This window comes from Chroicocephalus ridibundus, chromosome 8, assembly GCF_963924245.1.
Source record: "Chroicocephalus ridibundus chromosome 8, bChrRid1.1, whole genome shotgun sequence".
Taxonomy (NCBI): Eukaryota; Metazoa; Chordata; class Aves; order Charadriiformes; family Laridae; genus Chroicocephalus; species Chroicocephalus ridibundus.
The window spans coordinates 44946076-45218212 of record NC_086291.1 but is presented as its reverse complement, the minus strand read 5'-3'; the positions used below and the strand labels follow the sequence as shown (position 1 = coordinate 45218212).

At 39.4% G+C, this 272137-nt stretch overlaps 1 protein-coding gene across 3 annotated transcripts; it reads left to right on the top strand.

Annotated features, from left to right (window-relative positions):
- Positions 1-58560: 58560 nt before the first annotated feature.
- GRIN2A (glutamate ionotropic receptor NMDA type subunit 2A) lies at positions 58561-253176 on the top strand. 3 transcript variants are annotated; one of them, XR_010072193.1, is made up of 15 exons: positions 58561-59120; positions 59939-60152; positions 61636-62058; positions 161188-161780; positions 175149-175263; positions 187481-187686; positions 189077-189245; positions 189370-189523; positions 194025-194150; positions 197253-197482; positions 204087-204247; positions 221752-221939; positions 238869-239107; positions 240714-243968; positions 245937-253176. XR_010072193.1 is itself a non-coding variant. In XM_063343389.1 (15 exons), the coding sequence occupies exons 3-15, from the start codon at positions 61654-61656 to the stop codon at positions 245950-245952; spliced, it is 4203 nt and encodes a 1400-aa protein (XP_063199459.1). In that variant the 5' UTR covers positions 58561-59120; positions 59939-60152; positions 61636-61653; the 3' UTR covers positions 245953-253176. The 3 variants fall into 3 exon arrangements, 2 of the variants coding, with proteins under 2 accessions (XP_063199459.1, XP_063199458.1); XM_063343389.1 differs by having other exon boundaries at positions 240714-242314; XM_063343388.1 differs by having other exon boundaries at positions 240714-242374.
- Positions 253177-272137: the final 18961 nt, after the last annotated feature.

The following is a 272137-nucleotide window of genomic DNA, read 5'->3' as shown; positions in this document are numbered from 1 at the left end:
AAATAAAAAAGCATTAAAATAGCTACACAAATATATCAACCATTGAAAGTTGAACTCATTGATTAAGACATAATTAAAATAAAAAAATAATGGCACAGTAAATAAACTTTAATAAACCTCTTAATAAATTATGGCACTGAGAAAAAATTTTAAATCCACTCAATTTACTAACTTGTGCATTGCTGCATTTTACTAGCAGTGGAAGATGGTATGCATCAGGAACATTCATATTCTAGACATCTTTTATAGAAATAAAGCCTATTTGCTTCTGTCTTAGTAAAACAACAAAGTTGTTCAATTCTGTTCAATTTATTAAAATAGGGGCACACTTTAACTGTACTAGATTTCTCTGCTCTCTAAACTGTAACCATCACTTACTCACATTACCCAAAACCTAGCAATTTCATGATCTCAAACCAGACAGCAAATGGCACTACTGAGGTACATTTTGAGATCTACTGACGTACATTTTGTTATCTCAGACCTAGGATCACTTAATACTCAAAAATATCAACAGATGCTATTAGGCATACTGAAACATATTCATGCTAATAGTTTGATTTTATAGTGTGGATGGTTAATTAATTTTATCATAAATGCTTTAAAGCAATATAAGGACATTAACTACATTTTACTATTCAACTCTAGATACATACCTTATATATTCTGAAACATGTGCTGAAGTGAAACCAGTGTATGGTGACAGCAAAAGTGTATTTGAGGAACTTGTTGGTATATTTATGATATCAGAACAGAACGCAGAAGGTTCAAGCTGGTTTAGTACTTTTTTTTGACTGTCTGGACTTGGAAGCATTGTCTGACAAAGGAGGAAAAATACTGCTTTGTCATAAAACCTACAGTATAAACCTGGTCATATTTGCAAAAAGTGCTGAAGTAATTAAGGTGTAATTAAACACAACAACAAAAGAATATCACATTAAATCCACTGTAATGCCAAACCACTTTTTTTTTCCTTGAAGCTTAACTTGTTTTTAAAAATCCCGAACATTTACTTAAATTCTGAGGCGTGTAGGCATCTTACTTGACCTTATCCTGTTTTATGCTGTGTTGAAAGTTTTTGGGAAAAGGCCAAGAAGATATGAAATGAATTCTGTAAAACATGTGAAACCCTTAAACAAAAAGACTGCATGTTTGTCATGTTTATCACATGCAATTCTTTTATACTTTTAGATGTGAAAGAACAAAAAAGACTTAGACTCCAAAGACTTCTTTTAAACAAGCACATTTGTGTAAAAGTGAGATTTTTTCATTAAATATACAGTCAGCATGAACCAAGAGGCTGACAGTTCACAGAACTCCTTCTCCCATAATATTAGCTAAAAGAATTTCAGCACAACAAAACACAATCATGCTAGGGACATGAGTAATTCCTGTTCTTCATAAGAATGAAATGTCCCTACAAAAAAATGATGTTTTGTAATCTTATCACTTTCACACTAATGTATCAATACCATGAAAAAATGCTCAAATGCTCACGTATTGGTAGCTGTGTGTGACAGAAAGGAAAAGGCTTCACTGAGAAGTACAAATTAACAATTTATTTGAACTTCACTCACAGGTCCGATATGCCACTATTTGCAAGTTTCTATGGATGCAATGGAGGAATGCACTATTGCAATTTAAGGGAAAAGAACAAAAACAATTCACAGAATACACTATTGCCACCTAACAAATGATCCTGAAAAGTAACAACACAAACCACCAGCGCGCTAGATATGAATACCTTAAACGATCACGATCTTAGAGCATGCTAGACATCATACATATGTTATTAAATCACTTACCCTCTCTCTCAGGTAAGGCCACTCAATCCCGGGAAGTTACCTTGCACAGCGTCCTGGGCAAGGGGGGGAAGAATCTCCTACGGGCCAGCTATATCTTTGGAAGACTCCCCCCTTTGCTCCCCAAAACTTTGGACTTAAATATCCTGTTTCGGGACTGTGCTTGAATGGATTACACTATCTGGGATGGTTATCTCCGGTGGTTTGATAGCCCCGTCTACAAAAAAGGCAGAAAGGAGGATCCAGGAAACTATAGGCCTGTCAGTCTGACCTCAGTAGCAGGGAAGGTCATGGAGCAGATCATTTTGAGTGCCATTACAAGTCATACAATGGACAAGCAGGGGATCAGGCCTAGTCAGCATGGGTTTATGAAAGGGGGGTCCTGCCTGACGAACCTGATCTTTTCCAACCTAAATGATTCTATGATTCTATGTTTATTTTGTGATGTCTGGTCTCACGCTCACTGAATAGTGGTGGGACTTGACTCAGGGCATTTTGTTTGTTAAAGGCATCATTCGGGTTTTGGTTCTGGTTTCGGTTCTTATTGTAATGCAGTGTTGGTACCACCCAGGGCTGAGCCATTTCCACAGCTCCCCCCAAGTTATCTCTGCATAGATAGGGATCAATAAGGGGCTGCCGAGGCCAGATGGAGCTGAGTCAAATGGCAACTCCCTGCACCCCACCTTTTGTGTTCTGAAACCGGTTTGGCCAGGTGCTCCCATTCACTATGTTACTAACTTTTTCATTTACTCTATCATATTTTCAATTTAATTGCCTAAGGAAGTGGTTTTCAACTTGCAGTTCATGGCCCCTATGCAACTGGTGGACTATAACTCAAAGAGGCAAGTATGCTCTAAGAAGCTTTAACTTTGCAATGAAGAGGTCTGACCCTTCACTAGAAAAATTCCAGTGGCCCTCCAATAGGACAGCATCAAAGCAAAAGTTGTCAACACATGTAGTGTCTATGCCATAGTTTTCAGTTTGCTTAATCATGATGACTGAAAAGAACTATGTTGTAGTCTAAAACTGAAAACAAATTCTCAAAAGATCAAACAATTAAAGAGCTCTACATAGGTTTTTCAGTTCTTAATGTAAGCAACAGCAATGTAGCTGTTGTCAGTCACCAGGTTTCAGTGTAATGATCCACAGTCATTTATTAGTTTACAGCTAAGCAGTTTACATCTGCATCATACCTGATGAATGGCCATTTTTGAGACTGCTTCCTCCTGAAATGCTATCAAAGCATCAATACGTCTCTCAAGTTTTGATACTTTCTTCTGCAACAGAAAAGAAACACAGCATGGGTTAAGAAATACTTAAGAGTTCACCTGAAATAAGGAAGTTATATATTATTATCATATGAAGAGTAGACAGTGAAACAATTGTAATGAAAAAAGGCTAAAAGCAGAACTATTATTAACTTATCTTTATGTCACACAAGATGAAAAGATTGCATACTTTTGGAGTCTTTCTCTAAGGTAGCATAATGGTCAGATGTATTACACATGCAAAATATTCACACAGTTATGCAAAGAAACTTACTAGGAGTGTTTGAGCTATTTCTTCGTGGTTTTTTTTGCATTGTATTTGTTCAATTCTTCTATTTATACTTTCTAGTTTTTGATTAAAGAAGTCATTATTTAAAATATCCATCTGCTCACCAATCATAAGTTTGATCTATAATAAAGAAAAGCTGTTTCAAATCTAAAAATCTAAAAACATTGAAATGACTACCTAAACACTGTGCTAAATTTAAAATTTAGCTAAATTTTAGGAGAGTAGGGTAATTTTCTTTCTATTGTTTGTATGGCGTTTCTAGCAGGTACAAAACATAGAATTTTGTACCTTGGCACTCTCCACTGGACATACCTCCTTTCTAAAATTTAAAGAGATAAAATTAATGTGTTTATATTAATCACTACCAGTGCGCTAGCATAGCTTTAAACTTTTTAAAAATATTTATAATTTCTCTATGTACAAAATTTAAGATTTTACTTTCTACAGGACTGATGATCAAAAATTGCTGACAGGCAAGATCTCTGCTTTCAAGCAGAGAGTACTCATGAGCAAGTGAAGGGGAAAAAAAATGTTTCCATTAAAAAACATATAAATTCCTGATCAGTATTCTCTACACAGATTACTTGTTTTCTGCCTCTGTGATAAAAAGAAATTGCCAAACTCATTCCTTTCATTCAAAGATCTTACTGAATTTCTTCTGCTTTCTTGTGACAATAGAATAGTTCCCTCTTTTTTACAAAAAGCAAAAGAGCAAAGAAAGTGTTTAGCTTCTTTAATTCTCTTAATTAAAATATTTTTATTACACCTGATTGTTGCTAAAATGTTGAGGCTCTTAAAATACTGTCAACTTAATGCCTTGAACAAAGTATTGTCTTCGGTCCCAGTTTGGAAGAGAAATCTCTCTGTCTTCAAGACATTATTGATGAACAACAGATACTGATGTGCAACAATACTGCTAAATACGAAATATGCTGATGACATGCATAGGACCAGATTTTTCACTCTTGGTGGTCATTCACTGCAGCCATAAGTTGAGAACTAACTATACTTTTCCTATACAGCTGTTCTTTCTCCCTCTTTTTCCTCCTCCAGATATCCTCCTACACTTGTCAGTCTTGCCTCTCCAGTTCCAATGCAGACAGGAAGGAAGTTTTACCTAAGTTCTGTGTCCACAGCCCCTCACTACCTTCCTCCCACCTTTCCACACAGAAGTACCTCTGCATCATCAGGGACTGACTGCTGAAATCACAGGGGTACTACACTTTGGGAATATTTTATATTTTATAGAATCATAGAATCATTTAGGCTGGAAAAGACCCTTGGGATCATCGAGGCCAACCATCAGCTCCACCCTACAAAGTTCTCCCTTACACCATATCCCTTAACACCACATCTAAATGACTCTTAAACACATTCAGGGATGGTGACTCAACCACCTCCTTGGGCAGCCTATTCGAGTGTCTGACCACTCTTTCTGTGAAGAATTTTTTCCTAATGTCCAGCCTAAACCTACCCTGCTGCAGCTTGAACCCATTCCCTCTTGTTCTATTGCTAATTACCTGTGAGAAGAGACCAGCACCAACCTCTCCACAATGTCCTTTCAAGTAGTTGTAGAGAGTGATGAGGTCTCCCCTCAGCCTCCTCTTCCTCAAACTAAACAGTCCCAGCTCCTTCAGTTGGTCCTCATAAGATTTATTCTCCAGGCCCTTCACCAGCTCCGTTGCCCTCCTCTGCACTCGCTCCAGCACCTCAATATCTCTCTTGTATTGAGGTGCTCAAAACTGGACGCAATACTCAAGGTGTGGCCTCACCAGTGCTGAGTACAGGGGGACAATCACCTCCCTACTTCTGCTGGTCACACTATTTCTAATACAAGCCAGGATGGCATTGGCTTTCTTGGCCACCTGGGCACACTGCTGGCTCATATTCAGGCGCTTGTCCATTAGAACCCCCAGGTCCTTTTCTGCCAGGCAGCTCTCCAGCCACGCTTCCCCAAGCCTGTAGCGATGCATGGCGTTGTTGTGGCCCAAGTGCAGGACCTGGCACTTGGCCTTGTTGAAGCACATTCCATTAGCATTGGCCCATCGGTCCAATCTATCCAAGTCTCTTTGTAGAGCCTCCCTATCCTCATGCAGATCAACACTCCCGCTTAGCTTGGTGTCATCTGCAAACTTGCTGATGATACACTCTATGTCCTTATCAAGGTCATCAATAAAGATGTTAAACAGAAATGGTCCCAACACTGAGCCCTGAGGGACACCACTTGTGACCGGCCTCCAGCTGGATTTAACTCCATTGACCACCACTCTTTGGGACCGCCCATCCAGCCAGTGCTTGATCCAGCAGATCGTATGCTCATCCAGGCCATGAGCTGCCATTTTTTCCATGAGAATTCTATGGGGGACAGTGTCAAATGCTTTTCGAAAGTCTAGGTAGACAATGTCCACAGCCTTTCCCTCATCCAATAATCAGGTCATCTTGTCATAGAAGGACATCAGGTTCGTCATTTTGGACAAGTAGAGAATGCATTGAAAATAACTTCAGTATTTTCTCCCCTCCAAACACCTATTTGTATTCTCTGTAGAAAGACAGTTACTAACATTGCTAATCTAAATCATTAGTCCTCCCCTATCTGTTTTAAAACACATAAAAACCAACAATCCAAACATTCAAATCACTGCATATTACCTTTCCCAAAAGACTTTCTTCCTTTTTTGACACTGTACAAATACTCTTTTTTCTTGATTTCACCAGAAATCTTAATACACTTACACTGGGTATTTTCTCTGCTTACTGAGCTTACCCTCTTCCAGTGCTCCCTGAGGGGGATGGCAGGGGGAAGCCACCATCAACCTTTCAAACTTCTACATTAGAATATAAATAATTACAACTGAAGGCAGTGAGGGAGGAGTTGTATCATTCAAATCACTGATGCTCCTCCTTAAAAATGCTGCAGCAGTTTGATCTTGAAATAGAGTTGGGACATAGTATTTTGTGCAAAAAAAGAAACAGAAACCAAAAACTTAGGCAAAAGCCTGGGGAAGAGGGGGACAGAAACAAGATCAGTCTGCTGCTATTAATTTTCTCACTACTAAACTTCATTACAGATACTTATTTTACCTTCTTCCTTTTTTTTTTTCCAGTGACAACAACATGTTGCCTACCTTGAGAACACTGAGATATACCTGAAGGCTTTTCCTACCCTATTCTGAGCCAGTGCCTCTCATCTCTCATTTACCTAAGAGCTTTTTGACATATCATAGAAAGCCTCTTCCCAGGATTAGGGATTCTTTAAGCCTTATCAGCTGAGTAGCCGGCCTCGGAGGCATGTCAGAACCATCATCATTTTAGGAACACTCTTTCTTACTAACAGCAAATGAAATGCCTCTCCTCCTACCCCTCTTTTTATTAAAATGAAAAATGACATAAAGGAAATATTCTCTAGGGGTTCCAATGGGGTAATACTTTGTAGTCAAGAAGAATCTTGCACCTGCAACTTAAAGATTGTACCTTGCCAAAAAGGATAGCATTCCTGACTCATCACTTGACTGTGACGCTATATAAATTTAACAAGTATTTTATGACTGTACAAGAGGTGTTTTGCACCATAATTTAGCAGAACAGGGTACTTCAGTTTCACTCCACTGATCATCTCAAGCAGTAGCACCAGCAGTAGGTGCAGCTATTGAAGTAACAGACAGGGCTGGACCTAATTCCCCACCCCTGAACAATGGGAACACCAATGAGCTGAATGCCAACAGGCTAAGGACACTGGCCTCCAAGAAACTTTGAATTTCTACCAATTTAGAAATGTAACTGAGCTACCATTACAATGTGAAATGTGAAAAACTTACTTATCTTTTTCTAAATAGAACATTAAGATCCTGATTACTATTAAGCGAACACAATCAAATCGAAGTCATTAGGACTGCATATAACAAATACCTTTCAAATAACTGAGAAAACAACTGAATTGGCTACATATACTTTAATTTTCTTTGAACAGTAACTTTCAAAGCACTCAGCACCAGAACAGGGTAACTATGAAATTCAGTGTCTATTCCATCCTAGCAAGTTTCCCCTTAAAGCAAGCATAGTTTTTTGTATCCACGAAATATGAACTACTCAATAGAGTACGAAGTGCTAAAAGATACTTCATGAGCATTTCAAAGATTCAAGAGAAAAAAACTACTCTGAATTTTGTCCCATGTTTTAAGCTCACCTTTTGTAGGATGGTAATGGCATTGTTAGCTTCCTTACCCTTATTATCACTTGCAGTTGCAGCCTTCTCAGAAGCACTCTCTCTCGTCATCCAGGGACAGTCACCTCTGACTCCAGCAAAAATGGAACTGCTGCTGATGGTGGTATGTTTACATCATTACATCTTTTATGAAGTATGTATTTCAAACAACCAGCATTTAAAAGTTGTTTTGCATATGAATTTTTGTTGCAAATTATCTCAGACATAGGATTTTGACACTCTTCTTGAGTAATATTTTGATCAACATTTACACCAAAAGATTTTGTGTTAGCCACTGTTCTGACTCTTGATTGGAACACTGGTGGTGTTCTTCCGTTGGCACTGAAAGCACATTCGATTCAGAATACACTTTTGTTCTGATATAAGCCTTACTTTTGCAGATTATATCTAAGGTACTTGGCTGAACAGAATGATCTTTAGTTTGAAAGCCATATAAAATCTCCTTTGCTGAAGTATTATTTATTTTATTCAGCTTTCGTTTACTTAGAGACATCGATTTTTTTGCTCTCAAACATTTATGCAAATACTCCATCTTTTGTGCCCTGCAACAAAGGACTGGATTTTAAAAGCAAATACATGGAGTAACTCTTATCTGAAGTCTTTTATTTTTTATGGTTTTGCAAATGCAAAATATTTTATAAAATATTTATTATGGCAGTTTATTAAATCCTAATACCTCTTCTTGTTTCAGAGCAGGAAAACACTGTCATCAAGTTGTTGTCCCTAGCAAACTAAGTGCGTTCCCCACATTAGTTTTAGAAATTACAATGGACAGAACACTAAATAAAATGCAAAGAGCTGGCACCAGCAGTACTCAATGGTGTTTTTTCAGACTTCTCAGTCATACTCAGGTCAGCACAGAACACTCACTAGTTGTGCCGGAAAACCTTTGTTCATAGTAATGATAAATATGTGATTATTAGAAACTTGCAGCTGTATTGTGTCTATTGCTTGCATTTAACTTCAGCTAGTTAAAAATACTCTTAATAGGGTTTATCTATCATCTCGCTTTCAAAGGTAAATAGGCACCTGTTTCTCATCTTCTGAAGCCCCTATCTCTGTGGTACAGCTAGATTCAATTCCATTTTCAACATGATTCAACACAAAATGACTGAGAAGTTAGGAAGACAAAGATAAGCATTCAGAGCTTCTTGGTGTTCACTAGGTCACCTGCCCATTCCCTATCCCATGGTATGATAAATGATACCTGTATTATCCCTGGCAAGCATTTGTCAAAAGCCTCAACACAAGCTGAAATTCCACAACCACCCCAACACATGTTTCAGTCTTCACAACTTCACACTTCACAAGTAACTGGCAATTTAAGCCTGTTACTTCTCATTCTGTCCTCCAGGACCATTAAGTTATTCCCTCCATCTGCACGAAGATTAATGGAAGACATCCAGCCTTCCATTTTCCAATGTCTCCAGTATTTTCTTGTAGATCATACTTTCCAGAAACTTCTAAATATTCTAAATATTCTAATTTTTCTCTTCTGGATTTGTGCCACTTGCAGAGCATCCTCTTGAAATGCCGTGAACACACTGTGTAAGGTAACATCTTAGCAACACTGAAAAAAATGGAAGAATTTCCTCTATTTCTTCTACAGTTTTCAGATTTTCCATCACATGCTATAACCCACGCTGTTTTTGCAAATTGCACAGAAGTAGAGATACCAGCCTCCTCAGACAATGAAAATGGACAGGCTTTTGGCCTCAGAGCTAGCAGATTCTGAACCTGACCACACCTATACTGCAAAATAAGTTGATTGAGCTCTTTTCTAGACCCATGCAGTGCGTTTTTGGGAGGATTAGTCCACTTACGGCCTCACAGAAATGGCAAGGTGGAGCCAACATGTCAGAAGGCTTGCATGTCCCATGCTGAGAGGTTACGAGGAGGTTGTTGAACTAGGTGACGTCCTGAGGCTATTCCAATCCGAACTATTCTATGATTCTATTCTATGTGCTTAAGTCCTATTCTATAGTCTATACTCACACTGTTTAGACCAGGTCTGCTAAGAAACCATTATGTGCTCAATGTGAACAATGCAAAGAAATCACGGTTTGGGAATGGGAGTGAAGACAAGCCAAACTGATGATGTTAACACACTTTTTCTACAACTGCAACTAACACCACAACATTTCAGCCAACGACCCTCCCTGGCCTGGCTCTCCCTGTGCTCCTTCACTTGTTTCCTTTCTGCTGTGTAGCCAGCCAGATTTCACTAAAATCATTTATTTGAACAGTTCAGTCTCTGATGCAAATAACCATAATTTCTGACAAAGAAAAGCAAAGTAAGCAGATTGCGTGCTTTTCCCTCTGACATCTTTTTTTCCACCCTGCTGTCACCATTTCACCAGTTTTCCAGTGGTCAGAGCCTCTTGTCATCTCAACCTGTGTCTGAAATTGACATTTAAAGTTTCTTATTTCAGATACAGGTGTTTTATTTTTTATGAAAACCACAGGTAACACTTACAGACTAGTACATTATGCACCTTCCATACAGAAATAGCTACGCGTCCTCATGCCGGTGTGACCACATACACTTTGGGAGTTTGTTACAAGTCAGTTACAACAAAACGTCTGGGTATTCACAAAAGCTTACTGGTATAAAGTAGATCCCAAGCCATAATCTTTTTTTGACAGCACGGGTCATGGCTCACCATAAAGCAGCAAACCATGCTTGTGCTCTCTGCCCGTGCCCCCCGTCTCTCACTGCCCTCAGAGTCCCCTGCCCCAGCGTCTGGGCAGGACCCTACAGCCGCTGAAACCCCTCCTCGGCCCAGGCGAGGCGGCCAGCCCGGGAGATGCTTCTCCTCTTCCCCTTTGCCCAGGGGGCAAACAGGAGGCAGGGCTGGGGCAGGAGAGCCGAGCCGGCCCGGCCCCGGCGGGGAGGCGGGCGGGGGAGAAGGGCAGAGCTCGCAGCCGGCTCCAAGCGCTGCCCTTGGCGCTGGCGACAGCGCCCGTCTCCGGGGATGTGACGGGAAAACAGAGGGTCGCTCTCCTCCGCTCCCGCCTGCCCTTCACCGCCCGAGGAAGCGCGCTTGGGGCGGGCCGGGCCGGCCGCCGCGGCCACTCACCAGGCGGAGAAGCGGCGCTGCCTCGAGCTGCTCCCTCAGCCCCTCGCCGCCCCGACGGCCGCCCGCGGGAGAACCTGCTGGGGCAGGAGGAGGGGAAAGGCGGCCAGGAACCTGCCCGCCAGCCGTGGGGCTCTGCCCCGGGCCTTCCCCTTCGCCCCGGGCGAGGGACCCCGCCGGCTCCCGCCGAGGCGCCCAACCAGCCCCGAGCGACCGTTACGGCGCGAGGCGCGGCCGCCGCATGAGGGGACGCGCGCGGGGCGCCCCGCACGCCGGGCCCGGCCCTTGTCGCCCGGCCACCAGGGCAGGTCGCGACTCCAAGACTTCCCCAGCCAGCCCTCGTCAGCGGCTGGTTACAAATTCGAGCTTTACTGTCGCCACGGACATTACTTCTTACCTGTAAGAATTAATTACTAAAGTGTCGGTGCATCCAAGGGGATGATTGATGGTGAGCCGGCTTAATCGCTGAAAGGTGAACGCTGCTCCACCCTGTCACAAACTTGAGGCAAATGGAGTCCCTTTGCGCCTATTTTCTGTCACTTCTGGTCAGCAACGTGCATTTTGTGGAGGCTCAGCCCGAGGCAGGCCAGCCCTTGCTCTGCCTGCCCTTGAGGGAGCAGGGCCAGGGACTGGCCATTCACCAGCATCCAGGGTCAAGCTCGGCCCAATCTCATGGTTTCTGCCCCGGCTGTGTCACCTGGGAGAAGAGACACAGCACGTGGAAGGAAGTTTTGTGAGATACTTAAGCACTAGAGGAGGAATTCGGAGAATAGCACTTCCTTACGACAAAGCCCAGAGGTAAGAGCGACTTTTTTCCTCAGTAATTGCCCTACTAGAAACGAGTGTTACTAAAAGGCTGACGCGGATATGAAAAATGGTGCTTTTCTTGCTGTGTATGACAAGTCCAGATAACATTTTTTCATATACTTTCTAAGTTTTCTTACTTAAAGTGATATTTTATGGAAGTAAATACATGCAATTGTTATATACTGTTTTTCAGTTCAAGTTGGGCATTTCTTTATTCTAGTGCAGCAAATTGGTGAGTCCTATCACATGAACAACCTCCTATAACAAATACAGGTCTATTAGCTCACAAGCAGCTTGTGAAGCTTTTTTGGAGGGAAAATTGATGCCATAAACCAGTGATTAAGGACTCTCTAAGACTCAATTTTGGAATGTTAGAAAGCAGGCATTCTTTATTGCAGCACTGGGCGCACAGGGGATCACTTCGCCCAGTGTGCTGGGCGCACAGGGGATCACTTCGCCCAGTGTGCGCGCCGAGTTGTTCAACTACAAAGGTTATAAGCAATCAGAATATACATATTCATTACCTTTCCCAGAAATGATTAACATATTCATATTATTACCTAGAACTCATTAATATATGTAAATATCCTTGACGCAGGTGCATCCATGACCATTGGTGGTCTTCCAGGGTCCTCTGGTGGTTGTCGATAGTCTTCCTCACCGTGTCTGCTGGTTGAACTTGGTCTTCGCGCATACTCAGTTTGTCATATGTTCTTTTTAACTCGGTATCAGTAAGGCCTGAGGGGCCTTCCACCCCAGTGTTTTGTGCTGTTCAAAGCTACTGTATCACCAGCTACTGTATCAAAATTATTTGAGATTCTCAAATGCAGTCTGCTGTGAGTAGTGTTGATGAATACAGTTGGGGTGAAAGCTGTTTCAACACTTCAAAATGTAATATCTTGCATTCAGACTTTTTTTGTTGTTTTATTGTTAGGTGAAAAGTAGCAGCACAGAGGAATGATGGATGACCTCTGTTAAGTTACGGTCTTTAGTCTTGCTGGGTTTAGTCACAAACTCACAGTTAGAAATACAGAGGAGGTTGGGGTTTATTCTTATTTTTCTCTGAAAGGTCTATAACATGCATGATTTTCATTAATCAAAACAATTTATTACGTTTCCGTTTTCTCTGGTTGCTCCATCATTGCTGCCCTGGTTTGACTACAATCTTACCTGGCAATTCTCATTTCCTAGGGAAGTGTATTTAGAGTGTAGTGTCATGTATCTTTCCTCAGTGACTATTAAACAAAACTCCCACATACAAAGCAACCCATGTGACTTCAGCTTGGCTATTCCTGTGTAAAAAATAACTACAAAATAAAAATAACTACAAAAAAGTGCATTGTTTCTGCTCTGCTATGTATGGTAGAGGTTTAGAAATTCCTTAGACAAATAGGGTATTGGTAGGCTAGGTAAGCAAATGATTAAAGAACTACATATATCTGGGATGGCGTGATATCTCCAGGTAATAAAAGAAATGATTTTCAGGCTGTCTGGACTTTAGCTTAAAATATATTTAGTACACATCCTACAGTTTCTTTGTATTCCTGTAATCCCTTCCTTCTTCATCAAGTTGTTTGAATGTAGACACTAGTTTTCACTTACAGGCTAAATGTAAAATAAATAAAATAATTAAATAGACTTGTTCTTTTTACTCAACGACAATTTCTTACTAGGATTGTGTAGCAAACAGTTAATATCAATATTGTTACATATTGTCTTGAGCCTTACCAGGCTCATATACCAAAGTCTGTTTCTGTGGACCAAGGCCATCTGGGTCTACTTGATTTTTTTTCAGCATATAACTTTTGTTGGAAGCAAATCTGTTTATAGAAAAGTTGCTCAGAAGCTATATTGCTATGTGACTAACATTGCTGGAACCTACCAATAAAAAGAAAAAGAAAAAAGTCATATCAGTGAAACCTAAACCAATTCAGACTAGTAATTCTTAATGTGACTTACAGCTTTTCTCTAGGAAGGGAAGCTGAGAGGTTGGCATTTTTAGCAAACAGGGAATGAACACTGGAATAGACCGGATAGAGGTGTTTTAACTCTACCTAAGAAGAAAATGTCTTTAGAAAGGATTTGTAGGCAGCAGAAGAGTATCTTTGCTTGCTAAGCTGATGAGCCCGTATTTGGACTTGTTCAATTTAGGTATAGGATAGACTGACTAGAGAATCAAAGTCCCTAAGAAACAGGCGAGGCTTTGAACACCTGCCAGTTTTCAATATTACTACTAGCCTTGCAAAATAAACTTTGTCTTGCTAAAATTTGCTTTGCAAGGCACAGTTTATGCTGTATTTTTTTCCTCTTGGACTGAACTACAATACCCTTTTACTTGCTGTTTTGATTTACAAATTTAAATAGAACAGGGAAGAATATTCAAGTTACTGCTTTCAGAACTTGTTTCTTTTTAAGTATACAAGCTTATAGGCTAGCAACCTCATATGCTATATTACATTTATGTTGTGCCCAATGCTTGATAAACTTGTGTAATTCACTATATTACATTGAATACATTATTTGAGTGACTGTTTTAAAATGTTTTTAAAAATCAAATAGAAATTTTAGAAGTACATATCTGTTAAAGTAGGACTGGCTTTTCATCTTAACCTGTTACACAGCCATTTCCTCTTCTCTGTCCTCTGGGGGGAGATAAAAGCACTCCTCTGCACCTGCTTCAGTTCAGACTTTGGCTTCTGTCTGCATTAGCAATTAAGTACAGAGCAGTAGCGCAGTTTTGAAGGAAATGCCCTGATTATTTCAATTTGGTTCATGTTGGTTCAGTCCTTAAAGCAGTGTTTGCATGTATAAATTAGATTCCTTTCGAAGGAAAGGAAAGCAGAAGCTCTGCTCCAAATGAATTTTGAAGGCTGATGAGACCATTAGGTTCTGAATCTGCCCATAGAAGCTCCAGAGAGGTGATAGTAGTAGTTGGAGCTCTTACTGGAGATGCTTCATTACCTTCTAGAATGATCATATCCCTCATCTAGGAAGCATTTGCTGGGGAAGCTGTATGAAGAATCAAAAAAGAAGAAAGTTTGGCTGAGCACCCTACCCACTCCACGGTGCCAGAATTTGGCTGGAAGGACAAGGTGTGACAGCAGGCTCGGACCAGCTTGAGCACTGCCAGGCCCTGTTCTTTTCTCCCAGCGTGTTGAGGCATTGTGTTTGCCCCGTAGGTCATATTCACTTCAGCAGAAGTGAAACAGGCAAAGATCTATGGGATAATGTTCTGAAGTTCACTTACGCTTTTTAGTTTGTAATATTTTAGCATGATGCTCCATCTTCTGGAGAAGAGGTGACATTTAACAGGCTTAGAATGTCTCATTGGCTTCTTCTCTCTATTTATCTAATAATTATGAGTCCTATTGAACATGTTCTTAGAGCATTTCTGTTGAGGAATTTGTTTACCAGTAATCCCCATTGTCTTGCCTCCTTTCCTACTGTGTGTGGGGTTTTTTTGTTTATCCAAACACTTTTTTTTTTGATTGATTGATTGTTTTTAGAGGTCTTTATATATATATTTATACTGATTACAAGGTTTTAAAAAAGTGCCAGAGAATTTGGAATTTACATTAGAAAGAAAGCAGATGTTTGTCAGTTTCCAGTCAGTTCAACCAGTCACAAAATGTGAAAGAGAAAGAATGACATAAAGAAAAAATAAGAAGAACTAAAGATGTAGGTGTAGGCTATCAGTTAATGAGTCAGTGTTACCTCTCTCTCCAGCTTCAGGGACAAAATCCCAAAGTTTTTACCAGTTTTGAAGTGAAAATTTCATCTCTGACCACATTTCAAACCTAGGTCTTGAAGTTAGGGTTTAAAATAATTTTTGTGAAGTTAGGCTGATCCTCAGAGGCCCCAACACCACCCATTCTTTCCAGAATTCTGTCACATTTATAATAGTCTGCCATTTCCCTCTGTAGGGAAAAATAGGAACAATAACAAGGTCAATTCTTAGTACATTAATTTGGTGGAAAGGACATTTTAAGTAAAACTGAATGCAGTTCCTGAGTGCTACTATAATTCACCGATGCTGCAAAAAAATAATAAAATCCTGAAGCAAAGAAAATTAATTTTACAACAGTAGTCACAGGTAGTTCTTAACATTTTCCAAATCAATATTAAAAATATGAAGTAGTACTAAAGGTCATATGCAATTACTTTTCATCCAGAAAGGCACTTGCAGGTTGCCTGCAGAACAAACAGATTAAGGTAGAAGGAAAGAATCAGATTCTTGCTCCCAATCTTTGACAGCAGTGGTATCTGACAGTGGGTGAATCTGAATGGCTACTGATAACAGCAAGTTATGGTGTTTGGATTAAGTTCTTTGGTCTTGTCAGAAAATGGGAATTTTTATCCTCCCCCCTCCTCGCTCTTAGATTTTGATATAAGTTGTTTCAGATTCAGGAGGTTGCTTGCAATACTGCTGAGATTGGATAGTTGATTTAATTCTTAGTTTGTGGTGAGGTTACAGTCTGAGGACCTCATTAAATTTTGCTAATTTTAATGTGGAAATAGATAAGCAAGATATGTCTGATATGCTTGGGTCCATAGTACTTCAAAATGTTAATGCTTTTTGAACAGAACAAAATAAGTCACCAGGAGTGGTTGTCTGCTGTGGCTTCAGTTATATGGCTTTCTGTTCTTTGTCTTTGATAGCAGAAACAGACTTGCATTGCACCAGTGAAGAGCAGATGAACACTGCTTCATGAACATATGGTATATGGAGTAGTGCTGTGATGTGGTATTTACACACAGATCTGGAAAAAATGGCTTAAAATCACATGAACCTTATATTCATAAATCAGGATATAGAATATGTGTTCTTGACTTTTACTTTTTAAATGCAGGTCACGGTATTGTTTTGTTTTATCTTGTCTTATGTGTGCCTTAATACACAGAACTTCCATACTGCATCTTTTCATGTGGCAGAACATACGTGCTGTGCTTCAAATTCATGTTAATTGCTTACCAACTGTAATGAGTAGCAGGACGTCAGAATATAATCAATGCCTACCACATGCTATTCTGTTCCTACGCTTCTATTCTTAAATTTAGTTTAGCTCAAAAATTTTCTGAAGCCACGTTTAGTCAGGCTAGTAATTGGAGGTAAGTTCTGCTGTTGGGAAAAATCTGCAGGATAATTGGGATTCCACTAGTAGCTCCATCAGGTGGTGCAATTGCTGCATGGGCTGGATAAGAGATTTTTCTTCAAAGGCTGGGAGCAGGGACTAAATGGAGTCATCCTCTTGTTTTACTGAAAAACATTTCAAAAGAAATGCCATCCTGCAATAAATAAATTAAATTTAATGTCTCATATAGGGAGCACTAGTTATGAAACAATATTTACAGTAAAAGATGATCTTAACAGTCAAGAATGAACTAGCAGAATTGTCCAAAGAACGAAGGTGCTAGTAAGTACTCTCTATAGCAGGACTGAAGACAGCATTCAGCATCTGGAAAGAAAGTCACCCGGATGAACCTTTACATCTTAGTTTTCCCAATTCTTGTGCTGAAATTAAAAGTACCGAGGTATTTTCTTGTGTGGGAGGAAAGGCATAAAATGATAATGGAATAGTTTTGTATAGAAGTTATAATTTTGTGTAGCTTTTATTTAAAAAAGGCACTCAAAAGGATGTATGAAATAGCCTAGTATCATGTGAGACTTTTTTCAAAATTATCCTTAAGAGGTTCTCAGAGGTACATTATGCTAAAGTTTGTCATTGTCCAAAAGATTGAAATAACCCATGGAACTAAGTAAAATATTCCTAAGAGCTAGAGAAAAACTTGTTTCTCTACAGCATAGGGCAATAAAAAAACAGGGAAAAGTAAAAGCCTTTGATAGAGAAAATCTGATAATTCTTCTTCCCCTCAACTCCATATCACTAAGAGAGGGTTTAACATGCACTTCTGTTTTTAACTGTCATGAATTGGAGACTTTGGTATGGTAGTAGAGAGGAGCATCAGCCATTGATTCTGAGCACTGCCATATGAGCTGCACAAGTGTGGATGAGACACAAATCAGATTGACCATATGCACTTAGGCTTGTATGTTTTAGCACTTTACTATATAGTGTCTGTAGGAAGAGTCTGTATGGCTGCCAGCGTCTATATGTCAGAGCAAAAGTGGATGCTTAGATATGACTAATAATTGTGAATCTACCCAAACTGTAAAAATATACTTTCCAGATAAAAAGCTGTCAGATGTAAGACAAATATATGAAGATTTATTTGGGAATACAGTCTTGTTATAAAATTAGGAGACATTTGAAGTATTACTAAAAAGAAAATATCCAACTGTTCTCCTTAACTGTAACAAATTGCATTAACTGCAAAAGTCCAACTCAGTGTAGTGTAAATCTTTGATAAGAAAATGTATTTGATTTTTCCTCCTTACCTCTTGGGGGAGAAAGATAAAGAAAGTAAACTTTTAAATGTTACGTAGAAAAGTAGAACTTGAATTCTACAGTAGCCCAGTACAGATCTTTACAGAATGCTTTTGCCTATCAAGCATCTCAGTTAGAATTAGTGCTGTTGGTTTTTAACAAGCAGCAAGTGTCATATAGTAAGCTGAGAGATATGAAATGAAAGGGAAATAAGTCAAGACGTGGTGGCAGAGTGATGATAAATATTTTAACTGTTATCTACCAACACTTAACTTTTTTGTCTAAATTTTTAATACAGATCTGGAATAGCACAAGGAGATCTAAGGGGGAACTAATTGGAAAAAAAATGTATATTGATTAGTCAGATTAAAAAGTGAAAGTGATTCTTTTTAATAATTTAATGTCTTACATAGATTTGTAGAGTATGGAGATTTGTTTCAAAACTTTGGAAAACTTACTGCATCAGAAAGTTAGTGGTCGTATTAAGAAACCTTCCTTGAAATTGTGCAAAGTAGCATAATTTTGTTGAATTGTTTTATTTTTGTGTTTATTGATGACCTTCCATAATTTCATGGCTTGCTTTAACAGCACTTCCAGGCCAAATGATTTATGATTTCCTAGAAAAGTCACATTTATTGCCTTTCATAAAAACACAACACTAAGCTTTCCTCCATTTTCTTTCTGGAAATAATCTGGAGCTCCCCTAGTTTTTTCAAGAATGATTTAAAAATTAATATAAATACTTCGTGGAGTTCTCCAGCATATTCTTTCGCTGTTCTGTGGTGCATATTTGGCACGTTAAAGTCTTTAATGACTTGATATTTCTTATCCTCCCTATCATGAATAATAAGTGTGCCATTACCATGCTAAAATATGAACTTCTTACATGAAATATACCTCAAGTATCAGTTCTTATGTGCAAACTTGGATATACTCTGTAATTGCTGTATTAATGTGCTTCTTTTTCCCCATGCTAGCTGCAGACAGCAGTCAGACCTAACTAAATAAACATCAGTAGTTATTACAGTAAATTTATACTGTAATTTTAAATACTGAGTGACTCTTGTATCCCGCTGGTATTTTAAAAAAAAGACTGGTTCATTGATTAAGCATAGTATGTGACAACTACCTTTGCCTTCAGGGGAAAAAAGTCCCTGAACTGCCTTCATACAGGAACTCCCAAATTTGAAAAAGTTACAGCTCAAGTGTATATACAAGGAAGAAAATAAGTTCAGCAAAATATAATACAAATTGTAACTATTCATCCTAGTTTTCACTTATATGCACATAGGATGACACACAAAAAATTCATGTCATCCCTAAAGGCTAGTATTTTCTTGTGAAGTCAGTAACGTCATTGTGACATCTACAGTCAGATTAATTGTCCACATTTTCCTGAACAAAAGGCATTATACTGAATTCCTGCATTACAGCATACTGTGGACATACTTTCATTCTTTTGTACTTATGAGAGAGAAGCAAAATTACCTTTTCTGACCTATTACAGTAAAAGTGTGTGTTTGTTTTTAATGCCAGAAGTCAAAATATTATGGAAGATGCACTGTGGAACTGGAGAATAGCAGAATTAATTGTGCCTTAAAATCAGCACTATCTGGATCACAAACTTGGGATTTCATTATAAAAATAACTGAGAGTTCATTGTGCTGTTTTTGTTGACCACATGCCCTTCCTTGAACTTCAGTAATCAATTGCACTGTGCCAAGACTGAATGATCACTGAGAATACTAATGAAAAATGGTACGAGTATCTCATGATGCTTTTATGCCAACTTAAAAAAATAATTTATGTTCTCCCTATATAATTCTGACTCCTTCGTGTTCTATTTGGGCAATCCTGGCTTATAATATGAAGTTATTTTCCTCATCTGTGTAAGTGCACTTACATTACTTTTCCTACATCTTCCCAAAGGGAAGCCCCGAGAGCTGTTGTTACACCGGTAGTGGATGCTGCCATGCTCCAAGGTATACTTGTCTCTTCAGATCTGTCATTCTTCTAGGGACCAGCTTCCAAGCTTTTCCATATGTTTTGTTCGTTTGTCTTGTCTTCTTGCAACTTCTCTTAGTGTTGTGACAGAAGCAAATGAGAGTATGTTTACCTTCATTTTGCAAGTACCAGTAAGGCGTGATAAAGACGCATGCTACTCAGGTGGATAAATGTCAAAATAACTATACCTTTCCCATCTACATTAGAGTATAATCAGTAAAAGTCTTTTAAATTATGAAGTTTGGGATTATTTGGCCACCTTCAATTAAAGGCTAGGTATGCTATCTTTATGCAGTAGAGATGAGAAATAGCCACTGGCATGTGGCAGCTTTATAAAGGAGAGGACTTGAATCATTCCTCAAAAAGAGATGCCCAGTGTCTTGCTTAACCGTGTTAGTTCATGAGGATATTGGTAGACTGGGGAGAAGGCACTAGCTTTTGAGGTCTTAGTAAGTCTTCCAGTTGTTTTGGTTTACATGGCCATAGTGAGAATTTGAGTCTTGTGGTCTCTGTCTTAGGTTTTTATGGCTGCCTTCCCTGGGGAAGCCTAGCACTATCTGATGCACTCCAGGCTGAAGAACTTCTTCTCCTGACCCTCTCATAATTTTCTCAAGTTTTCATATCTTTGATTTATTGCTGTAGGTGTTTCCTCTGGATCATCTAATCTTTCAGTCATTAACTTTCTTCCTCTGGCAATAATATCCAATAGCCATTTAAAACTTGGGGCTTCTGGCTTGGGAAATAGCAGTGGATGACACACTTTCCTTTAAAGTAAAGGCCTGAACTGAAACACTTGTGTCTCATCTAGAAAGCACACTGTAGCTTGTCCTTAATACCATAAGTTAGGTAACATTAAACATCAAACCTGAGGGTAGCCTAAGTGTGTATTGAGATCGTATATGAAATTTTTATGTATGCATCCTGTCTGACAGAATGATTCATTCAAGTCTTTATTTTCTAATCACTTTAAGCTACTAAATAAGTAGTTATATGTGCCATTACACAACAGCTTAAACTCATTCAAGTCAACACTGTCACAGTTCCACCTTTCCCCTTCCCTCCATATGACGCAGTCTCATAGTCTCTCTACAGGGCAGCTGTATAATCCATGCAGAGCTTGTTCAGGGAGCTGACTAACAGGATGTGCGTTGTGCTTTTTTTTTCCAAGTCAGCTTTGTTGGGTCAGCGTAGAGCCAGCACCTGTGTGATGGACAGACATAATTTAGGCTGTGGTAATGCTGACTTACATTATCATAGCTGTTTTGGAAACGCATGAGTGGCTAAGCTGATCTAATAGCTTGCTGCTGCTGGCAGGAAGGAAGGAGTAGTAGTTCTCCTCCCCTGCCCCCCAAAACAAAAACTTGGCTATGTTCCCTCCCTGCTTTCATTGTTAGTTCTGGAGGTCTGTCTGATGGTGTGATGTTCTGATGACTTTGCTAACAAGGCAGAAAAATAACCTAAGATGTTAAGTAGTTTGCTCTATGTTAGCAGGGAGACATGGCTTACCATAAATTCAGATTAACTCCAGAGGCAGTGCGAAAGGGGAGGAAGAAAATGAGGTAACAGGATTGTAAATCTGAAAGAGTGAACTAGTAGGTAGGGTGTAGTTAAGAAATGTGTACTCATAGCTTGAGTATGGCTAGTCAGATCAGTGACATTTGGCCTGTGGCTTTACAGAGCAGTTCAGTGTAAGTCTCAAAGAAAGTGAAAAGATCTATTAAGCAACATGAACAAAACCCACGTGTTACGGTGAAGTCAAATTTCAAAGTAGTACTGTCACGCAGCATTATCATATGGGACTACTTGCTGCTCCAAAAAAGACACTCTGGCCTTTGAAGGATAAATGTGATTTAGGCCTCTGCTTTTTCTTGTTTGCCTTATTTGCTTTGAACTTGTGCAATTTCATAGGTAATGAATTTTTGGCATCTGAAGGCTGGTACTTGCATGATGGAGAAAAGGAAATGCATGATTCTAGAACAGTTAACTTGGCGCTTTATACTGTGTGTTCAAATAGGTTCAAACTTGTATTCTGTCTGTTATGTTTAGGGTGTCCTGTTGCTCCTATCTTCGATTCCGCATGTTTTTGTCTTGACTAGACATTCATACCAGAAGTTACACGGCGTGCAGATGCTAGTCCATCTTGCTTTGTGTAGGTGTCATTAGCAAAGCGGAATCACTCTGTGTGTGTGTGACCTGTCTTAAGGTGAATGTTAATAAGGACACTGTTGTACCGTTCCAGTTGAGACATGTGTTTTGGCTCTGTGAAAGCAGGGAAGATGTTATGGGCATGACCCCCAGGGCTTATGCTGATTTGCATTTTATTTTGTACAGCGGAACAGTGATGTCGATTGATTTTTGATTTATAGATATTTCCCAACCCCTTCTAAGGACACTAAACAGTACAAGTATTTTAACTGCTTTTAAAAAAAAGTTTTACCTTCAAAAGTTGAGATGCATTAAAGTAAAAAAAAGTGAGATGGTTTTGTCTAAATTGGTGATCAAAAGGTAGTATTCCACTCAAAACTTTGATAGAAGGATTTATGCCTCTTTTCAAAGATTGAGAAAGTACCATGACTGTTTGATGAAAATTCTCATCTCCCACTAACACCTACATCAAAAAAAATTGATCTTCTAGAAAAATACCAGGCAAGTTTTATGGGGAAGATACCCTTGAATCAGCTTGACATGATCGGCCTGTTCACGCAGGGAACCTGGGATTGGAGCTGCTTGCTTTTGAGAGCATATGTCCTTTGGCTGCAAAAGTCAAAGGGTCTGTGCTGTAATCCTTCCTACAAGCGACTCAGTGTCTCCTAGTCATGTGGTCATCAAAACATACTTTACTGTTGTGGACAGGCGGCTAAATAAGGCAAGCAGTTACATACAGTGTCTAATATAAACCTTTCTTTGGAGATACTGTGGAACAGTCAAGAAAATGGATATGTGGGTGGGATCATATGTGTCTTTATCTTCAGTTTCAAGACACTGTTTTGAGTTGAGACTATTGTATGCTTTTGGGTGTTATGTTGCACTGTATGTTCTTTCGCCATAAGTTGTCAAAATAAAGACATGGAAGCACACTAGCTAATTGGCTGAGCAGGACCTCTGGGAATAGAGGTCTTGACTTCTAATCCCTGAGCTGTTTCTACGGCTCAGGGAGAAAAGCCTTTTTGATTGCCTTAGATAAATTACCACTACACAGTACAATTCATTTTAATGTTCGTGCTTTCTGCATTCAGTGATTGAAATTTGATCACTCAGAAGAGAAAGAACATACAAAGCCTAGTATGCGTGACTGTCCATATTTGTAAAGAAGATTTATGTTCTTAGGAAAATACTTGCCGTTTGTAGCAAAGCTCTAGAGTCTGCCTCGGGTATCATTTCAACCCATTCAAACTGGGATGCTATTATTTGAGATAGTTGCCAAATGATGTCTGTTGAATTATATAGACTGAAATAGCATCAGGGCTTTCAAAACTGCTTGAACAGTAAGTTTAAGAAAAGGTGAAATGTGAATTCACTCATCTACTATTTAGCAACGTCTTTAATTTCTTGAAATATAGTATAATGTACCTCAGACTTGGAAGTGGGAGAAACTAACTTGTGTTAACAATTGGTTATTTTAAATAGTGAGAAAAAAAATCCACCTACTGCATCATTTAGCATCTGAAATGGTATTCAGAACTAAGAATCAGTGGTGCAGGTTGCTCTTAGGAATATTATTAAGAGTGTCCCTGAAAAAGGCTATTTTTAAGAAGAGGCAAAACCGAAGTGCAGTTCACCTGTGTATTTAGAAGTTCGTATTCCTATTCATCACACATATATTATTAGAGAAGATGGGGTAGAGAAGAGAAGGATAGATCATGGCAGGAAACACTTAGAGCAGAAGGCGGTTGAGCGTAGCTGTAGGCAACAACAGCAATGGACAAAAATATATGTGTAGGTGAAACTGGAAGATCAGAAAAAGTTAACAGATTTTCATAGATGAAGAGTAAATTATAGGCAAATAAAGTGCAAAGTGGAGCAAGCAAACTGTATCCAGGACAAACTTAAATGCAGATGAGTCAGAACAAGCTGACACACCAGCATATGCCATAGCTGCAATATCAAAGGCAAAATGAGATTCCTATATTTGCCTTATTTTAGAAGGCAGGCGGTCTTTAAAGAGAAACAAGTAAACCGGTAAAGAGGAAAGTGCAGGTTTTAAAACTGCTGCTTTGACTGCTGTTGTCAGGGCCATGAGGGCACTAATAGGCCTTGATAGCCTTGACCAGCCTCACCTGGGGCCTCCACCCACAGCCATGGGCCCAGGCCCCATTTAAACTCGGTCTTCAGCTCATACCCAGTTGTGCTGTTGGGAGTGCTGGTCTCTAGCTTAGCCATGGCTATGCCCTGCCTGGCTGTGGGTCCTATGGAGCTGGACCCTGGGGACCTGGCTGTCACTGGGCCTGATCCTGATGGTGTGGACTGACTTCTTGGTTTGACCTCAGATCTGTGTCGTCATCCTGGATTTGCCTGATGATCTGGCCTCTTGGCTGAACCTGCCCTCCTCCCTTGCTTGGGTTCTGGCTTTGGCTGGCAAGGCCCTTGCCCTCTTGGCTGTGCTGCTGTGCTTGGCTCCCTGTTCTGTGGGGGAAAAACCGTCCCTTGCTTTGATTTGACAAGTGCTTTATTGGCTGGAGTATGGTAGACTCAAGGAAAATCACAAATTTACACTTTATTTATTCTTTTGAAGTATTAGGTTGGCAGAGGAGAACCTATCTATTCCAGAAATGAACCACTTTAACTGATTTTTATCTTTCAAATAATTCCTTGCGTAATAAAATAAGAAAAAATATACTAGTGCATGGTATTCTCCCAAATACTATTTTCCCAATAATCACCCCTTCTAGGTCTACAGTTCTGCTAAAATGAGCTGGGTTTTAATGACAATATATGTGACTTGGTATGTTGCTGTAATAACTGGGGGAATCTAACAGTAGATGTTTGTAGTAGGTAGTAATGGCACTGTAGCCAATGATATCAGATCAGAGTTTGCAAGTGCTGAGCTTTATGACAGCTTACCTGGTATTTGAAACTGTAGTTTTAATATTCTTAGATATTTCAGCTGAAACTGTGTAACAGATGTTATTAACAAGTTAATTCTTTAAGCATGAATTACATTAGTTTGGAATAACTTTAGATCTTGAGATCTAGTTCGTTTGACAGTTAACAGTTATACAGAAATCTTCTTGCCAATGATTACCTTCTATAGTTTATTCTAGTCTTCTAATGTATGACTTCTCAGCAAGAAAGACTTTAGCCTTTGTAAGTACTATTACCTTGCAAAAAACTTATTGTATTCATCTGTTCTTTCTTTTGTTAGAACAGCTAGCCTTGATACGATATCCAGTTTGCTTCCCTGCATTTACAGTATATCTGCTTTCTAAAGGAAGTGTGCCTGACTTTAAGTTAAATGCTTAATGAAATACTTCTTCGATTGATTAAGATATGTTCAATGTTTCTTCTATTGCTTCTAATTACACAATACAAAAAAACATTTCCATTCCCCAGAATAGACTTTTCTGCTCAGCCTTTTCTGTCCAAATGATAGATGAAACTGTCCTATTAACTAGCCTGCATTAAAGTGAAGATAAATGGTAAAGCAATGGCAGAGGCATCAACCATGACCCTAGTCTTTTGCTGGTTATGCAGGCTCTGCCTTGCAAGTCCTCTATTTAGGAGACTAAGATAGGGCATGGGATTACAAATACAATATCTAATATATGTTCTTAAGGATTTGTTTTCTATGTAGGTATTGGTTAAATTGCTTTCATTGATTGCTACTGTTTCTGACATTACAACTACCAGTACTTCAGAATATCACTTCTAGATTTCAGTTTGTTTTCTAGCTCAGTAGCTATTGTTTAGATCTAATTAAAATTTTATCTGTAGTCTGACCTTGGCAGTTGGTCCTGCCCATCCTCCATTTTCAGAGATGCAGCATGTGCTTCAGCTATGTTATAAACACACTGCAGAGATGAGCAATTACTTAAATTATTTCTTGGCTTTAGCTATGTGCTTACTCACAAAACTAGATGCTTTACTCATCTCCCTGTGAGATATGGGAGGGTGGTTCTTGGTTCTAGGAATTATGTAGAACTTCAGATTTCCAATAGAGAATGTCGGAAAGTGAACTAACATTATAAACAACTCAGTCTTGTGCTGGTTTGTTAGGCCCTTTCAAAAAACAAGCCAGTACAGGGTATCATTTTCCTTCAGTTGTGTAAATGCAAGAAGGACTTCCATTTCCCAGACTTCTTTGCTTAGTTTTGTTGTATGAATAATAAACCATACTCATATTTACCAACAAGTTTTACAGTGGAGGGGGGAAAAGGGTAGAGCAATAACAAGGTCATCAACTGTAGCAGAATAAAGAACTTGCCTTATGCAAGTTAGAATTATCTGGAAGTGATGAATAAAGTACTTTATGAAAACCACAGCTCAAAAAGTCAAAATGGAAACAAACTACCTGGGATCTGTGCTGTGACCTGGGGACTTTGGCCTTATGTATTAGGGATTCTACAGGAAGCAGTAGTGAAGATAGTCTAGCTAATTTACTTTTGGGCTGCCAACCTACAGAAGAAAACCAGAGCAAGACTAATATACTGTATTTTGTTGCCAGCTGGTCTTGACATTATTCTGGGATTGCTGTCCCAGTACAGGACCTTGAGCTCAGATTGGCTTTCCTTATCTATGCTTTAGAAGATTGAAGTAACTTGCAAACTTGTTTTCTTGGGCTTCCTGTGCTTCTTCCTTTTATTCACTGCCCTTTGTGAAGTACGGGTTAGATGAACCCTTAGATTAATAGTGGAGAGTTTGAGTAAGTTTGCAAGCTTGCTCTCTTTTGTGCTGCTGAGGAACAGCGAGCCTCTTGTGTTGCTCTCTACCCTTCTAGATTTTTCAAGTAGTACTGGATCGTGGTCTTTTGTGGGAAGTTACCATCTTAAAGTCTTTTTACAATACAGTGCTATTATATTGCAGAAAATGGAAAGTTGTAAGCAGAGTTACATTAAATACAATAACTTCAGGCACCTGAATAAACAGATCCTAAAGAAGATCCATGTGGAGTGAAGGATTGAAAATATTTTCAAAACTGGGTCTTTTGGTCAGTTGCAATGGAGATATAACCATACTGAGATTGCTGTAAAAAAAATTTACCACGTGTCTCCCCATGAGATGCAGCATAAGAAAGACTGAAAACCAGTCCCAATTTTACTGAAATGGCATAACATCGATAATGTAACTTAAAAACTTGACATGTCAGTTCATTACATATCATCTGATAAATAAAAGCTACTTCAGACGTGATTGCAGGGATGTAGTGACTTGCCACTGAATAGTCGTCTGATTATAACCTCCCTAAAATACTTAATTTAACTTGTTCATGAATTATTGAAAATATATGATAGTGAAACAGATATCTCAGTAATATTTTCAATGTTCTTTCCTCCTCTCATTTAATCATGTCACCTTTTTACTGTGACTGTTCTACATAGAGCAAGGGAATAATGTGATTTTCTCATCTTGTAGATCTCAAAGGGTGAAGTATTCCATTATCACAACAGCTGCTCTAAAAGCTGAATGTCCCTGACAAAAGGATGTTCCCCCTCCACCCACCACCTTTCAGGTGCGCAGTTCCTTCCTCTTCTCCAGTGTTGTGCTGTCAGACCCCTTGCTGAGCCAATTCAGCTAACTGAGCTGCACAGCCAAGAGGAGTGAAATATTTTTGGTAGGGTAGGGAGTTGTATCAATTCAGCAAAGAGTCTCAGAAGCCACAACAGGAGGAGCTGGGACCATTTGCTTTTAGCTGTGATGAAGTTAGTTTCATCATCAGTCTCCAGAGTCCTTATATGATTTGCTGTTGCAAAGAGTATCTGGCTGGCTTGCTTGGTTGACTATTAGAGTTTTCTGAGTTTAAAAAAAAAAAAAAGCCTTAATCAAAATTCGTGTTGTGTTATTCAGAGTGAGAATTGAAAATATGGAGGCTGGCTGCTTCAAAGGCAGTGAAAAAAACTATATTTTTATCTTCAAAGTAGGGATTTGATTGTTTCTGCTTATTTCTGAAATATATATGAGCCACGAGCTGCTGCCTTGGCCGGCTGTGAGATGCTACATTTCTGATCAGCAAGTGGGCGGCATCTTCTTTGTAAGGGATGCTGACTTCCGGTTCCTCTATATTGTGAAGCTTGAAATTCAGGGGGAACAGGAAGCAAGAAGCAGCTGCCCCTCTCAAAAAGATGTGACTTCCAACTTCTGGCACTGTTACATGGCTGTTGTCCTCTAATTCTGTCCTTTTCCCCCAAGTTTTAGCAGCCATGTTCTGGGTTTTTTTGTCTATACTTTCCTGTGCCTATTAGTTATTCTTCATTACTCTCTTTCCTGGTCTATTTTTTTTTTTCTATTAACAATGTTTTCATTTATTGCTTTCCCTTTTTTACTTATCATTCCTGTTCCCAGAGCTTTGGTTGCAGACGAACATTGTGTATAAGTTGTCATGTGACTAAAAATACAGTTTTTCTCTGCCGCTTAATGGCTGTAGCTTTTGGAGAATATACAGTGCTTTCCAGAGGTTCAAGTGAAACTTAGCAGTTACTCTGTTAACTGGAAATTATAAAGTTTAACAGATTCTTTACTTCTGCATCTTATGTGGTTAGTAGATGAAAGATGAAACATATCTGCAGACAGTGAAGAAGATTTTGGCTGTGCTATTCAGGTAAACTTCCTTTATGATGACAGTTAAAATAAAAAGGGTTAATAAAATTCCATTAGTATGGATTTGTCACAGCCCTCCTTTCCATGAATATAAGACATGGCACAGAGTAATCTAGTTCTTTAAATAATGCAGTTGTCTTGAGCAAAGATTTATGAATCCTTCTGTAATATGAAACATATAAGATTGGCGTGGCACTTTTTCTGTCAAAATAGTTCACCCTATCCTAAATTTGGATTTAATGGCTTTGGGGGAAGAAGGCAGAGCCCTCCTTCCCTTATCAATACCTCAGGCTGTGTGACAGCTCCTGTATCATAAGACAGCACTGTGCAGTCCGTCATTCATGTTGGGGCTGTATTTGCATTTGTTTGCTGTGTTTTTCAGCAGGTTAAACTTTAATTTTAATTTGCGTCAGGAGAAATTAAAGGTGATTGCCTTCTCATCCTACTTTCAGATGCTTACAGTTATATATTCTTACTGTTCTAGGCAAAAAAAAAAGCTTTTCTGTATAGAACATTTACACAGCTATGGTCTGTGTCATAATGTTCCTAAGGCTTTAGGTGTTTTTTTTTTTTGTTTGTTTTGTTTCTGGTCAAATTATCTCATAGCATCATGATAGTGAATACGTTTTAAGTGTTTGTTCAAATGTATTAATCGTGCTAACGTGCCTGCAGTTACTGTACCTTGTGTGTTTATGATCTATGCTGCAGTATCATCAAAACAAGGAAACCCTTCTGTGCTTATTGTACTTACAAGATTTACTCTTTTATTTCAGAATCTATCTCTGGGCTTAATCAAGTATTATAAGGGACTGGATTTCCTGAAGTAGAGTTGGACTCAGTACCTTGGTTGGACAGCGTCCTACTTGCAGGCAGTGAAGTTGTGAACCAGGATTGTGGCAGGTGAGCAAAAAATTCAGTAAACAGAAATAAATATAAGGATTCATTTGTACGATAAGGAGACATCTTGGACACTGGTAGAATCTCTGCTACTTAGGGTACTGGGTATTAGGATATTTAAATTTTAGTATAATTCAGACCGAAAAAAACCCCAAACCACAAAAAAACAGATGAATATAATTTAAACTTTATATATTTTCTCTACCCTCCTTTGTTTTCCGTCTCTTTCTGACCTCTTTTCAACCAAATCTTGGATGGTAAGGTAAGGTTTCTGGAAAAAGAATCGCTGAATTGCAGAACACTTGCATCTTAATCAGAGAGTAGGTAGGTTAAGGGATCTGTACTGGCTCTGAGCAGGAATCCTTAACTACAGGATTCCCACTGTAGACTGTCTAGCCATGTTCTGTTCTGTGCATTGCAGTGTCTGGGGAGGTTCAGGATGTCTTTGAGTTTTGCAGAATCCGCGTATACTCTTGAAATCTGATCAAAAGGTAATAATGGTGATTTCCCAACTGCAACTGGGCAAGGAGTGTGGTGAGAAGGATATCTTTGTGCTGCATTTCATGGCTTCAGGTGGTGACAATGGAATTAAGGAAATTATTCTTCAGGATTTTGTGTGTTTTCAGCCCTACCTCCCCCTTTCAGTTCACACCTAAGAACAGATTGACCAGTAAATATGATTGAATTGGTCTGAAGTCAGGCTTTAATGATGCTAGCAGAGGGCTGGTACATTACAAGTTCAGTTGTTACTGACTTCAATGACTTGATTTGCAGGAAAGAGAACTCGAAATAGACTTATATATAAGTAGCCAATTCTTCAGCATCATGTATAGGTCTTCTAAAACTTTATTGCTCTTCTTGCTAAGGGCAAATTCAGTGATTATTTTTTTTTAAATTTTTTTTGTATAATTATTTTCTTAACTCTATTTAAACCAGAGTGCTGAATACTAGACGTCTGCTATGGTCATCCAGGAGTTCTATCCAAATTTTTAAATCTTAGTGATTTTTGAACTAGGGTGTATCTTGACTCTGTCAGCAGTTTCCATGAACTAAATCCTTCTTGCATTTAACAGTGGTTACTGTTTTAGGTAAATCTGTATAGTTTTGTTGCCTGTTTTTCTCTGCTGTGGTCTTGTGAGTCTCTAAAATGAGAATAGAGCTTGCTTTTTCTGGAAAATTTGAAAGGCTACATTGCACAAAGGATGCCCCTCTGATGCATAATATGCACTGAAGGTTCAACTTTGGGCACACTAGAGGTACATGGGAAGCAAAATATCAGGGAAGTTGAGGGTTCACATCTGTAGTAGTGAAACCACTGGAATTGTGCCTTCATCCTACTTTCATCCAAACTGACAAACATAATTTTATTGTCTGTGAAAGCTGTACTTTAAAAACACTGTCATTTGAAAAGTGCTTCCTGAAATTCAATGTCACTGAATACTTCACAAGATTATGCTTGTAAGTAAGTGGGTCCCAACTTCTTGGTAGCCAGACCTTACAGACCCAGCGTTCTATGGGTAACTGGGTCATGCTCTGAATGGGGAATACTCTAAGAGGCAGAAAGAGCACAAGTCTACCACAGATGTGCATGCATAAAAGAAGACATATATCAGCAAATACAGTTTTCAGTATTACTGTTCTAACTTTTCCAAACATAATTACCTTTCTTAAGATGGTCTCCTTACATACGTGACTCTTATTTTTGTTGATGATTTCATTATGGAAATATATGTGGACAAACTATGTAGTGTCCATGTATGCTGCTTTCAAGTAATGTCTAAATTGCTGTGGAGCTAAGGAAAGTGCTGGTATTACTCTCTGTGTTATACTGTCCTACTGCCCATACTCTCTGCACACATTAAAGTATCTTAACCTCTGGCAATCATTTTGAAGCTACTTTCTGTGTGCAGTGTTATTTGACCTCAAGGAATGTTTAAGTAGCTGAGTAACTGGATAAACAACCTGTTAGGTGCTTGAACAAAACTTACTTGTGGTGAAAATGGATGTGCCTGTGAAAACAGAAGGCCATTAGCTCTACCACTGTGGGGGGGAAAAAAATTCCATCAACTTAAAAACTGTTTTGACTACTCTCTGTTATTCAGGTAGTGTTTGTTACTGATATTTGAATAGCATAAGGTAAATATAAAACCATTGCTTATCATTCTTGTATTTCATTTTTGTACTTGGTGGTATAAATACTCATGTCAGCACAAACTCATATGTATGCTAATCACTTAACTATTATATCTCAAACAGTAGGAATGCCTACTCAAAAACAGAAGACAGAACAATTTTGCTAGGTATTTCCGCAAAAGTCCCATGTATTGCTTCAGGGATGGGGTTTCTAGTGATCATCCACTTCTCAGATATCAGTAAATCACTGGTTTTCTGAGAACTTTTTGGGAGGGTAAGAAAATCAAGAGATACTTAAGCATATCTCCAAAATGAGTACTTTATAGACATATGGCTAGGCAAGTAAATTAACTTCACCTTTTTAGTGTCTTCACTGCACAGCTGGTATCAACTTTTCTTTTTCATTTTGAGATAAAGAAATGTTAAGTCAGTTTATTTTTGGTGATAATAAGCAGTTTGTGTAATTGCTCTTAGGTAATAAAAATAGAACTTTTTATATGATTTTTCACTACTTTTGGATACCTCATTCATATGCAGAAAGACCTTGAAATTAAAACATTTATTATCAGCTGTTTACAAGGTTATATCTATTTATGACTGCTTAACTTGAAATATAGGAGCTGGCACTCAGGATTTCCCTTTTTGAAATTGTTTCTTCTGGTGCACTCTCCTCTGGCTGCATGAATTGTTGCACTGCACCTTGTGCAACTTGTGGGCTGAAGAAACACTTCATATGCAAAGGCAAAGCCAGGAATTTATTGTTAGCCTAATTAAAGTCTTAACAGTCTAATTGAATAGCATATTATTAATCTAGGAATCATTATTGCAGAGAAAGGAGAGTACTCTTGTAGAAAAGGTCTCGGTCATAATACAGTTAAATTTGTTATTCACATGCACCCTAGTATCTACCCCTTTTTCTCCTGGTGGTGTTCATCCATTTGCTACCCTTCTGTACCCTAAGGTCAACAGTCACAGCCTTCCTTAGCAAGGAATACGGAGGGACTTAAAGCCTGGCAAATTTTCACAAGGAAGGCACTTGATGTTGATGGTGGTGTTTTATTCTTCTTCTAGAGCCCCCTTGGGGCTCTATTTGTTTTCTAATGCATGCCGGGACCTTACTCTTTCTACCCCTATACAGCTGAATTTCCCAAACGTAAAATATACTGTATGCATATCTATATTGGATGCTTATTCTTTGTTCTCCATTATATCTGGTTTTGCCCAGCTCCCAAATTTGCATGCATTTAATGACCAGTAATCAACTATTCATGACTTGAATATAGCTGAGAGCTCTCTTACTTTCCTCTTCTTGTACTTTCAAGCCCTATGCTGTCATCCTCTGCCTGAAGTACTCTACACATGGCAGGGAGGAGATGTGGAATTCATCCTCACGGCTCCTCTTTGCTGGCTGACTGCTCTGGTGCGGTCCTTTTCTCTACCTGTCTGGGGCTGGTTGAAGAGAAAGCACCTAAATTTAAAGAGAGATTGATTTCAATTTTGGTGCATTTTCCAATAACAGGAAATAGACAAACCAAAACTGAGACAATATAGAAAGTGCAAAGATAGTTACATTCTCTAATGTGAGATACAGGAAATGGTAAAAGTACCTTTTCCCTCAAATGTGTGGGGAAGAGATGGTCCATAAATGTTTTTTTTCATCCTCTTGTACATGCTTTCTTGACATCTCTGTTCTGATCTCTCTGTTCATTTCATCTGGACATGTTAGGAGCTTTTTGAAAAACAAGTTGTGATTCTTCAGTGTGTTCATTTCTTTAGAGCCTGTTCGGAGATGTACTAAAAGTGCATTTTAGGAAAAATCCTGAATATTTTATTTTTCATATCTCATTACAAAAATGCTAACCAATTTTGAAGGTCTTGGCTGTGCTTTTGATACAAAGTTAATTATATGCTTTCTTAATACGCTGTGAGAGGCGAACGATGCTTTAATGTTTATGGAAGAAATGCAGATACTGTCTGAGAAACTAGTAGTGAGGCAGTTGCCCAAAAATGTTCAATACTGCAGCTTGGTGTTTGTAATAGGCTATTATAATAAAAGATAAACTTCCTTATAGGATTTAAATCTGTAATTAGTAAGCGTGCTGTTGAGGATTCGGTCAGTTAAATGAGTAAAGTGGGTATTAAAATTCTTGTTGTGCTTACAGGCCAGTGAGAAACTGACTGCCTGCCAACCTCCTTGACTCATCTTGATGCCTCAAAATTAACATAAAGCACTTCACTTATAGATTAACTTGCTCGAAGATTGAAGCTAAGGATGAGGTGACTGATGGGAGATTAGACTGGAGTTTTGTGGTGTAAATAGAGAATTCCCCTGTATCAGGAATAACAAGTTCATGTTTCCATAGTTCTAGAAGGGAACAGTGGCTCCTTGGACTTCAGTGTACTTCAGGTGGGGTTGGCTGCTCTATGTACTTCAGAGCATGGGAGTAATAGAGATGATTTGATTTATTAATGAAATTTCCGTCACTGTTTTCTCCCATCCATTTTCTTTTCTGGGCAGAGGGGTTCAAAGCATTCAGACATCAGTCTCCAGTGTTTTTTTTACACTTGTAAATTGTTAAAAAGCATTGAGGGTTCAGATTTTGACCATTTTTTTCCTACTGCTTTGTCCTTTGCCTGAGTTCTGATTTTGCTGTGAAGATTAAATGTTATATGCAGTGGTTGTAGAGTTAACCATTTTAATAGAAGTGCTTTAGAGATTAAATAAGCATTGAGACTTTAGTGTTGCACAACTTGTGATGGTTTTGTTGAGGATTCTGTATACCGGCTTCCCAAAGTTGCTGTAGCATGTCACATGGATGCCACTGAGGATTTCTACCTCTGGCTACGCTATGCAGCATCTGCTGTTGGAAGCTTACTAGAAGCATCTGGGTTTTTTATCCATTTTTGCACTTTTTTAAAAAAAAAAAAAACAAACCACAAAGTGCCAAGGAAATTTACCCTATCCAGATAAAGGAAATCTAATCCCCAAAATCTGTGTGGTGCACCTTTTTCCCCAGGTAAGAGAGCTGCTTTTACGGTATTTTCACAAGACTCCAAAGAGTTCCTTGAAACTGTGGGTTTGTGCACATAGGGACAAGAGCAGGAGGTTTGTGAAAGATGTAATTTTCTACCCTTTGGTAAAGACAAACTGAATTTCAGAGCAATTAGTTAAGTATTTGTTTTAATGTATCCTAAATTTCATATCCCTTTTCGTACTAATATACAGCATGTGATTTAACTCTGGTATACAGAAATCCATTGCTTTTACATCTCGTGTAAATCTCATCTCATGAATGCTTTAGATGAGGCACTCATTTCTGACATGCTTCTTAAAGGTCTCTAGATACAGCATTTGGAAGAATGTCAATTTATAATTAATACTTAAATGTTGAAAATTGCTAAGCTGTAACTTGCAACAGAATGAAGCATGTGGAAAAAAGTAATACACAGTAGAATGAGGCAAACTACTAAATTTAGATCAGCCCTCAAATTTGAGGGCCTAGCCATAAATATGAATTATTACCTAATTTCTTTGACTTTGCATGAGTATATAATCAGGGTCTCTTGAGTATCAGAGTTCTTAACTGATGGCGATTCTAAGCTTTGTGAATTCTTGAATATGCAGTGGTGGAAATCTTTGCTGTTCCCTTTATTGGAAGAGGTGAAGGTCAAAACTCTAAATCCAAACCCCATCCCAGGCCAAAAATAAAAATCACAAACTTAATCATGAGCCAAGTAAGGTATGGGCTGAAAAATACATAAAAGCCCGTCTAGTGAAAATACAAGTTATTTTTCCTAGAAAGGGTATATAGAAATGTTAAAGTGTCACACTTCAATTGTTACTACTTCAGGTGAAATTTATATTGAATTTGAGAAGAAGCTCTGATCTGAAATATTGAGTTCTACTGCCTCAAATTGTACGTAGCAAAAATATAACGCTCTGTTAAGTGCAGTTCCTAGTATATTTTTGTCTGGATGGATACAGGGCCGAGATGCATACCCGGGTGTCTCTTGCCTTATCAGTTACTGCAGAGCAGCTTGACTGTGGAGGCTGTAAAATTCATTAACCTTTTGCAGTGAGCTTTCTTTATTGGTACGTCTCCATATAGGTAACCACATCCAAGTCAGAGGGAGAGTTAGCTAGGGAGTAAAATCCTTGGGCAATGCAAAGTAATTCCCTTTGCTTTATTACTTGTCCTGCAAATAAAATAGAGAAACTACCCATTAGTCAGTGGCAGTTTACTACGTGTGTCCCTAGCATCTCAAGGAAGTAACGTAAATTCAATGGGAGCATGGTCTGTGATGTGAATCACACACAACTGCAATGCTTGGCATCATCATTCATTGAAGGTCATTACCCAACTTTTAATTTAAAACATTATTTTAGCTATGACCATAAGGACAGGATATTGAATGTAGGTTGGAAATCACCTTTTAAATTAATTTAGAAAAGCTAAAGAAACCATTAAACATGAACTCATACAGAGCTGGAAAATAAACATTGAAAATGCTTTATCTACTTTGTAATGATGAATAAGTGTTAATTAAAATGGTTCACTATACCTGTTTGACAACTGCTTTAGTGGTAAATAAATGTTTTTTAGTGCTGCTGAATAAGTACCTGATCAAGAACGTTTAAAGCAATCACGATGGGCTGAACTGACTTCTAACCATGACATTCATGCTCTGCAGTTCTGAAGATCTGAGCATTTAAAATTTCAGTGTAATAATCAATGTACAGAGACGAGGTTATTTTTTGCATAACAGTAACCTTTTGCATTTCTTACACAAAACTGTTGAAGGTAAAATACTTTTTGCTCAAACAATGAAGCAGAAAAATCAAGTTTATGTTTTGCAATATAGGGTATTACTGTTGATCTCAGATCAAATTTGGCCGGAATTCCTTTCTTGTTGAAGGGCATTAGTCTGCGTATCTGAGTTTATTGGTCTAATGCCTTTGTTGGTGGTGTGAATGAATGTGTGCTAGCTATTTTTAAGCTTAGTTAGTCTTAAGGGGTTTAGTTGCATGTCATTTAATTTTGCATGGAATTGGGCTGACAGCCCAAATGATGACTGTAATGACTTTGGTTCTAAGTGTATGATGAATTTGTTTGAGGGCAGCTTCTGATGCGAAATGCTAGACTTGTGAAGCAAGCATGGAAATTGTGATCTGAAGTTTGTTTCATATATTTTATATATATTTTTATATTTACTTTATATATAAACTTCATAGATGTGAGTTAGAGAATGAGTTTCTGTTTAGGAAAATTCATGAAATGCATAGAACAAATAGATACAGTGCATCAAACAGTAGAAGAAGAAAGGACGCAAGAGTGGGTTTATTGGAAGACTCATATGAGTCATTAGTGAAGACTAAATTCTTCATGGCTGTGTTGGTTATGAAAAATATATATTTTGATTACATCCCACCACCACCTCGCCCTGGTCCTCCTTTTCTTTTTCCTTTTTAAATGACAGTTAACTGTCTGTATAGCAAGACAGGAGGCTTTTCTCATTTTGCATAATTTGGTTTTAGGCTTTGATCCTTACTTTTCCTGTTCTGCATGGGGATAAATCAACTTCTCCCAAAGCTCATGAATTGGGAGCCAGTCTCTTCAGCATTATGTGAATTGCGACTTTGAGTCAGGGGTTTTGTATTCCAAGTTAGTGTCGGTAAACTGTTTTATTTTCTGGGCCTCTTTCTGCTGGAAATTCAGCAATAGATTCTTTATTGGGGCTGCTACTCCCTATGGAAATGTTTATTTTCTAGAAGAGCAGCTTGTTGGCAAATTTCTGATGACATGTTCTCCCTGTACAAAGTGAGAGGGGTAGGTAGATACTGAGAATACCTAAGAGAAGAGAACAATCCAGAAGGGAAATGAAATTGTGATTAGCTCATAATGAAAACAAATAGAGGAAAGTGATGTTAGGGAGTTTGAAAGAAATGCATATAAAAAAAAAAAACATAAGAAAAAGATGATGTTCAAGTGGCAGATGAGGTATTTGAAGAAGCTGGACTGATGAACTACAACGTTGCAAATCTTGATAGGGAGGAGCTATTTCACCCAGATCTGCAAAGAAGGTGCAAATGGTTGGAATAAAAGAAATACAGAAACGGCTCGTGGCAGATAGTGCTGGCTGGTTTTCTGAGTGCAAAAGAATATTGCCTCTTGGCTTTTGTTGTTGGCCAGTGCAGCTGTGGGACCTGCATAGCTGAAACAGTCTCTTCTTGAATCACATCTGTGTTCAGTGGCAGAAATCTCTTCCTCTCCTCCGACTGCCTGTGCTCAGAGGATTTCAGGGGCTCTCTTGCGTAATGTTCCTAAATTTCACAGAGGCATAAGTTGGTTGGAACTGAATAGATTATGAAATCCTAATGACTCCTAAGAGAGCAGGTTGCATTACCAGCTTGCTTGTGTCCACAACAGAAGGCCACAGTTGCCTTTGGCAGGTCTACCAGAAGTTATCCATCTTCTTACCCTAGAGGATGGCTCCTATGGTTTTTTGTTGAGAAGGAATGAATGAGTTGGCCAAATTTTTTTGCAGCGTGACATTTTCTGACTTAAACGTATTTAAAAAGCAAAACAAGTAACATGTAGTAGAATAAATGTGCATACTTGGATAAGTAGCAATTCCGTAATGATTTCAGTGAAATTCCCGGAAGGGGAATCTGTAAAATAAAATAAACCAACATGAATTCCCACAGAGTGTATTTAATTTAGGAGATGGTGAACAGTTTTCAGTCAAGTGAATGGATGGCACCTGCTGTTTGCCAGTTGTGCTGAGGCTGCAGTGGCAGAATATGCACTGTTTTATCCCTTTTTATCCTTATCCATAATGAACAAGATGAAAGTAGAAGAGAATAGAGGCATTTCTACTGTATCACCAAGAAGCAGGTGTCCCTACTCAGTTATTTATAGACCACAAGAATGCATATCATGGAAATGGGCTGTGAATGGCCAGTTACCCATCTGTTTTATCTGCTGGGTATCGTAACTGATTGTGTGGTAACTGACTGATTTTAGCTGATGAAAATTGGGGTTCTGAACAAACCATTACATGGCTGACTTCTTGTTTCTGCTATCCTGTTAGCCCTGGAAATTAGTCATATGTGATTTCGGTTTTAAACAAAAAAAGGCTCTTACTGTAGACCTTTTCTCATTCCTGCTGAGCAAACAGATTTCTTCTATCTGGCCTTGAATGCAACATTCTAGCTTGTAGATATTTAGTACAATTGGTTTACTAGCTGATTTCGCCTATTTCTTCATTATGGGTCTATTGGTTTCTGTGTTTGCTTGTTGTCCCTTTCAGTTTCAGACACTTAGCTGAAAGAAATGTCAATACCTGCTTTCCAGTACTTCCTCCCCGCATTAATCTAAGCCTGTGTCCCAGAATTGTGGCTGTCACTGAGACTATGTAAGCTCTGAGTTCTAGCTTGGAAATACCCTATTTCTTAAGATCTAGGTCAGAAGCCAATTCAAATGTAGTAATTTATAATAATGAAACTAGGGCAAAAGAAAAAAATAAATGCAGCTTTTCAAGTATGGAGAGAGGGGAATAATCCATTACAAACAAAACAGACAGCACCTCATGAGTTGAGAGAACGTATTACTGGTCTTTAGCAAATGAAGCTGTACAGACCCATTCAAGCAGTTTTCTTTAGTAACCATTGCTAGTTCCTTATTGCTTAGTTCTTCCCCTTTCAATTTGTGGAGAATGGTGACATCTACAAATATTGCTCTAGCTTTCACAGAGAAAATCTGACCTCCTTTAATGCACAGTCGTCTACACTATGAACAGTGAAAATCTGCTCATTGGTAGATTAATTTTGTGTGATTATGCATTAAAACAGGTAAATATTTTTAAATGTCCTGCTTGTATACATGATAATGTTATAAATAAACCAATCTTGTGCCCCCTCTATAACAGTGAGATTATTACATCTTGGAGTTGCTAGTATTGTCAGGTCTGCATTTAAAGTATAGCTATTCTGGATAAAATAAAATGCTAAAGAATATATTCTCACTTTGCATACTTGTTTAAAAATTTGAGCTTGTAACAGTGATGTTGCTTCTGTTGCTCTGAAGTTATAACCTAGAGCATGTCTTTTATTGAAATTTTGTACAAAAAATGCATTCCCTCTGTGGAATGTGGGATTTGTCATATTAATTTGAATTAAATTGATTGGGGAATATTTTTATAATTCAAAGTGTAAGTTCCTTCTATAACATTTATATGCAATTTTGTTTATTTGTGCTACCTAATATCAGAGTCTGTTCATAGGGCATATTATGAGTTAACATTCCCAAAAATGCCCTGGTGGAGAAAGGCTTATTGAAGAGTCAGTGAATGAAAAGGTTGCCCTCCTGGGGAGTAAGGCTATAAGGTAAATACTATGGTGTACTTTTAGTGGTTAACAGCAACTAATCCTCTCTCTGATCTGCTCAAAATATTTCATGAGGAAGGCAGAGGAGCATTCGCTGGAGGCACTGAGATCCTACAGGATCAGCAGTCCTTTTGATGGGTCAGGACAGATAAAGGGGCACACAAAGTGGAAAGCTTCTAAAGTGTTCTATTTATGAGTAGAACTGGGCTGTATTTTTCTGGATACTTATTTATTCAGTACGAAATACAGATCTGGGTCAGCCAAAAGTCTGATATTGATATGTAATCCTATTGAATTTGTCCAGTTGTTACAGAAATAATTTTGACCCGGTGTTTTTGAAACAAATCTATCTTGCTGAGATATCCATTTAAAAGGTTAATATCCCAGCATTTCCTTCAAAGTAAAGTTTTGATTTAAAGTGAACCAAATTGTTTTTCTTTATTGGATTAACCAGTGAACTGAAAATATCCTTCATTCATGTAGCAATATTTGCGATGCTTCTGTTGGAAGAAGCTACAAACAAGTCAAAGCTTCAAAGTAAATCTGCTTTAATGTGTTTAAAAAAACATGTGAGATATTCCTTGATGGGAAACAGAACACTTCTATATTATTATGTAAAGATGAAGGAGCTGAGGAAAAAAGATTAAATGACTCATAGCAAAGAAAGATGATGGAAAAACATTTGCTCCTTTTCTCCATCACAAGAGACCTGTGGATAACCGTATTAGGAGATCGTGAGCTGCTGAAATACAACAAGTGGGGGACGTATCTCTAGTTTGAGAAAATCCCATACATTACACTTTCTCTTCTATCCTGACTTTTGCATGGAGATCGCTTAGCTTCTTTCAGCCATAAATTTTTAAAGTTTTTGCAAAGGCAATATAGAGTTGGTTGACAATGATTATGCATACAGAAATGCTAGTATGCTAGGAAGAAGGATGTGGCATGGAAGAGTTAGGATCTACAGGCAGGCTAGGTTCCTGGCTGTGCTGCAGCACCTCTTTCCTTCTATTTAGTGCCTTTTCACCTACTTAAAGTGATAGGAATAGTTGGGACTGAGGTACAAACTCAGCCCAATTGAAGTGAATCCACGGTTGCAGTGCTGAAGCAGTAGAAGGTATGCTGGAATGAAAGTGGTTGATAAAACCATTCTTCTGTCTGTCCTGGCATACAAAGCAGACAGAATTGGTTCCTCACAAGTCATGGTACTAACACTTCACAAAAAGTTGTTAAATAGTTGAAGCCTGTGCTTCAATGCAACCCAGCTTGCTTTGGCTATGCCTTAGGTTCCCTTTCAAGTCTTTCTTTAAAATCTTACAAAGGAAAAAACACATGAATATAGAACTTCTATAGTGGAACAGAAGCACAAACTCAGTTATGACTTGGGAATGCCAGCCCAAACCTGAATAATCTGATCCGAGCTCTGTGTGTGTAGAGGATGGAAAAGGGATACAAAGAGAATGGTATTTGCTTTCTGTCCTTTTGTTTTTTCCCCTCCAGACATTTCCAGGCAGGCTATGGCAGCAATGTAAGCTGTGAACTTTTAAAGGGAAGGAAGCTGTGGTTCCAGTTATAAACTTGGCATGCTCTTAAATAAATGACCAGGGTCAGAGTATATGCCCACAGCCTTCACAAACTGATTAGAAGAGCATCAGGAGAAATAAAGCAATCCTACTACTGCATTTGACAAAGCAAAAAAACCTCAAATCTCCAGGCAGTGAACTGAAATGTTGGTCTCTTCAGAAAGGTCTTGAGACTCATTTTTTACCAGGGTCTGGGAAGAAAGGAAGCAGCATCTGTAATTTGTTTTGCTTGTCTGTATACTCCAGAGTACTTGAAGGCACTTCACGTGCACGCATGCTGTGACTGCATGCTTGCTGTGTTCTAGAAATGTTCCCATGCCCCAAGCAGATTAGTCTTGTGAAGAGCTAAATAAGGGGATTCCTCCAATGCTGGCTATGCTTTTGCTATTTGTTGGGACCATCTCTGAAGAGTTAAATGTGCTATTCTTAGCTCTCTGTGTTTCTTGCTTGTTTCACCTCTGATGCAATGCAGTGCTGAACTGCAATGTATTGTCAGTTTATATCACATTACACCAGTAATGATTTTTAAATCAGCACAAGGTTACATGATTTGTTTTCCTTTCCTGTGGTTAGATGCCTACTAAGTAATCAGGGCTGCATGATAATGACTCAAGAGTAGTTACAGATCATACCTTGACAAAATAATTTGATGTGGACAGTATGTGAATAGCTTCTCAAAGAGTTTTTGTGTAAACAATATAAATATAGCTGTGCACTGGAAAACTTCAACCCAGTTTTGAATGTAGTTTCCATGCAGAAGCAAACTAAAATAACTTATGCTGAACACTAACTTTGGGCTGTTTCATGCAGGATAGACTTTATTTTGCAAAAACAAATGCAGTTGACTAGAGTCAACTGTTTTACTCTGTGTTCTGTCCAACTAATACTCTGTAAATATTACTGGCTAGAATTTTGCTCTGAGAGCAAATATGCCCAATCATATGGCCACCCAGCGTTAGGGTGGTGACACATTGGAACAGGTTGCCCAGAGAAGCTGGACGAGACCCATCCCTGGGGCATGGTTCATGGGCAGGTTGGATGGGGCTTTGAGCAACCTGGTCTAATGGGAGGTGTCCTTGCCCAAGGCAGGGGGATTGGAACTAGATGATCTTTAAGGTCCCTTCCAACCCAAACCATTCTATGATATGTTTGGTATCATTCTGGATTTGACTTTTTGCACAGTTGGACAGAACCACAGAGAAATTTTTCCATAGCTTGTGCAACAGGAATTATAATCAAGTGTCCAACCAAGAAGCTTTATGGACTTGTTTTGTAGATCCAACTGGGCAAACTGCAGTACAGTTGCAGGCCTGGATTTTAAACCTAGTCTGAGACAACTTCAAGCATTTGGTTTAAGCACAGTTTATTTCAGTGTATCATTTCACTGCTGCCTGCAAGAGCGTAAGAAGCTTGAAGACCGACATTCACACCGCACAGGAACAGAGGAGTTCTCACTAGGTGGAATTAGTACCAATGACTCTACAAGCAGCCTGAATGGTTTGCAGTTTTAACAAGCTTAGTCATTCTTCTGCTGCAGTTGGAAGGTGTGGTTACTGCTGAAATAGCTGTTTTCAGGTTCTAAGTTTACCTTTCCTATAGAACAACGTGCAGCGTGCAGTTGCTTTGTGCTTATGCAAGGCTGCTGTACTCTGGTGACATGCAGCATATTTTAGGTAATTGCTATTCAAGACAATGTATGGAGTTGCTTTTTGTCCCCTTGAATAGTTCTAATGTCCTTTGACTTTTAGACCATCTTTCCATCCATTTTAGGGAATGGATTGTACCCTGTTGTTCCCTTTCTTTTTCTCAGTGGGAAGTCAAACTCTGGGATGCTGTTCAGCTTGATACGAGTAGTCATAGTGGAATTTTGGGATTTAGCCAGAGCTTTAACTATTCAAAAGCCCTTGTGAAAGAAGTGTCATATGCTCAGAATAACTTAAGAGGAGCATTTTATAGAGTGATGTACTTGATACTAAAAATAGACATGATTTCATGTACTTAGATTAACAATCGCATGCTCCAAAGGTGACATGTATACAATCTGTTTCAGTCTGCATGCGATTCTTGAAGATGAGATGTGATGGGCTCTTGGCATTCTCTGTAGTCACTAGAACGTATCTTTGTGTGATGCTTGTTACTGTGTTTATCTAGCTGCAGCAGGACATGGTTTGTTGGGATATGGCTCTACAGGCTGCATCTTGGGACAAGTGAACAACTATCACGTCAGACCTTATTTTAAATGGTAAATCATGTTATTATGGCCCACAGTCCTTTTCTACAGGAAACAACAAAAATAATTTGAATATAAGAAATATAAGGGAAACAATTTCTTTCTGCCGCAATCCCCTTGATGCAGTTCCTCAGTAAAATACCTACTGGGTTTATAGAGGATTCATCACTCACCCTTTAGAGAAGAAATTATTGATTACATTTTTAGTCTTTCTTTTAGAAATTGAGTGCTTCATACTATAATGTTTATAAGTTCAGTGGAATTTTTGACTTAATGCTCCCTCCTATCATAAGCTAGTGTCTTTTATGGATCTATATATAAAATCAAAGATTCTGGATCTGTGCTGATTTGTCAGATCAAGCGTGTGTTTATTCTTCATGAAATGAACATATTTGCAAAACAGTCTGAATGAGAAAATACTATCCATTTATCCCTAGAAAATGAGGTTCATTTCTCCGTATGCTCTTCTCTCTCAGCAGTCTAGGTGCCTAGAATCTTACTGCCACTCAAGAATTGCTAGAGACCACATGGTCCAGGACAGCACTGTGGCCCCCCTTGGCTACCAGGGTGATGCTCCTGCACAGGTGCCATGGCTCCCTCACCTTCCCTGGTCCTGCTGGGATTACCATGGCTGCCACTCCCCAGGCTGGAGCCACGAGTGACCAATAGGAAGACGCCTTGCTGCAAGGTGGGGAAAGCAGTGGCCAATCAGAGAGGCCCTCATGTCTCTTGCACTGGGGTGGGGAGGAAGGACGTTGGCCAGTCCTTGGCACTGTCACTCCAGGGTGGCAAGCATCACCGCCAGCCACAGTGTGGCTTCTTGGTGCGTGCTCCTGGTGCCGTGCAGCATGGCTGACGTTGTGGGGCTGTGGGCGGGGAGAGCGGGGCCATCCCCATGCACAGAATGCGCTGGAGAGCCAGCGCAGCAAGTGCATCTGCTCCAGCACAAGGTGCTGTTGGATGGACACCTGCAATGGAGACTGCCACCACCTCTCAATGTGACTGTCCGTGCTCTTTGAGAAACTCCATCCTTCATTTGAGCACTACTCTGTGTTTTCTTTTTAAAAAACACACAGGCCATGTGTGTCTGCACAAAAGCTCAGTGCAGCTTTGCCCAGCAACAAGTGAGCAGTGGAAGACTGTGTTCTCCACCTCTTTTGACTCTTTTTAAGAATCTGTATTTCTTCAATATCTCAGTGGACTGTGATAAGAGCCTTTTGTCTGGATTCTCGTGCTTGTTGTAGGAGGCTGATTAAATCAGGGTGGTGAAGGAGTTGTTTGATTATAGTTAGATTAATTCCTGTAGGTGTGGGTTGTAGCTCGCGATAAAGCGTGTAATCAAAAGACAAATCATCGTGAGTAGTTATTGGTACAGAGAATTAAAATCACAATGAACAATAATGGAAAAGTTGCATACATATAATGTAAGCTGATTGGTTATCATCTATCAATAAAGATTCACACAATGTTCACATGCAGATGCACCCTTTTCCACTGTATATGACTGTGGTTTCAGGAACTTCATTTGGGTGGATTTCAAAGTGGCAGATGTCTTGTTCTGTGTCTAGACAGATGTCTTGAGCTTGAAGAGTGTTACGTTCACAAATGAAGCCTTGTTGGTCTTGCACAATGCATGCATTTGCATCAATTGCCTGCCAGTTTTCCTCTTTTTGATGGGCCCACACTCTGTGCTCTAAGGGATAGATTATGGTTCCATTGCGATTCACTCCCAATGCAAAGATTGAGTATATAGTGTACACTGAAGCATTGTGTATTGTGAGGATGAAGGCAACAATCTTACCACTTTCTACAGGATAAGTGGAGTTGATTAATTGACACCATGATTGAAACTCCTTTCAAATTCTGAAGCATAGTCCCAATTTAATTTACGAATATCGGCGGGTAGGGTTCCTACTTCTCCTTCTCTAATAATGGCTGCTACTATAGACTGTATCCACCATTGTTCTTGCATAGAACACAAGGCAAGAGAGGTATTACCTTGGGTTGCTATGCGGGCTTTTACAATTCCTTCCCAATGAGGTAAAATGTCTGTTACAATTCATTGACTTGCTTCCAAGGCTGATAAAGATGACTTCAGTGGGCATTCCAACTTGGTTAGACCATTGGCAGTAGCAGTTAGTTTGTTCATTAGGACTTCAGTGTCTATGCTATTTAGTACTCCTAATCCTTTCCCCAATAAGCCGATGGTGTCCCGTTGTGTGCATTGGGATTGCTTATTGTTAAAAGATTGTCCATGTAACCATGCTAGCCAGCCAGTGTGAGCAACTCCCCAAAAGGTAGAACAGTCTGGGTTAATTGATCGCTGATGCATTAACGTGCAGCACTCGACCCACTCTTTTTAGAGACCAACTGGAGTGATAGAGAACTCGCTGCTGTCCAGTATTTTTAATTATGTAAGAGCCTGTGTAGTATATGTGAGGAGACAGTTTAGTAGGAGGCCGAATTGGCAAAAACGGTTGTTGAATTTTGATTTTTAACTTGGAAAGCCAAACTGGAATGGAAATCGCAGTCGGCCCAGAAACACGTTATGAGTACTGAGTGGAAGTTGGTAAATGTATACCAATATTCATATCCATAAGGACAACCATGTGTGTGGTCAAAATCATGTTTATTTCCAGTGTATTTGACAGTAATGTGCCCCACTGTGACCTGCCACATGCCACTGGGCAGGGAGCCCACCCACGATTGGCCCATAGGTCCTCTCGGGGTGCCACCAGGCCCCCATCTGCCCTTTGAAAAGTTTCTAAGATGCTCCTTACTTGTGCCTTTAGAGATTTCTTGAGATTTCTAAGGTATGCAGTGGAGAGGATAGACTTTTTTTTATGGTGTCTGCAATCTCACTGCTTAACAAAGCTCTCGTTCATTTTTGTCTTCATCAATGCTGGCTCAAGGTGCAACTCACAGCTTTAAAAAGAGAGAAAATGTTGGAGGTTGCAGACCATGAAAGGAGAAAACTAGTTGGCCTGGGGTGAAACTGATGAGACTATAAAGGGAAAACCTGTCAGACAAAAGATCGGAAAGTATAGCATCAGGATAAAAGAGGAAAAGACGGAATAGAAGGTGCAGCTAGGAATGAGACTGGGACTCCTGCGGGTCCCAGTCCAGCAGCCCTGTACCTGCCAGTGCGGCCTGCAGCAGGACAAGAAACCTGTTGCCCTGCCTGTACCGCCTGTGTGTGACTGGCTGCTGGAGTCAGGCGGACCTGGCACACTCCCCGGTGCCAGCCAAGGTGTACCTCAGAGAGGGCGCGGGGGGATCCAACCTCTCCTGATACAGTAGCTGGTGATACAGTAGCCTTGAACAGCACAAAATGCTAGGGTGGAAGGCCCCTCGAGTTGCAAACTAAGCCAAAAGATGAACTGAGTAAGCGCGAAGATCGAGTTCAACCAGCGGACACGGTGAGGAAGACTATCAATGACCACCAGAGGACCCTGGAAGACCACCAATGGACAGGGTTGTGCATGCGTCAAGGACATTTACATGTATTAATGAGTTCTAGGACATGGAAGAGCTATGGATATCATCTACCTGGACTTCTGCAAGGCCTTTGACACAGTCCCCCACAACATGCTTCTCCCTAAGTTGGAGAGATATGAATTTGATGGGTGGACTGTTTGGTGGATAAGCAACTGGCTGGATGGTCGCATCCGGAGGGCGGTCGTCAATGGCTTGATGCCCAGATGGAGAGGGGTGACAAGTGGTGTCCCTCATGGATCTGTACTGGGACCGGTGCTGTTCAACGTCTTCATCAATGATTTAGACAGTGGGATCAAGTGCACCCTCAGCAAGTTTGCCAATGACACCAAGCTGAGTGGTGCAGTTGACAGGCCAGAGGGACCTGGATGAGCTAGAGAGCAAACCTTATGAAGTTCAACAAGGCCAAGTGCAAGGTCCTACACTTGGCTTGGGACAATCCTCGTTATCAATACAGGCTGGGAGATGATGTGATAGAGAGCAGCCCTGTGGAAAAGAACTTGGGGAGTACTCGTGGATGAAAAGCTGGACATGAGCCAACAATGTGCACTTGCAGCCCAGAAGGCCAACTGCATCCTGGACTGCATCAAAAGAACTGTGGGTAGCAGATCGAGAGAGATGATTCTCCCCTTCTACTCTGCTCTGGTGAGACCCCACCTGGAGTACTGTGTCCAGCTCTGGGACCCTCAACAGAAGAAGGACGTAGACCTGTTGGAGCGGGTCCAGAGGAGGCCATGAAGATGATCAAAGGGCTGGAGCACCTATCCTATGAAGGCAGGCTGAGAGAGTTGGGGTTGTTCAGCCCGGAGAAGAGAAGGCTCCGGGGAGACCTTATAGCGACCTTCCAGTACCTGAAGGCGGCCTACAAGAAAGATGGGAGAGGGGCTGTTTTCAAGGGCATGTAGCGATAGGACGAGGGGCAATGTTTTTAAACTAGAGCAGGGCAGGTTTAGATTAGACATTAGGAAGAAGCTCTTTACAATGAGGGTGGTGGGACACTGGAACAGGTTGCTCAGGGAGGTGGTGGAGGCCCCATCCCTGGAGACATTCAAGGCCAGGCTTGATCTAGTTAAAGATGTCCCTGTGCTTACTGCAGGGGGGTTGGACTACATGAACTTTAAAGGTCCCTTCCAACCCAATGCATTCTACGATTCTGTGATTCTATGATTTAAATCCTCATATGAGCCCACTCATGCACCAGCCCCAACACCTGTCTACTGCTCCCTTGCCCCCCAACACCCTCTCAGCACAATACAAACCCTTGTGTGAACCCTTGAGCAAGGCTTCATGCAAATCCTTGTTCTAGCCCCCTTGTACACAACCACCCCTCCTCCATCATAATGCAGATTTTACAGCCTGTTTCTGCGTGTAGCGGTCGCAGTCACAGCCTGTGAGGGTGACCCAATCTCTGGGTGGGTAAAGATTGTGACCAGGGGGTTCTCAGGATTCCACAACACACAAGGACACAGAGGTCTGGGTTTCTAAGAATTTTGTTTCTTACAAATTACTGTAAAACTACTGTTAGTGGAAAACTTATATGTATATATACACACATGTACACACATATACAAAACCACATACTACAAGTCACTACAAAATTAGTCTCCAGAGTGCCCTGGTGGTTGAGCCCACAGGGTGTCCTAGGACTCCTAGGGTTTTCCCCTTGGATCTCAAGTATGCCAGGGCAGTCCCAGGGTGTTTCGGGTGGTCCCAGGTGTCCGAGGCCCCTTTGGGCAACCTGTCCCCTTACTCGCAGCCGTTGATCCTGGAGGGTTGGGGCTGTCTCAAGTCTTTCTGTGGCTACCGCATCCAGGTCCTTCCTGCAGGGACAGAGCTAAACAAGGGGATGTGGGGGAGGAGGGGAAGGGGACAGTGGGTTCTGGTGGGAGCAGGAGGACAGTTGGGCATGAGGGGACCCAGCTAGGCAGCTGTGAATACAAGGACCTGGGGAGTCCTGGAGGGCAAAATAAGGGACAGGAAGGATGCTATTATGGACCTATTATGATTGGTTGGAGAAAAGAAAAATTGCCAAAGTTATTCAGCAATCTTGTCTGATGTGATATATTTACAATATATACATTATACAGTGTGCACAAAAAGATGTATTTTAAAATAGTAAATGTATAGCAGTTTTGTGTATAGATTGTTTAGGTGATTTCTTAAGGAACCAAAAGTTTCTGTCGTTAAGAGGATAGCTGAGTGTTGAGGTTGTTTTTTTTCCTTCAGAATATGCCCAACTGAGATTCTTGGAGGACATCTCTTTTGGGTCAAAATTGTACATTCTTTTCAAAGGTGCGGGGGAGGGGACTGTTCTTGGCTACTTTCTTACTCAATTGTACAGTAATTATTGGTGTTCTGTATTGTCATATACATTGCTCTGTTTTGTAATTTTCAAACTGACACTAGACTTTAAAAAGATGTAATAGAAGGCAAACCGGTCTCTTACCTTTCCCTGGAAGGTGACTTATTGCGCAAAGATAGTTAGGTGGTCTTCAGGCTTTCATTGCTTCTCTTAACTAGCGTACTTTCTAATAAGTTGTGTGGAGGAATGAATGGAAGGTTGTAATTTTTTTTAAGTTGAAGCTAAATTTGGTAATCCTTCTGCAGATACACAAATGTCAGTGTCCAGTTTGTAGAGTAGTGAAGATCTAAGAGCTAATAGTCCTCTGAAGAACAAGAAACTGGAAAGATAGTGCAGGCTTGAGGCACAATTTTATTGTGGCAAGAAGCGACAGTGATTTGAAGTTATAGAGCAAGATATTAGTGAGAAGGTTTGTGACATATTTGTTTGGCATAATCTAAATAAATTGAAATTGAGTGAGGCAGCTGGTGATGGAGGGAAGGGTGAAAGTTGGGTGGTAGTAGGTAAAAACCAGGATGCTTGATTTACATTAGAAAGCGTATTGAAACAGTCTTCTCCCTGTTACCTTTGAACTTGTTTTTTTTCACTGATACTAAAAGCTTTTGTTTTGGAAAGTCTGTCTCTCCATCATCCGGTACTCTCTTCAATAACAGTGCTCTTTTAAGTACTATCTTTAACTTTCTGAGTGCCTGTGTAATTGATGGTGGTGGTGTTTTAATGACTCTAAATCTAGAGGAACTGGCTATGCCAAACATCAAAGCTCTCAGGATTGTCAACCTCAGGAAATTATGTCAACTGTGAGCATGTTTCAAATGCCATAATGTTAGCAAGGGCAAAGGAACTCTAGTAAGTGAAAAAAATGTTCTAGATGAGCGAAGATGAACATCTATAAATCTGTCTTTATGCATGTATATATGCTTATGGCTAGTGGAGCTGATGAAGGTTTGAAGAAGGTAAAAGACACCAAAAAACCACTTGTAAATGGTATGAACACGTTTTCATAATAATGGTTAAAATTAATTGCTTAAACCCCACTCCATGTGTGCTATTTAAAAACTGAGCCAACTCCTACTTCAGAGCATTAAGATGTCCCAGCCCCCAAATGGTCATTGAGGAAAAATTTCCCCCTTTGCAATTTACTCCTGGGGTAAATGACTAGTCTAGGAACTTGTGTTATTAAAAAGATCGTTTAGTTCACCTGGGGTAAAAATGAAGGCTGGAAAATCTGCAAAGACTAGGCATGGAGTCTATTTTTCATTTCGTTGTTGAACCTTGAAGTGTTTATCTAGGATGAACAGCTCTTACACCTGCATTCAAGGATGAATGTTGATAACCAGCAAAGATGAAAACTGAATTGGTAAAAAATACGATGTTTAAAGTTTTTCAGACTTGGATCAAGGAGAACTCGGAACCATGAAATAAATCTGTGATGGACTAGGACAACAGAGATCAGTGAGGTCAAGCAGTTATTACTTTAACAGTTGCATAGGAGTGAATAGAAACGCAATGTCTTTTGAAATTTCTTAAACAATATAGCTGTTTTATGTTAAGTATCTTTAACTTGGGATACTGTGGAAGCACATACTGTTTCTCCTGCAAATACTCACATATTCTGTGGGTTTTGATATGGGAGTATAATCAAGTATGTAAAGATAAACACAACAGAAGGTAATTATGGATGGGTAGCTCATGAACCCTTGCCCAGCGTCTGTACCTTGGAAGAGCTCATTGTTCTCCACTTAGCAAGAAGGTCTAAGAAGGAAGTCTTACCTTTTGGTTATCATCTTCCATCATTTTATCTTCCTGGCTAAAATCAAGAAAGCAAGAAATCTGTCTGATTTTTGCAGATGAAAGATAAGATCTGGCAAGCTTAAACTAGAAAAGTATTCTTGTTCCTACATCTATCGCAGTTATTTTGGGATATGTGTTACAGAAAGGACTGGTGGGAACAGAAATAGTTGTGTGAAAGTAGATAGCATACAACTGTCTGCCAAGCAAGATTCCAGTTAATTGGCTTATAAAAATTAAGTGATTGTATATTAATTCCAGAAAGCAGGTCTGGGACCATTTTTTTTTCAATAGATTGGTGAATACCTTCAGATGTTTAGGTTTGTTTAGATGATTCCACATATGTAGTTGTCACCTAAAAAAAACCCCTAACCCTGCATGTATTTTAATGTGATTGAATGTGATTGTCAGGTAAAACAAAACTGAGGATATTTAAAGTTTAAAATATATACTTGAGCATATACTTGAGTTGATCTTATGAGTTTAAAAAGAGGTTTAATACTTGTTGATATGTTAGTGCTATTGTTTAGCAGATGGTATTTCAGAGTAGTTGAGCTCAATTTAAAGAATGTCAGTAATGTAAGCAAAGATTCCGTTCATATCCATTTAAGTTGCTATAATGAGGTCACGATCATGAAGTCATTCCAGTGAATCATGGAAGACTCCTTATTTGGAAAAAGTTACTTTTTGTTTTGCTTTCAGTTTCTGTATTTCTTAATGGTTATCATAATAAAGTTTAGCAGAAAGCATGCACCCATGTATATTTTAAATATAAAATGCATTTGGGTGTCTATGTTCAAATATGAAAGCAACAAAACAACACAAATCTTTGTGCAAGTGATTCACATCATTGAATGTGAACAGAACTACGTCTTGAACACTGAACCAGCTTGGAAAGATCAGATCATAGCAATGCTGCAAGCAAAGTCTGCAGTCAGCAGTATTCTCCCTGCTGTAACTGAGGCTCCCGAGTATAGGATTCACATAAATCTCAACCTCTGAACTCGACTTCCTTTTCAAAGCAACATAGAACTGTATTATGTGACACCTGGAGAACTAGGAGCTTCCCATCTCCAGTCAAGTGTTTAAAGCTATAGTGTGACCTTTGAGGTTTAGAAGTAATGATGTATAAAAGCTAGAAATGAGTCTATACAGTCCTTGAGCTCTCTTTGTGGAATTCATACAGGAATGAATTATTTTTCTGTCCCCTTAGTGTGGGAGAGGAGGAAAGAATAGGGTTCTCAACAGTAACTTTTCTGGGAAAAGGTCTATTTAAACCTGTAACTTTTGACAGTACAGAAACCACCACAAGCAAAAGCTGTTTCTCCTCCTAAGGGATGATTCCGTATGAGTTACCTTGAAGGTAGGCAAGAGAGCAGACAATTCCTGTGTTTCTAGCAACCTGAAAAAATTCCTTGAATCCTTCCATCCAACTTGACCTTCCCTGCCATAAGAAGCAGAAGCCAGCTCTTTCAGGCTTAAGAGCTACTGTCAGTCAGACAAAAGTTTAAAGGCAGGTGAAATAGTATTTGCTTTTTTGGGAGCGGGTTCCAGAACTGTAGGAATAATTGATTTGGATATCAATTCCTAGAAAAATGTGGTCATCTGGGTAAGTTAAGCTTGCATTTTAGGTAGGAGACAAATGTGTTTTAATATGTTATTTTATTTAAAGTTCCTTTGTCTTTTTCGTTGTTCCCACCAATGAGATTAAGCTATGCAAGGTTTGCAAATGCAGTAGAATGAAACTAATTAGATCTACTGGTAATCACAGTTGGTGTAGAGAGCACAGCAGCCCAGAATTCTCCTTGGTCAGGGGAAAGCAAGAGGCTTTGTTTCTATAGGAAGCAAGTAATAGGGTTACTTAGACTGGACCGAGAGCAGACTAAATGCAAAACCTGGAAGCACCAGGACAATTGCTTTTTAAAGAAAACTGATATTCAGGTGGCTCAATAGAATTCCTGTATGTGAACGAAAGCCACATAGCATGTATGCAGAAATAGGTAACAGAAGGCTCTGACTCATTATGTGGAACTGTAATTTAAATCCTATGGGGATTTTTCTATCTTGGATCTATTCCTACTGGCTCAGATGTCTCATAAGCCTTTAGCACCTAGTTTTAATAGAGCTAGTGCCTACAATTGAGAAATGGGTTGGATGCAAGGAGCAAAATACTACTCATCTTAAAAATATCTTCCAGCTAGAGCTGAGGTAACTTTGTGTTGATAGGAAGCTTCCATCGACCTTTACTAAACTTGATTTTCTGGATTTAGAAAAGTCTCAACTCCCTAAGCAAAAATTTGCTTAGTGAAGCACTGAGAAGCAGATGCAGTGTAGGCATCTTGGTGCTTCCCACTCAGTACAGCTTTCTTTTAGCAACAAGTTATCACCAATGAACAATGTGTGAGAGGTCGCTGCTGTCTCTTACCAGTCATAAGTAGTAATTTTCTTTGTGTTGAATCAAATTTTGAGTGAAATAAGTTCAGAATATTCCATGAGAGTTTGTTTTACAAGCAATACTAGTATTGGTAAGACTAGTAGCTCACCTATCTTCAAGACTCGTAAGATATTTTTCTGATTAATATTTTCAAAACTAGCAAGTCTGCCCAGCTCCTTGAATACCTTATACTTATTCAAGGGACTAGGCTTTAGAACCATGTATTTTCCTCAAAGATCAGAATGACAGTAATCTCTGATTTAAAACAAATTTTTGGTAAAACTTTTGAAAATATACATCCATTATATACATAGGGGCTTTTTTAGGTACATAAAATCAGTGTTCATCACAAAGACCATCGCAAATGTGGAGACACAGAGAATGTTCCATGTGAGGCAGGAACAAAACTAATCCTGTCGTTACACACTTCAAGAATCTGAGCATCCTTTAGATAGACTAATACAAGCTGGTCCTACTTGGCTAGGAGGCCCATTGTGCTGTCCAGAAATAGATACAGAAGAGACAGATTTATATAGTTCGGGGGGGAGTGAAAAGAAGACTTAAAATAGCATTTTTAAAAATTCTGATTCATAAAGGGTTGTCACTTTCACTGACTTCAGAGAGGAGTGGGAGATCATGTTTTGGCCCTAAATAAATAATGGTCGTTTTTGACTGCTCCTCTACTGTTCTAGGTATTAATGAACAAGCTGTACTGGCTCTGCAGTAGTCAGGTGTTTTCTTGGGTGTTCTTAGCAGGTTTTATTAGAGATACACTGATACTTCACAATTTCTGTGTGGGGAGAGCAGGGAGAGAAGAGGAGCAGTCTTAAACTAGGTATTTACACCTGATTTGATTCCCTGAAGCCCAGACCTTGTGCAGGCAGTTGAATGTGTAATGGGATTGTAACTAACACAGTCTTCACAGGGCCGCATTGTTGTGACACAGATTTCTTTGTTAATAGAGCAGCTTTAATTAAAAAGTACAGAGTTCATCACGAAATTCTGGCTTCACCCTCAGAGTTAGATTTGACTAATTCAGTGATTTCCCAGAGAAAGAGAATTCATCTTGGGAACTGCATAGCAGAGTTTGGAAATAAAGCTAAAGATTAATTTGATGCGGAAAATTGATTACAAAAGAGGCAAAGACACAATCCTGGTGAATCCTGGTGAATAACTCTGATAATTGGAGGTGAGGTGGGAAGGCTGAACTCTGGAGCTGAACTTTCCCTGGGGTGTTCCTTCCCTGCTGGATGTTGTTTGCAGAGAAGCTGAAGTGCTGTAACAGCCTCAAGCTCCATTCAGCGATGTTGCCTCCTTTTTTTCTGTGACAGCCAGCTCATGTCCTTTGCAAAATGGAGAGTAGCTTAAGGCCATCATTTCATGCATGACTTGGTAAATCGTGCAAGAAAGGACACTGCCAAATGAGGAGCGAAGCCAGTTTTCAATAAGAGGGCCATCTGTGACCAAATGTTTTAGCAAGTTCGAAAACAATTGAGTTCTTTCCCATTTTTACTTTGGGTTCATTTAGCACGTATGTAACTCTGCTGCCCCTCAAGAGTGAGCTTATGTTACTGTATCCTTGTTTGCTATGAATTAAACTTTTGTTGACTCAAGTGGTTTCATTTCAGACTTGATCTTGTGTGGTCCTGAAAAATGACTTTGCATCAATATCGCTTTCGATTCCTGCTTGAGAGTTTTCTTGGGGTACATGAATTCAGATATTTGTGGCAGGTAAGATAGATGCATGTAAATGTATTGTTCCTGGTTACAGAAATATTCCCTAACTGTAAGAGGAGATTATTGCTGGAACTAGAAACATTTTTAAAATTGGAATTAATTCTAAGTAAGCGTCTCTCGCTTAACCTAGCCAGTTACTTGTAATCTCCTGTTACCATTTTGTTTCACAAAACGTGAAGTCTTGTGTAATAGTGTTTGCACGTAGGAATGGTTACTCAGTAGATCTGCAATTTGGTTTAGAGATCTCTTGAATCATGGCTTAAACTTTTGTAACAAAGACTATTCCTATTGAAAATACAGTGGCAATAATTTGATATTTAGTGTGTTGAAGGATTTTTCTTGGCTAACTTTAGTGTCATTGCATGAGAACAAATTCTTTTTAAGAAGGGTGACTATACTTACCTTCCTTAACGCTGCTTTCTTTAAGAGCAAGAGGAAAATGATGGAGTTGTTTCCATTGATCTCGGGGTTAAATCTGGCTTTTAATTTAGCTAACATGTCTGAGGCAAGCATTTTACACCTGGTAAAGTAAAGCAAATGGAGAGAAAGTAACAGGCACGGTGTCACTAATGAGTCAGCAACAGAGACAGAAATGTGCCTTGTGCCTGACCATGAGACCCCACTGCCTCTCTCCCCTCCTTTGGAAACACTGCTTCTGCCTGATAATTTGGCTGCTTGTTTCTGTTGACAAGTGTACTCTGCAACAGGTAATTTTCAGGAAAGGGAAACCTTTTTGTAATTTAATGTTGCTTTGGAAAGGACTGAGTAAGAAGAAAGTTTCTGACCTTTAAATACGGGTTTATGTAGCATGCGGGAGGTAGGGAAACCCCAGCTGGAAAGTATCCTCAGAAGTGCACGATTCCAAACTTCTTGAAGTTATGTTGTAGCTTCTTTTAGATAAGTGCACAGCTGTTTGTGTGGAGAAGGCAATCACTTACATATCAATCCATCTGCCTTTCAGAATAAATGTTCTCCATGAAAATACTAAATTTGTAACTGAATCTCCCAAGTGCAGGGATGTTAGTGTTTGTTACACTGCTTCTAAAGTAAGTGTTCCCTTTTTACACACAAATTACAAGGGTAGGTTAAAGACACTTAAATGCAAATTTTGTTTTCTTGTTTCTGCTGAGTGAAGTTGATTTCTTAAAATGTTTGCAGCCCTTCTTTTAAATCTTAAATTAAATTGTGCAAATATACCTAGAAATGGACTATGGATGTCTATTAAAATAGCAGTCTAATTTTGCAGCATTTACTCAACTCTGTAGGCAGTAATCTGCTTGACTTTGAGGTTTTTGGGACGACTGCATATGTACTGCCAAGACGGGTCTCAGTGTCTTTGGGCAAACTTTTAATTTGTAAATTTATTTGGACTAAGTTTTAATGTGATATTTCACAAGCTTTTATAAGAGTAATTGAGGAAAAAGATTGAAAATAATGCTAAATATGCCTAAATTTACATTAATGAAAATCCTATAGCTCTGTTGAAGTTGGAAAACTTGGCTATTTCTTGTATTGGTCTTTCAAACCATTAAATTCAGTCAATGCACTGTGCACAGCATATTGTATACTAAGTATTTTCCAAAACCACTGTGTCACTTCTAATATTTTAAGCATATACTAATGTTAGAGCCACATTTTTTTGCCATTGTGAATTTCACTTGCATTTGAGGATCTTGATTGCTGCTGTTTCATTGAATCTACTGAATGATCACAGTGAAATAACCCTTACACAAGGATGGAGATGCTACCTAATCTCCAGTAACTGCAACAAACATCACTGTAATATTTACAGGAGAAAAGTGTGCATCAAGGGTGAAATGCAAAGATGCCTTAAAACATCAAACTTAAAAAAAAAAAAAAGGCACAGTTGTAGCTGCTTAATTGCTTTGCTTAGAAGGACTAATGCAATGTCTAAGGAAGTAATCTCTAAATAAGTTAGGAGATGAGGTCTTTCAAAGGAGGAAAAAAGGCATAGACCTATTGGGGAATTTTATGAAGACACTGTCAAGAGCAGTAAAGCTGATGCATTGTTAAATGTCTTTGGGAGCAAGTTCTCAGTATTCTGTGGCTTAATGTGGTGAAAAGCAAACTTTGGTGAGTGGACGCTTGGCATTATCCTATTTGAACTCAAAGGTTTCCTCTGGCACAGGTGCCTCGTTGAGTGGGTCTGTCAAAACGTGTGAATTGGCCGTACTCTGAAGTATTCAGCATAGAAATGTGTATGGTTGTAAAGGATGGAGCACAAAAGAGGACATCACCTACGCGGTAGTTAGCCGGTATATTCATTCGTGCAAAAACAAATAAGTTGTGGCAGCTGGAGCAGGATGGTGGAAAAGGGAAAGCAGAAGAGCAAGGGAGGAGGTGTGGTAGTGTGTGGTGGAGGAACGTAGTGGTGGCGTGGGGTCTGGGCAAGGAGGAAAGAGCTGCTCAACAGCAAGGTGGGTCTGACACCAGGGCTGTGCTACATGAGTGGGAGATGGAGAAACGGGCACAGTGCTGTGGGGGGATGGAGCAGTGGGGATGCCCAGATGGAGCCAACTTCTACAGAGCATTTTTGTGATATTTGGCTGTGGTCTGGAGCTTTTTAGGGCTGCTTTTAGTGTGGAAGCTGCTGCTCCACATTTGTTCCCCTGAGCCTGTGGCAGGAATTTCTGGTTGACAGCCCCTGTATCAAGGGAAAGGAGAACACTCAGGGGTTTCCTGGGCTACCAGCCTTTCGCTGGGGCTGTTAACGTGGGAAGAGCGCTCAAGTTTGCGACTCTTCTGCCCCAAACCTGGTGTTTTCGCTGCCCCCCCCCCCAGATCTGACACCCCCTCCCCCGATTGTCTGCCTCTGACTCATTCGCTGGTGCTTGTGGAAGCGGAACGGGGCGGGGGGAGCCTTCAAAGTAGCCGCGATTGGTCTCGGTTTGACAAGGCGCCCGTGAGCTTCAGCCCCTGAAAGGGCGGCGGTGCCGGGGGCGGCGGAACGGAGCGGAGCGGGCCGGCGCTGCCAGTCCCCGCAGCGGCGCGCAGGCGGCCCCCGCGCGGCCGCCGCCGGGTGGATCCCGCCGCGCTTTCAGCAACCGGCGCTGCCGGTCCCCGCCGCTTCCAGGAAGCTGAGGGGAACGTGGGCGCTCCGAGGCTGCCGTCCTGAGGAACTGCTGCGGCAATATTGCAATTGCCCTTTACACGGCCAAAAAAAGGGGGAGGAAAAAAAAAAGAAAGGAAAATAAAAAGATGAAGACGCTTAAATGTCTCCTGACAAAAGTAAAGAGCAAACCTCAGTTGCAATGGCTGTGCTAAAACTTGATCATGCGGGATTTCAAGCGATAAAGAGGTGCCGGGCTTGTATTTACTGCGGTGGGAACAAGTTGCAGGATGAAATCCAGGCATTAAGGGACCTATTTTCCACTTCGTTGTTTGCAAAGGAATCTACTGAAATGACTTTGAGGATCTTTAAACTGGAACTATGTGGAGGGAGAATGCAGTAAGTATTGCCTTTCTGGCCAGCGCTAATACGCGCCCAGGAGTTGGGAAGGGGCTGGGAGCCCCGGCGCGGCGCAGGGATGCCAGCGCTGCCGGCACCGCGCTTCCGCGCTTGGCTCGGAGTTTCTAGTCCGCACCGAGGACCAGTTACAGGGAACGCCGGTCGCCTTTGGCTGGCGCGCCGGCGTCCTACATTTAACTGGGGATGCTTGGAGGAGTATATTTACTGGAAATAGTGAATGAAAAATCAAAGCAACCCGAGATTTTCGTGGAGGATCTGCTAGAGTGTGTCTCCCTGGGTTTGTTTAGGATAAATTGAGAATGAATCTGTTCCGTTACAAGATCAAAAAGAGCTTTATCCCACACCGATTTAGCTGTTTTCCAGATTATGCTTGTTTTGAACCTGTCAAGAAAACTCCTGGCCTTGATCATGTGAATTAGTTTGCTTCTACCTGCTCTTTCCAGGTTGGATGTCTGTTCCCTTAGAGCTCAAACCCGTGCGTTTCTCTTGGAAGCAAACGCGCAGTTGGGAGCCCAGGATTTTCCTGACCTGGATAGGATGAGGGACGTTTCCCGGACGGCTGCGGGCTCACGGGCGCTGCTGTTAGGAAAGAGCTTAAATTTATTTCGAAGTGAAGCGTGGGGGGAGGGAAACTTTTGAGTCTAGCCACTTTATTTCGGTTCACATGCCACATGAGATTAAATTATTTCTAGTTTATTTTCTTTCCCGCTGTCAAATCTTCAACCTGACTAACGGCTTTTCATCGTCTTCTCTTCTCCCCCCACGTTATCCCGTTCCGTCCCCTTCCCCGTGTCCAGCCCCCCTTTGCCTGTCTCCCTGTCCGCCTAGCTGCCCTCCCGGGATGCGATGTCGCCGGCAGGCTGCGGCGGGGATCACGCGTGCGGCCAGCGGCGCGGAGGCCGCCCCTGAGCCCGGGCACCGAGGGGCGCGACATGCCTGCGGCCGCGGCATGCCCTGCACCAGCACCGGCACCACCGGCACCCGCCGCCGCTCCGTCTCCTGAGGCGCAGGGTACGTGGGACGGCGCCCCGCCGCCGCCAGGGGGCGCCATCGCGCCGCGCCGCCGCGGGAGCCGGGGGCGCTCCCGGTGCGGTGCGGCTGGTTACGGGCAGCGAACTGTGCCCGAGGCGGGCAAAGAGGGGTTCTGCGGGTGGTGTTTGCTATTATAATTAGTATTTCTCGGGGTCTGAAGGAAGCTGAAGCGTCTTCGCGTCTGCGGGCATTTAGGTTTGTTTATTTCTACCCCTTTCCGTGCTACCTCTTGTGCTGCAGCGGCGGGAAGCTGGCCCGCAGTGCAATGACTTAGGAAGCACAGTGGCACTGATTTGCAATTAAATGGTCTCTCAAGTGCTCATCTCCTTGTCTGGCCCGAAAGGAGGTGATGATACAGCAAGCCCTTGTCGTGGTGTCTGTTTTGGTAGCAGATGATTCTGATTGATGATGGAGGTAGGGCTGGCAGGATGAGACGGGAGATCTAAAAAATGCCACTCCTAATTGGACAGCCCTGCTAGTGTTTTCTGCGTGGCGCTTTGCAACAAGCTTGGCTTTATGTGGCACAGGGACTCCCTTCTTGCAGCTAGCAGAGAGCCAGTTATGGGGGTGGAAATCCCTCGGGGCACAGAAACAGAGGGAGATCTTGCAGAGTCAGACCTGCTCTCCTCCTTCTCCCTCCTTCAGATAGTTCAGATCACTTCTATGGCTCATTTCTCTCCCCGTCCTACTCTGTCTATATTCAGCCCCCTACAGAGATTCAGTGAAGACATGAAGTAAACCAATGCAGTGATGCTCATTTATGGAACACCCTCCCCTTCAGCACCAGTGACAACTTTGTGTCTGAGATCAGCAGTTCTGAGATACTCAAGTGAATGCTGCGTAAGAGGAGGGAGAAGAATTAAGATAGAATATTGTGCTTCTGAATCTGTTCCAGAAATACAGTAGACTGTGCTTGAGCAGCAGCTGTCTAGGAGAGATCTTCAGAAATAAAACAGCATGGTTCTGGGATGCTGTGAAATGTATGGAATATATGGACTGGGGTTTTCAGCGGACTTCTGGCTCGCTTCTCTCATTTTGAGCTAAAGCACCTCTTCCTGTTAGACTGACTAAACTTTAAATAGACATTCAGGACAAAGGAAGATAGATTTCTGTGTTTTACCTGTTTTAGGACGGCAAGGATGATAATGTCTTTTTTTAATGATGTCAGTCATTTCAGTTTTGTTGGCTGTCCAGGAAGAATTTTAGCAGGTCTTTCCTCTGAACTTATGCTACATTTTTTGCCTTGCTTGCGGGAGACCAGTTGTAACACTGTCATTGGCAAGCCAACTTTTTGAGAGGATGTAAGAGGCTTGAATTGAAACTAAGGTGAAGAATGCATTATAAAAGGCTGCTAAAGTTTGCATTGTGTCCAGAAGTTTTCTGTTTAAAACCTTCATTGGAGATACACAGTATATATTTTTTTCCTCTCTGTTTTTCTCACACAATGTGATCACTTTTGCAGGGGATAAAGCTGGCAAAGATGAGGAAAATTGGCTGTGCTCTCCTGGTACTCCAAGCTCTTCTGGCGCCTCTGGATCTTGTTCATGGAGCGGAGAAAAGTTATCCCATCCTGAACATTGCAGTGATTCTGGGAAGGACCAAGGATATCACGGAGAGAGATATCAGAGCTCTCTGGACCAGGGAAATGTCAGCAGACCTGACTGTTGATGTCAATGTAGTGACCCTTCTGGTGAACCAGACTGACCCTAAAAGCATCATAACACATGTTTGCGACTTGATGTCAGGCACCAAGATCCATGGAGTGGTTTTTGGAGATGATACTGATCAGGAGGCAGTAGCTCAGATTTTGGATTTTATTTCATCTCAGACTTCTATTCCAATTCTTGGAATTCATGGCGGAGCCTCCATGATAATGGCAGATAAGGTAGGAAAATTTATTAAAAGCTTTTGCTAGTCTAATGTACTTCACTGTTGGTCTCTATCATGAATAATCACTACAGGCAGTTCTAAAAGGATGCTTCTAATTGTCTCTCTGTACTTTAAAAAAGAAAAAATATACAGAGCAGTGTCCTTGTTGATCACTCATCAAATATTCTGAAATATTTTGGGATTCATTCCTGAAACTCAACTTTCTGCCCATTGTAAGAGCAGTCCTATTGAAATTTTACTCTCCGGTCCACTGAATGCTGGTCAGTTTGGTAACTTTGCTAGAAAATATGTCATACGGCTGTAAAAACAACCTCAAAATAGTAGGTCCATAAAATGATTGTAGGGATAAGATGTAAAATTATAAGCAGATATTCTGCGGTGCTTATAAGAAATAGCAAGCAATAGACCTGAATGTATTTGAGGACAATAGTAGTAACAGGACAATTGTATCAAGTTGGACTTCTGTGATCCACTACAGTCTATAAATTAACTAAACTTGAACCACCTTTTGTATTTATTATATTTATTAAATTAGATTTTGCTAACCGGATACTTCTAATTTCCGACTGTAGTTCATGAAAATCCACAATGGAGTTGTCTGAACTCTGGAGATAATGAGAAATTTTTTTGTTGGAAAACATCTCTATATAATCTGTTGTGGGACTGTGGAATGACAAAAGCGACTCATGTACCCAGCTCATGTTCCTTAACATTGTAAAAATTTTTTAAAAATCCTTGCTGTCCTTACAGCATTGATCTTGTAAAGTGATCACTGCTGTTTCTGAAACAGGTGCTTAGCACCGCACAGGACTAAGCTCTCTGGCATGGACTGCTGCTTGGCTCGACAGTCTGAGAGGAGCTCCCACCTTGGTGTAAAAGAGGGTAGCTGAAGAGGGAGTTTCAGTGTGGGAAGTCACTTACTGGTTTCCCAGCACACAAGGCTTTTCAATGCTAATTGCAACTTATTTCCTGATATTTGCGCCCTTTAGGGTTTCTTATTCATTAAATATTGTTATTCCTTACAAGTGGCTTTTCAATAGTACTTGAATAGTAAAGAGCTCTCTGAATCCAACTAAAAATGAAGTGGTCCAGATACGTTATTTCATAACTTGAGTGGTAAAAAGAAGCAGGAAAGATGCAATGATTAATTACAACTGAGGAATCAGCTTTGAATTTTTGAAACTTTAACCTCTGGGAAAGACATTTTTCATTGGGATAAGAGATCTATCTCTCTTGTTATTCTGAATGGCCTTCCTTTAAAACTTCTGTCATACAAGGGGAGGACGATAAGTGCTGAATTATAGCACAGATTCTATAACGATGGCTTTGACATCTTGATTTTTTTGGAAAGATCATTACAGTCAATGCTACTGTCTTAAATGTAACTGTAGTGACCAAGTTACAGAGGCAGTTATTTCATGTGCTTTTAAATTACTGTACAGATTTACCCATCTTTATAAAGCTTGCTTTATCTGTATTTAGGAATTTTATTCGATATGTATTTCACTCAACTTTCTATGCCAGTGTAAGAACATTTGAAGATTCCAGCCAGTGCTGAGTGATGAAACACTGGCAAAAATCCTTACGGAATCAACTTCACGCTCGGTTAGCAGATGCAGGATGTTACTGATACAGATCTATTTTTCACTTTTATGTAGGAGTCTCTAGAAAATGAAATAGATTGTATTTTTCTTGTCTCAGTAAGTTAATACTATTTTCATTGCATGTTAACATTGTCATTATTATATCACCGTCTTTGATTTTAGGGGTTATCACAGTTTGCTAGTAAAACATTTTTGTGCTGAAACTTGGCTTCTAAGATTTCCACTTGGGAAATCAAAATTGTTCTTTTGTGCATTAAGACAATCTAACAGAGCTGTCTTCAGTAGCTTGAATTGGCTGAAGGAATTGTTCATGTAACTAGACTTGCCTTAATTTTTACCTTGGCTTTTCCAATGTGCAATGTCTTGCAACTGGGTTTGGAACATCACAGTAATGAGACTCAATTAACCATTCATTTAGGAATTAATTCCTGGGAGTTGAAGGTGAAATTCACATTGCTGTCATAAAGGCAGAGGAGATGAAATCTGAGGGAGAAGGACTGCAAATGTAAAATCTGTTTTCCAAGTTAGTGTCAGGATTTCAGTTGAAACACATGGGTGTTGGCTGAACGGTGAAGTTGATCAGTGTTTAAAGTCTTCTGTTTTGTCTCATACATTGACATGCTGGATATGCAAAAAAGATGTTTGGCCCTGATCCTGCCTGTGGATGTAGTTCTCTGGCACTCTAATAAGGCCATTTCATTTATGTCCTTATTGTGTGGCTCTAACAGATATTTTCTTCCTCTGTGGCATTATGTTGGTACTGTGTTTTAGATTACTTTTACTTCAAAATGAGTGTGTGTGTAGTACCTGCTCCTTTGTAGTCTACCAAGCACAGCTGACACAAAGGCTGCATGATAGTTCAGTGAATTCTGTGCCAGGTGGTTGTTATATGCTGCTTTACATCCTTAACAGTCCTAAACATGAAGTAAACTGAAGGCACAGAAATGAGCAGTCATCTATAATGCTCTATACTGCTAAAGACTGGAATGACTCAGAGTAGATAAGCCTACCATATTCTCTATGGCTCATAAATACTATGTCAATGTGAATCTCACATGAAGAGCAGTGTCTTTAACAAAGAAAAAGTTTCTAGGCTTCTAAATATGAGAGATGCCCACATTTGGATTATGCAGTGATTAATGCAGAACATACAGCTTTTGAAGTACCGAGTCCCTGTGTGAACATCTGCTGTGAACGGTGCGTAGTTTAGACTGCCTCCTCCATTGGCCCAGCTGACTGTACTCAGCTTCAGTTTGGTTAAAGTTTGCCTGCACCAGCTGAGAAGATATGTTGCTTGATATAGACTATGAAAATTGACAGGCATGTGAAGCCAACAAAACTGCAATGTTTCTGGAACCTAGCCGATCTGCCTTCACCTGACATCTGCTGTCAGAACCCTATCAATAAACCAAGGTGACGCTTAAGGATTTATGGTACCTACCTGATCCCAACTGTGCTGTAGAGATACCCTTTGGACAGTGCCACATGCTCTGTCTCCAGCTGACTTTATCACCTGCTGTTGGCAGGAATTCTCCTGCCAATGAACTGCTCCTTGGCTTTGGTCCCCAGTTCTGCCACAAACTTAAAACATATTCAGATGTGGGATAGTCTACTGAAACAAGATGAGAATTGTGTCTGGGGCATCTGTGCCAACCTCCTGTGCATCAGCATCCCTCATCCCTTGGAGGATGCTGAAAACAGACTGGTTGTTTATTCATCATCTCTCTGTTGACATTTGAGGGATCTCAAACCAAACATTACTTAGGAACTGTTTCCTGACTTGAGCGTTTGGTTTTAAACTTAGTTATGTTTGTTTCACCACATGCTATCATTACAATGGTAGTATTTGGGATATTTTCTAAAACTGAACATCATGGTTAGTTTTACAACAATAATAAAAGATTTGTTTCCTTCAGGAGTGGGGGGAAAAAACCCCTATGTATTATAAATACATCCAGGAATACTTAGTGTCCTTGAACCATACTACTCTTGCATATTGCAAAATTAAGTGTTTCTAACTTCTCATTAGAAATCTTTCTGAAAGGCATAACCTGAAGCATTTTATCGTCATGAAGTACTGACAGTTATAATGCGTAGCCAAACAGCGTTAAAGGTGAGGCTAATTTTCCAGAAGGGGTATTACAAAGCTTCTTGAAACAGCTCTGGAAATGTTATGCAAAATAAATTTTTGCTTTTCAAAAAATAAGTACTATGCATGGTTAAATTATCCTTCTTCATTATTTTTTATGCTGATAATATTAGCAAGAAATACTTTTAATTGTTTAGTATAAAATTCCTTTTGCATTTACCACCACCTTCAGCTTTCCTTTTTTACCCGCATCCTCCTCTAAAATAGTAAACATAGGATCACAGAGCAATGGAAGTTAGAAGGGATCACTGGAGGTTGTCTAACTCAACCTTTGCTCAGTGATGAGCTAACATCAAACTTAGATCAGATCATCCAGTCACGTTTTGAATATCACCATGGATGTAGATACCACAACCTCTCTGGACAATCTGTTCCAGTACTTAACCTTTCTCACCATGCAAATATTTTTGATATTTCTCATTAGAATTTCCCTCTGTACCATGCCCAGGGGCTCTTGTTCTTTTGCTGTGAGTCTCTGAGTCCAGCTCTCTCTCTGAGTAACTGTAGGCTGCAATTATACCTGTCCTTTCCTACCCCTTTTCTGGGGAAAAGAGTTGTCTCAGCCCTTTCTTGCACCTGCTGCACTGCAGTCCTCTAGACTCACTCAGGTATATTGACATCTTGTATGGAGGAACCCAAAACTGGACAGAGGAGTGCAGATGTGGCCTCAGGAGGACCAAAGAGGGGAATAATGCCTCCCCTCAAGCAGCTGGCTGTGCCGGTGCAGCCTGGTTAGGCTTTATCACCGGAAGGGTGCACTGCTGACTCATGTTCAGCTCATCCCCCTGCCTCCTGCAGTGCTGCTGGGATACTTGTTAAGACATCTAACTGTGAATAAATAGTGAGGGAAACTACTTTTTAATCTTGTTTGTCCTTTTGATGGATATTTTTCAGATATTTTACTGAAATACTTCCAGATGTTTGCAGTACCTGTCATTTTTAGCTCATAGCTGGAATTGCTCTGTTTTTCCTCATTCTTGAGATACAAACCCCATACTGTACTTGTGCAAACCAGAACTCTCAGCCCAGCCTGGTGACTATGATCAGAGCACACCCAGACTCCTGGCTCTGGTAATGAAAATTTACACTCCCTTATACGTATACAGCTTTTTACGCTGCTCTTAAGGTTCTTCTACATGTTACAACTTCTTTGCCATATGTCCTCATAGTGCAGTGATCATGTAAGAAAAAAAAGAAAAAGTTCAAAAGCTACACTTCACGTTTGCACTATGCATCCGTGTGCTTCGACTCTTATGCTCTAAAAATAAATGTGATGAATGGGGTGCATGTGTTGAGTTTGTTATAGAATCTTTTCTGGAGATCATACTTCATGGAATGTGCTCATCAATTTGCATGTCTTCGATATGCGTTATGTAGAATTCTGTCCAGCTCATCTAGTTGGCTCATAAAAGCGCTCCTGTATTTTTTCCAGAAAATCTTAAATTTAAATTTTGTAACTTTTCATTCCTGCCCTTCCTGATAACTGATATTAGCATGTGTATGGCAGTATACTCCTGAGATTGATATTAACTTTGGCTTTGGTTGGTACTGCAAAAGACTGGAAGATTAAACCATAGTTTAATAATTGCTTTAGTGCAGAAATACCTGTATTCATGTAATTGGTGTTTCAGGTCTAGATATAGTAGCTTGCACTATTCCATTGCACGCAATACTTCCAGCTTGTGCCTCTTTTAAAGAAGCAGTTGAATTTGATTTTCTTTCCTTCTAGCTGTACTAATGCTGCTATGGGAAGCATAACTTTCAGATATTCTCATTTTTATTTTGATTTGCAAATCTGTGTTTAATTGACCATATCCATAAAAGTCAATCTATATGTGTTTTTTTAAAAATAAAGTTGTGTTGCACATCCATAAGGATTTTTTAGAACTAGGCTCCTAATCTGTGGTCATACCTTTTATGCACACATGCATATAATCACTGTTATTAAATGGTTAAAAACATGCTTGAAATCTGTCTTACTGAGGTGAATGGAGCGGTTACAATATCTTCAACAGGAGCCAGTGCTCTGGGAGCGTGAGGTGGTTATGATACAGGATGCTGGCTTACATTACTATTCTTGTACTGTCATTGCTCTGAGAAAGTAAAGCTTTAACAGCGTTCGCTGCTTTGAGCTGTGTCTCAGAACTCGGAAGAGCATTATATTAATGACGTGAGCCTTGCTTTATTGCGCACTCTCTCTCCCACTCTCTCTTTTCTAAAGGATTTTCCTAGCTATTTCTAGAGGGGATTTTATTATTCCTCATTCTCTTGTCCACACAAAAGTTTCCCTCATAATTTAGCAAAGGAAAGCATGGAGGGTTTTCTGGAATACCATGAGAGTAGACTTGAACTGTCACTTCTGTGGAGTTGAAGGGTGGGATATTTGCTTTAATTTTCCTAAGGAGAAGGAACGTAATTTGTGAAGAGATTGGGAATTTCCGTAACTAATAAGCAGACTGTAGGAAATAGAAATTGTTTAGAGTTTACTTGATTTTTTGATGCAGCTGAGGTGCGGGCAAGTTCCTGTTTTTTTTAGCTTGCTTGTGTTGACACAGTTGAAGGTGAGCCCACGGTGCAGGGTGGGGGTCCTATAAGCCGTTCTTATTTAGGAGAGAGGGGTGTTTGGTTTCCCTTGGATCCAATCATTTGCAGTAAGAGCAATATATTTTAATCTCAAATGTAGTTTTCTTTCTCTTCAAACTGTCTGTTCTTACAGTTCTTGAAAATAGAAATCCATAAGTGTCTTTGTTTTGAGCAACAACATTTTAAAACTGCTAGTAAGTCACTGTTGTAGACTGTCCATGCAATCGCTCCAAACTATTGCCTGCCTATAGGTAATTGTAACACAGCAGACTCCTGAGCTGTAAAAGTAGGACACCAGGCCTTCAGTGTAGTTTTCTGCTTGCAGACATTCCTGGTGGCATCTTTGGAATTATTTTCCCAAGGACATTCTCAAATATAAAATCCAAAATTATTTCCTTTAAGCTACAAAATAATAGTAGAGTACTATAAAGCACAATAGACATTTCTGGCAATCAGAATAGATTCAGAGAACATAACTGAAAATATTAATCCTAATAAAATTATGCAAGAAGGGCCCTGATATCATGTGAAACACATTTTTCGTGTTTCATCTATTAATTATTTTTGAGAGGATGCTTAGATTTTTGAATAGGCAGTTTAATAGTGTATTTTTTGTCACTTATTTGAACTAACAATTTAATTTGAAGAATTTCTTTATAATTTTTTCAGACTTGCTTGGAAGATCTGCTGGGGCAGATCTGCATAGTGATGGTAGAAAGAGCTTTGTATAGATGAAGAGAGAAACTTTGCAGTCTACAACTGCTTTTATTTGTTAGAAATCTGTGGTCATCTGGGCCAGCTTTGCATGTACTCTCTTCTCCCCCTCTCTCCCCCTCCCTCTTCCTCCTCTGCCTACCCTCTTTCCTGAAGCTATGAAGTTGTGTGGATTTTACTGAGGGAGCCCAGCCTGGATTGTCTCCACACCATCTGTCACCATATTGTTTAAATCCTTGAGATATTTTCTTCTGTGCTTCACTGAAATAAATAAATAAAACTGTAGCAGCATCATTGGCTATTTATATTAGATTTATACTTAATGTCCTTAGGAGAAAATCCCTGTGCTTGCAGTTGAGGTGCATAAGCTAGATGCATAGTTTGTAAAAATGGAAATAGTTTAATTCTCTTAGTGCAGAGCTCCAGTTATGCTGCATGTCCACCCTCTCCCCAAGGGCCCCTCTGTCTTCTCAAGATGGAGACCTAGGGGGGGGTCTCATGGCCCCTGAGAGGCAGCGCTGCTCGTGGATCATGCTTGGGTCTCCCCATTGTGTCTAGGAAAAGGTTTTGTGCTCTTGTATAAATGTATAGCAGCTAGCAAGCATTTCTTTTTGAATATTCGCACTCAGAGAAGCTGTGCTAGAAGGCCCATGGTGATGATGTATCTTCCTCTATCCTGAGACTTGATATATGGGGTCAGGGAAAAGTTGAGACTCACAGGCTCTGTGTGAAACCAGAACTGAAGATAAGCTTGGTTAGAACAGGAATATTTCGAAAGAGAAATTAAATTTAAGTGTCTGGAAGAAATGTAGTATAAAAGCTGAACAACCAACAGGAAAACTAGCTTGTTTCCTGACGTGCAAACATGATATTCCAAATTGCAGATGGAGGTTATTTGGTGTCCAGCAGTTAATTCTGTCTCACCTTTCCCAACAGCAATTTCCCCTATACTTTACATACATGTGAAGCTTAAGTGATCAAAAAGCTTGAGTGTTTGGAGGAAGGAGGTCCCATGAATACAAGTTGTCTCTTATTTAAGGAAGAGCAAAATTCCTTGGAGAAAGGTCTGTGCCTTTGGGACTTGGGCACGAGGGGTCCATTGCTGCCTACTGGGGTGGGCTGAGGAGGTGGGCTGATCAGACTTTCTGATTGATTTAAACCTCTTGAAAATGCAACAGTTTCTTGCCAAAATTTATGCCTAAGGTTTCATTTGAATACGGACTCTTTAAGTATCACACACAGATTAAAGATATCATTCCTAAGTGTATCTATCTAGACAGTTTGTGTAACACATTGCTATTCCCCTCATCTCCTCAACAGCCACAGAGACTGAACTAAAACTGACCTAGGACGTCCAGCAACACACCCGAGGTCATAAACTGGTCCTAAACTTCTAGAGTGTGGGCAACAGGGAAACATCTCTATTTGATTGTATGTTTATAGAACAGAGAGCGCCTAGCAAGATTAGCCTGTATTTGGACAGGGGCAAATTCAAAGCAAAAGTGCAGTCCCTTTTGGCTCTAATACACTAAAAAGCACATTGGAGGGCTGTGGATGAGACGTGATTAAAACACTAATATTCTGCATGCAACTCCAAAATGATTTCTGTTTCTTTCGGAAGTCATCTTTCATTTCTTATTTTTAGGCATGATCAGGTCTGAGAAAGCCAGGTCTATTTTTTTCGGTATACTTGCAGGTTTTTCTCCCTGCTTTCTCCCAGATTCTCTTGCTGAAGGTGGAAAGGAAGGGTGAGAGAATAAAAGGTGGTCATCTTCATGTCTTTAATATTTTTCTTCAAGTCCATTGATTTACCTACTCCTCAGGATGGAGCCTACAACTAATAGTGGTTTGGTGTGTGGAATTGTCTGACAGTAGTGTAATTTCCCAGTAGGATCACATACACCTATCTTTGAGTCACCTGAACAAAGTAGGTATTTTCAGATTGAGACCGTACACCTTTCAACTTTAAGATTTATGTATCCCTTAATCTAGGTTTTGAGTCAGCTCTCCTGGGGAGGTGGTTCATTGCCAGATGAATCTTCAGTCAGTGTTTAGGCTTCCTATCTCCATCACAGGTTTGGGAAAGTAATTTCCTTTTAGGCTTTTAATGAAGATAGGCTGGACTGTTTCCTTGTCACGAGTTACCTGTTACAGCATGACTGAGAACACCAATGCTGGTCTTGCTCAACAGCCTCTGCTGAGTGTGCGTAACTGTTTTCAGCCTGCCTTTTGTGCACCTCAGAGCAAAATATTTCTATGAACATCTTTCATTCAAGGGATTGCTGGGTGGGAAGCTGCTTATCTTTTCCTTTTGTTTCCTTTTCTTGATAGTGGGGTCTCTTTTTTTTTTTTAAACGTCCTAACTTTGGATTCAAGATTTCTGTCTATAATTTTGATGATACAAAGTTTTGTCTGTTTGTGCTGACCAGCTTGCCTCTCCACATGACTAGAATTAACAATAGGACTGCTTTGTTTTCACTACATTGATTTTGTGTCTAGTGGAAACGCACTGCATATGTAGAACCACTATGAAAGAGGAAAGAGCAGGGATTTTATAGCCACTGTCCAGCTCAACACAATTTACAATACAATTAGGAATGACAGTTATAATTGAATAAACAGAAAATAGAATTAAGGTAATCTGTTCTAAGTGCATGACATTCCTGTAATGAGTTGCTTTTAGGAGTTACAGAAACATATAATTACCAGACAAATTACATGTTATTTTTTTTGTGTGAGAGGCTAATTAAGAGTTCTGGGTAAATTGTGTTGGCAGAGGCATCAGAGCTGTATGAAGTACCTAATTGTGACAAGATAAGCTGTGAATTCATCGTAAGAAAACAGATGCAGAAACTCTGGAAAGTCTCTGTACTCTAGTCAAGTACCATTTAGGATGGTCATGTTTATTTTCAATAGTCATGTTATCTTTGTAGTAAATAAGCTAACTTTGTCCTTCGTTTCATTTTTATCTGTTTGCCATCCCCTCCTCTCCTTTCTCTGCTTGCATTTTAACTATTGGTATCTGCAAAAAGGCTGAGGTTTGCAGTTTTTAAATCTGGTTTCTAGTGAAAGATGTTGTGGATGACTCCAGTGCTTAGCGTGCAAAATGTTAAGCTCTACCACTTACATAACTATGTAACAGGAAACCGGTACAGAAGTTGCAGAAAGAAACATTTTCTTCCTTCGCTTGCTCTTATTCTGCATTTGTCTTACCTAGTTCATTCTGTATAAAATCTCATTGCACCAAACAGCTGCTTCCAAACACCCTCCTGTTATGCTGCCTTCATCTGCATCCCATCTATTTGCTATTCTACTTTATACTTGGCTGTCGCTCTAGTGATAGAGTTAAGATGGGGTTGGGTTTTTTTCCCCTGTATTGCCTTAGTTCACTTCTAGCAGAAGCAAGGTTGGCTAGCAGAGATTATACCACTCTGCTTAAAATTATGTGTCCCTTAATGTTAGGAGTACTGGGACTCTTTCAGTGTACACAGAGCACAGATGATAATTGTTCTAAAATAAGATTAATTGGAGCAACTAAAAATTTGAAAAGAACAAAGTAAAAACTGTTACAACTTTAAGGCAAGCCTGTTTATATCTAAAAAGCAGAAAATAGAGAAATGATGAAAAACTAAACCAGGTCAGCTAGGGTAATATTGGTGGAGAGCTGAGGTGGTGATAAGCCAGCAGCAGAAATTGCTGATGAAAGCTATCTATTTGTGAACAAAGAAGTATGAGAAACCCAAAAGTATTCAAAGCTCTGAACAGTTTCCATCTTAGTATCTCTTCAGGGTTCCTGGGCTTGGGATTTTTGGCAATTCTTCTCCTGTCCTAAGTGATTCCTTCTGCATTCACTGTGACCAGCTTTACACACTCAGGTAGGGGGACACTTGCTTTTCCTTGTACAATGTAGGGGGTCTGGGCTGTAGTTAGGCATCTGGAAATTGATATACTAGAGTCTGCATGTTTCTCTTCTAATGTCATTTAAAATTTTCCTACTACTTTTGTTTTTTTCTTTATTATAGCCTCTGGGACAGGGTCAGTCTATAGGCTTTCCTAAATACACAACCCTCCCTTTATTTTGCTGTGCACTTGGCTGGCTACTGTGTCCAGCACTGATGTCCTTCTATATAAACACCTATTTCTATAGAAAATGGGAAGAATTTTTAATAATTCTCTGGTAGTAATATATGTACTTTTTTCTGTGTATGTATGTTCACTATGTTCAGGTCCTTTGTTGGGGGTGCCTACTACCTTGGATTTTTAGGAACTGACATTTGAAAATATATTTATGATTCCCTTTTATAATTGATTTTCAATTCAATGAATCTGAATTTCAGATCTCCCATTAGGGGCTTCAGAATACCTGGGGACAGGACAGACTGACAGTTAAAATATATGAAAATAAATTGCTTTCCACACTTAGCTGGTTCGCTGATTCTGCAGTCTCCCCTGTATGTGAATGAGTTTTGCTCTTGCTTTAAAATATCAGGCACTTATAACTGGCACTTATAGCTTAAATTGTAGTTATGTGCACAGAACAAAGTTCTGGATCATGAATAACATAAATGCTGATGTTGTCTAAATAACTGGTTGTATCATGAGGTTGAAAATGAGCAATGTCTTCAGAGAATAGAGTATAGGAAACTGTCAGACAAGGATAGTTTTGGCTCTTTGCAAGGTAAGCTCACTTGTGGAAGGAAAAATAAAAGTTTCCATTGTTATAACTACCCCCTCCCCCCTCAGGTTGGCTAAAGTCAACAAAAGATCTTCATAGCTGATTCCAGATATACTCATCCTGTCATTTTTCCACTCTTAACAATTTTAAAAGTGGTGTCACATGCTTTCTTCTAAACCTTTTCCAGGATACAGGCTTTGGGCTAGAATCTTTTTCACTTTCCTGTTGTTGTTCTTTACTATCCATTACCATTTTATAGCATGAGAGTTACTGGAATATTTCCAATGGTCAGTGAATAACTGAAATGACACTAAAAGCTGACTTATAACAGGTGTAAATAATAAAAAATCTTCACACTTAAAATATCCTGAACAGTTGCTCAGTAGCTTCTCACTATATAAAAATATTTTCAGATTCCCAATTCCTCATAAAAACACATCCCATGGTCTCTGAATTAAAATTTAAATGAACATGTGGGAAGTTTATGTGGGAGCCAGCTGTCACCTGCAGTATGTATGCCTTTAATGGTCATCGAAAGCCTTAACAATCTTTTTTGTGTGCTTGCTTGAGTTGTTTTCTTTCTGTTCGTTTCCTTGTATGAGATGACTCTTGGCTTAAGAAGAGCTGTTTTGTGATTTACCTGTTTCGCAGTACGAGGCGGAGATCTTAAAATAGTGAGTTTTTTCATCCAATAATAAAATGTAACGGTCCAGCTCAGTAATCCTTATTCCAATGTAAATTCTATTGACTTATTAAGCTGCGGTGGACACTGCCTGAAAGCAGTGGAAAACTTAAGCCAAAATAAGAATGAATTTTGCTCATTTCCCACCCTCTACTGCTTTTTTTTACTGTCTGATAAGTAAGTTATAGGCATGCAAAACCTCAGTTTTAAATAACGGGAATCAGTTCTCTGGGTCAGCAAAGGCATTTCTAAATGCCAAGGAGCATACTTCTGCTAGGAAAAGATAGCATCCAGGTCATGTACGCGTCCAACATGGAATGCAAAAATCCTGCTTGTGGGATCCTGGCTGCAGCACGATTGATTTCATTCTGAAGTAAAGGACTAGGAGCAAGTGCAAAGTAAGGAAATACTTTAAATATTTAGTCCTTTAATGCCTACTTAAATGCTTTTCCTGAAGGCTTGAATCCTGCAATGTAAAGAGAAGATGGAGGGGGTTTTGCCTTTCTAATAAGGGGCTTAGTATGTTTATATAAAAGGCATAAAGATGCAGACATAGCCTCTTAATATCTGAGGTGGAAAGTCCGAGCAACACATTAGACTTAAGGCATATTCTGCTTACAAGAGCCATCTCTAGCTAAAGGAATGATTCGGTACGTTAAGGGCTGTAATGGTACTTGGGGTGCTCTCTTTCAAATTACTGGACTGTTGGTGAAATATCTTTCTGACATGCTACCTGGTTTTACTTAAGTTAAACCTGATATTCTATTTAACGTTCATTTTTGGTAATTAGATTTTTGTCTTACTAAGTCACTTTAAGGGTTCATTTCCATGTTTGACCCAGTTTAAAACTTTGTTATTAAAACAGTTTTTCTGATTCAGCTCAGATGGTGATATATTTTCCTTCTTAACAAGCATTCTAGTGTTGTATTAAAAAAAAACAAACCATAACACAATCATTCTCCCTCCCTTAGCTTCTTTTAAAATCAAGTATGTACAATAAGTCTGACTCCCTGTTGAGCTGGTTTAATCATTTGTTTTTCCATCTGCAGAGAGCCAGTTCCCAAAGTAACTTCAAAGAGCCTTGCCTCAGTAAAAGCTTCCAGCTTTGGAGCAACAAAGATTACAGAAATATGCTTATGCAATAGCTTGAAACCTCTGGCTATCTTGGCATGGAGGCTACAGCTGAGTACTTGCCTCTCTTATTCTATTACTCTGGACCTTAAATGTTTGTAACTGAAAGTTTGACTGCCGTTTTGCTCTTGCTTCCCACAGTAACTGTGCGCAGTGTGATATGTTACGCAAGTGTGCAGACATGGCGTTTGTAGCTCAAAGGGAGCACTGCCTTTCTGGGTCTTGAAGTGATCTCGTGTAACTTCATCAAGAAAACAACCATAAACTTCAGGCTAGACATAAATTGTCTATAGAGAAGCCTGGAGACTTGCAGCAGCAAATATAGAGTATTTGTTATATTTGAGATTTAATCTAGCCTGATTTGTGCAGCCTTTAATCAAATGACGAAGAAGCTTCAAGTGAAATGGCTCCTGGGAGAGTGGTATCTTCCCTTCTTCATTTCTAAAATTTTCTGTGTTGACATGTGTAATCTCTCGGTTTGCTAAAAAGAAAAACAATCCCCTGCCCAATACAGATAAATAGATACAGGATAAATATTTTATATGTAATGGGTATGTCATGTTTTTGAGTACAGTAACAAATATAAAGTAGTTAAAATTGCCACTAGGGTGTTTGTGAGAATCTGCTTTATAAAATTGCAATATAAGTAATTGTCTTTATTTCTGTGGTCTTTCTAACTGGATGCTGTGCCTTATTCACAGCATTCCAGTCCAGCAGCTGTCACCATCATTTTGGAGAAATGCTGATTTTTTTATTTTCTTTTTCTTTTTTGACAAAACTCCTATCTGAAAATCAGTGTGTCTGGGATTTGTCCCAAATTAATTTCCTGTGGTGAGAAGGGCTATGAGTTTGGTCTCAGTACAATGACTCTTCTGGATTATAATATCTGTCAGTAGAAATGCACTATTTTGATTTTAACTGAAGCTATTTCAGATCTTAATTTTTGGCTTAATAGAATCCTTACCACAAGCAAATCTAATTCTGATATACTATTTCAGTTGCACAGACTTTCATTTCTGACTAAGGATTGGAAGGCTTAACCCAGATTTTAGCAGCTCTCTCCATGACCGGGTGGATAGGATTTAAAAACTCTGTGCTGCTCATTGTGCCTGTTTATTCCAGTTTCTGAATATTAGTTATGTCTGTTGACTGGGACTGGAAATTTTCTGAGAATGAGTACAGCTATAAAGGACAGCATATTGAATTCACTGGATTGCATTTTATTTCAATTAAAAAAAACCTCAAACACACTTTGCCTGGCAGGGTGTTCCTGTATTTTTTTCTGTTAGTGTTGCTATTAGGAATAGAGACAATTTCACTCCACTGTGCAGGAAATAGAGGAACTTCTGGAATATTGTCTGCAATTAGTCTCCTACATTCTAAAAAGCCCTGGCTAATCTCGGAATTGGTTTAGAAATCAGTTATTTGAGTGACTGGGGAATGGAGAGTCTCCCCTGTAGGAGATGAGGTGAGTTGGTTTTGCTTAATTTAGTAAAAATGAGCCTGGGAGGGGAATATGGTAGCTAGATATAGGATGAAGAAAAGCTGATTAAACAACATAAAATGAATTATAGGAGGACTGAAACTAAGGTGGGCATCATTTGGGTGGGAAACTGGAAGTAGTGAAAAGTAGTGTCATGGTTTAACCCCAGCCAGCAACTAGGATAATGCAGCCGCTTGCTCACTCTTCCCCTCAGCCCCCACAAGTAGGGCAGGGAGAAGAGGGAGAAAAAGAGAGGAAGTAACTCGTCATTTGAGATAAACACAGTTTAATAGAACAATAATGAAAAAGGAAAATAACAATAATAATAATGGTAAAAGAATATGCAAAATAAAGTGATACAACACAAGTCACTCCCACCACCTGATGATCAGTTGCCCGGCCTGTCCTGAGCAGCGATTGCAAATTCCTGTCCCCCCCCAGCCAACCCCCATTTCTACACTGAGCATGACGTCTATGGTATGGAATATTCCTTTGCCCACCTCGTCCTATCTATGCTCCCTCTCAGTTTCTATGGGAAGCTGAAAAAGTCCACTTAGCAACAACTAAAAAATATGTGTTATCAGCATTATTCTCATACTGAGTCCAAAATGCAGCAGCGACTTGAAAGAAAATTAACTCTACACCAGCTGAAACCAGGACAAGTATTGAGAAGGAAAATTGAGAAGTTCAGGAATGGCAAGAAGCTGGTTAGTAGTGTTATGATGGAAACTGGTCAATGAATGGAGGAGGATGAGGACTTGCAGCATGAAGTTCTTTCTAATACCACATTCTTATTTAAATTTATAAAAAGCTTCAGATAACCTTACAATACCATAAAAAGATTGTCTCCAAATCTAGCCAGGCTTATATAAATGCTAGATTTGGTGAAGATGAAGTGGGATGAGTAGAATTCTGAAGTACAGCTCATCAGAACATCAGGGACTGTGCTTATCACCCTTGGAAAGACAGACTGGCCTTGGGATCCTTGTAGGAATATAGTAAACTATATTCCAAGAATTTCTAAAGCCTCACCTCCTAGAAAAGGATATATTTTTTTTATTTCCTGAGGAAATGTTAATTTTACCTTTTTATTTTAAGTAGGAGAATTTATGACTATTCTTTGGGTATTTCTGCCTTTTTGTATTTTATTCTCTTGTGCCTTAGGCAACAGCATAATTCTCAAGAGAGATGTGATGAAGACACACTCTCGACTTGGAAAAATGGTGCTGTTTGCTGCGTGTCACCCTATTTTATTAGGGAAAAAGAGAACTTGTTAACAGCCATGGAGCTGCGTGGTTGGAAGGTTACAGTATTCATAATGGTGAAAGCCTTGTGAATTCTGTGGTCTTATCTCACCGTAATCTCCGCGTGATGTTGCCTGCATGTCAGACATGCTATGCAGTGGTTTACATTACAGAAATTTGTGGGCAGTCTGGGTTGCAGTTGCAGCTGAACACACAAAATGCTATAGTTTTTAATGGTTGTGCTGGACATTCATTGCTACTCTGTGGATTGAAGACGTAAGTGGAACAAAGCGTGAAAAAAATCTGATGTATTGCGCGATGGCAACGTGTACATAATTATGTAAAAATCAGATCCCCATTGTGTTTTCTTCTAGTAGCTGAGTGACCTTGTTTTTCTTTGGAAAACCAAGCCATTAGTACCCCGTTTGCATGAGTATGTTCCACAGGATGCTTTTAATTTTGTTCTGTTTGGTTTCTGTGTTACATAGGCATCTAGAAGCCAATCATAAACTGTTAATGTTTTTCATGTTCTTGCAGATTACCAGGTTTAACAGGTTCCTCACTCCTATCCAATTGCTTCTGCATATTATCAGTTACTGGGATAATTTCTTCCAGAGATCTTAATTCTATGGCCTCCAAATACCAGAAAGAAAGATTTAAAACCTCTTCATGCTCAATTAAATGTTTTCGGGTTCAAGTCTGTGGTGGTGTTTCTCTCTCTGTAAATAATCAGGAGTTCTAGACCAATAAACTGCCTTTGGCACTGAGAATTGACTTCCTGAATATGCTGTCTGACTCTCAGAAGTTTGGTTCATAGAGCAAAATCCATTAGTTTGTTCTTGTGCTCTGGAGAAGGGGTTTCTAGTACTGCTGTGACACGCAGGGGATATCTCATGTGCCATGAGCTAATACGTACGTAGTGAACATAAGAGAGATAATGATGGTGTGATTATTGTAAGTAACCAGGTGAAGGAAGTAGAAATTCTAAGTATGACTTCATTTTGGTGAGGAGGAAAAGTTGATGGAACTGTGTCTGTGAAGAGATGTAGACCTGTGTTTCTTCATATCTAGGGAAGAATATACTTTAAAAGAAAAAATCTAGGTAAGTGTACAGATAAGCATTTTTCTGGATTTTAGGCACTTTGTCATTTCATTTCAGGGTTCTGGTCCCAGTCCCTTGTCTGTCCACACTTCACTCCTGAGATTGTACCTGGAGAAAACTAACTATTTCCCTCCAGGTGGAAACCTGAGCATGAAAGGTAGGATAGGTTGCTCTAGGGTGTTCTCCTTGCGGGTGATATGTGCGCAGCAGATCTACTCCCACGGGCATGAAGGGGAGCACAGCCCTGGATGGGGAGGCCAGCACTTGCCCTATGGCTCAAGAGCAGCAGTAATGCAGGGGGTGCCACTTCTCTCTGGCTGACTTAAGCTGCGAGAAAGAGTTTCAAAGATGAGAATAAGAGTTAGAGATAATGATAAATATCCTTTTAAAATTTGAAAATCTCTCCTGGCTGTTTCCCCTGGGCTACTGTGTTTTTCTCCACAGCTGTCCCAAGGAACTGACGATTTCAGGTGTCTGCTCACAGAGCTTGCACAGTCTTCAACTATGAAGGGTTCCTCAGAGACAGCAGGCTTCATGTGGCCTTGTTGAGCAATTGAAAATGAGTGTTACTATCACTGAGAATTTGATTTTATTATTGGATAGCTCTTAAAAAGGGCTGTATAAGGTAATGCATTTCAGAATCCTTAATTTTTGTGTAGATTCAAGCTAGGTAAGGATGTATTCTCAGTCTGCGAGAGAGGCTGTGCTCCAAGTGCAGGACATGACATACACATACAGCAGACCATTAGCGAAGGAAGACTGTAAAAACATTAGTTATGCTGCATTATTTGTTGCTGTTCGGTGTGGCTGTGCTTAAAGAACTGAAATGGTGTCCTTGCAGGAATGGAATATTCTTCCTAAAATACTTTAATGAAATGGCCAAAGTCTTTACTGATAATTTACTGTGGCTGTAGAAGAAGGGTAAAGTGATGTGCTAATGAATGCTATATATGGTCTGCAACACATAGGTAGTACTGGTTATAAAGAATTTTTTCAACAAAAAAGGCTGAACAGCAAATAGGATAAAATTCTGTTTCAAAGTGACCAAGCCTCTTTCTTCCCTGAAGCAATTCAGACTTCTTCCAGACTTCACTAATGCTGGAATTATCATCATCTATTTATCTCTTACAGCTGTTTCATTTTCAGGGACCCGCAGAAGCCAATTATTTTGTGATAAAGTGCTTATTAATGAAAATATGTGGCCAAGCGGAAAGAAAAGGCCAGTGCAGGTGTAAAAAAACAAACAAACAAAAAAAAAACCAAACCAAAAACAAACAAACAAACAAACCAAAAAAAAAACCCCAAACTTCCTGCTTCAGAAAGTTGAAGGCACTCCTACCTCTGCTTTTGGGAGAGAAGAAAAAAGTCAGAGCAGTATCCTTGGTTTTAGTGTTGTTTTGTCGTTTGCGTGATGACCCTTGCTTTCTTGCAGTGGGAGTGAGGTAAAAAGAAGGATACATCTTAGTTTGAAAAAGAAAACAGATGTGTGCTCTGTTTGTACTCATGCCATTAAGTAAGGCAGCATGAAGTGCTGGAAAAAGTTAGTGCAGTTTTGTGTAGTACATGGCTTAATCTCTAAGTTAGTGAACCCAGTTCACCAATTTACCTAACAGAAGAGAGCATGTGCAGAGTCATGAAACAAAGCTGTGTTACTAGCACAGCCAAAACTCCTGGAACTGCCTTCGTGTGCACCAATAAAGCCAGTTCCTCTGAGCACCCAGGGCTTCATTCCCTGACTCTGCGGGGCAGTTGGTATCTTTCTGCTTGAGCATTTTTGTTATAATAGTTTTACCTCCCCACAAAAGCATCTGCTTCATGAACTTGAGCCCACATATGATTTTCCTCAGAAATGTAGTTCCAATGGCATGGTGTAATGTTATAGTTCCCCTGATTCTTACAAACATTCTATTGGGAATGCCTTCGCCATTTTGGATTTTTTTCCCCTTTGTTGCCTTTATTATTTGAGGTTTAGGTTTTTAATGTTTAGATGACCGCCATCCGCTTTCAGCTTTACGTTCTTCATATGAGTTGGGCCTTAATTCCCCTCTTCCTCCCCCATGCTGACAGTGTCTTTGTGTTCTAGACCTACTTCTTCTGCAGATACACAGAGAGATTTGGAAAAGTATTTTGAGTTTAAGTTGTCTTTTACATTCCTTTGCTCCATTGCTGCATCTGATCTAGTCTGACTGGCACACAGAAGCCCTCAGGGCCTTAGCTGAGTCGCCTGTGGTCTGCCTCTGCTAAAAGTGAGAGCTGGCCTCCTGCCTCAGTTTCGTTTGAAATGCCTTGGAATGGCAGCTGTGCTTTGTGTGCTATTTTGGATAGAAAATTGGCAGAATTCACCACCTGCTTTTTCCAAAGTGAAGATCAACATGCTGCAAAGAGAGCAAAACAGTAAGAAACATCTAGCGAGTCAGCAAATGAACAGTCTGCTCTCTTTTGTTCAATGGCACTTTTGAAAAAACCCTCACCAAATAACTAAAACCTATGCATTCATAGTTTCTACTTTTAGTCAAGTTACAACACAGACTCAAAATCATACCCCGATTTTCAAACTTGACTGTTCTTAGAGTAAGCATTTAAGTTTATAAGTACCTAAGTGCCCAAATAGACATGCAGGAAAACTTGTAATCCTCAAAGGACTTAAGTACAATACCAAGGCAGATACTAGTGTGTAAGTAATTGTTGCTCATGTATGAACAGCTGACACATGTGTTGCCTTCTGTGATGTCTTCTTCTATTAGTGTATTTATTTTCTATTGCTTTTCTCTAAGAGATGATTAAGAAGTCCTGGTAAGTGATAAATTTGCTCAAAAAGTGGTGCTGCCAATGAAGAGGTATTTCTGTGAAGAGGGAGAAATCCGAAAGGTTGCAGGCAAGACTCCTGGAGTAGGGCATGTGGGTCAGGTTCATTTGCTCATGTAGGCACCAAGAGCTCTGAAGTTTGAGCTGGCACTTTGTCCAAGGGGCAGTAAATCTGCTTTCCCAAACTTCTTATGTGGTTTGGGAATAGCAGCAATTTTTACTTGTTACTTCAGACTTAGACTGTGGAACCGTGTTGCAGTGTTAGCTTAGTAGACAATTTTTGTGTATATTTGTAATATTTTAGGGTTGAAGCAGTAGACGTTATCAGACACGCTAATGAAAGAAGTAAATAGCCAAAGCAATATGGCAGAATGAAGCAGAGGATCCTATTATTCATGCTGTCAGAAAGGCAGCTTCTGCCAGTTATATGATCTTACTCTTTTGAGGGTGGGGAATCAATAACCCAACATGTTTTCCCACTCTGGCACTTACTGTTCTAACTTTTCCCATTTTCTCCAAGTTAGTCCAGTGAGCACAGTCTCTTATTGACCCCACCAGGTATATGAAAAATCTGTATTTCACTTTGGCATTTAGAATCCCTGCCATGTTGATTAAAATCCTGCTGATTGTTTCTCTTTGGGAACAGCGTTGGTACAGTTTTGAGTGGTGAACTAAGAACCGCTTGCTGTTGCAAAAAGAGCATCAGGTAAATAAGCTGGAAATCCCAACTGAGAACAAGTGCCCTAATAGCATACCGGGTCTGAATATTAATTTTACATTACCAAGTATTCCCAGTAGACACATAGTCCACTAGCTGTTCAAGTAACCTGATTTTCACATCTGAATAATCAGTATGGTGACAAGTACCTATGAGATAATGTATGGGTAATGAAATGGTCCCCTTCTATAATGTTTGATTGGGCCTTTCATTGTGGACAACAAAGCTTTTGATTACTGGAAGAAACAAACAAAGCAACAAATTAAACTACTGTTTATTTCTCCTTAGCTTAATTTAGCATTTACATAGTTGCACGTGCATTGAGAAGAAACCTAGAAAATGTATTTTTTCCACTGAGGCACGTCTTATTAGGGTAGATCAATTGAGCTGGAGATATATGCTGAAACAAACTGAAATATAGCAGTATAGATACTGTAAGCTGTTAAGCAAGTGTTAGCATGCTCTTCTGCGAAAATACTCTTGATGTGAGGCTGCATTAATCCACTGCGAGTTAAACTGTGGATATGCATGTTGTATAGTAAAAGAATAGTACCTGGAGTCTTGAATGATGCTTTTACATTTAAAGTATTTATTCCTTTTATATTTGTGAGAATATTTATCTCTGTGTTACTGGCCTATGAAAGACCAGAAATAAATCCTGTCCCTGATCTTCAATTATTATTCTTATTGCATAATACCAACAACTCACTGAATTGTTTTGAGCAAATTCATAACATCATTTGTGACACTAGCTAACATTAATCGGAAAACTTTACATGTTAGTCCCATACAGACTTTGACACAGTCCACAACAATCAGGTTTTGCACTATATCATTGCCTCTCTATTCTTTACTTTTTGAGAAGGGTAAGCACAGCACAGGAGAACCACTGGGCAAAACACAGTATGAGGAAAGATCTCTGTGCTTTGACATCTGAAACAAAGCAAACAGCCTTGAAAGAAGGCTTAACAAACTGAAGTTGGCTGATGCAACAGTTGGATGTGTGCAAAATTAAAAAGCAAGCAGAGCTGTTTGTATGGTGGCCATGTCTCTCAAGGAGAGACAAATTGTGTCCCATCTGTGAATAATACCAGAGTGTGTCTGTAGAAGATAGACAAAACTGAGAATTTTTGCAACGTGGCAATGTGCAAAATAAGTCCTGCAAGTAGTATGCTATTGAATGAAATGGTTTTAGTCCAGAAACAGGTAACTTGTTGCCTCCTTTTATTGTCTGTCCTATACTTATCCCTTAAACTTGCTAGTCATTATTAATGGTAATTCATATTAGTTCACCCTATCAAATCAAGTTAAAATGGTAGCATTGCTGAGACTATGGGAAAATATTTGGTTATGAGGGGAAAAAAGAGTATGTGAAGTACTGTTGTAGAAGGAGAAAAAAACCTGACATTGTCATATGCATAAATGCATTTTCTGCTTATCACATGAATAGTTGTTATAATTACTAAGAACAATGTGTTTTATATAGCTCATGCTATGAAATCTGTTATTAATGTATCTGCACAGTGTATGCAAATGCATTATACCATAGCAATACTTGCCATTTTAAAGGTGTTTTCTTCTGTGTCATATTAAAAGAAGGTGAAAATGGACTGTATCTACATAAGAGCAATCAATAACTACTTACCAAAGAAGTTTCTAAACAAGGATCTCAACAGATTCCTCCTGTTTGTGTGCTTGTGGCAGGTAATTTAGGGCTTTATAAAAGGTTGTTCTTGTCTGGAATACCCTTGAAGTGGTAGTTACAATTAACTGTTCCTCTCTTGGAATATAGAATAATGTTTTTTCTTAAAAGAAAGAGGAACAGTGGTCTGTTTAAGAATAACTGATAGCTTGCCTCCTTCAAACTGTGAATAATGTCAAGATCCTCATCTTGGCATGCACTACTGAGCTATTTTCAGCAAAGTGCAAATAAAAGCTATAATTCCCTCTGGCACATTAGGGGTGTAATGGAGGTGTCTGGCAGCATTTCAGTAAAACAATTAGATTTAGTGAAAAGGATTCCCCCTTGGCATGACTGACAGTCAAAGTATAAATAGAGAGTGAGAACCTACTACCCAGCCTTGGTAACTCCTGGATGGCAAGTTTCAAGCCCTTGCCAGCTAGCACAGGTAATATGTAACTCTTATCCCAATATTTTTGGATTTATAGGTTATGTATTGACAACCTAGATTGAGCACACTTGAAAATTAGACAACATTTACAGTCTCTGAGATGGGGCAGAACTGCAGATATTTCATTGCTCGCAATTTGTAACGAGGTATGTGTCAAGGTGAGGCAGCTCAGATGTGGCTAAATCTTTGGAAAGACTTCCAGAATGATTTATTAGAAATAAGCTTTAGGGAGAGATCTGAAACAATAAACTCCATTTGGCTTAGGCTTTGCATGTGCATGATAGCATAATGATTCATATGCTTTGTATAAGTTGAAAAAAGTAGAAGCACTTGACGTTTGTCATTTGCACATCCATAGCTCATTGTAGGGAACGTAACAAGTGTTAAAATGACACACAAACAGGTACTTGAATGCTCCCTTGAATAGACATGACTAGGAACAAAATAATGACTGGACAGTGGTTGTTTGTAGAATCATAGAATGTTTTGGGTTTGTTTCCAAAGGTTTTATAATAAACTGTCCTTCTGTAAACATAGTGAAATGTGCTTTCTTTAACTGCCATTTCTGGCAATTCAGTTTGGTGACATGTCACCATTTATGTCACTGTAATGTGCACTTTTGAAAATTCCTTCAGAGTGATTGCCTTCTTTTAACAGAGAGCACAGACAGGGCTGGTCTACATGGAATTGCCTTGAGGGCACAGCTGTGCACAAACTGCTGATTTAGACTTGGGATGGGTATCTCGAAGTTTGGTAACTTCTGTTGCTTAATTATTTAAAATATGTAACAAAAAAGTAACGATTATTACATTCCTAATTTAACTTGTAAAATATAATACACGAGACCATCCTCCTCTTATTTTGTGCACGGGAGATAGCGGTTTTTTTTTTTTTTTTTTTCCAGGTAGGATGTATAGAACAGAGAATGAAAATGTGGCATGACTTTTTCTCCTTCTCATGTTAGAGTGACTTTTCTTAAAATACTTTTGTATTTCTTGTTGCAGCGTTAGGTATTTTCATTTTCCCACAACACGGAGAGCCTTAGGGCTCTGCACTTCACTAGATTCCTCTGCCAAAACGCTTCAAAGTGGTGAAAATTCAGATATTATTTCCTTGCAGTTAGATTCCACCTTTATCTCTGACTCTAGTGTTTTTGTTTGCCATTGGTTGTGGTTGTGTCCTACCTCCTAGTTCCACTTCTTTATCTCCGCTAGTCTCCTGCAATTGACTTTCACAACATCTTTTTTCATACCCTTTTGCACCCTCCTCCCAGGAGTTTGCAATGACAGCTCTCCTGGGTATAGATCTTCTGCAGCAACATCTCCGAAATTCAAGCTGATCTTCATGACAATGTAAATAATTGGTTAAAGCTTCAGGGTCCCAAATCCAGAACACAGCATGCTGTTTCATTCCAGGCAGTTATCCGTGGATTGTAGAATATTTAGCTGATGGATTGAAGACAGGTTTTGTAAAAAAGCTCTTGCATCCTTTAGATCACTGCTAGAGATCACTAAATGAGATCGCTTTAAGCATGTTGTAGTCAAGCAACGGTGAGTAGAGGGAAGACACACAAGCATCAGCAAAGTAAAACTTTTGGTTGCAGCTTTTTCTGGTTCCTATTTCTTAGAAATGTCAACTTTTTTTTTTTCTATTCCAAAAGCCCATTTTGGAGCAACTTGTGTGTGGTATATGGGACAATTTATCTGGGCTCTCTGTTTTTCTGTTAACATATGTAAATGAATCTTGCTTCTTTCATATGGAGCTACCCTGAAGATTAGTCAGACTTATTCTGTGGCAGGTGTAGTGTTTCACTTTTAACTTTAATGTGAATTAAGAGCTCATATAGGTAAAAATAGAGCTTTTTTTTTTCCCCCTAGTCCACTTTATAAATTTTCCAAGTATGCAAGTTCCTTTACAAACGTGTTCAAGGCTTTGGGCAGTGTATCAAGGTGTACTAAGGTTTGTATTCAAGGGGAGTGAGCAAATTTCTGAAAAAAAAAGTAACTAAGGTTTTAGTTCAGAGGAAGTACTCTTGATTTAATAAGCATCTTTCTTTTGTCACATTTAACGTACATCCTGTATGCTTGAACAATTGAAATGGAAAATGAGGCTGTGGAAAACTAGCATTAAGAATAACTAAACATCATGGATCAATTTTAGGTTTATTTTAAAATAGGGGTTTTAAAATTGAAAATGGATATGACTTTATACTTAATGTTGTAACTCCATGTCTTATCTCATATAAACTATTTTGGTATGAATAAATCCCATGTATTTGATGTTTTCCGTAACTCTGGTTTTCTTTGTGCCATAATTATTTATGTTCATGCGTAACTGCACCACTGAGGAAATAACAAGTGAAACTGGAGGCTGCAACGGTCATCTGGGAGATGACTTAAGCTGTGGGATAAGCATAATAGTTGGGTATATTTGCTAGAATGATCAGTAGTGATTGGAAGTTACAATTCAGAAATGAGAACTGCACTTCCTAATGACCCTTCTGAGATGAGCAGTTTTGATTAAGGGTCTTCTGAATATTCAGGAAGATATTACTATATCATTTTACATTTGCTTGATACATTTAAGGATGGCTTCATCGGTATGATGCTAGCCATAAAAAAATTGAAATCTGGGACTTGGTTTTAGTAACTTGCAGAAGATGATTAATTTTTTGTGCAGAAGAGTTCCCTTTGCACCATCCGTTTTGCATCCTTTGCATCCTTTTGCACACTGAAGGCAAACAAAAGGAATCCCCTGGTTTATTCCAGTAAGGACCTATCTTAAAGTCTTACAGTTAGTTCTTTCACAAATTGCTTTAGAGCTCACAGGTGTCGGAACATGATGTCACCGGAGTGCTACATCTGTGGTTCCTGCTTCTGAAGATGATGACTTAGCAGCCATCATTTCTCTGCTGTAGCTTCATTTGTTGCCTGTGTAAGGCTTTCAGCTGCAAACCTCAGGGACTGTCAGAACTGCTTGTCTCATGGAAAAATTAAAGTACTATGCAGTAGGAACATCTGAATCACTCTGTCTATATGAAGTTGTTCATACTGCAGCTGTAGCTGCTCTGTGCACTTAGGAGCCACTGTGTACTGTTTCTGTGCAGCTGATCTGCTATGGGGGTCTCATGTCCATGTATATACATGAAAGCAGAATGGTTGTCACCAGGTGTGGTACCTGTACTGGTACTGGGCACAGACACCAGGCTTCAGTGTCTAGTGGGCTGGTCCCACCATTGGAGTTCTAATGGTAACAGCCTAAGAGTTTGTGTTTGGGTAGGAACTCTGTCCCTGACAGCAGAGTTAAACGGGAAACTGTTGTTGATCGGTGTCTATAACAACTGTGTGCACCAACTCTTGAGGGTCTCCTGGCTGTTTCTAAAATTGTGTGAGTCATAACTTCATCGGATCCATACCCACAGGGTTAGGAATTCTCTTGTGTGGGAGTGTGCAGAATAACCTCGGGAGGAGTTGCAGTGTTTTTCCATTTCTGTCTGTGAAGAATGCAGTAAGAGAAAAAGGAGTTGTAATCATGGTAGCAATTATGATTGCTGGTTTTCTTTGCAACTCATGGCCAGTAAAGTGCCCATCTGTTACTTAGGGCAAGCTATGGCTTTTGAGATGACAATGTGCTCCCTTGTAGCATTTGGTTGTTCTAGGTCAGCATTGATGTGCATTGGATTTCAGCATCTATGAATGTCAGTCTGCCACATCATTAATGTTTGGGTTTATTTTTAGTTTTTCTAGTTGAGTAAACTTAAGAGTTTGTGGAGGTGCTATAGACTTCAAACGCCCAGGAGACAGAATTTCAGCAATTGCAATCTTGTGCCTCGCTAAAGAAGTAAATCTTCCTCGGCAGAGTGTCATGACTGTATTAAATGTTTCTGTTCAGAATTTGTTGCTGATGAATATCCTTTTGTCCTAAGATCATGAATGCAGTTCTACACTGTTACAGCATGCTGTTTGGTGCAGGGTACATGTGGACGTCCCACTGACAGAGTTACTAAATAATTATGTTACTGAATGAAGCCTGAAGGTACAGGGATTTTGTTGAGAAGGGGTTAATTAACTGCGTATGCATCCCTACTTGTTCAGTTGCTGGGATGCTTGCCAGTTGAGGCCATGGATCCAAAAAAACCAAAAGGTCAGCTGTGTCGATAGTAGTGTAAATCTCCAATACCATGAATCTAAGCTGGATTCTCTTTCTGTAAGCCTACCAAACCTGGGACATGGGTGATTCTCCAGTATGACTTCAATGTTTACTACCACACATCCTTGGCTGCACAGTCTCTTCTTAAAAGTCCTCTGGCAACCATGCAAGGGGCATAGCTTTATAAAGGTGGGAGACAACCTGAAGAGAGATCCAGGATTTTGAATTTGGTTTATTTTGCAAGCTGTTTGGTGTGGACTGTCAGTCTGCCTGGGGACAGCCCCACATCCTCGATTTCCCTCTGCCCTGGGTAGCAGTGAGCTCAGGTAGGGAATGCACTGTGTGAGCTGCAGTGGCCTCTGGGACTGGGATAGGGAGGAGAAAGCTTAATTGCAAGGCTTTTGGGAAGGTTGCAGGGGAGTAGACAATAAAGATGATGGAAGTGTCTGCTAATAGTTGGGACTGAGGCTTTTTTGAGGGTGGGAGAGAGACAGAGAAGATGGTTAGGGTTGCTGTGTATGATGAGAGGAAAGCTGTTTGAGACACAGTGGAGATACATGTACATAAATGATGAAGGGAATGAGATTGGTAAGGAGAAGAGGAATGAAATTGGTATTGTTTGGGGTTTTGTTTTTTTTTTGTTGGGTTTTTTGGTTTTGTTTGTTTTTGTTTTTTTTTTTTTTTTAAATAGTTCCTGGACTACTGAACAAATGCTTTTCTTCTGCCCTCTTCTTTCCTTATTCAGATCCGTTGCAGCTCATGCTTAGGGTCCCTTTTTTTTTCCCCAACTCCATCAGCAGCTCTTCTCCTCAGTGGCCCTTTTCCCGTGAGAGGAGGGAGAGCAGCTTGCTGCTGCAGGAGGAGAGCGTCTGTGAATAACTTCTAGTCATGTTCCATTCTGAAAAATCAATACAGCTGGGAGATTTCAATCTGAGACAGTATGCTTGTTTTCATCTACAGCTCACATGAAACCTAAAATTTATGTGCATATTTCCCACAGAAGCTCCCATCTGTTACCTTAAAGTGAGTTTTCATATGTATAAATAAACTTAATTTGCAGTTGAGAGAACATAAACAATTACCTATAGGCTCTGTAGGTATCTCAAGGGTTGCCTTCTGCATTAATGTAATGAAATGAAGACTGTCCAAGAATTAGTTTTAAAGAGTAACTCTTGTGATCAAGGGTCAACTTAGATTGAGCATTTCCCTTTAAGGGTGTATTTTCATTTTTCATAGAAAAGTTTGATTTTAATTCAGCTTGTTAAAATGGCTGAAAAAAAAAAAGGTACTTGAAAAGCAGAACTTTTTAAAATTACTTTTTTTTGATACTTAATATTGTATATAACTACCTGAAGCTTCCAGAAGAGGAAAACTTGTAGCTTTGTAGTCAGCTATATAAAAAATAGGTTACACCTTGTTTCGAGTGTAAATTATTATTGGTGTTTCCTAAGTGCCTCATTGAAAGCTTCATTGCTGTCGTATTTCTGGACCAGAAGGCAAACAGCAAGTCTGAATCAATTCAAATGAGCTGTTTATGAAATGGATCACTGGAGAGGTTTTATTTTGCATCTTAAATTAAGAATGATACTTTTAAGAGCATCTTAGTAACTATTGCTTTTTCTGAGAGATTGTAATCAGTGCAAACTCATCTTCCTTGTCTAGGACTGCAGTTCTTAAACTCTCCTTCTGGCTGCACAACTATATCGATACCTATTCCATTACTACAGTTGTGATTTTCATGCATAGTTTAGATTGCAGGTGAAGAGTGTCCATAGCTTTAAAGGACCTACTATGCAATATCTCATGAAGTTTTCAAGTTTTACAAATTCCAAACCACTATCACGTCCTGCATGAGAAGTCATCTCCTTTCAGTTATCCTCCTCTTACAAAGCTTTCCTGCAGTTTCCTAAAAGATTCACACACAATTCTTCTGTTACATATCAGTGACTTTTGACCAATAATGAGAGGCCCGTGATACTCACATGGTGCGCAGGGAAGTGAATTGGGAACTAATGCTACTTGTGTTTCAGAAATGGGCATCACTTCCAGGCTGGGAGCAGGGGTGGGTGCACTTGTGGGTCTCTGTACTGCTCTCCTGCTTTGGATGAGTAAATACTCATTGAATAGAAAGTTGGAGCCTTCCTGGAGAGAAAAAGCCTTGTCTAGCATCAAGTAGGAACTGAATGTCCTGGTAGGACAGAGAAAGCACATCTGATTCCAGGAATTCCACCTGAGTTGAGGAAACTACAAGAGAAAGGCTTCAATAAGTCACCTTTTCTGGTAAACTGTTTCACTGTGCTATTTCTACAATCAGATATGTTTTCCCCACCACTGAAGGGTTATGCAGTTATAGTCCTGAAAGCATCTTTTGTTCCATTTGGATGGCTCAGAAAAAGTCCTGACGGTGGAAGAGAAACCCTGGTCTTCTCTATGTTACTTTTAAAAACAGTAGGTAGTATTTTCTCAAGTAACGTCATGGTAAAGAAGACACCCTGTTTTGCTTACTACTCTGGCTTCTGCTGCGCTTGACGAACTTCTAACTGTATCAGCTATAATTAGGTAATATCCCAAATGTTACACTGCAAACACTCGCACCCATCTAAACTAGAAACTACTTCATTTTGAAAATTTAGAGGGATTGAGAAATAATGGCCCATTTTGCATGAGAGAACAAGTAATGAAAATTAATGTGCAGTGAATTTGTCAAAAAGCATTAACAGGGAAAGTGTGTGTGTGTGGGGAAGCAATTAAACCTGAGCTGATGAAGGAAGTTCACTGTACTGTGAGTGAGATTACCTGCCAAATATGCTTATGCAAACAAAATGTACATTGTAGAGAAACATTTCATGTCATAGCCATAACCTTGAGGGATATTTTAAAAGGGTGTTTAATGATAAAACTCATTAATTTGTGCAAGTTACTCCTGCATTTTATTGGTCGGCTTTGCAAGCTTTGAGAACTAACAGAGAAGCAACACAACCAGGTTGAAAAGGTCCCTTTCCAATTATATCACTGAACATATAGGGTCCTGTTGTATAATGAATGATCTAGATTAAAGTTGCTGACATTCAAATAAAGGCACCCAGTGAGAAAATCCCAACAGTTCTCTTACTGGTTCTACTTACACTTCTATAATGTATTTTACACCTTCTTGAACAGATGAGTTTGAGCTTTCTCACGGTGTTTTCTTTACTCTATACAGAAGTGTGAAGCAGCCTTCTGTAGAGAAATAGGCCAGAGTTGCTAGAGGTTCTTTGACATGTTCTTACAATCTTCTAAATTTTCATGACTCTACAACAAGAACTCCCATCTGATGCCTATTTTAATAAATTCAAGCTATGCATTTTGATTTTAATTAATGGTTGCTTGTAGATGAAATATACAAGCAACTTCATAAATATAGCAGTGTTATTCAAATGTCCATCAGAATTGCCACCTGGTCCTCCCTAGTTTCTTAATGTAGGTAGGAAAAAAAGATATGAAGACTGCTAGCCTTGAGGCTGCTACAATAGGTATTGAACCCATGGCTATTCTGGGTTATTCATGGATTATTTGTTCCTTAAGCCTCTACATTTGTTTGTAGGATTCTGCAGTATAAACTGGGTACTAGTTGATGGTGAAATGATGAGGGAGAAAAAGCTCTAGCCATTATCTCAAGGGATGTTTTAAATTAATTTTAATTCCAAACTTTTTGAGACAATTAGCTGGATACAAAATAGCTGTAAATGTCATATATAACTCTTTATAGGGTTCATTGAGTAGCGCCTCTTTTTTTTCTGAACTGCTGTCTAAAAATAGACAGGAAAGTAAGCCACATATTTATTTTTTTTTATCTGAACACAAATACCTCATGTTTCGGTTTTCAGTGCAAAATTTCAGCATGTGATCCTTTGAAGAGAGTGTTGGGCTACTATAATTGTGCAATGACTGAGGAAAAAGAATTGCTGACAATGAAAGGCTCATATCTTTGTAGCAAAGGAGCTTATGAAAATCTATCTAAGAAATTAGTTTAGATCTTGCCTGTAAATAGAAACTGTGTTTTTCAAATGAAGTTGTTTTTTTTTTTTTTTTTGTTCCTGCCCTCTGCTCTCTACTTTTGAATGAGACATGAATCAACCATTAATCCACTTCTGCTTCTGAGTTCTGAAGATAAAAGAAAGGGGGTATAATTTGAGTGGTGCAAGGAAAATGATTTATCTTCCTATTAGATCTGCTGCCAAAGGTAGTTTATTTTATTAGATCCCCTCAGCCGGTGCACATAAAGATCTCGTTCCTATCTGCAAACTTCATCAGTGATACTTAACTGCATTTATAGAACGTGGTTTAGTCAGCTAAGTAGAGATGCTACACACCAGACTGAAATCTGCTGGATCCTGTATGCATGGATACAAATGTATTTGGGAATGTGGTGAATAAGTCTCACTTGTCCCATGTTATTCTAAGGAACCTGACTGTATCCAGAGAAACAGAATTGCCCAGCATTTTGATGTTTGCAATACCAGCCGTATTTCTAATAAATCCCATATGAAGAAAAGATCTTTTCAGGCCCCTCAGAAGCTTTTCTTTCCCTTCTGTCTTGTGATATGTGCTTATAATCTCTTCTAGTCTTTATCCCCCAGACTTGCTTTGTACTCACCTATTCACGTATCTGCACAATGAAGAAAAGAGATCTTGAAATCAAGTAAGCCTTCAGTACTATGAAATTAATATATAGTATTTGCAGTTCCTTTAGTTATTTTGCTTATGCTTAAGTTAAGAACTCATGTTCCCCAAACAGATATTGAAGAGTAGTAGGTCATGCAGTGGGCCTAAGTCAGACTTTGCGCAGTGTCCATGTAGCAAATGTAGCTTCCTAAATTAGATGTTTAAAATGGTGATGTAAATACCCTTCTCTCCTGACCCATTTTACTACAAAATGTGCATCTCTTTTCTATTTTATATTGAGTTTAGCTTTTAATTCTGTAGCCGCATTTAAATGCAAACCATTTCCTTTCAAATTTGAGTTCTTAAATGATGTTTTTCCAATTCAAATATCATGGTAAAATATATTCCCCCAGAGGCTTGGTACAGCGTGAAAATGTGCGAATAATGGATGCATGTGCATTGTACATCTTCCTACCAGATGGTACTGCTCAAATTTATAGTGTGTTGCGTAATCACTTTAGAAGAGGCTGAACAAATTTCGTTAATTTTAAAATTTCCTTTGTAAATGTTAAAGGATTTTTCCTGCAATGTCTGGTGTTTCATCTCCAATTTTGCCACAGCACTGACCTAGGCCACAGGAGCCTGAGTTAAAAGAAAAGTCAATATTGTGTCTGCTATCAGTTGGAGGGTAGACAGCTTTTGATTGTCGAAAAACTAGTTTAGCTATTGATTTTGGCATATCAGTAAAATAAGAATTTTTGCTTATAGAGCTACAGTTCACATGAGACAATGCTTTAGTACAAGGAATGATTTTTGTTGATTATTACGAGAAAGCTTGGTAAGCTTCGATTACTGATTACCTTCCCCCAACCCGTACATTTCTGTTAGGACACATATTGAGTGTCCAAGCTGTGGCCCTGCACACCAGTAGTTAGAGTACAGAATTTAGCTACTTGTAGCGTATATATTTCCTGATGTGTCGGAAATTACTGGGGAAACTGAGTGAGGTTAGTGTTGGCTTAGGATGCTATCTTAATGAAACATATACTCCTTCAAATGTACTTACCAAACTTAGGAAAACCTTCTATGTTTCTTAACATTATGTTAAATGTAAAGAAAACCAATAAAGCTGTCTAAGAAAAGACGCTTGCAAAAGTGCACTGGTTGAGTCATTTTGTACAGGCAGATGTCTTCACTGCTTAAAATGAAGCCATTTGTAAAATACAAATTTTTAGAGATAGAAATTATCAGGCTTCTGACAAACTTGACCTTGGACAGAATTCTGTATACAACTAACAATCTATTTGCAAAAATATCTGTGTATGATTGCAGCTTCAGGGCAGTTTACTTTGGAGGAGGAAGGAAGCAAATTTGAAAGCCTTAAGATGCAAGCAAAAGGTTTGCATTGTGATTTTCTCAGCAGCTCTATCTGCTGTCTTCTGAGTAGAACAGAACAAGATCTTATTTCATCACCAGTTTCTGTCCAGCTTATAACTATTTTGTTTTTGATAAGCTGGATGAAAGCTCTCTTCCTTTTATTTGTGTCAGGTTATTGTGTGAAGTTTTTAAATTTTCAGCCTTGTGTTTAGTATGTCTTCCTCTCGTTGAACTTCTAATCCGTTTTGGTTTTGCTTTTCTGTAAATCCTAGTGTCACTGCCACCACTTGTCTGAGACTGAGTCAGAACTGAGATGATCTATTTAAAATTCAAGTAGAAAATTCTAATATTTAAGTATTAGATAGTGTCCATCTGGTTTGGAATCTAAATATAATAGCACAGCATAGTGCCAGACTAGCCGTCCTGTAATTCTGCCTGCTGATGAATTTTCAGAGAAGCTGACAGCATCTTTTTAGTTTTCCTCTTCAGATGAGAAAGGAATGTTTTGGTCGGTCTGGAAAACTTTTGCACTGTAACAATGCACTCATGGTTAACTATGAGCTTGTTTCCAAGTGGGCTGTGACTTACAGTCAAAGAACCTCTTTGCAAAGTTATCTCTTTACATTTCAACCTTGCTCGTTTTTATCAGGAAACTTCCTTTCCTGTTCAAAAACTCCACTTGGCTTCCATCTTAAGAGCTGCATAACAATATCCCTGTCATAAACTGTGCAAATATTACATTAAAGATTCCTTCGTCCACACAATTTTCCTTTTAAAAGGATGATGTTTGATAGACTCTTTATTTTCATGGTTAGACACCTTTCTTTATTTTTGAACCTATATTTATTCAGGGTTACCTCATATACACTATGACTGTGTAAGCAGCATTCTCAAATTTAGACAGCTCTTACACTTTTCTAATGCTTCATTTTCATCCCATTCACACAGTAGACAGGAGTCTCTCTGTCAGTCTTCACTTTGCTAGGCTAAACCAGCCTGTGTGATGGGTTCTTGATTTACCCTGTTATTCTTGTAGCCTTTTTTATACTTGTACAGTTTCAGGTATCTTTCCTGAATATGGACAATAAGACCTGTACAAAATAGGATTATTTCAGGTCACTGTTCACTAGTTCTTTGTCAATTAGCACTAATATTTCTGTAGCTGTGCTGCAAACACTGGCTGACGATCCAGAGATGAATTTTTTTCTCAAGACTACGTTACATCATGATCAGTGGTTAATATAAATCATGCCAGGCTATACAATTTTGGGATAAAATATCACATTCGGTGATATGAATGTAAGGTATCTTAATATTGTTTACCTTGTCTACTAAGACAAATATAAAATATTTATTTCTGCAATAAATGTTAATTACCAAGGGTAGCTTTTTTAACACTTCAAGTGTCATTTTTCAAGGTTCGATAGTGTTGAATGTACAGCTCTCCTCTCAATTCAACATATTCTACAGGAAAATGCTCATTGTAAGAGGCTGTGATTTCTTTTATTTGCAGGGAGCAAAGTGGGAGCCTAGTTCTGCTTCAGATTGCCTTCCTTTTTCTTTACAACACAGTTCCGATCCTTAATTTGAAAAGCCCAACATAACTCTTTTCAGTGCATTTAGAGTGGTATCCAGAAGACTCAGTGTCTAAGGTAAAAGCAGCGTGTTTTCTGCAATTAAAGTACTGTAACTTCAGGGTACCTTCATGGTTCTAGCTGAACAGCTAGAGTAAGATGGTGATTTAAAATCACTAAATGGTTTAAGAACGATGAAAGTTTTATGTCTGTTTCTCATTATAACTATTTTTGGGATGTATACTTTTCCATAAGATCTGTGGGCTTGCACAGAGTGGATTAGTCAGGGCTATAAAATCCGGAAGAAATAGTAAAAAATGGATATAGCTGCTTTAATAAGCTAACATTCATATTCTGGTACAGACAAGATCTGTGAAATTAAACAGTCATTAACACCAAATTAACCTTTATGTTAATAAGTATTTCTTTTGGTCAAGCTCTGTCATTTCATTGGCAGTCAAAATGCTACTAATGACTGTTTACCAAGACTGGGACTATCTATCACAGAACAGTTCTTCAAGTGCCAAGACCAGCTTTCCTTGGTCTTTCCTGCACTCTTTCCTGCCAGTTGCATAACAACTGAAATTATACCTGTCATTCAATTTGTCTGTATTTTGGTAATTGCACAGCTTGCTGAACTTTGTTCTGAATCTGTAATTAGCTATTTCTAGCAGAAAAATGAGTTACTATTCTAGTCGACTCAAGATCTGTAATGGACTAAATTTGGATCTTCCAGGAGTCAGTATGTCTGTCTGTATTTTAGCCTCATTTATAATTTCATAGAAGACTGATCTTTGCTTTGTCCTTCATGGCCCATTGTGCTCCCATAAGGTTAAATGTAGCCTACTTTGTATAACTGTTTTATAGATCTAAATTAATACATTTGTTTTACTAATGGTTAACTTCTTTTAAAAGTTTCAGACATACTTGTTCCTGTACTTAGACCATATGAGTTTCAGACTAAAAGGTTCACACTTAATTATATTGAATTTAATAAATCTAGCAATCAAACCATGCAAAGTATAATTGATGTGTTGGCAATGTAGCCAGACTGTCTAGAATACAAAGTGATTTAGAGAGAATAGCAGGACCTTGGGGGGGAAAGACTGTGCTATAACTTTTAAGCTTTCAGATGCAAGATTTATAATTTCACTTTTTTTTTTTCCCTTTTCAGTAGAGGGATAAAAGAACGGTGTTTTGTTAGTAGAATAAGAGCTAATGAGTTTATAGGAAATATTTTACAACTGCACAGGAAGAGTAGGTTACATCCATACAATATACATACAATACTATGATGGATTTATATATAGCCCTGCATATTTGTGGTAACTTATGCCTAGATTTCCTATCTGTAAAACAGATATTAAGAAGGATAACGGTTTTAATGGATTTTCTCTTGCGACAGTGTATGATACCGTTAAATTTGTGTCTTCTCTGCTCAAGATTTTACATGGTGGGTGGTTCTTCTGTATAACAGAACCTTCACAGAGTTTTATCCTTTAGAATATAACAACATCCCATTGTTAGTACAGAGGGACCTGTACTAGGTCTAATCTAGCAGTAATAAAAACTGAAGTCACAAGGAAAATCATGCCCTAAGAATGTGACAGTTTCCTGGAGAAATAATTCACCAATTTAGTAACTTGAAGTTGTTCACTGTTTTGATGAGCTCTTGTTCACAAGTCAAAGAATGTCTTGAAGTAGTAGAAGAAAGGGCTTGGCACCATTTGTTCTTTCTTCCAGACAGTGCTGGTGACAATATAGGTTACATCTGTTCTCATGGACATGTGATGCTGACTAGTGATGACTTCTTGAAGTCTGGCATATGTGTCAAAGCAAAGTGGTGAAGTACAGAACAAGGCCAAACCATTTAAGGACTTTGGTGTAACCTGGAACAAGTCCTGGAATATTTTGCTTCTTGGCCTGTGGTAGGTCTGTTGTGCAGGTCTGCACCTCAGTCAGCATTACCAAAGCGCGTGAGAGATACAAGAATAAAAGAGTGAAAAATTGTTCTCTGTAAATGGCTATAGGCAAAGTTATTTTGATGGAGAAGCAACTAGAACAGCTGTGATGAATAGGGCAGCGTGGGGTGGGAGTGCAAGTCATGCCGTCTACAGCATGGGGAGGCAGGTGGTTGTGAGGAGCTTCTCCCCTTCCTCTGCTGCAGGCTGACGTATGTGTCTGTTGGCTCTGAAATGGCTACTAAATGTTGCAGTCCCCAGCCCCATGCTGAACCTTCTTATAGGAAAAATGGGATGAAGGCAGAATGAAGTGTTGTTGGAGAGTGTGTGTAAAAAATATATACAAAATTTGTATATACACACACGTAAAAAAAAAAACCCAGACAAACATGAATTTGTGATGTGACATCAAGAAATGTGACTGTTTCCTTTGGAACTTCCCACTATTCCCTTTACAGAGGGAATATCCGAGTCAACCTGAGACATAAAAATCAAGAGCAGTGAGTTTCTGGCTCAGTGGGGCATATTTCACCTATTCCCCCAGGGGAAATGTAGAACATTTCCTTATAATTCAGGTGTGTAAATGAGAAGTGCTCCGGGTGCATTATATCAGTCTTTTCTCGTGGCTGCAGCATACTTACAGAATCATTTTTTCAATGGTGGCATTTATTCTGTGGTCACTCTTACTATTAAAATAATTTGGATGTTCTGATTCATTTGGAGCTGACTTAGATGTCAAATAAGAAATTTCGGTTGTAGCGTGCTCACTTGCATAGTTTCACACATTGCAGGAGCATGACTGTCAGCATATAAAAGATATCTTTCAGAAAAGAATATCTCGTCTATGAATGTACCAGCTTTTTCTTTAGACCTCTGCACTGTTCACTTAAATTAATGAAGGTACCTAATTTATTAGATAACAAAATACTGTTGTTGCTTACATTTATAAAGAATCCTGCAAGGTACATAAAATGGGAGTTTTGATCCAAGTTGAAATGACAGCACTGTCCTACCCTTTTATTCATTAGATACTTTGAGGAAATAGCCTCTGACATACGCACCTCAGAACAAATGTATTTTACCATATTATTGACAGACTAACATCCCTGTATAAATCAGTGTTTTCTGCAGTTCATCTGTTAGCCTAATTTCCCCTAATAAGTTGCCCATGGGCTGAAATTGCTGTACAGAGGACTGATGATTCCTTATTTTGTTCTCTTAACATGGCTATCGTCAGTCGTAGTTTCATTATTTCAATACTGCTGCACCATTAACCACAGAGCATTCACGGAGATGCGCTGGGTATTCAGAGGACTTGCTGGGTCAGTGAAACAAAACCACAGAACAGCTGAGGTTGGAAGGAACCTCTGGAAGTAATCTGGTCCAACCCCTCTGCTCCATCAGGGCCACCTAAAGCAGGTTGCCCAGGACTGTGTCCAGACAGCTTTTGAATGTCTCCAAGGATGGAGACTTCACAACCTCCCTGGGCAACCTGTGCCAACGCTCGATCACCCTCACAGTGAAAAAGTGTTTACTGATGTTCAGGGGGAACTTCCCATGTTTCAGTTTGTGCCCATCACTTCTGGTCCTGTCACTGGGTGCAACTGAAGGGAGCCTGGCCCCATCTTCTTCGCACCCTCCCTTTAGGTATTTATATGCATTAATAAGAAATAATGAGAAACGTTAATAAGAAATGATTGGAAATGAAAGTGGAAGGACAGAGGAAGCTAGATATTGCTGTCATACCACTTGCAGCTAATTCAGAATTGCTGTGGGAAGGCCTTCAGCATTTCAAGTGGTATAAAAATTGCCTGCCTTGAGGTCTTCATCTGGTTTTATCTTAGTATTTGGTATTTGATACAACACCTTCCTTAGATTTTAACATAAGAACTGAATGTATTTTTATCTTTACTGCTGTTCTGTTTATGTTGAGATATGGGAATGATCAAGTGTTACAGTTGTCCTAGTTTTCTTGTCTGAGCATTTTCAAGGATGATGTGCTTTCAATGAGAGACAGCAAAACAAAGTGAGGATTGAAATATGGTGAGTGCTGCAAATCTATTTACATAAAAGAAAAGTTACGCAACTGAATGCAATATTAGCCAAGAAGTGAATCCTCTATGCCTGGAATAAGGCATCTGCATTCACTTGCTACTGTTGCCTCAACCAGCTCTTTCCTCCCTTTGTCCTTCAAGCAGAAGTTTTCTTTGAAAATGGTTTTATATAGAGCAGAAATGTAAATAAAGTGGACTGCAGGTGACTTTGAATAAGAACAGTATGAGTCCTGGGGATATTTGCTTATTTATCTATTTACTTTCGAAGGGTTTTTTTATACACTTTTTCCATTTGAATTCAGGAGAACCTTAAGTTGTCTGTAAAATTTTTCTTAAACTCAGTGTTGAAGACAGAAAGTTAGACATGACTGGTTTATACAATGGAATAGACTGTGTCTCATTTGCATACCCTGTGCCAAAAACTGGAGAATTGCAATGCCACAGGGGATGAGCTCATAGCTTAAAACTTTAGAGCATGAAATTTAAAAGGCTGAAAAAATAGTGCAAGACTATCCCCCAAATCTGATAATTCAGTAATAACTTAATCTAAGTATATTTTTAAATGGTGATGTTACAAGTTGTAGAAAAGAAAAGTTCTGGGTGAAGATGATATAATCTCTGAGAAAAAACAATAATAACAGGTTTTTAAAAGTAGATCGGATCATCAAATTCCACTCAGGTCAACTCACGACTAGAGCGGGCTCTGCAGGACATTGCAAGTAAAGATAATCTGCATATATGTGAGTACTTGTTAACAGAAACATGAAGTAAAATACTGCTTCCTTTGTTTGACTCCATGAAGACTTTAAAAACCCTTTTGGTGTGGTAAAAAATTATTCCGATATAGCTTCTAAGCTCTCCTTCTTTCTCTCTGTCCTCAAGTACAGCGTGATGTAGAAGTTCCCTAAGCTGTAAGAATCCATGGGTTCTGGGTATACCTAAAATGTTTTTAATAATTTGGAATGTGTGAAGAAGTATATGTATAAATAATCCAAATCCAAACAGACCTTTAAATTTTTTGAAAGAAGTGCATAGTATAATAGGAACTCAGTGAGCGAAGTGTGAATGCATATACTTGATTACTGAAGCACAAAGAAAATCTAATAATCTACGAGAGTCTAATTCAATGTTGTAAAGCTTTATTAGCTGCTGTTTTAATGTGATTTCAATTAGATCAATATTGGAGGACTTATATTATCTTCATTTCTCTGTTTATCATAGAAATGCTTCTCTTCGCTAGTGAATACAGTGCTTGAAATAATTTTTCTCTGGCTAGACAGGATTGTTTTTTATGACAGAAGGATGTGTTTTTGCAGCATTGATAATGATCAGAACATATTCGGAGAAGCTCCATTCAGTTCTGTAATGTAGTACACGAAGCACACTGAGATCTGAAAAACAGTTAATCAAACTTTAGTTCCCCCTTAGCCTTTTTATTAACTACAAAAGTATAAATGTGTTTCTTTAATGTATTCCTCATAATTCAATTTCTTTAGCCATTTAAGTAATTTTCTGTTCTTTACGTGTCCTTCTTTTGTCTGACACTTCTACCACTAAGTTTTGAAATGGCAGACAGTTTTATAGGTGAATCTTAGCAGTACCTCACAGAGATTTTCTTGATTTGTTCCATGTCTATAAAAGTGGCAAAAAATGATAATGGCTTTCTCCTACCTTTGGTACATTCTTTTATAGCTGGTTGAAAAATAGAAAGATGTTTAAGCGAGAACTTCTCTCTAACTGTCATTAATATTCAGACAATTCATTTTTTGACATGTTCAGGGATAGCTTTCTGATGGGCCACCATTCAAAATGGCGTACAGCTTCTCATGACAATCCAAGTTCAGGATCTTGTTTTCTATTGCCTATTGAATTACTTCAAGTTTTATGTTTTAACCTTACTGCTGCCATTGGCATTTGGCTGGATAATTCTGTAGCTGTTGTCTAGCCTCTACTGTTCCATTACTGCCCTTTAATGCTTGATCTACAAGATGCCCTGATTCGTGCAATGGCAAGGCTTGAGACTATTCTGTGGACTCGGGGTCTAATGGTAAATGGCTACTGAAATATTCCAATGTTCAAAAAGCCAAAGTTGTTTAATTTTTACATAGTGCTGAGAAAGCAAGTGGTTCAATGCACAGCTGTTGGAATAATAATCAATATGAATATTTGTGTCCTAGACCTTAAGGAAAAGACAAATCCATTGTCTCTATGTAACTTTTTTACCTATCTGATTGTCCATTCTGTACATTTGTCTTTGTCTTGTTGGCCAAAACAAAAATGAAGTCCACAGAAAAGTTTCAGTGGCATATCCCTGAACAACCCTTTGCTTAAAAAGGGCTGCGTTCTAGCCCAAGAGCTATGTTGAAGCTTTAGTGACTGGAAACGCATCAGAAGGTCTTTGGTCTGGGGTCAAGCTTGAAAAAAAGCTCCATTCTTTAAAGTTCACCAAATGGTCTTTAAAATACATAAGCAAATGCTGACTCTCCTGACTATACTTAATAAACTGTAGCAATCTCACCTTTTTTATTTTTGTTAAGGCTAGTGTAAAGATCTTTTTCTAGCTCTGCCAAAACGTGTTTGAATGATGATTTTGGGTGTAGTGTAGGATTCACTTTTGTCATCAATTGCAGAAATACTGGCCAATGCAAAAGCAAAGCTGGCAGAAGCCAGATCTCTAGATGGTCTTCCAGGACATTGTCCAACATGAGAACTCAATAATCAACTGTCAAAACCACTCTCAATTCTAGTAATTCAAAAAGTTTGCAATTAATTTTAGAGAATTTATGTAAGTCTGTTTCCCAGTGCTGATGTTCCCATGATTCTGCAGTGTTCTCGTTTAACTTACAAGTTTGCAACCTGTCAAAGACTAATCTTGCTGCAACAGAGGTAACAACATCTGCGAATATTTACAATAAGAATTGGGAGAAAATTCTAAATGTACAGATGTGATCATTTTTCTGTTACAGAAAGGACAACTGTCATACATGCACAAGCACACCTGTGTGTGCACATACAGCCAGTTACCCAAGGGTAGTCTCTGTTTATGAAGATGCCATTACCCAAAACACTTCACAATGCAATTTTGCTTAATCTTTAAGCCTTCTCTTGGAATGAAAACATTTAACCTCTAAAGCTGCTTTCATGTGGAGCAATCTCAGCAGAGGTTTACCTAATTGTTCACAAATGTTAGTCATTATGTTTAGCAATGCCCTCTAAAGATACGGAAAAGCATATGATTTATTCTGAAGGAGGTGCAGTTTTCTTACCATCCTTTTCCTCTGATAGCTTCTCACTTTTTTTATCATTTTCTCTGTTGAGAGCTTTGTCCTTCCCAGTGAGAATTCTGGTAGGAAAGATATCCCCCTTCCAAATGTAACACAGTGATATTTAATTTTTTAAGTGTTGTCCCTTTTTATGGTACCTGTGCAAGCCATGCCAATTTACATGTCAAATATGAGTACAATGTCTTCTGTGTGCCTAGACCACGTGCCACAGATTGAAATATACTGAGCGTACCTAGTGAGAGGTAGAAGAAAACACCATACATTTCACCATAGATTTTAGAGAAATCTCTGACCCTTCCATAGAAAGATACTGCTGCAGTGTCTCCTGACCAGGGAGGAGTCTGGTTCAGGATATTTGCTGCTGTAAGAAAATTCAGTAATACTTCATGTAATGATAAATGAAATACAACATATGAAACGGAATCAATTTCAATTGGTATTTGAGTTGGGAGATCTATGGGCTGTGATCTGTTTACAGGACGCAGGAAACAGTGGGATCGCTGGGGGCCATGGTGAGAGAGGCACGGGAAAGATCCAGTGATCTTTTCTGGTTGGGTGTAAATGTGCTTTCTATTGGAGAATGCATCTTTTCAGACACATTGGTGGCTCTTAATAAGCTTGTTTATAAACCCTAGATGATAGGATATATGCTGAGTGGGAATCCATATAAAAACTCTGAGGGCAGAAGGGCATTTGCACAACCCTTTCTGCTTCTGACATGATAATCTTATGACCCATGTGCTGGACGGCTGCAAGGTTGTGGGGCTTGCGGGGGATCTGGGGGAAATGTTCTATGTCACAGGCTGTTGTTAGCAATATCTGCTGCACCATTCCTCTCTGAAAAACAAATGAAGCCTCTATGGAGTGAAAAGGAGGGAGCAGCATTTTTTTTTTTCAAGTCATGGAAGACAGCAGGCAACAATCACTGCATGTAGATAAGCCTTCTTTGGAAGACCTTTGCTGCTTTCTGCTTTGGCTTTTCTTTTGTATTGACACTCTCCTGCCTTTGAGTGTCCAGTATAGTTTGGTTTCTAAGTAATGAGGAATCAAACCATTCAACTAGCAGAGAAATAAAGGAGATGTTTAAGACTGAAGGGGTTTGCAGATCTTTAACCTGGTTCAGGGATTCAATTTTTGTATTTTAAGACTAAACAGTCAGAACAGACATGTCCTCATAATATTCTGAACCTGTTGCCTGCCAGGGTGGTAGAGGTGAATGATTAAGCCTCATCCACGGTGCGAACTTGTGGCGCTCTGCCACTGTGTTAGTACGCAGTGCACGCTCTCAGTGATGAAATATGAAAACATTTTGAATGGTACTTGGGAACAGGACATAGCAATAAAATTTGCTTTCCACTGTGGTTTACTGCTGTCTCTTGAGCAGCATATGCTAGTGCTTTGCTTGTTTGCTTCATCACTGCCTGTGTTGTCGGGCAAACAGGTTGTCACAGGTAAATCTGCAGATGGTTTTCTTAGCTTCGATCCAATTTATCTAATTTGTAGCTTCCCTGTGACTTCCTGCTTCTCCCCTAACTGTGAGACATAGCAACATTAGAGCCCCATGAAAACACTATGCAGCTCATTTTCAACTAAATTACCCCTAGCATATAATTATAGCTATTAGTAAAGCTCCCTCTGTCTTTCAGCCTTCTCCAAAAAACACCCTTCTCAGGCAAGTCAGGCAAAAAGCCCACAGAGGTTAGTAGCTAGATAGTTAAACAAGTCAATCATTTAAGAAATCTCTCGATGTGACCAGCACAGAGTTTACTGTATGCAATAAGATAATATCTTGCCTGGGCAAAAGAGCTATTTAACAATACTGTTGTTTGGAATTCACAACTGGAGAAAAACAAACTCTTTGTTTTACAGTTTTTATAGTTACCTCTTTGCAGCGTACTCATCCATTTCAATAGTGGCAGAATTCATAAACACCGCTGGAGAGCATTCAGGATGTTACAGAAAGTATCTCTCCAGAAGACAGATGTGGTTACTTCTCTACTTTATGCTCTGGAATCTAAAGGGTTTTTGTGTTTTGTTTGTATGTTTTTTTTTTTTATTTAAATTCAGGTTTAATTTAATTTCATTTAACTGCCAAAAGCAGAATACTTTAAAAGAATTAAATATACAAACCAGTGGGATTTAAATTCTGGAAGGAAACGAGGCTTTTAAAGCAAAATTTGTCTTTCTTTATTGTTGATTCTATACTGCGGTGGGATCCTTCTCACTGTTGGCCCATCTGACCGTCCACGTGGCTGTGTCAGAGTTCAGCACTATTGAGAACTGGCTTGATCAAGCATTCTCAAGGAAAAGACCATTCCTTGCTCCAGGAAAATCCTGTCTAGCATTGTGGAGAAAGCTGAGAAAACCAAAAAATGCAGCCATGTAAATGACTTCAGCTCAAGACACTTGTGTTATTTTCAACATTGGCTCCATGATGGCTTGGTTTAACTGGTTTACTGCTCTTAACTTCTGCACCAAATCTGTTAGCTGCGGGTATTGTGGTGGACTTGTGAAGTGGGTGTTCTGCAGCATACTTCTTGGGTAACTGAAAGATTTGAAAGTGTTGCAGAGGTTACTGGATGGAGAAGTGTTGACTTTCTCTCACATTTTTACCTCTGCCCTCCCACCTACTTCAAAAAGATTTCAAGCAGAATTCTATACTGAAGCAGATTTCTTGCAAACTCCTCGCTTTCCCTGTGTGTCTTTGCATGAGATGATAGGGAGTGGGCAATTATCTTCTGAGGGATATTTATATAGATACTGGCTCTGTTGCTGCATGTATGCTAGTATATATTAGTTCTTTCTTTTTATAGACTGGTGATCTGAAATAGAAGTGACTGGCAAAGAGAAATGTCTTAAGGGACTTGGGCATCTTAGCAGAATACAAAATGTTCCATGATATATATTTACCTACCTAACCAACACATCTTCCATACAATTCCTGTCTTAGGTTTAAGTGGGACTGTTAATTATTCACGCTGGTCTTTTCTCTCCTGATTTTCCTTTTCTAATCATATTTGCTTATAATTATTCTCAAGACAATCACTGCATAGCACAGTTTCTTCAGTATATCCAGTATTTCAAGAGGTGTTTATGCAACCTACCAAGCAGTCTATCATTCCGTGCACTTGGCCTGGTGTTTGTTTATGAATCTCACATTTTGAGCTCAAGCTTGTAATAGCAAATATGGTAGTTTCTGGGGGTGCAGACGTCCCCTTCTCTCAGTGGTAGCAGAGGGACAGTCATTGTAGCACACTCGCTGCTCTGGAACATTGTATGGAATGTGATAAGCATGTGACTTTTCTAGGGGGTAGTTCTTTGTGTAGTTTACGGAACCAGAAAAGACTATTAAGCAGAAAATAGAAGCAACTACCCAGGTAAAAAAAAAAAAAAAAATAAAATTGTTTAACAGAAAAAAGTTAGCCATCCTTTGTCTATGCAAGTAACAATTTTGTGTGAGGAACTTACTAAACCAAACTATAGTTTGCAGAATAGTGAAATTAAGGTTATGTGAATGTGGAACAAGGTTTTCTGTAGCTTGCTCCATAGTTCTTTAGACATCTTCATTGTATTCAAAAGAGCAGGCCTGAACCTGGGCTTTATGTTAACAGCTTTCCTGTCTGCTTGATTACTAGTCTTCTGAGCACCTTGTGTATCCATAAATATGGTTTCTATTCCTCATGGCCTTTGCATAATTTGATGTACATGGAATCTCTTGCTGTACGCAAATCTGGGATAGGACCATTTTATTACAACTGCATCTAGACATTACCATAATCTACCCAAAATTCAAGTCCTGATTACATAAAGAAGTATACAAACACAATCAGTTTCTTCTCCAAAGACTTCACTGAATTCAGTAAACTATTTTCCTCGTGCTTTTGGTGACAGAATCTGTATTAGCCACAGGAGATTATCAACTATAGAGAGATACCACTGTGTAGATGCAAACAGCTAATAGAAAACCAAACCAAGGACGACCAGTTGTTTTACTTGGGAGCTGATGAGGGGAAGCAGCAAGAGCAGGCTGCTGTGGGATGGAAGGGAAGCCGAGAGCAAGGCAGCGTCCTCACCAAGCGTGCCGTCCCACAGTAGCCAAACAAGAAGGGCAGAGCAGGTTTGGTGATAGCAGCCAGGTTCAGCCCACAGTCATTTTGAGATAAGTCTGTGGTGACCCGACAGGCTGGTGGTCATGCTGGCAAGTCAGTTGGCAGCCAGTGTCAGGTCCAGATCAGCGAGGCAGGTGGCTGGCACAGCCATACTTGGAAAACAGGTTATTCAAAGCCAAGAGCCTGAGCTTCCACACAACTCCAGGTGAGTCCCCAAGAAGGTTTCTTTCAGCTCTTTTCCCACCAGTCTGAGCCAATGTTACACAGCTGAACTGTATCAGTTGGCCCTCAGTGCAGGCAACCAGACACACCAGAGAAGGGGAAGAGGTTGCAAAACTCAGGTGCATACAGAAGCCTGACAGGTGGAGGATAAACTAATACTAATGATTGAATTTATAATATAATTTGGAAACAGTCTTGTTCAGTTTCTGCTCTGACAAATGAACCTATTTCTACAGTAGTAACTTGCTTCATCTCCTCCTCCTCTTTGCCCCTTCTCCATGGTTTGCCATAGTTTGTCTTTCTCTTTTTTCCAAAGAGAAAGTCACAGATTTTAATAGTTTTCCCCTGACCTTTCCAGCTCAGCTCTTGAGAAACTCCATATTTTGATGTGCTTATTCAACCACGTCTCTAAACAGCCTTATGCCTTAGAAGAAATATATTGTCTAATTACATCTGTGTGCCATAGGCAATTGAGGATATTTATTTGGGTGCGTAATTGGCCAAAATATTTTTATAAGCATCCTTTATCTTTTGTGCTACCCTTCACTACAACAAGAAAGAGAAGAAATCTAAATGTCATCAGTAAGAGAATAAGTCATTAAAACAATAAAATCCCTTACGTTTGTAAAATAGATAACTCAGTGAAGCGTCTGCTTTCATAGCAAAGTATGCCTTGTTGAACTGGTTGTATCATGTATGCAAGCCTCACACAGTTTTCTTGCTGCAAAAAGTATGAGCAAAGTCTTTCCAAAACTATCTTTTTTTTTTTTCCTAAAATGTTGGTCTCTGAGGTATCTGAATTTAACACAAAATTGAAGTACGTACACCCAAATGATGTTGATATACTAGAATGCAAAGGTTGTATAAAACTTTTTGAAATGTTAAAATAAGGACTGTGTTTGAGCCGGAGATAACTAAATTAATCCCATGAATGAAGGATGGATAGTAGGACAGCCATGAACTACCCTGAAGAAACTTTCACAGCATATAGAATGCCAAGTAACATTTATCAATAACCAGATCCGTTTCTTACCAGGTGCACTGTAAATCTTCCTTGTTGTAGCAAGTCTCCTTGTGCATCCTGCAGCTGGAAAGGCAGAGTTAATATGAAAACCTTGCAATTCCTTAAGAGGTTCAATTCTAGTAAAATTAGGTATGATAAATAGAAGTCTTCCATGCAGACTATGTCGTTCCTTTGCTTACAAAGGAAATATGTAGGAAATACTGTATTTTTACATTTCTCAAAAGTACTGCTAAGCCTTCTGTGAGTGATCAGAACCACATAAAATTACTTCTTTTGTGGATCTCTCTAATTTTTTAAAACATTTGCTTCTAGTACAAAGAAAAAGGACTTAATTCGGGGGGAAAGGTGAAAGTGGAACTAATTTTTGAGTCATTCCTTTGAATCCTGCCAAGAACAGTCTTCACCAGCACATTGACTGCCATTGTGGGTGGCTTGTTCCTAGTCACAGGGGAAAGAATATCTTGCTGCAGTTCAGATGGAGGTGGAGTACTGTTTATTTTGTAACTCTAAGGATGGTTTCCACACTCAGTTATAGGTCAAGAAATGGTATAAATATAACTCCAGAAACTAGACTTCTGTTTTTTTTTTTCTGCTGCGTATGTGCATGTAGCACAAAACCCTGGAGTGTTGCATTGGTCAGGCTGTGCCAAATGTGATTTTGGTTGTCTAGCTTCAGTGAAACCACACGGTTAATGTTTCTGACTGAGCTGCCAAGATCTGGCTTTTCTCATTTGTCTGGGCACGGCCACTTACCCTGCATGTTAGTTGCAGCTTTGTTTGCCTGTGGATTGTTTCTCATGTTTCTTGACCTTGAATGAGAATTTTGCTTCTGCTGTCATCATGAATAGTTTTGAGGGGGGTAGACACAACCTTTTCATCAGCCTGCCTGACCACAGGCAGATGCTTCTTCAATGTAAACCGTAGTGACCTCACCAGGTCTCCGTCTTTTTTAATTCTGTTTACGGTTGATTGTTTTGGTCTGTATTAATGTTCTCTGGACCAAAATAATAGTAGGACTGAATTATTCAATAGCTGCAGTGTACTGGTCTTATACAGATAGATCAGAACTGCACAGAGGGCTGTACAAAGTGTTGCACAAATAATACAAAAGAGGTGGAACAGATGAATTCTCTGGACTCTCCTTCCTCTCAATAAATGTCTAGGTACTTCACTAAAATACTAGTAATTAATCTGCTGGTCAGATCCATAGAATCTACTATAAGAGTAATTATCAAGAGATTCCTGGTCCAAAGTCACCATAGTTATTATCTTACATCTTATTGTCCAGTTGGATGAGATGATCACTGTAGGCCCCTTCCAACTGAAATATTCTATTCTAAATATGAGTTCAGCTGTCTGTATTTTAAAAGACTTGAATAGAGCTGAGCAGATGGGATCTTTTTCATGTCAAAAGCTTCATAAAAACAGTTTAAAAAGATAGGAATTCACTAACAACATGAATTAGTTTTTAATGTCACCACCTACTGTGCCAAGTCCTGTGGCTTTGTTACATACATATCAGCTGTTGCAAAAAAATAATTTTCTTTAAATGCAGAGTTATTTTAGGGCCATTTGGAGTTTGGCCAGAATCCAGCTCTGTCAAAATATAACTAAAAGATTTGATTCAGTAAAGAATTCTTTAAGGAGCTGATCATTTATATTGTTGCTTTCTGCTTGGAAAGAGTTTCTGTTCTGTAATGTAGGTTTGTGTGTAGGGCTGCAGGAAAGTTTTCCTGTTTGGGGTAATGATATCATGTACCACTACTGGAAATGGTGCTGTTGTTTTTTGGGTTTTTTTTAATGTAAATTGCTGGTGTGCCCTCTGTTAGAAGAGCAAAACTAGTCACACTGTGTTTGATTCACTGCAAATGTAGTGATAGTTGTAACTGTATGATTTCTTACTTTACAAAAAAAAAGGATTGCTATTATATCTATAATTATGACTGTGTTTTGCATTGTGACTTCAGATCTTTAACATCATATCTTCAGAGAAGACATCAGGTTTGTGCTCTATTTTGTCACCTGACAGAGGTGAGAGAGACCTTTCTATTGATGTATTTGTTTATGTGTCTAGAGGAGAATGAAGGGGATGAGATGAAGGAAGGCAGGGCGGGAAGAGGGCAGAGCATTCATTGACTCTAAAACCAGAGCTCTGCTGATTGGAGTTTTCTTCCTACGTGAACGTGAGCAAGCTGTTTAGTTGTTGTGTATAACCGCAGTTGCAGGGAGTCCAAGTTATTCCCAGCTTCTGCAGCAGATCATTACTTGCTGGATCTGTTGTTCAGTAATCACTTTGAGCCAAGGAGGCTGAAAGAAGTCTGCTTCATTTGGTGTCTGCTTCCCACAGATCAATAGTGTGGATCATGAGCTTCTGCACCACCTGTCAGCCAGGTCCAGCCGGTTCAGGAGAGCTACTTCTATCAGGGAGCACTTTTCTGTTGGCTTTAAAAACAGCTTTTACAACCACAGATGCTGGACATAGATTTGTGGATTATTAGCTTGAAATTGGAAATATGAATCTGATATACAACAAAAGTACTGTTGTCAAAAATCATAATTAGAGCTACTGTACATACATGTTTTCAATGTCTTTTTTTAACCCATAAATCTTATCTGCTAGAATTGGAGCATGTGGGATGTTTGCCCAGGCCGCCTGGAAATCCTTGGTATATCCACAGAATTGTGCAGATGACCTATTCCTATACAGTAAATTACTCATATTCTGATGTGTTAGATTTCCTGTCCAGATGGGTGACCTGTATAACACATGTACAAATTTGGGAAATTCTAGAAAATAATATCATCTATGTATTGAAAAAAACTGTATAAAGGTCAGTGGATATTATTATCCCTTTTTGCTGAATTGGGAGATGGCAGTGTGTCTCATTTGAAAGCTACTGTTGTATAGGAGTTGTTTTTCTGCCTGCTCTTGGTTCATTCTCACATTTTCTGAGGTACATTAAAGATCTGTTCAAACAACTGTGCCGATAAAAATGCAGAAGAGCTACACTATACAAACTAAATGTGCTATATAACTGTATGGTGTATTACCATTATGTAAAGAAAGATACCATAAAATCTTTTATTTTCAACAAATTCATTCAAAGGTGAAATCTTTGAGGTTTCTTCAAAGTCAACACAAAAAATGAGGGCAATTTTTTTTTTTTATTAAGCAAGCAAACGTTGGTGAGAATACCCATAGTTATTAATTATAAAGGACTTCTAATGACCTTGAAAGTTGGAGGGTGTTTTGGTTTTGTTTTTTTGGTGTTGTTTTTTTTTTCTCCTTATGACAGAAAGATAGAGAATGTAGTTATCTCGGAAAAAAGAAATGATTAGACAGGCATGATCAGAGATGAGGGAGCACCCACGGGACAACTTCACAAGCCTTTGCTCAGTCAACCCTGCAATGAAGTGCAACCTTGTGGAAGTAAAAACACCCGAGAGGCAGAGGCAAGGCACATCCCAAACCTGAAAGTCTCTTAAGTCTTCTATAGGTGCAGCTTCATGCTAAAATACTTAAACGTTATCCTAAATGCAAACTGTGATTTGTTGCTGAACTTGCCAAAGCATATAAATTCTGCGTAAAATCAAATGCATTTTTATTATAGCACAAAGATAAAAGTATATACAATTAAGCAAACTGAGTTTCATTGCTCTGGCAAATGAAAGCAGGCAAGGACTCGTGACTAGTCTGAGTTAATGTTAGCTTGAACAGCATATAGGGATCACTTCATAAGGTAAAAAATTAAAAGGTTGCTTATAGAAGGTGTCAGATATTTGATTTGGCTGTTTTCTATATCTCTTAAAGTGAATTATCACTAATATTTAAGGATTTGCAGACTAGATCAAATAGTAATTTTTTGTTAATGTTTCACATAAACCCCCTCAAACTATTTTGTGATCAGAAAACCTATTAATACTGTATCTATTTAAATAAATAAAAGGCTAGTGCATTGATACCATCTAACATATGAAAAAGATTTGTTGAAACATGGCTGGATACTGGCAAGTGTATTTTTTATATTCTTCAGGGAAGTGGGCAATGTGAATGTGACAATGACTTGGAGATGTGCTGGTTCCACGATTGCTGGTGGGATCAGACTGTGTGATGCAAGTGTTAGTTTGCCAAATCTTGAGTATGCAAGGGCTGTTCACTCACTGCGGTGAAATCAACGGGTCTGCTTCTTTCTGTGTGGGCAGCGATCCTAAAGTCTTTGCTTACGTGCCTCTATGTGTAGAGACCTTTACAAAAAACTGAGGAGTATTTGGTCTTACTGAACCAGTGGGCAGTGATCCCACAGTCAGAAGGAGAACTGGGACATGTCCAGCTCCAAGGAAGAGTTTCAGCGAGTATCAGAAGTGAGAGGGAAAGTAGTCGTCATAATGCAGAGACATTGTTACAGATATTTGGTTATGACTGAGCAATTAGAGAAGATTTATACTGGATGTCACGCTGAATCCAGCAGTGAGCCCCTAACGGCAGTTAGGTAGCCAGCTTCCCACTAAAACAGGCGTGACATTACCCCGGGAGCCTCCAAGGCTGTTCTGCACCTGGTATCCCAGGTGTGCTCAGGGAATGGAGCGCCTCGTGGTGCTGGATGCTCACCTCGTTGTGCGTTGGTGCGTTACCCATTTCTGGGTAGACTTTGTCTCCACAGGCAGATGGTAATTCAGTGGTGTCAGAGAACTCACTCACTGCTTGGTGCTGATATTTAGTTTCCTCAAAAAACGAGCATTTGAATTTAATTTCAAAAAGAATTACATGCGGGTTTTTGCTACCTACTTGAGACGTAGCGGGCTGTTTGGTGTTATGTATATTCCATACAGATTTGGGATTTTGGAAAAATTTAATAATACATTTTAATTAAATTTTATAATGGCTTCTGTTACTGGATCCTGCACTGACACCCAAAATGTCATTGGAAATAAAACTAATGCTCAGTAGGCAGATCAGAAACAATGTCCAGTCCAGACAGAGATATCTGTAACTGTTAGGTGGTTGGTGGTTCTTCTGTTACAGACCTTCAGCAAAAAGATCTGCTTTTGCAGCTTCCTTCCCAATTATAGTCTGGCATACAGATGGAGCAAAATGATTTGACTTTGTATTGTAAAGCTGTTAGTAACTGTTTAAATTCCCATGCTCAAAGCCTTTTAAAGGTTAAGAAAGATTGCACATGTACTTGCGTGGGGAAGTTGGTGTTTGCTCTGATGGATGAACTGCCAAAGGGCATCCTTTGCAGTAAAATTGAACAAATGGATATGATAAAGGCTGGCATACTTTTACCAGTGGTTTGTATAGTTAGAGTTACCATTTTGTTGTTCAACTGTAGTTAGGGAATATAAGAAAAGAGGAAAGTTGCTTCTCCTTGGGCTGAATATATCAAATAGTGCCTGAGTGGCACTCATTAGTGCCTTTCATTAGACAATAGAATGAAGGCCAATTAAAAAAGTGAATTTTTACCTAGAGGTTTCTTCTAGCAATGTCTGTTTTGTATGTAATCATGTTTGGTTACAGAATTAGCAGCAAACTTGATTATTTGCCATCACCTTTTTAAAATATTTGTCCCTTTCATCCATGTGATGTCTGCATGTCTGTTGAAAACTTTTGGCAGCTTTACTTCTTACATAAGTTTTTTTTTTTTTTTAGGCAGGTACTTGCTGTCTACAAGAACGTGATGGTTAAAACTGTCTAATTAAAGTGTATCCTCTGTGCTGGTAATTTCAGAGCTGGCCTAGCCAGTTTTGCTTTCAACAGATTTTTTATTTTCAGGCTTAAGATAGGTTGCCTAAATCTTTGGCTTCTAGATAACTGTCATCTTTAAAATAAAACTAAGTATTTGAAATTCATATGAAGTTAGAATAGAAACAACTTCTCTTCAAACTGATGTGTACAAAACTCTATATATAAATTTAAAGCAAACACGTGTTTGCTCCTTTGAGCTTGCTGACACGTGTTCCGCATGGTGTCTGATACGTGCTCAAGGGAGCATCATTTTCCGTGCTCTACCATTGCTCGTATTACATGCTTCCATCGCGAATGAATGTAGGGGAATGCGGTAAAATAGAAATACGTCCCTGCACATTAGCTGCGCAGGTGTTTATTTGCACCTGCACCATGCTCCAGAAGCATCTTTCGCCCAGCCTCAGGTATATGGTGCTACAGCCAGATTGTAGAATTCACCTGGCAGACATTGTAAGTTTTAGTTTTGCTAGAAACAGGGGGAAGATATCAATGTCCAGTGGCTCAGCAAGTGTGACAGCAGCATTATATTTTCATGTGTGTGTGTAGCTTGGGTCTCTGATCTACGCTAACATCTCATTGCTGTACAAAAGCGACTGGAACATTACTGCCCAGTGGCTGAATTTTGTGAATTACTGAGCATGAGCTTTGAAAGTATACAGCTGTTAATGCCACCTTTTTTATTGACAAGTTCTGCTTTGGAATGTCACTTACTGGAAATGCTGGCCGCTGTGAGAGGGCGTATGCGTGCCTGTAAAACCCTCTGCATGCTGGGTTCACTTAGATCATGTATTGTAAATGCTTTGCTAACATTTTCATAAACTTTTTTAGTTTCTGAGGTACGTGTGCTCACTGCAGCACCCTGCTGACTCCCCTCTCAGAACGGATTGGTGCTCTGGATGGAAAATCAGAGCCTTTACCACGTATGCAATGAATCCTGTAGGTATGCTTACAAGTGATGATCACTATTAGCTATCAGATCATCATCTGCTTAAGATGCCAGTCAGCAGGGGAATATGAACTTGCTGGAATTACAAAATACAGTATGGATGAGGTGCAGGCATCGTGCCCAGGATTGAGCTGAAATTTTTGGCAGATCTTGCGTGATCCTGTGAAAAGGCATCAGGATGATCACAGATCCTGAATATGAGTCTCCCTCATGGTGGAAGTGCGGGAGGTGGTTGGTCTGGGAAGGGCTGTGAACAGGATGAAGGCTGGAAAAGGCAGGGCCATTTTTCTGAAGGGATCCCCTGGGCAGGAGGAGCCGTTGGTGGGAGAGGACAGTCTTGGCTCTGACACGTGAGGAGCAGAAGGAGCCGTGGAAGCAGCTCTGGCTGCACCAGGCTCTTGTGGTTGTGCTCTCCCCAGCAGCATTCCAAAATGCTTTATGCCAAAGGCTTCATTTTCTTTCTGGGTTTTCAACCTGTCCTGGCAATGTGTGCAGCTTGAATAGCCAAATACACTTTATCAGGAATCTCACGCGCAGAAGAAAATGAGTCCTTTCTGCATTCAGTTACCATGTCTCTAATGGAGTGGCGAGGTGTTGGAGCAAGGCCAGCTCTCCCTGCCAGAACAAACAATGCTGGGGCTGTGGAGCTAACCTGGCACTGTGTATTTACTTAAAGGTTTAGCACTGGAAATGCATGAACAATTATGACTTCATTTCCTAACTGGAGTGCATTTTGTGATTACAGAAGAGAACACACCAAATGGGACTTAGTGTATTTGGGGCTGAAACATGGTTTTACACCATGAAACCTACTCTTTACAGAAGAGTCGACTGAAGACAAGACAAAGCAAAGTTTTCACCATAATTGTACCTTCTACAATGAGATTTATCTATATTAAAGAAAGTTGCCTGAGTTTGTAGTAAATATAATTCAAACCACCCTTTCAAATTATATAGGTTATTGTCTCTATTGTAAAGCAAGACACAATGTTGCTCTAGAGATCATTTTATCTACTTTCATTTGTATTTTTTATTTTGTCATATTTTTTGCTTAGCTTTTTCTGTGTAAAGACTTGCTTGTACCTTCTGAAAGTTGGAAATTGTGACATGAAGCGGTTGTAGTGGTAGATGAAATAGAAAATGTTATATTTTGAGATAGAATGCATTTATCAGAATGAATTATTTATTTCAGTCATATATTTATTTACTTATCATCCTTTTTTTTTTTTTTTTTTTGGTGGAGAAGCCAAAGAAAGGTGATAATGTTCCCGGATGTTTTTAGTTTTAGTTCAGCTATTTACGTGCAAATCTTTAACTTTTCCTCCTCGATTTTTATCTTCCCTGTAAACTGCTGAAGTGAATGCTGCATTACTCCTGCAGGTGACATCAGCTACAGCAGCATGAGTGGATGTGACTTGTCTCTGAAATTGCTTGGAAATCACTGTTATCCCGAGGCTCTTTATCCCTTTATCCCCCCAGGAAAAAATGCGTAGAATGTAACTGTATTTGGGACTGCTGCAAGTAGAAACTGAGGTGGTGTACATTTGGTTTCCAAGTAGTTTATTACCAGGCAATGCAAAACCTCAAGGTCTCAATTTAAAAAAAAAAAGAATAATGATTTTTGTATGGAGAAATGCTCTGTAGATGGCAGCATTGATGAGGCCTTACTTGCTTTCACTCTCAAGTGAAAAGCAGCAAAAGTGTGGTTAACTGAAGGCATTTTCTTAGTAGGTTTTTTTATACAAATATAGAAGTAGCACTTGGCATTTTGCTTACATAATAAATTGAAGTTGCTTCATAGTCCAGTGAGGTTCATTTTAATGCTATAGCTACTGTAGGTAGAAAGTTTTTGGTAATTTACAATTTCCACTTTTAGTGGGACACATCTTTTTTCAAACTGCATATGATCATTTTTATTTTTGAGGCATTAACTGATCAGTTATTGGTCCTCTTATATGGTTAGATATATTCTGAAAGATTTTCTGGCTTAACTCCTTAAATAGCTCTACATAGTGTATGATCACAGGCATCATGATTGTACTGCCTACTCCTGCTGAATTCTTTTATATATATCAAGACATTTTTCTTGCTAAGGATCAAATAAGCTTTATTAGGAAAAGAGAGAGTACTCATTTAGTAACGTAGCATACTAACTCAGAAGTCACATATCACGTACATGGAATTTTTAGGTCCCTGAAGTAATTACGGTTTCCACACTCCTTGTTTGTCTGCACTGAACCTTAGCTTCTGTCGGTGCTGGTCTTTCATGAAGCAGCCACAGGGTTTTGTAAGGGTACAAGGGAAGTGAGGTTTTAAAGGAAGGGACAGCAGTTGTTTAAAATATGTTGACTTATTAAATAGATATTTACTTAAAAGGTGCATGACATTTTAAGTTCCAGGACACTGTAAAATGCCCTCTTTATATCAGTCGTATTTGCCTTTTCATTCATCTTGAAAATCTATAGTCAGGACTCTGCTTAGCAATAACATCAGTGGGGCAGCCAGCATTTAGTGGTGGCAATGATGAAGAGCAGGCTGAAGTTAGTTGATTTTCCTGTCATCTGTTTGGAAGAAATAGTCTTCTTGCTTGGTGTCGTCAGTTTCTGCATATAGGGTAGGGAACCATGGTGATAGTGTTTGATGGTTTTTGGATCATCTGAACACTACTGTGTTCTTAATATTATTCCTAAACTTTAGCAGGGTTATCAAAAACTATAGCTGCTTCTGTTCTTTTGGATGCCTACAACTGCAAAAAGTTGCACCCTTAAGTGTGTGTTGGAAAAAATACTGAAAAAAATGCTGAAAAGATGAAGCAAATTTTTTTTTATGGTTTCAAGCTTCAAAATTCACACAATTATATTTTCAGGGGAGAATCTTAATTATTGTGCATTGGCAGTTACACTTGCTCTAAAGTACCGGTTTTGAGAATACAAATGAAATAACAAGTAATAAAGTTGGAGGTAGGAAAGTGGTCAGAGTTTTATGATTAAAAAATTGTCACTTGGCTGTAAAATCTTACATACATTCGTAATTAATTTGATTGTTTTCCTCACTCATTTCTGATTTTCAGTGCATGAATTGAGAAATAGAAGTCTTGATACTCAGAAGCGTGGACTGTGTGCAAAGCCAAAACCGTAGCTGGAAGTTCAGTATTGTTTCAGGGCTCCGGGGCTGCAGGCTGGACTTTAGGCCAGTTTCGAACACGGCTGCGTGTTGCTCAGTACATTGCTTTTGCCCCTGGAAGATACTTCTTACCTTGCAGGGTATTGAGAATTAATTTATTTGTATCAGTAAATTGCTTTGAAACTATTGACAGAAGAGTCAGAAGACTGTCAGAAAACTGAAAAATATGAATTGTTGTTGCAATAGAAGCGTAATACTTTAATCACTGATGAAAATGCTTAGAGCGTGACGCTCCCTGAGAATTAAGTAGGAATGTTCTTGGCTTCCTAGCATATTAACATGCTAAACAGTCTGCTTATGCTTTCATTTACAAGTGAGGCAGCCTAGATATTAGCCTCAAATAAGCCTGAAGCTGTTTTGATGACTTTTCAATCAATGGGAAAAAATATAGATATGAAGGTAAAATCAATAGTAGCAGCTGCTCTGCCACAGCACCACAGAATGGACTGAGTAGCGGTGATGTACAGAGATTAAAAATGAAAAGCCTCCTCTTCAGATATGTAGAAATCACTACTACAAAAGGTGTTAATGAAGTTGTATTAATAATAAAGCAGGATTTAGGATTTCGTCCTAGTTCTGCTTTGATGCCTACATGAACTTTCTGACAGTGATTTTGAGGAAAGATTTAACTTACAGTGACTTTTTTTTTGCCAAATTAGATCTAACATAATTTGGTAAGTCATAATATCTTCCAGTTCAGAGCAGATATTAGATGGCTACTTCATTTGCTGTTCCATTTCTATCAACTGCAATGAAGTCATCTTATAGACTCTGCTTAGTTTCTGCTGTTAGTTCCTGCATTATGCAAGCTACTAAAAAGCCGTATGAATTAGGGAGAACCTTTTATGTACAGTTGAAGTGACACAAATGCACAATCCACAAATAAATGAACTTCAGTCGCCTATTGTCATGATAACTTCTTTATTTTTACATGCTAAAATATGGAATATTTTATTTGTTATAATAAGCCCTATTTTTTGTTAGTCTGTTGTGTTCCTTTTAGTTTGCATAAGCCTTCCTGGCTCTGAGAGCAAAGGTTTTTTAGGTGATCGCGTGTATGTTGGTGCAGAACACTTGTGCTCCTGGCCTTTTCCTCTGAGACTGCATGTTACCCCGAGTAAGTTTCGAAGCATATGTTGGGAGCTGGATTTTGTCAGCTGAAAAATGAGCTAGCATCATGCACTCTGCATATTGAAGCCCTCTCGGTATAATCTACAGATACAGAAGAAGCATTATATTTTCTCATCCAACCCTGTGTATTCTCCTGAAGTCTGACCTGCAGAGCCCTGTTCTAAAATTCCTGAGATAACAGTACCTCTGGGGTCATTCAGTTTTGCACCTTGTATCTGTGAGCCAGAAGTGTTCAGCCCAAGGGATTAGGTGCTTGGAAGTGCACGGAGACCTTCAGATTTTTCCAGTGGAAAGTTCTGGTTTAACTGGTCATCAAAAAAAAAAGGTGTTCTATTTTGTCTAATGGGCTAGTGATTACCTCTTTCTAAGACAGTTTTTATAGCGTCTGAAGTATTTTAAGGTCACAGGAGAGAAACAGCAGCGAAGAGGAAGAGAATCTCAGAATGATTCTAGAGAGCACTGGTCCTGTTAAAGTGATGCTCCCTCTACATACCTTGCATGATTTTAAGGCAAAAGAAGAACCCTCTAATATTGGCAGAGCTAATTACTTAAATCAATTAAGATGGGATTTCCACTATTTATATATTAGGCACTAATAGCTTTCTGCCGTTGTTTCCTCAGCACTCTATCAGTATTATGCAAGAAAAAAGTAACTCTTCATTCACTGCAGTGATGCTTGCCCGCTGCCGTGCGAGGATGGTGCAGCAGCTGTGAATCACCCTTGTTCTTGGGGGCCATCTGGCTTTCATAATTTCACAGTTTGCCTCTCCTGAGATGGACTTCTATTGTTTCTTTTTTCATATTTCCTTCCTAATCTTTCTACTCTGACCATGTTTTACATCATATGCTTCCTTGTTACTTTAGATATTTTACCATCACAGTGATTTAATGGACTGCAGTGGAGACCAGAACTGAGAAGCATTACTCTAAGTGACAGAGCATTAGAATTTAGATCTAGATTTTTAGCTCAGTACTCAGTCTTTGAAGTCACTGCTTCATCTTGAAATACAGCTTAAAATAGCTACCAAATAGGGAACAAGACAGTTAATCTAAGTATTTAATGTGGAATGATGGAGATAGGGGGAAGAAGGAAATTGGGGCTCTCTGACGGCGTGTGACACATTCCCATGGGTCAGTGTGACAGCAAAGGGCTGCTGACGCCTCAGTGGAGGACTAGGCTGTCACAGGGCACATGAATGCCATGACAGAAGCAAAGGTTTTGTCTGTCTATTTGTAGCTGTCTCTGAAATAAATTGGAAAATTACTGACTTTTACACTTGAGAGGGAAACAGGTATAAGAGAAAAGCTAAATTTTTGTCTGTGACTCATATTACTCTTCTGTCACAGCACAGAGGAGGACTTCTATGCCAGAAAGAGCTAGACACTGCCATTTCTCAGACCACACAGCTTCTCTCAATATAAAATGAGGCATGAAAATGTTATATCTTGATAATAGACTCTACTTAAATGTGAAATGTGTCCTTGGAGCTCATTTTTGTAGTGCGGTACTCTTTCCGTGCAAGATACCCTTTTGTAAAATAGCTCAGGCTTCCATTAGTGCTTCTGGACCTTCGCTTCTGGAACAAATTTTTTTTTTTAAACATTAAACACTCCTTCATTGGGATGAAAGGGGTGTGGGATACCTTCACTTTTAAGTACATGCCTTGACACACTGACTGTTGAGTTTGGCATTGCCACGTTTATACCACAGCACAGTAAGTTGAAGGATTTTGTATGGTTTTATGTGAAGGTCTCAGTCTTTCATGTGTCCTTTAAAACAAATCCTCTAAAGAGCGTATCTAATAGCAAGGAAGGGATAATTTAATATAATTTAGTAAGTTGACCTTGGTGAGCATTTTAAGTTGTTAGTTTTCCCCATCCCTTCCTATTTAGCTGGACAGCAGTAACGAGTAGAAGATGTGCAGTAAGAGGCTGCTGAAGTTGATTTCGTTTTAAAGGTGTCTCATTTTTCTTTGCTTATTTTGGCTACATCCTTGATGCCCACACTCTAGACAAAGATTCTCTCATCAGAACTTATCTTTCATTAGTTTGTCAAACTGATCAGGTTCTCACTACTTCTAGCAGTGCAAAGAAGTAGGTCAGGTTTGCATGACCTGATGAATGCAAGCATTAATTATATCTTCATTAAAAGAATGAAAATTTTGATGGGTATTAGTCTGTAAGAATTGGACAGTTGAGTTGATGCGTGTCCTAGATTGCAGATTGCATGAAGTAACTTTGAAAGAACAGAGCTCCGAGCACTGAAGGAGCTGAGGGTTCTGATCCGGTTCCTGCTTTGGACTCATCTGAGTTACGGAGATGATTTACCAGCCCATGTAGTTCTCTGTGCTTGCAACAGCAGGTTTGAATGAAGCAACATGAAAAAAATAGCAACACAATGGCTGGATTATCTCTTGTTGGTGACTCCAGACCACTCTCCAGTGAACGTTTACTATACAGCTTTCTTCTGGGATTTGAGAGCTATATAACTGTACACGTCTTGATGTCAGTATTAGCCTTTCACATCAGTGAGTCTGAAAAGGCTTTTACTACAAAGCTGAGACTGCCGAATCACTTCCAATTAGAGCTGATACGATGTTAATTAGCCTGATGCTGCTTGGTAAGCTGTTTAGCACTTTTGTCTCACCTATAATATGTGCTGGGGAACTGTGACTTTTCCCTTTGAGTGAGCTGGTGAGTTTCTGGAAGTAGTAAAACTGCCTTGAGATTTAGTCTGATTATGTGAGGACGGATTTCAGACAGGCAAAATTTCTCCTGCTTGTGAAGCCCCGTGATCCATAGCAGGTCCATTGTTTATAATCTAAGTGAAAATTCTCTGTGAAATTGTCACATAACACTAATGTGTTTACCTACATGTTCAATCTAGAAAAAATGAATATGGAACTATGTGCAAAGCAGCTGAACTAATGCTGGGTTTATTCTACATTTCCTGTGCTTTTAGCTATGCAAGTTCAATATAGACTTAATTGCTATATATGCATTTTTTGCATATATTCATTCTTTTATGGAGGTGATGGATATCTTGGAGTTGGCACTAGCACTTAAGATTTTGTTACCTACTGAAAAAATTTCAAGTGACTTCAATATTAATAGTATGAGAGAAGCTTAAACACTTAAACTGGTTGAAATCTTTACATGGTGCAGGGTTTTAAGGCAAATAACCTACTAAGTGCTTGGATGGCTGTTCTGACAACTTTGAAGTGTTAAAGTTTGTCCTGAGAAAAATCATAAGATTACTCCAAACAGAGAGCACCTGCTTATTCACGCATGATCACCTAGAATGAAGCTAGGAAAATAAAGCGTATATTATATCATGTGAGCCTGCTGTCTGAAACTAGACTGATACATTGCCACACATTCCTTAACTAAACAAAACTAACTTAAATTCCAGTTGTGTCTACTAAAAAAGCCCGGAAGTTCCTCCATCCTCATCTATAAAATAATAAATATCTGGTTTTATATTCTCCATGAGTAATGGCTAATAGCTATTCCATATCTTTAATATGCAAGATGTGGTTTTTAGGCTTTTACATAGTTGTTATTATCGAGGCAGCTTCAATAGTTCACCTGTTTGATTTGTCTTCCTGGGAAAGTCTTTGACAGTACTGTCTTCTCAACCTTCTGAAATGATGCTGGGGTTTTGCTCAGAAGGTCAGATAAACTTACATATGCAGCAGAAACCTCATATGACATGTCAGCCCCGGAATGGCAATTTTATATGTATTTTTAGAGAGCTATGCATGTCGGAGGAAATGTAGTTTAAATATTTGAAAGCTTTTTCTGGTCATCAGCTAAATCAGTACTATTGTATTTTTAATAGGGAGATGTATAAAAATTAAGGAGTACTTGCTGATTTGTTAATTCATATCGGTTAGCATATTTACATGTAATTTGAAAAAGTTTGGTAGCATGTTAATGGAAAAGGCTCAGTAACTAAGCATGGAAGCCGTATCCTGAGCTGAGCATTGAGTACAGTGAATGTGGTGCTTTCTGTTTAATTAGCTTTAAAATGTCCCTGCCTTGAGGGAGCTACGTAAGAGCCAATAAAAATACATACTTGATAGATTCATAGAGCTCATGACTTTTGAATGAAAAGACATTGGTCCTAGGACGCCCTTTTTCATAAAAAGCTTTATTAGATACTCAGGAATGGTTTTGTAGCACTGACAAAGTAATTTGGTGTATTTATGCTCAGTAGGTATTTTTGCTTGGATTGGCATGGCTCTTAGTTTAGGCCTGTCACAGAATTGCCTGGTGAAAATGAGAACTGACATTTCACGTGACCACATGGTAACTGTGACTATAATAAAACAAAGATCTCAGCTTTGCCTCCTTTTGAGCAAAGAAATAATAATAATTTAAAACCCCACTCTAAAAGTCTCAGAGGAGTTTTGCACTGCTATTCAGCAGTCTAAGATTATAATTTACACAAACATTGATGCTGGTGATCAAAACCCTTAAATTACAGGAATCCCAGAAAAAAAGCAGTTGTAATGATTCGCTATTGCTGTGCCACTGTTCATTTTGAACCTTTTACCCTGTGCTTCTGAAAATGCCCAAACAGGATGTCCATTCCTGTTTTGCAAGAGATAAATTGTATAGAATTTCATGAAGTCTCTTTGGTTTTGAGAAAATGCAATGCTCCAGTTAACGATGGCGTGGTCAAAACTTCCCCCCAAGCTCTAGTCCTAGGACCTGTTGGCCTGGCAGCTGCCCCGATTGCTGCTTGTCCTTGGCACTGAGGAATCACCTCCATCTGATGCACTCTTAGGTGGAGATCTCAGCAGGGAAGCATCAGGTAATACAGCTCTTAGGAGTAACTTACGTAGAAGCTGTTAACTTGCAGGGAATGGGAGACTGGGAAAAGAAACAGATCTGCTGGGTCCCAGGCCCGTGCAGCAGTCATTAAAGTGGTTTTCTTTTTTTAGTCATAACTCTCTTTTTTGGTCATCTTATTTTCTTACCATATTGGTCCATTTGTTTGAAATCCTACCTCTAAATTATATTTCCCTGGGAAGCAGGGATAAGAGCATAAAATTCATGAGTTTAGGAAAAAGAAACCCTGAGTTATTACAAATAATCTAAATATTGCAAAGCGGATGCTTTCTCAAGGAGTCAGAGCAATATGTGGAAGATGAGCAGTGCTGGGTCCTAGTACTGTTCTGAGTATCACGTTTTGTAAGGTCGTATTAGTAATTTATTTAAACCCTCCATGCCTCAGATTAATGCTGACTTTTCCTTCCTGTTGCTTACAAATCATCTTTATTTCATTTGTGTTGTTATGTACAACACTGAAAGGAATTCTCTTAACTTCACTTTTTTGCTTCCTTTATTTCATTCTTTGCTGAAAAATGCAAGAGTCATTTTATTAAAACAGTCTAAAGAGCGTTACTCATGTTTCTGTAAAAATATTGAATATTTGGGAGTCTGCTGATAAAATATAGATACTATAAATACATTTTGTGATGTGACAACAGCTAAATGTGCTGCAGGCCTGGTAAACCTGCGTTGAGGATGGGCTCGCAAACTCCAAGCTTTATTTAAAGGGAAGCCCGTGCACCAGGGGGCTGGTGACTTCTGCTGTTGTCAGATTTGATGGCAAGTGCTGTAAAATGCCATCCAGCATGGAGCACAGAATGGTTAAAAATTGTGGCTCTTTGGGGATCTCCCCTGTTCAAGCAGTCGTTGTTGGATGGGCAATTCTCTAACTGGCATGGCAGTTTTTAGTAGCGGAGTAGAAAGTGATATTTGTATAATAGCAAGTCACATCAGACTCTTCTGCTCAGATGAAGTTGGGGAAGACTCCAGCATGACAGGTGTTACACAGATTTTATCAGGGGCTCGGTATAAATAAGCTGGCATTTACTGGTAGGGAAAGACAAGCAATAAATAAGGATAGTGAATGCCCAGAAATATTCTTATCAAATTAAATGAAGTGAACAGTATTTGCTAACTGAAGATGCTGAGTGGCAAGGAAGGAAATCCGTTTTAATCGCCTGCTTTCACCCAGGCGCGGTTCAGTCCGTTTCCTGCTGTTGTGTACCAAACATCCGAGTGGAGAGTGGACGCTGTCAGCTGATGTGTCCTGTCTAGCCCTGGCTCCCAGCATACTGTAGAAGTGCTCATCTCTTCACCAGCTGCCATCGTAAGAAGATTGGTGGCTGAGAGAGGGGCATGTCTTAGTGCAAAAAGGGCACAGCAGAAAAGACGAAAAAGTGAGATGAACGTAAAAGACCCATTCTGATATTTTGCCCAAGAAATCATGTCTGGTATTCATCTGTATTTGTAGCTAGAGCGGGTGTCTCTTCAGAGCATTGGGGTGTTGGGTTTTTTTGTAAGTACTTGCTAATCGTTTACAAGTTGACTAAAAGGGATCTTTTTTTTTTTTCATTTTAGGCTTGAATGAGTTTGGATGTAATTTCTCTCTCAGTCCCATTATTTTTCTTTTATATATTAAGGAGTTTGAAAGTCAATGTCTGATTGTTGTATACTGGATACTTGCCACAACACAGTCTCCAAGACTTTAATTACAGTAACATTTTCAGATATCTTTTATTACAGTATGCAGCCAACTTTTTTTTTGGTGAAGAAATTGCTCTCAGTCTTTCTGGAAACAATTAAAAGTGTAATTAGCAGAACTTGGCTTACAGGCTGCTGTACAAGAACTGTACAGTACGCTGTACTCCTAAGATTAGGAGTTTTGGCGTAAATTCTTTGTTAGGAAAAAAAAAATGCTGCTTTTTCTTTTGGGGAATGTCAATTGTGAGTAGCAGTAGCTAAGGATAGAAAACCCAAAACCAGTATAACGGGTTTATATAATGGGTGAACTGCACAATACAAGAACAGTGAGAATCCTTAGGTCAGGTCTGAATGAATCACTCGCAACTCCTCAAATCATGAAAGATTAAACACTTCATGTACTCTATAGAGGCTTTATTAATGGTCAAAGGATAGGAGGAGGAGAAACACAAGATTGAAATTCGAGACTTTCTGAAGAATTGGGAGACTACCTGCTCCTAGTTAGGTACTGGCTCAAAAATTAATATCTGTTTGGGCAAAATAAAGAAGTTATTTGTGCTTCAGAGGAAACTGTCTTAAAGTTGATAAAGCAGTCGCAAAAGTAGTATGACAGGTGTAGGTAGAGGCTATGAAAAACAACATAAAGAAGGGAAGTGACAGCAGTTTCTCCCCACCTTCCATCCTCTAAGAACTGCACAGAAAACGGCAATCGGTCTCCATGCTGATGGTGTGGAAAAGCTGCAAGCTGGGATATCGAGTAGTGCTTTGTTTCAACATACTTCCTGAGGCTATTGTGAATGTTTCACAAATACCCAGACAGGCCATTTATGCATGTTCTACATTAATATTTTTCAGTTTAAATAACTTTTATGAATATTAGTTATATGAAAATGTAAACGTGGAACGTATGACAATTATAAAAACAGAGCACTTCTGTTTAAATTTTTCAGTTGGGGTGCTCCAGAATTTTGAGATTAGTTTTTCATCCCAATTTAAAATGGGAATTTTTCTTTCCCTCAAGTTTTTGATGGGATGTGGAAAGGGCTTCCTACTGATCTGTATGTTTTCAGGATCCATTTTAGTAGTCTAGGACCAGGTATTTCCTGGGCATGTCTGCATAGCGCAGTGTCACAGCATGAAGAGAGACCCTAACTAGTGTGAGTGTCAGGTGAGTAAAACTACTTCAAAAACTTTCCTGCCCCTCCTTGGTAAGGTCTTCCAGGCAGGAGCTCTACTGTGTTTATTCCTCCTGCCTTCAGCAGCTGATCTTGATTTACCCTTACAGCTGTCGTAATTACAGTTAAGAAGGTACAGAATATTTTTAGTCTTCTATCATCAGGAGTCAATCACACGGTTTTCAAGAGATGTTTATTCTCTTAGTGGCTACTTAGAATTTATATCTATTTTTCAGAAAATAGGTAAGTTAAAACCAGAAGGTTTCATGGTATAAAGCTGTAGTCAGTCAGTACAATCAGGAAATTATCAATAGAGAATAAAAAGCACTTTGTGTAAATAATGCATTTTATGCTTGAGGGTGCAGAATAATTAAATAAGGGTTTGAAGTTTGATAACTGAAAAATATTTTCACTGTCTGAATCTATCAAAGGTCCAATTATATATAACTAGCACCGGAAGCAAAGCAGAGCAATGAAAGTTTCCTGCCATTTGACAGTCCAAAAATCCTGTGCCATATTGATCTAAGTACAGGATTATTTTTATGTAGTGAAATAGTTTACATAGGAGGTAGGGCCCTAGTCATGAGGATGTTGTTAGTGTATATAAAGTACACTTCAGTTTTGTAAGTGAAAATCCTTCTTACTTTTTCTTGTGACTAGTGCATGTTCTGGGTACAATCAGTTGCTTCTGGATAAAGGAAGTCACTTGGTGGACTTCACTTCCAAGAGATTAATCTGTATTTCATTTCTGTATTTCAAGTTTGGGCTTCTAAGCATCCCAGAAATTAAAACAGAAGTACAAAACTTTATATTTTACGTTAAGGAGCAAGTAATTTATACCAAACCTTCTGCTTGAGCCGATGCCTCTGTAGATAATTTTTTTCACTTAGCTTGTCATTGTAGGCAGGCTGGGTGAGTGGGCTGGGTTCCTTTCTTCCCCTCCAGAATACTTTCTCGCTAAGCGGTTTTAAGCCATAGCTGATTAACAGTATATTTGCCATTATATGTATATACTTTTGAGGGAATGGACTATGTCAGCAATGTGTTTTGATGCTGGGAAAATCCATGCAGCTGATCCATTCCCTGAGGTGCTCCTGCACCCTGTAAACTCTGGCATGTTGGCAGCAAGAAGGCAGGTGCTTTTCTGTAGCTTTTATTCACAGAAACTTCTATTTGAGATGATTATACATTATGGTTATCCCTACGTTTGAGTAGTTGCACAGAAGGCTGATAAAAATGCATCTCCTATATAAATCGGTCTCAGTATAATCAAAAGAATTAGGTTATGAGTACAATTGCAGTATTTTAGGGATGCTCCTCACTCTGAACTTGGGACATGCAGACTTAATGGCAGAAGCATTCAGAAATTTTTGCTCTGATTTTGAAAAATAATCAGGTGAACTCAATCACATAATGATAGTGCAATACTTACCAACAGCTACTCACAAGCTACGTAATAGTTACTAAAAAGACATTTAAAAATCTGTAGCACATATCTGACACCGAAGAAGTGGGCAAGGAGGTCGCTGAGGTGTTAAAGCGGATGGGTTTTTTGTTTTGTTAGGTTGGTTTTTTTGTTTGTTTTGTGTGTTTGGTTTTTTTTTTTTTTTTAATTAATTGTGGACCTCTAAATATATACCAGAGAGGGCAAAGAGAATGACCTGGGGATTTCTAGACTCAGCCATACATCAGTTCCAGGTAAAACAGCAGAACAGCTGATATGTGACTTGATTAATAGAAAATCAGGAGAGTAACATAATCAGTGTCAATTAAAGTGAAAAATAAGCTACTTTTAATTTTTAATGAGATTAAAAGTAATAGTATTGATTAAATCTCTTCCTGCAAGACCTTGAATTTGGTTATACTAGATGAGTTTTTGAGGAAAAGTTACACAGTGTTCAGTTGACAAACAACACTGATATCCTGCAGATGACCACAACAAAATATAATTCCAAATGGAAATCCATTTTCAGCAGATGTACTTCTGGCAGGCCTGGGACTTGCTGGACATCTAGAAGAAAATTATGGACACATGTTCAGAACAGTGACTCTCTGACTCTCAAGGCAGTTTATAATTGCTGATTATCCACCAGAAACTCCAGTGTTATGAGTGAAAGAACACATACAATGTTTTTACTGGTTGGGAAGTTCTGAGTAGCAATAGTGGAGCTGTTTCTGGCCTAAAGGTAACTTCTGTAAGAACTGACTGTCCAGTTCTGGTCACAGTCATGAAGAAATCTGTTGAGGGAGAAAAGCAGCCACCCAACACCTTTCTCTCCCAGAAGAATCATGAGACTTACAAAAACTGGAAACATTGCTTCAGCAATTTTATTTGACAAGATAAAGTGAGCTGATGTCTTGACCACAGTACGTAATTAAATGGACAACCGAGCCTTCTCTTCTGTTGAGTAACAAAGATTTGGGAAGAAAGGTGTTTGAGCTTAAATTTACAGAAGGCAGGCAAGTTTTTAACTCAGAGTGATTATTTTTTGGAAGCTTTTACTAATGGGATGGATGGACTGAGATGGTTACTTCTTCGCTAAAAATGTGACAATCTAGGTTTGTCTCCTCCCAAAGTGTGTAATGTAGTCCCAGTAGGAATAAATTCAAGGAAGGACTAGGTCTGCCAGAGAAAGCCTGCTAGGTACCAGTGGCCTTTTCTGGGCTTCAGATAGATGTGTCTTTTACGAAACAAAAATAGCACATTCTTTGGTCCAGTCTTAGGCTAGAAGGAACATTGCTTAATATCAGTCTTACATAATAGATTTGTAGTCAAATCACTTCTTATGTGCAGTGTTGTCAAATTTTTTGGTATCATGCCTAGGGCACTGCTTTTCCTCTTGACTAATGATAGGACAGCATTTGGATTCCATTTTTTTTTTTTTTTGTAGTGTAGCTTCTTTTCATTTAAGCTTAGATTTGGAATCTTCTTAATTGTTGTCAGTTTACTATCATTGAACAACAAAGACTTTACATAAAATGGAAGATATTAGAGAACTTTTGTTTAGCTACTTTGTGGCTGTTGAGTGCTGTAAATTTTTCAAATGACTTCATCTTGGATTTATTTGTATATTGTCTGTATGTGGAGCCTGTGGCTTCATGGTAAGTTGTTTTTGATAGCAACACAACATGAAGCATGCCTGTTTCCTCACCTTCCCCCAGACATCTGTTGTGCCAGCACAATGTTTGTACGGCTGTGCCGTGAACCAGATCAAGGAACTGATCTAGCTTTTAAAACAACCATGTAAAGACTATATGATACTTGGCCTCTTTCCAAAATGTGAATGAATTTCAAAAGGCAATGACTGTGTACAAATGTGCCCATATAGGTATTTCCTGTGTATGGCGTGAACTTGTTTCATTATCAAAACGAAAGCACAATTTCTCTTCCAGAAGCATTTCAGACCTGTGCCTTAACTTGCTGGGAGAATTGGTTAATGTTGGATGAGGAAGCAACTGTCAGTGAGTTCATTCACTACTTTTACAAGAGGAGGCTAGATGATTTCGGGATGAGAACAGTGAGGATGACCCCATCATTTTGAGAAAATTTCTTGGAACATTTTATGTTCACAAAAATAGATGTTCACAAAACTCTGCAATGCCAAAACCCGCTGATGTCACAGGGTAGTGCCAGTTCCTAAATTGTCTATGCAGGAAATAGTTTTAGATCTTTGAGTATATCTGTGGATTTTGACCCTCCCCCCCAACTCCTCAACCAATCTAAGTTTCACAGCTGAAGATATTACAGACAGAATAATTGTTGGAGGTTCTTTTTTTGAGTAACTTTATACGGGGTATGGTACAGTCATGGAGTCGGGGGGTTTTTGTTTGGTTTTTGTTTGTTTGTTTGTTTTTTTAATTTAAATATATAGCTAATATGGGAATTGATCATAGGCACGGTGTAATAGTGTTGTGAATATAGCTCTTAATTTATCAGAAATGCTGGAGGCTTTCCTTCACTTTCTCATCTATTTGATTAAGTTTTCACTCCACTTTCTACTATAATGGGTATTTTCTTTGTAAGAAACACATTAAAGTCCTTAGGTGTCCTCCCACATACCTAAAAACTCATTTGGCAGACTGAAAACACTTTGACAGCTGGCTTTTTGGGTCAATTAAAAATAATGCTACATTGCTAATGGTACTTTTCTCTTTACGATGCCTGGTAGGATCCAGCAATCCTGAAGGAGCTGATGTCTGAATGCTATATTTGTTTTTTTTGTAGTGGGTTGAAAGATACCATCACAAGTCAAATTTACTGTGTGTTTGATCGAGTCCACGTTTTACTTGGTTTAAAAATACTATTTTCCTACCACTTCCTCTACCACTGATTCTTCTACTGCTGCTGAAGAATTGCTCCCTTGTAGCTCTTTACTGCAGACAGTCTCCTTCTATACTCCAAAAAGACCCGCTTAGACTTTTAAAATCATCCAGGCAATGCTCACTTCTTGGTGTCCACAACTGCTCTGCTCCTTGCTGAAAAAAGTGTAAAAGCAGCAGTTGCAGATCTCTGTTTCAAATGCTGATTTTGACACCAATCCAAGGAACAGCCTGTGGCCAGCCTCTCGGCTGCCCGGGCTCACTGGACTAGAACGGTTTAATCTCAGCTGGACGGGGTGAGGCTGAGTTTAAGGACCTGTCACTGAGATGCTGTTCACTCATGTGCAGCTCGTGTGGGTAAAATCCTGAGAGAGAGGATCCCAAGTGCATCAGGTTGTTTGCTGCTTTGATCTAGGTCTGTATTTCTGTGCCTCTGTGTCTGTATGGATATTTTAAGAAACAATAATTATTTTTGAACGTGTTTGGTATTGATACAATATATTCAACAGTTATGGGCTGTCTTTGCAGATCTAATACACGTTTTGATCTATTTTGCTTTTGCGGCTAATTTGTGGGGTTTTTTCTGTTTTGTCTTATGACACCCATCTCAGGTACAGTTGTATTTTTCCTTTCAGTAATTTTTGGATGAGTGTTAACCCATTTATATCATCTGCTGATGGGTGGAGTACTGTGGGCTCGATACCACTCAATAATTAAGAAGTATCGATTCATTTAATTGCTCTCCTGGGGAGTTCAGTAGCCATTTTTATTATAATTGCTAGACTTTTTAAGTAATTCTCCCGATCGTGCGTCAAAACTAACTGGGACCAAGGCTGGAAGAATGAAAAGCTTTGGAAACCGTGGAGGCACATAGCTGTAAAAACTGCATGAGGAAATATGGTATTTCTCAGCAAAAATAGTAGCTTTAGCCTATAGGGACTAATAATCTTTGGGGCTTCATTCTGTGTTGGCATTGCAGGTGATTGCTGTGTCGCTGTGAAATGAGACAGGAGCACCAACCCTCTTGGAGTTGTGGAGGCCTGTGTGTCACCTCAGTGACAGGAACTTTCTGCAGAGAGCTTGTATGGTGCTATAATTTTAATTTAAAATTCCACGCCCTGAAAAGGCTTCCACAAAATTAAGTTGACAAACTACCTCAACTCCTCAGAGTTATGGATGATGCACCGCTTCTTGTTGATGTATGCTCCCTTTGTTAAAATAATTTGAAATTCTGATGTAACATAATGACTACTTAGGAATTATTTTGGAAGCTGATTAAGAACTGATTTTTCTTGTGCCATGCTCTGAATGGTTCTGTGTAGGCACACTAAAATTAGCTGCCACTCTTTAATAATGTAAATGTAAAACTGAGGCAGGTGTCAAAATAAGGCAGTATTGCAATATTTTGAAACATAACACCGTGGTGTCTCAAGACATTTGTATATAAGCCTCTAAGTTTAACAAAATTCTGTTAATCACAAATGGTTCCTTAGTCTTTGGGGAGTTAATATGTAGATTAAACAATCAAAATAAAATTCAGCTTCGGAAGTGCCTCTGGAGGCTGCCTGGTCCGATGACCTGCACAAAGCAATGTGACGTTGGAGATGAGGTGGCTTGCAGCCTGACGTGGCTTTACTGCTTTATCAGGTTCTCTTTGGTATTCTCCAGCTAGATAGTTGCCAAGGCTGTACTACCTTTAAAGATCTGGCACTTTTCCTTCTTGGATAAACTAGAGCGTCAGAGTCTATATCGTTCACTGAAGGTTTAGCAGAAAAAGCAGGATAAACACTTCTGCTCTAAGCACCCAGCTGTTAGAAAGACATTGGGCAAATGAGATTGATTTTGTGAAACTTACAATATCAACTTTTTATTCCACTGCAAAACGGTCTATTTAAGACTACTTATAATCACAGATGCTCTATTTATGCGCAATGTATCTTACTGAGGATAATTCAATTTAGCATTTTGAAATATGTATGAAGAATAGAGGGAAAATTTATACCTTGTGCAGTCAGCAAACATTTGTACCCTGCATGACAGTAAATCAGATGCATCATACTGTTTCTCCTTTTCTGGCAAGTTATGAAGAAACAGGTCAAAGAGTGCTGGCAGCCAGCATAGCCTTTTAGACTTAGGTGGCTGGTAATGTACTGCCTGGATTCTTCAGTTCTTGCCAGGGAAAAGAAATAAGATTTGGTACTGTATTTTATTTGTGCTGCTCTGATTTAAGTTCTTCAGTTTCTGCTGAGGGAGCAGGATCTCCTCTTTGTTTTACACGCTGCAGCCCAACAGCAGCTGAAGCCCCCAGGACCTGCAATTTTGAGATTTTACCATTTGGTCCTCCCATAAGTATCATGAAATATTAACCTCCTAGTGTGCTGTCCTGTGAAAGTACAAATTAGCTAAATGAATGTAAGCATATAACCTCAGAACTGGTTAAATTTCAGCACTAATCAAAGTTAAGCAGAGTTGAGGTGACTGAGTGCGAAGTTTGTTCAGGTGATGTCCTTCTGCCATGCTGCTCTTTGGCACTCCTGCGTCTCACTGTTTTCAGACAAACATTATTTCCTGCTTAGGGCAGAAGTCCTTAAGTGGCAGGTTCAAAGTCATTTCCCCCTCAACCGTATGCTACTTTAATGGTGACAAGTGGGAGTGAGGAAATATGCCTCTGTTGCAGTGTTAGAAAACGTATTAGTTTCGGTGTTCTGGGCTCTGTTCTGGGTTCTGTTTCAGAACGTGCTAAGCAAAAGGAATCCAAGAAACAGGGCGCATGGATGATCCACTCCTTGGTATCTCTTTCATCTTTTAGGCTCTAGGGAATTGGAATGAGATAATAAAAGCTTCAGGTTGTTTATATTGGTTCCAGAGGAATTGTTTTGCCAGGCTGGAACGGGTGTAATTTAAAGGTCTACTTTGTGGTCCTGGCTATTTAGTCAGTAATGTGTATTTTCTGTCTTGCAATGAGTCTGTGCACATGCTCAGAAATGTGTGTATCCAGTGTCTTGAGTCACCTTTAAACTGAAAGGTAACCTTTCCATCTGAGAATTTGGTTTTTAATTGATGTTTCAAGCATTTCCTATCTTTGAATAGGAAAAATGTTTTTTTTTTTATTTTCTTGTAAGAGAAATTACTGGGTTTTATTGGGAATGATTTTTAGTAGGATTCATACTGAGAAATCAGTTTGTAGCATTTTGAAGGCTCTTTTCCTGTGCCTCGTCTTACAAAATGGTGTTTTTCATTCTAAAACCATTTTAGCATACCAGTGAACAGATTGGGCATTACAGTGTACTTAAATTTGTTCCTTTAGTGGCGGTAAAGCTGAGGCCATAGGGCAGTAACCGTGGTGGATTTGGCTGGGGATGAGAAATGCCTATATGTGTAATTCAAACCCCTATAAGAAGGTGGTGTAGTTAGTGAGTTAGCCATTTCTGAACTTACACTGGGAATTTTTGTTTAGGTTTATTCCAGGTCTTCCCTAGGGTTTAGTCTGTGCAGAGGGTGGGGGAAGGAGGCTGAGGCTATAAATACAGGTGTTAAGGAGTGAGTGATGGGATGGACTGAGAGAGAGAGATCTCAATGTGTGTTTAGGATACAGATCTGTGCCAGTGGTAGCTGAGGACACTAAGCAACTGTTGTCTGAAGCATGAACTGTTATTAAGGTTCAGAAGCTTGTGATTCCTGTTTGTTGGCAAAATTCCCAAGTGTTTAGATGGGTGTGGAGCTGTGGTTTGCTTACAGAACTGTATTTAGTGACAGCAGATACTTAAGGTAAGCTTGAAAACTTAGTGTTCCTGGTGTCCTTCCTCTTCCTTCCTTTTTTTTCTTCTACTCCCCCACAAACTCCTGTGCTTTTTGTATGCGTTAGTGATTATTTTTCTATACAATTTTTATGGTAGTCTTTTGAAAGTTGCTTGGCAACTACTAATTCTCATTTGTTAGAAGTGCGCATACAAGAGTCCTGGGCTTTGAAGTGTTTATAACAATCCTAAAAGAGAGTCGTGTCCAGAAAAGAATCCTGACTTTCATACCGGGAGGCTTACGTGCTGGTTAGAAAGGCTTTTCTGTGAGGATTCACTTTAGGACAACATCTGCCGACCAAGATAGTTCTTATGAAAATGAGGATACGTTTTCAGTGTTTATAACAACGATTACAATGAAATCAGAGGAGTTGGCGAGACTCTTTGCATAATATGGGGAACGCTGGATTTCTACTCACTCTTCAGTTTGGTGGCACAAGGCAATGATAGGGATTTGGCCAGTACAGCCATGACTCAATCTTTTATTCAGTAGGAGCTTTGCTGACTGCTGGGAAGAGACTATGCCCTGCCTCTGGCTTAACTCCAACCTTCTGCTGAAACATTTCTCCCCGTGAATGGCTCTTTGCTTATTTTGTTCCCATAAGGGCAAGAAATGCTATTTGCCGCTTGTTTTAATAGTAAAAGATTTAATATGAATTCAGTCTTGACATCAAAGGACCATGCTATCAGTTTCCTTGGTGGAGGCAGGTGATCTTGGTACATCAGTTGCCCTTATTTACATCCATCCCTCTCTGCAGGTGGCCTGACTGTCACCCAAGTTGGCAATGATGAACTAAGAAGACCCGATTTTTGGTGGTCTTTGACGACCTGCACAAAACATTAATGTTGTTTGCTCTCTACACACTGATTAATTGTGTCAGCTTATGATTGCTGTAATTGTAACTCTAAAGCTTGTGCTTCCTTATATTGTAGCCCCATTCTGTCATATTTAAAATTGGTTTGAAAGTTCCTTGGGGCAGTATCAAACCACCTATAATTAATCACATCAAGCATCTAGCCTACATCCAGTACAAGATAAATGGCAATAGACAGTATCAGTTGGCACTCATGGATATCATGATCTGTAAAGCTATGCTTATCAGAGAGGGAGAGCAAAGAATGGAGCAGGGGGGTCCAAAGCAAAGTATACCGATGGTGGTTCTGCTTATACCAGACCCTCTTTGGAAGTTTCTAAGGACCTCAAGGTGCTGCAGTTGCCATTTAGCGACTTTCAGAAATGCTATCTCCACTACAAAAGCCGATAGCTATGGGATTCACCTAAGATCTGTAGCCTTTATGTGCTTAATTCCCTGGATGCTGCAGTGTAATCCATAGGATATACAAGCCTTCACAGTTATTGTATTTTGTTGGCTCTATGGACATTATAGATGATGCTAGATAACTGTGTTATTTCTCTCAGAGGAATATTGACAATTATTAGACAGAGAAGACTTTTTGAAAATACCATTATGTGTTAGGAACATATTAAGGAATGAGGCCCAAAGGAATCTGGGCTCTGATCTCCCTTTGAACTTAACTGAACTGGGCACCTACCTAAATATCTTCAAGAATTTGAGCCTTGAACCCATAGGACATTTTAGTCTTGCAGTGCATGTAGCCTTGGGAATAGCATTTAGCTTTCAGAGGAACTTGACTCCTGTAGAGTGAATTAAACCGAATAATGTTTTATTCTTGTAAGACACTCTTTTTTCCTAAAGGATAAAGAATTTAAAGCCTTTAACAGTGCAAAGCACAGAGTTAGAAGTATCAAAGGAAAAAGATAAGGATGGATGGTTTCTTTGACAGTTTTGTCTCCCTGCTGTGCCAATTGACAGCCAACATCTTATTTTAGAGGAAAGCTTTCCATACTGAAAATGGTGGCACAGAAATTCTTTCTTTTGGCCTCATCCAAACCACGGCTGATCCTGGTGATGCTTCATGCTTATGGCAATTTAAACTATTGTGGATCCAAAGATAATAGGATTCATTCAAGGGCTATCACAGCCAAGTGGGACCAATGTCACATTCCCCTTAACACTTTAAGTAAATAATGCTTTGAATTATTTATTTACATGTTTATTAGTTTGGATGGTATTTTGTGAAACAATAAATGAGTACGATCTGTTTACTGGTAACCTGATTCTGATGGACAGTTTGGCTCTAACACTCCTATCTGAAATTACAAAGCAGTTTTAATGACTGCATTTGTTCATGGGAAAGTTAGATTTAGTTTTAGAAGAGCACAGCAAAAAGCACTTCTAATGAAATTAAATCTCTGGTCTCATCTGGCTGTGTCTCTGGAAAAACTGCTAAATTCAGCATTTAGTCATGAGACTAAATTATTCTAATTTTATTTATTGATTGGAGGAACGCTAGGTTAAACTACTATCTTATTAAATTCTTGCACTATTCAGCATTGATGTAGCATTTTGCAAAAGCATAAATAAATACGTAGGTGTCTTCTGAAATTCTGAGAGATCAATTTTTAGCCTTTTACAGACCTTGCCAAATTAACTTATGCAGTCATTAAAAACTGTTTGCAGAGGCACTATTCTTTAGGACTATTATTGAAGGTTTTAGAGTTATAAAAGGACACTTATTGCCTGTTTTTAAAATCTCCCCTACTGTACTTTGCTAAGTGGCAACATTAGCTTATTTACTTGGATAAACATATGCGAATACATAGAATCATAGAATCATTTTGGTTGGAAAAGACCTTTAAGGTCATTGAGTCCAGCCATACACCTAACACTGCCAAGTCCAGCACTGAACCATGTCCCTCAGCCACATCTACACGTCTTTTAAATACCTCCAGAGATGGGGACTCAACCATTTCCCTGGGCAGCCTGTTCCAATGCTTGACAACCCTTTTGGTGAACAAATTTTTCCTAATATCCAATCTAAACCTCCCCTGGTGCAACTTGAGGCTGTTTCCTCTCAGCCTATCACTTGTGACTTGGGAGAAGAGACTGACATCCAAAAAAATATTTGGGGGAAAAACCAAACCCACACAGAAACAACCAGCAAACCCTGAAACCTTACTTTTTTTTTTTTTTTTTTTTTTCCCCTTATATCTTTTCCACTACAATGGAAAGCAGCAGGGAACTAAAGAGGGCAATGACCAAAGAGTAGGATGCCAGCAAGAGAACAAATTACAAGCTTTTCTTAGCAAGAGATCCCTTCCATTCTGCCTGGTGACTTCTGGTGACTTCTTAAGCATTGAGCGTGGGTGTTTCTTTTGGCTTGACATGTCAGCTTGAACCTATGGTTATACTGAATTACTGGGCAGCCAAACGGAAGGTGTGGTGATACAGTAGCGCTGTAGTTAAAAACTCGGTGCATAGCAAAGGTAGTAAATCACACTAATTGTTTCTATTAATAGTAGTAATTCTTTAATAAATAATACATTATTCTTACTTTTTATTTAGTACTATACTAAATTACTAAATAACAATTTTTTATATATATATAAAATTTATATAGAAATAGTAATAAATGACCTACATATTAAAACTGCAGGTTTTCGTTGGGGGTAAACCGGTAGCAAATCTCACCGATGCTGAAATTCCTGAGAACTTTTTCTTGGGGAAAAAAACACAGGGGAGAACCCAGAGTTGAAACCTAGCTGCCTACTACTTTGTCCCTGTAAAAACTGAGAGTCAAGTTTTTCAGTATATGATTTAGATCTGCCAATGTGTTTATTTTTCTGAATTGAAAGTTGCAAGAATTGGTGGTGAACTGGAAGGAGGAAAGAAGTTCTAAATAATCTCTTTGCTCCTTGGGTTTACAATTTTTATGAAATGAATCTGTGAAATTTGGGCTACAGTTCTCTGAATTGACTTCACTGGAGGTGTACTAAGAGTGATGCTGCACAGAGCACTGTGGTAGTGAGCATGACTGGGTTACCTCTGAAGGTGAGAGGTAATGTGCCACACGGGTAAGTCGTGCTCTCAAGGGGAGGAGACAGGCTGAGCGGCAGCAGCTCGAGTCCTGGGGTGCTTCGTACTCCCTCTGGGCCCTGCCCTTCACTCAAAGCACTGCCTTGTGCAGCGTAGACACGTGCATTCTGAATTTCAATCTGTGAATAGTGAGGAGTAGGATGGGAGCTACAGGACTCTTGTCATTAATTGAGAACTTGCTTTGCCTTTTTCTTGATCCATTGAACAGCCCAGCAAGCCTGGGAGCAGGCTGACCCAGACGGCCTAGCCTAATGAGTTTGAGACCAGAGTTTCCCATGTATCTGCAGCAAGCACTGCATCCCTGGCTGACTGCTTTATCATCGCTGCCATCTAATCAGAGCTGATTTTCTAATCTAGAAATGAAGACTTCGGGTTTGGTAATAAATTAGTGATTCCAGTCAGACATTTTATCTTAACCTACAAGAAACAGATAACTTAGCCTCTGCCATTTTTTGGTCAAGTCAAAGGCATTGCTAATCGTTAAGGTGGATGTGCTTATTAGCTAGACCTTTCCCTATGCAATGAGCTTCCCCCAGAAAACCTCAAATGGTTTTAAACTTAAAGCAAGGATTTACTGTAATAAGTAGAAGCTTTTAAAAACGTATTAAGTAACAAAAATTTGAAATGGCTTTAGAAGAGAGGACAGAAATAGGAAAGGTTTATACGCTATTTTCCCAGGAATCACTTTTCTAAGATGTGATTACTCTGTCTGCTTTGCTTTCCTTCAACAGGATAATTACAGTCAGACGTGTTGGGATAAACTCCTCTATGTTTAGGAATCATCCAAACACTATAATGCGATGTTTATAGAAAGCCTGTAAATTAGCTGTGAGTACTCCAGAAATCATCATTATGGCTCAGCACATGCGGGGTTCAACACCCACAAACAGGCTTTTCTTGCTGCAAATGACATTTTTGTTTGTCTCAAATGAGGATCCATGTGCTATGGGTCACTTGGGAGCTATGTCTCTCTTCCACTTCTAATTAAAACAACTCATTTAAAAGAGGAGGAATTTAATTTTCTCTTCACTATTTGTAAAAAGCCCAAAAATGATTTCTGTCATAGCCTTTTAATGACAGGAGAAAATGCTTTCCACAAAACAGCAAGATTCCTCACTTGAGACAGCATCATGCCAGGAGATTCTGAAGGGATCCCTCAGAGATCTGGAAATTAAGGATTCACTTTTTTTAAAGTCTTATGGAAGAGGTTTGCACTCTTTTTGTTAAAAAGAGACAGATATTTGCTTTCCTTTAGCAAAAGTGAATGCTTTCTATTCTTGTGTTTCAACCAGCTAAGCACTTGGGTATTGTCAGGCTTTAAATTTAGATTTGGAATATCAGATTTTTCTAATGTAACACTTGTCATGCATGGAAAACAGGGCATGCCAGCTCTGAACAGGTGAAGAAAAAGTAGGGGGTTTTTCTGCTTATTGGTTATATATTCCAGTTTGCAAGTTCTCATATGTGTTTGTAAAATCTGAAAAAAAAATCAGTTGTCTGTAGTGTAATTCAATAAACAAAGCATAATATGGAATTTCCTGGTCAAGAAACTTTAGAATGTGTTTGGGTTATGTTTGGAAGTTGTTATGAACATATTCCAGTTCTGGGATAATCCTGCCATTAAACTCCAGTAGTCCCCACTGCCTTCTGGTGACGCTATCTGGTCTTTTGGATCATTTTACCTGAGACAAGTTTGAATAGTTGAACACCTCTGAGATCGTTAGTGGTGAAGAATGTGGTGTACTGATCGTAACACAACGACGTCTGTATTTTGAAGAAACATACTCGTAACATGATAATGACTCTACTAGGATCCCTCATAGATCTAGAAATGAAACAATAATTTAGGTTAAAATATTACGGAAAAGTCTTGCATAATTTGTAACAGATAATAATATGGGTGTTTGCTTTCCTTTTATTATTAGCAGTGCAGGTTTTAGAGCCCTGGGTGTTGACCAGCTGTAGAACTGTTTGAGATTTTGGATCGGCCTTGACTGTTCTAGGATTTTGCTTCTGAAAAACTGCTAGAAATACTATTCTGGAAATTGATGAAGTCTTTAATTTCTTACCAGCACTAAAGGAAAGACCTCCCCTGCAATCTTATTTGTGTATTTGTATGCTTGATCTGCATGATGTGTTATGAAATTTGTTACTCCTTTCTGTAGTATTTCATCAGTCTGCCTATGTGCTAGTGTAGTAAAGCTAGGTTAAATTTCTGTCAGTACATAGAGTATTACTGACATGAGAGACAGGGATGAAAGCACTGTGGAAGAACTGTAGCCTGAAGACAATTTCAGCCAGTCCACCTTCATTAACTTTAAATGGCCTTGGCAAGTCTGAGGTGTAATCTGGAAAGAAACTTGGAAGGCAGTAGGATTGTGGAAAGGGAATTGGGATATGAAGAGGATTTGTGGCCTGCGTTGGAGTGGGAATGCATACAGAGCTCAGAATGTGTCCTGGGTTCTGAAAAAAAAAACCAAGCAAGCAAGCAACAAAATGCTTTATCGCTGCTTACCTTCAAGTAAGTAAGTCTTCAAAACATCCATTTAGTTTAGTATTGCTATTCTAGCGCTTAATTTGGCTGATGGGTAAATTATAGGTAATGTTCTTCTAGTAGTAAGTGAACTAGAAATCACTGTTCTTGCCTTCTACTGGAAAATAACTGAAATAGTTTTGGCATTATAAAATTCGCTTGGTTAAAATAAAATCTGATACTTAAGCTTTTAATGACTAAAGTAGTAAATATCTTTGGTTCTGTGGTGGTTTCATAGTTTCTTCAAATTACTCATCAGCTGTTAAGGCACCACCTAGTATGATGGAGTCAGTATGACAGGAGGAATATGTTGTGTGTATCAGTGTGTGTGTAAACATACGGGTATTTTTTGGTATATATAGGGATTCTATCTGTGCATTGTATATAATACATGTTGTTATATTTTTTTATATGCAGTAGTTATGTAACAAATAGAGTCCACAATTTGTTCTGAAACAGATTGTTATTACATGGTCTCCAAATGTTGGATGCAGCGGTACCTAGATACATATATTGACGTGACTTGGAAAAGACCGCGAGTACCCTGCAGGGACTGAACAGCTTAATGACCATTTAGAAGGTAGAACTTGCTCGAGGAGCAGATTATTCCGGAAGTTCTTGTAGCTGCAGTCTTTCCTTTTAATCCTATAGCTCCAGTCAGTTGGTGTCACTTACTTATAAACCTCAAATTAATTGGATACTGGTGAACATTCTGTTACGCAAGAAGGAAGTATGCTAATCATGCCTAATGAACTGTCATGACCTTAAGTCACAGCCATCACCCGTGCTATTTCGGAAGATATATGCATTTTGTGATCTGTTTGGATGGAAATTACATTTGTTATTCTTTTGGCTTATTCTCTTCATGGAGTTTACCCAGCACGTTCAGTTGATTGCATCGATTAATTGGTTGCATCGATTAATTGGTTGCATCATTAGTATTTGTTCTTAAATGTACAGGTTATCATATCTCCCTGCAAAGAAATTAAAAAAAAACACAAACAACAAACCAACAGCAAAAAACCAGAACAAACCAAAAAAAGGCACTTCTTAACGCTGGTCTGCATGGCCAAAATTAGGAATACGAAGGGACGGTCAGAGACCTGTGTTGTATTCTAGTGTAACAGCACTACAGCATTGGACTATCTGTTCAGAATATGAAAAGAGGATGTCATATCTATGTGCTGGGCAGGAAAACCAAAAATGAAATAATTATTTCTTGATGTCAGGGTCTTAATAAGAGTGCAAAGCAGAATGAAGCTGAACAGCTGATGTGTAATACATTACCTGCAAAAACTGCATTAAATAAATGCAAAGCTTGCTTAAATTTAAAGTGTTAGCATATGTTTAATATTTCCAAATAGTTCCTTGATGCTACAGATCAGAGGTAGAAAATATAAAGCCTGAATATAAGTTTAAATAGGCAGATGTGATTTTGAGATAGTCTGCCTGATCTGATTTTTTTTAATTGGAATGTGATACAATTTTTGCTTTGCTTTGAGGTTAGTAATCTATATCATTACAAATGTCAGTGAGATTCTAATCACAAGTGATTATTTTTTTTTATGTCAATACAATCTCTGAATCTAACCTAAACTTTAGAGGTGTAATTTGATTAATAAATTTCAATAATGGAAGACTAAGTCTATGGTCAGATAATAATTGCAGAAATAAGTTATTTCACTCCAGTCTGCATCTCTTGCTCCAGTCCCTGCAGTGTTCAATAGCATCCCTCTCCTTTGAGGTTACTGCTCTGGCAGCACTGAAAATCACTGCACACCCTTCATCATCTTCAGAGCAGAGTTGGCCATTTTTAAGATGAATGAGACACAAGAGCCTGTTTAAGACAACCTGACTGATTTTTGCACTGAAGCAACCAAGGAGTATTCACATGAATCTTTCTTTCAGCTGCACCACAAGGATGACAGCTGCCAATGGGAGGTAACAAATTAGAGGTCAATAAAAAGGGGCGGATGGGACACATCGGTTAAATAATTTTAAACACAGCAGGTTTTATTATTGATTATCATTCATTGGCCTGAGAAATCTCAGCAAAGTCTGCCAAGCTATCTGTTTTCATGATTTACAGGATTTCCCAGCATGTGGATCTTAGAGTATGAAACTTGTGCAATGGTAAAATGTTAATAAGAAGGTCGTTGGGCATTGTACTCTCCCAAACTTTGGTTAGAAGCTAAAATACTTGTTCTGAAGGTCTAGTGGTTGAATTACTTACCCTGCCAAGAAAGTAATGGTAGTTCAAATAATAATACAAGACTAACAAAATTTGTAGAAAGTTCAATTCAGCTGAGATGTCCTACAGTTAGCTATAAATTTGTAATGGTGTGACTGCTGTGCCTTCCCGGGCAGCTAGTTAAGGATCATGGCTTACTTGTAATGTTAGAGATTTGTCATCCATCCATCCCCATCCGATCCCTCCCTCCCCTTTTATAGTACTCCAGTACATAGACATTGATCAACATACCCTTTCAAAAAATGTACATTAAGCTCTTGGTGAGTATGGGACCACAGAGTAGTCTTTGCATAGAGACAGGGCTCTGAAAACCAAGTGATGAGCATAAAAGAAATTGACTTCTCCAATTCCTGTGGTGAAGGGAATAAATGAAACTGGTTTATGAGTATATAGCCAACCAAATCACACTCGCTAACTAAACCTTTGCTCCTCTTAGTCATCAAATACCCTGAGTCTATCTGGAGATCCTGACAAGTTTAAGTGCGTGGGCCCCATCTTTCTGAATTGGGCAGGAATTCGTCCTAAGCTTTGCAGTAAATAAAGGTGCACCTGTTTTTTTTATAAACACATTCTTCAAGCTGCTGCTTGGTGGGAGTGTGAAGAGGTCTCTGTCAAAGATGTTAAGAAACAGTGAAAATGTTTAAATAGTTTGGGAAATTACCTCATATTCGTGAGTAGGAATCCGTACCTTGGGCTTCATAATGCATCTGTGCGCATTTAACTAGTTCTCTGAAAGAAACTGAAGAGATGACGGAGTCTTCCCAGATAGTGGTGTTAGCAGTCAGGCCCCGTTGTATTTCTTCTGCTTGTTTGCTGAAGGAACTACAATCATTTTTCTCATAGTTTTCTCAAATTCTTCTGCTCATTGTGCACCAATTTATATGAATGAGTTAGTGAGAATATTCCTTATGCATCCATTTAATTTCTAAAAGCGCCAATGTATGTACAAATATAATTGCTCAGTTGAGCTCTCCTTTTGATTTAGTAGTCTCATTTTCAAGTAATAATTTGAGCCCTTCCTTATGAGCAGACAATACTTTTCTGTATATGCTTGTTTCTGCCACAGCACCAAGCACCTGTATGTTATTTTAATGATGATGTTTTTATTTATTCTTAATTCTGTGCTTTATGTTGTATTTTGCTCATGAATAATCCATAAAATCTGTTCTTTCTTGGGGTTTTAAGTGAGGTTGTAAGAAAAACCATTTTTCACAGAAAACACAAATGGGGTATTTTAACTAGTCACCACAAGCTGTTTGATATTTTCATAGTAAGGAAGAAAATGTTACTGTGTCTTGTTTCTATGGAGTGACTGTATATAATAATAAATTCAACTCCTTTATGAGATTGGTGGGCAAGAAAAATCAAAGGAAAATGTGCTCCTTAATCTCCTAGAGAGGGATGAAGCACTCAGTGTGCAGAATTCTTTCAGTGTACATAATTCCATATATAGTATATCTTACAGGTTTGCATTTTTTGTGACTATAATAGAAGTTAGAATATTTTCAGCTTCAATTTCTATTCTACAATCAGATGATGTGTTGTCATTTGATACACTGAGATAAAATACAGTTTTATCCTCTATTATGGGTATGTATAGCAACACATTATCATCCATATAGTAAAATATTAAAACCACCTTTTGACCAGACTTACGGTCACATGAAAGAGGGACTAGAAACTATTTCCATATGGATGGTTAGAAGACGAGGTGCGCCACTGTAACATGACTTGTGCTAAATTATTCTATGTATCACTGGGGGTAAATAAATCTTCCAGGAGGGAAGACTTAAAAGGAAATGCATTACACTTGCTTATTCTAAGGCTATTCTCCTTATTACAAGGGAAACCTATTATATCTTTGAAAATTTATAGCTGTTGAATTGCTGCTTTCATAAAAATGCCTTTTTATGATTCGATCATTGTGCAAATGCACTCTGAAGTGACAGACAGATTATTGCTACATTACTAAGAATAATGGATAATTACTGCTTTAATTTAGTGAGTTAAACTTTTACTGGCCCTCACTGATTTTATTTAAAATCATGGTATTCTTAGTATTTGTTTAATAATAAGGATGATTAACTTAAAGAAAAAATGGCTTTTGTAAATGGCATTCCTTAACTGTGATTTGTGTCCAGTCACCTGTCACATTGTATTACTTCTGCTCTGTGCTTTTTTTAATGTTTTCTGAAAGAGAGTACGAATTCAAGTGACAGAGGATTTTGTGTTTATGTTTTCAAATGAAGGTGTTTCATTTTAAAATTGTGTAAAACTTTCATACTTCATACTTTCATCAAAAACCAGTGGTTGTCCAAAATATTTATCAATAATAGATGATCCACAAATAGTGAAAGAAAATATGTACTGCTACTGATGAGGGAATTAATTTGTTTTGCAATATTGATCTATTTCTAATGGTGTCTCCGACATGCTGAGTGTTTGGCTGTGAGTCAGCTCTGGACGGCAGAGCTGGTATAGGATGTGTTGGAAATAGCTGCGCTGTGACCAGAAATGGCTTTCAGAGGCAGTGTTGTAGATGACATTTTTCCTTGTGGGCTGCCTACCAAGGGGTCTGTTGGGAGCAGGAAGCTCAGCTCATGGGTCTGTAGGTACTGGCATACCCGACTCTTCTCTTTTGTGGTGCTTTTTAACATCAACCCTTCTTGACCAGGTTTATGCCGAGGAACTGCTCACTTTTCAATGGATGGATTTTGCTCCCCTCCTCCATTCCCATTATCCAAGGTCCTTTGCAGTAGCTCAGTGATTCTGAATTCCTTGCCAGTGATTTTGAAGTACGTGCCAGGCTGCTCTGTGCAAGGAAAGCCAAGTAGAAAAAAAAAGATGCACGTTGTGGGACATTGACCCATTCTCTGCAGCATGTGTTTGGTAATACAAATGTGGTCATTTGCTCTTTGCATGTTTTATAGTGACACTTTTGTTCTTAATACCTGCTCCTGTCCTGATCTTCAGCAACCAGGTTTACTACCATAGAAGTCAGGGATGATCAGAAGGGAGCTTTTCTCTGCATGAGCTTGCTTCTGGTTATTTCTTTGAGATTTCTAATGAACTAACAGACTGTTACAATTGTAGCAACAAATGTCTGTCCACTGAGAAGAATCACGGATCTCACGCGAACTTCCATCCAGCCAGGTATCCACCTCCTGAAGAGCTTCCTGTGGGGGAACAGTTCTACTTTGTGTGAAACAGAGCACATCTAGCAATATGGCATAGTTTTTACATCTCATTTTTCTTTTCTTTACCAATTTTCAATACATGCTGTGCAGGAAGCCTGTTTTATTTAGTAGGGATTTGAAAAATCAACACCTTTCTCCCTAAAATGAGCTGTGTCTCTGTGTCTGCTCCTGAAGACAGGACAGTCCCTGCTTGCTCCACAGATCCATCTTCCTTGCACAAAAAGGGGAGATATTCAGTTCAGCTTCATTATTCAGCTTTTAATTCTCCGTTAATGTAACATGAAATATCATCATCTGCCGAACTTGAAGTCGCATTGCTTTTATATAGAGAATTATGTTTCATGGAAAGGAGTGCCAAAACTGCCTAGTGAAAGCTGTGCGGTGAAGTCTTCCTCTGTTCTTCCATGTTTCACCCACATTCCAGGAGTTTTGGTGGAATGTATGGTAAGGAATCAGGTCATGGCTTTTTCTTTTCCTTTTTGGTAGTATATCCTGTCACAGTAAGCCATGGCAAGTTTGAGGATCAATCCTAAAATACTTATTTAATAAGATGTTTAATCATAGTAAGATATTACAGCTGCTGTGAAGAGCAAGTATCAGATGGAAATGGCTAAGATGCTGCTTTCAAGTCTCAGTATTTTTCAGACTGGATTTTGGACACCAGAAGGTCCATGGGTTATTTATTTCTAAAGGACCTGCAAAAGAAGACCAATCTTGTAGTCTGTAAACTTAAAATTGCTATTCCAGGGTATGGCACTAGGAGACACAAATGGAAACAAATCAAGATACACTAGTTGGAGGCAAAGCACAATCCCTTGTGCCTATTACACTGAAATCTAAACTGCAATTGCAACTTTCTTAACGAGCTTTGTTACATAAGGTCCCTGAAATGTAATGAACACTCATGTTTGATGTGTGGAACTGAAGGCACTTAGCAACATGTAAGAACAGGTGTTTTGTTTGTTAGCCATCCTACACAAAAGGCTTTTTTTCAAAGGAACCCAAAGGATTGGCATCTAAATCCCTTTGATGCACAGTTCCATTAATGAAAATGAGCAAGGACCCCTGCTTTGTATTGGTAGACAATCTAGTTCAGTTAACTGAGTACTTAAACACTTTTCTGAGGACGTGTGTAGTAGTATAAATGTTTAAACTGGGTATGGCCAAAGTCTCACATCCGTGCATATGTTCCTTTCTGCATGAGACACCCACCTTTGGAGGCTGTCGAGCACCCTGAGCTCCCACTGAATTTAGATGTGAGCGTAGTTACAATTTAGTTGCATTATGGATACTTGAAGAAATCTATTAAATGTTGTAGTCTATACTGAGATTACTTTAAAATCTTTCATGTTTCCTACCTAGGTTAGAAAACTCTGATGTTCATTTTTATATGTTCATAGGAATCTATAGAAGTCATTGATTTGTGTGGTTGTTGTATCCTTCTAGGAAACAGCTATATGCATAGTGTTGTCAAATGCACCTAATAAAAATTTCTGGCATTAAAAACATCAACCCAAGTAATACGTTTTGTTATTTATTTGTATTCAGTACAAGAGTTATTAAGTCTCTCACTTCAAAGTATAAAGATACTGTGCAGGTTAAGGAAGATGGCTTCAGTCTTCTTCACACTGTACTGAACGTTGTACAAACGTTTTTTTTATGGCTGGAAACGAGATACTCAATTTCCTGTAGCAGTGCAGTATTTACTGAATCTAGTGTGACTGTCAAATCTGTAGTAATTTCTAGAAAGAATTACTATGCCTTATAAGGACCTAAACTCAGGATTTTGAACATTTCCTTCCTTGGAGTGATGTTTTCCCTCTGATATTTACTGTAAATCAGAACCATGCTTAAAGATATTTTGCGTCTACTTAACTAAGGAAAAGTAACTTAAGCTAAGCTATTTCATAGAAGAAATAGTTTTACCGCCCATATAAAAATCTCAGTAATTTGAATATACGCTGGTAAAGCTTGTCTGCCTGGAATATTATTTGCTCATGGGAGTAATGCTCGGCAAATCTCTTGATGTGTGACATTCTTGTACATAAGTCCTCAAACAGAATGCTAAAACCAAAATGTAGATTTAAGTCAAAGGTGTGGAACAGCGCCAGCAGAGTCAGAAAAAGTAGGTGCAACAGAGTTTTTTGTCTGAATATCTCTGTTGCATTACCTTACTTACCATCCATCACAGAATGAAATGTTAAATGCTCGTGTCCTTGTCTGGTTAGCACATTGATACTGCAAAACTGTTGAATCTGCCTACAGCTGAATTCCACATTCTTCATTGCTATGTTCCTTCTGGTATGGATGCAGTAGCTCTGAGTACTGGAGATTTTGCGATTACTTCAACACAAATGTGTTTTGTTTTGTGATTTCCACTATGGTTGTTCAAAGGCTCTGCAATGAATACCAGGGAAATATCACCCATTATTGGTGTACTCTGGGCTATGTTCTTATCAGCAGGATTCATTCTAAGATAAGCAGTTAGCCACGCTCTTGTTTTGAGCTAGAGTGATACGTAAGTACCGATATGGATCACACAGATCAGAAATTTTGTAACTGAATTTGCTTCTGCCCTGCTGTTATTAAATGTACAATGGAAAAGGATATTCACTGCTAGAGTGATGGGCTGATGGCTCACTTCGAGAAAGCATGTAATTTCTATTAGCATAACAGAAGTGCAGCTGTAGCTTTGCCCAGAGGCCAAAGATGGTGCTTAAAGAGGAGAATATAAAGGATAAGCATAAATGGTATTTCCCTTGAGTACCGTCTCTGCTTCAGATCTGCTGATTGTACATAGGAGCGGAGGAGCATACCAAGTATTTTGAAACACTTCCTTCTGGGAGAATTTAAAAGCATCATGCACGTTTTGGTTAAGTTATGATGTTTTTGTGACTTTGTCTTCCAAAGGCAGGTGAGTCAGGTTTGCGCCTCATCTTGTTTAGCACCCAAACTACCTGGGGAACCAAAATACATATGTCTTACTGAAGAGATCAAGAATTTGGAATCTCTCGTCTTGTCATGATCTTCCTCTGCTGCTTGAATATACCCCACAAATCTCTGTTGCCATGGAAAGCTGCTCTGAACGGCTCCTTGAACTTTGTTTAGCCTTCCTTTTAAAAAATTTCCTTCCATCTGTCTATCTGTTTGTCCTCCCCAGCTAGCCTCCTGCTGTTGGATTTCTCTCTTCAGTCCAATGCCACTGAAGCAGACTAGGTACACAGAGGTGGCTAGTCCAAGAGTCCTGCCTCATAAAGGAAAAGCACACAGTTAGAACCGCACAGTAAAAAAAGGGAATTGGCTTTATATTTCTTTGATTTGCTTAATATTTCATACTCACCATTTGGTGAAAGGGGGCGGAGGGGGAGGTTGTTTGTTGCCTTCATTTTTACTTTTTAAGTGTAGATGTATGGAAATCAGTTAGTTAATGGTTTTCTGGCTTATCATTAGCACAAGTGAGAAGTATTTTAGCATCCAATTGAGACCAAATGTTTTTAGATAAGAAGATGATGTCTTAAGGCATTTTTATTGATATTTAATCATGCATATCTTTCTATATAGTGTATGGCATTTATGCACACATGCAATACATACTATAAGTAATCAGCCATTTGGCTTGACTCAGCTGCTATTAAATGATAAATGGTTAGTGATTCTGGATTTAATGCTGGCTTCATGTTTAAATAACATATTTAAATGTTATTGTGGGTAAGTGAAGTTTTGATTCTGTTTACAGGATTGAGTTTGGATGGTGTTGGTTTTAAAACTCCTGATGGCAAAAACTGAATGAAAATCCTTTTGCAAATTTTGTTGATGCATGAGCTGAAAGCAGTTTGTTATGCAGAATTTTCTTGGTCAATATTTGTACTAGATAAGTTAGAAAATTTGAACAGAGACTCATACTTGTCCTCAACCACTCTAAATTCTTGTTCTGATTCACTTTTCCAATAGGTTGGGAGTATAAGACTATCTTATACTAAATCTAAATTACTCTGTGATGTCATCTTACCGTTAAGTGAAATGGTTAGTGTGTTAGATACCAAATAGCTGGAATGAAATTTTGTCCCAAGGATGAATTATTGCATAGTATTGATTATTGAAAATTTCCATAAGCTATTCAAACAACTTATATTTGTTTTTTTTATTCCACAGCAATGGTAATGTAAGCACATGAAATTTTGCTCAGCTAAAATATTACCATTAAACTGGAAAAAATATTACCCAATCTGCATATTTTAATTTAGCAGGTACCCAAAAAGATGTCAAGTAAATTGGATTCTAGCAGATTCTGTGGCTGGCTCACAGTAATTTGTGTGCATGTTTAAACTTGTGGCTGGGGTAGAGCAAAATCGATTTGGATGACTCATTTTGAAGAAAAAAAAAAAAAATTAGGCTGGTGCTGTAAAAAGCTGTTAATCAGATAAAATGTGGCCATTGCACTTTTTAAAGACTAATGACATAACCCTTTTGGGCAGTAAAATCTGTTAGACTAAACTATTAAAATGAAATTTTATTTGCTGAAAGCTTAAAAAATAGAGATTAGCAAGCTTCACTTCTTATTCAAAGATGAAGATAAAACACTGATTTTTCATTTGTTTTCAAGATTTATAATTAGAACTGTCTGCTCCAAGAAATAATATAACTCACTGTAAACTAAATGCTTTGATTTTTATATCCATTAAAGTTCCCCAAATTGCCCATGAATAAAGAGAAGCTCATCTCTGATGGCCTTGTGGGAGCAGATGTGCTTCAAAATAAATGAACTAATTGATTTGATAGACAATTCTCTATAGTCACAGACTGAAACTTGAGGAAGGTGAGAAATTCCACATAGACCAGCATGGTGTTTTGGTAGTAAAATATGTAGTATCTCAATATTGATATGACACAATGTGAACATCGGTAAATAATGGCCCAGTAAGAATGTAAGAGAGTGGGATAGTGGGGATGGATAGTCTGTATACCAAGATTTTTATTTATTTTCCAGAGACCTGTCTGGCTCATTTGGCTGGTATCCTTCATTCATCCTATGTCTTTGTGGTATTTTATTTCTATAGGTAAATTATGTGAGTTCCAATGAAATACCAGTACTAGGAGAGGGAAGTTATCCAGACTTTTCCTTTCCTCGGATGTCTGTGTCTATCCCTGCTGGATTTCCTGAGTCTTGGCCTTTCACCGGGCTAATTCACAAGCTCACAGATGCTCTCTTAATGCTTTTTATTTCTGTTACCTGGTGAAAAGCTTTCTATGACTGCAAAATGAATTTTTGTGCTTCTGAAAATAAGCTGATGCTTTTCTCCTTCCAACAAGCACGTTTTGAAGTACGCCTTGCAGTAAAACCATAGTTTGTGTTTCTTTCTGCCTTGTTTCATAGCATCGTTTCATTGTTTATTTTTCTCATCCAGGTAGGTAACCTGTGCAGAATAGGTCATCATCAGTTTGTTCTAAACTTCCTCACATTGCTGTGGGGAGAACAGGAACAGGATCCCATTTTCTTCTAATGCTGTCACCAGAGCTTCATGGTGATGTATCGAACGTGAATTGTCGGCAGATGAATGTTTACATACAGCAGAAAGCCAGTTACTTTCACCAGTATTAAAACATCTTCACAGCAATTGCCTTCTCTGTCTTTGAAAAGTCATTAACTTTCTTGATTGCTCTCCAATCATTCATAACTGCTGTTTGAAGAGTTTTCACTGAAAGGACAGACTCAAGAGCTCTCCATGTGAACTCAGGTGTTCCTTCAGGTGAAAGATGTGCTGCATGGCTAATTTAAAGTGATTTTCCCATGGAAAATGAAATCTTTAGGGCTCTTCAAGAGGCTATTTACTTGCATCAGTTTAGTCCTGACTAATTACATGAATAAAGCAGAAGGATGCTGCTTGTACAAACCATGAGAAAATCAAGACACCTAAATTTAAAAAATGGCAAAACATTTATCTGCAGTCATGATAAGGGGCAAAGGAGAAATGATACTCAGCTATAAACTATGGCATAAAATTTGTCCTTCTTGCTAACTATTTGATATATTAGGTCACACACATTTTTCAATATTTATGTTCATGGTGAAATACTTACAGGAAATGAGAAACTTCTGTACAAATCTCATCTTCTCCATAAAGGAAAAATATTTTAAGATAATGCTAACGCTTTATAGTGATGTAAAGCACCGCATGATCCTGTATGGGTTAAAGAGTGACTGGTTTATATTCAAGAAATATTTGAACATACAAAGCAAATATAACTTGTCTGAAAAATACTCATAATTCTCTGTTATCTTCCTTGCAGGCATCAGTGCTTTACTACTTCTTACATATTGGAAATCTCTTTCACCCCAAAAACTGTATAATAGCTGTTACTCATCCAAATAGCTAGGGTACAGCCAGCTCCACGCTGCCTTTTTGTAGAACCACAACTTTGCCCTTCCTCATTGAGACATTCACAGTGTAAGGCATTTCTGTAACAGTGGAAGCCAAAATTTATCTAGAAAGGAGGCATCTTGTGAATAAACCTTTCATCAAATGACCACACCAAAATCCCTGCATGAATCTTTTCAGGAGTTTATCAAGTTTGGTTACAAATGACTTGTTGATGTCATTTCAGCCTTTGAAAGCATTTTTCACTTGTCTGTCCTGGTTGAACAGGAGCTCAGACTGAGACACCACAATGTCCAATGTTTGAACAATCTCTGAATGGGAACCCAGATGCCTTGAAAACCCCAACAGTGTGCTCCAGCTCAGGGAGCTCTGTGCTAAACTAGTCGTCTTCCATAATTAAGTTATGTTGTTTCACTGTGGTGGCATGCGGAGTTACTTTAATTCATTAGACTTGACACTATTATTTGAAGAATGTAAAGGATCAAATACCAGTGGACTCTGCGATGATCTGTAGAAACTCTATTCTTGTTCCTTTGTATTTGTTTATTTGCTATTCTAGTATAGAAAAAATAGTGACTAAGGTCAACACTTGTAGCAGGCCCAGATAAGCCTAGCAGGTAGTATAAAATTAAATGGACATATTAACGGAAAAAAAACCCCCAAACCCCTCTATTATCTAGCAATATTCTTAGGATAAAACCATGACCTGAGAATACATAAGCCTCTGCAAAATGAATCTCTGCAGGCTCCCTGTGGAAATGGGAAAGAACATGCTTGATTAAACTGATGCTAACCTTTCAAAGTCATGTTTCTCTGATATTTATTCCTTGAAATAATAAAAGAAACATGTCAGATGGTGGAAAGCCATAATGTACTCCCTTGCTTGCCACTGCCCTTTTCTAACTTGAGTGTTCCTCTCCCAGAGCAAACTTTTAAAATAAAAAATAAGGCCTTCGTTTGTCCTTTTTGTTGACCTTTATACCTTTTGTGGCTCTGCATTTGCACCAGTTAAATTACAGAGTAAGAGAATTTCCATCCCTTTTCTAGCTCTGCTAGAAGGCCTTAGTCTTTTCAGTGGCAAATGGTGAAACACATTCCCAGGTCTGTGTGGGCAGATTTGGGGAACTTCAGATCTATCGTGTGGGGCTGCAGGAGCCCATATGCATCCTCGTCTGCAGAGCCCCTGCCTTGCTGCCCCCTCCCTCCCTCCCTCAGCTCAGCCCGTGCCTCGGGAGGGCTGGCCCGGGGGCCTGGGCGCTGCTGGACAAGGACAGAGTTGGGCTCCTTACAAGGAGCAAGTCAGTGTCCGCTGGGGCTGGGCACGGGCCTCGCTGCAGCTGGGGGTCCCACGCGGGGCGATGGTGGTCGGTGGGGGATGCCCGGGGCCTGGGCAGCTCCACTCCCAAGGGAGAGGTTGGTATCAGCAGAGAAACCTGCCAGCGGGGGTCCTGCGTCTGTGTGCCACGTGTGAGGCCAGAGAGGTGACAGGTCCTTGTGAAGTAAGTCTTTTCCGCTGTTCGTAATGATTAGTAAATAATTTCCACTCTCACAGCTCTGCTTTGCCTGAAAATACATAATTTTGTATAATTTCCCCCAAATTGCTCCCATGGTGATAATGGGGGAGTTTTCTCCCTAGGCACCTCAGTGAGATGTTTTGTGTTGGGAATTGCATGTTATATACTGTTAATGAATAGAGGCAGGAATTCAGTAACTTAAGAGTTTAGAAATGTGCAGGATGTCTTGGGAGGAAAGGGTTTCCTTTCAGCTCCTCCACTTCAGTGTTTGCATTTGCTGAAAGTTTTGCATGGGTCTGTATAGTAACACAGAAGATCATAAGGCTGAAACCTAGATATTCATGACAGATAAATGCGATTCACTTCAGGTTTACCTGGGGATCATTTCAAGTAATCCATGAAAAATGATACCAAGTTAACACACTGGGAGATACATTTATTTACCTACATTTGAGATTGGTACAAATAAATTCCTTCTGTGCGTTTCTGATGAGATGCTAGGTTATTCAGCTTAAATTAATGACTAATTTCTGGCTTAAAGTTTTTCCATAAAATGCCAAATAACTACTCTAACTCATTAAGTAGGAAACAGCTTGCACTGTATATGTAGACCTAGCACCACATGCCTTAAATCTGTTATAAAAATGGAATATATGAGTTGCAGTGGTGTAAAACAGGAGAAAAATAATTTCTGCCAGTTCTCTGCGGAAGATACAAAGTGAGTAGGAATGAAGTAATTAAGATAACTTTAAAGTCCTACTTGTAGTCCCGTCATAATAATCTTGTTTCTAGCTGAACAAAATCATCCTCTGGATTGCTTTTTAAACTGTATTTCATATTGTTTTTTGCTTCCTGTCATAATATTGTCTTACCAGCGAAACAACTGTCCTTGACAAGTCTGCCAAGTGGAAAATCGATTTGGTCTTACGTTGACCCCTATTTTGTTCCGGTTTAGCATTTCATTTTCATTTAACAAAAGGTATATTATTTTAGATAACAAATGTTTCTTTCTTTAACTAACCAACTATTGCTGCTTTTTCCCTGGTGGGCATAAACTACTGTCAGGGCCTCCCTCAGCTGTTCCAGCAGCTGTGAGTATGCCCTGCTGATCCCATGGAAGAGCCGGATCTAGGAAACTAAGTTGTCATGAAAATAGCTGAGGATGAGGTTTTGAGAGAAATATTCCTGTAATTTGTTGGAATTGGGGAAGTGAAATGTGCAATTCTGACAACAGTGACAGATTTATAGACCCAGTACACTAATTAAAAAGCAACTTACTCTAACATATTAATCTATGAAATGACAGCACCAGAGAGCTCTGCTCTGTTTTGTGCACAAGCATGGGAACGCTGAAGTGCCCTTCTCCTGTAATGACAGACTTCTGTATTGTATACAAAATTCAACAATAATGTTAAACAAGAAGCAATTGAAGGATTACTTCCTTCTGGTGTGAAACATATGGGGAGATGTTTTGCTATAAACTGTATGTTCATACAAGAACAGAAAGAAACAAAGTTTTCATTTGTTCTTTACCTTCTTTTTTCATTGCTGTTTCCTGTTTACATGGCTGTGGTAGAATCCAGCTAAGAAGCTAGAACAGAAAAATCAAATAAAGCATTGCTTAATCGTTTCCTCAACTACTTCTAACTAAATTTTTGCTCGTATTGGTGTAACATCTTGGGATTTTTATGCTTTGAGAGTTCTCTGTGGAATCCCTTTTTATAAAAGTCTCTTGTATTGTATAGGCGGTACAGCTTCCTTGCATCTTCCACCAATCGTCTCAATAGGTGGGGCCAAGAGGAGAGAAAAAGAACGTATTTCTGATGTGCATTTAAAGCACCTCTGGTATTGCAACTGTGTGTTCCTATCTCAGCAATGAATTAGACAGATGACTTGATAGATGACAAGATGACAATTAAATTAAAATAACAGAATAATTTTTTTACATTTTTTTTTGTTTACATTGTTACATTGTTTTTTTACAAGCATCGCTTTTGTTTGCTTTTGAATATAGGAAAGTAAAACTTAAATTCTATCTGTGTAACAAAATACTAAGTCTGTACAAAGCAAAGGAATAATAATGCTCTTCAGGAAGAATGTGAGGTTTTAAAAACCCCAAAATGAGCAGTTCTGTAGACGTTTAAGGATACAGTAGTTGAATCCCTTATACTTTTTACTGAACTTCCTTCCCCCCCCCCCCCCCCACTTAATGGATAATATGTCCTTGAATATTCTCCTTACAGGCATTTAAATATCTGCTGAAGTTCCTAAGGCTGCAATTTGCTTGTAATCTTCCATCTGTTTCAAATTTATTGTAAACACATGCAGTAAGATCTTTAGCTCTATAAAAGCATCACAAGAAGTCAGCGGAGCTACACGGAATGTCTTCAGATGAGAATCTTACGTGTGATATTTGTATCTCCACTTTTCTTGAACTCAAACTTGTTTTCACCATATAACTAATTTTTTTTCATTATTCTGTTCACAAATTTATATTAATTGCCTGATTTTGACTAAAGTTCACATTCAGAATTACATGAAAAAGATTCTTGTAATATGGGTGTGAACTTTACAAAAATGTTTAATCAAAACTCCTTTCATAAACTGTTTTCCTAACAAAATGTTTGCAAAAGGAAAGGATTTAGTCTTAGTACTTTGCTTCTGTTGTCAGACTCCTTTAATGGTGACACAGGCCGTTGTGCACAAGACCGTTGTTCATGGCCAGGGAAGATGACAAGGACTGCTCTAATTTAAAAATCAGTACTTACTAGTTGAAAGGTCACACTTGGAAATGTCCGTGTGCATTGGTTTTTGCCCTCAAAGACTTCATCTTCCGTTGCCTTACTGGAGAAGTTGCTTGTGATGCGTGAAGGAGCAAGTTGTATGTGTTGTTTGAAAGAATTATTCCACTATATTAGTAGCCATAAACTATATATAGAAATAGGGTAGAGTGAAAGGATATGGTGGAAATAATCTATTTAATTTATTGTAAATTGTTTTTACTTATTTTTACTGTTCTTTAGCATAATCACAAGTGAAAACCAGGGTAAGAGCTGGGGAAGAAAACTGAAGTGATTGACTTTGCACTACATATTTTTTTTTATGTTCCATTAGGAAGCTACAGCAAACTTGGATTCATGGCATCGTCTCTAGATATCTAATTTACTTTGTAATAGTAAATCAGTAACTAAACCATTAAATGCTGACTCTGAACAGATTTTCTCTGTGCTGGATTTCTTTAGCTGTAAGTGTCTCCAGATGAAAAGCCTGTTTGTTTGTTTATTTTTAAGTATACAGTGCAGGTCACCAGGAAATTGCTCCTAGAAGGATTCAGTAATCAAATCTTGTTAATTCAATTCATCTCCCAAATATGTTTTATAATATCTGTAATTAACCCAAACCATTGCAGATCTAGCACTGGCATTCAGAATGCCGTCTTGGAGGTACCAAAGAAGCCACGGCAGCTTATTTCGTTACCGCCAGTGGTGTGTATTTTGTACCCTTGATATCAGTCTTCATGGTCTGACACCAGTCGTAAGATTTGTATCGCTGTCAAGCTATATAAAATCCTGGTGTCAGGTTCTTAACATCTGGAAAGTCATAACACTCCTCATCTTCTATTAAAAAAAAATATAGACAGTTTGCTCTGAATAGATTTCTGTAGAAAAAATACAGAACTTGTACAGCTGAGTTACTGTTCTCACTAATAATTGTATGTTTAACACCACCTTGCCATGAAACCTAAGTCAATTAATCTGTTTCTGTTCCCCGCAAGTGTAAAATAGGATAGCAGTTCACAACCACATTCATAAAACTCTAAATTAAAAGCACCATGTGTCTCTTTCCTGTAAAGGCTACATAAGAAATCTTGCATGGTTAATATCTTCTTTTTAAATCATAAACTTTTCTTTCAGCAGGAGTTCATGCTCTCTGTATCCGAAAACGATGCCACTACTGGTCAGGAATAAATACTGAAGTAAAATGAAAATAAAGAATTATATAGTTTACTGTATATAGTTTTGGTACTGTAATAATTGTGATGTATATAAATCTAGAATGTAAATTTCAAAAATAAATTTAGATCAAACAGCAACATGGCAAAAATAGACCAATGAAAATGTTCATACATGTAGTGCCAACAAAATACATTATTGTGTTGCCTATTTCTGATAGATGTTGTTAAAACAAGAGGCACCTGCCCTTAAGCTGTATAAAATGTTATGAATGCTGTAAAAGCCTAAGACAAATATTAGAAACAAGTCTCATAGCAAATTGTCAACACAGCTGTGTCAGGCAAGGCAGCTACCAGTTACAGATTATGAGGCCAATGTTTGAATTTACTTCCATTTAATTCCTTTAATGAGGACACCAGCAGCTTCCTGGTTGTCCCTGGAGTCCCATCCTGTTAATTCAACATCAGACATCAATGGGCCATGTGCTCTGAATGAAGCATAGTCAGGAGCGAGCACATGAACAGTAGTGAACTTGGGGATGATAAATCTATTTCTGCAGAGTTTGACAGCTTCTACCAAGTCCAATAAACCTGTGGAAACGAAGTATCCCTCAGACATTAGATCTGGAAGCACAGAGCTTTTTCATGTATTTACAACATGTGCATTGCAATTTATTTTTATTGTAACTGAAAAGTGGTATGAATTTATTGGGTTGCATTCCTAGTAAGTTTGATCAATCTAAAGCTAGCTGCTGGAGATGAGTTGTTTAACAGTGGGTGACTGTCTCTAGGGAGCTTCCTCAGTTAACTACTGCTTTGAGTTGTTGTCTTCAAGTGATCGAGCCTTCAGAAATTTCCTACATAAATATCTGTTTGTCACTTTTTGGCAAATATTTTAATTAGCTGTGGTACTTACTTTTGATCACTGTTGCTTATTAATGATATGAACATGATAAGGCACAGAAAGTTATTTGAATGCAATGGAAGTTTGGTAGCTGTGGTGGACCGAAGAAAGGACTAGATAGTCTATTCCCTTCAGACTTGTACAAAAGTAGTAATCTTTCACTGTCTTTGGTATTCTAGGATGTGATGTCCACATTCTTCCAGTTTGGGGCTTCCATCCAGCAAGAAGCCATCGTCATGCTGAAGATCATGCAGGATTATGACTGGCACGTGTTTTCTCTGGTGACCACCACCTTCCCTGGGTATCGAGACTTCATCAATGTCATTAAGACCACAGTGGAAAACAGTTTTGTGGGCTGGGACATGCAGAATGTCATTGTACTCGATACTGCCTTTGGAGATGCCAAGACCCAAATTCAGCTGAAGAAAATTCATTCATCTGTCATCCTGCTATATTGTTCCAAGGATGAAGCTGTCTACATATTGGATGAAGCTCGTTCCCTGGGCCTTACTGGCTATGATTTCTTTTGGATAGTTCCCAGCCTGGTTAGTGGTAACACAGAAATCACTCCCAAGGAGTTTCCTTCAGGACTCATTTCAGCATCTTATGATGAATGGGACTACAGTTTAGAAGCTCGGGTACGGGATGGCCTTGGGATTATTGCCACAGCTGCATCAGCCATGCTGGAAAAATACTCCTTCATTCCTGAAGCAAAAACTAGCTGCTATGGACAACCGGAGAAAAATGACCGGCCATCTCACACCTTGCACAAGTAAGGCTTATTGGTTTGGGGTTTTTTTTCCTGCATAACCTTGATAATCTTTCTTTCTATTGCCACTATATGTTCTTGAAGGAGGATATTGGTTTTCTTCAATCCCATCATGCCCTTTTTAAGCAGTGATTTTCAGATGTTCCAAGGGAACATGCAAGAAGACTTGCTGTATTGATAACTGTGTGTATGATGTTACGTGCTGGGGAGAATAAATACTGCTCTGGATCTGATGCAGAAGATGACAGAAATTGGTCTTAGAGAGTATAAAGCTGAGTTTATGAAATCATGCTATTGTCTACTTTAACTATGAGGTAAAATTGCCCAAATGCTCTGGAGGCTGTGCCTGAATCACTTGCATCAGCAGGAACCTGGTAATATTTTAGAAGACAGGAGATGTACAGCGTTAAAGAGATGTCCCTGGAAATTACAGAAGTATTAGATTAGTTAGGCAGCTTTTATCACCTAATAACTGAAATCTGTCACTTCTGCTTGTGAGGATTTTATTTTTGTCACCTATACTAGAATAGCTGTAAAAATTAATCTGCATTAATAATCCAAGTTGATATGGATGTTTTCTCAATACAGTTTGTCATATGGGAACTGCCAAGGTTTAAATCAGGATTCTTTGCACTTTCTTTTTTGCCTTTTAATTATCTCTTTTAGACATGATCCTGATTACTTCTATCCAAGATGTTGCATAATACATGCCACACAGTAATAAATTTCTTCATCTGGTTTGTGAGAGGAAATAAAGGGAATCTTGCATGTTTTTTAATAGCCCTTTACAATATCTCATATGGAAGCTAATAAGCAGTAATTATGAAATTTGTTCTAACCAAATATTGCAGATGAAGCGCTTTCTACAGAAAAGCAGGATGGAACTGGCACAGGAAGGAATGTCAGTGTGGATTTCATATAGGAGATTGTGGAATATTTTAATATCTAAGATGTACGTGCATATTTAGATTAGAGGCTGACTGCCGTATGATGTCTTGGAACAGTTGTTGTTTTCCATGAAAATGGGGTCTTTGTGCACAGCATTCTTCAGAATCTCTTTTAAAAGCCAAATACTGCTAGGTAGATGGGTTTTAACATTTCATAAACAGTGTGACCAAAGTTCAGAAACTTGCACAGCTCTCTGCAGAGAGAACTTGCCTTTAGTATAACACTTCCACATTTTTTTGGTCTCCCCTTTCCTATTCCTAAGCCTCTGCCTTGAAAACTGTATACATTTACCAGAGGTGTTGCAGAAAACCTGTGATTCTTTTCCTGCTGCCCGACTTGCCCCTGGGGAGTGACAGGAGGCAGCACTGGGGTGGCTCTCCGGTCCGGCATGGCCCTGGAAAAGCCATCGCAGGGTCACTCAGGTCAGGGCAGAGCAGCTGGAAGCCACAGCCAGGATGACACCACACCCAGTACACGATCCTCGTATGGTTCTTCCTAATGCATGTGCTGACAATGCCAGATAAAAGTGAAAGCTAATGGCATCTCATTAACCAAATTCTGGGCCTTAACAGTGGGATCTGCACAAAGAAGTTCAATGTTAATATTTGAATATCAGTTTCTGTGACGTTAAATTGTATTCTGTCATCAGAAGTGTTAGTGTTTAACATACTGTGGTTCAGTTGGATGGGCCACAAAAACTTGAATGTGTTTTGAAAAGGTTTTGGTAATATACGAGCGTAGACATGAATTAAGTATTCAGCATAAGTTGTCTTTCTTCAAACAATCACTTTTTTCCTCATTAAATCTGTATAACTACAAGAATAGGGCTTGTGAGTGTTAGGGCAGTGAGATTAGACTTCACCAGGAGATTCTGCAGCGTGCAGTGCATGATGCACATACAAATTATTAATAGGAGAAGTTGTAATATATAGCGCACTGTGGTTAATAAAGTCACTTCCCAATGCAAAACAGTGAGCTGTGAAGTGAGAATATATTTTCCGTACCAGAGATTCTTTGAGCTTCTCCAACACCACAAGAACAAGAGGCAGGCTGTTTTTAGTTTAGAAATGTCAGAATTACACTAAAATGAATAAACTTTAAATAGTCCTTCTTATGTAATAACTCCCCAAGACTATTCTTGTCACATATAATCTGCAAGAAAAGCAAGTATATACAAGCATTTCGCAGTGCTAAGTAGTGGCTGGGAGCTGACCAGTCTCTCCATGCCAAGGTGAATTATGTAAATTCCTTGTACTTTCTTATCCTCATCACTAAATTGTAGGTTTCTTCCTTACGTGACAAATCAGTGCCTAAATTGGGGTTTTGTTCTGAGATGTAATCTTTATTGTTTCAGCTCACAGATAGTGCAGCTTTGTATTTTAAATTGTAAAATGGATGTATATGGTGCTGTATTAAGGAGTTAACTCGAACAATGGATTTCAGAGCATCCTCACAATGAAAAGGGCTGAAGTAATTGTAGACAGCTTAGGGACCTGGGATCTGCTGTACTGTGCCTCCCTGTTTGTGCTGGAAATCAATGCTGGAGAAGTAGGGTTAGGTGGAGGGACACTGCTTGTGAGCTCAGGAGCAGAGAACCCAGTGGAAAGGAGGAAAGAGGCTCTGTAAGGCGGTGCTTGAGCAAAACCAAGCTCAAGAATGGAGCAAGAGGATTTTTAGACTCCATCTATTTATAATGACAGTCTAATTCAGCTTTAAAGCCAGTATAGTGTTCTAAGGCTCTGCCATAATAGCTAATTTGCTTGTAAATGGAGATTGGTAATGCTTTATGTGCGACTTCCCACATCTAGATAGTGATTTTCATCTCCATTTATGAAGAAATTCTATGTAAAGAAAGCCATGAAGTGAAAGCTCCTCCTCCCTCTTTCACAAATCCTTTGAATATTAAATTGGTTTGAAGATATATGTTTTGAAGCATACAATTTATCCTTCCCCTGTCACTGCAATTTTAAGATGCTTTTATTGGCTTTCTAGACCTAAAAAAAACAGGTTGGGTTTAGTTTTTGGAATTATTTGATCAATGTTCAGTTCTGATACACATGGGAAAACTAGTTTTTCCCTATGAATAAAGGATTTCAAATAAAATACAGGGATCATTTTCATCATTAAAAACATACCTATATATAGATAGATGTATGGATTCAGATCATCTTTTCCCATCTGTGTAAGACCCAGATTCTCCCACGACAGAAAAATACCATTATGTGAAATCCTAATACCAGCGCAGCAGGATAGGTAGAATTAGCAGCTCATTAATGCAATGTCAGTTGAACAAATGCTTGCTCTCCCTCAAAAAAAGGAAAACATGTAAGCAAAGAAACAGCCAAGCAAAATAACCCTGCCAGTCGTCATGGAAAATGCTGCTGCTTTGTGAATAGAAATGCTTCTGCTTTGTCTAGAAGAGTGCTCGTGTTGTGTGTTAAAGTCATAACCCTGGGAGATACATTTCACAACAACATTTCCAGTCGCTCTGATCTGTGCAGGGGTGGATGGGGATGACAAAGCTCTTGTTCTATTGGCATTATCCTGAAAAGCAAAAAGATGTGTCTGTCCACAGGTAGCCAGGCATTTACCACACCGTGCTTACACTTAGTTACATTCAGTTTCCAAATACAACCAAATAATAGTCAGGATTTACAGACTCATCCTACGTTCGGTAGTGAAGGTGTAGGGCTAGCAAGCTTTCCAAGCCGCGCTGGGCGGGCTCTCACTTCACACCCCTCCCAAGCAGAGTTTCCTTTATTTGTCGTCACCCAGCCAGGGAGCAGGAGCGGTGTGAGGTCCAAAGGACCAGGTACAAATGCATTAGTTGATCCCGCCCTGAATCACCCTACTTTAAAAACTTGGGGACCTAGTGGGAATGGTGTTTTGAAATGTGTTACCTAATGTTGCTGTCTTTCCACGGCCTACCGCGAGGTTCATTTTCTTCTTGCTGGGGTTAGCTTACAGCGTGGCTATGAGACAGCGTCGTCTTCAGAGGGCAAGGGTGTGCTGTCTCTATAGTCCTCATTTTCATTCAGCATGTTCAATATTTTGATTCCAGCTTTTAGCAGTGACAGATAAATTTTCCTCTCTTTCTTTTGAGCAAAATCAGGTATTAAATGGACATAATGGTTTGATGAATAATCCAGCAAATCTGTTTAATATTTTCCTGCATGCAGATCAACAGCAAATTTACAGAGGGTTTGTTAACTTAAGTTCTGTGAAAAGACTTGGGAAAAATAAGTATCATCTGCTCTATTGTATGATTGAAGAGATATCATTATTTAACTAATTATATATGAAGCAAAATACATTTTCACTAGTAGCATACTTGCTGTGCAGAAAACCAAATGTTATTTATATTCAGCTAAGACTCTCCAGGATATTTCATTTCTCTTTCATTTTTTGATCCCGCTGCAGTTTTACTGGAGCCACTGCAAGCTCACAGGAGCGCACTGCATGTAGAGCGATGATCTGAGATGGTACCCCAAGTTTCACTACTCACATGCATTGCTTATGTGTTGTGGAGGGAAACAGCTAATTTGAGTATATTTTAAATTTAGTACTTCAGTTTTGGTAACTTTAAAGCTTGAAGAAGTTTCAGATTTTTCATGCTGATAGATTTGCTGCTTCTTCTCCTTTGCTAGTGCAAATGCGGCTCTATGGAAACAAATCCGAATGAGAATGATGCACCTAAATGGCTGAAGGCAGGGAGAGAGCTGCAAGCCTTCGTGGAGTGCTGAGGCCACAGGGATGTGGGGAGCAGCAGATTTCCAGGGAGGACAGTGTATTAAGGCAAGCGTCTCCAAATGAGGACCAACCTTCCACTCCTAGAATTTAACGTTAACAACTGATTTCAGGATTTGTCAGTGGCAGGATCCCACTTAGCCTCATTAATTTGTGAGGAGATGATTTCTGATCAGGAGACCCAGCAAGAGTATTGTAGCGATTGGATTGGTACACAGGGATACACAAACTCTAATGTACTGCTGATGAGCAGATTTTAAACAGTCACAACTAGATATTTGCACTTCCTTTAATTCCTGTGCTGTAAATGCCCTCTTCTATAGTATGAGGGTATTTTCCATATAGTTGCATTAAACAGCAGGAACTGAATTGATGGAACTCTTGTCATGTTCCTCCGAAAGTAAAATTAAATTTCACTGGCAACAAAAGAGGGGTTGCAGGGGACAACACTCCACCCAAGAGATTCCACCATCACTGATGAGGTACTTCAAGAAATTATAGAAAATCTATATCAGAATTTTCTCCCAGGTTAGGTCAGTTTAGGAAGCAGAAGGTACCAAACGCTTACCAAATTAAGGGCTCTTAGAACATTTTCCCCTTTTTGTGATAATTATAAAAAATTTAAACTAAGAGAACATGCTGTTCTGGAGTTGAGCCAGCCTTCAGGGCTGAAAGCAAGCCTTGAAATTCAAAATGTAAATGAAGGTTTTTGGAGATGGAGCTGCTGCAGACACCATCCCCTTGCAGGAGGCCACACAGGTTCACAGGGAAGAGATTGGGATGTTTCTGAGCTGGTACAACAAAATGTGACCGTATTAGTGCTTTTTATGAAATGTTATTTCTAACAATAACATTAACTCCCTAAATCTTTTGGTGTTTTATGAGTTACTCTAGTCTGCGGCACCCTCCTAGGCATCTGGGCCCTTTCTAAGTTCGCTTCCCTGCCCTTTCAGACTTTCAGAATGGCTCCCCAAGAGTTTTATCTCTTGTCTGGCAGAGTTGGGGCAAAATTACTTTTCCAGACCTAGTGGCAACTAATGCTTTAAGGAGCAGCTGGCAGGAGGTACAAGTAGCTGGCATGCCATTCCTTTTTTACAGTCACTGAGCATATTGTTCCCAAAATTTTACTCATCCGTGCTGGCTCAAGGCCTACATCTCCAAAGCAGGGTATCGTCACGGAGCTTTATTCAGGAGAGCGAGGGCTGGGGGAAGTGGAGGAGGAGGAGGAAGCACGAAGAGGAAGAAGAGGCTCTTTGCATCACTGCGAAGCATTTGAGTTTAGAAAAAAACCCATCCTACCTAGCCTAAGCTATACAATTGTCTTTAAAAAAAAAAGTCTTCACTGTTTGACAAATGCATTGCTGCCTTGTTTAATAGTGACCTATTTCAGCCTATTTTTGTATGTACTTCACAAGTTATATATTCTGCAGTCAGCATTTCTTGAGTTAATTTTGTAGATGTTTTTAGGAAATCTGTTTCTTAATGTTAAATAATTTGTCTTGGAGTTTCTATTCATAAGTATCTTTCAAATTTCACAGTAGAATCATAGTAAGGAAGTTCAGCAGTTCAGAGCCTCAACAAGATAAAGAAGAAAAGACAAAATTTGGATTCACTCCTTTTTTAGGTATGATGCTGGGTGAACGCCAAGCCCAGACAGGCTGGCTGTCTAGATTATTAAAATGGTTGGTTCATACTGTTTAGAGGAAAGAGAAATATCACCAGATGACATGTTGGTTATGAGGCATTTCATCTGCTTTAAATTTCAGTTTGGAAATTCCTTCTTAGGGAGAGGAGGGGGAGAGTTTCTTTTATGAAACCTGTATTTCCCTAAGTCTCTGCTGTTTCCCTTCATTGCCTGTGGTTGTCACTGATTTGAAGCACTGCCCCATGGTGAAGAAGGCACTAAATAAAAACTGATAGTCCCCCAGTGATGGCACCTGAGGAATTTATCAAGTTTTATTATCTGATCTGGGCTGCAGGATGAGGGCAGGAAACGTGGGTCTGACCTCGTGGCAGTGAGGAGTCCTGCGGGCTTTCAGCTCCTTGGCAGCTATCAGGCCACGGGCTTTATTTTACAGGTCTAGTAACTAAGTTCTCTTCTTTGGAGGTAGCTTAGGAGTGATATGTTTTCATTAATGTCTCTGCCTTATCCACTGTATTTTTCCCAGCCAGTGATCTCTTTGGGAGCTGGATACTATGTGGATTTCATACTAATTATAAACCAGCCTGTTATCGCAGAGCTAGCCATGTTCCTGAGCCCAACGAGTCCTGAATTTCTACTTCTAAAAGTCTGAATTTCAATAAAATTAACATTATGAAACAAAAATGGAAGGAGCAAATATCAGAGCAATGAGAAGAAAGGGCATCTGAGACAGCCTGGCCTTCCTGTCCCTGAACTTGCTTTTAAAACCACGGGACGTTTTGCTGAGGGTGTTTGCACGACCGCTTTGGTTTGTAGAGGCGTAATTCCCCTGGGGTGGGCAGCCCCTGGCCGGCTCTGCCTGCACCCGGGTGCCCTGGGTGTTTCACCAGGCTGGAGCACGGAGAGTTTCTCCCATGATTGCACTTGCACCTGCCAGAGTGAAGGTTTTAAAGGTAACCCTGGGAATGCAAAACGTTCCCCCCTCATTCTAGCTTTTTATTTGTTGGTAGATGCTGTCATGTTATGAAAAGAGGTTAGTGGAGAGAAGGCTTAAACCTTGGCATGGGAGGAACCAAAGGATCCTTTCTGTAGGAACAGCAGCTGTTGTTACTAATTGTGCTGAGTTACACAACTTGATCCTAGCGCAGACCGTTTCACATTCATATTTCAGTGGATAGATCAAAAGAAAATAAACATGAAATAGAGAAAAATGGAGAAAACATCAGAACAAAGTTCGGAGAGGAGGGGAGGGAGTTTTTTTACTGTATTAGTTTTGGTGAGAGCATTTTTTGTCATATGTATAATTATTATCTCTACTACATTGTATGCATTTATTTTTAAGGGATTCATTAATTAAAAAGTTTTAATTTATTGCATTGCACCAAGGACTTCCTGAGTCTGTGTATGTACAGGCATGCAAATGCTAGCTTTTAAAATCTAGGGCTTTTCTAGGTGCCCTAAATTTTTACACATCTGGAAAATTATTTCCATATATATGACATCTTTTTAATGCTCTGATCCTTGCAGCTTTCTAGAAGAGTGTTTCAGTTTTATTTTAAGTGTAAGTAGACCTGTCTGGCCTCAGCAAGCGCAGAGTGCCACTGCGGCAATGTGTAGGCTAGTTTTATCCTGTCTGCAGCAGCGCTTTCTCCTGGCTGTGCGATGCTTTTGAGGGATGGTTCCAGATTTTTTACTTGTTTCTAGCCCTGTGAATCTCAAAAATCTCCATTTCCCTAGCCTTCTGGCCAGGGTTTTCCCTCAACTTGGCTTTCCCCTGGCGAACACAGTTGATGCAGCTCCTGGTTCATGTGCTGTTGCCCGTGGCAAGTTACCCTGAAAAGGAGAAAGGAGGGGCTCAGTCTCTTGGCTCGCTGCTCTTCATGTGTGATCAGGAGTAAACGCAGCTTGCTCTAAGGGAGAAATAAGTTGTAAAATAGTGCTGCAGGGTCTTCTGGGACACAGGTGAGTAGGCATAAGAATGCCCGTCCTGAGGACATGAATATTTGGGAGGATGTTCCATGCCTGGCATCCCAGAGATAGAGTGCGTGGGGGGGACTGCTGGGTGGGGGCTTCCCTGAGCACCATCACTAATGTGGTTCCAGAGGTGACATCGCACCTGCTTTGGTTTTGCAGCAGTGCTTTCCCGTGCAATATTGCGGTTTCGTTCTGCCACTGTTTGCTTTCTCACATCCTCCACTGAAGTTTATGAAGCCAGGGCTAAGATTGATCTTTGAGACAAAGCATTCTTTGTAATTTGCATAGCTTGGGGTTTTTTTTCCTTAAAAGAAATACCTGCCACAGAATGCACTTTTGGTCTCAAATCCTTGCACCTATTAGGGAAACATTTCTGTATCTTGCATGTATGTATATACATATGTATGGTAAACACCAAAAGAAATCCCATAGCTTGCAAACATTTTTGCTGTTGTATAACATAGAAGCACAGTTTCTCAAAGATCTCCAGGGATGGCTGCACCTTTGCAGGGCTTGAAATGGTTTCCTGCCAGATAGGAAACCCTTACCAACCACCTGATGGGCAAAGAATGCCCATGCCTTTTGTAAGGAGACTGGCCAGAAAAGTCCTTCTGTTTCAGCAACTAGAAAATGGTCTTCTAAAAATTGAAGTCTTCTAAAAATTGAGGTCTGATCCTTTTGGCAAAGTCTTACCCTATTTGCTAGTGGAAATGAGAGTCAATGAATATTTACAATGTAGGAAAACCCACCTTATTAAAATACGTTCTGTCTTTCTGGGTAGAGTCAAAATTTTGACTTGGATAAGTATCGCATGGTTTTGGCATTAATCTGAAGCTTTACCTGAATTACTTGATCTTTCTGAGTCTATAAAAATCAAGTTGGAAACCTTGAGAGCATTTTGTAACCCTGGTGTTTCAAAGGTTTGCTGTACATACAATGGGAACAGTGTTCTGCTGTGGTGTTTCAACACTTCTCTTTTCAGTTTTGTTGGGGAAGGTGACAGGCAAAAAAGAATTGTATAGATGTTTAAAATATATAGTTTGAAATATATAGTACAGACTTGGTTCACTGCATGATAAAACCCTGTTTTGGATTCAGTGTGAGAATAGCTTAAATTCTGACCAAAAATCCCATTTTTCCATACATGTATCACCTGGGGAATCTTACTTACTTCAGTTTGCAAAAGGTAATTAAGACTTTAGTGTCATAATAGCATCAGAAGGCATTTTGCCATCATGTCTTTGCAAAGGTTATAGCATTAATGAGGTATGAAAGCAGATAAGGTGTACGCTGAATTGCCTCCTTGTAACAAGCTCAAATAATGAAGCACCTCATTTAGTTAGGGACAGGAATATGCAAGTCTAAATCTACTTCAGAAATATATTTTGACCAATTCAGAAACCAACAACGCCTTGCATGGAATTAATCTTGGGCTTAAAACTCTTTAAGAATAATGTATAATACAAATGCTTTCTTTTCCTTACTCTTCCTCACTGGGAACAGAAAAGCACATACAGACAAGCAGTTTAGGATCTTGGCCAGTAAAAGCAGAGCAGGACTTTTGTCCTTTGTGTAGGAAAAATGACGATTCAAAAGGGAATATAGGTTGTAGGCATTGGTTTCTAAAGAACACAGGCAGGTGATGAATTTTGTACAGAAGAGTGTGCTTGGGAAAACAAGAAGCTCTTTGAAGTTCTTTTTTACTGCTGCAATTTGAGAAACTGGGGTAGCTCAGTCTGCATCACTCGCTGATACCTTTGGATATGACTCAGACAATACAATTTGAAGAGACATTTACAGATTAGGGACTTTTTTTTTTAACTTGCAAAATGTGTTTCACTGCTAAATGGCTGGTAAATTCACACAGTTTAAAAATATGCACTGAGTTCAATTTTTCATTTTAGATTTGTGGTTCATCTTTCTTTTTGGAGCACTTGAGCATCACTGCAGCTACAGCACTGCACCTTGTGATGGTCCTTGACTAGCTTCTAGGCGAGAGTATTTGCATATTAATCCCAAAACATCACGAGTGGTATTTGAAATCTCAGGCAGCGATCCTACCAAACTACATAAATTAAGGGTTCAACTCAAGTCCAATCACCAATGGCTACGTAATCAAAAACCCAACTGGACACAAAAGCCTGATGTAGCACAGCATGTGTGTTTGTGGTCCAGCCCTTAGGGCAGACAAAATGCTCAGCTTTCAGGTTTATTGAAATGAGCTGATTTCTGCCTGGGCCTGTACATGTGTTCATTGCAGGGGGGTGGTTATTTCATGAGTCAAGAGGGAACCTGGGAGGGAGGGTGCACAAGTACAAATACAAGTAGTGCATATTTTCATGGTATGTCCTTGTTTTCCCCATGCGGTGGCTTCCTGGGCATTTTATTCCTTGGGTCGCAACGCATTTGATTTTCAGCACTGAGCAAATGTTACGCTGATTTCTTAAAGGTATGCACAAGTAAATTCTGTCTGATGGTTTGCCGCTTGCTCTCAAGGTGGCAAACAAGCTTTTTAATCCCAAGCAAGCTCTTTCAGTGCTGGATAAAAATGTAATGTACAGGAAATTAGTTCAACTGAAAAGCAGAGTTCTGCCAAGGGGAAAATTTTCACGCCGAAAGTCTGTCATAAAATTTGAGTGATTACAATGGGTGAATTTACAAATTGCTGTCAAACCGGTGCTGAATGATGTTAATATGGTTGTTTAGGGCAGTGCACATTTAATTATTAATTGTTATGATACAATGCCATTATTTCTTCTGGGTCTATATATTTTATTTAGTGTGCTTCTGCTATTGGGATTTTGAGGCAGCTATGTCAATACAAAGCCTTCTCCTTCGAATGTGGAGCTGAAGAGCATGTAAACCTGTATCGGTTTCTTGTGGGTAAAACATTACAGAGCAATGTATGAAGAATAGTTAAATTAACTTTGGTGCCCTTCAAAACACATATGTTTGAGGAGTGGAATAATATGTGTGTTGAGTTGAATTCCAGAAGGAGAGCACTTTGGTGAAAGCTCGGACTGAATTTCGTTCAGAGAAATACACTGAGAATTCAGTACAACTCAACGCAACAATGCAGTTAACTTCAGACCATGCATACAGGGTGGAAAGCACGTTACCTTCAGGAAGTGCCGTGGGATCTCCAGGATTTGGAATTGCAGTTTTACCTCTCACCCCAGGATAGCCCTGTCAGGCTCACATTGGTAGTCTGGAATTTTGATTTTTTTTCAACAAGACCAAAGAACACCAATGCCAATACCAGCCTTTTGCTCTCTTCCCTTTTGTGCCCCATTTTCTTAGGAGGAGATATCAGATAATGTATAAAATGATAGATTTCTGCAATATCCCTGTCTGGGGAGGTTGACCTGTGTGCTGTGGTAGTTCAGCCTCTTGGCAGTAAGTTTCCCTGTATTTGCGCTTTAAGTAAAAACTGCAATTTCTCATCACTCTTTCTGACCCTGGTGTGGTAGAAACAATCTGTTCTCACCCAGACACACTGACACTATGTGGAACTGGAGCAAATATAAATATGGATTTATGTTATAAATCTGTGGAAAATTTTGAGAGAAAATTATTTTTGAGGAAAGTCAAGTTTGTTAGATGGACAGCATGATGGAATTTCTGAATCAATGAAAGGACAATGCTTTGGCAAAGAGGGTACATGGTTCAATGATGAATGGAAAACAACAGCTAGAAATCAAAAAACTATACATACTAATCAGGTAATAGAAAAACTAGCTAGGCTATACTAGAATTAGTATAAACTCAGTAATGAATTTAAGAACTTCAGGGGCAAATCAGTGGCTAGAAAAGCTATAGGACTCTGAAGAGCTGAAGGATGTCTCTAAGCTGATGAGTGGAGTACCGAGATCCCTACCCCAGGGCAGATCAGGTCCACTGCAGTGTCTGGCAGCCGAGGGCATCTGGTCCGTGGCTGGTGTTTGTGGAGCCACCTGCAGTGTCATTCTCTGGAGTTCATAAGTGTCCCTCGATGGCACAGTCCAGGTCAGAGCAATGACTCAGTAGAGTTGATGTAATCATTGCTAATGACAGGATTGCTTATAAGAAGTAATATTCTATCCTTAGAAGACACAGGTTAGCTTGGCAATACAGGAGAAGAGAGAAAACAAGGAACCGTACTGCAGCACATCTCAGGACAGGTGCCTCTTGTAGCACTCTGAGTAATTTCTTTCTGTTGACATAAATTCATACAAAATTTTCAGTTGAATAAGTCTTCTCCTTTGTAGCTGAACAGAGAGTCTGTGCTAAATAAACAATTTTATTGTTTCAGTGCCTAAGCTGATAAGTCTAAAGGCAGGAAATTTGGGATTGAACTGACATTTTCAACAAAATTTTAAAAATCCTCTTTCTTGCTGTACATTTTATTCTGAGTCCCTCTGTGTTTGTTCCGCTCCCCCCCCCCCGCCCTTAGTTTGTATATCTGTTGAAAACCATTGAAAATCAACCTAGATACAAAAAAGTTTTTTTAAAAACTCATGTTTTCTTTTTGGAAATATTGAGCTGAAATATCGACCCCTTCAAAGTTTTCATGTCTGCTTTTGGCTGAAGGCATTAGTGGAATTTACCCAAGTGTCACAAAGACACTGTGTATAGCTCCAGTGTCAGGAAGGGCTGATAGGACTCTTGGAGGTCTAAACAGTTGAAGCCAGAGTAGATGCACTTACCTCTGATGAGACAATAGTATAATGGTACATGCAGAGCTGATGTAGACATGTTTAAAATGGTCCTAAAAAACTGGTAAGATTGCTCAAAGTGCCAGAAAGATTATGCATAGAGTACAGGCGTGCATAATGTGTAAGCTCTTTGAGAAATGATGTCTGCGTTAAAAATCATATGTAAACAATATTTTGCTTTGTCTTCTGCTAAGGCCTGCCTTGAAATGCTCAGGCCCCCCATGATGCAAGCGTAGGCTTTTCACAGCGTTAAGAGGATTTGGTGCATGTATTTCATCCCTGGTTCTGATGACTGAACTAGCTTGCTCATTAACTGCTGGACACCTCATTAATTTTTTCAACGAACTTTTTTTCCTTGCCTTCTAGGTTTATGATGAATGTGACTTGGGAAGGTAAAGATTTGTCCTTCACAGCAGATGGTTATCAGGCACACCCCAGGCTGGTGGTGATAGTACTGAACAACGATCGCGAATGGGAAAAGGTGAGCATTACCTCTGGGTAAAAGACGTGATAGGAGAGACTTGGTAGAACCCTGTTAATGACAAGTAGACAGGTAAACGTCACGGATGTCAATGATGATACTCTACTGTAGCAGGGTTGTCACAACAGTTCAGAAAAGATAATTTTACCTTATTCTGAGTAGGTCTAAGGAGTTTTAACAGGGAAAGCAACATATCAGTGAAGATGTGCCATGTGGATTTCAGAAGAATGTTGTGAAACACACCTTGCATTTCTTCTTACAACTTAGTAAAATAAAATGGATGACTGAAAAATCTGCAGAAACTTGGGCCTTAACTACCTAAATTTGGATAGATTGGTGTGTCTTGGCAACTCCAGTCCTCTTATTTGCTTGGGTTTGTATTCTTCGACAGATTTTAGAGTAAAAGTACACTTTTTTTTTTTTTAAACTGTAAAATTCCTGTTGAATTGGAGGATAATCCCTATAATGTTTGCCTAAAAAATCAGAATCTTGACTTGTGTTCTCCTGATGGGTCAGGGATCTCCATAAACTTCTATATCGACTAGAAGGAAAAGTGTCTTAATATCAGGGCTAATCATATATGCAAGTAATAAAAAAAGTTTATCACGAACGTTTTTTCTTTAAAACTCCTACCTCAGCCTCTGATTGTTTTGGCTCTGAGTATTGCAGGCTATCTGCGCTCCCATGTTTTAAAAACAGGGGACCTTATAAACTGCTTGCAATATGAGACTGTAGGAAAAAATACATCTGTATCATCTACCAGTTTTAATTTAAATTCATAAAGCATGATCCTGCATTATCTAAATTGCTGATGAAATCTATGAACTCTTTTTCTTATAGTTTTAGGATCCTATAAAATCAACTTAAAACTCCACTTTGTAAGACTGCAAGACTCTTCATGATGTTGAATAATAATGGCAAAATAAGAATTACTGAAGGACATCTCAGTCAATATGCTAGTCATGCAAAAACACAGAGAGTAGTTCTAGATTATGCTATGTATTTCTTTATGTTCTTTTGCTGCAAATTTAATTCTCTGGATAAATTTAATCCTATACAAATGTGTCAATCTGAATCTTTGGAGGAATCGTTTGCTCAGTTACCATTATGAAAATTTCTTACCCTATTTTAAAATTCTTCAGCAGTCTGCATATCATATATAATGTTCTGGAAAAAATATTATACTACTTAGGGAATATTAGTATGAGGCACCAAAGGGAGGAAATAGTTAAAGAGGCAGCCAACAATGCTTATGGTATGATAATTTCGTTCGTTGCGTACCTTGAAACTTCTCTAAAGAGACCACTCAAAGGACAAGAGGAGAGAGGTTTGATGGTTTTGAAAAATGAGCTAACAGCAGCAAAGAAATGCTGTATATATGAACCGACATGATTTCCAACAAATAACTTGAGTCTGTTTTAACCTTCAAGCGACTCTCCTATCAAGGAATGGAAGTTCTGGTGCAGGTTTTGCTGTATCTAATGCTGCATGTTGTACGGCAGCAGCGCACGCTCCACCTGCTGCGCTGGGCTACAAGACTCTCCGTAGGCCGATGCTTACGTTGTCTGTGCACGGTTTTCCATCTGGTAAACCCCTTCCTGCTTATTGCTGTGTTTGAGGGGCTTCTAGGAGGAAAAAAAGAGTGACTGGAGGGAGGCTTCTGGCCAGAAAAAGATGTATGCATCTGCTCCTAGCTGCCCCTTTGCTTTAGAGCCCTTTTGGTAGCCGGCCAGTCAAGTTACTTGGGCAGAGACAGCCTGCCCCTAGCTGCAGCTTGTGTGTCTGCTTCTCTATCGTAGGACTATGGGAAGGGGGCCAGGTTTAATTATGTCAGAGGGGAGAAGTGGAAGGTGGCCAAGAACGGGCTGTCACCACCAGAATTATTCTTCTGACCACAAGCTGATCCCTGCCTCTGTAGATGAAGAAAAATAAACTGACTAATCAATTATCCTGGCAAGCTGGATGTAGCTCTCGGCGATCTCGGAGCACCCCACACCCGTATCAGCAGAGTGTCACTGTGCACTGCGGAAATAATAGGACAGTTCCTCTGGCTGAGAGACATGAGAAGGCCTTTGCCCACCCTCTGGTTTATTTGAACATCCCGTTAGTATTGTCTCGACATTCTTTCCAAGTTGCATTTCTCACCCCGTATCTCTTAGCCTGTTTCTTTCTCCTTGTTCCCTTTTCCTCGTGCTGTTTTGCTCAATTGAAAAACTGTCAAAGGTACTCATCTGAGATCTAACATTTCCTGCTCTGAGTTTCCAGACAGGCACATGCTTTTACTTCCAATTACAATATTGCAATGAGCATCACAGAATTGTTTTATTGAAGTCTTATTAAATATCCTCAATCGTATATGGAAAACATCAAGTCCTAGAATCTAATTAAATGATTTCTAATGTGAAAAACTGACAACGCAACAGCCTGCTAATCCTTGTAATGTAACTAATGTACAAGAAGTTGTGAGTAGCTTCTTTATTATTTATGTAAGAAAGAGTAATTGTGTTTTATGTGAAGATTTTTTCCCAGTATTCTCCTGAAAATGTAAGATCTAATTTTAAAACTCAGTTTTCTTTGGTTTTAGTATAATAATCTGCTTTTACTTAAATACAATTTTTCGTTGGTCTCAAAATTGATATACTTGACTCGAGCCTTGAGGTTACAGAAAATCCATTCAACCACAGTTGAAGAGCATACATCTTACCCCTAGGAAAATAAGTTCCTTTTACTTTACGAATGACCCAGTATCAAAACTTTGAAGTGGTAACTTCACATATAAATGGGGTCGATGGAGGGATTTGTCCCATATCAGATTCTGAAAAAAGCTGGTTGAATGATAATAGTTTGAAGACTGAAAATCACTTTTGGGCATGTTCAGCAGGCATCCAGCAAGATATTTTGACAGATCCTAAAGCAGCTACTCAAACTTCTGACATCAACATTCATATACTTGCTGCTAATCTTGACAGGCGAAGGGGCTGCTCTTCTCAGGCAAGAGATTTTTTAAGGAGACAAGCGTGATGTGCTTGTTTCAGTGAAACTTGATAAATTTGCCAGAGTTAACAGTGTTGCCCAAATAGCAGGAAAGCACTGCAGGATCACTGTGCTAGTGCTGAAAAACCCCTCAGAGGTCCAGCAGGACCAGCTGCGACTCCCCCATGAAGCTTATCTCGGCGAGGTGTGACCTGGGTGTCTCACCCGGCACATTAACTTCACCGAGTTGCAAACTTCACAGCCTGTTAGTCTAGCTTTTCTTTTCCTTTTTTTTTTTTTTTGAGATTTTTTTTTTTAATGTGGAAATAAAAACAGTCAATCCAATATTGAAATCATATACTAGAATGTTATTAGCAGTGGCAAAATTAGGCGTTTTAATTAGCTGTGCTTATCATATATGTTAAGTAAGGTAAGGAGGACTGTACAGCATTTAAAGATGAGCGTATTCCACATGTAAAGAGGAGTTCCAGGGTAAAACCAATTTTTACTGGTGCTCCCAGATAGATACAGGTAAAATTACCATGGTGATCTGTGTTCTGGGTGAATTTGTGAATATAAGTGTCCTACATTTTTTCAGCTAATGAATTTTTACAAGAAGCAAGAGTTAACAGGTACTACATTAACAATTGCTAGTTAAATGCCACTGCAAGAACCCTTACTTACACCGAGGTTTATTCTAAATGTAACCAATCATCTTTAACTTTCTATTAATGCAGGATTTAATGTAGAACTTGATTTTGCTCTGATTACCTAGCATATGCCAGATTTACAAGCTCTGTGTGAGGTTGTACACATTTGTATCTAAGTAGGAATGAGTGGGCAGAGGGTGCGCAATTCCTGCTTGGAATAAATGAACCAAGGTCTTCACAGAGAGCTCCATCTGGCTACTCACATCCGCCATCGTGTAGCCAAGAAGAGGCAGCTATCGTATCTAATGGTGTAGCTGAAACTTGACTGGACAAGAACTGAAAAGCATCCTGATGCCTCATGATAGACTTTCCCTAAAAGTTATGAAGAAATGCATATATTCAATAGAACAGATGAACTTGCATAATCTAGTCATCCCTTTGCTGGCTTATCTTTTGTTGGTAGCTCTGTGGCCTAACACGATATATTATCTTTGCCCATACCAGAAGCAGCATGCTCTTTAACATCTGTTGGGTTGTCATTTTCTTTGTCCCATCCTTGTTGCTTTGTGTATTTGGTCTTGCTGAAATATGCCTATACTGACAGTTACTGTCGAGTAAAAATTGCGTATTGTTTCTGCATCAGTGAGCTTTTACTTAGCCTGAAGGCCTTTCCTTTGACCTTTACGGTACCGAATTGTTTGAATTGCACCTATTATTATGCAGCATTTCTTAAATCCCGTATTCCCAAAGGGGATGGTTCCCTCCTCTCTGCTGCTGTAAAGGAATCGCAGCTTCCGTGGAAAGCAGTGGTAAAGTGTGCTTTGCTCCTGTTCTTTACAGCTAATATTAGAGAGGAGATGAAAGAGTAGGAAGACTTTCAGGGCAGGCAGCTTTTCCTCTCTGGAGGTAAAGGTATGGCAATCTAGGCATTTCTGGAGAGCTGTAAGGTCTTCATGGAGTGCAGAGGTGACAAAAAAATCTTCCCTCTCTGGGAGGTGGAGAAAGGGGCTGTCAATTTGTTTAGCTCTTTTGCTTTCTAATGCCATAACAACTCATAAAACAGCTTCTCTGACACGAGTTTGAACTTTTGCGCTACATAGAGTTATTTGGGACGTTTCCCAGTACCAAAACTCTACCAACCACTGAGGATTTGGTGAGTGCTAATTACTAATTCGGTATTGAAAAATGAGGCTATAGGAGGTGGTAGCTTTTCTTTCTCCCGCTGTTTGTTTATAATCTCTCTGGGCACCGCATTTTCCTCTGAGCCCTGCCGGTCGCAGGATTGGAGCCTTCCTGGCAGCATAAGGAGCAGCCATGAGGGAAGAGCGGTGCATTTGCATACCCCATCTGAGATTTTGCAGCAAATTTTAAAAACTTCAAAGTCTTTAAATGGACGTCTTCAAACCACCCAGGACTGTAAAACACTCCCTATTAATAAGACATGAAAGTGCTCGCATCATATTTTGTCATTTAAATTTAGAGTGTCATTGTGAAATACAGACCTTCAGAAGCGCAAAGCGACACAAAGGTTTGCGGCAGAAGGTATAGAACAGATGCTGCTTCTGGAGGAAGGATTTTGCTCTTGTGCTTGGTTCTGCAGCTGCCTGTTATTGCTAACCCGACAAACTCAATTTATGCTTTCTAGTTATTGACTTAAAACTTGCCAGCGTAGCTCTTCCTTGTAAGTGTAAAAGTGTGATGAAATAAAAGTAATAAATAGTTTTTCTATAAAGCAAGATGAGGTAGATTTTGCATTTGCTCAGCATTATTTTCTTCACAAAAGGGAGACAGCTCAAAAAGCGTTTTGCAATATGTGTGTCTGTGTTTAATGTAGAAAGAATATCCCTGAAAATTTTTCTCTTTTCAAAGGTTTGGTTGGGGTAGTCCTGGGAGTGCATTTAGTATCCATGTTGTCATGTAACATTTTTTCTTACAAAAGGATGATGACTGTGTATTCCATACAGTTCCCATCTGCTGGGAAGAGGGTGATAGGACCGAGTTATTTGTTTGTTTTCTGTGAGATATGCCGGTGTGACAGACTCTCTTTTCGTGCCAGCATTGGCACGCAAGGGAGAACATACTCTGCTCTTTTCTCTCTCTGCTCAGGATCTGGCCTTGCTCTTTTTCTCTGATTCAGTGCTCTCTGTGAGGGTGTGTGATTAGGATTATGTCAATCATCCTTGTATTATTTAGAGACTGCTTTAGTGTGCAGTGGGAGGCGCGTCTCCGAGAGGTACAGCAATGCGTAACTTTGCAAGTCATCTGTCTTAGGTTGGCTGTATTTATCTAGCTGTTACACAGAAACACGGCAAATACTTCATTATCACCTCCTTGGCTGCAGTCTTCAAAAAATAAATAGGCACACGTGAGGTGGTCAAACCACAAATGTAATACAGTGAGTTTGTCAGGTGCTTTAGGCAACAGTGGATGAGATGAGGACCCTATGATTGCTAATTCAGGCTGACACCGAACAAGCTCTTCCGTGCTCTCAGCTATTTTCTGCTTTCCTTCCTGTATCCTGTAGAGATTCAACCAAAGGGAATATTCCAGACTGCATATCAAGATGGAAAAAATAGGAAAGAATGTACAAGTTCAAAAGAAGTACAACAGTGTGCGCACTCGAGTGGACACACAGCTGAGTTTTGCACCTACAATAGTGAATCAAGGGTTTAATTTTCCGTTGAAAATGTATTTTTTTATGACAGTCCCAGTCTTTTGGCCATAAATTAAGGATTTTTATAATCTGGGGCAGGATCTTTCCCCAGAATGATTCTATTGCCCTTTTTTCAAGTGAGGCACATTTGTATTTCTCTGGGATCGCATCATGATCTGTCTAACTAGAAATGACAGAAATTTACCATAAACCTCTGGATATTTTGTGGCATTTAGACACAGTAAAGGTATTTGCATGCAGTTTTTAACAGTTCCATAATGGTGCATGTCTGCATTCTTTGAGCGTTATCCCCAGCTTGGATTTTCTTTTTCTAAAAACATTTGTTTTACAAATAGAAACTACTGTGTTTATTACTTTGAAATCTTTCTTAATGCAGTTTTACCTTCCCTTTCCATTCTTGAATCTAGCAACACAGATATTTCATTGTATATGCTGAGAATAAGCTCATTTTCACTTTTAATTTCTCTAGTAATGTTAATTGGATTCTGAGGAGATCTAAGCAGGAGAGCGACTTGTGCTCCTTGCACTCCAAGCATGCTATTCTCTTCTTCATTGCTTGACCTGATATAGACTGTAACTAAATGTAGTTAATTTGGTTTAAGGTTGGTACATAAATCAAATTTTCAGACCTGTCTTTGAACTAATTGGTAGTTTTATCTTTCAGATTGCATAATCCAGAAGTCCAAATGTTCCTCCTGTACTTTATTTAATACTTTATTAATGGTTGTCATTCTAAAAAAGTCACGTTACCTAAATGAAAAGGAGGTTTTACAGAATGCATTTTACAAAAATAGCTATATTTTCCCCATGTTCTACGTGTACCTAGAGGTGCTAAGGAAGTGATTCCTCAGCACATGAGATTTTGAAACAGCATATGGTTGCAGGTGAAGATAACGGTGAGTTACACCAAAATGGAGACCTTAAATACTCCTCGTCTTCCAGGAAAAAGGCAAGGAGTAGGTGAGGAAAGGGATGCAGGTAAGACTGAGCAAACTGCCTGATTCATTTACAAAGAAATTTCCTGTCATTAGGGAGTGACTACACCAAGTATAAATGTTTTATCTTATATTGGCTGCATTTTAAATTCAGCATGGCTGGGCCTGCCACACCGACTCAAATACGCGAGATTCTTCTTGATGCAGTTGGCACATGTCTCTGGCTGCCTACTGTTAGTGAGCTGTGTTTCAGCTGAGTTCTCTGGGGCAGCGATCTTACTTCCAGGAGCTAGGGGAAATGATTTTCCTGATCGACACAAAGTTTTGAAATCTTAAAAATGTTTCCATTCTGTTTCAGAAGGAAAAAAAGTTAAAATTTCAAATTCTATGGATCAGTAACCCAAACAAACAAATAGATTGGAGTAGTTGAAATTCTTTCACCTTAAGTTTACTTCCACATATTTTGATAAATTAGTATGTATTTCTACATAGCAAGTCCAAGAACTATAAATGAGTTTATTAAAACATCTTTATTTCTGTTTATGAGATATTTCAAATGGTGTTTTTATGTTTTGAACAGTAAATAGCCCACTTTGAACTGTTTTCTTAAAGAAATTAAGACAATGGAAACTATCTTCAGAAAAGTTCACTTCTACCCATTTCCCGTGCTATCAAAATATAATTTGGGCAATCTGGCAGGCCTGTGCAGTATTTTAACTCCCTGTTGTCCTCTGGCTACCTTTTTCCAAGCAGTGGTGGTTTGAAGACTGAGGAAAGAAAAAGCTTCTGAAAGGCAAAGAGTACCCTTGAACTTGATCAAGTACAAGTGGGAAGTTTTAGGCTGCAGGTGGAAAGAATGAGAGTCATTCTTCACTGTAGTGTAAAAATTTCCACAGTAGAGGCAACGTGTTTCTGCGCTACATGTGAGTTTACCACTGTTCTATTTTTGTGGACCAGTTAGTCTTTGATAGACTGGCTATGAAAATTGTCTGTGGACTCTGCTAAGAGTGTGTAGAGTTAGTGTTCAGTGCTGTTTCATATTGGAGGCTTGTAGGTTGACCTGCAAATTAATGTGTTCTAGTGTTCAAATAATTTGTCATTAACATTAGAAAATGTTGCATAAAGAATATCTGTGTCAGAGATACCAATATTAGTAAGTAAGCATGCCAGTTTAAACACAGGCCCCCTCTACTTCAAATCTAGATGCTTGAACTTGGTTGGAGGATGCCACGTTTAGTTCATTTCATCAGTAGCTATAATGATCATGGAGTAGCACGCTCCGAAAAGGAGTGCTGCGAAACACTGGAGGCAATTGAATTTTGAAGCTGTCCAGGTTGGTAAACTACTTCACTGTAAAGTGGTTTATTCAAATATCACCCTTGTCTCCTAGTGAGAGCAGAAACTGAACTTTTCATATGCAACTTTTTGTATTTTACTTATGAACTTTTTTGTATTCTTCAGCATTTATAATGACCTTCACAGGTGAAACCAGGACTTGCATGCTTTTTTTAACTTGGGTATTCTGCTTTGTTGTCATAGGGAAGCCACTTTAAGAGGTCAGTGTTGAATAAGGACTTAACATTTGTGTTTGCACACAAATTCTTACACTTTATAAGCACGCCTCTTTATAATGTTCGTTATAATCTCTTTATAATGTTCTGAAATAAAATGAGCATGTTATAACCGATTGGTTTGTTCCCTAAGCATTTGAAGGTTTTAAAGACATTCAGAATGGATATTGACCGCATCTAATACTAGATCTGACTTCCATAAGTCACATAAATGCCAATCCTGGGACACCTACATATGGATGCAATTTCATAAATTCTCTGTATTTCGATGGGGACCTGTTCATGGTTTAGTTTTGCTTATTCTACAGCTTTTTTGTTTCATTTCAACCCCTCACCCTGTAAAGAAGGGATACTATCAATTTCGCAAGGATGTCAGAAAAATGTAATAATGTGTGAAGATACAAAACATTGTGTAAATAATTAATATCATTCATATTCTTAATAACAATGCTATAATTAGTTCTGCACAAGCTAAAAGGCTTCTAATAAAATTAGAAAATCCTCTCATATTTTGACTATGTGATTCAATTGTAAAAAACTAAATTATTACCATCCACTTAAAATAAATGAGAAAGAAAGAAAAAAGTGTTTTGCTCATTCAAACCTGTAGCAGAATGATAGAAGTGCAGCATGTAATCACCAACAGTATGGCTATTTTAAAAAGAAAGTACCAAATAAACATGAAAAGGGTTCACTTGTGAGTCCAGCATCAGTGGCAGAGCAAATCCGATGCCTGTGCTAACCATTTATTAATTAGTACAGGCAAATCCAACAGAAACATTTCCTAAACAAATGGAGTGACCTACAGGCTCTTTCTAATTACTGCCCTTCCTCGTTTGCCATTCTTAGCCCACTGGCGAGGATTTTCAGAGCTTTTCTGCCTTTTGCTTTTCTATCGTTCTTCATGATATTGATATCTTTCTCTTATACTTTTTTTTTCATTGTGCTTTCTGACCCTGTGGGTTGCTTAATGTACAGGTGGTAGGAGGGATGACCTGCAATGAACATGCGATTTGTGCACCTTGTAAAGCCCAGGTGAAGTTATTGTGCATCCCTGGGACTGCAGTAGTAGACCTCTTTGGATAGAGAGGTAGGAATGCCCCTAAGACATAAGGCAAGGTCTTAATTTTTAATCATTTTTAAAAAGAAAAAAGGTGAGGTGTGAATATTGAGATAAAGGAATTTATGAGACTACAAGGAGTGAATATTGAGATAAATCCATAGAATGCAACAGATGATAAAGAAAATTTTGACCTAACATTAGAGATTCACTCAACACCTAGCACTTCAATACAGATGCAACTGTCAAAAGAAATCAGCATTTGCCTAAATTAAGATATTTAAAAATATCATGGGTTTATCCTTCTCAGAATAATAAGATGGCAGTTACTCCAGTTTACGTATGAAAGAGTATCATGATTTGTCTTTTAACAGCATCAAAACAGTCGTTACGTTATTGATGGGCTTAGAGAACTCATCTTGTCATGGGCAGCATGTATCGCTGTTGGTCCATGGGATGGTGCCGCCGGTGCCGGGGCGGCTGGCAGAGGGAAGTGCTTCAGGGTCGGGCAGAGCTGCCTCCTCCCAGAGTCCTGGAGCGGGTGATGTAGAAAGGCAGGTGCTGCCGCGGCTACAGTCCTGAACGCGCAAATGCAACTCAGCCTCAGTCACGTTTCTTTTCTTCTTGCTGGCTGGAATAGGCAGGCGGTTGGGCACGTTTTCCACTTCTGAAAGTCATCGTAGTACTTGGCACGTTTGCGGTTTGACTGAAGGACTGAACTGGCTGGAATTCTCCCTGTTCCAGATGGCCAACTTCATGGCACACTTAGGGCATAGATATGAACAACACTGTGTAAGCTAACATAAACCAGCACAGACTCTGCTGTGACTGCGATTACATACCATAACTTGATGATTAAACTATTTCTGCAATGTAACTGTCTCATACAGAGTTAAAAAGATTTGTTTCCCTGTGTATGTTTTTTTCTTTCCCACGAAGGCTTCATCCATTGTGATTTGATTAAATTTCATACTAGAACTGTACGTAGGATAAATCCTGTGCCCAGTGCCCTTGATGTAGGCATGAATTCCTAATTCCCTTGAGATATTTTGAATTTCCTAATTTAAATGTATAGAGATTGTATAGAGATTTGGCATTTCTGCCTCCTACATTAAAGTTCAGCAAAACATTTTGACTTATAAACAGGATGGAAAGGAAACTGCAAAGGGTGTTTGCTTATATGCTTCCTTAAATAGGAATGGATATAAATCATGTTCTTTGGGAATTTTTGTGATTAATTTTAAAGTCTTTAGGAGACAGAAGGTAGATGACAATTTTTTTTACATTTTTTAGGATGCCAGTGTCTCGTTGTACTGTTAATTCCCACCATTTTCCTTGCAAAACAAATATTTTAGCACTCTTGTGATTGTTATAATTTGTTTAGCCTAAGCAACTGAAGAACTATTAAATGCATTAGGTTATAAATTTTGTGAAATGCTAGCTCTTTTTATTATCTATCATTGCTACTTGGATAAAACATGCAATTAGATTTATGGTAACAAAGTAGTTAGTTAAACACAATCTGAGGAAGAAAATGCAGGAGTTTTTGAAATATTTTAAACATATGCCCCTTTCTGGTGTTCTGGAAGTGGAAATAAAAGTAGGTTAATTTAGAAGGCATAATTAATAATAGTAAATAAATAGGCAATTTTAATGTAAAGTGGAGTATGCTTTCTTAAACTCCCCCAACAGTTGGCATTAACTAAAGCAGAATTAAATCTGTTATTTCTAATAAGAACTAAATCATGCATAATTGAACTTGTGTTTACTAAAACTGTGGTTTGCCTGTCTGAGGTGTGATGGAACCCTTGGGAAAGGCTTTCCCAATGGCTTTGCAAACTATAGGAATAGAAGAGTCTTCCCTTTTGAGAAGACACAGAAATAACACTCGGATACTTTGGTTATCAGTCTGATGTGTATGGGTGTGTGTGGGGATTAGTTTTCTTCTTTTTATTCTTTTTTCTTTCTTTGAGAACTGTTTTCTTATTACTGCAAATTGGTCCTGATTACAAATGGAGTATCTGGTTGCTCTTCTGGCTCAAGTGGAAATTACATGTCACATTTCAGTGCAGCTGTAGCCAGGTGATAGATAGTGTTAACTGATGCCATCCAGTCCTAATAAAGCTGTTATATCTTAAAACAACATTACCTTACTTGTCTTTACCACAGTATGTTTTCTCACTTCCTGCAATTACTAAAAAGTTCTAAAGTAACTTTGATTTAAAAAAAGCACCCAAGACAACTGTCTTTGAATGTAATTTCCTGTAGCTATATCCCAGCACATTTAATATTAGGTCTCATTTGTCAAAACCAAGCAAGCGGATATCAGCAGCCTCTGTATCTTGGCATTTCAGGTGGGGAAATGGGAGAACAACTCCCTGAGCCTGAAGTACTCTGTCTGGCCCAGGTACAGCTCTTTTGCAGACAGCGACCCAGACGATAACCATTTGAGCATTGTCACCCTGGAGGAGGCTCCCTTTGTCATTGTTGAGGATGTGGATCCTTTGATGGAAAGTTGCCAAAAAAACACCGTGCCATGTCGTAAATTTGTCAAAATAAAGTAAGTAAATACACAGCATTCCTTTTTTTTTTACTTTTTTGAGTGCAAAATATATTCCCCTGTTTTCTCATTAATTCGCTCCCTTGCTTCTTTAAATGTAGAATTGTTTTGTGGTACTTTGCTGTTCTTTTCCTCTTGCTTCCTATATTTGCTTTTCCTTCTGCATTTCATTTCCTCTTTCTTTTCCCTTTCCCACGCGGGATGCTCTTGGTTGCATATCTTCCTTTTTAATAAGTGAAAAGGTTCTGGTTATATACATGTAAGTCACATTGAATTAACAAGAAGATAGTAAGTTTATAGTAAATTCAAAGTCAACTAGAATTAGCCCTTTTCAGTCACATTGAAGAGCACTGTGTTCTAAAATTGGATGGTTTTAATGAGTCCTCTTTGAATTGTTTCTGGTTATGTTGAACTATGCCTGTTTTAATTAGTCTTCAACAATTGGAGAATGTCTCCTATTCAAAATGTGCATTTATGTTGAAGTTTGGTACAGGATAAACTACTCTGGCGTAAAATACCACTGTGACATACCATCTAGAGAAATGTTCCCTGCTTTGATTGCTCTATAACTTTGAAGTAGTCATTAGAAATCAGTGGAAAATTTCTCATTGTGCATTTATCAGTGTTGTTTCACCGGTTCCGTGCTTCAGTCTACATATTTCTGAACTGAATATAATAATAACAACAACATTTTTTACTGAGCAGATGTTGGGGGATGTGATGCATGTTTCTGAAGATTTCCAGAGACTGGTTGCGCACATGCTTCCTAAGTACTTAGTCAATTCCTAAACTATTTTTTATTTCAATTTTCAATTCTTTCAAAGCCAGTAAAATAGTGCATTGGCCTCTGAAGATGCTTATACTGGAAACTTCTGGAGGTCATGAAATGAGCATTTCAGAAAAAAAATAAAGAGAAAGTCCTCATCTTTGCACTCAAAGGTGGCCTGAAATTCGCCTTCTCAAAGTGCAGAAAAAGGTTACAGTCAACTGCTGTGCTTTTATATAGCTTACGTGTTGAGGAGTTCTCTAATTACTAAATGACATGTAGTCTTATGTCTTGAGAGTAAAAGTAATAAATGTTTAATCTAAGGCTAAGAGAGAGATTAGTAAGAGGAGACTGTATATCTTGATGGAGGAGTGCAGCAGAGAGCATGTCATACAAGGTTTACCATTATCTTCTATTTATCTCCTGCCAAGCAACTGTGTTATGATTTGTAAGAGCTACAAACACCATATAAAGCATCCTGTGGATTATTTCTGCATTTATTCAGAAAAGCACGGTCATTCACAAGTATGACAAAATGTAGTTTCGCACTATGCTAAATCTTGCTGTTACGGTTCTTCTGTTTTTCCCAGTAGAAATGTTTATGTCTCTCCTTTCTGTTGACAGCAACTCAACTAATGAGGGAACTAACGTAAAGAAGTGCTGCAAAGGATTCTGCATCGATATCTTGAAGAAGTTGTCTAAAACCGTCAAGTTCACATATGACCTGTATTTGGTGACTAATGGGAAACATGGCAAAAAAGTCAATAATGTGTGGAATGGAATGATTGGTGAAGTAAGTTCTGTTAGGTAAAAGAGCTCTTAAGTAAGAACTTAGCAATGTTTGGTTTTAATTCTTTTGGAGAAATGAGGTATTCTCTACTGAGTAATATTGGTGGTGTCTTCTCTTTGTGGATCAGGTGGTGTATCATCGTGCAGTTATGGCTGTGGGGTCTCTCACTATTAATGAAGAGCGCTCTGAAGTGGTTGACTTTTCAGTGCCATTTGTTGAGACTGGGATTAGTGTCATGGTGTCACGCAGCAATGGCACAGTTTCACCATCTGCTTTTCTAGGTATGATTCTGCAACCCCTCCAGTTCATTTAATTGTGTTCCTGTAGGGTTGGGTAGGTTTCATTGTTTGTTAAGCTATATATTGCATTGACATGTTTCTGCTGAGGTTTGAATTTTACATTAGGAAGTTGGTACCGTGTCGACATGCTGATTAACGTGATTATTAGCACATGTGCTGTTGTGTTTCAGATGCAGTAGGTGAAAAACAATGATGGTGATTTCAGTATGAAAAAGGATTCCCTGAAATCTTCAGTTGGGAAATGACTTCCTCAAAACCTGCTCCTTTACAAACTAATTTATGCTTGTTTAGCCCATCATAAATGGTTTAATATCTTCTACGCTCACATTCACGAAATAATTTTTAAACCCCTTGTAGAATAGTTAAGAAAAAGAGATTTCCTTATGATTAGAAATGATCTGACAGCTACTTTGATAAGTTACTTCTGGCTTCTGCACACCGCACTAATGCACTGGAGAGCTTCTGAGTGTTTTCTCCATTGATGCAGTTGAACAGTGGAGGTATAGCAAAGAAATTAAAGGCTGGACAGAAAAGTGATGGGATACAGAGAAACAAAGATGTTGGTCTTTCCTTGTTTGCTTCTTGCTTCAATTGTTCTTTTCTTCTTTCATTATTCCCCTCGCCTTCTCTTTTAGTGCTTATTGTTTAGTTCTATATTTGGTCATTAACCTGAATTTACCTGAAACTGAAAAAAGAATGAGCCGCAAGATGTATCAAAAGTGCCTGGGATGTTATGGTCCTCATAGTGTATTTGGGCCCAGTATTTATAAAGATAATTTGCACAGGAAAACAGTGCTTGTGACACTAAAGTCCTTTAAGTGAAATTGAAAAAAAAAAAAAAAATTCAGTATTTTCCAGATATCTTATGGAACATTTTAGTATGTTCAAGTCCATCGGGTCAGCAGTGATGTCATTTCTGGATCACTGATTGCATGTTTTCCTTTTAGATTGCTAAGTGTAAGTTCTTCACTTCCACTGAAATCACGTGTAGCCATTGAGGGACAGACTGTTGGTGTAGTACTGGCTACAAGTGGGGAAATAATTTGGTTTTCTTGCACCAGAATCATCATCACAGAGCCTATTTCTCATACCTGTTCCATAAAGGCACGTTACAGAGATGATGCAGATAAATATGACACAGGGAGTGATCAAATAACTCCCAAACCTGCTGATACCTAAACAGATTTTGGTGGTGGTTATTATTTTGTTTAACAAATGAAAGACTTTTTGAAGAAATTATAAGAGGCTGTACTTTTAATGAAAATATCCAGATAGTGGCTTTTCATTTCTATAATTCACTGACTTGCAAAGTTAATTCATTTATAAAATTGTAGTTGCAGCATGTTGAAATTATCATTTGAAATAGAAGTACTGGGGTGTTTTCTATATGTGCTGCAAGTGCAGTTGATTTTTATTATGGACTTTGCTTACCTCATAAAAACCTGCTTACAGCTGCCATCAAAAGAGACGCTGCTTTTGCATTTTTCACAACAACATAGTTATTAGTTTTCTAAAATGCATTTAATGTTATTGGTTTAGTTGGACGTACATATAATTCAAAAAGTAAAAATAACCTTTCTTATAAAGCACTATAGAATAGCATCCTTTTGGAAGAAATCTGATTTACTGCACCAATAAATCAAGTCTGTGCTCTCAGAAGTACGTTCTGGTTTTTCAGACGTAGATGAAACTGTCACTTTACTGGAATTGACTGTGTATTTCGATGAGGTGTGCATAGTAGTAAAAAGCTTTGCCATGCAAAATGCTATCAGGCAGGTAACTGAGTTTATTCACAGAGAGAATTTGTTTCAATTAAATGAACGTCTAAGAATAGAGTCATCTTACATAATTCTTTTAAAAGATTTTTTTTAAACTGTGTGAAATACAATATTATTTCTTTAAAATAGCACTTGATTACAGTTCAAGAAATATCTGGGTTTTTGTGATTTGTTACTACGAATGTAGACAAATACATTCAAATACAGATTTTGTCTGAACTGGGTTTTCCATTCAGTGGTTGAGTCCAATAGATCTAAGTGACTGTTGGGCTGGCAGCCCCTTCCTCATTGGCTGCTGTGTTCTGTTTCTGATGTGGCTGTCTCCTTCAAAGGAGAATTTTATCCACATTAAAACATTTCCATATCGTACTAAAATTCATATGTACTAGATCCACAAATATATTTTTTTAATATTCTGTGGAGATTTTATTCAACTTTATTTAAACAAACAAAATAAGGGAAACCTCAAGTCCAAATTTCTATATTTTTAAGAGGGAAAGAGATCATAAGTGAGGTCAGTTTTCTCTTTTGGAGGCATTGCTGGAATAGGAAATCTATGCCCCTCCTTAGTTTTTGTATGTTTAAGTATTGTTTTGGTGGTGGGAGGTAAAACTTGAAGTTAGTGGAGTACTGCATCTTTTTGATTGCTCAATATTCTCCATTGCCAATCATTTGAAATGTACACTGGCAAGTCATATATTAGTATTTTTCTGACATATCATAGCTTTACTGAAAATTCTTATAAAACCTGCTGCTTGCTTGAGGGAAGTTCTCTTTCTGTCCTTTGAGAATCAAAGAACGGTGCTGAATGTGTAATTTGAGCTCTAATATGACAGGAAGATCGACTTTGTTATTCAATTGATTTTGTACTTGTTCCATCTTACTGCTTGCTATTCTAAATAGCTTTTTATTTTCCTATTGCTTCTTTTAATCCTCCACCTCATTACCAGAGTGCTTAAATTATTAAAGAGCATTCAGCTTAAACTGTTGTTATAGCTCACTTTTTCACATCGGCTTGTTTTGCCCTTTGCCTTTTTAGATTTTGACAAATTACCATTGCTGTTTCTACACTGTTGCTTTTGATAAAACTCTTATCAGGCTTGCTTTCTTCTATGAAAATGCTCTCAAAAAATTGTATGATAGTTTTATGTGAATTCCAATTTATTCCAGTTAATATGTGAATTCACAGAATATTTGTTATTAACTGTATTTGGCTACAGAATGTCCTTTACCTGCCTGCATCTGAACAGTTTGGCTTAAAATTTCCCTGCCTTGCCTTTTAGTTTGCATCCAAAATCACCAGTGGGGCTATTTGGAATTTGCTCTTTTCTTGCTTCCAAATTTCTGAAGAACTGTAGCAACGGCAAATGATCTCATGAGATGTCCGTGCTTGGGCCTAAGTTATTACATTTCATTCTAGTTCTGGGTGAATCATTCATGCTAACTCAGGCAAGGTTCAGATTGGGCTATTTGGTTTAGCACACCTCAACTCTCTCTCGTGGTTGATTCCTTCGGTAATGGAAAATGATAGAATAATTTTCAGTGGTTCAAATCTTAACTTAAATTCGAAGAATAAAGAAGTTAAGATGGAGGAACCTCTTGGGCTTTCAAAAACAGGCAAAGCATTGAAACATACTAACTTCTTGTCATTTCAAGAGCTTCTTGATTCTGTCCTAATTTGAAATAGTATGCTAAGATTTTTTTCTCACACCTCAGAGCACACTCACACTTGCATTATCTACCAAAATTAGGATATAAAATGCCTCCAAATAAGCTGACCTAATAAAGAGATATTACTTTGCCATACAAAACCTTTCTTACATATATCCTTGTATCGTGACGGCTGCCACAGGGACTCCTGAAGTGACAGAATTTGTGATTGGGCAAAAGTGATATTTAAGAACTTTGTGTTATCACATACTATTACCAAATCCAATCTCTTCAAAGAAGTTGGTGCTTAGTCTGGTATTTGAAACTGCATTTAGTTTTCTGTTCCAACCTACTCTTTTTACTTAATCATGTTTTTTCTGTCTTTCAAACTGACATTCAGTTTTCCATAAAAACCTTTTGATTTCACAAATTTCCTCCCAGATGAGAATGAGACTTTCAAAAGGATGTGTTTGCAATTGTTAAAAACAACATCTTCATTGCAGGTAGATGAAAGTGAACACAGAGAGAAAAGAATTCTGAAACAAAGGAGAATAGTTTGAATGCGAGTATTTAGCTTTTTTACATAACGCTTATTGTTGGATAGAAAATGAGACAGAATTCACTGAATTACTAAATGTATTAAACGTGCTTAATTGCTTTTGCTCTGCAGAAACACAGTCAAAATGGTAAGACCATTCTGTTGGTACATGCATATAACATAGGATACACAGAAACGGGCGACCTGATTGTAAACCACATAAGCAGCGAGCCAAAGCAATTATTTGCAACTCAGTGTCAGTTAAGGCTTTGTCAACGGAAAGTGTGCAGCCTTTGTTTTTGAATTGCAACTTACATTTAAGATTTTGACTATGAATTTTGTGTATAGTAACAGCTGTTCTTCATATATTGCTACTTAGTTATTTGCTAGCATTTTGGTTGGTAAAACCTAATTTAAAGAAAGCTGCTGGGCTTCCCTAGCCGAAGACATTAGAATTCTTGTGCTGTGACTGGTTTAAGGAACTGTGTTTCTGTTTCTCTTGTCTGTTTTGCTGCAGAGCCTTTTAGTGCATCTGTCTGGGTGATGATGTTTGTGATGCTTCTCATTGTGTCCGCCATGGCTGTCTTTATATTTGAGTACTTCAGTCCTGTAGGATATAATAGGAACCTAGCACAAGGGAGAGGTAAGCTTTGCATTTTACACAAGACTAAAGCTATAAAAAAATCATGTGTTTCCCATCCCTTGCCCTCCATCTTTTAAAATAAACATACCATAGAAATAAAACAGTAGAACGAGCTGTGAAACTGTTTGCTCTTAATTTAAAATATGATTTCTTGAGGGCTTATATGCTTATGTTTGAATTCTAATTAATTGGAATAAAGACATATAGAAGGGTAAATGATATCAGAGAGTCATATTCAGGCAGTGTTTGGTCAGTATACTGTATCAGTTGTAGAACGTCAGCTTAAAAAAGCACTGGAATAAATTCTACAGACTCCTGACTCTTCATGAATTCACGGTTAGTTCAGAGATAATGATCTAAACTGGTGTGGTTTGGTGGATAATGTGGAAAAATAGCAGTTACGTTATATTTAGTTTTATATAGTCCCTATAAAAAATCTGATGAACTCAGCCTTGAAATGAGGCCAGTGACAGAAGGGCATCTCTTCTTTCTGTGTAGCATCTACGGTTATAGAAATTTCATTTTTAAAATATACCAGCACAACAAATTTAATACAGAGCTTGCCTTTCTCAGCGAAAGCTGCAGTTGTAAATTATTAGCACTTTGACCTGAGAATGAGGATTCCATGTATTGTGGTGCCCTCATCCTTCCCTTTCTTTACTTACAGTTCAGAATGCAGCCTGTTTTTGATTTCTAAATCATACTTGCCTCATTTTATAACAAGAGATCTTCCAGCTTCATGAACACAGTTCTGGGGACTATTACAAACTAGTGGTTTCTTCTAGATTATCATTGGTTTGTTCGCTGAAAAGGGGGATTATTGTAATGTTCAGATGGTGTTATCGTTTTGATAAGATGGTAAATATGTAACCTCTGTCCAAAGTAAACACGAAGGGGAAACCAAAGGTGAATATAGAGACTGTAGATCTAGGGGCTAGGCTGTTCTTTTCTGTGCTACCTCATGTGCCAGAATTGATTATTTAGTGTACTTAAGGCTATAAAGACATATTATGGCACTAGACCATCCTAACTTAGCTCTAGAGACTTGCCATGAATCCAGCTGCCATTCATTTGAAACATGGGAAGCTTAAAATATATGGGCATCTTTATGTAGATTACTCCTTCCCCTAGGCATTTTTGGCGGGATGAACAGAACCATAGAATTGCCAAGGTTGGAAGGGACCTTTCAGATCTAGTCCAACCATCAACCTAACTGACATAAACCGTCTCTAAGCCATACCTCTGAGCACTATGCCTACCCGTCTTTTAAATAGCTCCAGGGATGGCGATTCAACCACTTCCCTGGGCAGCCTGTTCCAATGCTTATTAACCCTTTGAGTGTAAAAATTTTTCCTAATGTCCAATCTAAACCTCCCCGGGTGCAACTTGAGGCCATTTCCTCTTGTCCTGTCTCCTGTGACTTGGGAGAAGAGACCGACCCCCCACCTCTCTACACCCTCCTTTCAGGCAGTTGTAGAGAGCAAGAAGGTCTCCCCTCAGCCTCCTTTTCTCCAGGCTGAACACCCCCAGCTCCCTCAGCCGCTCCTCATCAGACTTATTCTCCGGACCCCTCACCAGCTTCATTGCCCTTCTCTGGACTCCAGCACCTCAATGTCTTTCTTGTAATGAGGGGCCCAAAACTGGACACAGTAAGAAGCTCAATGGTAATACAATCTCATAAACAGAACTTTAGACTGCTTTCTTGGCATGTGCTTTCCTTATCATTGTTGCTCAGAAAATATATATTATCCTGGCATCAGCCCAATTTTAAATGGCTCTAGAAGTTGGTTTAATAAACCAAAAGTCAGCTCCATTTTGCTGCACTCTATCTTCTTAGCACTGCTGCAGAATAAAAGATGGTAATCCAAGATGTTGTGCTTGATTACATTGTGAGAAATTAGCACTATATTAGAGAGCCTTTCCACTGAAATGAGAACATACACTGAGTACACCCACTTTGGGTTTTATTCTTTTAAGAGTAATTAAATTATTACTAAAATAAAGTGTAATTACATTAATAACCAAATCTGAATTTTTAATGTGCATCCCCTTTGACAAAGGGGCAGGGCAGGAGGTAATATTACAGGTGTCTGCATCACACCTTGTTGTCTCAATTGTGATTTCATTAAAAAATAGATACTTATGTAAAGGTCAAATGAGTCACAGTCAGGGGAGGCATGTTTCTCTCCATTGAAGATAAAGGGAGTCTAGATGATGAGCAGTGTGTGATGACTGCACTGTACTTACTTAGAGCTGGGTAAGAACAAACTTCGCTCTACAGATAAGGCCTGTTGAGTGGATAATAGCATTGCTAACCCACTTCTGCCACTGTGTGGGCCTGAGGGCATCGTGCTGACCACTTCTTGCTTTGGGATGAATTAAGAACTGAACTGACTGAAAACAGGAATAACAGAAACTACAGAATGGATTAGCTGGGATAGGTTTTTACCTGTAATGCCGACACATTTGAAGCCACGGAATCAACTCTGAATGAATGAGGTAGCCAGAGTCTGGTTCGTTTTAAGTCGTGTATCTATACAGTAGCTGCTTTGTGTTGGCTTACTGATTTATCCTCTGAGTGCAAGGTTGCTTAGAAGTAGGTGACGTATTCACACATCTTGATCTTAAACATGTTTATATAAAGTTTGAAAAGCGTAATGTTGGAAAACTGGAGAGGATACAAAATAATTTGGGTGAGAAAAGTACTAGAATTGAATTATTAAGACTTAAACTCCCAATTTTCCATTTTACGTGTCCACTGTCACAGACAGCTGCAGGGGGCATACAGTGGCACATACCTTACTGCAAGACCCACATCACTTTCCTTCTCCTCCAAACCTATGCTATCCTTTTTCATTTGAAAACTTTTGAAGTAAATGACACATAGAAAAATGTTGAAATGTTTTTTATAAATATGGAAATAAATGTCATTACAATAGAGAGTACCTATGGTAAATCCTGTGATTCCATTGGAAGTACAGTGAATACGTACTGAAATATTTTTTAACTATATCTTTGTGAGTACTTCGTTGTTATTATGTAGGGTATCTTGCCAAGGTTTAATTGAATTGCAATGAAAATAACTGCTCTTTGCAATTACAGATCCCCATGGACCATCCTTTACCATTGGAAAGGCGGTGTGGTTACTCTGGGGCTTGGTATTCAACAACTCTGTGCCTGTGCAAAACCCCAAGGGGACGACCAGTAAAATCATGGTGTCAGTTTGGGCTTTCTTTGCTGTCATCTTCCTGGCTAGTTATACTGCCAACTTAGCTGCGTTTATGATTCAAGAGGAATTTGTTGACCAAGTGACTGGACTCAGTGATAAAAAGGTAGGTCTTCAGCTCAAAAGACGTCAGTGTCCATTCTTCATAATCCTTCTACAAATTTGTATTTTGTGCTAAAAAAACCTCTGAGCAAGATAACAAGCTAAAACTGGATGACTTGATTCTGAGTGTAAGCCTTTACTAACAAACCTGAGACCCACAGCATGAAAATATCAGACTGTTTTCAAAGTCTCTGAGCTGCCTTTTCAAAAGTAACTGCATTATTTGAAAAGTATCTTTATTTTGTGATGGGAATCAATTCCTGTTTGATTAAAGGGAATGCCTCACCAATATACAAAATTTGAAAAATAAAAAAGTCAGCTTGAATGCAGGGAAGACATATTTAAAATTATTTGAACATCTCTCTGTGGAACATTAATAATATATTACTTGAAAAAATATTTATAAAACCAGCAAGTATACAGTAACTAATGGAAGCCAGTTAAGGCTCCTGAAAAAATGTCTTTTTGCTTTCTATGTCGTGTGCAAGGAAGTTACAGAAAGAGTTCAGATTTAAAGTGGTGCCAGCACAAATAAGCAAAGAGAAACAATAAAAAGTGATACATGTTGTCTGTGTATGTTTGAATGTTTTCCTTATATGAAATGGCAAGAGTAAATAGGAAAAATAAACAGATCAGATAATTTTGGGTTTTGTATTATCACATTGAAGTGAGATGTAAATTACATAGGAAAAGGTGCTGAATTTTGATACGTTTGTGGAAGACACTTTCCTAATTCAAAAACTTTTGTGAGAATTGCACTTTGAGCAGTAGACTCTGATAATTCACTTAAACCCTACTCAAGTTTCACACAAATTGACAAATAATAAATACGCTTTTTCTTTTCGTATTGTTGTAGCTTGACTGAGCTTCCTTCTGCTGAAAGTATACTTTCCAAGTCTTTGTACTTGCAAAGTTTAATCAATAGTCTTAGAAACCTAGCGATTCTTTTATTTCGTTTGTGTGACTGCTTTGGTAATAGTGGTATTGCATGGAGGGATTGAAATCCTTCTGCAAAATTATTGTTGTGGTGGATATGCACAAAATACACGAAGGCCATGCTGTTCTCAAGTTTATGCCCAGTTGTTTTAAAAGGAAACTAAATATTGACTTTAAGAAGTAATATTTAAATACCGTATAGCACAGGGGAGAACTTCACAAGGGATTTATCTCAAAGGACAGAAAATAAAGGAAATTATTATTCAAAAGAAGGCAACAGCTCAGATGATAGCCTTGTGTCTGTTTTTTGTTTTAACTGCTTTTTATGACCAGCCTTTGATTGATCTCCTGAGGTATCAAAGCATGAATTGCAAGCATGGCTAGAGGAAAGACAGATAAAAAGAAACAAAAAATGATAGTAGTTTTGTTTTTATTAAGTTGTGTTGTCACAAAACCTTTGAAAGGGTATGAAGACTGTTAAATATACCTCTATTTTAAGATAATATTCTTAGTAAGAGACAGATAAAAGGTATTCTTCGGTTGAAGATAAAAAAAAAGGATTTGATAAATGTCTCTCCTGTTTGTGAGAAAGTACAGAGTGTTTTCCTGGGAAGTCTCAGTTTTGGCAGGATTTGGCCTGCACCTGGCACAGCACTAGTGTTCGGGGCTGCCAGTGCACCCTTATCTTCCTCTCTCTGCTGGCTGTTTGCCACTCTCACCTATGGGCTGGGAAAATGTCAGAATCTGTTCTGTAGCTTTTGGCTAATAACTTCCTTATTTTTGTTATTCTGTTCTCTCGGCTAAGTAGGATTTTATTTCCACAAAAAGCAAGTTAAAAATAGCAAAATACTTGAATTAGAAAATACCGTCTGCTTTTGTGTGGTCCTCTGATCATTTATTTCATCTGCCACCTTTGTTTTTATTTTATAGTTCTTCAAATTTTGCCTGAAGGATATAGAGATAAATCAGGGCAGCCATGCCTTTTCTGATTAAATTAAACAAGCCAGAAGTCCAGAAAAGCAATGATGATCTAATTCCAAATATTCCTCTTGCCATACACAGGTTTTGCCTCCTCTACAATCCTGAGGTTTCTTGGGTTTTAAAAATTCAAATAATTAAGGATAATTTACAGGAATATAATCTGATTCGTGTTAAATTATTTTTCTCCTCTCTTTGTCTTGTTACTGCAATGTTGTTGTTGGGGGACCAGTTCTGGAATTCACAACAGTTTTATTGTCATTCAGTGGAAAACTCCAATCCTTCCTGCAAGGAAAGTGGTCATAGGCAAAGGCCAGGGAGAAGGGACAGAAGTATGGGTAAAATTAATTTAAAATAGTTAACATCTAGAAGTTAAATTAAAAAAGAAAAACGTCTGGGCTGGTAAAGCAGTTTACTGTTCCCTTCTCTCCCCTTTTTCCTACTGCCACAACTGAAGAGTCAAGCTCTTTTGTCAATGCTCTTTTTGCCAATGCTCTATTGTCAATGCAATAAAGTATTCCCAGTTAGAGGTCCCGAGGTTTCTCAGCCCAGCTCCCTATGTGACAGACTATCGAGAAGAGAAGCCAGGAAAAAACCTTTCTCTCTCTGAGCAGTCCTCCCTGACCCTCAGCATTCAATACCTTCCCGTTCAGGAAACGTCTTACACTCTAGCATCTGGTTCACCAGGTTTGCTGAACACATGATAACGTCCTCTTTACCCTTCTATGCTTTGAGACCTCTTGATACTTTCCTCAACCTTCATAATGTTGCTAATGAATTTCTGAATGCCATGTCATCTATGTGTCACGCAGAAATACATGGCACAGCATGTACTGGAGTTACTAGGGGTGGGTGTTCATAAACTCAAATGATTCAGAAGATGAGAAGAAAATTATATTTTGACATCCTTGTATATGTAAAAGAATTTAAAAAGCTTTGTGTTCATAAAAAGGTACAGAAAATTAGTCCAAAAGTATCCAGCACAGTTGCCATTTGTAGCCGTTTTTACTTTTGAGACCATTTATGCCTTTTTCATGTAGTGAAAGAGATGAGATTACTAAGGGAGAGTAGATAGTGGTGGACAGAATTGTCTTGCAAACCATTTATCTGCTGTGATTCCTCCACAGTCACATTTTAAAAAATGCCCCACGTGCATGGGGTCTAGGGGATTCTCTTCAACCTTCACAAGAAGCCTTAGTTATGCCATTTACAGGTTCCTTATTTTCGCAAGATTCACAGTATTCTAGTAATGTTGGATTTCTATTTTTGTGCAAGCAGATGGCACGAGTTCTGTAGTTACTTAGAGATATGTCTGTGTCAGAGCAGACTGAGGTCAAAAGGCAGCACGGATGATGGGGCAGTTAGGGTGACCCTCTTACCCCAGTCCATCTTTCCACGTCTATATTAGACCTTTACAGTGCTTTTTGAGAGTTGTCAGAGTATCGACTACATTTCAGTAGCTGATGAGTATAATAATAGTCTTGGAATTGCTAAACACAGTAGCTGTATTTTTCAAAGATCAGAAATCAGACTGTCAGTGTTTTCCATCTGGTAAAAGAAGAAAGCAGAGAGTTGAAATATGGGTGTTTTTCTATCACTCCAAACCAGCCATAATTCCCATTAAAATCCGTGTTAGCAGAGGGAGAATATTTACTATTTTCTACTATTTTAGTGATGTTTTCCGCAGTTCCTTAAAATACTCCAGAACAATAACAAACAACTGCTCTGAATATCACCTTTTCAGGCAAGCCTGCAAATCTTCAGGTAAAGTCAATATTTAATGTTTGTGAAAGATCACCTTACTGGCTTTAATGAAATTGTCAGTTTTATTAAGGCATTTAGGTAAAACAAAATAAAACCAATAGGACAAGGACTCTCTCCCCAGCTCAGCCACAGTGTTTAGGATTCCTAGATCAGTAGGACTGGAGTTTTGTTACCACGTGCCACAGTTCTAGCAGCTGGCAGAGCATGGGGAAGCAAGATCAAATTGATTAGTTTTCTGAATAGCAGTAGATCTCTCCACAGTTATGACTCAAGCAGGGGGCTTGTTCATTCAATTTAGGGATTTTATTAGCGATTAAAAAAGATTAACATTTCAGAAAGTGTCTAGGAAGAAAATTGCTTCCTAGCAGACATGATATATTTTATTTCCCATCATGGGGCTTCAGGGAAAATGAATGCATGTAGAGTCTTGATGCTTTTTTCTTTCTTGTCTCATGCCTGCCACATAGATCTTTGCTGCAGTCACAGAGCCTATATGCTTCTCCAGGACATGTCAGTTCATAGAATATAAGTTTACAATTATTGACAAGAACTTTATACACTTTAGATGCGAGTGTGCCATTCGTAAAAAGACTTTAAACTCTTATTTCTTCTTTACAAGACATCTGTGAGCAGGCAGTAGTAGCAGACAATAATTTTCAAAAAATTATCTCCTTGTGACTCCTGTATGTATTGGTTAGTGTCTTGTGCCAAGAAATTCTAGTCAATGGATGGTGTTTGGAACCATTTCTCTCTGAATTTTCTGTATTTGAATTCCTTGTATGACTTATTTCGTAACTTGAATTGCTTGTTATCCCCATGATCTTTGAATGAACTAGTACTTTTTATTAATCTTTGCTCTCCTGCAGAAATATTTTTGTGTTCCATGACTGTTCAATTTGGGACAGATACCTCAATTCCTTCAACCATTCCTATGGGAGGGAAACTCCTCCCAACAACTTAAACTCATATGAATGTTCTTGAAAAGTGAGAATAATCAGAACCAAACTCCATTTCTAAATTACCAGGACACTCCACCATAATCTTCCCGTTCCCTCAATTCCCCTGCCATACCTCAGGATTAGGAATTGAGTTTGCAGAATACTCACCACAGCTGAATTTCCAAAATATGTCAGCTGTAGGACCAGCAGCACTTTTTACAGGTCTTGAAATCGGCATTGTTTCTCTTTAATCATTTTTTTTCCAGTTCTGTTGATTGGGGAATTTGATACAGACATTAGGAGGTACTGGAAGCCATCTCACTACTTCAGGGATTAATTATCTGTAGATTTAAATAAAGTTAATAGCAAGCTACATCTGTATTAGAATCTCTGGACATGTATTTATGTGCGGGGTTTGTCTCAGCATTGCACAATAAACAGAAAAAGGAGATAGCAAATATAGACTAAGAACCATGACTAGTATACGGTGTAATTTTAGTGCATGGGTCAATTAGTATGTGTAAAGTAGTAGCAAAGTAATAATTTAAACAGTTAAGCTGTGAAAAGGGAAAATGAGAAAAGTAAGACATCTGTTAGCTGAACAAATAGAGAAAAATAGAGTTCAGTCCTTTATGCTTTGTCAAAATATGCTTAATTAAAATGAAGCATTTAATTGTAGTACTGTAACATGAAAATATTGTTGCAGCAATAATTTCACAGTCAAGGTTTGATGGCATTGAAAATACTCCCAGTTTTAAGCTTATTTTTATTATTTTTGCAAATTGGCACTGGATCCTGGGAATTCCTGGTGCTCTGAGACCCAACTTCAACAAGAGAAGTATTACATGTGTAGCCCAAAGGAAGCAAGCAACCCTTGCAGCGCAGGGTATAAAGATTGCTCTTCTAACTCCAATAGTTAAAACAGAGTGCGTTTTGCTGTGGAATTCATGGGTGACTGCTTTTATCAATGCTCAATTGAATTCCCTCATTAGCCAATAGTTCCTCTAATTTGAGTGGCCTTTTTAATTTATTTCTTAAAGAAACATTTTAATTTAATCCTGAATTATCACTTGGTATTTAAAGGGAGATATTGAAAAGGTGCATATGAAAGTTTCAGGTCTGTTAGCAAAGGTTTATGTGCGATTTTTTGAATGATTTCCAAATCTGAAACTTGAGGGTGCTCTGAGCTATTGCTATTCCTTTGCAGCTGTTCCCTGGCTTGTTTGTCTGTGCTGATGAAATAGGGACATAGAGGGTAAAATTGTAGAATAAACCTATATGCCATCAAGCAAATGGTTTGTAGTTTTAAATTGTAGGGATAAATAGGGACTAGGATTATAGGTACGGGAGCTCAAGAAACCCTTTCCATGTCAAGTGATGTAGCTGCTGAGCCCCTGGGGAAGATGCAAGAACTTTTATTCCCTTTGAGCGACGGTGGTGGAAGGGAAGCCAGCCCTCACCCTGTCCCTCCCTGCACACCAGCTCCTGCAACCACCTGCACCCAGCCAGGAGCAGCGCATTAGACGCCGCTCAAGTGGCAAAAATGATCCTTTTGCCCTCTTTGTGTGGGGACCCACAACGTCTCAACTGACATGAAGGTGTGAAATGACTACCTACAAAATACTCTTTTCTTTTGATTGCTGTTTACCAGTGTGTCTGCTTGTAGTTTGGGTTCTCTGGGGAAATGTCGGCAGATGAGGAACATCTTCCAGTATCTCTCTGCTCCAGTTTCTGCGGTCCTGCCATACTGCAGTGCATGGGAGAAAGTCACATTAAAGTGGCAAAACTGAGCTGTTTTTACTTTCGATGTAGATGTTTCTGTAAATTCAGACAGTGTGAAGACACAGTTTCTGGTATAATCAAGCTGAATTACAGCATTTGCCTACAAGAAATTTGAGGCAGCTTATACACCTTCTGGTTTTTTTAACCTGAAATTGCCCTTCTTCACATTTGGAATGCCTGAAACACTTTGCTTTTCCCATTTCTCTCTAGTTCCAAAGGCCATATGATTATTCACCTCCTTTTCGATTTGGAACGGTCCCAAATGGAAGCACAGAGAGGAATATCAGAAACAACTACCCTGATATGCACCTTTACATGACGAAGTACAATCAGAAAGGAGTTGAAGATGCCTTGGTCAGCTTGAAAACTGGGTAAGCTTTTCCCATTAGTTTTAAAGAATACTGTAGACTTTGCAGAAACTGAGAAATATTGATCTGTACTTACTGTGATACTGAACAGACTGATGTCAGGCGTGCTATGTAGTACATGGCTCCTTTTTTTTTTTTCCAAGTTCGCTGTACAGATATCGGAAAGGAGAATGGTTGCCTGTGATTTGTATGACTGTTAAAATTGCATAGAAGCTTTGATGTCCTATATAAAATAGATTCAAAGGGCAGAATTAGTATTTCCCAAATTTAAAGAGATGAAACAGATGGGCCTGAGTTTGGGTGAGGGCTCAACACAGAACATGATGTTTTGTACAGTTCCTCTTTATCTTTGCAGAACTCTGTTTCATAGTAATGTGCTTTCTCTGAGTGAATTTCTGACAAAGCTTGTTTGCCTGCCCAGCGTGCAACTACTTGTTATTTCTTTTCAAGCTCCTGTCCCTTAGGTATACTTTTAGGTCTACTCTTACATTTTCTTCCCTCCTCTAATTAGCATGGCCTTTACTGTCACATCTGAAGTATTGAATTTGATCTTCTTGAAATCGGTAGAGATGAGAGAGTCTCAAACATAGTATCTAATCCTGGGAATCTTGGTAAATATTCTGGCAAATATTCTTGTCCTTCTTCCTCAAGATGGGAGATTTAGACTTGAGTGCCATCCACCCTTTTCTCTCTCTGAAGCAGCTCATTCTGCCGGGTTGGACAAAGAGACTAATTTTTCATTCTTAATCCTCAAAAGGCCTGGGAGTGCCTTACTACTTGTACCAGTATTCATCTCGGGGACAGGAATCTGTTAGCTCTAGTAATCTTTTCTAAACATATAGGTGTGATAATAGCATGTGTATTTTGTTACTGGATTACAGTAATCATAATTTATCAATATAGTTTGTTTAGGTTTGTTTTGTTTTGAAGTGAGAAGGCTAAGTTACCCATAGTGGATTTGAGTGCATCTACTCTAGTGGCTGTTTCAGGGCACATCTCACCTGCTATTATTTATAGCGAACACAGACACATTTCTTCCAATGCTAAATTAAGCTGTTATTTTTAGTCCTTTTTGGGGAACTTCTTGTCCTTTTAATTTTTACTCTCCTTCTCCCAAACATTTAGGAGATTGTAATATATTTCTTACGCAAAAAAGCCCTAAGTCCCCAAATCTTTCCTTAGCGTGCAGATTCCTTTCTTTAAAATGTTATCCTTCCTTCTCTTTCCTCCTCTGCTATCTCCATGTTGCTGTCTGGAGTCCCTCTGTTGTCATTTCTCAAGGCATTCTCAGCTGGTGTTCCTTGAGCATGGTTTGTCCCATCCTATGATAGACACATAACATAACGTGAGATGAACCTCGCCCAAGGTCTTCCAAACTGGAGGCAGAACTCCTGCTCTGACCGAGCCTGGGCAAGTTATATTTCCTGGGTGACAGCTAAATTATGCATTACAGATAGTCAACTGAATGCTACTGTTCCTGCTGTGAATTTTTAAAGAAGCATCTTTCCTTAATTTTAGCCATTGCTAGGGCTTGTTCAGTTGGGTGGATGGTTTATTTAGGGGATGTATATTCCTTGTACTTTTCACCAACAATTTGCGCTACTGAAAGCCCTGAAAAACTGCTGTTAGCTTTAAAATCAGGAGACCTGTCAGACACTTAAGCATGAAAAGAAGGGGCTACCTGACTGCAGGGGAGTTCAGGACATTCACTGAAACTCAGGCTGGCTGCTCTTGTGCCAGCTGCCGCTCTTCCTGAAAAGCTTTAGTCCTTTTGGCAGCATAAGCTATTCATTTTTTATAGATAGATTATTTTTTTTTTCCCCGTTGGAGTTTCTTTCCTCTTCTGAGTGATTTCCCAGTGTGGACACCCCAGGTGTCTACTGTGCTCCCCGTGACTGACGTTTCTGTAGCAGATGGTGCAGATAAGCTGCCATGTGCGGTGTTTTCCGGATCAATGTAATAACTGCTACATACAGCTGTGCTCCTCAGTATTTTGTCTGATGGCACCTACAGAAGGATTAAACAGCATGCCATCAGCTGCTGAAGTTTCTCACAATAGAGGTGTCACTTTGTGTTTGCTTATGTGGCAGGTTTGGACATCTCAGCAGGAGAGTAGTGTCAAGTGGGCTTACATATTTTCTGCCTTCAGTTTCTGCAGAGCAAGGACTCTGCAAAGACCCGATCAATGTGGTAATTGTGGGCAGTAAACTCGGTTACAGATCAGGCAGCATGATTGTACCTTCTTTTTGCCTCAGAGTGGTTTCTCCCTGGAAAGATGATTTCATTTAGCTGACCAAACTGATCAGGTTCCGTCATCCTCACCCGTCACTTGCACCTTGAGCCCACCCAGATTTTCCTTTTTGCTAAGACCTTTGGTGAGGATGTGATGGCAGTTCCCGTGGCTGACACTTCAGGGATCTGTGGAGCTAAAAGTGTCCTGAATGAGACAGATGAGACTGTAAACTGTGGGACTGGAATAACTTGCATTTTCCGTAGGGAGGACAATAGAAAAGCAGGAATAGGTATTTGGTAGTGTATTACAATTGCTTGCCTCTTCTTTTTCTCCAGACTCATGTTCTTCGAAATATCATTTTTCGCTTCTACAAAATTTTCTGTTCTGTTCCTCAGTATACATAACTGTTTCCTCATTTTTATATACCTGCGCTCTATCTTCTTCCTTTCTCCCTCAGGAATTATTTTACCAGATTTGTTTTTCTCTTCCACATAAAGTTTGCCCTGTCATCCTTATCTAGACTTGATCAAGCTTTCAGCTTCCCTACTTTGCTTAATCCTATGGTTTTTAATACATCTTGCCCCATGGAGCCTATGTTGACGCTGCTCTTTTCGGGATGACCTGTTCCTCCTTCCTCATACTGCTTCTGAGCAAATACATAATTTCTGCTTTCCTCTTCAGTATGTGTGTGTTCTGCTTACCTTATTACAGCTCTTTTGTCTGTTTTCATCTTTATTTCTTGTCAAAGCTATTCCTATACTTTTATCTTTTTTTCCATCCTCATCATTGGTAGCATACAACAAGCAATTTTCCTTACATATCATAAAGCTTGCTGCTTCTGCACAGCTTTTTGAAGATGAACTACTTGGTAATTAGAGTCACAGACTATAGACCTGGGAAGGACTTGCACAGATTGTCTGGTTGATACTGCTGCCGTGAGTCAAAATAAATAGTACCTGTGTCATTCCTGAAGAATGTTTGTATAACCTGTATGTATTTCCAATCTCACTTTTAAAACAGCTTTTGCTTAATTGAAGACGTAAGATTTTATCCCCTTTAATTCCTTATGTATAGTGTATGATTCTAATTTTAAGGTGGAGCAAAAAATACCAGCAATCAGGCAATACTTAATGACTGAATAATGCTACGCGTGTGGCATCTGGTCTAAACAGAATCAAACTATTCAAGTAGCCTCTTGTCACAGTTCAGTCTGGTTTTATTGCATCTCAAACTCTTAAGTCTTTTGATCAGCTTTAATTAGTGTTAGCCTATAGGGATGTATTGGGAACATCTTGGTCTTTGAGACCATCATGTTTAATACGTAATGTTATTGAGTTGAATTGGAAGGAGAAAGCGGGAAGGAGACAAACATAAAGCTTCAGTTGACCATATTTCTCTAAGGTTTCTTTTTTGTTGGAGATGTGCTCATGTCCCTTTTCTCATTCTGAAAACAAGTTAAAAAACTAACTGGGCTTTTTATCTTGCTTTTCTCACAAGAAGTGAAAAATCATCTGCCTGAGTCCAGTCGCTAATGCGGCCAGAAAGAACCTCAAGGGCAGAAATATGTATAGGAATTTGTACAAAATAACAGATGTTTCTGCCTTTATTTCCTGTCTGGTGTAGGGATTAGATAGGTCTTTTGTTGGAGTGTTGCTGTACGTGCCGAGATGAGTGTGCACATGTTTGTGTCCAGGAAGCCTTGAGCAAAATACCTAGCCCCTTTGTGTTTTCATCTTTGAGGGGTGAAACTAATAGTGTTTCAAAAATTAGCTTACAAGGAAAGCATCTGCATTTGTTTTTTTTAATTAGAACAAACAGCTTCACTACATGGGCAATAGGCTTGGACCTGTCTTGTTCAATTAGCATCAGAAATGTTTAAGATCATTCTAGAAAGGAATCAACTGGGAAATCCTGCAAATCAAAATGGAAATAAGCTTTTTGCTTTAGACTGGCATTGGCATTATACCTGCTCCTTCAAGTGAATCCCATGGCGGGGCGGGGGAGGATTACTCAGCTTACTCATGAAGGTTTGTTGCTATCGATGGTGAAGGCAAATTTATCAGCTATAGTGGCTTTCCCCCTTTGTTTGATAAGAAATCAGCCTTTGTTTCTGAAAACATTTTTTAAAAATATCTATAAAGTCTCAATATCTACCTCTTGTCAATACTGTCTTATTTCTGAGATTCACAGATACAGTTCTCAGAAAGCCACTGAAACACCATTTGAACAAACAGCAGAACTTTCTGTACTCCATGTATTAATTAAAGGTATTGGTTTGCAACCAGGCCTATTAAAAGGGAGCAAAATTAATGCATCTTGTTATTGAAGTACTACTAAATATTTTTCAAAATGGCAAAATATTGTACCTACTTCAATGCAATTTAGTACTGAAAGTAATCACAATCTTACAAGCTTGTCAAAAAACGTACCAGTGTTCTTCCCTAAATTTCATGCATAGAAGGGATCAGCTGAACCACATGTGCTGTGCTACCTCCAGGGCTTCAGATTGCTCTTTAGGCAGGAGAGAGCAGCTCAGGAATTCTCTAGAGGTTTTTTTTTCCTTAATGAAAACAGAAATAGCAGTTATCTTTCTGAGTGTTATTCAAAAGAGTAAAGTCTGTAAGACATTAGCTAATGCATTCTTGGTGAGTGCAGTCCAGCTCTGGTAGAGCCGTGGTGGCTCCTCTGTGTTCTTTAGATGCTTATTGATCAAATAAAGTTCTGAAAATGCATTGCAAGCATTTCTGTCTATGCTATGTTTAATTAATCTACATTTCTAGAATCCTCTGTATCAGAGAGACAGATCCTATTGATTTTTCTTCTTTAAGAGAGAATAAATCGTTGAATAGGAAGTAGCTAATTATTGTGTTCTGTTTACAGTGGCTGTTTGGGTTTGTTTGCTTCTGTTTGCTATGCTATACTTTTCCAGAAGAGGTTATAGCTAAAGGATGCTATCTTTTTGCAAGCAAAACAACCTTACCTTTGTAATTCTTCGGTGTGGGTGGTATCAGCTCATAGCTTTTGAGTTTGCATGTAGTGTTTCTCCGTATTATGTAAAACTGTCAAGAGGAGAAAATACAATGACAATAAATTGGAAATGTATTTCATGTTCTCACCTTTGCCCCAGCACATCTACACTGGAATATTGTCTGGGATTTAACTGCTAATGGCTGAAATCAGAAAATTTACTTGGGAGAGTCTCTTTTTACTACGGAGGTAAAATGGGAAACTTTCACTTGTCTATTGCCCATCACTCATGAATCCATCTAATTTTTTCTTCACTTAATTTTCTTGGATTGGATATGAGGACTGCTGCTGAGTATCACACAGTGTATATCTTGTTTCAAGAAAAGAGATGGTCTGACTGATGCTGTGTAGCATATTGATGTGAGGACTTGATTCCACTTTCATTGCAAAAAAGCCGAGAATATAGCTTCTTTCAAGGAAACTGCAGTAATGAATCCCTTGTGTTCCACAGGCAAGCAGCCCCTTGTACAGCTGCAGACCCTCTCACTGTCGCGAGCAGTTTTCAGTTTTTATTTACAGCCACAGCTGTGGCTATATATTCAGGGATTTGATGGTGAAGTTTACTTGGGACTCCATCTGCCTTCCTGTTAAAGATTGCTATGCTTGGTAGTTTGTACACATCAAGTTTAATACCTTGTTCCCCGGTCGTCTGTGGCATACTGGCGGAAATATGAAGCTGCTTGGAAAGAATGTTGATTTGAGTTGTCCCCCGAGAAGATGCTCTCGGCCTGCAGGCATGTCCTGTGCTAGTCGCTTTGGTAGGAATGTGAGATGATTCTATTCCTCAGCATTTTTTAATGATGAACAATAATGCTAGAAGAAACACCTGAAATATCTAACTGAACAGTGGGGATGGCATGAGAAGTTATTTCCTCCCTGCCAGCACACTCTCCCATGTGAAAATGACAATATGATTATTAATACTTTTTTTAGAATCCAATGGTACTTAGCAGAGAAAGTGCAAGAAAAGACCCTAGAAGGCTCTGATGCCCTTTTAACCCTCAGTCTCTAAGTTCATTGGCCTGAATTGGATTTTTGTTGTGCCTACAGTGCTTATCAATTGCGTCCAATTCACAGCTTTGCACACTCTTGTTTGTTGCCGAACGGATACGAACTGGTCAGAGGCTGTGCTGGCAGCTTCTGCCGCGTGGCTCAGGCATGACCAGGAGGCAAACATCGCCATTGCTGGCAGCTGGGACACAGTTCACATTGTGCCCAGCAGGTCCTGCTGTTAATTAGGTCTGTCAGTTAAAGTGGTGGTGTACTTAAAATTAAAACCAAACCAAACTTGTCTTTTAGGCAGCCAGCTGACACCTCCACCTGGATGCAAAAACAATTTCAATATTTTTTGCAGTATTTTAAACTTATTTTTACAGAAAAATTTTTATCAAAATTTTCATCAAACTTGCTAGTTTTTATTCTTTCTGTGGTTCATACCTTTTCACCTAAAAAGAGGAGGGAAAGCTATGAGAGAAATTACCTGTTTAAGAGAAAAATGATATATTTTAATTTTTCATACAAATAAAGATAATATATATATATGTATGATATAAGCAGATGAGCTTATGTATAATGAGCAGAGCAGATAGTAAGAGCTTGCAACCGGAACTCAAAGAAATGTTCAGAAGACATACATTTTTAAACTTTTAATCTAGTGGCTCAATATATTTTGACTGTTCCTGATTGACAACACCTTACAGTATTTGTAATTGAGGATTTTCATTATTTTCTTAGACTTCTAATGTTACAGCACATATAGCAATTCTTTCACCAAATTTTTAAGAAATTGCCAAAGATGGTAGACTCAAGCGTGTTTGAGGGAGAAAGGGAAAGGTCAGTGAGGCAGCATGGGATATCTGTAGTCTATAATAATTTATTGCTTGCAACCCTCCTGGATGCCTGTTATGATACATGAAGAAAGAAACTGTGCTGGAGACAGCTTTAGCACAAGCACTACTTTATGCAAGTTGAATTTTAAAATAATGTATCAAATCCTTAATATCCAGCTATCATTCTAAGAACATGATGTTTTCCTGCTTTCTCATGGCCTACTTGTCTAAGACTTCTATTTTGAGCCTGCTTGGGTTTTGTGTTTTTTCACAAGCTTCAAAAACAGGATTAAAAAACCAAATACAGCAACTGAAATAACGAGTTTTGACATGGGTGGTCTTTGCTCTAGTCACATTTTTAACATGTCACTGAAACAACAGCCTGTAGTCGAAGTATGCACTGGTCTTAATGAGGAGGGAATGTTGTTCTGCTCTTTCAAAGTGTGAAAGCCTTAGACATCTTTTGGGATACTCAAAATTCACCAGATTAAACTACTGAATCTGAAACTTGTTTCTTCCCATGTGACTGAAAAAATATTTTCCTGAATCTGCATTTGCTGTTATTACAACAAAATTTATAATCTAAGATAGAAATTAGACTTTTTTTTTTTTAGACAGAAGTAAAGTACTGAGCAATGAATCCAATTTGTATCCCTAAATGTTGTTTCATTAAGGAGAAATGTTTAAGAAAATTATTATCTATATTTTCATCAGATCTGTAGGATATTAATTTAAAAGATTTTTGTCTGGCGCTGAAAGGGCAAATTATTGTTCCAGGTGACCATTCCTTTAAGGGGGTGGTAAATCCAAACTGTGAATGTGTGACATAAGATGAGAAATTAATATTTCAGATAATTCACTGTCAGTGGTAGTTATAACTAATGGTCAGGAATATAGAATAGCTTAGAGGACTGATTTAACTGGCTCCTGGATTGCTGTACTTCTGTACAAAGGCACCTGCTAGACCATTTTTCTGAATATAACTTTTGGACATTTTTGGACATCGATGCTTAGAAGCATCCATTTCTGCAGCTGGTCTGAAAGACAAAATAAAAAAATCAATAGAGCTGTGAGGCAGGGCCATGGGAACTCCTTAGAAAAAAGCTGAACTGAACTTTAATTTTCTGTGTCAAATGAAATCTGAAACCGAGCTAGGCCACCTCTGGAGAACTGATGAGTTCAGGCAACTTTTGTCATAAATCTTATCTAGAGTATCATGCCTATGTCTGCGTACTTTCTGTAGTGGAAATAGAGATGTAAAAAACTTCAAAATTTGTTATTCTTTAGTACTCTTTAGTGCTGACAAATTGAAAGCATCACAACTGTAGAACATATGGCGGGTCTTAATACAACCTCGTAGCTTATGGAATAGCTATTCATCTGAAGCCAAGAAGATGTATTCAGGTACAATAGTATCCATACATGCCTAGTTTCTGTTATTTCTCCTTGAGCATTTATGTTTTACTAGTATCATAGATTGTCGGTACCCAAGTCTAAGCCAGTGAGGATCTACTGCCCATGTATAGATATTCCTAAACCATATATACCTCTGGGGAAACTTGTAAGTTGAACAGCACTAAACAAAGATCCAAAACTACCTGGAAGAGCACAATGTTTGCCATGCTCCAGAATGTCTATTTATCCCTATCAGTTTTGACAGTAAGTACTAAATTATTGTACAAATAGAAATACACTTTCCTTAAAACCATCTGAAGTAGCTAATAGTGTGAATAACAATTTTCTTCCTGACATTCTGTAAAAACAAAAAAATAAAAATAAAAGATCTCTGCTAAAGAGTTTGGCCCATTCAGTATTTTCTCGCCTGGTTGGCCAGGTTCAGGCAACTTCCACAATCAATACCTTAATTTAGTTTGGCATCAGATGGCTGGGGTAGCTTAATTTCAATTTACATTATGATGCTTTCTTTTGGACTTCAATCTTATATTTGTTTCAGTGTTCATTCTAATATTCATTTTGATATTACACTCTGAGCGGAATGATTTTCAATTGATGTTACGACTGTAGTCACCCAAGCTAGGAATTGGAAAGCTGGTTTGCAACTGGCAACTGCTATTTGTGCTGAAACACTGCAGAGACATGACGACATTTAAATTTGCTGCTCCATCTAGGCACATTCTTCAGAGGATCTGTTCCCTAACGTATGGATTCTGAAATCTAATAGCTTTAAAGCAATGTGTGCCTGAATCAGCATAGCTTTCCTGCTTTTACTGCTGAAGTGAGCAGGGTGCGGTTTGGACTACGCCGTGCCACCAAGCTGGCAGCACAGAGATAAAGACTTCCTATGGCATTTCCATCTGTGGCAGGATTTTCTGGCACTAGTTTTTCTAATGGCTGATGCCTGTTTCCCCATCACTTGCCGTCCTTTCAGGAAATGCAGTTATTCTCACATTCTTGTGTTTCTTCCACATTTATAGAAAAGTCTAAATAAATAACAGAGTGGGTAGAACCTAATGTGCTGTTCCAGGGGACTTTCTGGGGGAGGCTGTTTTTTACAGGCTTTGAAGAACAGGCAAATACTACTATTGGCATTTAGAGGGTTATCGGGATCTGAGAAGGCACTCATTGAAATGCCTGGGGAAGTTCATACCTCCATAGTTTCAAGTTATCTCTAAACCGAAGCAGACATCATCGTGTCCTTTTAAGCTGAGTCACATTCTCAGGAATTTCTTCATGGCCATAAGATAAATGCACTGGGTGTTTGTTAGTTTGTTTGTTTTTTAAATTAAAAACCAGCCTGTCTCTCCTGTTCAACTGGACCATGGCAACTTGCCTCTAGGAAAAAAAATAATTTATAGTAATTTGTTTCTAATTCCTTTACTCAGTACCTGAGTGCTCTTCTGATTTTTTTTGAAAAAAGGTTATCTCCTGTGTCTGTATTACCATTTTTTAGGTAATGCAGTTATCTATGTAATGTCTTTAAATATTATAAAGTACTTGGAAATAAAATGAACAGGTGAAAGTAGCTATATCCCATCTAACCCCTCTTCTTTTGAGACGAAGCTATTCTAAGTTTTAGTATTCATTTGATTTGGGGACGAGATCAGGTGCTTGGTGAAATGTGCTGATTTTATCCTTCATTATGCTATTGTAACTGGGACAAAACCTTTAATCTAAAAATATATTCCCCCTACTCGACTTTTCAAATTTTGTGTTTTGATAAACTGACGCTTTGCAAGTACTTCGTTGCGTGGCTTCTGAGACTTGAAGTGGGACACTATTCCATTGCATAAATTAATCATAAAGGCACACTAAATTTTCCACTCTGTTGTTGCTAAGGGAAATGCTGCAGGGCCTGGGAAGGTGGGTGGGCAGAGGGGTGGTGCAGGGGAGCTCCTGTGCGTGAGGGGGTGACTGTGCCCGCGCAGGTACCCACAGCCAAGTGATGCAGGAAGGTTTACAGCAGCTTTTCTGGCAGCCTGAGATTGCCCTGACAGGTGAGGTGAAGCCTCCACAATCTCTCACGATGGTGTGAATGTCTGTCAGAGCTTGCTCTTTCGAATTTTGTGTCTGCGTTTTCTGTGTGAAGATTGAAGTGAGGACAGTTTGAGCTGGGAGAAAAGTTGAAAGCTCATTCCCTGCTAATGAGTTCATCATTTAACTGGGTTAAACTTTGTTAACCTGCGTTGTTCCAAGGGGGTGGTTGTTAAATTTTCCCCTAATGAATTAGCAATGTCAAGATGTCAAGAAATCCATCCAGTATATGTGAACTCAAGATCTGCGTGGAGCTATTTCAATATGTGCTAAAAGATAAAGTCAGTGGTGGTGATGAAGTGCCGTCAGATAACCTGAAATGCATTTTAGTCAAAACTGGGAAAAAGAAATCATCAGCCCATCATGCTAAAGGTTAAATTTCTGCTTCTCTTGCTCCAGCAATATCAAAGTGTCACTTTAGAGCACTTTCATTGAAGCCTCATCTTCAGAGCAGCCTTCTTTCCCTTTGATTGCTGTGTCATTCCATAGTGACCTTTTGGCACTAGATCCCCTGGACATAGCTTTAAAGATGCACAAATGACGTTGTGTCTCTCATTGTGCACTCTTGACATACATTCTTTTATGCCTTCTGTGGATAAAGAAGGGATAAAATGTAAATTATTAAATTTGTAATACATCAGTAAATCTGTAATGTAAATCCATCCTATTTTAAAGCCCGTATTTTTGCACTTGCTGCCTTACCAACAATGGTATTGATGATCTCTAAAATATATGCTTATGTTTAATCCAGCCTTAAGTGGATAACAGTTCTTTGCCTAATATCAAATTATAAATGCTACTTTAAGGGTCACATAAGGCATCTATTCTGTAGACTATGCAATTTATTTTCAAAAGCCAGAAAGCTGAAAAATAGTGCTTTTTGCAGACTGTTTTGAAAATGAGCTGTGTCTCTCCAAAATTATGTTTAGAAGACAAAGCTTTAATAGGTAAAAGTGTTCTTGATGATGGGGGTGGGGGTAAAGAGGGGAGGGAAAAGGTGGTGTTAAAAGTATTGTTTGAGGATTCACTGAATTGCAGTTTGATATTTGGAATAAGACAGTAATTTCAAATATTGTGCTTTCAAAAGACACTACTGGAGCCTTAGTAAACAGGTATGACACTTGCTATGTAATCTCGCTATATAATAATCTTTGTAGTCTCTTTCGCATTTATTTACAACCAAATTTGAGAAATAACATCTCTTAATTTTTTAATTCACCTAGGCAAATTTCAAAAATAGATCTGATTTCATTAGCTATCTTTCCTCAGAATAACATTTATATAAATTATAATGAATAGTTATTCTTAAATATGTAATTGACCCTTTAATTTTCCAGAACAAGCCCCAGAAGGTGCATATTTGAGTAAAAAGGTACCCTTTGTCAAAAATAATGTAGAAAAGTCATTGCAATTGGAATACGGCTGTTTACAGCAAAATGCAGTGCAAGCAAATTGCTATGATGATGCACTTTATATATTACATGCATTCTGGTTTTGTGTAAGTCAAATCTGTGTTAATAATAATACACAGCTTTCCTCTGGCCATGAAAAGAACATATTTGGGGTGTTAGAAAACATAAAGAAATGAGAGTGCGAAAAATTGATTCTGAAGTTAATGTCCTGGATCTGACAGATGAACACTGCACTGAATGGTACCCACTATAGCAAGAAATTAATTCCGCTATACATATTGTATGTTTGGATTTACTGCAGTAGTTGAAAACTGGAAAGTGACTTCAGTCATGCTTCAGTTTCTCTGATCCTCAATGGAAACACAATATTATTTGTTCCATAGACTCTAGTGCTTGACAGTAGAATAGAAGAATGTGAATAAACAGGACTGCGTTAAAGCATCCCTCTCCTTTTCTGAATACTATGACACAAGTCATAACAGGACACAAAGTAATGAAAAGAGATTGATTTCTAGTGTGCTGGGTTTCTGTTTGTGTCTCCAGAGCTACTGAGCAGATTGCCATTTTAGATTTTTCCCTCTTCTTTCCATCAAGAAAACAAAATCCCTGAAGCATCGTGTAGTTGCTTAAGGAAGCAAAGTAACATTTTCCAAGTGAGCTACACTTCTCTTGTTGAAGAAGAAGCGATGACTAATAAAGGGGCATTTTCCTAATCAATTTTTATCGTAGGAATTTAATGAAAAGTATGTGCAAATAATAAAGATGGGGAAAATTATAGGGAAGTATTTTCAGCTTTTCTGAAATTACTTTTCTGTACCTTTTCCTCTAACTTTAATTTTCTTTACACAGGCATTCTCTGAATGTGTACGGCAGCACTTTAGAGAATGGGCTTTTGCAATAGCTATTCTGATTTTTCAACTCTCATACTTCTTGGTGACTCATAAACGTTTAGATACAAGACTGTCCACACTGGGTTTTCACAGATTTCCTGCTTCAAATTATTACATTCAGTAATGCTCTTTCAGGTTATGTTAGAACTATTCCAATTCATAATTTTATAGCACCTGGTGTTCTCCTATGCTGTGTGAGCTAAAATTCTCCCCACCCCCTTTCCTCTTTGTGCTTGCTATGTAATGAAGGACATTTGCTTTTGTAGGCTCTCTTATATAAACATTCCAAAATATTTATTTTCTGTTCTACCCAGGATTGTTGCAGTAGTTCAGAGGAAGTTTACAAACCTGCCAGTTGCTCAGATGAGTCATAACGCTGTAGTCCTCTTCCTCTGCATTTGTTGAAGATGCCCGGTGTGTTTGGCTAGTTCGTGGCAGTTATAGATCTTGTTTCTTGCTGCATTCCACTTTCTGTAGTTCTCTTTCATCTTTTTAATAATTCTTAGCAGTTTATTTAAACCTACACAATGTGACAAAGCTTTTTGCCCCCTAAAGTGGCTGCACTGAAATGACAAGTTAATTGATTCATTTTTATGTGACTAAGGTTTGCAAGAGGCTTTGAGCCTTTCTTGATGTGGGGTGCTGTACTCAGTGCGTGCAAGCTGGTTTCCAGAGGATGTGTAACTTAAATAGCAGAGCAGTCGGCACTCAGAGCAATACAAAGCTGCGTGGCACAATTGAATTTTGTTGCCAGAAGAACAAAGATCCTGGGACTTGACAGTCCTTCTGTAGAAAAAGAAGAGAAAGAAGAAAAGGGTGAGCTGGAGCACAGCTCCAGGCTTCCCAGTCCTGCCTCAAGAATGGCAATACAAGGACGGGCTACTGCCTTCAGCAGCCACTGGCCACACACACAGCCTGGCTTGTCTGGCAGTGCCAAGCTGAACAGCAGATGTGGCTTTCCCCACATGGACATGGCAGGAAGGAAAGTCCTCCGCGGCCCCAGCTGCCTGCTGGCCTGCACAAATGTCTGCTTTGCCTTTGTCCCGAGCTTATGCTCTCTGCCATCCTTGCAAACAACTGGAAAAGGGCCAAATTGTTGGACTTGGACATATTTTGCTGTCTCAGTTTTTGGAAACTCTTATTGAGGAACATATAAAGTTGTCTGGAAGCTCTTAAAAAGTCAGAGTGTCAGGAAATTCACCGCCTAGTGAGGGAAGAGTTGGGTGCCCTAACATCCGAGAGTTTCATCCGTGGCTCGTTACTCCCTGCCCACGCTGCAGGGGTACATCATGTTCTGAAGCTTCGCTTTGCAAGGAATAGTACTTCTGTAATCAGCACGTGGTGAAGAGATAATTAAGCCTTGAGAGGTTATAAGATTTATGTTGGAAATGGAGAAAATATATTCTGAGTATGAGTTTGTATTTGTGGAAAGACTTTTTCAGGGCAATCAAGTTTTTGGTTTACAGTTTGGGCACTGAGCAGCAACTGATAGCAGAACCTTTCAGCACTTAGCATCTGTAAAGAAGGTACCTCATGTTTTTAAATTGATTTGCGTAATGAGATTTGTTGTGACCTTATCGAAATAGTATAGAGAAAACCCCTAAGTAAAGCCTTCTGCATCTTCAGAACCTGCTTTCCTTGTGTGTATGCACTGCAGCTGATGCCAGCCTCTCCAGAGGGCAGCTGGCGGCGGGGGGGGCACAGTGAGTGAGTGAGTGAAACTGTGATTGTTCCTTGTCTTTCTGTCCCAAGGTTTTCCTAAACTGCTGAATAACTGAGGAGGAGAGCTGCAAGCGTAGAGCGTGATTTCTGAGGTAGCACAAGGCTTTTGCCCTGGAGTCTTTAGCAAATATATCTTTTTCCCTCTGTGTTTCTGACTGAGTCTGTTTTGACAGAAGACGAGCTGACTCTTTATATTTTCTTTTTGTTTACCAGCATGTGTTTTATATGCCTACACTGCAAAACTATAAATCCCAGAATAAACAGATGCCAAATTCCAGAGTGTATTTAATTTAGGTCAGTTTGTTGCAGCGGTGTCAGTACCCACAGAGAGGAGCATTGCCTTCCAACCCCTTGCTTGAGCCAAAGGCATCCACTGAGAGGGGAGGTATCCTTCCTTCCCCACAGATACAAGCATGAGATTGGATTGTATTGATTATGGTAATTTCCTGCTGTAGATCAGAATTGTTGAGGGTATGGCAAATGAGTTTTTCTTCTTTTCCCCTTGTGTGCCTACCCAAAGGACGTGGATTTTTGTTCTGTCTCTCTACACAAACCAAAGATTGTCTCCAAAGTGCTGAATCAAAGCACATCATTTAGAAGACTGTCTGGCCTTGTGCTGGAGGCTGCAGGCTTGGGCAGTGCCCCAACCTCCCCAACCGCCTCTTGGCTATTTCCAGTTTAGCCACCCTCAGTGCTAGGTAGCCGTATCTTATTTCTGGGTTGAATTTGTGACATATCACCCTCCAGCTGTTTAGCAATTGTTTTCTGTATGTTTAAGTACCCATTTAAAGGAGGGAGAGAGTCAGACTTTTAGCATTGATGGAGCTAAGCTGACTTTTAAGCTGAGGATTGCACCAACTGAGTTTTAGGAAAGAGCGGAAAAACAGAAAAAAAATGATGGCCCAGCTATTTCTTTTAATGGTTGCATGAGCCACCTGTACATTCTCTAAATTAACTACTTCACTAAATTCTGGTTTGATGACTTGAATGGTGACTGTTTGGGTAAGTATCCTTGGAAGGAAGCAATAAAGTACAGAAAGTAGTGACAGGAACTTCACTTTTTCATAACAGCAGACAAAATCCAACAACCTCACTCTTTCCTGCTATTTCTCTTGGTTTAACCTGAGATGGATAGGGATGTTTTTTAGTGCCACATTTTTGCTATCTGGTCTAGAGTTCCACAAAAGTTAGAGTTCTGTATGAATCTGTTGAATGATTATTTAAGAACAAACATTCAATTATGTCATGAGTGAAAGTTTGGGTTTTTTCTGTCAGTAGCAAAAATCTGATATGCCTAGGTCTTGCTCTGTTCTATGTATATGAATGAAAAGCTTTATCAACATAAACTGATTTAAGCTAATGGCAAGTATGATTCCAAAACTGGAACAGCAACAGGATTCACAACTGGTACGTAAATGAAGTGGATGCTCTTGTACCTGTTTGTGCCCCAATTAATTTATTTTTATAATTCCCTTTCCATGAAGACAGCTCCCAACTGTTCATGAACAGCATTTTGCCAGCCTCTGGCATTTGCATCCCATCAGAAAATTTTAGTAGAAATGCATTATGGCTCTTCAAAGGCAGAGCAGGCAGTGCCGGCAGTGCCTGGGAGGGTGGCAGGGTGAGACCCCTCCTACGACAGCCTGTGACGCCGACTGTGTAGCTGTGTCCTCCCCATTCCTCTGGCTCCTATGAAATGGGTGAAGATGTTGAAAAGGGAGAGTGTGTTACTGGGGGATGCAATAACTTCGTTTTAGTGTGTCATTTAGTGGGGTTTGGGCTGAGATGATAGTTTTATCCTACTTCCTCTGTATTCTGCTAGTCTTGTGCAAGTAGTAGAAATCTTAAAGGTTTTGGCGGCAGAAGAGGGCAGCAATACAAAATATACTTAAGTTTTACCTTTTTGCTTTTAAGGATTGCATATGAATTTTTGTAGGTATAAGAATGTCTTTCATCAATGTCTACTGCTGGCAAGTGATTGTTCTTCCAAATAGCCTCCTCTTCTTGTATATACACTTTTATTGGCATGTATTATATGCACTTTTATTTCGTGAAATACCCATGCACCTGTCTCTTCTAAAACTTGCTTTACAGTACTTCTTAAACATTATCCCTGAAGAACACTGCCTCTTCTCCTTTCCTTGCTGGTTTTGTTTTCTTTTATTGTGTTGTGTTCCCTGTACACTTTAGAGAATGGGATTATCCCATTCTTCCATTTTTAGCTAGGTGGGCAAAAAGGCTTGAAATTCCCCTCAAGAATTTCCTTTATTCCTGCTGTGCTCCATGTACAAAAATAGTATGTTTGGAAGTGTGAATCATGAAGAAATATTTTCTATAATTTTTAAGCAGGATTTAGATAGTTGTATCAGATATGCTCCAACACCTTCCTCTGTTTTAGCAAGGATTTAACCTCCACTTCCATTGTTTATTTTTGGAAAGAGACATAAAATAATAGTGTGTGTGAAAAACTGGTGAAGTCACGTTTTCGGTCTCATTCATTATTTTAAGTAAGCTAATTGGTTATTATTGTTTCAATTCTAAATTCTCTGTTGTCATTTGTGTTGCTTTTGGACATCATTTTCTACCTCAAGATATTTATTTTGAGACTTTGAGAGCAAAAATACAAAGATAACAGGGCAAGACATTTTGTAGCTGGGTTTCTCCTGCTCGGTATTTTTTAACAGCATCTCTTAAAATAGAAATGCAAAACTATGTGTCCTACTTTCCCCTCACTAAAATAGATGCCTTTTGTTAATTTTAGATACAGCAGAGCAGGATATGTAATTAATGATATCAAAGAATCCATATGATATTCAACAGGGTCCTAACATCAAGGACAAAAGAAGTCTGACAACAGCTGTCCCTAATGATTTGGTTTGTAAAATGTTTTCTTTTATTTCAGGAAGTTGGATGCTTTCATCTATGATGCAGCGGTGCTGAATTATAAGGCTGGAAGAGACGAAGGCTGCAAACTTGTCACAATTGGGAGTGGATACATCTTTGCCACTACGGGCTATGGAATAGCACTTCAGAAAGGATCACCTTGGAAGAGACAAATTGACCTAGCCCTCCTTCAGTTCGTTGGAGATGGTAGGGACCAACCTTTTTCCTCTCTTTTCTTTCTCTAGGCATGCACAGTCAATGCAGTTTTAGTAGCTCTGAGCCTTTCACTACTGTTCTCTTATAGTCTTTAAAAAACCCAAACAAATGCAAAACAAATGAGTAACGTTATTTCTCGATGCTGAGACAGGAATTCTCTTCCACTCTGTTCTAACTCACCTCACCACCAAGGACGTTTGCATCTATTTTCAGAAAGTGTTTTGATATACATCACGAAGTAATGCTGGCCTCAATGTTAGAGCGCATTTCTAAACTTATTTATTTTCTTCTTTTATTTTTGCCTTTGAGCAATTCCTGAGGAGTTTTTACTTGGTAGATGAATTAACTTTCAGCGTGACTGTTTGGCTATTTAAAGTGTTTCGCTCAGGTCTGAACTGGTGCGAGTGATCCCTAATCTAAGGTGGATTACTTTAAACTTCTGGTAAAAGAATGTTTACAATATTGAAGTAGGGTGACTAGTTTTATTGGATTTCAAACTGCTATTTTTCATTCTAACACAAAACCAGAAGAATTTTAAGTCCTCTTGGCACTTTTGTCCTGCTGAAGAAGAAAACTTACTGCACATCTTTGATATATTAGTAGACAGTAATAATGACTTGCTCTCCACATAGGGCTTGAACTGCATTTTAATTGTAGAAATGTTTCTTTGCCACAGTGAAACTTCAAGCCTTTCACATGTGCATGCAAATAAAAATATGGTTTAAAAAATTTCTGTGTTATGACTGACTAAAATCCTCCATCAGGTGGGAATATGGTGTGTGTTACATAATCATTGTGATATTTTTTATTACATAGATGCATGTATTAATTTTGCATTTCTCTGACAGTGAAAAGGAGGGCTTTATTGAAGAATAAATATGCGCTTAAGATCACCAATAGCATGCCATTGAGACAGAGAATGGCAAATTTCTTTATAATGTGACAGTTTGAATGGCAAAGTGCAGGACCTTAGCATAGTGGCCTCCTGTTCCATGAAGAGCAAGACATTAATTTTCATACTGGAGACAGTGAGTGTGTTAGTCTTCCAGCTCCAGCACATGGATTACATTCCTATTATAATACTAAACGACTGGAAGAGATGTAATCATCATGACTGATGCATTTTGTCTGCTGTACGTATAGAGATACTAGTGTCATCATCATTGATCTGCTGGATTTAGAGAGGCTTATGGAAGAAACATCGCTTACCTCTGCTAAGGAGTGACTATATGACCCATAATAGCTAGGTTTCAAGTAATTACATATTCCTGCTGTAATTCTGACCCATTTTTAGATGGGGAAGTAGAATCAGAGAAGTTGAATTATTTGTCCCATACTAAGGAAGAAAATGCTTCTGTAGCCTGAAGGAGGATCTGAGGTGTCTTTCTCAGTTGTGGGCTAACCCCTCCTGATGTTGCCAGAGTATCACTGAAGTTTTCATTCTTTCACCAAGCATTTCTTCATGCTTACTCTTTCATCCTTTTTGATACTTCTTATCCAACAAAAAGAAATGAAATCACAGAGAAAGAAAATAAACTAAAGAGAAGGGAAAGTATTTGAAGCTATTCAAGAAAAAGCTCGTCAAAATACCAAAGGTACTGTGTTTTATGCATCACTTTGTTTCTGAATATCAGGGAGAAAACAAAATGGATGGGAGGAAAGAGGAAAAAAATCTTATCACATATTTACACTTTGAACTGTGGATTTACGTGGCACGTGAATGCTTATATTTTTAACCCATTTTTAGTGGGTTTAACCCATTAGCCAAAAATAATACAAATGAAATGTCTACAAAACTCGGTATTAAAACTTCCATATGAATAATTTATAGAAGTGCAATAGATACAGATGGCACTCAGGTGAATGAAACCTTGTCATGAACTGTCAGCTCCCATGTTCATCTTGCTCAGATATTACTTCAGAAGATAAGTAAAAGTTTGATTGGGCAAACCATGGGGATTGTGAATGTGTTTGTCATTTTTTCAGTGGTATTTTTCAATACCTTTAGAAGGTACTCTGAACAACCCATGAATGCTAAAAGGTTCATTTTCTCTTGTAAAGGATCCCTAAATTTGTTCAGAAATTGATGTGGGCACTATTAAAGAGAATAGCAGTTGGACATACATGATGTGTAGGAATTATTGTAGGCGAGTTTCCTTTAGTCCCAGAAATGTTTGCTACCTTGTCTCACTTCATTGTCTCATAGGTCTAGATGATCATTTTCAGGAAAACAAACAAACAAACAGGGGAAAAAAAGAAAAAGAAAAAAAAGAAAAAAAAACCACCAACCCAAACCCCCTTAATGGTACTGAGGTTGAACTTTCTTCTACTGATTTATAAAGTATGTTGCTGGTGAGCTGGAACAAAACACCAAGAAATGAAATGTAAAGAGCGGTTGCCTGGAACTAGCATGACCTGATTTTGTAATCTGCATCTAACTTCAGTAGTTCAATGAGTTTAGCTATGAATTTACAGAACTGTGTTTTGGTGAATTATAAGGGATGAAACCAGAGTTCAGACCAACACCACTTTGCTGTATCACTAAAAATCTCTTTGAAGTTATCTAGACTAAAAGCAAGTATGGTTGGGGGGAAAGTTTCATCTGAAGATGATACTCCTGGGAAAGCCTCAGTGGAGGCTGAATGAGGTTGTTTAAGTAAATAGGCAAACACAAATGAAGGCAGAAATACTTCATTCATATGTATAGCTTCTAGAGAATTTATTTTTCTCTAAGATTAAGACTATAAAACAGCAAAGTGCCTAGTAGTATTGAATTATTATTCAGTATATGTAATAGAACATTCATCACATTATGGAATAATTTCAGTGAATGATTATAAATCTAATGAGTTTCCTAACTATAAGAAAAAAAATCCTAATGAGTTGAACAAACACAATTTCTTGATGTGAATGTTATGTTAATAAGAAGAGAGAACCTTTGGATGATACTAGATATTTGGGTAAGACCAAGTAATTTGTTTAAAACTATCTGATTGCACCTACAAAAAAACATGAGCTCATCTGTCTTTTACTCAGTACTGAGATAGCCTTTTGAAATGTGTTTTAAAGCTTTCAATTTCCTCTGATTGTGTCCTTCTGCTGTGATTTTTCTCATTTGATATTTGTTCCTTGCTCCTTCTATATTATTCTCCTATCCAAGGCAGTTAGTTCACTTACACATTGAAATGAAATTTTTACAAAGTGGATGAGAACCTTTTCCCTCTTCCTTGCTGATATAAAACATCCAACTGAAGCATTAATGACTTGTTAATGTAGGAGCATCTTTTCATACTTTCCAAAGCACGGTGCTTTTTCTGCGTTAAAGTCAATGTCTTTGAACCCTCTTTTTTATCTTGTTGGCACTGGGAAGAAAATTAAATACAGAGGGATGTAGGTTTGTGTTAGGGGTAACTTTAAGCTTAGAGTGGGTGGTTTATATGTATCTACATGAGGATAGTTCTACTGGGTGGACAAATCATACTGACAATTAACAATTATAGTGTGAAAGCGATTCTGAAGTCTCAGTGGAAGGATGCAGGCTACAAGATGCCCAATTTGTTAATATAACAAAGAGGAAAAGAGACAAGGGGAAGGAAGATGGGGAGGAGTTGCCGAGGAACTTGAAGAATAGCTACTTAGTTGTCTCAAAAATCAAATTATCCCCAAAATGTTTTATCACTTGGTCTGTGCAGGTTCATATACATAGCCCAGTTCACAGGAAGTTGAGATAAATATGCAGGTTGGTATAAGATTCATTGCTTTGGAACACTGAGTCTTTTTAATATAAAATGTTAGGAGTTGCTTTTTCTTATATAAAAGGATACGAGTGAAGTGTATTACTAGTGAATTTCTGGCTCTGTACATCACATCTCATTATCTGCAAAAGCTTCCAGTTGATGATTAGCATCTGCAGTTTTGTTTAAAACAGCTGATGATCAGTGTAATTCTCTAAAGCACAGTGGGAGTTGTGATTTTATTTGGCTTGCTGTGGTCACGAGACAAAACTTTCATTGTTTTTTAACAGAGAAATAAATATATTTCTACTGAGACATAGAAGACTATTTCTCAATCTTCTGTGGAGAAATAGAAGCACCCAGGAGTTCAAAAGCAACTCAAATGATATGGCTGCTAAGAAGCAGCACCATCATTTTGTTTGGATCTTCCGCCCACAGCCACAGGAAAGTGTCAGAACAGAAATGTTGTGCACTGAAGAATCGCATGATATGTGCTTTGATTTCTTCTATAAACCTCTGTAAAGAGCAGCTGGGCAGGCTGACCTACCCAGAATCCAGCATGTTACCCTAGCAGCTGTCAACTGCTTTTTTGTGCTGGCTTGCCGTTTGATAAATGCAGCAAAGGCTCAGGCACACAGCCTGTGTAATTTAGCAAGTCTGTAACTGCTGGACTGCGACATTTGTGAAGGCACCCATGTTCCTACAGCCTTCAATGGTAGGAACTTTTGGCCAGCTGCCTGAAGGCCCAGGTATTGCTGATATTCCTCTGGCTTGGGCTCCATGGTGCCATTTAAAGCAGAATGGTACTTTGCTAAAAATATCCTGCAAAGTAGTTTGAAAGATATTGCTTCTGAAACCTGTAGCATCATGTCTTGGGGATTTGGAAGAGAATCACTGGTACCTAGTAGGTGAGGAGAACTTATTTTTCTTTCTCTTTCTCTCCGTCTTTCTATTTTTAGTTTGTCTTTTTTTTTTTCCATTTTTTTTTTCATTTGTAAGCAAATGAGATTATTGAACTGCAAATGACAAAGCTGCTTTGGGATTAAGAGAGTAAGAGGGCTTCAGAGTCTGCATGGGATGGAGAGAAAGACAGCAAGGGGCCTTTAGCTGTGGGGGATGCAGCAGAAATAGGGGGATAAAAGATGCATGACAGCAGAAATGGAAGGAAACAGGGAACAGAAAAATGCTGGGTAAAGAGGGCAAGTATGGGGAGGAGTGGGAGGATACCAGCCAGCTGGCCAGGTCAAGCATCTACGGCGTGTGAGGTATTTGTAACCTACTGCGCTACCTGCAGGTTATGGGCTCAGTTCAAAGGAAGGTCTGGGAAGAGATCTTCAGGAAAAGAGGGGCAGATGGTCTAGCTGGATTAATCCCTTAACCCTTAAGGCTGCAACCTGTGGAGCAATTAGAGATACAGAGATATAAAGAAGAAAACTGGTTTTGGTTTGAGTTTCCACAGAGTCTGTTATCCACTTCCTAATAACTTCCAGTTCTGGTTAATCTTTATGTGCTTTTAGGATGGCTTAGTGCGCTAAGAATTATTCTCCTGGGTGGATAATTGCTTCTCACTCCTTAGGGGTAATAGGTAACTGTGGAAATAAGATTTGCCCCCTTACATCTGGAAGAGGAAAGCTCTTCGCTATTTTTTTCATATTTTAGCATAAGCCTTCCAAATCACTGTCTAGATTATAAGGAAGTGTAGCAGTGTGACTCACACAGGCTGTTAAAGACCAAGGAAATACGTATGTGATTATAAGGACATATTTTCAGTGCGTGCTGCTCAGGCAGAATACACCCCCAATCCCAGTGATTTTCTGTTTATATATTTAGTGTCCTCCTTAAGCAGTGGGTGGAACAAATGTGACTGGAGAGTGTGAGTGTATAGGAGGAGGGTGTTTGTGTAGCTGAACAAGAGTTAGAGGGACTGCAATATTGAAAGTCGTGCTTAGCAGTTCCGTTAATTCATCCCTAACTAATGGGGGCATGCAGAGTGCAGTCATTAGCTCACAATAAGTTTACTGCTGTCAGTCATCTGTGTTCCTCTTGCTATTTTTACAGGGGGAAATAACTCAGAAAATGAGACTAAGAGAGATTGTTTTGGGGGATCTCAGAAAATGAGACTAAGAGAGATTGTTTTGCGGGATCCAGACTGAATTCAAAAAGTTGCTGTGCTTTTATATAATCTCTTTTATGAAACGTGCTGTATGGGTCGTATAACTAGGTCAAATTGAAATTGATGAGCTTATTGAGCCAAATACACATCAACCCATTTGGCTTCTGACTCCTCTACTCAGGGTAAAGACCCTTTTACGTTAGGGTCTCCAAGTGATGGGGTGCTACCTTCCTCCTCCATCACTTAGTGGGAGTTCTCACCAGAGTAAGTGTGAAACAGTCTGCCTCTAAATTTGAAAACTGCCTTTTGTCCAGTCTGAATAAACGGATGATTCTGCTAGTGCCGCCACAGTCTTTTGAAGATGATGCCCTACATCTGACCAGTGTGGAAGTATATATTTAACCCTTTTATTCAAGATCTATAACAGTTATATGTCAGTTTCCTTTACTTGGATGCTGGCTCCTCAGGCTGAACCTCAGGTTAGCGCTTTGCGCAAGAGTCACCACCCTTATACCGTCAATACCAGCCTGCTTCTTTTTGCACCTTCTGCTCTGTCTCATGCACTGTGATCTCCTGCCGGCGTGGCCTCCTCCTGCCCTGCACCTTGGGGATGTGCTGACACTAGAGGTCTGTTATACTCAACCAGTGAAACAACAAAGACATCAGGCTGCAGCTCCGCTTAGACAGAGCATCCTTTCCTTGGACAGAGCATCCTTTTCTTTCTTGCCCTAGGCACGCTCCTGCAGAATACGCAGACTACATTTAGATAGGGATGGTTGCAGTGTGTGAAGCAACACAATGTAGCAGGGAATTTATTTTTCCAGAAAAATCTCATTCATGCGAGGCAATGTTTTTTGGAGTCAGAGGAAGGTGACTTTCCATGCAGTTGCAGTTAGTTGCCTGCTACGCCTGCTGCAGGACTGGCATTCGTGTCCGGCACTGGGGATCCACAGCTCTGGTGGTTGTGGTGCCTTTGGGCAATGGATCTCACTGCGGGAACCCAGTCTCTCACCCATGCTCAAGAGAGCAGTAGGCCATTTTAGAACTGCCACTGCCAGAGAAACCGCCATTAGATTATTTTTTTCCTCAGCTTGTGTTAGGTTTGCTGTTTCTTTTATGTTCTGTTGGTGCCTCCATGCCAGGTTTTGGTTTGCGATGAGGTGAAGGGACAGGCTGGCACTCTGAACCACCCTGAAACTGTCATTTGCCAACAGCATGTGAAGTGTTAAAAATCTTTTTCTGGATCCAGAAGGGACATATAAAATAGATTTCTTCTCCCTTTGTGTGTGAGAATAATTAAATAGGTTAAAATTAAGGCAAGAACTTGATGAAAATACTCCTCCAGAGTACCTAAGGAAGCAGTTGAGGCAGCCTGTGAACCATCAGTGATTACAGGCAGAAATCTATGGCTTTAACCTACATGGTTAAAGTAGGGCAGAAAAACACCTGTCTTTTAAAGAAGAAAAATAAGAACTCAGTGAATTATAGACTTTAGTGCTGATAGAAACATTAAAACAAATTATTTAGCAATTTACTTTGATCATCTGGAGGATAATAAGGGAATCAAAACTAAAAAGTCGATTTTCCAATTGCAGATCTTGTAAAATTAATGTAATTACTCATCTGATACGATAACTGTTCTTGGAGAGAATGTAGATATGTGAAACAGAAGTAAATAGTAGATTCTTCCCAAGGACCATTTCTGTTTCCTTTTGCACTTGGTCAATGCTTTGACTGTAATCACTGTTTATATGTTGCTGCTTGTTCTTCCCTCCCCTAACTTTTATTTAATGGCTTCTTGAGAAGCATCTGTCATGTGTAGAGCTAATTCCAAAGTCACATCACTGTTATTATTTCTTCGATTTCCCTCCATCAAACACACTGTCCAAACCTCTGCTGGTGGTGTTTCCTGCGGGGGTGGCTGAATGCAGCACACCTTTTAAAAGCAAACCGCGTCCTGGACTTCTGACTGCTGTTTTGGACTGTCATAGTCTGTGCTTAATCTGCCTGTTTTCCCAAGTCACGCTGAAACCCAGCCCAGGCTTGGCTGACTTCCCAGGAGTGAAGATCAAAGGAGGTAAATCATGGACTTTCTTTGATTTTTTGGGGTGTTTTTGTACCAGGATGGAGCTGCCCTGGCTGGCACTCCCAGGCATGCAGCAATTCTGGTGCTTGTTCCTTACTGACTCGTGTTGTGCGCTCTCAGTTTTGCCATCAGGAGCATTCAGAGTTAGATTCTCCGTCTCTGTCCCTTTTTTCCACATTTGTATCCTCAGGGAGAGGGGGAGAAGGTGCTCAGATGCCACTCAAGCCTCAGAGGTCTTGCTTTCTTTCCTGGAATGGAGCAGCAAGTTGATTTTATTATTTACTTTTTAAATAAGCAGCAAAGAAGGTTATCCTAGTCTGTTTGTTCTCTTTTTGGATGTAATTATAAAACTTTGTGCTTGTTTATTTCTGGCAAGTTTGTAACTAGGGACATACTTGGGTGATAATGAAAGATTTTATTTATTTTTACTAATCATGAGGAAGGCATCAGACAAGTATTGTTACTCCCTCTGAAAAAAAAAATCTTACGCCCTACTGCTTTTCTGTAAGTACATGTAGAGAATGATGGACTGTATGGGTTTGGGGTTTCCCTTTTATATAAGTAACGTCATTTTTAGTGTGTGTGCATCTTCCTGGATGCATGTGCAGATGTAGAGGAAAAAAACCCACAGAAAACAAAAGCACATCAGTGAAATGACCCATAAGTTAGACAGCTCTAACAGTCCATATCTCATGGCTTGCCCGTTGTTCTTTCCGGAAGGTGGTGTAATGAGCAAAGCTGAGAACCAAGGGAAGATGCCAGATGCTTACAAGGTGCTGGGCCTAGGAAATGAAGGGAATCTGGGGATACCAGTAACCTCCCCTAAAAGAACCCCTGAGAGCTGACACATCTCCAAGAGAGACAATGACAGAGATTGCAAAAGGACAGCATGTTTTTCAGCTCCAAGAGGATGGTGTCAGGGATAGATGACGCTTACCACAGCCTGCAAAAACTGCTAAGGGCTAGGATGAGGAAAAGGGTGTAATGCTGCCCTTTGATCTGTATCTTTTCTGTGTCTGGATAATGATGTTTTTATTGTGAAAAATTTGTCAGAGGGCACACTGGACAGTTTATCACTCCTTCCCAGCATGGTAAAGTGTCAAATATGCTGGAGGTGTTGTGCAAAATGAAGAAATGAAGGTATTTGTGTGATATTCAGAGTCAGAATGGCCAAGCGGGACATGCTGTGCAAATGGCAGTCAGAGCAGAGAGCACCATAGCCACGGGAACAAACCCAACAGAAACACAAAGGGATGGGAGTACTGTTTGCACTGTAACCTAAAAACATTATAAATAGTCTTGAATTACCACTGAGAGAGAGAGAATTCTGCAAGTTATTAGAGAAGACTATACTGTGCTTTAAGTGAATATTTTAGAGGCTCAACACTGCTTGAAATATGGATCTTTAAAATACTTGCTTTTACTGATTCTTACACTATAAATGAGGCAGACTTTTTATGATACAGCACTATAGAAATTTTAAAACATTTTACTGAAGGCACCATGCAGTTATTTGTGAGTTTTGCAGGTTAAATATACTGTGAACATATTAAACAGAAAAGAAACACTATTTTTTTTGATGAAATATGTTGGGACTGTTAATTTTCTAGTCTTGTGCTAGTGTTGTTATGTACTTTGTTGCTGAAGTCTAGAACTATTCATTTAATTGTTAATCTCGTCCACACATGGACGGATGTAGAAAATGATTGTGGCATTACATTACTTATAGTAAGTGCTTGAATTGAAAACAAAAAGCCTTAAAATAAGTCTGATTAATATTTATAAGTTACTTGAGACCCCCCTATTAGATGCAGACTTGAACTCCATTAACACTTGGTTCATTGAGGCCTGGCATTTGTATATATTGAGGTCGCTGACTTAGATTTCCAAAGTCTTTGTTATGAATGATTTGGAGCTCTTACTTGCCAATTAGAATTATGCACACATTGAGATGACTGAACCCTCCAATGCCTAATAATTACAATTTTCTGGCCTTTCAAGTGCTAAAACTACTATATTGCTATAGGTGTCATCACCCTACACATTCACCTCATGAGTTAGACCAGCCAAAAGGATTTGAAAGACAACAATATTCCTCCAAACAGACCTGAAACTTTTAAATATTTTTTTCTGAAGCAAAGTTTAACTAGCCTGAAAGTTCAATGGTTTGAATTCCAACTCCAGGCCAAGTTTGGAAGTGGCTGATTTTTATAAGTAAGGAATCAGCACCCCAGTTAAAAAATTCTTCATACTTGAGGATTTTGTAATAAAAATGTTATGCCTTCTGTAAATAGCTGGGGTAAAATGTAATTTTACCCAAGGGCAGGAAGAGCAATAAATAAATTGGACATTTTTTGCCAGTTTTACAGGGTCAGCTATGCAGTTATTGTGTTATTGCAGTTAAATTAGTAACTGTTTTGTCTGTGTTTCTGTGTGTATACACAGATTATAAATATATTCTGTAAATGGTAACCGATTTATATATGTAGACCAGAATTACCAGCCTAATCTGTCCATAGAATCATAGAACCGTAGGGTTGGAAAGGACCTCTGGAGATCACCTAGTCCAACCCCCCTGCCAGAGCAGGGTCACCCAGAGCAGGCTGCACAGGAACGCGTCCAGGTGGGTTTGAATGTCTCCAGAGACGGAGACTCCACCACCTCTCTGGGCAGCCTGTGCCAGGGCTCTGCCACCCTCAAAGGAAAGAAGTTCCTCCTCATGTTTAGGTGGAACCTCCTATGCTCAAGTTTGTGCCTGTTACCCTCTTGTCCTGTCCCCTGGCACCACTGAAAAGAGCCTGGGCCCATCCTCCTGACACCCACCCTTTAAGTATTTATAAGTGTTGATAAGATCCCCCTTCTGCCATCTTTTTTGCAGACTGAAGAGACCCATATCCCTCAGCCTTTCTTCATCAGAGAGGTGTTTGAATCCCCTAATCATCTTGGTAGCTCTCTGCTGCACCCTCTCCAGCAGTTCCCTGTCCTTCGTGAACCAGGGAGCCCAGAACTGGACACAGTACTCCAGGGGTGGCCTCACCAAGGCAGAGGAGAGGGGGAGGATGACCTCCCTCGACCTGCTGGCCACACTCTTCTTGATGCACCCCAGGATGCCATTGGCCTTTTTGGCCACAAGGGCACATTGCTGGCTCATGGTCATCCTGTTGTCCACCAGGACTCCCAGGTCCCTTTCAACTGAGCTGCTCTCCAGCAGGTCAGCCCCCAACCTCTACTGGTGCCTGGGGTTATTCCTCCCCAGGTGCAGCACCCTGCACTTGCCCTTGTTGAATTTCATAAGGTTCCTCTTTGCCCTGATCTCCAACCTGTCCAGGTCTCTCTGTATGGTGGCACAGCCTTCCAGTGTGTCAGCCACACCCCCAGCTTTGTGTCATCGGCAAACTTGCTGAGGCTGCACTCTATCCCCTTGTCCAGGTCATTGATGAATATATTGAAGAGGACCAGTACTGACCCCTGGGGAACACCACTCGTCACTGACCTCCAACTAGACTCTGTGCCCCTAATCACTACCCTCTGAGCTCTGTTTTTCAACCAGTTATCTATCCACCTTACTTGTCCATTCATCAAGCCCGCTCTTCCTAAGCTTCCCTATGAGGATGCTGTGGGAGACCGTGTTGAACGCCTTGCTTAAGTCAAGGTAGACCACATCCACCGCCCTCTCCTCATCTATCCATCCAGTCATGCCATCATAGAAGGCTATCAGATTAGTCAGACATGATTTCCCCTTGGTGAATCCATGTTGAGTACTTCTGATAGCTTTCTTTTCCTCCACATGCCTTGAGATGACGCCCAGAACGAGCTGTCCCATCATCTTTCCAGGGATGGAGGTGAGGCTGACTGGCCTGTAGTTCCCCGGCTCCTCCTTCTTGCCCTTCTTGAAGACTGGAGTGACATTGGCTTTCCTCCAGTCCTCAGGCACCTCGCCTGTTCTCCGGGACCTTTCAAAGATGATGGAGAGCGGCCCAGCAATGACTTCCGCCAGCTCCCTCGGCACTCTCAGGTGCATCCCATCAGGGCCCATGGACTTGTGAATATCTAATTGATCCCTCACTCGATCCTCCTCAACCCAAGGGAAGTCGTCTTCTTTCCCCATTACTTCCCCCAATGCCTGGGACTCCTGAGGGCTGGGCCGAGCAGTAAAGACCAAAGCAAAGAAGGCATTCAGTAACTCCGCCTCCTCCGCATCCTCCATCACCATGGCTCCTGTTTCATTCAACAGTGGGCCCACAACTTCTCTGGTCTTCCTTTTGCTTCCAATATACTTGTAGAAGCCCTTCCTGCTGAGCTTGACATCCCTAGCCAGGTTTAATTCCAAGGCGGCCTTGGCTTTCCTTGTTTCATCCCTGCACGCTCTGGCAGCATTCTTGTAATCCTCTCAAGGGGTCAGTCCCTTCTTCCACTTATTGTAAACTTCCTTCTTCCACTTGAGCTTTTTCAGAAGCTCCCTGCTCAACCATGCAGGTCTCCTGCGTCCCTTGGCCGATTTCTTTCTCTTAGGGATGTGCCGATCCTGAGCTTGGAGGAAGTGGTCTTTGAATACCAACCAGCTTTCTTGAGCCCCTTTGCCTTCCCGAGCCCTGGCCCACGGGATCTGTCCAGGCAGTTTCTTGAAGAGGTCGAAGTTAGCCCTTCTGAAATCCAAGGTTGTAATTTTACTTCTTGATGTTTTGTGCGTAGTACCCATGATCCTGAACTCTATCATTTCATGATCACTACAACCTAGGGTGCCCCCAACCTTAATGTCCTCCACCAGTCCCTCTGTGTTTGTCAGTACCAGGTCCAGGAGTGCTCCTCTCCTTGTTGGCTCCTGTACCACCTGCGTCAAAAAGTTGTCATCAATGCACTGGAGGAGCCTCCTGGACTGTGCGTGCCTGGCTGTGTGGTCTTCCCAGCACATATCGGGGTGATTGAAGTCCCCCATGAGAACCAAGGCCTGCGATTGCAAGGCTACCTTCAGCTGTCTGTAGAAACCCTCATCAGCTTCCCCATCCTGATCAGGTGGCCTGTAATAAGCACCCACAACAGTGTCCCTCATATTTGCCTGCCCCTTAATCCTTATCCATAAGCTCTCGACCCTCTCTTCATCCACCCCTAGTGAGAGCTCGATGCATTCCAAATGCTCTCTCACATAGAGTGCAATTCCACCACCACGCCTTGCTGGTCTCTCTTTCCTGAAAACGACATAGCCATCCATGACAGCATTCCAGTCATGCGAGCTGTCCCACCATGTCTCAGTAATTGCAATGAGATCGTGGCCCTGCAACCGCACACAGATCTCCAGCTCTTCCTGCTTATTCCCCATGCTGCGTGCATTGGTGTATAAGCATTTCAGAGAGGGAGTCGTGTGTGTAGTTTTGACCCTTGAGATGTGGTGTGCCTTCTGGCTTTCAGAAATACTGGCACGCTGGCCCACGAGCGCTGAGCAACTACGCTCTGGCACCTCACCATCAAGCCCAGTACCATCCCCATCCCACTTCAAATCTAGTTTGAAGCCCTGTTAATGAGCCCTGATAACTCTTGTACTAGAACCCTTTTTCCCCTGGAAGTCAAGGTATTCCCGCCTGTTACCAGCAGGCCAGGTGTTTTGTAGATCAGGCCATGATCAAAGTACCCAAAGTCCTGCCGGCAGCACCAGGCTCGAAGCCAGGCATTGATCTGCTGGCTCCTCCTACTTACCCCCTTGTCATTCCCTGCAACTGGGGGGATAGATGAGAACACAACTTGTGCTCCCGATCCCTTGACCAGGCATCCCAGGGTCTTGAAATCTTTCTTCATTGCCCTTGGACAACTTCTTGTTACCTCGTCGCTGCCTACCTGAAAGAGCAAAAGTGGGTAGGAGTCTGAGGGCCGTACCAGGGAAGGAAGCATCCTCTTCCCGTCCTTGACGTGGGCTCCAGGGGGGCAGCAGACCTCCCTATGTACCGGGTCCAGCCTGCATATTGGGCCTTCCGCTCCCTTCAGCAGGGAGTCACCTATGACAAGGACCCGTCTTTTCTCCTTTACCGCAGTCCATTCCCAGATAATATTTCGTAAATATGACAGTCCAATGATTCACAGTGCTTTGCAATCTATAGAATTGTGGATTACTTTTGGGTATTAATTAACAGTGATTTCTGTCATTGTCAGATACAATGGGAGGGATATTGCAACAGCGGGATCTGAGAGACTCTGGGATGCTTTGTTTTTCGCAGCTTGCCAGGGTACTGTCATTTATCTTGACTCAAAACAAGCTTGGTTGGTTTCTGTAGTGACGGTTTTGGAAAGGTTAGTGGATTATCAATAGTTACTTTAGATGTACATGCCAAAGGGAAAGAAACGCAGAGGAAACAGAAATAAAAAACAGGTTTAAATTCCTTTGTGAATTTTGTTATGAATTGTAAAAGGGCACAGCAGTCAAATCAAGTTGATGTTTGACAGTCTTGGGAGATGTGAATTTTCCTGTGGGATGTAATGAGGGCTGATTGTCAGAGCTTCGGCTACTAATGCACAAACCAGAAACATTGCACTCTCTTTGGACTTGGGTTCTTTTCTATCGCCTCTGTGAGCTTTACTCATAGGCCTTGGGGAGGACTTGAAAGAGAGACGAGGGGAACAGTCCACTGAGGTTTAGCAGCACAAAAGAAATCCAAGAAGATATGGAAATGCAATAATGAACCCCAATTATCTATGTAGCGACAGTGTGCAATATCTATACTGTTACAATTAATAATTTATTGTCCCAATGTCCTGGATTAGAAGACTTTTAAAGATTCATTAAGATTGACTTTCTTCTTTAGGGATGCTCTTAGGTATTTTGAAGATTGAGCACTGTAATCTGGGAGAAGATACACTGCCTTTTTCAGATGTAGAGGTTTAATTCATGCTTCAAGCACAGAACTAAACTCAGAATTAACTAGGAACTGAATAATCTCTCTTACAAATTTGTGAAATGCCTTTGCTAAAGTGCCTGGGTACTTGTCCTTTCTACTTCAATTTTTCCTTCACATTCTATGAGAAGCAATTTCTCCATCACAGTCCTGTGTTCCAACTCACACATCCTTATTTTCCGTGGGCTGCAGCTTTTCTAATGCCCTGCAAAATGCTCTTGCACAGCAGGTCATTGATCTTCTAGTCTGGCTTGAAGGTAGCTGAAATGTCAATATAGGTTCTAGACGGTTTTTTTTCTGATCTTTACTCCAATGATGTATGAATTATAATACTAAAAATGTATTCCCTAATCCTTGGGTTAGGATTAGGGATCTGTAGCATGGGAATTCTTCCCCCAAATTGAAGCCATATCCTAAACTGGGAAACACACCAAGCCAGCTAATACTGTACTTTCTGTCCCTCTGTATTGCCTGCTTTATTTTCTAGAAATGGCAAAATTTATGGCTTTAAAAATAATAATAAAATTACTCAGCTGAGTATATCCTCAAGAGAGTAAAGAGGCATGTATGCACATGCAATGCTTCAGCAAGAACAACACTAAGCATTTGAAAATTAATCATATAATGCAATATAAAAAACAGTCTTGGCAGGAAGAATTGCAGTTTCTTGCACACCTCTGTCCATGTCGGCAGTAGCAACCGCTGCTAACAATGGTGTCCTTCATCTGGGGCCAAATCTCATCGGTGAAATGTGGATTCTAAGACTAAGAATATGCAACAGAGGGAAAGAGCAGATCTGCTTCCTTAGCTTTAAGTTAATGAAGTGTTTTCATGGCAGTGAGGGTGTGGCACAGCCAGGACCAGGAACCAGGAATGCTCTGTTTCGCGCATGTGATGATGCCGTTTATTTTGCTGCTGCTGCTGCCCAGGAGGCAGGTGCTGGCAGCAGCAGAAGGCCAGAGGAGGCTGGAAAAAGAAAGGCTGGGTGATCCAGCACGCCAGGGGGGAGCAGAAGGAGGTGTCCAGGACACCAGGAGAGAGTACGTGACATGGGAAGGGTTTGCAGTTATTGCATCACCCAGTGAAAAGAGGCAGAAAGGCAGGAGAAGAGCTGTATTTGACAGATACTGCTAATTACAATAAAAATTTAAGAACAGAAACAAGCATAGGAAAATGGAGAGGGGAGAGCATAAAAGGGTCTGGTTGTGTGTCAGGATGCTTGTCTGACCTGTGTCTCGTGGCTACAGCCTGTCCCATCTCTTTACTAAACTCAGTTCCCAGCTGTTTGTGCTGTGTTCTTGCTTTCCATTTGTTGTTTATGAGTGTGGGGGCAGATATGATTTGTTAGGGGACTTCTGGAAAGACCTGAGGTCCAAGCTGGTGCCTGGGTAAGGGGCGTATAGGGTTCAGGCACAGATATCGCACAGGCATAGCCCATGGCAGTGTTTGAGGGGTCTGTGAATACTGGTGTGTTTGTGAATCACACGAGTGATCGTGTGTGTGTGTTTCACTAGCAGACTTCAGTCCTCATCAGCTGGGCAGGAGGAGGAGGATCAGGCCATCTTTATTTGGGTTTGTGAGTGCCATGTGGTACTGCTAACGACATTGCTGTCTGTGAGGGTCTGTGTATGCATCGGCACCTCTGGAGTACGCAATGGGGGCTTACTACCAGCTGGACCTGCAGACTGGAGCAGCACCGGTGGCACATATTGGACTGGGACAGGAGGAGCCTCCTGGGTCTGAGGGTGCACCAAACGCAGCTCTCATGGATGGGGTGGGGGAATCCCCTGGGACAGGAACCCTCCAGTTCCACTCTCTGTAAGAAGGGGTACTAGTTAGAACAAGCAGAAGAAAGTTTTCCCCAAATCACAGATGCTGCTTTCTAGAGCCGCCAGCTTCCCACGTAATTTATGAAATCTGAGGACATCTGAAACTAGGGTGCTGTGAGTTGAAATCTGCTATATTTGCAAATCCTTAGTAGATAGGACTAAGATGCTCCACAAATGAAGCATTAAACGGTGCCGTATTTTTAAACTTGTAAAGACTTCGAATACTGTGAGTAGTAATTTTTGCGTTCTAACCTGTTTGACTCCTTGCTCTCCCTAGGGGAAATGGAAGAGTTAGAAACCCTGTGGCTGACTGGTATTTGCCACAACGAGAAGAACGAAGTCATGAGCAGCCAGCTGGACATTGACAACATGGCAGGAGTGTTTTACATGCTTGCAGCAGCCATGGCACTCAGTTTAATAACCTTTGTCTGGGAGCACTTATTTTACTGGAAACTTAGATTCTGCTTCACTGGAGTCTGCTCAGATAGGCCAGGATTGTTGTTCTCGATCAGCAGGGTCAGTATTACTTTCATTTCCCCCCATCAAGCAACAAATAGAATAAATGCTACCTCCCTAAAACATTATGTTTCCTTTTATTCCCACTTGGACATGTGAAATACATATTAGAGCATCAGTGTGATGCTCTAGAGTAGTCAACAGGTTTAGGATGTACTTGCACTCCATGAGAAGTCTTTTCTTCATTGGAATATTCTAAGGTATGAATTATCATATGCCAGGATAATCAATAATCAAATGCTGAAAACTAATACATTTAGGGGAAATTTTGATGAAGAAATGGTAGAGCTGCTCAGATACAGAAAATGGATTAATTTACACCAAAAAAAATCCAAACAAAATAAACAGTAAATTTATGAGAGACATTAGTTCCCAATTTTGTGTTTTTCTTCAACAAGTGTATTTTAAGCAATAAAAATATACTGGAATATTTTAATAAGCTTCTCTTGATAGCAAACTTGAATAAACCATGTGAGAAAAGGCCAAACGCAAGTGTCATTTGTGTTTGGTTAGACACTCAGACAGGTTTTAATGATAACTTTACCAAACCCAAAGTGGATTTACATATCCAAATAACTGATACTTGTCATAAAATAAGGGAAGCGTGTGCTTGTTCTTAAATTTTTGACAAATTAGTTGGGGTTTTGTCATTTTGGGTTTTTTAAACACATAATACTTTCATTAGGTAGTTGATTTTGCTGGATTTTTTACATAGCTGAAGAGAATTAAAAATGATACTAAAATGCCCAATTGCTTTAAAATGTGCTGAAATTACCCTGTTGAGTAAATTGGACTGTATTGGAACTGCATTAAAAATACTCTGCCCTTCCCTGTTGGGGATTGTCTAGAAAAGCATATACAGTTTAATCTCCACATTTTACATTTGAACTTTATACTTTTGGCCTTTTACGTGTGAAATTCTCCTAACCAATCCAGGGGAAAAAAGCACTTATTTCAAAGGCAAATTTCTAAGAATTACAAGTTCACAGGGTCAGAAACGTCAGTTGAGCTCACAGGGGAGACAGAAGAGGTCAGAGTTAAGAGACAGGCTTCAGCCTTTTGCCCAAAACGAACTCAAATGCAGGCTTTAGAAAGAGATGGGATTTTTTCACAGGCACCAGGATAGGAAACAGAAAAGCTAAAATACCATGACTAGAAGCCTTTTTATTTCAGTGAAAGTGAAGATTACCTTAACCTCCAAGAAGATAGCCTGCCTGCAGGCTTCTTTAGGGGGGTAATTTAATCACTGGCTTAAAAGAATAGAGTTTCCCTTACTGAAAGCTAGTTACATTTTGTGATGGGACTAGGGAACCTTTTGGGTACCTTCTAATCTTGTTTTCTAGAATAAGCAGGGGATGCCAACACAGACCATTGGTTTGTAAAATACTAGCAATTTTTCTCCTTTTCAGTGCCAACAGATACGGTAGAAATAATTCTCCTATATCAATGTAAGGAAATGCTAAAAGAAGAGATATGAACTTTTAATCTTTCCAGTCGTTAGATAAGCAACGTGTAACTGTTCTTTATGGTTAATAAAAAAATAGAATGGAGGTGTTAAAAATTGACACATAGTGATTTAATTTGTTTTATATTACTTGTATTACAGGGTATTTACAGCTGCATTCACGGAGTACACATTGAAGAAAAAAAGAAGTCTCCTGACTTTACTTTGACCAATTCCCAAACAAACATGTTAAAACTACTGCGAACAGCGAAAAATATGACCAATATCAATCCTTCAAGAATTAACTCCCCAAAAAGAACAGCTGATTTCATTCAGAGGGGTTCCTTGATTATGGATATGGTCATGGATAAGGGAAACTTGATATTTTCTGATAACAGATCCTTTCAGACAAAGGATAACTTTTTTGGTGACAACATGAGTGAACTGCAGACACTTCCTGGTAATCGACACAAGGACAATCTTAACAACTATGTTTTCCAAGGTCAGCATCCTCTCACGCTGAATGAGTCCAATCCGAATACAGTAGAGGTTGCAGTAACAGCAGAAGCAAAAGTGAACTCCAGACCCAGGCAGCTTTGGAGGAAATCTGTTGAATCTTTACGTCAAGAATCTGTACGTCAGAGCCAAGGTTCCCAGAGAGAAAACGGGTCAGATGAAAACAGGCAGCTTTCAGTGAAAAGCCAAAGATACCTTCCTGAAGAGATTGTCCATTCGGATGTATCAGAGGCATCAAGCCGAGCTACTTGCCATATGGAGCCTGAAAACAACAACAAGCACCACAAAACCAAGGACAATTTTAAAAAAAGGACAGTAGCATCAAAATACCCAAAAGACTGTAGTGAAGTGGAACTGACATATCTGAAAACCAAACCAAGCTCTCCACGGGATAAAATCTACACGATTGATGCTGACAAGGAGCCAGGATTCCGCTTGGACACACCTCAGTACATCGAAAACATTGTCCTTCCAGAAACTATAGAGTTCCCTGATGTTTATCAAGATCACAATGACAACTACAGGAAAGCAGAACATGCTAACAGGACTCCCTTGCATAATGAAGACAGTCTTCCAAATAATGACCAGTATAAACTTTATGCAAAGCACTACACTTTAAAAGATAAAAATGCTTCCCTAGGTGACGTGAACGATAGATATAGACAGAACTCCACCCACTGCAGGAGCTGTCTTTCCAATTTGCCCACTTACGCGGGACACTACTCGAGCAGATCTCCCTATAAATGTGACGCATGCTTGCGGATGGGGAACCTCTATGATATTGAAGAAGATCAGATGCTGCAGGATACAACGAACTTATCACTTCCTGAAGAAATCTATGAGCATAGTTGGTCACAAAACAATGCTCTGCAATATCATAAAAAAAATAAGTTGAGGATTAGCAGGCAACATTCTTTTGATAATATCGCTGATAAATCCAGGGAAATTGATATTGGAAGACCTTCTCGTAGTATAAGCTTGAAAGAAAGAGAGAAATTTCTACAAAGTAGTCCATATGCAAGCATGTTTAGTGTTCCCTCAAGCAAACTGTTGAGCAACAAGGCCTCACTTTTAACTCATGCACTAGAGGACAGTAAACGGAGCAAGTCCCTGTATCCTGTTCACTCAGATGATAATCCCTTTCTGCACTCCTATCGTGATGACCAGCACTTATCTCTTAGGCGAAGTCCGGCTGATCTTTATAAACATTCATTACCAACAAGAGGAAGACATGATAATTATTTAAGGTCATCCATAAAGTCTTCAGCATCATACTGTTCCAGGGATGGTCGGATCCATAATGACATGTACATTTCAGAGCATGTTTTGCCTTACGTTGCAAATAGGAATAGCTTGTACTCAACTCCAAGGGTTTTAAATTCCTGTAGCAATAGACGTGTGTATAAGAAAATGCCTAGCATTGAATCAGATGTTTAAATTTTCCGTGAACACTTTATCTATAGGGAAAAAATAGTTGCCACCATCTTAGAGGGAGAATTTATCCTTTAACAGTATCCTGCTATGGTAAATGATATGTAAACCTCTCCCTTTCCCAGTGTACTTTTGTACATGAATAGGTAAACTAGTCTGCTTTTAACCATCCTTTTAAAATATGTCTTGTTGAAAAGGATAAAAAAATAGCCATTTATGTATGCTTTATATATAAATGGCAAGCTGTACTGAAATAGCCCCAATATATGTTGGCAACTATGCTGTTTTGTATCTAATTATTTTATTATTTTGGTTATTCTAATTTATGTTGCTAAGTATCATTCAATGTACTTTTGTCCTTAGAAATGTTTAATGATTTTCTAGTACTGGATAAGCAATATGGTATGCATGTAGTATGACACAGACAAAAAGAATTAGGAATGCATTTGCACAGTTTCAAAAGTAAGAATTTAAAAGAGAACAGAAAGCTAGACTTTCAAAAATATATTTTAGCTTCGTAAGCGTTTTCAAAGCCAAATAATAATAAAACCCCCCCCGAACCCCCGGGACCTTAATAAATAAAATACAGCGTGTTAGCACAAAATTAGTACGTTCGTTCTAGACTGACAGAAGATAAATGGGAAGGCTGTAGGGCCAAACATGTGAACTGCTGTGTACCAAAAGGAAGCCCCATGGATATTGGTTAATGTTAATGTACAAATGCTTTTCTTATATTTCACATGCATTTACCATTACGAACTAAGTTCATTGAAAAGTCTGCAGTCATCTTGTCAGAAATTTCACAGCTGCCTAATCCAGAGTATATATTTTTAGATATCACTATATGACACTTACTGTGGAGCTGTGGACTTTATTAGTAACCTTGAGGCCTAATGTGTACGTAAGTTTGCATTTGCCCCTTACTGGTGATTACTCAGGGCTGTATAGTATTTCTTTTATTCCTTCACTTCCCAAACCAAATCCCAGCCCCCTGTAATTCTTTGTTCATAGTGTATTAGTGACATCTAATTAATTGTATGTTAATAGTATTAAAGCTCTTAATACAGTATCAAACACCGACAGCCATACGTTCAGTGTAATCAGTGAGGAGCGCAATACCATTTATTTGAAGGATTAATACCTTTGGAGGGACTTCTTCCTTCCAGAATATTGTGCATATTTGTTGAACATTAGACCATTTTTAAAAATTTCTCCAACCGAGTCTGTTATATAAATTGAATATATGCACACATCACTGAGGAACAGTATCTCTATTGTCACTGACTGCTATACAAAGGTATTCACATAACAGGGATGCATTCTTATATGAATTTACCTCTAGTAAAGATCAATCAGATTATTTCACAAGTATAATGTCTGCTACACACCCCTCCTCACCCCCGCTGGAAAAAAAGAAAGCACTAGATACGAATGGTAAGGGAGCATGGAAGGGAAGAGAGGAAGCCTCTTGTGAGTAGAATGTAGAACTGTGAATTTAATTTAAACTAAAAAAGTAAATATAATTGCTAATGTATTTAAACACTGAAAGCATTCAACAGGTGGTGCTCTCCCATTCTCCTGCTACTCTGAGAACGGCTTTAGGTTTTTTGTGTAGAGGACGTTTAGATTATTCAAGCATTATTCCTTACATTTCACTGAAGAACAGCGAGCAGGGAGACCATTACCACTGTGAATTGGAAAATGTGAATATTACCCTAACTTTTCTCTAAACTGAAACTCTTTTCAGTAGAATCATGCCTGTCAGCTGTAATTGTAGTATCTGTATGCCAGAGGTACAGTATGCAAGTTGTTTAATTTGGAATAGCAGACTGCAAAGCAGAGCTGCAAATGGGAGATAATATAAATGATGTATAGGGGTAGGCAAAATACATCTTCTTGAATTCTGTTTTACAATTTTTGCTTGTTAAACAGATCTAAGGCGACTTTAACTACCAAACAGTCCAGAATGAGTTTGTGGTATTCACAAATATATTTGTATGTTCACCATGATGGTGAAGGATAATATTTTTTGAAGGAATGGAATGTAATGAACTTTGGGCTTCCAATCCCTTTCCAGCTTTCAAAAATCTCATTATAGTTTATTCCAGGTATGTTCAGAAAGCATATCTATGGGTATCTGTACGCTGTCCAGAGCAAATATGTGTTGAGATTTCTTTATTCAACATTTGGTCACAATTTTTGGCCCTGATTCACCTGGTATGCTTTCTGGTTCCTCACTGGATGTGGTTTTTATAAGCAGAAGATCCTTACCTGCCCTTAGAGAGGTTCACATTGCTTAGGACTAGTTGTATGAGCGAAGCAGGGCCAGGCTGTTTATGGGATGACCACTGATTTTCATCAGCCAAAAGCTTTTCCCAAAGATATAGGTATATAATTTGTCTTAGGTGTACAGGAAGGCAAATGCACTGAAGGCATAGATGTTGTTTTAACGAGCTTAATAAAAATATTTCAGGCAAATTTTAATTTCCAATCCAAATCATGGTATATTAAGTAAATCTACAGTATTTTGAACTACCCGGTGTGTTTCAGCAGACATGGTATTTGCTGGTATCATACCAAAAACTGCCATACAAGTCACTGAGAATTTTACCAAGTGAATCATAAAACTCAGTGGTGGCTCTTCTCTTTCGTATCATCCTTAAGTTCTCAAAATATTTGCTGATTGCTACGAGTCTTTTCTATCATCATCTCTATCTAACTAGACACACATAATTCAATATACAGACGAGTACTGTATGTGAAGTTCTGGGAAAGAAAAATTCCCATTTACAACATTTTCGAAGTAAACTGTTGAAATCCAAATGTAAACATCCTAAACCCAGGTGGATTTATCCTTCTGTGAAATGTACAAGCAAATTAGCTATAAAGAAATACATTGCAGTGTTTGCTTTTTCTGATTTTGAGCAGATTTCTGCTGACTGTAGAGATTTATTATTATTAGCTGCAAACATGCAGTACAACCACCTCCCCTAAACCAAAACAAATTAAAGAGACAGAGGGAAGACTTGATAATGTTGCACAGCAGTTGTTCACATGGAAATAAAAGATGCTGCCTTAAAGGGGAAAAAAAGAAAAAAAAACCACCCAGATACTGAAAGTAGAGGGAACAAGAATCTGCATGCATTTGTTGTTTTCATCTTGGCATATAATGTGAGTGAATGATGGGGGAAGAAAAGGCTGAAGTGTAGGGTTGTAGGCGAGTAGCTGGTGTGGTTGCAGATGTATACGAGTAAAGAAGAAGCAGCTGGGAAGTTGAAGAAAAGTCTTCAACAGTAGAGCCACAAGCCACAGCTTGTGAGGCTCAGCCGTAGAGCGCGTGGAATTCTGAATATTGCCTGAGCTTTGTTGATATATTTGCACTGCCTTTCAGTTAAACCGAGATCAAGACTTTCTGTATTTCCCTCTCTCTCACTCTAGCTGCTGCTATTCTTGAAGAGGAGAAAAGAATCTTCCTGCATAAGTGGCCATCCTTTCTGTACCTTTCTGGATGGTGCTGGTGACTTGTTACATTTTCCTGATTACAGCTCTAGCAGTTTGTTGGTCATTCCTATCACCAAGATTTCCCGTGACTCCAGCTGGAACTGAATCAGGCTGTAAATGATATGGGCCATTCTTGGTAGCATGTCCTGTAGTGTTACACTGCTCCCGGACGACAACTTTTATGGAGGCAGGATATTGAATTGCTGAGGAATGCAGTAGGTACATGGAGGTAAAACCAGCTACATAGACATACCTGCCTCTTGCTTTTTTCCTCTTTTAAAGACATTGTAGAATTTCTTCATGTTTTTGTCTTTCCCTTTTCACCACAGTAAATTTTCCTTTTTCCTTTCAAATGGATTTTGTGTTTTGCTTGTGTTTCTTAGAGCAGTGTAGCCACCCACTAACTTAAACGCATGGAAATAAGATATTTTAATATATAAGATAAAATTAAGGAAAATTAAGAGTTTTTGTATTTCTGGAAAATTTCATTTAATGTTTTTTCAGCTTTTGCTCAGAATTCATTATTCTGCTACGTAAGAAGCTCGGTTAGGAGAAAGAGTGCTGTGGACAAACAGAACCCAAACCACTGCCAGCTCACTGTGTTTTAGCAGCATCTCATAAATACATGTCTCCTCTATGATCTTTCAGGAACACGTAGGAGGTGAAGTAAGGCTCACAAGGAAAATGAGGAGTGGGGTTTTTTTTCCTGGTGAAAAGAAATCTTTTTACACAGTTTTAAAGGAAGCAAAAGCTAGAGCTGTGTGCGTAGTGTTGGGTTTCTGTGCTGGAAGGCTGAGCTCTTTCTGTTGCCAGTGGGGAGAGAGAGAGAGAAAGCTCCGTCCGGATGGTAGTTCAGAGCGCAAGGCTTGGGAGCAGTTCTGTGTGTGATGTGTCTGGAAGATTTTACCTCTCTCTGTTGACTTTTTAGAAAGTATAGGCTCCTAACAAGGACATCTCAGTTAGGTGGGCTTAGGAAAGTAATGGTCTACTTATCCCCAGCCTTAAAAATCTGCTAGTTAAATGTGCAAGTGAGTGCCAAGTTAAACCTTGCAGGTGCCTGGAGGTTCCCGTGCTTATGCGAGTAGTCACTAAGGTAGCACCTGGCAATTGCGGGTTTTGCAGTACTCCCAGCCTCGCCTGTATCATCGTTTGCTTTCTACCACATGACTATCCAGCATGAAATAAAAGTGTCAGACTCTATTCCTTGTAGAATAACTTGCTATTTTCATAGTTCCGCAGTGTAGCGTATGCATCTTTGTGATGGGGAAGATTTTGGTACTATTCCTTCCCTTGCTGGGTTCACATCGTAGAACAGGATTGTGGCACCAATCTAAGGGTCTAAGAGTCAGCTTGGACTTGGGAAGAATTCAAGAGGTGAATCTTTTTGTTGTTTTACATTGCATTTAAGATGTTTGATATATAAAACCTAGTGAAAACAGATCTTTTATGGCAAAATCCTCTCTTAGTTGATATAGAACAGTAACTATCCTGTGCTTGACTAGATTGTGTTGTGTTAATCATCACGTCGTGTGCTTCTTTCAAGATGGAGTGTCATACGTTCCCTTGCTAAACTTTCCCTTTCCCAGCTCTAACCCTATCTTAGCTCAAAAGTCCTTTTAAAGTAGATATCTTTCCTGTATAGAGCAATCTGGTTTGGAACGGAAAAACAGTTTTGCAGTGATATACTTAAATTGTTTTTGTTTTAGTAATGCTTTGTTTTTTTAATCTAAACTGCCTTCCTTTTGAGAGCTGAGCCTTCAAAGTATAAGAGTGCTGAAGGAACTTCTGAAAGAGCGTAAAGGCCTTTCAAAGCGTGACTTTTATGATGTGAGCCATTTCCCTGCCCAGACTCACCTGTCTTATACTGTCTTATTTAAATGTATTAGCAATATGTTAGTATTTACTATCAGGAGGAGGGAGTGGAGTTTGATCACAGCTGTGTGTTTATTTGTGGACGTAAATGCAGGTGCGGGCAGGTATATGATAAGGTAGAGGGCAGGCTCAGCCTGCTCTGGCTGGAGTCACCTGTGAAGCTGTGGTTAAATGGGAGTAGCCTCAAGACCGTCACGTCTCTTACATCGCTCTGATCATGCAGACTCCTCTGTCTGATGTGCACGTACTGTACGTAGTGTAAAATCCTTGTTGATGCTCAGCTTTCATTGTGGAATTAATCCCATGTTCACCTTCATTACACTGTCACAGCCATGTTCGTGGGGTGGAGAAGTGGTTGTTCGTGCTTCCTGGTGTCTGTTGCCCCATTAAATGGGAGCAGAAATCCTGCCCTGCTTCTCTCTGCGCGGCCAGGGAGGGTTACTGCACTCTTTGTGAATAAACTTCGCCTCAGTCAGGCTTTTAATTTTTTCTTTTTCCCTGCTTCTCTCAGCCTGTGTACAGAGTATGCTCTCTGCACATACATGCTCTTCCAATGTCCTGCAGCTTTGGAAGTCAGGATTGCAAGTGTGCATCGCCCTGCAATGCAGTGAAAATGCACTTCGTTCTCGCAGGCTCATGAGCTTTTTTGTTACATACTGCAGGATATATCTGCTGTGGTTGAAACTGGGGTTGGTTTGTTGTTGTTGTTTTTTTTGTTTTTGTTTTTTTTTTAAATGAATGCCAGTCTAACAGCTGTAAGAATCCACTGCTGATTTTGTGATGATTTTGTCATATCTATAATTCAAGAGCCAGAAATAATATAAGTAAAATTAAGTTACCTCACTATTTACCAGGTTTTTGTTGTTTTGCACTTAAATGACACTTTTTCCTCCTTCTGCTTAATTCTTTACCTGTATTGAAAACAATGCTAAATTAGTAGAGAATATAACCACGCTGTAACATTGTCATGCAATACCTTTATTAGTAGATAACCACACTAAGTATAGTACTACATATTTAAGAGAGAGATGGTTTTGACTCTCCAACTCTTAAAAAGTAGTGGTGATAAGCAGTTATACTCCTAGATGTTTTGTCCTTTCCCTTTTGTATTAGTATTTGTTTTCACTAATATATTTCAAAAATTATATTTCTATGTGCACGTTAGAAAACTGTGAAAATAAATACCAATAAATATTGTGATACTTATTCAGTGCACTGTAAAGTTCCAAGTGAGATGATACTTTGCTTTGGAATTGATGAAGGTTTCCTCACTTCTCATAAATGGTACTAAGCTTTAATGTGGGCAAATGGTAATATTTACAGTGACATGAAATTTTAATGGAGAATGTCTTGGTTTGCACTTCTGGTACTATTAGAAGAAATATGTTTTTCTCAGCAAATGCATTATGAGAATACATTTTTTAATTTGTTTTGTGCATTGCGGCACGGAAGAATAGCCGTTTTGAAGAGATTTGTGTTACATCATTACTACAGGATTCTTTAGTCTGATAATTTTTTATTGAGCCTGTTTAATAATGGTGTTTAATGGCAAAAACCTTTTGGAAATATATTTTTGGCTTATGTTTCACATTGCAAACCCTGTGTTTGGACTCATAGTGCCGCAGTGGAGGGCCCTCACGAGGTTGCTGTGCCTCCCCGTGCTGCTGGGGAAGGCGACCTTTCTTGTTCACTGTTGGGACAAGATTAGAGGAGTCAAGAAAAATTTTGGAGGGTGTGTTGTGCAACATTTGAAGTGTAAATGATCTTCAAAAGTGGAAAAAAAAAAATAAATTGGAGGTTCGCAGTTATCCACACTAGCGGGTGGTCTGTGACAGGCTGCGGGGCGTGTGGTTTCTGGAGGAAAATGACAATTTTTAACTGAAGTGATTTGAATTCTACTTAAGTTTCTGAAAGTCACTGAAAAAACGGGAGTTTTCTTTTCTTCTCTCTTTTTTTTTTTTTTTTTTAAAGCCAAAGTCTTTATGTTATCATACGAGGTTTCACAGGAAAATGGGCCAAAGAATACAATTAAATATGCAAAAGGTTAATCCTATGGAAAAGGGTATCCTGTCGTCTTGATATGCACAAGCATATTAATGGTAATAGGAACAATGTGTGTAATTTTCCTGTATATTGCTATGTAGGTTGCACTATTTTGAATGACACAAGCCTGATATTTTAATTACCAAATACCATGAGAAGCTGTTTATTAATAGTTTAAACTTGTTAACCTAAATATATATACAGTATAGACACGCGTGCGTGCATACGCTTTCTAACCTAGTCATGTGTGAGTAGTCTCCCAAAGCCGCGGGACACGTTTCAGCAGTGCTGTATTTTAAGTGATTCTCTTCTCTCCTTCCCAAAGCTCCTACATCCACTCAGCCTCTGGCAGCGTTTAGTGTAGTGTTGATACCTGTTACCCAAGAGGCTAAAGGACTCGCTGGGGTCGGGATTGCATTGTGCTAGGACACGTGAAAACACGTCAGAGGACAGGTCCTGTCCAAAGAGCTTGAAACGATACTCACTGTAAAGAACAAAGCCATAGGAAAAGGATGTCTTCTCGTACTGTGTTGAAAATTCATGGCCAGAGAGGGTCTATTGGCGTGATTTTAAAATTCGGTGCCAGCTTACGCCATCCACACCTGGTCATTAAACACGTTACTTAAGGTAGCTGAGGAAGCATACCTAAAAAACAAAAATTCCCCCCAAAAAAGACCAGCCAGTGTGTGCACCAGTGGCCGCCTGTGTATTCTCCACGCAGACGGAGCAGCCTGCAGAACGGGTTTTGCAGGCAGAGGCAGTATTTAGCAGTGGGGGTGAAGTCAGAATCACTTCTCAATGCCCAGGCTTTTGAGCTTGCTATAACTGGTGGCGTGGAGATTTTGACCAAGAGGTGATTGTGGTATTTGGCTTCTTTTCTAAATTTACAGAGCTCTAACCCAAACTTCCGACAAAAAAATACCTTGGAATCCTTTGTTTGAAGTAATTCCAGAGCTTTTTTCCAAAGGGAGAGTTGGATAGTTATTAATTTTTCCACCTTAACCCAGAAACAGAAAATTCTATAGGGTCAAATTTTGGCTACAGTTCATTGCGAGTGTGTCTTAGAGAAGAACTTGGTTCCAAGTCCTTCGTCTGCAAGAAGAAAAATTTTGGCTAACTCATTTTTACCTGGCCTAGGTCTGGATTCCAAACTTAGGCCAAACACCTTTTGACTTAAATAGGGATGTGCGAGCGAGTGAGTGGTGGGAGAGCAGATCCTTAGTGCAGGTCACCCTCAGAATTATAAAAAAACAACCCAAAACCTCATGTTGCAAAGGTCTGGAAGTTGCATCATGAAAAATCATGTGCAGCTAGAAGGGAAACTAGTGCAATTTTTAGTAAGAACCGTTTACAGTTTATACTTGATATCAGCTATAATATTTTGAAATAGTCTTATTCACTTCAGAACGTCCATTTTGCACTGATGAAGAGCAGCGTGATCTCTCCGTCTCCACACCTCATGCCCCCATGCACATGCACAGTGTATCTTGTGTCTTCCCTGGCGAAGCCAGAAGGTACAAACAGAATTCATTAATGTGTTAGGCAAACTCCTACCTGATTCTTAACTAAGTATGCTATTTTTATACAAAATTTGCATCCGTACATTTCAGGTTCTCTCAGAAGCACTTCACCGGTGAGTTAATGATGTTAATTTTAATTCATCAGATGACTGAAATTTACACTAAACCTGAAGGGCATTTTGTGCTTCCTTTCATTCTGTTTAATGATTTTTGCTGGCTTAGATGAAACACCAATATTCCTGTGCTGCTAAACAAAAACCACCAGAAATATTTTAAAATCTCAAATTATACTTTTAAAAACATTTTTACCTGTTTACTTGAATAATGTAAATTTAGTGTGTTGTCCTGATTAGTCTTTGTATACATACATATATATATATATAAAAGCTATATATAAGCTTTATATATATGTGTATGTGTAAAGTTTTTGGGAAGAATGAGGGGCAAGAGAAAAATTCAGCATTGTGACAAAGATTCTACAAACATTTAATAACAGTTTCAAGTAATGTATTGCTGGTTTGAGTATGATTAGAAGTTATTTGCAATTGAACTCTGAAAAATTAGATGTAACTGAAAATTAGTATTGGATCATCAGTCGTCATCCTAAGACCGGTTTAGCTTCATCTGCATCCTGAGAAAATAAGAATTCACAATATTAACTTAGAATTTTGCTCAGAAAGAAAATTATAAGTTATTAGTACAGTTAGTACAGTTGGAAAAGTATTCTTGTTCCGATGAGGGGAAAAAACTCCAAGTGTACTAATTTGTACTGGTTACATGGAGCACTGATCTACCTTGCAGCAGAAGAAATTTGCATCCCATAAATAACATCTTACCAGAAATCTCGGAACCATCTGAGTCCATACACAGTAAATTACAAAGCCTATCACTTCTGTTATTTGCTAGTGCAATTTACTGTAAAACTCTCAAGAGTGTAATATTTCAAACCAAAGGGTAAGTCATAAACTTCCAATCGTTAGCAAAGAATAGTAGTGGTTTGAAGACCTCTTAACGCCTGGGGAAATAAATCAGGATGTTAGAGTAGAAATAAAAGAATATTGGTGAAATGGAATCAAGCATTAAATAATGTTAAGAGAATCCAGAATTTCATTATAAAATTCATAGTCTAATGGATTCTTCAAAAGAAAGGGTTTGGGGGAAAAGAGAATAATAAAAAAATAGTTTTGACATTCCAATTACTGCCTGGTTTATTAGATAGATTTAGCAAACTGAAATGAATTTCAACACACAAGCGTCTGTACACACACAGTTTTAACTGTTTTGTTACGGAGATTTGCGTACGCCCGGCTACCCCTGCCCCCGTCTGCCCCTGAAATCCTGGTGGTAGTTGGATCTGCCCAGCCCCGAGAGCCACACACTTCTCTCCCGCGTTACGCATTCTGACTCACAGCAGTTCACCCCGACCATATTTTAACCCAGTGCATGACTGAGTGCTAATACTGTATAAATATTTTGAAACATATCTAAAAAAAATGTTTGCTTCAAAGTTTTTACGATAGAGAAATATATAATTATTATGGTTGTCTTACAAATTGTATTGTGTTCTTCATTTTTGTTAAATATGTAGAAAAACATTAAGGGAATGGGGGACTCGAATGTCTGTGTGTACCGAAATGTATATAACTATTTGGGGAAAACACACGTGCCAAGTATAACATGATGTAAAAATTGTAAATATATGAAAATTCATTTTTCTAATAAAGATAATTTCTGCCAATTGATATGAAAATGAACAATGGTATCATTCTTGTCTGTCTTCCTTGTTAACCGGTGCAAGATGAAGCGTCAACTATGAATATGGCTTACCTTTGGTTTTTTGTTACAGTTGATTTGATTTGAAAGGTGTTAACAGCCACATGTTTTGAGCCATCCTTTGCTGTTAGAAATTATCTAAAGGTGAAGACGCCTGAAGCTAAAGCTGACAGTAGATGCTTGATGTTCCCAGTTTAATTTAATTCATGAAAAGGACGGAGACAATTAACTTATGAAAAATTCATTCAGTGTGAGAAGTCTACTTTGACTGATGCTCCCTCAGCAGAGGGAGCTGTAGGAGCCGAGTTCAGGGTGGCCTCTTAACCCAGGGCACCATTTTCCAACACGTCAGATGCCCAAAACCTGGCGGGCCTGCATGAAGAGACGATCCCGGCTGCAGAAATGCAGGAGCTCTTTGGGCGATTGTGAAAGCAGCATCCAGCCCGAGGAGGAGTTGGAGGTGTCCTGCCAAGAACAATGCCGTCCCTGAGATGAGGTGGAGAGCTGGGGGTGTGAAGTGCCCCTGCTGTGGCCCCGCTCTTGGAGGTCGATCAGGTGAGGATGGGGGACAGCAAACCAGGGGGTGAGAAAACGGCAGAGATGTTACACGTTTTCTGTGACTTTGATATCATCAAGCTTGTTTACTGTTCTGGTTAATCATGACTTAAATGAAAATAGAGGTTCTAGTGGTGCGATCAAAATCTTTTCTAAGATTTGACCATTTGCCTGGCCAGGGGAGCTAAAGGAGCGAGGCTCGTGTGGCGCTCCTAAGTGGTTCTGTAGGACCCCATTTTCCAGGATGTCTCGTCAGCTGATGAAAGTCTTCCTTTATTCCACAAAATGGGCATAAACAAAGCCTTGGCAATTGGAATAATGTTCTTCGAGGCAGCGAGATGAAAGTCATTATATAAATCCACAGCATCGTTTTGATAAATGTGCTTCGTGTTGAATATAAAAATAACAGACAGGAGGGGAAAGGTTGCTCACAGATGTCTCCCAGCAGAACAGTCCCATCTATTTGTTCCCAAGATAAACATGACTGCACAGATAATATGAGAGATATAAAACTGGAATTCAGTCCTTAATGAGGTTTTTAATGAGTAAAGACTGCTGGGCTTATTGTCCTCTTCTAGAAAGCTATTTTAAAGGGAGCCCACTTTATTTTCATCTAAACATCCCCATTTCATGAAATAAAATGAAGTGTGCATGGGTTATTGAATCTTTATCTGATCTTGAATCTTCATCTTTATCCAATGGACAGGCCAGTCTGTTCTGCACGATAACACGTGCTGATCCGAGTGGCTTTGGTTCACCTGCAGCGATGACCACCAAAGGCCATTTCAAGTCCTTCAGTCGTGTAAAAGAGCCGGGAGTCTCCGTAGGAAAGGGTGGTGCAGGACACGGCCGTGTGACTGCGTCTGGGAGCACCGTTTTGAGTCCTGTCTCCCGGCCTGAGGGCTGGGCTGGTGCTTGTACCCCGGCTGCTCCTCCAGCACCACCTGCCAGCGCTGCTCAGTTCCCTCGCTGCGCCGCTGAGTCATCCTGGCTCCAGCTTTGATTCCCTTTGGGATCTGGTTCAAAGGTAGTCATATCCTCCCAGATCACTCTTTTGAGTCTTTGCTGATGTGTCTATGGCAACTATCAGTCCTCTAAGACTTTGCTTACTAAAAAAAGATTAAAAATGAAGCGGTAGCTGGGAAATGGAAGCTTTTTAAGTCTGACATAGTGTGCATAGCACTGCTAGCAGCGTTCATAGCAAACCGAGCAGTTCGGCCGGTAGGAATACAAGTGTCTTCCTGTAATTTGGATGCAAACCCACCTGTTCTAAGGCCAGCTGCTGAAGTCTGCTCCTCTCTATATACAGAAACACTATCCACCCTACTTGTCACGGGGCGTTTTTCCCATTGATCACTACCCACTTGTCTCTGTGCTGCTTCCAGCAGTTTACAAACAGCGTTAGCTCCCCCTTGCAGATTTGTTGCAGCACAAAAAATAAACCGTGGCTTCCCCAAGCTGCATCGGATCTATCGTGTGATCCTCTGTCACTGCTGTTCTTCGCCCACTTCAGCAGGCATCGCTCCATGTTACGCAGCTTCTAACTGGGTCCTCCTTTCCACTGGAGAAAGAAAATTCCACACACTTGAAGGTCTCTGCCTTGATTTCCATATTTTCTTTCTGGAAGTTCCCCAAAAAGCTTTATGTGGGGTAATTTATTGACTATTTATCTATTTATTTATTTGCCACTGGTTAGCTTACAGACAATGATCATTACAGAGGCTGACTGCATTCTGTTAAAATCAGTATGCTCAAATCTTGCTTATTAAAAATAATCTATGTTTATAATGTAGGTGATGATGGTTCCTTAACTATGGCAATAACGATTTTAATGCACTGAAGTTTCTTAGCATTGCAGTAGGCAACAGGGGCGGTAATATAGAAGATAATCATGATTAACATTGTTTACACAAGGTTACCACAAGATCAAAGACATTTTCCAGTGGTCTCCATCCAGCTTCAGGTGTGATAGAACAGCAATAATCCTTAAAAACCCCTTTGTGCTGCAAAAGTGCAAGGTCTGCCAGTTTCTTTCTCTCTTTTTGGAGTGGACCGTAGCCTGCTAGTTAGACATGACTCGTCCAGTGAGATCACTGGGCCTTTCCAAGACCCCGCGCGCAGCATTGCATGCTGTATGTGAAGAGCTATGAAAGATAGAAAGAGCAAAAAAACTGAGCACAGGACTCTAGAGAGAAAAAATACAGTATTAACCAGGTTTGAAAGTCTAAGGCCCTCTCATTATGGAAGTGTGTCGTTCTGCTAATTACTTTGGGGACTGATGGTGTTTGGCACTTCAGAGCCTGGTTATGAGCAGCTCTCTGCCTCCGTCCGGCACAGGGAAAAGCAAATGGAGTAGGAAGCAGAACAGGCATCTCTCTATGCTCCAGAGAAAACAGAGAACTTGGACAGGTTTTACTCCCATTTTCTGAACGGGTATAGTTTTGTCAATTGAGAGGTTTGACAAATGAAGAAAAAGCTCCTGCAGCAGTATCACAATATCCCGATGCTGGTTTTACCCTGCTCTTTCCCAGCAAGAGAAATATGGCAAATTGTGTAATTCTGGTAGCTGAAAGGCCTCCGAGTTCCTTTAGTGCGGTTATAAAAGAAGAACCGTTTGTATACCTTGGAGAGGACAAAAGCAGTAGGAACGAGGATGACTAGAATAACTTTGATTTTCCTCTGAGAACAAAACTGCTGTTGCATTGGTTTGGCCACAGCGAGCGTTTCCTAATATGGGCTTTGAAAACTGCAGCGCATGTTAATTCCTGTTACCCTTATTTTATACATAAATGTGTGTGAAGAGCTTATGTTTAAAAATAGGGGTGGGGATAATGCTGAGGGGTTTTGCTGTGGGAGAAGCTTTCAAATAGGACTAGGCAACTCTAAGCATCCTGCAAAAAATGGCGCAAATCTCTTTGAACATGTCTTCACCTGCAAGAAACACCTGCAGTAAGTCTTAACCAACCAAGAAAATAATTTGTTTTAATGAAAAAGCAAGTGTCAAATTGTTACTCCATTTAGATTTTTACCCAAAATAGAAATGCTGGAATGATAATCAGGTCCTGTTTTGCTCAGCTTTAAATCCACTGCTGTTCCTGTCCATGGACGCACTATTATCTCAGCAAATGGGAGCACCCAGTGCGACCTGAACTATATTTGTGCTTCTGTTTGCTTTCACGTATCTCCTCTCTGAACTAAACAGCTCTGATATTATCACCTTCCTTCTTATTTCCCATTCCCTCTGTCTATTCCTAACAGTTTTCTCCATTTCTGTCCCTGATAGAACACCGTGGAAGTGTGAGCTGCACCTCAAACCAGACCTGCATGGTCAGCACATTTCCCTGTGTTAGTTAAAATCATTGTAATCTCCATGTTCCTTTCTATTTCTGTCTCTATAAAAACTAACATTTCATTTATTTCTGCACTGCCACTCTGCACTGAGAAGATGATTTCAGTATTCAGAGCATAATGCCATCCCTAACCTTTTTTTTCCAGATGTTATTTTCGCACTCAAAACATTTGGATAGCTTAAATTATTTCTTCTTGTGTGTATTTATTTTCTCGCATTTCTAAACACTAACATTTTTTCCTTAATAAAGGAAAGTCTGACAGGTCATTTGAGATCTCCTTCAAATCAATCTAGCTTGGAATAGCAAAGAAATGACAGGTCATCTGCAGACCAGGGCTAGGGTTAGGATTTGTGTGTTTGAAGGGATGCTGGACAGATTTACGTACTTCTGTGGCCTGAATGCCTACGTGCCGGGGTGTTGCGCTCCATGTGCCGAGGACTTTCTGAGTTAATGTTCAGCATAAAAAAAAAAAAGAAAATCTTGATTATATAATGTGATGTACTGGGTTAAACCACTAAATGCTTTGAAGTCAGAGAATGAGAAAGCCACAGTTTAGGTTATCAAGAAAGTTATTAAATATTGATGCCTTGAGAAAATGGCACACGTCTTCAATTCTTTCACATTGCAGTCTAAAAAAATCACAAGTTGACTTCTACAGGGAGCCGTATGCAGGTAGCTGAACCAGTCTTCTAGGGAGAAATTGAGTCGATGGCGAAAGCACTCCTATCTGATCGTGGTGTTTTTACCTATTTCTCAGAGCAGAGGGTGGGTGGATTGGAGAGTGTATGAACCAGAGTCACCAGTTCACATCAGTGAATTCCCCAGCTGGTTCTGCAGACTTCTGCGGAAACATTTCTTCTTCCTGAGGCGGAGAGGGAAAGTAGGATGTGAGGTTATCTGCAACATGATGCTTGTACCCTTTTGCCGACTGATTGTAATGCTGTGCCATATTTGCCTCAATGATGTAACAAAAAAATCCCATGATTTCAGACAGGAATTTGAGATGTAATTATTTACACATGGGCAACCCACGATGAATTAAATACAGATTAACTCAGAGTGAACTGCAGTCTATTACCCCGGTGAGCATGCACTGTAACTCTGGCTCGGCAGCCCGTGCGCGATCGGCTGCGCTGGTGTGCACAAAGACCAATTACACCCCGGAATGCTTCGATCCTCCTAATTGCAAAGTGTTCCCCACTGGCTTCATCATACTGGTGTAACCCGGGGAAACTTGGTCCCAGATTCTTAGTCTTTAGCAGGCACTGCAGGGCTCGAGCAGTCTAGAAATGTGACTGTTACTGAGACTGAGTCCAGGTTGCCGCTAGTTTAAGTGACTGCTTCTGTGTGTGTGTGGCACACTTGTGCAGGTGTGTGCATATTTGAGAGAAACGGCTTCTCAAATCCTCTCTAATGTGAATGCAAGGCTCCCAGTACAGACCCTCATTTGCTGATTTTAGCAGCAACCCTATGAATGATTTTCCTGGGGACAGATGGCTCAGTGGTTGGTAAGGACAGAGGACATTGCCTGTGTGTGCTGAGCAGACCCCGGAAGCGCCCGGTGCCAGGGGTAGCTGGCCAGTTTGTGTGCGACTAATGCGTCCTGGATGAAGCTATAAAATCTTGCGCCTTCCTGACAGTAGGATTTTATGGAAGTCCTGCTTTGTTTTTGTTTGGGAGCAAACCAGATTGCTGGACTGGCAATGTCAAAGGCTGGTTTCTAATGGGGGCCCTGGCATTACTGTGTCGAGGGATCTTGTGAGTCACTTCACCTCTTCGGTTTCCCTCCAGCTCCTCTTCAGTCTGCAAGTAAGGTCTTTGCTGGGGTTAATGCCACTTTCTCATGTAGAGCAGACAGTAAAGTAAGAAGCTCTCAGTCTTGGCAGAGGCCAATTGGCTTGGCAGCAATAAAATAGTTAAAAATACTCAAGTCCTAATTTTTCTCCTACTTTGAAGGCTATTGGCATAACCTCACTCTATCTGACCATTTGTCAGCAGAAGCCTAATGCACAGAGAGGTGTAACGAAGCAGAGCACACCTCTGGAGCTACGGACATTTAGGATGAAATATAACAACAAAAATGAGCCTCCAAACTGGTCTCATTTCACAACTACCTGCAAGACAACTGCAAGTCCTTGACAGGACTGACACCATGTTGCTCTTCATCGTGATGAGAGGTGAGCACACAGAGGAAGTACCATTTTCAAAGATGCAGACCTGAAACCGTGAGCAGCACATGGAGAACACTAGTCTTTTTAACCTTTGTTGGACTTTTTGTCCTAATCTTACACAGAAACTTCATTTTCTTTAAACCTCATATATGTTATGTTGTTAGATCATTTTTGTTTAAAGACTTTTCCACATCATATTTTCAGTGGACCACGCTTGTGAAACTTGCTGTGCGCTGGGCCCCTGTGAACTCATTCAAGTGTCCTCAGGGACCCACGAATATGAAAGTGTTTCCTTTTTTAGCTTCCTTTTTCATTGATTTTGCTGGCTGGGTGGTTGTGTACAGTGCACAGCAGCTGTCCTGAACGTTATCGCTCTGTCCTCCTTACAAGGGGCACAGAGGAAAAGCCCTTTGGAGGAAACAGCTTGGTTTCCCCTTAAGAGCTTCAGCCTGAGAAAAATGATCGTAAAAGAGGACTTAATGAGAGAATTTGAGCTAACTATAACAAGAGAGATCCAAATATTTTTTTAATGAGATAGGTTATAAAAAGAAAAGTCCTGTAATAACGGTTTTGGAGATTTAATCAGAAGAGTTGATTCATATTCCAAAACCGATCTTTGCGGCAGAATTACATCTTCATTAAGGGCCTGCATTTCAATGCTCCACCAATCAAACTAAAGATCTCTTTGTGGATGTAAGATGGCGACAGTCCTATTTTAGTATTGTGATGTCTTTTAATTGCCTTCTCTGCGCAGCCTGTGCCAAAAACCCCACTGCACCTTTTCATGGAGCCCTTCATTGAACTGGCAGGTGAGAGGGAGGAGCGGGAGGAATGGTTGTCACTGGGTAACTCAATAGGTTGACGCGAGTTGTCCGTCCACTGGCAGAAAATAAAGCATCAAATGGCTGTTTCAAAGAAAAAAAAAATCACCAGCAGAAACTCTGATTCAGGAGTACTGAAAGTGTGAGTAAGAAGTTGTATTTGCTACGGAGACTTACTTCCCGGTGCAGAAAGAGGAGTGACAGTGTTGGGGATGGGATGGAGCAGCTACGCAGCAGCTGCTGGTAGTGCAGCATCTCACCTGGCAGGGCCGCGCTCAAATTTCTCTGTTAAATAAGGAAAATAGTCAGTATTCAACCCATACATCTAGCAGAGGAAAGCCTTCCTTACACAGATAAATGCTTCCAACTGCTGAATAAAAATATTGCACTTTGAATAAGAGATGGTGCAGCACATGTTATGCACCAGCAATATTGATTCCGGGTGTGACTACTGGGAGGCGTAGTGCTGTCCTGCTGCGCAACATGGTCCTGGTTCCAGCTGGGGCAGAGTTAATTTTCTTCCTAGAAGCTGCATGTTTTGGATTTAGTATGAGAATAATGTTGATAACACATACTGTGTCAGTTGTTGCTGAGTAATGCTTTTATTAATTCAATAGTGTTGCCATCTGATTCAGATGAATCTCCTGAGTGCGAGCGAGCCAGTTTTCCATTCCCAGATGTGCCGGTAGAAGTGTTACACCTCCCAAAAGTGATATAATGCCCCCAAATATTTGGATGATTTATTTGAATTCTTGTATTTATTTACATTTTGATTGCTACAGTTGGAATAAGCCTCTACTTTGAAGTTTTATCACATTAATGAAGCTGGTTTAGTGCTGCCTAACTGATTTTGGAAATTCTCTTCAACCTTTCCAGCTCTGTGAAAGATAATTTCCAGTAAAATACAATGAGGCCTGAGTAAGTTGTTTCAATACATGGCAACCTGCTGGCCTCAGATGTAAAGAGGGGAAGAAAAAGACACGGGTAGCAAATTTCTTAGTGAGAAAGAAGTTAAGCTTTCAACAAAATTAAGTGTTTTTCTTTTGAAGAACCAAGTTTTTAGAGTAAATAACAATTTTTCTTTCAGTTCTTTTTTTTTTCATTTGCTCCAGTACCCTTTCTCGTGGGATACCTTGCCTCCTCCTGAGAATAGGCACTGTGATGTATCCTGACAGAGAGAGACAACATCATAAGTTTTTAGGAGCCATATGTATGCAGCAGACTCTGGCAACGTTGTCTTCAGGTACGTCATGATCCTTTAAATGGTTTGAAAATGTTTGAAAATCTTCAAATATGTATTTCTTCTACGTTAAATCTCCAACAACAATTAATGAAATGAAGACCTGGTGAAAACCAGCGTGTGGGAGTGGCAGGACCACCTTGGGGTTTGTCCACGGGTGACGTGACACTGAATTTCAGCCTCGTGCGAGGGGACGCATGCTCTCACCTGTGGGTGTCTTGCTGGCATCAGGTCTGTCCTAGTTGTGGTGATGTGTCAGAGGGATTGGTTTCTACGCAGCCATCCTTGATGTTATATCCTTTCATACCTGTGAGAGAAACTGTCTACGCAGGTGCCGGTGCGGAAATACATCAGTTAAGCTGTGAACAATGAACTACTTTCTTTCTTCTAACACTAAATTCAGATCCTGAAAAAAAAAAAAAAAATAGGACAGGTTGCACAGGGAACAAAAACTTTCAGTTCAGACAGTGCCAGGGTGGGTTGTATGTGGTGGGTATGAAAGGTCTTGTCAGATTTTATGTTCAGCTGGTGTGTGCAGTGTAAGGAAAAAGCTAAAGTGCGGGTATTGCACAGGCAGGTACCGAGGATGCCATTGACTCCATTGACTTCTGTGTCAGGCTGAAAAACTTTGGAAATCTGTTTTCCCCGGTGCGGATGTCTTATCTGTCGAGTGTACCATGTAGTAGATGTTTTAAAATCCTTGTATTTTCCCACATGATTAGTTTTGCAATAAAGTGAAGCTGCAAATGGATTTACACTCTCTAATTTCCTTCCCTCGCAATGTGGCAACTTGAAGCTTGGCAAATACAGTTTTTATAACCTATGAAAAATGTGCTCATAATCTTGCATTTTAACACAAGCTGCTCACTATTCTTGCCTTAATCTGAAAAAAACCTGATAATAAACATGCAGGCAGGGAAAACTATCGAGACCGTTGACTGGTTGCTAATAACTCTGATTCAGTACCTTGAATGACTAAAATGAAATTGAACGTGATAACATCAGTTTTGCACAGCCCATATTTTCTACCAGCTTTTAATCATTTATCATAGCAACTCTCCATTAACACCGCATCCTGGAAATGCATTTCTCCATTGTTCTCTGGCATTACAGACTCCTTTTTTGCTTTTCTAAATGTTTCTTGCCCTCATTCATCTGTGCTCCCTGCATATCACCAGGTAGATTTGATGGCTTTCTCATATTGAAAAACTTCTGCTCAGTTATTTTAGATAACATGAACCCATCCACCAGAATGCAAGTAGACAGAAATTCCTGCTGAACTGAAATGCTCATTTTGATCCTTCTTTCCAATATTTGCTCTATGGCCAGGCCTGCTCAGCTGAAACCTTCCAGACAGTGCTGGGACTCAAAATGCACCTTTAGAGTTGGCCAGTTGGCCGTAACAAGCACTGATGGGACCAGCTTGGGGAGGCTGCCCAGAGTGGACAGGAAGAGATGGACAAAGAGAGTATCCAAAGAGAGAAGGAGTCATATACCCCCGTACTAGGTCATCGTGTCCAAAACAGAAGATACAGGAGAAACTGGGAGGACAGCATTCAGAGAAAGTGAAGAAACTAGGGTAGACAATATGTAGTTAGACCGATGTGGGGAACTGCAAGCCAGGACACACAGCATGGGTTCAGGTGACCCCGATGAGGAGCAGCAGCATGAGAAGAGGCTGACCTGTGATGTGGGGAAGTTCAGCTCCCGCTCCTCTGTCACTAACACTTGTGCAGACCGTCAGAGAACTGGGTATGCAGGTGATGGGCTTCACAAAGGAAACAAAACCTAAATAAAACTGATTATTTCTTTTAGCCAGGTTTGCCCTGCACTTGCAAGGTGGAAAGCTGTTTGTGCAAAGGGCAATGTCTGGGGCTGTTGTCCATCATCAGGGACGTCAGATGGAAAATGCATCTGCCATCGAGACCTCAAGTTGTGGGAAAAGCCCGAAGGACTGCGAGACATCCAATCAAGTTTGTAAGAGCAACATGGTGGGTCTGTCACACTCATGACTGAACAGTTGTATTTCTGCCGTGTTTTGACTGAGGAGATTTTCTGTTTGACCTGCCCTTGTGCAGAAGCACTCTGGCATGAAATGGATGGGTTGTACTTAGGCTAAAAAGGAAGTATTTCTTTACATTAACTTTTTCCTCAGCTATTTCTCAGCCCAGTCAGTTATAGTTGCTCAGGCCACCGTGAGGCATGGTGTCCCCATCAGGTGACCGTGGGAGAGGCAGAGCCATAAGCACTGGATCCTCATTTTTTTCTCAGACTGAAAGACACTGTGGTATTACACAGAGCCCAAATGCCAGTGAGTGCATCCAGCTGCATGAGAAAGTGTCTCCAGAGTTTGTGGCTTCTCAAACATGTAAGTTGTGGTATGTGTAATTTTCACCACCTCCCACAATGGGAGAGGTGGGATTTCACACTCGGAGGGATGCGTGTTGTACTCACTCCGTAGAGTCAATATGTGCCTCCAAGTGGAATTTCACAGCTCAGCCCTCCTCCTCGGAGCTCACTGGGCTTCTGGTTTCCTTTGGCAGGAAGTACACCATGGAAAAAGTCACTCCTGGAGGGAGCAAATCTTACTTGGGCTAATTACCTTGTATTGTTTACAGTCCTGGAAGCGTCTAACTTGATCTGCTGAGTGCAAGAAGGGGAAAGTGGCTGCAACCTGTAATGTAACTTAATGCGAACTAATGAAAATTTAAATAAAAAGAAGCAAACAAGTCCCTAATGAGCTACCTGAGCCATAGTTACACAAAATTTAATTAATCTTTCCTTGGTATTAAACATTATGATGCCGAGAAGAATCTGTGTCAAGGGCAGCAGTGACTAATTTCATAGAAAGGAGTGAACTTTTGTGTGCGATTGTATCTCACCACGTGCCTGGAAGAAGGTACAAAGGAACAACAACTGAGGACCTCAGGTACAGAGATGGCAGAAACCAGCTGCTGGATGGGGCAGGTCACAAGCTGACATCATCAGGTAAATATAGGCAGGAGGTGTTTAGTTTTTCAGTCAAGAAGTAAAGGAAAACATTTTTAGTGCATGTTTGAAACAAAACTGCATGCTACCAATGGTTTAGGCTGTGATGGAAGTCACTGGTAAAGCTTGGTTACCAAAATATTGGTAAAACACTGGCCACAAGCTTGCAACCCTTTGAAAATACCTGGCCAAGTGCTTCAGGAACACGAGGTATGTAGAGTTAAAGCTTTATATCTCACATTTTACCAAAATAAACACTTCCAGAGGTTTAACACAACCATTTGGAGGGCAAGAATAACTATTACATGCTGACAACAGTCAGAAGTTCCTCCCGGAGTAGCCCCTACCCGCAGTTGCTCGTTTATATATAACTGTGACATGGAAGCAATTACTGTAACATATTTCTATGTTACTGTAGAGGTAAATATTTGTTTGCTCAGTAGATTCATGCCCATGTCTGGGAACTGGCTGAAGGTCTGCGTTTCCTTCAGCCGTGATCCTATTTACAGCCGCACTTTCAGACATCCTGCCCTGGCGTTAGAGATAGCAAATGTGCCGGGGATTCACTGAAATGCTGCTCTATGTACCTCTGCTTCTGGAATTGGCTGCTGTGCTGGCAGAAGCAGTCTTCACAAGGCAGCTCCTCAGTCCTGAAGAGAGAGACTCTGGTTCGAGAGGTGAGCAGATGAGGAACGCTGGCAGCTGCACCAGCTGCTGCTGCAGGTTTTCTCCCTATGAATTCCTTCTGACAGCAGCTGATGCTCTCTGCCTACAAAAAAAAAAACCAAACAAACACAAAAAACCCCTTTTCTGTTGCTGAATGAATGGATTCCCTGTCCTGGAAAAAGAAAGCAGATCAAGAAGATAACAGTCCTACCTACAGTACAGGTGTTTTGGTGGGGGCTTGGAGGGCTGCAGGGTGATGCCTCAGCCTTGGCCATAACCCCACTGTGGTCAGGTCACTGCTTGGTGTGAGGCAGCCCCAGCAAGCAGGGAGGGAGGTCTCCTGCCTCTGGGGTTGCCTGGTTTGAAGGGCACCATCTCTCACGCTTTGACAGTGCTGGGAGAGAAGCAGTTTACCAAACCCAGGCTCTTTCCACTGACTTTCTCTCTAATTTAATGTGCCATTTGTAACCTTAACCACTTCTGGTTATACCAGTAGTGTCTCTCCCCCTGAACACGTTTCATGAATCACAAAACATTCAGCTGGTGCTGGAGACCGGGTCTCCAAAACCCATTGGTCAGCCCGGAGAGCCAGATTTGCACTCCTGCTTCTGGGAGTTGTTATTTATAGAGCTTAAATAAGAATTAAGAAATGTGGCTCATCTCACGACAAAAATGTTGTCTGAATTTCTCTGACCAGCTTACTTTGCCACTCTCTGATAAGGTACTAATTTGACAAAAAGCAGGTGGTTGATTAAGTGTCATTTGGTGAGCAGAGTCTGGGCAAGAATATTCATCTCACGGCTGCAAGGTGTGCAAGGGCTGGGTGATGCTGGGTGACAGCAACCCCACGCCGCCGCAGAGGAGGACACTTTGACAGGGAGAAGGAGCCATGTGTCATCCCGTGCATGTCTTGCATGTAATCTGTTGCACTTGCTGATGCCACTGTGAGAGACGAGAAGTTCATCAACTCCTCCCTTGCCTTTGCCCTCAGACATTTAGTTTAATGCATGGTGTGTGTTCCTGACTGCCTCGATGCCAGGAAATCTCCTGCTATAGCATTTTGATTGAGTTTAGTTTTTTCACATGTTTTGTTGAGAATATGGTTTCACAAGGAATGCAGCATTGCTGCAAATCTTTTGTTACCTTTTGGTGCATGAGAAGAAGTTAGGATATTTACAGAGAAATCTCAAATATTAACAGGGAAAAAGAAACAAATATATATGTGAATTAATACAGAGAAAAAGACTTGTTTTTATTTAAAGTGGGGATAGAGGAGCAGAAGAGCTGTCATTATTATCTTGTGATAATAAGTAGTGATAACAGGGTCAGTCTTTTGTTAACACCCCATTTCTTCTGTTTGACTTGAACTTGACTTATTGAAGCCAAAGACCTGCATTATTTCATAAACGCATTGGGCACAAATGCATTGTAAATGCACTGATGTGGGAGAAGCTAATTAGCATGAAGAGGGAAGCTGCGTCCCAGGTGGAGGAGCCATTAGTATTCTTCCGCTCTAGTTCCCTGAACCACTGCATTTATTAACCTTTAGCCAGATCAGAGCCAATTTCTCCTCTTTCTTACATAATATTGGAATTATAATTGACAGTACCGATGAAAGGGAGAAGTCTCCCTGCAACTGAAATTCTTCTTTCATGTAGAGGGTTTTAGAACAAGAGTCTTATCAGCTGTGAATAATTGCATCTCATTAACTGCGTACTGGAGATATATGTATATGCATATTAGTCGGAGTAGCGTATATATTTGGCTGGAAAATGTTATGGCGTGTTTCAGCCAGCATCAGCGATGTGGAATTCAGTGTGCATGGTGTGTTTATGTAACCAGAGGGACATTGCTAAAGAGGTAGGAGACGATGATAGTTAGACATTTGAGGGCAGTTATGGAGGGCTTCTTGCTAGCAGGCTTCAGAAAAGAAGCTTTCATCCTCAAAGTTAATTGGACAGCTTATCAACATTTGGTACTCTGTTAGTGAAAACAGGAGTGGTTTTTTACGGCTTCTGCTGCGCCCCTCACTACGCCTGCTGCTTTGGTGGGACAATGTTTCCCGCGGGACTCGGAGTTTCCCGCCTCATCACTGTGAGCGTTTGCAATGGTTTTCTCTGGTACCGCAATAGGTTTTGCTCTTCTAGAAAAAGTTACTTCTGAGCCGGTCTTGTAAATCCCAATTCACAGCAGATTTTGGAGTCTCTAATAGACAGGAAAAGCTGCCAAAAAGTCATTTGTATAAGAGTGGTAAACTGCCTTAGCCCTTAAATCCTTTTGAACACTAGGAAAATCAAATAATCCATTTACAGTCCTTCTGATTACACCCTTTATTTCTATGGTTTTTTTCCATATGGTTAGAAAGACAGTTCTTTTTAATAAAATTAGGTGATGTATTACCAAGAGGGCAGGTCTCTACTCTTTAAAGCGACTGAGCAGTTACCCCAGTGAGGACTTTCCTTAGTTCAGAAGCTGCAGCTGCCACGTGGCTGTGCGATAGGGGCTTCCACTTGCAAGATTAACCTGGCTGCAGTGCAATAATTAATTGCTTTCTGGCACAAAGAGTATCTTGTTATTGCTTGTAGTTCAGAGACAATTCAACTCACACACGCGTATGCTGGCATGAAGAAAATGCCAAATGCTCTTATTTCCAGCAAAACAGTGATATAACTGTCAAGCTGATGAAAAACAAAAGCTTCCTCCTAATTTATTTGTTATTAAACGAAGAAACAAAAAAATCTGCTGTTTAACTAAGGAACACTTTCCATGCTTTGCTGCAAAAACAGCTAACATTTAACACTGAGACAATTCATGATGAAGTTGTTGAAATATCACTGTTAGATGAATCCTCATGCTTTCTTTCCCAAGTGCAAACTGCTAGTTTCTTCTTGCTCCTATTGGATTAGAGCCATTTAACCAAAGAGGAGCTTTTATGTATGGTTCATTTTATCTTACTGTTTTGCCAAAATTACAGTCACTTTATGTGTAAAACATACATCAACTTATAGGAATATCTTCTAATTTAGGCTACTTTATACTTTCCTTTAAAGGAGAAAATGAAATACCACCTTCTTTTTCTTAAGATGACTTATGTTTGCCAGCTTCATCTTTGATTTGACCTAAGGTTTTTTGCAGCTGACCATAAAGTGCTGGGAATCAAACCCATGGTGAGTGGAACAGCAAGTGCTGCACCATGTAGTGCACAGCAAGGAGATGAAGAGAGCAGAAAACACATTTCCACTGGCTGCATGGAGATGAACACTCCAAGGATAGTGCTGCTACTGATGGCAAAGAGTGGAACCTCCACGACTGTTTCCAGAAACAAATTGAAAAATGTTTAGCAATATATTAATTACAAGTTAGAAAAGAATATGGTGGAGTTACTGTAGTGATTAATTGTTTAGCTTATTAAATTATTTTCCTAGCATATGATTTTTTTTTCACAGAAATAAATTACTTTAAGTATTATAGCTTGTGCTTATGTGAGAAAAAAGTAAGGTATTTTCTAAGCCAGGAGAACTATTTTCTCCTGTATTTCTATGGAAAATAATAGTGAAGATTCATCAACACTTGTGACCTGCCTGGAAGAAAATAGATAATCAGAAACTTCATTGTGTTTTTGAACCAGACCCTTACAATCAGAGAAGCGTGCAAATGTAGGGACAAATTTTGTGACAAGCACCAATTTTCTGATTAATCAACAAAATATAATAAAAAAACAGGATTATGTTGTCTTTGAGGAAAGATGGAAGGAGATTATTGAATTAATTTTCCATCAAACTCAGCATTTTATTAAAACAGAGATGGAAGTCCATGTATGAAACCTTCCAAACCATCATTCATGACCAAACTCCAGGCTGGACATCATACCAAGAAGTTATATAAAACTGAGCCACCAAGATGGACAAAGAAGTGAACCCAAACTTCCTAAAACTGCAGTTACTCCAAGATTTGGCTTCTAACCAATGTCAGCCCCTTCTCCCCCATTTTGTAAGGCTGTTGCTAGCATGTTACAACCTGTGCAAACTGGTTAGTTCGTCAGTGGATCCTATCATTCAAATGTCCAAGTGGATACTCTGTTGCTTCTTAGAGTTTTCTTCTAATGTTTGTTAGGCATTTCATCATATATTAAAGATTCATCTTATCTGTGAAAATCAGTGAGATTAATGCTTTCTATTAATCAGGACATAAGACTCTCCTGGTAAAGCAGGTCACATGAGCAGTTAGCTTTTCATTACGGAAATTTTAACGTAGTCTGTCCTTTCAACTTTATAATTTAGCAGGACGATTACATCAAAATCCAAAAACTTGACAGCTCCCAATGTTATCACGCCAAACTTATAAACACAGTCCTACCACAGGAGGATGTGCTGCATCTTTGCAAAGCCCAGATTACAGATTATTGTTACTTCACTGGGCTAGGTAATGTGACCATGCTGTTCCCAGGCCATAGTGACCTGGGGACGTGCCTACCCTTGACCCAGGTGGAAGGATAGGTCCTGGCCATGCAAGTCGACTCCTTTATCCTCTGCAGCTGTATTTTGCCTTTATTCTGTGTTGAGGAAGAGTGACTCCCTTTTTGAGATATGCTAAGAAATGGCCATAATTTGGCTGAGGAGAGCTATAAAACATAATAGCGTTTGGGCTTGCTGAGCTGGTCAGCAAGAGCTCACCATTGCTGCAGCTTCATTTCTCTGGCCAAGGCACCCGAATGGATTCAGACAGATGAGTCACTGCCTGTGCTGGGTGTTAGAGCATTACAGACTGCTGCTGAAGCAACTCCTACTGATCTGGAAGACGTAAGAAATACAACTGGGTTGATTCAGTGCTGCGTTTGGTACACAACAGCTCTGGGGCAGGACACACTTTTTAATAGCCTTAACCTGTTTTATTATCCTGCTGAGGTGCAGTATTGGAAACATTAGTCCATGCTTGCACTCTTCTCCTGTCACTGCACTGAAAGGTGGAATATTACCTTTGTGTCCCAGGAGGAACAGCAAATTAGCCAAACTTTTACTCTGGGATCCCTCCACCTGCTCACCTGTCCATGGGTGGAAACACTATAGGAGCCCACTCTTCGTCCAATTATGTCATGTACCAATTGGTGCAAGATAGGCCAAAAAAAAAAAAGCATCTAAAGTAAGTGTGTTCACACAGGTGCTGATATTGGTATCATTATACCAGTTAATTTGATGGTAAACAAGGTTAGAGGAACAGGCCCTATTCAGTGATGATTTTAGCTTCAGTGATGAGATTTACGCCTTTTTAAAATACGTGTCTGAAACAGGTACATTGTATCTCTTTCAATCCTCCTTAGGGCTGCTTATAATCATGACTCTATTAAAATGACACTTTTAGGGACTATTTATTTGATAGACTCTCAAATATTCATTACCTTAATTACCCAATATAAATTACCCAGGATACTCTATCCTTGTTTGGCTCAAAAATAATTACTTGTTATTATTCAGGTGCTAATCACCAAATCTTAATCCTTTGCTAGCTATTATGGATTTTCAGAGGAAAACTAAAAGGACAGTCTTAAATATGTCTGTTCCCTAATTTGTTTAATAACAACAGTGTGTCCGTTCTACCTCTGGAGAACTTCCACAGAGCGCGCCAGGCTGCAAAGGTAATTGTCTGCATGTGGTGCTGGGAGGTGGCAGGGTGGTCGTCACCCTTGCTGTGTGATGCTATGTGCTCCAGCTCTTTGAGCTGCGCATGAGCATCGCTTGATCTGTTATGATGGGATTTCTTGTTGGTACTTTTTACATAATTGCTTGAGTTGTTCTCCAGTGGTGTTGAGTGCTTGCCACAGCAAATGAACTCAGCTCCTGATGACGCACAGTTTCTGATTCAGAGCAAGACCTCGAGGTGGACCGTCTGCAGTCTGTTCACCTTTCCTTGATGCTCTGCAACTGGTGAAGCTGCTGGGTGTTAGTGGTGCTTTTAATGTGGGCATGTGAAAGTGGTCTGTGATTGCATTTGCCCATATGCTTTCTGTTGAGGTAAGGCTTGAAATCTGTGAGGCTGAGTTGTATTGCACAGGTTTGGTTCCTCAGGATTTTGCACTGGCATAAGTGAGTACCCTGCAGTAACTCTGGCTTTGCTTCAGACAGAAGATGGTGGCTTTAAGGGGTGGCCTCTGAGGAGGCTGTGGCACTGTAGGAGAGGTGTTGCCCATCTCCGATGGTGAATGAAGGTTAGCCTGTGAACAGACAATCTTTTATAGCCTGGCTGGGGTCAGTGGTGTGTGCACCCAGAGCTGACTGAGAGCCAGGTCTGCAGAGCAAGTGTTTGGAGCCTGAGCCTTCCAAGTCCCTGAATCTCAGGGGTCTGTATGAGGAAAGTGAACACCCAGAAGCCAAAAGCTTTTCGTCAGGCCGTTTTCCCTGCGCTCCCAGAGTATGAAAACACGTCTGGGCAGAGTAGAAAAACAGTACATTTATAAATTGGTAGAGCACCTTATTCTTGCTTAGATTTTCTGTGGAGACGCTGCCAGCATAGTTACAGCCTCCTGTGAACCAGACGGGACAACAGAGACTCTCTATTCCCATTTTGCCTCCAACCAGAAGGTCACACTATTATGCTGTATCTTGACAGCGTGCCACCCTGGCACTACAAAATCTGCCCATTGCTCATGCCATGTGTCCCTCACAATGGTAATTTTTGAGCACTTCTCAGTCAGTCAATCTCAAAGACATTTATAACAGAGTTAGTATCATTGAGCCCATGTTGCAAACTGATTGGAAAGACTTTTTATAAGGTCTCCTATGAAATGCATCAAAGAGCAGAAAGCCCGTGGTATAAATCCTGGTCCTGTGCTGCATTCACTAGGCTGCAGTGCTTCACCTGCACACATAACATACACTGAACCATATCCTAAAGATATGGTGACTAATATCCTAAAAACATGGTGAAGCTCTAGCTTGTAAGAATAGTGTTTTAGGAGGTTGTAGTGCCTGTAGACCGTTCATGGTAATCTAACGTATTGGCACATGCCAGGAGAAGCCCACAGCATTTTATCTCATTAGTGTCATTGCTGGAATTATTTATGAATGTTCTTGGTTTATCTTGGTCTATCTGTTTTCAGTCCTACTCTATAGAAAGAGTGACTTTTTAAAATCAGATTTAAGATA

Bases quoted from the DNA above. Each gene is read 5' to 3' on its own strand.
- GRIN2A (XM_063343388.1), top strand. From the start codon at position 61,654: ATGAGGAAAATTGGCTGTGCTCTCCTGGTACTCCAAGCTCTTCTGGCG. The intron at 194,151-197,252 runs GTAAGCTTTGCA...TTGCAATTACAG, and splicing joins GAACCTAGCACAAGGGAGAG to ATCCCCATGGACCATCCTTT. The intron at 221,940-238,868 runs GTAGGGACCAAC...TGCTCTCCCTAG, and splicing joins CCTTCAGTTCGTTGGAGATG to GGGAAATGGAAGAGTTAGAA.